Source organism: Capricornis sumatraensis, chromosome 2, assembly GCF_032405125.1.
Source record: "Capricornis sumatraensis isolate serow.1 chromosome 2, serow.2, whole genome shotgun sequence".
NCBI lineage: Eukaryota > Metazoa > Chordata > Mammalia > Artiodactyla > Bovidae > Capricornis > Capricornis sumatraensis.
Window position 1 is genome coordinate 194572913 of NC_091070.1, and position 288358 is coordinate 194861270.

General features: G+C 40.2%; 4 protein-coding genes and 1 non-coding gene across 6 annotated transcripts; 2 read left to right on the forward strand and 3 right to left on the reverse strand.

Annotated features, from left to right (window-relative positions):
* Positions 1-4505: 4505 nt before the first annotated feature.
* PRPF38A (pre-mRNA processing factor 38A) lies at positions 4506-24805 on the reverse strand. The gene is made up of 10 exons (XM_068964362.1): positions 24676-24805; positions 22721-22880; positions 21084-21205; positions 19009-19094; positions 10984-11094; positions 8530-8642; positions 7900-7926; positions 7691-7788; positions 7226-7274; positions 4506-6333 (listed from the first exon to the last, which is right to left on the reverse strand). The coding sequence occupies exons 1-10, from the start codon at positions 24803-24805 to the stop codon at positions 6291-6293; spliced, it is 939 nt and encodes a 312-aa protein (XP_068820463.1). The 3' UTR covers positions 4506-6290.
* A 406-nt stretch (positions 24806-25211) lies between these two features.
* Positions 25212-60979, forward strand: ORC1 (origin recognition complex subunit 1). Its single transcript, XM_068965761.1, has 18 exons — positions 25212-25297; positions 29967-30031; positions 30696-30795; positions 31796-31923; positions 33521-33699; positions 35838-36184; positions 40375-40719; positions 41846-41947; positions 44284-44479; positions 49721-49818; positions 50725-50826; positions 51230-51401; positions 52094-52201; positions 52476-52625; positions 53302-53421; positions 57798-57967; positions 58923-59010; positions 60785-60979. The coding sequence occupies exons 3-18, from the start codon at positions 30701-30703 to the stop codon at positions 60977-60979; spliced, it is 2595 nt and encodes an 864-aa protein (XP_068821862.1). The 5' UTR covers positions 25212-25297; positions 29967-30031; positions 30696-30700.
* A 3063-nt stretch (positions 60980-64042) lies between these two features.
* CC2D1B (coiled-coil and C2 domain containing 1B) lies at positions 64043-78797 on the forward strand. The gene is made up of 24 exons (XM_068963564.1): positions 64043-64123; positions 65708-65794; positions 66967-67111; positions 68159-68262; positions 68631-68783; positions 69225-69350; positions 69546-69705; positions 69886-70067; positions 70224-70299; positions 70400-70510; positions 70587-70717; positions 70929-71001; positions 71202-71330; positions 71742-71879; positions 71962-72134; positions 72522-72647; positions 73182-73240; positions 73316-73432; positions 73811-73884; positions 74021-74079; positions 74274-74325; positions 74777-74876; positions 75034-75124; positions 76240-78797. The coding sequence occupies exons 2-24, from the start codon at positions 65729-65731 to the stop codon at positions 76366-76368; spliced, it is 2574 nt and encodes an 857-aa protein (XP_068819665.1). The 5' UTR covers positions 64043-64123; positions 65708-65728; the 3' UTR covers positions 76369-78797.
* Positions 78798-82961: 4164 nt separating this feature from the next.
* ZFYVE9 (zinc finger FYVE-type containing 9) lies at positions 82962-186380 on the reverse strand. 2 transcript variants are annotated; one of them, XM_068963562.1, is made up of 17 exons: positions 186311-186380; positions 179821-181916; positions 153248-153347; positions 150656-150832; positions 148823-148992; positions 141924-142044; positions 138328-138450; positions 136773-136928; positions 128877-129101; positions 127714-127796; positions 117951-118055; positions 95319-95469; positions 93109-93189; positions 90314-90476; positions 87294-87399; positions 84728-84904; positions 82962-83219 (listed from the first exon to the last, which is right to left on the reverse strand). In XM_068963562.1, the coding sequence occupies exons 1-17, from the start codon at positions 186378-186380 to the stop codon at positions 83058-83060; spliced, it is 4266 nt and encodes a 1421-aa protein (XP_068819663.1). In that variant the 3' UTR covers positions 82962-83057. The 2 variants fall into 2 exon arrangements, with proteins under 2 accessions (XP_068819663.1, XP_068819664.1); XM_068963563.1 differs by lacking the exon at positions 150656-150832.
* LOC138074626 (U6 spliceosomal RNA) lies at positions 166526-166632 on the reverse strand. Its single transcript, XR_011144459.1, has one exon. It is a non-coding gene; the product is annotated as a U6 spliceosomal RNA (small nuclear RNA).
* Positions 186381-288358: the final 101978 nt, after the last annotated feature.

Here is a 288358-nt window from a genome sequence, read left to right on the forward strand (position 1 = left end):
GGGAGTATACAGAGTCTTAGCCACTGGACTACCAGGGAAGCCCCAGAGATTTGTTTTACTCCCAGTGAATGGATTGTTCTAAATCAGAGACTTAGTTTTACAAAAACATCTACGAATCTTTTCATTTTATTTGATTGGATTTTCACAACACCCATGAGATTGATAGAAGCAGATACTATCTCATTTTATCATTGAAAAAACTGGAGGTGCAAAACAAAATGAATTGTAAAGTTAGGACAGTTACATGTTGGGAATCTAATTGAAACAGATCTTTGAAGTAGAGTTTTTAAACTGTTGAAACTGATACTGACAGTTAGAATGGAGGGAAGGTAATTTTTATTTACTGAGGAACTAACATGCCAGACTGTTTTGAGTCGTGTATTACTGCCTGGAAAGTACACATCCTGCAAGGATGATGTGTACCAGTAATAGCTCGTGATCAGTGATTATAGTTGGATTCCAAGCTTGTATTGTTGGTGGTATATTTCTTAACTGTTCCTGGTACTCTACGTTGAAGTGAGGTCATCTTATGTGAACAACTGAGAGACTTGCAAGAGATTTCAGACTAAATGATGCAATAGATTTGGAAATCTGCAGAATAAGTAAATACAGATGTCTTTTAAGAACAGTGTATTATCTTTGTTCTGCTTCATCACAGATATGTGTTCCTTAAAGAGGAGAGCACGTGGGCTTTTGCCACAGTTTCCAGTATGGAAGGAAGATGCTTGAAATCTATTGCAGGTGGTTGGAAGGCTTTCCTGCTATATTTATAGCCTTGGAAAGGAATTTTTTAAATGTTAAGCTGTTAGTTTTTCATATTAAAGCTTCAGCATGCCTTGGCAATCATTATGAATTACTGTGCTGTGCACCTGGAACTAACATAGTGTTGTTGGTCAGTTAAACTTAAAAAAAGCTTCATTCACAATCTCGTGGAATTCTCCTAAGTGGTGGAGTTTAGCTTATTGGTTTTGTTAATAATGAGATAGGTAACTGGCCCAACGTACACTTTTCTGTTAAAATATGACTTAAGAGAATTCAAGATTTTTCTTTAAAGTCAGTGTTCTAAGCATTTCATGTCCTTTCAGGTCTTAGAGAATAGAGTGCTGGTTTTTCTGTTCTACTTTTGTACATATTTTAAATATTCATTAAAAAGAAAATGACTTGGGAATTCCCTGGTGGTCCAGTGGTTAGGACTCTGTGCTTGCACTACCAAGGGCCTGGGTTCAATCCTTGGTCGGGGAACTAAAATGCCAAAAGCTGTGCGGTGCAACACTCCTCTTGCCCCTAAAATTAATCTGCAACAAGAGACTGCCCCAGTTCAGCCTTGCTTCTCTGGCAAAAGGTATTTATGGGGCAATAAACCCGTTACCTAAGTTTTACTTATGTAACAGTGTTCCCATGTAGTAATTTTCAGCATCTCACGTGTCCCTCCTTCAGTAATTGCTAGTATTCAATTGTAGAACTGTTCCAAGTTGAAAAATAGAAAACTTGTAATTTATGTGGTAGTAGCTGAGTTTTACAATTTACAGACTTTTCATATAAACTATAAAATTATGAATTCAAATCTCTTGTAGATCAATTGAAGTCTGAAATTCAGTCTTCTGCAGAGAATACACACACACATGCTTATCACATTGCTTTGAAATTTTTGTATAGTGTTTAATCACATGGAGTAATTAACATTTTCCTTTGCCATTAAAGATTATTTAAAAAGATGAACAATAACATACTATATATTCATTCAGTCCCCTGCAGATAGACATGTCTGCTGTTTCCAGCTCTTCTCATTTATAAAATATATATGTAAAGTGATGATAGGATAGGCTACTCTTGTATTTGGTTATAGTCAGCTCTTAGTATCCACAGAGAATTGGTTCCAGGATCTGTGGTAGATACCAAAATCCACAGGTGCTCAAATCCCATAGTTGGCCCTCCATATCCACATCTGCAGATTCAGCCAAATTTGGATCATGTAGAACTGTAATGTTTTTTGGGAAAAAATCTGCATACAAGTGGACTCATGCAGTTCAAACTCACATTATTCAAAGATCAACTGTATTTTATTATGGTGAATTCTTATAAATGGGATTATTAGATAAAAAGGATAAAAGTTCACAAAGGTTCCTGCTATGCTGTGCTAAAAGAGCGGAGTCGCTCAGTTGTGTCCGACTCTTTGTGACCCCGTGGACTGTAGCCCACCACGCTCCTCTGTCCATGGGATTTTCCAGGCAAGAGTACTGGAGTGGGTTGCCATTTCCTTCTCCAGAGGATCGTCCCAACCCAGGGATTGAACCCAGGTCTCCCACATTGTAAGCAACACGCTTTACCGTCTGAGCCACCAGGGAAGTCCATTGACTTAGCTGTGCTGTGCTAAGTCACCTCATTGTGTCCAACTCTTTGCGACAGCATGGACTGTAGCCCTTAAGGCTCCTTTGACATAGGATTTTCCAGGCAAGAATACTGGAGTGGGTCGCCTTGTCCTGCTCCAGGGGATCTTCTGGACGGAAGGATCTAATCCATGTCTCTTATGTCTCCTGCACTGACATTTTCCTGGCCAGCAGGTTCTTTACCACTAGTGCCACCTGGAAAGCTACATACAACAAAATTGCTGTATTGCCAAAAAGTGGTTACTAATTTGCAGTTCCAAGAATCAATATATAAAATGTGTTGGTAAGGTTATAAAAAAGCCCTAAACGCCAAATACAGTTTTTCCTTGTAAAGGATAATCTGTTTATTACAAAAAAAGTATTAAATAACAGTATAAAAATCACTAAAAATTCCATAAACCAGAAATACTATTAATATCCAGTGAATTTCTTTCTTTTAAACCATCTCTTTAATACACACATATCATATATATATAGTTACACATACATAGGAAAAGTTTTACAAAAGTGGGTTCACATGCTGTATTTAGTACATATAGCAAATTAATTTTACTTCAACTTAACTGAAGAAAAAAATTAAAATTTTCAACTTACAAATTTTTTTCTACAAGAGAATCTAGTTCTAAAGACTCCTGAAATTAAGGGCAAGTATAGAAAACATTGAAGAGGCTTGATTTTTTTTTTCCAGCTTCATGTATGTTTTAGAGATCGTATGACTCGTCATAAAAAATTGAGTTCTACTTCCTGCTTACATTATTTCTGTACAGTGTTCAAATATTTCATTTGTCTTAACGATTTCCCATTATTTTTATTTAAAATTTCTAAAGTGTTTACTGCCATTTCTTTTACTGCTTTTTTCCCTAAATCCTTAATTTGATTCATTTCTTGTTCAGTAACATCAGGCAGTTTTCCCCCTAGTGGTTGTATGCTTATAAGCACTTGCATACTTAAGAATGTCTATTCCCTTTATATTTTAAGGACAACCCTGGCTGGGTATAAAGTTCCTGGCACAGTTTTCCTTAGACCTTTGGAGCCTTTTGCTTCACTACCTTAGTGGAGACCTGAGGCCATCTTGATCCTTTCCCTCACTATACATGACTTGATTTCTCTGCTTGGGTTCCCATATTCTTTTTCTCTTTAAATCAAGGTGATTTTTCTTCTATTTGAATTTTTTGATTTGCCCAATTCCCTTTATCAGAAATCAGTTAATCATAGGCAAGGTTTCTTTTTTATTTTATCTATAATAAAATAATATATATAGCTCAAAATCTATATAGTTTTCCATTTTTTATTCCCTCCAGTCTGTTTTCTATGTGCCTTGTCTGTTTTGTATTTTGTAAGGCTTTCATTACAAATCTTCATTTCTTCAAGCTCTGCCGTGCTTACTTTCCACCTCTTATCTTTTAATCTCTTTGAACTTGTATTCTTGCATTAAAAAAGAAACAGATCATTTTATCTTTTTTGAATCTGTAGAAACTTGTTCCTTTTTTTGGCTAGGAATGACCAGCATGTGAGCATTTTTTTCTGGTTAGTGCTTATTTAAATTTAGATCTGCCAAAAATAATGGAGAGGCTAGAGGAATGAACTTTAAGTTGGGTTGTTACACTGGAAGCCTCTCACCAAATCTATTGTTTCCTTTGCTCCTGAGAATACATATCCTTTAATTCTTTAGTATTAAAAGGTCCTCATGCCCAATGGCAAACCTTTTAAAGCAGTATAATTCAAATTGTGGGGAGTATAAACAATTTAGTGGTTGTACACCCAACGGTAAAACTGATAATGCATAGAAATATCAGAATGTATTTTGCATATGAAATATTTTCTTGAAATCTGTTTTAGTGCAGAATATGTGTAAGTATAGAGGTAAGATGAAAAATATGTCTCTAAATACAGGCCAAAGAAAGTTGTAAACCTTTAGTTCCAAGGCCTCACTCATGCAGTAGGCTAGCACACAGATGACAGAAATGGTCCTTCAGCAAGGTTCGTCCTGAAGTCATCTGCTGTACAATTCTGTAGTTTATCAAAGGGATCTCCAGAGAGAGAGGTTTGACATGTCAGTTTGCAGTTTACACTTGGGAAGGTTTATTTTTGGTATTAAATATTACTGGGGTTTAGGGTGGATTTCTACATTTTTATACTTTAAAAATATACTTTTAAAACTAATATACTGGATGATAACTTGGTTGGTCCATAGGTCATTCAGCCAGAATACACTTTTTTTTTCATTTCTGCTAGGACTCTATATAACAGATACAAATAGAGGCGCTTACATTTAATTTTTAAAGACAGTCCTATATATAGTTGTTTGATGAGCCATAATAACTCATGATTTTATTAGCTCAAATATTATCAGGAGAGCAATTATTGAAGAACATGAAATCTCAAATATAATCCCCAAACACTTTAATATTGATGCTAAAGTCCTTAAGTTCAACAATCAATAGGATGTTTAGCCTATGATTACATATGACTTTCCAAGAAACTGGATCCTGTGAGGCAGTTGGTCTTCATAATTGTTGCCAGGGGCAGAGCTGCAGGAAATATCAATTATTTTTTTCCATTTTAAAGGAGGAAAGGTAAGTACAGGTAGACAGAACTCTAGCAAAGATCCAACACCCTCTTGATTATCAGTACCCATGGGCACTATTTAATCCTTATTTTGCTTCTTTGTCCTTAGCGTTCTTAACCCATCTCTCCCATTTCCTCTACCTTTCTGAAATGATTCAATATTTCAATTTTCAGTCAGTGTTTGCCCTTCTTCCTCAACAGAGTGAGTGTTGCTTATGATTCTACTACTAGTTTTCCTTACAAATGTACACTCCCTAGGCATTCCGTTCAATTCTACACCTACAAATTACCTAAACATTGTCAATTCAGGGTTAGATCACTAGCTCAACTCCAGTTCTTATTTATAATGTCCGGGCTTTATCTAGATATACCATGGCTGTCTCAAAGTAAACTTCAAGTTAAGCTGAATGCATTTTTTTCTCCCTACTACCACAATTCTCACTACCTGCCCCTCTAAAACCTGGTTTCTTCCTGCTGTATTTTCTGGTTTTGTGAATGGTGCTGTTGTCCATCACTCAGGTTAAAACCCTGAGTGGCATTAGATATTTTTTCTCTCCATTGAACGTTTTCATCCTGGTTGCCCTGCTGCTACTGCTAGTCTTGATAATATCAATGCTCATAGCATAAAGGTGCTGAGCACCTTAATTTGGAATTCAAGGCTGTAGGGAAGAAGAAACACTATACAATAATGCTGTGTTAATAGGTGTCAAGTTTTACTGTTTGTTGAACATTTAATGCAACTGGATTAAATGATCCAGAAAAAGCCTTACAACTAAATTCATTCTTATAAAGCTGCTGATAACAGGTCAGTTTTCATGTTTATTACCATTTGGTGCTGCTGGAAGTGAAACCTGGAGCTAATATATTTTACCAACTTGGTTTTTTTAATGGAACAGCAGCACATATCTCAGAGTTCTCAAAACAGTTCAAATCTCAGTGTAAACCAAAACTAAAACCACAGAAAAACAGGAAATGGGTGTGTCAAGTTTAATAACAAAAATAACAAGGTGGCCACATCCTCCCCTTGTTTCATACACTCTATTTGAATCCATTCTACCCTCATAAATTTGAGTACAAACAAGTTTGATTGTACAAAGAAGCCAAAAGCAGCTCTCAGTTCAGGAAGCATTCTTTCAAATGTGTGGATTACGTACAATTCATAGAGATACAAAACTCAGCACCTCTTTCATGTTAAAAAAAAGTGAAGAAAACTTGGTTTAAAAAAAATCTAAAATACTCTCATAGCTGCCTGGGACTGAGTAGATCTTTCTTTCACGTAGACAGATGCCTTCATCTCCACAGAAGGCCACTTGTATTAAAACCAAACTGAGTCCATTACTCATTCCCTCTCCGGCTCTTCTTGTGGCTTTTCTTAGACCTGAAATGGTGACACATACAAATCATTAAATTTACCAGCTGTTTTAGGAGCTGAGGAAGGATTTTTGAGAAAGACTGATACGTGCTAACACTGATGGGGGACAGAGACAGTCAATATTCATTAAAGGTACTTGGTGTTTTTATGTTTAAGAGCAACACTGAGTTAGGCATTACTCTCCAAAATTTATCATTGAAGAAATGACCTCTGAGAGATCAAGTGCTTCCAACAGTGTACAGTTTCTAGAGGTATCTAATGAAAGCTTACCAAATGAAAATGACTTATCCAATGTCATTCAACTGCTAAGTATTAAAAATTGGGACTGAGACTTCCCTAGTGGTCCTGTGGTTAGGAATCTGCCTGCCAATGCAGGGGACACGGGTTCAATCCTTGGTCCAGGAGGACCCCACGTGCTGTGGGGCAGGTATGCCTGTGTACTGCAGCTGCGAAGCCCATGAGCCCTAGGGCCTGTGCTCTGCGATAGGAGGGGTCACTGCAGTGAGAGGCCTACACACCGTGGCTGGAGAGTGGCCTTTGCTCACCACAACTAGACAGGGCCCAGAAGCAAAGAAAGCCCAGTGTGGCCAGAAGTAAATACATTTTAAAAAATCTTAAAAGCTGGGATGGAACCCCAGGTCTCCTGAGATTAAGGCTCATGCCTTTATCCAAAGCCACAATCCTACAAGAAAAATAACTTCATGTATATATAATTCTAGTAATTTTCAGGGCAAGAGACCACTTTGTCCTATAATTAAGGAGAATTCCTAAACTGTATTGATGGAGGTTATATCTCCATTAACACAAGAATATTTCAGGTCTAACTGAGTTGTAATTGGGACTTTAATTTGTGAGTAAAAACTTAAATTCTTAAGTCAAAATAGAAGCTAATCCATACCTTTCAGGAGATTTTGAGTGGCTCCTGTGTCTGTGACTACGGTGATGACCTGGAGAAGAAAAAAGACTATTCAGTGTACCAATTTCTACCCTCATACTCTCTGCTGTTATTTCCCCTAGTTCATTTTTGGCTTGTGATAGGGACACCTTGTTGGTAGCGAAGAACTGAACCCACTTAGCCTTCAGGGCTTTATGGCTAAATTTCACTAACAGCACACTGGGTATTTACCACTACTCTGTCATGTCGTACTCCTATAATTTCAGATGAAAACTGAAGCTCACCATCCTATCAACAAAGCTGGCAAATGACAGTTAAAATGTCAACTCTAATTTTCAAATTCTATGTCCACTTCCTTTTCTAGGCAGTAATAAAGTAAGGTACTCCTGTATTGTAGGAGGCTAATTGCTCCTATTACATTTCTTTATTGAGACAACCAACAGCAAGCAAAAGGCCCCAGTGCTATACCTGGGGACTTGGAGCGGGATCTGTGCCGTCTATCTCGGGACCTGCTGCGATGACGTCTTGGACTCTTGCTCCGATGCCGTTCTCTGCGAGGGGAGGGGCTGTGGAAATGACTGGTCAGACTCCCATATCTGTCCTGACAATATAAACACAACAACAACATCCCCCCTCCCCAAATCTCTATACTTCATCACAAGTCACTGAAGGCCTACCTCCTCCTCTTGGGAGACCGACTCCGCCTACACGGAAAGAAGAAAGAAAGAAGAACCTTAGTAGGTGCCCTGGACACTGTAAATTGCAAAAATTGCCCCAAATCTTAACCCAACTCTGTTATCCATGTCCTTTGTCATTTAACTTTAATACCCTCTGACTCCAAGTCTGGGACTGGCCATGTGACTTGCTTTGGCCAAAGGGGTATTTGTACATGTGATGCAGATGCTAGAAAGATTACTTGCATGGTTGGGGTTGTTCAGTCTCTTATTCTGCCACTGCCATGGAAACAGGCCTACCCTAGCCTAGAATGTGACACACACAGAGATGAACTGCTCCAGTCATCCTAGCTAAGGCCATCTACACTAGCCAACAGAGAATACTGCAAAACAAGTGAGTGACCATAGCTTATACTCAAAAAACTGCCTAAGCCCAAATTAAATCACTGGCCACAAACCTGTGAATTAAATAAATGTTTGCCACTGAGGTTTTGTGGGTGGTGTTTTTGGAGCAACTAATACATTGGCGAGCACACATTCTCCACAGGCTAGCATTTTCCTTCCATGAAGTCCAAACTTCTACACTCCAGTGCTTAAAGTATCCCTGGAAGATGCCAATGCCTAAGGCCTTACCTTCTGGGAGACCGACTCCTACTCCTCCGATAGCGTAGTGTGGGAGAGCGACGGGGTTTGTCCAAGTCTCGGTAGCTTCTCCGGCGATGATCAGGTGATGGCACTCTTTCCAACTGGAAAAGAGAGGGCCTGGGTCAGTGATGAGCACAGGCTTATAGAGAGCCAACTAGGAACATGGCTTATACCCTCCTCCCCATCCCATCCCAAATTCCACCTCCAACTGACTTTAAAACACAGTAATTTGAATATATATGGGATAACACTGAGGACAAGAAAACACACTACCAAATAAAAAAATCAAAATTTAATAATCCCATTACTCTTCTAGTGCTGGTACCATTATTGTGGAACTATGTAAGAGTAATGAGAGGTAAGTATGCTTATCTCCTAAGAAGCTGGATTTCCAATGGGAAAGAAGAAATAGAGATGCAAGACTGATAAGGTTAAATAGAGTGTATTTTAAGCTTAAAATTTCTTTTTCCTTTAGCTTTATCAACTGTAAAGGCCTAGAAATACCATGTAGCAATGAGCCCAGACTGGTCTCTAAGTAACATATCTCAATTAATGGAACTAAGAGCTTCTTGGGAAAATGGCTACTTTTAGGTCCAGGCTACAATATAATAAGACACAACTAGAACATATCATTGTATCAGATAGCAAGGGGCTGAAACTACTATGACTGCATCAAAAAGTGAAGTTGAGGGGGCCCCACTGGCCAGACATAGGACAATTTCAGCATCAACAAGGACAATAATGGTCCAGAACACCAAATATATTTTAATTGATAAATTCAAATGTTACCAAGGGCAAACCTTCCTAGGAGAATACTATAAAATCAACTCTTGATTTTAAAACATGAAAAAGGGAAATACCTTACTTTTCTTATATAAACTTTATTAAAAAAATTAAATGTTGATTTGAGAGATTTTTTTAAAAAATATCATTATTTTACAATCCTTAAGGGATCTATGCAGAGATCATCAGTGGATCCGAATATTACAAACAGCAGACTGTTCATCCTGGAGGAAGTACACTATACCTATGAAGCAGGTTGCTCCACTCCAAAACCCCCAAATCCAATTAAAGACTCAAGAACTAGTTAACAGAAAATAAAATAGACAAATGAACATGTTAAATGATACCACAGGGACACAATAACAAAAATAGAGATGATAAAAATTGTACAGAACGTTATGACCTGACATTTTAATATTAAGGAATCATTGATTTAAGGGCTGATGATGGTATGTGGCTGTGCCTTAGAAAGGGGTCCATGTTGTTCCCAAAATATGAGATATATGATGGCTGTGATCTGCTTTGAGATAACTGGTGGAGGACAACTGAGTAGATGTGGAGGAAACAAAATAGCTGAGCTGATCACTGTTGAAGCTAGGTGATGGGTATACGGAGATTTATTCTCTCCATTTTGGTATGTGATAAAATTTTCCATTAAAAAAAAAGAATGCATATTTTTGGTTCACTCACCACAGAAAAGCCCCTCAGCCGTGCCTGGCTTTCCATTCATGAATGACTGTGCTTCCCTTAGCACTTATCTTAAATGGAGCCTGCTAAGCTCAGAACTACACTTTCATCTGCGCTACCCCAGATATCCACAGGCCAGAATTTCTTATATTTCCCCCTAGCTTTTTCTACACATATAATTTTAATCACAGATGTTTTAGATCTTAAAAAAAAAAAACAAAACTTACTGTAATCATTTCCACGTTATCACATATTTTTCTGGCTGCACCAAGTGGCATGCAGGATCTTAGTTCGCCTAACAGGGAGAACTAACTTAGAACTTAGTTCTCCACATCGCCCCGCCCCACAGCGGATGCATGGAGTCTTACCTACTGGACCTCCAAGGAAGTTCACGTGTTACTTTTCATAATACTTCTAATGGCGGCCTAATACTCTGTTCAGTTGTTAACAGTTTACCTGACTGCTCCCTGACAACTTACTTGATTTCAAGTTTTCAGCATTTTAACAAATAGTGGAAGGACATGACTATGCAGTAGGTGGTTTTTATTTCCCTAAACTAGGTTTACTTCTTAGTATGCATTCAATTATGAACATTATTATTTTTGTCCCAAGTGTTTAAGAGTTACCACTTATTATGCAATTATAATGTCCCAAAGCTAAGGGCTTTATGTATATAATTTAATACTCATAAAAGTCCTAAAAGAAAGGTATCATAATCCTTGCTTTATAGAAGAGAAAATAGAGATTATATAATTTACATAACATAATGCCACTAGTAAACAGGAGAGCTGAGATACGGATCAAGTCCATTTAACTCTAGAACCCACACTCTCAATGATGAAATACTTATTTTGGGGTTTTTCTTTTTTGGTTAAAACTAAATAAAATTAAAGTTTGAAAACAAAACAGAAAAACCATTCCCATTCCCTGTAATTCTCCCTCCTCCAACCCTTAAGCTCCCAGGTGCCTGACCTTCTCATCCTCTTCTTCCTCCTCTTCACTGGACTCCACGTCATCCATGTCTTCTTCCAGAGCACTAACCCGAGGCTCCAGCTGTTCAGCTTCCTCTAGCACATAGCGTTTCTACAGAGACAACAATGAAAGTCAGAGAGGGCCCTTCTATCTCCTCTATGTCCTGAAGCTCCAACACTGGGCTTCTGGAAGTGACAGAAAACCTATGGCACAATAGCTGAGGCAATTTCATCTCAAAGATATCCCAGACACAGATATTCTTAGAGAGTTTAGCATACCTAGGATCTATATATATAAAGTTTCCCTGTAAAGAGATAAATACAAAGATGAAGAGAATATCACTTTTCTATTGCCTCTATTCCCTGTGACCTTATACTCTAAGGTCACTAGAATATCAATCAGTATAGCTGTAGCCTTGAATAGAAATTATGGATTTCACACAAAAGGGTCAATAGTTCAAGACAATGTTGGCTGGGAGTTTTCCAGGAGCAGCTCAGACCAGAATCCAGTAAGAGATTCACTGAGACTCAGTCCAGTGTGGGGGTTTGGGTCCTCCTGCTCTTAGCACCGATTGTCTATTAGACCCAGGATTTGGGGAGCTGTATACAGACATGCATTTTGAACAAGGCTCAGGATATAAACAAACCACCTCCTAGTTTCATTTTCTTCTAAGATGTGACTTAGCAATCCTAAGTGACTAAGGACCTGAAAGGCAAAGGTGAGTTCAAGACGGACAAAAGGACTGGCTGGGTCATAAGACCCTTAAGGTTTTGTGTGTGTATGTGTGTGTGCACCAAGGACATACAGATCATTGGACAGCCCTAAAATAAAAAGTACCATTTGCACTCTTATTTTGCTCTCATTCACCCCTGACAAAATTCGGTAAGGGTTAGGAGAAATGAGATAAAGATGCCAATCAGTGACATGAATCCCTTGAAAAAGGGTTCCTTGGAAAAGATCACCAGTCTGGGATCTAGGACTGTATGAGACACGGCATCCAGAAGCCCTGATGCTCACCAGACTTCGAAGTGATCAACGTCAACGTATTAACTTACAGTATTTGTGTTTGATAAAATCAGAATTCATTCCAGAGAAGCTCCCTGCCAATGCCAGGGCAGGTGAGAAGCTATGCCCTATGGATTGCTTAAAAGAAACAAATCAAAGCTAAAGGTAGTCTTAAGGGTCACTTCATCCAGCACATAGAGAGGTCCACACCAGAACACACCTCTCAGTGATGTGGTAACATGTATCAGTCATAGTTCAACTTTCCTCTCCTGAGTGAGGTCTGCTTTGTGGGTTTTCCTTCTAGACTCCAGCAGACCACCCCATTTGCATCAACACGCTTGCTCAGAGATGACTGGACTCTAGAACCCTCAGTCCCAACCTGACTGTAGTTCAGAGTCTATCCTTTTTTACAGTATTTCTAAACATAATATCACAGCTAAGGATAAAAAGTGTGAGAACTGGACCCTGAAATCAGGTTTTCAGATTTGAAATGTCATCCTTTTCACTACCGTCTATAATAATCAATATGGAAAAGGAGAAATAATTTTCAGAATTATTTTCTATGATTTTCTGTAATTGAGTCCCTCTGGAGGAAGAGTGGTTCATTGCACTTATCTGTGAGCACTACCAACTACCAACTATCTTTATCCATCTGCTTTGCTGCCTCAAGAAAGTTAACCTTGCCCATTTATCATATTTACAATCCGTTCTATACTCCATATTGACTTTTTCAGGTCCCTTTGATCTGTTTTTCATTGAGGTGAAATTCACAATGTAAACAATCAGCAATTTTAAAGTGTAAAATTCTTCCATCACCACCTCTCACTAGTTTAAAAACTTCATCACACCAGAAAAACATGCCATACTTATTAAGTAATCATTCCTCATTTCCCTTCCCTGAATCCCCTAGTAACTAATAATCTCTGCTTTGTCTCTCATATATTTACCTAGTCTGAACAGGCAAGTTTGTCCTTGCAGTACAAAATGGAACAGGGCAAAGGCTAACAGAGTTTTGCCCAGAAAACACTGGTCACAGCAAGCACCCTCTTCCAACAACATGAGAGATGATCCTACACATGGATATCACCAGATGGTCAATACTGAAATCAGACTGACAAAAACAAGACCCGGAACTGACTGGCTCAGATCATGAGCTCCTTACTGCAAAATCCAGGCTCAGATTGAAGAAAGTAGGGAAAACCACTAGACCATTCAGGTATGACCTAAATCAAATCCCTTACATTTATACAGTGGAAGTGACAAACAGATTCAAGGGATTAGATTTGGTAGACAGAGTGCCTGAAGAACTATGGACAGAGGTTCATAATGCTGTATAGGAGGTGATGACCAAAACCATTCCAAAGAAAGAGAAATGCAAGGCGGCAAAATGGTTGTCTGACGAGGCTTTACAAACAGCTGAGAAAAGAAAAGACGTGAAAGGCAAAGGAGAAAGAGAAAGATACATCCATCTGAATGCAGAGTTCCAGAATAGCAAGGTAAGAAAAGCAAGCTTTCTTAAGTGAACAAGGCAAAGAAATAGAGGAAAACAGTAGAATGAAAGACTAGAGATCTCTTTAAGAAAATTGGAGACACCAAGGGAACATTCCTGGACAGATGGGCTCGATACAGGACAGAAATGGCAAGGACCTAACACAAGCAGAAGAGATTAAGAAGAGGTGGCGAGAACACACAGAAGAACTAAAGAAAACAGGTCTAATGACCCGGATAACCAAAATGGTGTGGTCACTCATCTAGAGCCAGACATTCTGGAGTGTGAAGTTCAGTGGGCCTTACGAAGCATTACTACAAAGCTAGGGGAGGTGATGGAATTTCAGCTCAGTCATTTCAAATCCTAAACGATAATGCTGTTAGTGCTACACTCATTAAGCCAGCAAATCTGGAAAACTCAGCAACGGCCACAGGACTGAAGTTTTCATTTCGGTCCCAAAGAAGGGCAATGCCAAAGAATGTTTAAATTACTGCACAACTGCACTCATCTCACATGGTAGCATGGTAATGCTCAAAATTCTTCAAATTAGGTCCAGCAGTATATGAACAAAGAACTTTCAGATGCACAAACTGGATTTAGGAAAGGTAGAGGAACCAGAGATCAAACTGCCAACATACACTGGATCATAGAAAAAGCAAGGGAATTCCAGAAAAACAACTACTTCTGCTTCACTGACTATGTGAAAGCCTTTGACTATGTGGATCACAACAAACTGTCAAAAGTTCTTAATGAGAATACTAGACCACCTTACCTGCCTCCTGAGAAACGGGCATGCAGGTCAAGAAACAACAGTTAGAACCGGACATGGAACAATGGACTGGTTCAAAATTGGGAAAGGAGTACATCAAGGCTGTATATCATCATCCTGCTTATTTAACTTCTATGTAGAGTACATCATCCAAAATGCTGGGCTGGACAAATCACAAGCTGGAATCAAGATTGCCAGGAGAAATATCAAAAACCTCAGATATGCAGGTGATACCACTCTATATAAAGGCAGAAAGCAAAGAGGAACTAAAGAGTCTCTTGATGAGAGTGAAAAGAGGGTGAAAAATCTGGCTTAAAACTCAATATTCAAAAAACAAAGATCATGACATCTGGTCCCATCACTTCATGGCTAACAGGGAAAAAATGGTAACAGTGGCAAATTTTATTTTCCTGGGCTCCAAAATCACTGCAGATAGTTGACTGCAGCCATGAAATTAAAAGATGCTTGCTCCTTGGAAGAAAAGCTATGACAAACCCAGACAGCAGATTAAAAACTAAAGACATCACTTTGCTGACAGAGGTCCATGTACTCAAAGCTGTCGTTTTTCCTGTAGTCATGTACAGATGTGAGAGTTGGACCATAAAGAAGGCTGATCTCCGAAGAATTTAGGCTTTTGAATAAGGGTGTTGGAGAAGACTCTTGAGAGTCCCTTGAACTGCAAGGAGATCAAACCAGTTAATCCTAAAGGAAACTGACCCTGAATATTCAGTGAAAGGACTGACTCTGAAGTTGAAGCTCTAATACTTTGGCCACCTGATACAAACATCCCATTCACTGAAAAAGACCGATGCTGGGAAAGACTGAGGACAGGAGGAGAAGGGGCAACAGAGGATGAGATGGTTGGATGGTATCACCGACTCAATGGACATGAGTTTGAGCAAACTCTGGGACATACTGAAAGACAGGGAAGCCTCGAGTGCTGCAGTTCTTGGGGTTGCAAAGATTCGGACACTACTTAGCAACTGAACAACAAAAATACGTGACTTCTGATCTTTAAATTATTCCTTCTTGGCTTTTATCTAGCAAGGCAAGGTGGGATACAGCAAACTGCTTCAGAATTACTGAGCTACAGCAGCATCAAAAAGGAGATCTTAAGTTCTGGGTCTTCCCAATTTGGGTTTCTGTGGTTGCTTAAAACTCTGAAGAATCTGTTCCCAGGCCCCATCTTAAACACTGTCTCTAGGAGCCTTTCATCAACGCTACCAATTTTACACAGAATATCAGAATCTGAGAGTCAAAGGCTCTTAGTCTACAGGTATCCCAATGATTTCTGCGATACATTTTACAATTTCACTGAGGTACAAGTGATGCACAATAAACTGTAATTTTTATAGTACACGATTTGATGAGTATTGTGTTGTATACGAATGTAAGTCAATACATCAGTGTAACGGATAGAGCCGCTCCACCCAACAGTTTACCTGTGCTCCTTTCGGGTTTCTCATTCCCTCTCCTGCCCAATCCCTTACCCTATACCTAGGCAACCACTGCTCTTTTTGTCACTACAGTTTACATTGATCAGAAAGGAATTACACAGTACATACAATCTTGTGTCTTTTTTCACTCAGCAGTTATTTTATGATTCATCCATGCTACTGCTATTTATCAACAGTTCATTTTTGCTGCTGAGTAGTAGTATCATTATATGGCCACATCACAATTTGTTTATTCATTCACTTGATGGACATTTGGGTTGCTTCCAGTTTCTGGCCATTACAAATGAAACTGTTAAGATTATCTGTGCTTAAGACTTTGTGTGGACATATGCTTTCATTTCCTGAGTAAATTTCTGGAAGTGGAATAGCTGGATTCAATGGTTAACTTCTTTGGAAACTGCCAAACTCTTCCAAGTTTGGTTGTTTCAGTTTATATTGTCACCAGTAGGCTTTGGAGACTTCTAGTTCCTTCTAACTAACTAGGAGGAACTTCTAGTTCCATCCTCACTAACACTTGATATGATCAGTCTTATTTTACACATTTTACTAGGTATATAGTGCATATTTCTATGCTTTTAATTTGCATTTCCCTAATGATTAATGTCTAGTCAAAGCTATGTCAAGTCTAGTCAAGGCTATGGTTTTTCCAGTGGTCATGTATGGATGTGAGAGTTGAACTGTGAAGAAAGCTGAGCGCCAAAGAATTGATGCTTTTGAACTGTGGTGTTGGAGAAGACTCTTCAGAGTCCCTCGGACAGCAAGGAGATCCAACCAGTCCATCCTAAAGGAGATCAGTGGTGGTCATTGGAAGGACTGATGCTGAAGCTGAAACTCCAATACTTTGGTGACCTCATGCAAAGAGTTGATTCACTGGAAAAGACCCTGATGCTGGGAGGGATTGGGGGCAGGAGGAGAAGGGGACGACAGAGGATGAGATGGTTGGATGGGGTCGCAGAGAGTCGGACATGACTGAACAACTGAACTGAACTGAATGATCAATGATATAGAATACCTTTTTATGTGCTACTGGTCAACTATGTATTTTCTTTGGTAAAAGATCTGTTAGAATTTTTTGTTCATTTCCCCACTGGGTTGCCTTCTTGTTAGTAAGTTCAAGAGTCCTTTATAAAGTACAGATTCAAGAACTTCTATGGATATATGTTGTACAAACGTATTCTTCCAGTCTGTGGCTTGCCTTTTTAGTTTTGTAATAGCATCTTCTGAAAGGCAAGTTCTTAATTTTTATAAAGTCAGTTTATTAATTTCTAATAAATAATTCACATTACAGGAATTTGTCAAACATGAGGTCACTAAGATTTTCACCTATGTTTTCCTTAAGTTTTCTACTCTTAGCTTTTATGAGTCTATTACCCTCTTCAAGTTTATTTTTACATATAATGTGAGCGAGGGGAAGACATTCAATCGTCTCATATGCCTATTTAATCATTTTAGCACCATTTGTGGAAAAGATTATCCTTTTTCAATTGTTATTGCCCTAACATCTCTGCAGAAAACCAAGTGACCATAAAAATGTACTATACACTTACTTCTGGTTCTTTCACTTTGTTCCACTGATCTGCTTGCCTAGCTTTATGCCACTACAACACTGTCTTATAATTAAGTAGTGTTTATCCTACTTTGCTCTTTTTCAAAGCTGTTTTGGATATTCTAGGTCTTCTCCATATTCCTATACATTTTAGAATCAGTTTGCCAAGTTCTATCAAGTTTTATTTGGATTTTGATTGGAACCGAATTGAATCTAAAGATTAATTTGGGAGAACTGACAACAATTGTTGAGTCATGGTATCAGATATACCATGAACACGATATAGCTCCATTAATTATATCTTCTTTAACTTCTGTCAGTAATGCAATGTTTTATATTGTTTAAAAGTCTTACACATTTTTTGACAAAATTATCCATAATTATTTTATATTTTTTATGCTGTTATAAATAGTATCTTTTATACAAAATCTCAAATTTAATTGTTCCTAGCTCATGTAGAGAAATACAACTGACTTTTATACATTGACCTTGCACCCCACAATTCTGCATAAATAGATGACTGGGTAAACAAATTGTGGTATATATACCCATGCAACAGAATATTATTCCTATTGAGCAACAAATGAAATAAAGAACTATGCAGTTCAGTTCAGTCGCTCAGTTGTGTCCAACTCTTTGCGAACCCCATGAATCGCAGCACGCCAAGCCTCCCTGTCCATCACCAACTCCCAGAGTTCATTCAGACTCACGTCCATCGAGTCAGTGATGCCATCCAGCCATCTCATCCGCTGTCGTCCCCTTCTCCTCCTGCCCCCAATCCCTCCCAGCATCAGAGTCGTTTCCAATGAGTCAACTCTTCGCATGAGGTGGCCAAAGTACTGGAGTTTCAGCTTCAGCATCATTCCCTCCAAAGAAATTCCAGGGCTGATCTTCAGAATGGACTGGTTGGATCTCCCTGCAGTCCAAGGGACTCTCAAGAGTCTTCTCCAACACCACAGTTCAAAAGCATCAATTCTACAGCTGATGCAGTTATAAATAGTATCTTTTATACAAAATCTCAAATTTAATTGTTCCTAGCTCATGTAGAGAAATACAACTGACTTTTGTACACTGACCTTGCACCCCACAATTCTGCATAAATAGATGACTGGGTAAACAAATTGTGGTATATATACCCATGCAACAGAATATTATTCCTATTGAGCAACAAATGAAATAAAAAACTATTAGTATATGCAAACATGGATATATTCCAAAATAACTATGTTAAGTGAGGAAAAATTAAAATATTCTTTTTCTAATTATTTTCCTATTTAGGTTATTACAAAGTATGGAGCAGAGTTCCCTGTGCTACACAGTATTGGAAGATATTATTCTAAGTGAAATAAATCAAAGACAAAGACAAATACTGTATGGTATCACTTATATGAGTCTCAAAAAAGGAACAAACTAGTAAATATAACAAAGAAGCAGACTCACAGATATAGAGAACAAACTAATGATTAGCGGTGAGGAGAGGGAAAGAGGGAGGGAATTAAGAGGAACGAAGTATTCGAAATAAAATAAGCTACAATGATATATTGTACAGAGCCACTGTTATATAATAACGATAAATGGAGTACTACCTTTAAAAATTGTGGATCACAATACTGTATACCTATAACATATAATATTGTACATCAACTACACTTCAGCTAAAAAAAGATTCTGAGATCCATGGTGTTTTATAATGTACGTGTATAAAGAAATCTTTACACACGTTATTGTGTACTGTGTATGTATGACCTTTATCTCTTACCTGTAGCCGGGGAAGAATGATATCACAGACTCTCTCACTGTGCAGTAGCTCATCAATAAATTCATCTACATGCATCAGCTCAAACTCTGAAAGAAAAACCATAAGTTCAAGTAACTTGGAAATAAGTTTAAATAGCAAAAAACTTTAAGAAGTTTAAGACTCTTTATGCAAGATATCTAACAGGGTATTTGGTATAGAAAGTGTGAATTCTCTGCAGTTTCCCTGTGTGTGTGTGTGTTAGTCACTCAGTCGTGTCTTGACTCTTTTGACCCCATGGACTGCAGTCCACCAGGTTCCTCTGTCTATGTGATTTTCCAGGCAAGAATACTGGACTGGGTTGTCATTTCCTTCTCCAGGGGATCTTCCCGACTCAGGGATAGAACCCAGGTCTCCCGCATGGCAGGTGGATTCTTTACCATCTAAGCTACCAGGGAAGCCCCTTCCCTTTGCCTGCACATGTACTAATAAAGCTATTGCAGTGTGGAAATTAACACTGAATAGATTACTGTCAAACGTGGGCTCAACCTACAGGCTTTCACTGCCCTGTCATCACCACCAATCTTCAACCAGTCAACTCCCCTTTATTGGGGCCATTTACGTGCCATGCTTCTTCTAGGAACTGGGGATAGTGGGATGAATGAAGCTGTCCCAATTAGCAGGAAAGACAAGCACAAAAACAAGCACAATGAGTCCTGAATTATAAAAGGGTAATGTTTTTGAATAAAACTTACAACTCAAGTACAGCATCTCCTGTGAACCTACTAAGTTCCTAAAAATAAAATATGTATCTTTTCCCCTATGTGGGTCAGCAGACTTTATTAAATGGATGTATAATTGACTTGGGGCTTCCTGGGTGGCTCAGTGATAAAGAATCTGGTTGCCGATGAAGGAGACCTGAGTTTTATCTCTGGGCTGGAGAAGGAAATGAAAACACGCTCCAGTATTCTTATCTGGAAAATTCCATGGACAGAGGACACAAAGAGTTGGACATGACTTAGCAACTGAACACATGTGCAAACCTGACTTAAGATATTATATTAGTTCCAAGTGACTGTGATTTGCTGTTTTTAAGAATCGTGTATCTCACATAGTAAGTGGAGCAACAGCTTTTTAGAATTTCTATGGTAAACATTACCTTAGTTTAGTGGTTCTCAACCAGGGGTATTGCCCCTCCAACTATGGGGTGCTAATGGCCTTTAGGGAGTAGAAGCCAGGGATACTGCTAAACATTCTACAATGCACTGGACAGCTCCCCATAACAAAGAAATATCTGGCCCAAATTATCACTAGATTTAAAAACCCTATCTTAGTCTAGCATAATATAGTCATAAATAAGTCATCTCATGATGGCCAGGACCATGTCCATCTTGTTCATCACATTATTTCCGGTTTGTAGTACAGTACCCGGCGCAACATTGTCACTTAGTATGTATTTATTCCAGTGAACAGGTAAGCTAACAAAAGTTTGAAGAATAATACCAAATTCTTAACCTTGTACTCCTTTATGTAATATTTAGATGGTAAAGGCCAATGTTACTAATCTTCTGTTATGACACTAAGAGAGAAAAAGTTCTTATTGCATTCTCTGAATCCCATTTTACCATAAAATGTGTCTCTTTGTAAAAGGTATGGAGCTGCCCCTCCTGGATATACTTATGTTTTAGGAAGATTCCTACATAAGTATGAGCACACTCAGTCCATGTATTACAGGGTGAAGTATCTTATAACAGAGGCCAGTAGAAAGAACTGTGAAGGTCCAACAAATGGAAAACTAACTTTGGGAGGTCTGGGGAAGGACTTTAAGGCAAAGGTCATTCGGGAGCTAGATCTTATGGGATGTAGCACGTGATGCAAAGCAGGGATTACCATGAGATGCAGCTGGAAAGACAGGCAGACAGGGGCAGACTGGGTGAGGCTGACAGGAAGCTAGTAGTCTAACGGAGTATTATTACTCCTCACAAGAGATGGAGGACCTGACTGAAGACACTAACAATCTGGATTATGTGATGCCAGAGATACTGTAAAATAAACACTGGCTCAGGGATGAAGGCCTGGATACTTAGCACCATACTCACCTCCATTTCGGTTCTGACTCTTGATTTTTCGATAGTCATTGTATAGAGGCTCCAAGTACTTGTAGCAATCAATTGCAGTACCTGTCAACCTCATGTAAAGTGCTCCCAGCATGCGGACATACCTGACAGATAGACAGCAGTGAAACAACAGGCCATTCCAACAAGTTCCTGAGTTTTACAAGTAACTTTTCTCATGACAGCAATGGATAAACAAGTTCTCTTTTCTCTTTGGTAGACGAGAAAGCTACATTTTTAGAGGGAGCATAGGGCAGCAGAAAAAATAGCTAAAATGTGGAAACCTGGGTTCAAGTTCTCATTCTACCATTTACTGGCTGCAGTGACTTGGGATATAATGCTCAACTTTCATAGTCTATTACATCATCTGTAAAACTAAGATACAACCTATTCACCTCATGGGATTATTTTAAGAATCAAATGAGACACTGAATTTAACAACAGAAAGTAGAGGTTTATTTATGAACAATATAATTTATACAAGATTGCTATTTGCTGGAAAGCAGAATGCTGGTTATGGAAAAAAGTCAGTCATCTGGGTTCAAATTTTGATTCCATTATTTACTAACTCTGTAACACTAGGCAATTTACTTTTGCTTTCTCAATCCTTGTAAAATGATAGTCCCTAATTTGATGGCTCAGCATATTAAGTAAAAAATGAATGTTAGGATGCTAAGCGAGGTATATAGCATAGAGTAGGTACCTAATAAAAGTTAGTTATTTTCTAGCCATTAATGTTTGTAAGATTCCTTTATTTTCCCTTTCTCCTATACCCCCAACTACCTACTCAAATCTCCATTTTGATAAACAGTAGGCATTTGAAATTCATTTCCTTATACAACAAACAGAATACAGTGGCGAAAGAAATGGACCCTGAAATCAGCATTGCGACTTATCAGCATTTGACCTTGGGGAAATCAATCTCTCTGTGCCTAAGTATCATCCCCTACATAATGGGGATAATAATTTTACAGGGTAGTTGCGGAGGTTAAATAAATTATTGCATGTAAATTTCTTAGAATAGAGATTGGCAATAATAATCTATTATTACATCTGTCTCCTGTTCTCATCTGTTAGCTCCTCGAACAGCTTATATTTTGGGGCCAGATACCATGCAACAGGCACCGATAGAGATTTACAGCTCTTTCTTCCTTAATCCTCACATCTATCCTGAGTTGGTATTATTGTTTCCATTTTACAGGTAAAGAAAGTAAAATTTAGAAAATTAAGTAACTTCTCCAAGGTCACAGTTCATAGGTAATAGGGTCTGGACATGAACCTACAATTAACACAAACGTCTCCCTCTTCTTTACCACACTTTATGTTGCTTTCTTCATCCTTAAAGTATTCAGTGCTACCAACATATATGGCATTAACTTCTGCTTAATATGTATCAGTGAGTTTTGTGAAATACTTATTTGGAAGAAAAGTCACCAAGGCTCAGAAAGTAAAGAAGGTTAATACAATCAAAACAGACAAAACAAACACTCAAGGGGCGCAGGAACAAAATACCAGAGTGGGACTTTGGAAATGAGATACACTGTTTCACTTCTTTTAACCAAAGCCAAATTCTGGACCATGAAATTAAAATATTTATATTAGCTAGTAAATATTTTACTCACTTGAAATCTTCATTTTTTATAAACTCTACAATGATGTCCTTCTCGGGTTGAATCTGAAGCATCTTCAAGGTTAAACACAAAAAAGGAGTTGGCTTTATGTTGCCACCGTAGACACCACCCACAAATCTTAACTCCATAGCTTTATCGACTACAAGTTCAGCTAAAAAACAAAAACAGAGTGGCATTGCAGACATATTAAGACTAAGCTTTTACAGGTTTGAAGTGCAGAGAGTTAAAGTTAGTTCAAAATTTGGTGCTCCTGAATTAACAGCTTAATATTAGGAGAACAAGTGTGTAATAAATAACAGCAGCCAATACACACTGAAAGATTATTATATGCCAAGTACTCTGCTAAGTATTTCATATTATCTCACTTAATCTTCACAAGTCATGAGGTTAAGTTCTAGCACTGCCCTTGTTTTCAGCTAAGGAAAATGAGGGCTAAGAAAGGTTAAATGATTTGCTCAAGATTCACAGCCAGAAAGTGGCAGGGCCTGGATTTTAGTCCAAGAAGTCTGACTTCAGAGTCTGTGCTTGTCACCCATCATGGTTAGAGGAAAAACTGCCAGATTAAATAAGAGTTAGAAGGACGAAAACTGCAACAAACCACTCCTCAACTACGTAACTCTTAAGTTCATCTAGACAACAGGGATAACTTTTCAATGTTGTCATCAAAATCAGACACCAGTTTTGTGAACGAGGGCAAGTCATTTCACCACCGGAATGAGAAAAGGCCCCCAAAATAAATCTTACATGACTCCAAAATTTAATGGCGACTCTGAAAACCAATATGACTCTGCCGTGGACACACAGCTAGGGTGATGGCAGAGCAGTAACAGCACGGGAGCAAGTAACAGTGGTAACAACCTGCACCACTATCACCACTGATTACTGAGTACTTTTATTAATATATGGCTGTAGCTAAATATACATAGCATCATCGACTCAATGGACATGAATTTGAGCAAACTGTGGCAGACAGTGGAGGAGAGAGACCCCGGCAGGCTACGGCCCAGGGGGGGTCACAAGAGTCTGACACTACTTAGCGACTGAACAAGCTGTAACTATATACCCAACACTTCTTACACTTTATTTCATTTAATCCTTAGATTTCTTGGGTTAAATCATTTAATCCGTTGACCTCTGATGTGGGTATTATTGTGCTCGTTTTACAGTAGATGAACTAATGGTTCACGGGGGAAACAGGTACCAAAAAAAAGCCAGAATTAAACCGAGTATCAAAGACGACCTGGAAGATTTCTCTTAAGAACATGTATTTATATTAGGACTGGGAATGTGAAATATTGCAAATGGTCCAGATTTGGGGGTAGTAAGATTATAAATTTGGTTTCGGGAATACTGACGCTCCTTTAAGACCTTCAGGGTTAACACTACTACTACTACTACTACTACTACTACTAAGTCGCTTCAGTCGTGTCCGACTCTGTGCGACCCCACAGACGGCAGCCCACCAGGCTCCCCCGTCCCTGGGATTCTCCAGGCAAGAACACTGGAGTGGGTTGCCATTTCCTTCTCCAATGCGTGAAAGTGAAACGTGAAAGGGAAGTCGCTCAGTAGTGTCCGACTCTCCGCGACCCCATGGACTGCAGCCTACCAGGCTCCTCCGTCCATGGAATTTTCCAGGCAAGAGTACTGGAGTGGGGTGCCATCGCCTTCACCGAGAACCCAGTAAGTTATCATTAACTATGGAATGCCTCAAAGAAACGACGTGTGACACCCTTCCGAATAAGGTCCTATCACATCTATCTGTGTTCCCAAAGCCCAACACAACACTAGGCACAGAGTAGGCGCTCAGATTCTTCCGAATGACTGAAAAATTCCCCCTAAATCTCACCCCCAGTGGGCCAGTCCTATTGTACTACTTCGGAAAACTGGGCCACGGGACGACAGGGGTTGGGGCAGGGATGGGGGTTGTTACGCACGCTCTTGCTCACCTGTAAGTCCAAAGCACTCCTCTTTCCAGTATTTAGACTCATAAATTCGCGTCCGAATGATCTTCTCCACCAGATACTGAGGGTTGGTGCCGTGGATGCTGTGCGCATCTTTTACCGTACGGTTCGCCATTTTAGAACGCCTGACGTTCTATTTCCGTCGGGTCCTTTAAGACGTCACATCCAGGTTAAGGAAACCAGAGAGAAATGATGAGGTTGGAGGAAGTCTCACTAAATGGTTCGAGCGCCCATCTTGAACCCGGAAATGTTTTCGAGTTAGGAACTTTCTTCGGCGAACGGCTTCGCAGACCTAATCAATGATGGCCGCGGCCCGTTGGCGGATGTACGTCGTGCGTCCCCTCCTTAGATGGGCGGGGCGGAAGGGCTGGCTGCTGACGGAACGTGGAGACACCCTGGGGGCGGGGCTACGGCGTTTGGCGCGAAATTTCCTTTTCTCCACCTTCTTTCCATTCCTAGCGAGGCTTCCGTTTCGGCGTTGTTGTGCGCCTGGCAGCTATAAGAAGAGTGCCCCTGGGGCAGGTAGATTTGCTGCAGTTCCGCGAGCTCCTGAAGCGGGGACGCTGGAAGGAGGCTTGCGCCCAGCTCCAACAAGCTTTGGCGCCCGGTGAGTGTGACGTCCCAGGCTGGAGAGGGACCTGAGCCGCGGGACTGTGGAATTTGTTCTCTGCGGACTCATTCAGCCATAAATCCATTCAGCAAATATGTACTAAACGCCTGTTAAATGCCAGGCACTGTTCTAAGTGCATTAGGAGCGTCTTACTTTCCACATGGCGATTTCTAACAGCTTTCTGCCTCTGCCGGGGATTGCGATCTTGCAGTGGGAAACCGGAAGCCAACAGCGGAGAAGCGTGAACACTCCTGTCCTCAGCTCCTTAAGACTATCAGTATTGACCTGAGTCATATGAACCTTATATCCACATGGCCCGTGGGAAGCAATCGCGTCTTTCTTTCAGGGTAGTGTAACAAGCACCACAGGGAAGCGGAGCAGCAGAAGTTATTACTCGATGTGGATGTCGCTATTGCTCCCAGAGGGAAAAAGAGACTAGTCTTAAGTGCCTTTTCGTGACTAAGGGGCTGAGCTCCTACTCAGATCTTTTTTTTCCCCTAGACGAGCTGCTCTTAACTGCAGTGGCACCTCTTTTACTTTCTCTAGTCTAACCCCGAAATAGAAGGTCCTTCTCTTCTGGCAAATTGGAAAAAGCACTGGACTTAGAGAAATGAGAGGCAAGATTCCTATCTTGGGCTATCTGCCAAATTGCAATGATTAGATATGGTAGTTTTCTATATTGGTTGTCTGTAAAAGTGATACCCTCTTCCCTGCTGTTTTGGAAGGTTTCTGGTGCGAGATCATGTTCATCAAGTCCCTTTGCAACAGTTTTTAATGTAACAGGGCAATATGCAACTTCAGAAGGTTTCTGAATTCCTTGAAATTGAACGCAGAATTTTGTGTGAATTCTGTTTCATAACATTCATCAAAGTATTAAAAAACAAAACCAAGAAAAAACCACTGTCCTGTATGAATAAATGCAAGGGGTTAAGGGAGTGGGGAAGGACTTTCCTGGCAGTCCAGTGGGTAAGCCTTGGTGCTTCTACTGCAGGGAGCGCGGATTGGATCCCTGGTTGGTGAACTAAGATCCTGCATGCCGCGGCCAAAAATAAATTTTAAAAAAACAGACTGGGGAAATAAATCGGCCATTTTGCATTTTCTCACTTAATCCTCAGTGATTGTAGAATAATGCCCCCAGCACAGAATGGATGATTAATAAATAAATATTGGTTGAATAAAAGAAAGTTTCTATTATTATTTGCATTTTGTGGGTAAGGAAATTGAGACCCATTTGACCGCTCAGTCAGCAGGTAGGAAGCCTGGCTTATTGTAATAAGCATACCAGAAGCAAACTATTGTGTGCCTGTATTTTCAGTCACGTGTGACTCTTTGTGACCCTATAGACTGTGGCCCGCCTGGGTCCTCTGTCCTGGGATTCTCCAGGCAAGAATACTGGAGTGGTTTGCTATTGCTTCCTCCCCTTAGACATGTATTAACATTACCCACTTTCACAGAAGGTGTTCTAAGGTGAAGCGCTTAAGAGCACTGTCATTGGAATCCAGCTGCTCAAGGTTTGAATTAAGGCTGTGCCATTCTGTGTAACACTGGGACAACTTACTATCTTGAAGTGCTAGAGTTTTGGTTCTACCTTCTGTCTTGGTGGATCAATACATATATGCTATCATTATTTTTAGGGCTTCCCTGTGGCTTAGTGGTAAAGAACCCAGAGACATGGGTTCTATCCCTGGGTCAGGAAGATCCCTGGAGGAGGAAATGGCAACCCATTCCAGTATTCTTGCTGAGAAAATCCCATGGACAGAGGAGCCCGGTGGGCTCTAGTTCATAGGGTTGCAAAGAGTCGGATGTGAGTGAGCACGGACATTTTTTTTTTTTTTCTGCAACTCATATCTGTTTTTCTTGGGTGTGGCTCCTGGACTAGATGGTGTGTATGTTCAAGATTTCTGGTATCTTCGACATTGAGCCTGTAATACGTGTCTCCTAGAAGCCAAAGTCTTCACTGGGCCAAATCTGGCCTGCCTTTCCACTCTGTTCATCACTCCTGTTGGGAAATCTCTTTGCTGATGATGAGATGCAATGCTGGGTCAAGGGTAGGAAAGTGCTGCCTCTTCAGAAGGAATCCTGATTAATTTTTTGAACTTTTCATGGAAAAATAACTTACATATAGAAAATTCACATCATAAGCATACAGTGCAGTGAGTTGTTTTGAAGAAAACATACCTGTGTAACCTGCATTCTAGAAGCACCCCATTCCCTCACTGTGCTTCCTTTCAGTCACTGAGGTTTCCTTTTAGTCCAACTTCTAGCATCATAGGTTACTTTTACCTGCTTTTGAGCTTTGTATAAATGGAATCAACATACTATGTATTTTTCTGGTGTCTGATTCCTTTAGCTCATGGTTATTTTGTAAGATTTTCCTCATGTGTACAGTCGTGATTGGTTTAATTTCACTGCTTTATAGTGCTGCTACAGCCATTCTGGTTCGTGTTCCTTTGATGGTTTGTTTGTTTTTCTGTTGAATATATTTTGTTGGAACTACTGGATCATAAGATATGCACATGTTCAGTTTGAGTAGACACTGTCAGTTTTCCACTTTCTCATTTATACACGCTCCATCAGTGTATGAGAGTTCTGGCCGCTCTGCATCCTTATCACATCTGGTATTGTCCAAATGATTTTTAAAAACCTGTTCATTCGTTCATTCATTTGGTCACCTATTATGTGTGAAGTCTTAACCTAGGCCCTGGGGATGCAGTTATGAACAGACAAGCAAGGTCCCAAGATCCCTGCTCTTTTGGAAGTTAACATTCTGATGTAGAAAGTACAGAAAATAAAGTAATATAAAGGTTATTGCTTTGATAATAGAGTGGTGCAATAGAATTTGACCTTGAAGGACAGTATAAAGGGGTGGGGAGTAACTTTCCATTGGGCATCAGTGAAGGCCTATGTGAGGAAGTTTTACTGGCACTGAGACCTGAGCCATCCCTGCAAAGATATGCAAGTAGAGAGAACAGCAACTGTCTAAGTCTGAGGGGACTAACAACCATGGTGTGCTTGAGATTCAGAAAAGCAGTCCTGAAGCGTAGGGATAGACCAAGATGGGGCAGTTATGTAATCCAGGCCCAGAGAGCCTTCTGGTACTCCTGCCTTCTCAGCCTTTGGTAAATCATCCACCCTTGCATACAGATATGCTTATACTGGTCTCAGTATATAGAGCTCATGATCTAGAAAAGGAGTGTTAAATTTAATTTTGGTTTAGTTTTTGAACTAGGATGCCTGCTTTAGTAAGCTAAAATATTGTCTCTATTTAAAATCATTGAAAGCATGGATCTGATACCCTTAGATACACATGAAAACCTGAGGAGTATGGAGATAGTCCTTCTGTATGCCAGTTTTTGGTTTGAAAAATGAGATCCCTGTGCCAGTGTAACCAAATATCATAGATAATGTGACAAGTCAGGGCATCTATTCTTCAGTTAGATTATTCAAGAATTGTAGAAAATATGTTGCGTGAAAGTCGCTCAGTCATGTCTGCCTCTTTGCGACCCCATGGACCCCAGGGACTCTTTGTGACTCCACAGTCCATGGAATTCTCCAGGCCCGAATACTGGAGTGGGTAGCCGGTCCCTTCTCCAGGGGATCTCCCCAACCCAGGGATTGAACCCAGGTCTCCCGCATTGCAGGTGAATTCTTTACCATCTGAGCCACCAGGGAAGAAAATGTGTTGGGAGATTCCAATTTGCTATAATATCACTCTCAGTGATATTCCGTATTTTTCAAAAATGATTGAACTTATTTACTTGGATCTTTTGTCTGTACCTCAGTAGCCTATTTTGCCTGATTTCATTGTGGAAAGGTGAAAAGTTCCAAGGAACTTCTAATAGTTCCATGTTACATCTTCCATTAAAAGGAACATATATTGAAGTTAGAGTTAATATATTCCCTTGGACATTTATTGAGATCCAAACACTTTTATTAATATTTTATCAAAAGATTATTGGATATAATGAATGCAAATGCATTTTTTACTTGAACCCAAGTCTCCAACCTGTGTTAACTCCTCGGTCTGCTGTTTGTTCATTTCTACGATGTATTTTGTAAAAATTAGATTGATTTTAGTAGTACTGTGTTGTGAATTACACTCTAAATGTTCCTAATAGTAATCATTGAGGCATCATTTGTAAGCTATGCATTTACTGACTCGATATCTTCTTTTGCTAATTAGTTTCCTCACAGTGTATTAAAAAAATACATTTTTTAAAAGCAGAAAATTTTATGGGTCAAAATGTTCCCAAGTAGAATGTAGGACATAATGCTACTGGACTTTAGGAAATCAGCTTATTTAATCAGGATGTCTATATACTGTTCTAATTCTATTGTTTTCGACATGGACTGAAATTATTGGTCCCTCTCTCAGTAAGTCAGAGTATTCTGTCAGACTGGATTAAAAAAAATTTTTTTTAACCCAGTTTTGGCAAACTTTAGCTCTATAAGAAAAGCATTGAATTTAAAGGAAAGTTATTATTTTCTTAATAGCAAACTTAAGATGATGAATTGGCATTATTATTAGGACTAGGAGATTGTTGCTTCCAAATTGTAAAGATTGTTAAATATGTTTGGATTTTTCATTCACATTTCAGCATTGTCAGTAAAATGTCTTTTTTTTTCATGTGCTTTAATACAATTGTTTCTTTTCATCTATTCACAGTACTTATATCTAGGACCTGTCAGTTGCAAAGAAAAATACTCCTTCCAACTGCCAGAGCAGTACAGGTTAGTGCCACTGGGATTTTGTTTTGTTTTTAATGTAAGTGGAATGATACATTTGATAAAACCCATTGCCATTCCCCCAAATGTCTCTTGCATGTTTTTCCCTCCACCCCTTGGAAACCCTCATTTCATCCATCTTATCAAATAGTTATCCATTATTCAATATTCAGTTTAGAAAACCCCTCTAAGAAACCCTCCCGGAACAGTCAAAAGACCTGGTCCTTTACCTTAGCCTTTCTGGCTCTTTCTCTTGGCTCTGTACTGTTAGTTGTCCTTCCGTGCATTTTTATTTCATCCCTGCCTAGGTTATAAATGTTATAAATGTTAAAACTACTATATTGCTGGCTTTTAGTTTCACGTTGGTAGATGTTTCTTATCTCATTATGCCCTGTGCCAAGTACTTCTAAATATCTGTAGTTTCTTATATTGACCTTTCTGTTTCCCTGGATAGGAAGAGATAAGGCACAGTACCAGATAATGCTGAATTGCCTATGTTTGATCTTCATAGAGCTTGAATTTTTCCTCAAAAAGTTTTTCTTCTAAGGCTAAAATGTGTGGGAGTGTGGTAGGGGCAGAAAAGAAGGCTGAACCCATTGAAGGCAGGAACTGTGCCCTAGAATTCATCAGAGCTTGTCATGTTAACTCAGAGTTAGTGACTTTTACACAGGAGCCATGGCGTACTGTTCTGCAAGACTGAGGACCAGACAAACTTATTCGTGGGTTGGCAGGCCATTGTTGGATCAAAAACTACACTACCAAACCTACAAGTGAGTGATAGAATTCTTTAGTACTGAAACTAATAGCTTCTCCAAGCTAAGCTGTTAATAACTTGTATCCAAAGTGTCCTAGTTATTGTAGGTTGAGGAGTGTATGTGTGTGTGCTTATGGATACTCAGTCATGTCTGACTCTGCGACTGCATGGACTGTAGCCCACCAGGCTCTTCTGTTCATGCGATTCTCCAGACAAGAGTACTGGAGTGGGTAGCCATTCCTTTCTCCAGGGGATCTTCCTGACCCAGAAGAGTGAAAGTGAAAGTGAACTCGCTCAGTCGTGTCTGACTCTTTGCGACCCCGTGGACTGTAGCCCACCAGGCTCCTCCGTCCATGGGATTCTCCAGGCAACAATACTGGAGTGGGTTGCCATTTCCTTCTCCAAGGGATCTTCTCGACCCAGGGATCGAACCCAGGTCTCCTGCATTGCAGGCAGACACTTTAACCTCCGAGCCACCAGGGAAGACCCATATGAAATGACAATAAGGCAGCAGGGGTTTGTTTAATGGAAGAAGATAGTAGCATAAATAGAGCAGCTAGTGATACAGGAAGACATTATGTCAGGTTAATAAAATTTGATATGTATGAGACTGTCTTACCTATTTCAGATAGGTTCTGTGTAATTCTGCATGATAGCAGGGTAGGATTAGATGTTACTATATCCTCTTCACCCAAGACTTCTCTGAACAATTTGATGTTGCTCTTGGGCAGCTTTCATGTCTTAGGAAGTGTTTGTTGTTCTTTGTGAATAACTGAGAGAAGTTAGGTTTCATAAGGAGGCCTCTGGATTAATCATCCATGCTAAAACAATTCATTTAACTCATTTCATCTATACTTGCATATGACTGGTATATTGGTTTCTAGTATAATTGGTCAGCAGAGAAAAACTATTCAGGAGATTTTCCAGTTAAAGAGCATATTCTTCTGTGCCAAGAGGTCTGAAGAGCTTGGCCCACCCTACGAGATTTCCTAACTTGTTTCTCTGTCATTTCCTAGAGAGATCAGTGTGAAAAGAGAAGGTTATTCGACTGAGATTCACATCCAAGTTGGACAGTTTGTGTTGATTGAGGGGGATGATGATGAAAATCCATACGTTGCTAAATTGGTTGAGTTGTTTGAAGATGGTGAGTTTGGGGCTGGAATGAAAAGCATTCCTTGTTGTGAATGATTGGGAAGTACTCCATGATGGGGGAGAAGGGTGGTTACTGATTCCTCTGCTCAGAGCAGTATATCGGGTGTGCATATGGGGTCACTTAAGCACCAGGTGTACCCTCTTCTACCTAGTGAACGTCTTTACTCACTAGAGTAGTACTGGGAAAGAGTGGGATTTGGGGGGAGGAGGGGCTCAATAATTTAGCTTGTCCATTGTTTTTAGGAGTGGGTGAGAATGGCCGGGAAGGCAGGATTGGTGAAGTGGAAAGGATGATTTAGGAAGGGGGGAAGGGAAAAAATAGATGATTTGCACTCTAATAGAAATGTGTCCTTTATTTTGGCATCAGGAAGTCAGTAATTTTGCATGCAAAGTTACTTTTACCGGGGAGTTCTTAAGTTGGATTGTGTATTAGTTGATTGATGTTCCGTCAGAAAAACAAAAACACGAGGTGTATTATTTACACAGAGGGACTTGTATTCAAGTGTTGAGAAGGTAGGAGAGCAAACATTGGTGCTTTCCAGAGATCAATAAGGGCAGAAAGCCACTACTGCCCTTAAAGCTGGAGAAGCCAAAGGGAAAGGAGTGTTAAATGGGACCTGCAAGGCCACACTCAAGCTGCTGCTAATTTTCTCTGCTATTAACCCTCTGCAGAGTAGAGAAGAGCACTGAAAAGGAGAAATGGGGCAGAATTCCAAAAGGAAGATGAAGGATAACAACTTAAACTATATAAAACTGCCTCTTCCAAAAGCTAGGAGAAGAGTATGTAGTAGTTAGTCCTAGCCTGTGGCAGTTTGTGCCTAAAAGAACTGATAGAGTGGATGAAGATGTTTTACATTGCAGAGACAAAGATTCTTCACCAAGTATGGAGGAGAACGTCATCAATCTAACGTCCACTAGGGGGAGCACGTCAGCAGGGTGGGCTTTTGTATATGTGGTTTGGACCTTTCTGTATAGATACTAGAATTTGTGAATTGTGCTGCATCGAATGGCTCCAGTCTTTCTCTGAAACAAGATAAGGAAGACAGGAGGCAATGATGATAGTGGCACTAATGCGTGTATGTGCTTTCACTTGGAGCTAAGACTGGTATGGAGTGATGTTAACAGTACATTACAATGATAAAGCTGAAGACTGCAAGCATATATTGGCCAGAAGTCATCTCAGTAGCTTATGCTCTGAGTCTTACTGGGAGTTTTCCACAGATTTGCAAAATTTGCTCAGTGCCTGTGATTAGAATTGCTCCTCTCAAATGCCTTTTATAATTTATTTGGTGACTGATGACACCATTGGGAATGGGGCAAAATGAGAAGAACATGGGTGCTGGGTGGAGTCAGCAAGCTGGTTGGTCCTGTGACCTTTGACACATCACTTAAGGTCTCTGTAATGGATTACTTTACCTGTAAATGGGAGACAGCCTTAGTGTCTGCCTTGTACAATTATTGTGAGGATTAAGGATAATGTATTAATCAAGTATTATCAAGTACTTAGCACAGTGTCTGGCACATAAGAAGTGCTTAATGAAATGTTATCGTGTTTTCTTAACCTTACCTTTTCCATCTGTCCTTCCTAGATTCTGAACTTCTTTCCAAAAAACGTGCTCGAGTACAGTGGTTTATCCGATTCTGTGAAGTCCCTATCTGTAAACAGCACTTACTGGGCCGGAAGCCTGACGCACAAGAGATATTCTGGTATGACAACCCGACCTGTGACAGAAACATTAGTGTTGAGACCATCATTGGCTGTGTGCGGGTAGGTGGTACTTTGATCTTCAGTTCTATTGTGAAGCTTGTTTATGACTTGACTCCTAAACTGCATGGCCTCAAATATATTACTAGCTTTAGTTTACCTCAAAGAAATGAATTTTTCCTGTTTGTCATTGTCCCTGCTTGCCTGCCTACTTCCCTTTCAACAAATATTTACTGAAAGCACATAACATGTGTTGGGACCCTTCGGGAGGAAGTGACATTTAGGTTGTGACCTGAGGGAAGAACAGAAATTGGCAAAAGTATCTCCGTGGGAAATTATATTTAGCTATGATTGTGGCAGGCATAAAGTATTATGAGACTGAATATGCTTGCTTAAATGAGGACTAGTACAAAGAGTGCTAATTGCTATAGGCAAATATATGTTATGGGATTTTATGATAAATCAGGTTCTAATGAGGTGTAGGCTGAGCTGGGACACTGGAGACTAGGGTGTGGGTTATTTCTCAAGCTACTTCAGTTCAGTTCAGTTCAGTTCAGTCACTCAGTCGTGTCCGACTCTTTGCGACCCCATGAATTGCAGCACACCAGGCCTCCCTGTCCATCACCATCTCCTGGAGTTCACCCAGACCCACATCCATCGAGTCCGTGATGCCATCCAGCCATCTCATCCTCGGTCGTCCCCTTCTCCTCCTGCCCCCAATCTCTCCCAGCAGCAGAGTCTTTTCCAATGAGTCAACTCTTCGCATGAGGTGGCCAAAGTACTGGAGCTTCCTTCAGCTTCAGCATCATTCCTTCCAAAGAAATCCCAGGGTTGATCTCCTTCAGAATGGACTGGTTGGATCTCCTTGCAGTCCAAGGGACTCTCAAGAGTCTCCTCCAACACCACAGTTCAAACACATCAATTCTTTGGCGCTCAGCCTTCTTCACAGTCCAACTCTCACATCCATACATGACCACAGGAAAAACCATAGCCTTGACTAGACGGACCTTAGTCGGCAAAGTAATGTCTCTGCTTTTGAATATGCTATCTAGGTTGGTCATAACTTTTCTTCCAAGGAGTAAGCGTCTTTTAATTTCATGGCTGCAGTCACCATCTGCAGTGATTTTGGAGCCCCCAAAAATAAAGTCTGACTGTTTCTACCATTTCCCCATCTATTTCCCATGAAGTGATGGGACCAGATGCCATGATCTTCGTTTTCTGAATGTTGAGCTTTAAGCCAACTTTTTCACTCTCCTCTTTCACTTTGATCAAGAGGCTTTTTAGCTCCTCCTCACTTTCTGCCATAAGGGTGGTGTCATCTGCATATCTGAGGTTATTGATATTTCTCGCGGCAATCTTGATTCCAGCCCTGGTGACTCAGCTGGTAAAGAATCCGCCTGCAATGTGGGAGACCTGGGTTCGATCCCTGGGTTGGGAAGATCCCCTGGAGAAGGGAATGAAGGTTACCCACTCCAGTATTCTGGCCTGGAGAATTCCATGGACTGTACTGTCCATGGGGTCACAAAGTTGGACATGACTGAACAAGCTACTTAAGCCCTCCAAAATGGGTTTAGGTCATGATGTGATTAGGTGGTTAGTAGGGCAAGGAAACCATGGTTTGGCAGGACTATAATCAGATTTTTCCAATCTGTGGGCTCAGCATATTGTGTGCCACAAAATAACCTTTGAGTTAAATGAGTAAAGAAGTGAAAGGCGGATGTAGAAGTTGAAGCAGCTAGATGGGTGGATTTGGAAAGGCAGAGAAGGCGTTTAGGCAGGAATGAGCAGGACTGACAAGCCACAGTCGACTAGTGGTGGGAAGCCATTTTGAAGAGTACTGAAGACTCGAGATAAAGTGGGGTCAGATTTAGAACTCACTGCAAATCAATTTAAGTAATCCGATCTTGCTAGAGTGGGTAACCACGGTAGGTTATTGAAGCATTGTAGACTATGCTTAGAGAAGTTTTTGTGGGGAAATCTGGCCTCGGTGAATAAAATGGATTGAAAAAACAACATGAGGGATTTGTATCAGCAAGGAGGAGTCTGGAAATATGCTATATCGTGTTCATGACTGTTTTATCTAGAAAAGTAATGTTCCAGGTAATGCAGACTTACATGCTTTTTAATCATAGCACTCATAGAGCATTCCTTGACTCTGTTGCTTCTCCTTTCTTTCTGTCTTCTCTACTTCCTAAATTCAGGTAGTAGCTTTAGCCCCAGATGAAGTCATGCCTATAGATCTGAAAAATGAGAAGACATTCTTTGTGAAACTATCTTGGAATGAGAAAAAATTCAAACCACTACCTCCAGAAGTATTTGCTCAGTTGAATAAGCTTCAAGAAGATAATCATAGATACCAGAAGTCCATGGAAGCCAAAACTAAGAGTGCAGAAAGCCCTTTTTGGACCACAACAGAACATGCAGTCAAAAGGATCGAGTCAAGGCATTCCACTTCCAAATCTCGTCACACTGCTTCCCATCCTGTCACCCCAAGGGCGAGGAAGAGGCTGGAGCTCAGCAGTAAGTGTGAAATGGGTGATAATGGGCAGTATTCAGGCTAAAGAAAAATGGTAAAATATTAATTCATGCTACGATACAGCACTGAGTTATGCAGCATTGGGTCAAGTACTGATTGGACATATCTTGAAATATGTGTCATGTAAGATTGACCATTTTCATCATTTTAAAAAATGTACAGATCAGTGGCATGAAGTACATTCACACTGTTGTATAACCATCCTCATCTTCTAAAACAGTCTTTCCAACCTTTAAGCAGTAACTTCCCATTCCCTCGTGCCGCATCCTCTGGCAACCACCTTTCTACGTTTTGTTTATTCTTGTCTCCTTTGTTGTAAATTAATTGACCATATATACTTGGGTTTGCTTCTGGGCTTTCCATTCTGTTCCATTGATCTGTGTGTCTGTTTTTAATGCCAAAACCAAAGTATTTGGATTACTTATTGCTTTGTATTGGGTTGGCCAAAAGGTTCATTTGGGTTTCTTGATGCCATCTTACGGAAAAACCTGAATGACGCTTTTGGCCAGCCCAATAATATAGCTTCAAATCAGGGACTATGATGCATCCAGCTTTGTTCATCTTTCTCAAGATTGCTTTGGCTTGTTGGAGTAAGATTTACTCTTTTTTTAAGGCTGAATCATAGCCATTGTACATATATACCACATTTTATTTATTCATTCACCTGTCAGTGGACATGTGGGTTTCTTCCACCTTTTGGCTATTGTGACTAATGCTGCTATGAAATTGAATTTACAAATATCATATCGAGTCCCTGCCTTCATTTTGAATATGTACTCAGAAATGGAACCATGACAGCTGCATCAATTTTCTTTTTACATTCTCATCAATAATCCTAGAGTTCCATTTCCCCACGTCCTCACTAAGTATTTAGATCTTGTTATTTTATATTGTTATTTTCCGTGGCTTTGATTGTGGCTATCCTAATGGGTGTGAGGTAGTATGTCATTATTAACATTTTCTTAATGATTACTAATGTTAAGCCCTATAATCAGCTAATTCTTTAAGAGCCCAGCTACTAAGGTGACATTGCTTTTAGATCCTTAGCGGAAGAACTAAGAACTATATATATGTATTTGTTATAATCTTAAAACTCTTAAATTCATACTGATACTTCTAATCTACACCACAGGGTTCTTCCCATCCTTCCCACGTTGCATAATTCCAAATTGTAATTAATTTGTTATTCTTTATATTTTTAGAATATATTCCACTGAGGGAGTAATGTTACTTTGATTAAATATTTTAGTTCTGCTAATCGTTATTTATTGGTGATATACAGTTAAGTTCTTTCATTTATGTTTAATTTTAGGGCTTTTCCCATCTTTGACTTATAAAACATGTGAAACATTAGCACAGAGTCAAAATAAGACAAGTGTCCTCAGAGAAGCCCCATCCCTTTCTTTATCCTCTCACCCTGATTCTGCCTCATCTTTTTGTAATAAATTTTATTAGTTTCCGGTTTATTTTTCTCCTAATTTTATTTCCCATTATTTCTTAGCCAGTAGAGCATTATACTGGATGTATTATTTTCCCTCTTAAGTTTTTTCGCTAATAATGTGTCTGGAAGCTACTCCATGGCCATTCTATGAGCTCATCCTCATCCTATTATGTGTCCTTAATTTTTTTGTTTCTGTGCCAAGTTCATTGAGTAGTCTTGAAACTTCTTAGTATAATGTATGTTTCAGTTCAGTTCAGTTCAGTCACTCAGTCCTGTCTGACTGTCTGCAACCGCATGGACTGTAGCACGCCAGGCTTCCCTGTCCATCACCAACTCCTGGAGCCTGCTCAAACTCATGTTCATCGAGTTGATGATGCTATACAAGCATCTCATCCTCTGATGTCCCCTTCTCCTCCCGCCTTCAATCTTTCCCAGAGTCAGGGTCTTTTCCAGCGATTCAGTTCTTCACATCAGGTAGTTTCAGCTTCAGCATCAGTCCTTCCAGTGACTGTTCAGGACTGATTTCCTTTAGGATGGCCTGGTTGATTCTCCTTGCTATCCAAAAGACTCTCAAGAGTCTTCTCCAACACCACAGTTCAAAAGCATCAATTCTTCGGCACACAATTTTCTTTGTAGTCCAACTCTCACATCCATACATGACTACTGGAAAATCCGTAACTTTCACTAGGCGGAATTTTGTTGGCAAAGTAATGTCTTTGCTTTTTAGCATGCTGTCTAGGTTGGTCATAGCTTTTCTTCCAAGGAGCCAGTATCTTAATTTCATGGCTGCAACCACCATCTGCAGTGATTTTGGAGCCAAAAAAATAAAATAAAGTCTCTCACTGTTTCCATTGTTTCCCTATCTATTTCCCATGAAGTGATGGGACCAGATGCCATGATCTTAGTTTTCTGAATGTTGTTTTAAGCCAACTTTTTCACTCTCCTCTTTCACTTTCATCAAGACGCTCTTTAATTCTTCGCTTTCTGCCATAAGGGTGATGTCATCTGCATATCTGAGATTATTGATATTTCTTCCGGCAATCTTGATTCTAGCTTGTGCTTCATTCAGCCTGGCATTTCGCATGATGTACTCTGCATATAAGTTAAATAAGCAGGGATATACAGCCTTGACGTACTCCTTTTCCTATTTGGAACCAGTCTGTTGTTCCATGTCCAGTTCTAACTGTTGCTTCTTGACCTGCATACAGGTTTCTCAGGAGGCAGGTAAGGTGGTCTGGTGTTCCCATCTCTTTAAGAATTTCCCACAGTTTCTGTATGTTTAGGAGCTGAATATGAACATAATGAAACTTTCTGGAAATGCAGACGACTACTAAAGAAATAATTTGTACAGTCACCATTTAGAAATAATTGCGGTATTTTTTTCACTGTTCATTTTGTAGGACCTTGAAAGTTAGGGTAAGAAATTTAAACTTGACACAGTGACATAATTAGATGTGGCAGTTATGAGGAAAATATTATGGATTGTTTTTGACAGAAAGATGGGGAAATGAGACATAAGGGAGACTAGGGTATTGGGACATTCTAGACATGCGTTATCCTCGTATTTGCCACACAGGTGCTAGCTGACTTCTTGCCTTGCCTGCAGCAGCAGTTCCACACACACCCTGTGCTGTGGCTGAAGTGAACTCCGCCCAGTGCTTTCCTGTCTCGCTGCCTTAGCTCACATCAATCTCAGTTATTCTCTTCACTCGTCCCCCTCCTTCCCCTTTCAACTCTGTTGAAATTTTGCCTTTCTTTCAAGGCCTGTCTCAAGAGCTGTATTTATTAGTGTGCAAGCGAGCTAAGTTGCTTTATTCGTGTCCGACTCTCTGCGACCCTATGGACTGTAGCCCGCCAGGCCTGTCTGTCCAGTGGATTCTCCAGGCAAGAATACTGGAGTGGATTGCCATGCCCTCCCTGCAGGGGATCTTCCTGACCCAGGGATCAAACCCACATCTCTTATGGTCTCCTGCGTTGGCAGGCAGGTTGGTGACCATTAGAGCCATCTGGGAAGCCCTATTTATTAGCACTAGATGCTTTAGGATCATTATTAAACTTGATATTATAGACATTTATGCATCTCATCTGCCCTGTTAGACTAGAGTATCTTAGGATGGGAACCAGGATTGGGTCTCATTCAACTTTTGTCTCCTAGCACCTGGTATATACCTTGGTATTTTAATAGCTCAATTGATGAGCTATTTCTCTATGAATGAATGTCCAGGTTCTTGATGCCTTTGATCATGATGAAATTGGAGGAGACCCAAATGTGGTTCTGTGTACTCTCAAAGCCCAGTTGATTGCCTGCAGGATCCATCTCTCCACTGGTATAGTCTGGGTTAAGAAAAAATGTAAGGCCTTGGTGTTATTCAACAGAGCCATTGGAATAAATTTCAGATGGGGTTGAATGGGGCTTGAGGATGTGCAGTGTCACCCTGGTTGAGAACAACTGTTCTGGGAGATTACTTCATGGAAAACCTGATGTTTGAACATTTATCTATGAAGGCTGAGTTAACTGTTTCAGCTAGCAAAATTACCCTTAGAATTTTAAGAGAGAGACTAAAAATATAAGAGCTACCTGACCTGGGAAAAGATAGTATAGAATAATTCCAAATATAGATAATTCATGTCTTTGTATCACTCAGTGGAAGAATTTATCTCTAAAGAGATTAGCAATCTGTACAGTGCTTGTTATAAAATTCACACACTGTCTATAGTGATTTCTCTTGAACTTAGGTTTCCCTAGGACTCCTAACACAAGGATTTCCCAGGCAACTTCATGTGCCTCATTGGATTCTCCTGGAAGAATGAAACGGAAAGTGGCCTTCTCTGAGATCATGTCACCTTCAAAGAGGTCTCTGCCTGATGGTTCTCAGACCTCATCTCCAGCTCTGAAAGCCCCAGAGAAAACTGGAGAGATTCAACACTCCTGTACCAGAGATGCCAGGAAGACTTCACCTGATCGTGGCATGATCCTGAGAACTCGAGTCCCAGCTTTGAAAGCAACAGAGACTAGTGAAGAAAGAAAACTTACTCCTACCAGCGGGGGACGGAAATCCTCAGTGGTGCCTTCTGTGATTCTGAAACCAGAATACATCAAAAGAAGGTGACTGGGGATGTTATCCTGCCTCCCACAGAGCAAATCAAGATCCTTCACATGATGGAAATGTGTGGGTCACAGCCAGTGAATCTGTCTATGTCACAGAATCACCAGCTTTTCTAAAATCCAGATTTCTGAGCCTCTCCCCAGATATAGTGAATCAGTCTCCAAGTGTTGGGCCCAGGAATCTGTATTTTTGAGACACTCTTAGGATGATTCTGATATACCCAGCTTTCCTTTGGGGATTGCTGCTCCAGAAGATAATTCCCAGACCTGAATTGCTTCACAGTCTTGGATTTCATTGCTTGCTTGGCTCTTAACCACATTTTAACAGTGATTTTCTTAGTCAGTTTCTTTCTGTTTTTTAAAACCGGAAACCATTTTCAAATACATAAAATACAAGAAGATAATGCATCTATAACAACTCTGAGGTTTGACACTGGGCATTGTCTGTACATAATGGGCTGTACAGACATGACAATCCTGAAATTTTAGTGTTTCCTGCTCAGAAACTCTAGCACCTGGCTTTTCTGATTTTATTTGGTTTCCTTTTTTTTTTTTTAGTTTTTTTTTTTAAATGTGTATCATTTTTAATGTCTTTGTTGAATTTGTTACAATATTGCTTCTGTTTAAGTTTTAGATTTTTAGCCCCAAGTTATATGGAATTTTAGTTCACCAACTAGGGATCAAACCTGGTTTGATCAAACTTGCACCCCCTGCATTGAAAGGCAAAGTCTTAACCACTGGACTTCCAGTAAAGTCCTTTACCTAGATTTTTTGATAAATGCTTTGCATTGAGAGTACACCTGCATTGCTACTAACCTTGAGTAGATAGTAAATTATAGATACATCAGAAATTTAAAAAGAATAAGAAACTCTATGTAGAGTTAGTATTAATATATTCTGATTTCTAGTTGTGGAGGTGATGAGTCTACTTTAAATGATAAGCTTTTGGCAAACTTTAATCTCTGGGTTTGAGTCAAACTTCCATTATAAACTTCTTGGCAAATTTTGCTTAGCTCCTTCCAAAGTAGCTGCTGAAAGCATAAGAGCCTGTTAGGCTACCTGACTCACTTCCAGTCCTGCTGGCACCCAAAACCGCTTTCCGTAATCTTGCTGTGATATCTTGCAGGGAGGGTAAAGAACCAGAAGTTCGGGATGAAGCTCCCTCTACTTCCCGTATCCGCAGGAAGAGTTCTATCTTGACTTTGAATCGGATTAGGCAGCAGCTTAGGTAAGACTGCTCCTTGGCGGGCAGAAAAACATCACTGCCATCTGTGAAATCTATAATCCTGTTTCTTAAATCTTCTTAACATTTCTTGTTTATTTGCTAATCCATTGAAATTTACCTTTACCTAGTATGTCTGGAATTGTGTTAATTTCACATAAACATCATAGTTTGAAAGGGACAAGAAACACTGCCTTGGGCTTAGGTGGCTCCCGGGGCCCCATAATCATCACACCCACCAAGACTATTAGTAGGTTGCCTAAGAACATGAACTTTGATTCTAGTAGACTTGGATTTGAACCTAGGCTTTGTCATTATGACTTTGTGACTTCCCTGGTGTCTCAGACAGTAAAAGCATCTGCCTACAATGCAGGAGACCTGGGTTCGATCTCTGGGTTGGGAAGATCCCCTGGAGAAGGAAATGGCAGCCAACTCCAATATTCTTGCCTGGAAAATCCCATGGACAGAGGAGCCTGGCAGGCTGTAGTCCATGGGGTCACAAAGAGTCGAACACAACTGAGCGATTTCACTTTGACTTTGTCATTTATTAGGTTGGTGCAAACATAATTGCGGTTCTGGACCATGAATTTTAAACCATTATAGCTAGGCTCAAACACATCTTTACTAATCAAAATAGGAACCATTACAATCAAATCATTTTTGCCAGCGAGAAATAAGTTTGTTTATTTACTACTATAGCGTAAAAATTTGTGCTTTGGGATTCGAGGAAACTCTTGGAAAGCATTTCTGCTTCCTGCTGGTTGTGGAAGTGTTTTCCCTGCAAAAAGTTGTTGAGATGCTTGAGGCAGTGGTAGTTGTTTGGCAGGAGGTCAGGTGAATGTAGTGGATGAGGCAAAACTTCAGAGCCTAATTCGTTCAGCTTTTGAAGTGTTGGCTGTGCATCGTACAGTCAGGTGTTGTTGTGGAGAACTGGGCCCTTCTATTGACCAATGCTGGCTGCAGCCTTTGCAGTTTTCGGTGCATCTCATTGATTTGCTGAACATCGGTCTCAGATGTAATGGTTTCGCTGGGATTCAGAAAGCTGTAGTGGGTCAGACTGTCCGCAGACCATCAAGCAGTGACCACAACCTCTTTTTGGTGCAAGTTTGGTTTTGGGAAGTGCTTTGGAGTTTCTTCTTGGTCCATCCTCTGAGCTGGCTGTCGCCAGTTGTCATATAGAATCCACTTTTCATTGTATGTCATAATCCGATTGAGAAATGGTTCATTGTTGTGTAGGATAAGAGACGACACTTCAAAATGACATTTTTAAAATTTGTGGTCAGCTCATGAGGCACCCAGGTATCAAGCTTTTTCACCTTTCCAGTTTGCTTCAAATGCCGAATGTAGAATGTAGAAAGGTCGGTTTTAAGTTCTTCAGCAACTTCTTGTGTAGTTGTAAGAGGATCAGCTTCAATGAGGGGCTTCCCTGGTGACTCAGATGGTGAAGGATCTGCCTGCAATGCAGGACACCCAGGTTTGATCCCTAGGTCGGGAAGATCCCCTGGAGAAAGGAATGACTACCCACTCAAGTATTCTTGTCTGGAGAATTCCATGGACAGAGGAGCCCGGTAGGCTACAGTCCACGGGGTCCACAAAGAATCAGACACAACTCAGCAAGTAACACTTTCAGCCTTGATGATCCTCTCAGTTGGTCACTCTCAACTTCTGATGACCAGTCACTGTGCTCCTCATCTTCAAGGCTTTTGTTCCTTTGCGAAACTTCTTGAACCACCACTGCACTGTATGTTGCTTAGCAGTTCCTGGGCCAAATGCGTTGTTGATACTGTGAGTTGTCTCTGCTGCTTTACAACCCATTTTGAACTCGGATAAGAAAATTGCTTGAATTTGCCTTTTGTCTAACATCATTTCCCAGGTCTAAAATAAATATAAAATAAACAGCAAGTAATGTCATCAGCAAAAAAACATGAAGCAACAAATACGCATTAAGATGATATATAGCATAACCACATGTATTTAAGAATGTATTACAATATCAAACAGCAAAGTTCACCAATGCAAAACTAAAGTTACTTTTGCACCAACCTAATACTATCTGTGTAGCCTTGGGAAGATTACTTAACCTTTCTAAGCTGTGGATTCCTCATCTGTAAAATGGAAACAGTAATATACAAGTCACAAAGTTGTTGATGGGTTTAATGAAATAATATAAATAAAGCCCTTAGCAGAGCTTCTCAGTAACAAGGGCCCAAGAACTGGAGCACATCTGATATTGCTCAGTTGCAGGAGAGACTGCAATACTCGCATCCACACTGACCTGTTAGGAGCTTCTTATTTAGACTTCACACACTGAATATCAGAAAATAACGTGTCCTGCCATTTAGGTTTTTAGGTAACAGTAAAAGTGACCAAAATGATGAAGAGTTTCTGCCAGCAGCCGAGATTTCAGACTCTGACAGTGAGGAGGAAGAGGCTTCCACAACCCCGCTTCCAAGGAGAACACCCAACAGTATGTCCAGGAACCTACGCTCTTCCATGAAGTCATCCTTACAGACCCCCTCCAAGACACCAAAGAAAACTGTAAGGTTCTTTTAGGTTTATTCCCAGTGAAGCTCCTCTCTTAATTTAGAAATTGTGATGGCTAAAGTCACACAACTAGTAACAACTGGATTTTGAGAACATGTCTCTCAAATTCAAAGCTATGCCACTTGAAATATTCATAGAGGAAAGCTTCTTTTTTGGTGGTGGGGGAGAGTGTAGTGGATTTACAGTGTGTTTCAGGTGTAGAGCCAGTTGATTCAGCTATACATGTATCATTTCTTTTTCAGATTCTTTTCCCATACAGGTTATTACAGAATATTGAATAGTGTGCCTTGTGTATTTATGGGGGAAAGTTCTAAGTGAACCCTAGGACTAAAATGGGGACATCTGTCTGCTTTGTGTGAAACTGAGCAGAACATTGAAAGCTATTGAGAAAACAGGTCCTACCGTGTTCAGATATGTTTGAAAAATATTTGGATTAAAGTTAAATTGGTTTCACTGTCACATGACTTCTCAGGGCCTTTAACTTATGTTATTGTGACCTTCCAGGAGACTATTAGTATATTAGGAAACTTTTCTTCATGAAGCATCTTGTTCCTTAGAGCAATTTAGAAATGCCTAATTAGGAGAATTTTTCTAAACCCATCTCCATTTCTCCATTTCAAGAAAAATGTGATTGAGCTTGGGTTGAAGTCAACAAAAGATCTTTAGGGAAAGAAATCCAATTGAGCAGCCCCCAACCTTTTTGGCACCATGGACTGGTTTCATGGAAGACAGTTTTCCCATGGACTGGGTTGAGGGAGGGTGGGTGTGTGGATTTAGGGATGACTCAGGCGCATCACATTTATTGTGCACTTTATTTCTATTATGATGCAAGCTCCACCTCCAGTCATCAGGCATTAGATCCTGGAGGTTGGGAACCTCTGCAATAGATCACCTTTGGAGACCAGGCAATCTTATATAAGGGAATAGCTCTGGTTTGATTCCATTTTCTGAGTCCCACCCAGAAGAATGGATTTAGGGTGTGGGGGACCCTCTTTAGCATAATAAAAAAGGTCAGAGGACAGCCTTTTTAAAAAAAATACCTTCTCAGCAAGGTTTTGTTACTATTTCCCTGTTTTCTCCAAGTTAATAATGTAAAGCTGATTTGAGTCTTTAAGTGCTTCTCTGCTTTTGAGAAAAGGTGCAGAGATTGTCACTTTATATCTTGGCTGGAAGCAGAGGGTTGGTAGGTGAAACGCCTCCACAAAAGAGAGTGTTTTGTGAAAACCCTATGGATACTGCTGGGTAGCAGGCCTGCTCTAGTGAGCCAGTGGCAAGGAAAAGAATAGTAAAATAGGGCTGTTGGCCTAAGCTGGACAGTGACCCTGGGGTCTGGAGTGGAAAAATCTGGGGCAGTTTCTCTGGGTACTATGTAGTGAATTGTGGAAATTCTGAACTAAAGTTTGGCCATATTTTCAAAAAAGTCTAAAGGAGAATCTTTTTTTAGGGATGATTTTTTAAATTTTAATCAGTAAATGCAACTCACGGGGGTGGAATAGAGGAGGATCTTATGAATCAAACCTAGTTTATGCCTTCTTCTCTACCCTGTATTGGGGCAGAATATTTAGGATTTCTTAATATTTGTCTTTCTTTTAAGATGTTTATTGGAAAAAGTATATAACCCGTACTTTTATTCATTCCTTCATCAGTTCAGTTCAGTTCAGTCACTCAGTCGTGTCTGACTCTTTGTGACCCCATGATCTGCAGCACACCAGGCCTCCCTGTCCATCACCAACCCCCGGAGTCTACTCAAGTACATGTCCATTGAATTGGTGATGCCATCCAACCATCTCATCCTCTGACATCCCCTTCTTCTCCCACCTTCAGTCTTTCCCAGCATCAGGGTCTTTTCAAATGACTCAGTTCTTCACGTCAGGTGGCCAAAGTATTAGAGCTTCAGCTTCAGCATAACTCCTTGCAATGAAGATTCAGGACTGATTTCCTTTAGGATGGACTGGTTGGATCTCCTTGTAGTCCAACGGACTCTCGAGAGTCTTCTCCAACACTACAGTTTAAAAGCATCAATTCTTCGGCACTCAGCTTTCTTTATAGTCCAACTCTCACCACTGGAAAAACCATAGCCTTGACTAGATGGACCTTTGCTGGCAAAGTAATAATGTCTCTGCTTTTCAATATGCTGTCTCTTTTGGTCATAAATTGCCTTCCAAAGAGCAAGTGTATTTTAATTCCATGGCTGCAATCACCATCTGCAGTGATTTTGGAGCCCCCAAAAATAAACTCTGTCACTGTTTCCACTGTTTCCCCATTATTTGCCATGAAGTAATGGGACTAGATGCCATGATCTTAGTTTTCTGAATGTTGAGTTTTAAGCCACCTTTTTCACTCTGTTTCACTTTCATCAAGAGGCTCTTTAGTTCCTCACTTTCTACCATGAGGGTGGTGTCATCTGCATATCTGAGGTTATTGATATTTCTCCCAGCAATCTTGTTCTAGCTTGTGCTTCATCCAGCCCAGTGTTTGTCATGATGTTCAGTTCAGTTCAGTTCAGTTCAGTTCAGTCGCTCAGTCGTGTCTGACTCTTCGTGACCCCATGAATCGCAGCACACCAGGCCTCCCTGTCCATCACCAACTCCCGGAGTTCACTCAGACTCACGTCCATCAAGTCAGTGATACCATCCAGCCATCTCATCCTCTGTCTTCCCCTTCTCCGCCTGCCCCCAATCCCTCCCAGCATCAGGGTCTTTTCCAGTGAGTCAACTCTTCGCATGAAGTGGCCAAAGTAGTTTGTCATGATGTACTCTGCATATAAGTTAAATAAGCAGGGTGACAATATACAGCCTTGATGTATTCCTTTCCCGATTTGGAACCAGTCTGTTTTTCCATGTCCAGTTGCATACAGATTTTTCAAGAAACAGGTAAGATGGTCTGGTATTCCCATCTCTTTCAGAATTTTCCACAGTTTATTGTGATCCACACAGTCAAAGGCTTTGGCACAGTCAATAAAGCGGATGTTTCTCTGGAACTTTCTTGCTTTTTCCATGATCCAGTGGATGTTGGCAATTTGATCTCTGGTTCCCCTGCCTTTTCTAAATTCAGCTCAAAAATCTGGAAGTTCATGGTTCACGTACTGCTGAAGCCTGGCTTGGAGAATTTTGAGCATTACTTTACTAGCGTGTGAGATGAGTGCAATTGTGCGGTAGTTTGAGCATTCTTTGGCATTCCCTTTCTTTGGGATTGGAATGAAACCTGACCTTTTCCAGTCCTGTGGCCACTGCTGAGTTTTCCAAATGTGCTGGCATATTGAGTGCAGCACTTTCACAGCATTACCTTTTATGATTTGAAATAGCTCAACTGGAATTCCATCACCTCCACTAGCTTTGTTTATAGTAATGCTTCCTATCGCCCACTTGACTTCACATTCCAGGATGTCTGGCTCTCGGTGAGTGATCATACCATTGTGATTATCTAGGTCATGAAGATCTTTTTTGTACAGTTTTTCTGTGTATGCTTGCAACCTCTTCTTAATATCTTCTGCTTCTATTAGGTCCATACCATTTCTTTCCATTATTGTGCCCATCTTTTCATGAAATGTTTCCATGATATCTCTACTTTCCTTGAAGAAATCTCTTAGTCTTTCCCATTCCATTGTTTTCCTCTATCATATCTAATCCCTTGAATCTATTTCTCACTTCCACTGTATAATCATAAGGGATGTGATTTAGGTCATACCTGAATGGTCTAGTGGTTTTCCCACTTTCTTCAATTGAAGTCTGAATTTGGCAATAAGGAGTTCATGATCTGAGCCACAGTCAGCTCCCGGTCTTGTTTTTGCTGACTGTATAGAACTTCTCCATCTTTGGCTGCAAAGAATATAATCAATCTGATTTCAGTATTTACCATCTGGTGATGTCTATGTGTAGAGTCTTCTCTTGTGTTGTTGGAAAAGAATGTTTGCTATGACCAGTGCATTCTCTTGGCAAAACTCTATTAGCCTTTGCCCTGCTTCATTCTGTACTCCAAGGCCAAATTTCCCTGTTACTCCAGGTGTTTCTTGACTTCCTACTTTTGCATTCCAGTCCCTTATAATGAAAAGGACATCTTTTTTGAGTGTTAGTTCTAGAAGGTCTTGTAGGTTCATAGAACTGTTCAATTTCAGCATTACTGGTCAGGGCATAGGCTTAGATTACTGTGATATTGAATGGTTTGCCTTGGAAACGAACAGAGATCATTCCGTCATTTTTGAGATTGCATCCAAGTATTGCATTTTGGACTTTTTTTGTTGACCATGATGGCTACTCCATTTCTTCTGAGGGATTCCTGCGCACAGTAGTAGATATAATGGTCATCTGAGTTAAATTCACCCATTCCAGTCCATTTTAGTTCACTGATTCCTAAAATGTCAATGTTCACTCTTGTCATCTTCTGTTTGACCACTTCCAATTTGCCTTGATTCACGGACCTAACATTCCAGGTTCCTATGCAATATTGTTCTTTACAGCATCAGACTTTACTTCCATCACCAGTTATATCCACACCTGGGTGGTGTTTTTGCTTTGGCTCCATCCCTTCATTCTTTCTGGAGTTATTTCTCCACTGATCTCCAGTAGCAATTTGGGCACCTACTTGACCTGGGGAGTTCCTCTTTCAGTATCCTATCATTTTGCCTTTTCATACTGTTCATGGGGTTCTCAAGGCAAGAATACTGAAGTGGTTTGCCATTCCCTTCTCCAGTGGACCACATTTTGTCAGAATTCACTGTGACCCGTCCGTCTTGTGTAGCCCTACATGGTATGGCTCATAGTTTCGTTGAGTCAGACTGACAGTGTTTTCCTATCCTAATACTATATGTAGATCAGAAATAAGAAATTGTTTGGACTGTGAACAAAATATAGGTGTAATGTGAGGGGAGAAAGGGAGAATCTTGGCACTTTATACAGGAAAAGACTAAGAGGAGTTGACTCGCTGCCTCTCTTGCTTTTATCGGATCATCACAAATCAGATTTGCTGATGCATCCTGGATGGAGTTTGCTTTGTTTTTCCCTTCTAAAATATGTTCTCTCTCTTTTAAAAATCTTTATTTTGTTTTGGAGTATTGGTGACTTACAATGCTATGTTAGTTTCAGGTGTACAGCAGTGATTCAGTTATATACATATACATAGATCAACTGTTTTTCAGATTCTTTTCCCATTTAGGTTATTACAGAATATCGAGTTGAGTTCTCTGTGCTGTACAGTAGGTCCTTGTTGATTATCTAAATTTCCCTCTTTTGAACACAGCCTGAGCCCAGAACACCACGTGATGCCACTCCCCAGATCCGCAGCCGAAACCTGCCTGCCCAGGAGCCCACCAACATGCTGGAAGAGGCCCGGCTAAGGTGACGTCGCTCTGGGGCCCCTTTCAGATAGGCTGAAACAGACCTTTGCTTTTATTCATGTGAACTGGCAGTGCTTCGTAGTCATTGTGTATATAATAACAAAGTGAAAGTCACTCAGTTGTGTCTGACTCTTTGCGACCCCATGGACTATACAGTTCATTGAATTCTCTCAGCCAGAATACTGGGGTGGGTAGCCTTTCCCTTCTCCAGGGGATCTTCCCAAACCAGGGATCAAACCCAGGTCTCCTGCACTGAAGGCAGATTCTTTACCAGCTGAGCCACAAGGGAAGCCCAAGAATACTGGAATGGGTAGCCTATCTCTTCTCCAGCAGATCTTCCCGACCCAGGAATCCAGCCGGGGTCTCCTGCATTGCAGGCGGATTCTTTACCAACTGAGCTATCAGGGAAGCCCAGTAGAGGTAGAGGGTAAAATGAAGGTGCATGTTTAGAAAGGAGAAACCTCTCAAGCAGTGTCTGAGTGAACTACTGTGGACAAGTTCTGGGAGGAGTCTGCAGTGCACTGCTACCCCTTTCTCAGGGACGCAAGGTCATGACACTGCTTCTCAGTTGCAGTACGTTTTAGAACTTTGTGGGGACTTTTTAAAAATAGGTGAGCCTAGATCCTGCCAGAAATCAGCTGAATCATAATCTCATGTGAGATGAGGTCCACCCACGTGATCTGGGGAAAGCTCCCAAGTAATACATACTCTTGATTAGAACCACTGAGCTGGGTAATTTGTCTGGGTGGAGAAGGGCCAAATGAAGAGGTTTAAGAATGAAGGCATTCCCGTGGATTTGTGATTAAGGTTTCCAGTAGAAACTGTAGATAAGCCTTTTCCTTTATTACAAAGTTGATAGTAAATTGTTTCTAATGCCCTCTTTTTCTCTCATTTACCACCACTGTAGGCTGCATGTTTCTGCTATACCCGAGTCTCTTCCCTGTCGGGAACAGGAATTCCAAGACATTTACAACTTTGTGGAAAGCAAACTCCTTGACCACACTGGAGGGTGAGTTGTGTTGAGGGGGGCAGAATGGTCAGGAGGCCCCTGCTAGTGTACCACCATAGGCGCAGTTCAACCAAGCAGTCTTTCCCTAGTGTTGGAAAAACAGGCAAGCTCACTGCTGAAGCAGCTTTTATTATCACAGTATTTCTATAGAAATTTTGTCTTACACAGAAAATAACTCTGGCCTTTTGGGGGAGGCATTTTGCATACAGCATTGCTTATGGAATGAGTGACTGTATATAAACAGGTCCTGCTCTAATCAGCTTCCAAAAATGACCCCTACTCCTCCTACCTCCACATTTCAGGGGTCTCTGTCCTTCCTTCAGCATACATCCTCATACTCATAACTGACGATAGTGTGACGCAGCTACACAGATCTAGCCGAGGTCTTCTCCTCTCGCCCCAGGTGCATGTACATCTCCGGGGTCCCTGGGACAGGGAAGACTGCCACTGTGCACGAGGTGATATGTTGCCTGCAGCAGGCGGCCCAAGCCAATGAAGTTCCTCCCTTTCAATACATTGAGGTCAATGGCATGAAGCTGACAGAACCCCACCAAGTCTATGTGCAGATCTTGCAGGTGAGCAGAGCTTGTTGAGCTTTCTTGGTTTATTTTGTTTTGGTTTGGGGTGTTTTTTTTGGTCAAGCAGCTTGCGGGATCCTAGTTCCCCAACCAGGGATTCAACCCAGGCCCTCAGCAGTGGAAGTGCAGAGAGTCTCAGCCACTGGATTGCCAGGGAATTCCGATTTGAGCTTTTTGGAAAATATCGTTTCTGGGTGGCACAGGAAAAGGGAAAGGTTTAGTTAGTTTTGTGCATATAATATGTTTTCAACTTGCCATCTGTGTAGCAGTAGAAAGGGCAAAGAAGGCAGAATTCGTGCCCTCAAGGACCTCGAAGTCTGGGAGCTAGTACTTACCAGGAGGGTGAAAACCATTTGTATACAGCAGGCATGGCAGTACACTAGAAAAGGGTAGGCTGGACTTTGAGTCTCACTCTTTGACTCACTAGCTGCTGTCCCGGAACAAGTAATGTCCAGTCATGCAGTGATGATTCTGGAGGGGCTTCTGGGATTGGCCTGTGGCTCGTGTGCATTTCAGACACAATTTACGTCTCTTGTGGCCTTCTCTCCTCCTGGTGGAAGGCAGAGGGTAAGATACTGAAGTCCTCAGGCTAAATAGCTTCCTCTATAGGCAGATTTAACTTTAAACTCTTAAAAGGGGAGTCAAATCCTTAGAGTGTACCACTCCCATTCTTTTCCCCCTCACTGCAGAAGCTGACAGGTAAAAGGGCAACAGCTAACCACGCAGCAGAACTGCTTGCTAAGCGATTCTGCACTCAAGCATCCTCTCAGGAGACCACCGTGCTGCTTGTGGATGAGGTGAGAAGGCGCCCAGGGGAGGACCAGAGTGGCTCTGGACTGATGTGCGGGAGCAGATACAAGGCTGGAGGGAAGTCCTGGCTCCCTTCTCCTTCACTTGGGCACATTCTCTGGGGGTGGGGGGTGGGGCAGGGCATGTGTCCATCGACACCCTCGCTGCTCAGGTGGTGTGACCTGAGGGCGCGTGCTGCTGAAGCAGTGATAACCAGCTTCCCTCAGGGGGCCCGGCTCGTTCTCTGTGGTTGACCCTGCGTCTCTCTCCGTTTCCCGGCAGCTTGACCTCCTGTGGACCCAGAAACAAGACGTGATGTACAATCTCTTTGACTGGCCCACTCACAAGGAGGCCCGCCTTGTGGTCCTGACCATCGCTAACACCATGGACCTGCCAGAGCGCATCATGATGAACCGGGTGTCCAGCCGACTGGTAGGGCCATTCTCGAGCTGTTCTTATAGTCCCAGAAGCTGGGCCGAGGAGCTCTGCAAAAGTGAATACATGGGAATCTAAAATAGATGGGGAAAGGAAGAAGTGTGACTTCTGAAATTCTGGTAATTTCTACATTAGAATTAAATATGTCACCATTGCATGGCTTTCTACAAATGTATCTTCTTGGGCTTCTACTACTACCTCTGCACTCAAACTGCACAGAGCACTAAACATTTAATTATTTTAAAAACTATTTAAGTGCTTAGCCCTTGGCAGGCAGTGTTAGATGCACGGAATATGGCAGTGAACAGGGCAGACCCGGTCTCTGGCCTTGTGGACCTTGTGGTTCAGCAGAAGTGAAACCAGACGCTCAGCCGACGTTATAGAGCCAAAGATCCTCTAACGAGAGCACCTCTGCCTAGATCTACTAGTAAATGATTCCGGTAGAATAAAGTTTCTTTTAAACTAAATGGAAAAATCATTGAGAACTACTGCCCTATAGGGTCCCACGGGCCATTGTCAGTAACAAAAGGAGCAGGAAGCAGTGGTAGTCCTGGGATGAATGTGTAAATTGTTATCTGAGACTTGGTTTGGGGGATTTGCAAGTGGCTTTCCACCAGGACTGTGCCGAGTGGGAAACCCCTGAACTTGTTCCTCTGTCGTCTCGGCTCCCCAGGGTCTAACCAGGATGTGCTTCCAGCCCTATACTCACAGCCAGCTGCAGCAGATCCTACTGTCCCGACTCAGACACGTAAAGGCTTTTGAGGATGATACCATCCAGCTGGCAGCCAGGAAGGTAAGTCGCCTTTGGGACGCCCCTAGCCACACTGACAGTGTTTGCTGACTACCTGCCCATGTCAGGCCCTAGACTGGGTGCTCTGGAGGTGAAGAAAAAATTAGGAAGTCGTATAAAAACAAATTCCAGAAAATAGAAACAAAATTCTGAAAAATTCCTTAAGCTTCTTACTGTAGGATTAATTATTAAAAGGCTCTGAGTATGATGGGCGCATATATATATATATATATATATATAAACAAAGATTAATTGATTCAGAGTGTTTTGTGTAATTAGAAGAGCAACATAGTCAATGAGGTAGACAGACGTGGTTTGAACACTAATAGGTGTGTGGCAAGTTATAGAAAAGTTACTTTAAAACTTCTGGGCTCCAGTTTTCTGAAAAATGGGAATGATAAGAGCTATGTCATAGGGTCATTGTGGGAATTAAATGAGACCGTGTCTGTAATGTGCCTAGCAGGGTGCATGCTCTGTGGTGGGTATGACGTGTGGCATTCTCCCACTTGAGGCGCACTGGGAGAATGCCAACCGAGATTCCATTGAGAGTTCTCCAAGGCTGCTGAGGAACAAAGCAGGTTAAACGTCTACCTGGGGCTGAACAAAAGAAACCACACAGCCACAGTATTTCAGCACTTAAAAGAATTGTAAACTTATGTCTAGTTTCTCGCCAGAAACAATGTGAATTCGGAATGGTTATAGCAGCAACACCTGTCTATAACACGTGCTCAGAGCTGAGCACTCTAAGTATTAGGGTAACCAGAGAGCCAGATATGGTGTTTATCTCCAAGCTATGCTTTCCAGGAGAGAGAGCCTCAAAGTTACTCTCTACCCACTCTGTTGGGTAGAGTTTTTCCACCCCTCAGTTCAGTTCTGTTGCTCAGTCATGTCCTACTCTTTGCAAACCCATGGACTGCAGCACGCCAGGCTTCCCTGTCCATCACCAATTCCCAGAGCTTGCTCAAACTCATGTCCATCCCATTGGTGATGCCATCCAACCATCTCATCCTTTGTGGTCCCCTTCTCCTCCTGCCTTCAGTCTTTCCCAGCATCAGGGTCTTTTCCAATGAGTCAGTTCTTTGCATCAGGTGGCCAAAGTATTGGAGCTTCAGCATCAGTCGTTCCAATGAATATTAAGGACTGGTTTCTTTTAGGATTGACTGGTTTGATCTCCTTGCTGTCCAAGGGACTCTGAAGAGTCTACTCCAACACCACAGTTCAAAAGCATCAATTCTACCCCTGCAGTCATACAATTTCTGAAAGTTCTTTTTCCCCCTATGAATTGCCCTTTTATATACCATCCTACATATTTGAGGTTTTCTTCCTTTGACCAGGGGAGGTGGGCTGGAGTCAGGGGGGGTGGAGGTCTTCAAATTCAGTATGCAAATAGTAACTGTTTCTATTTAGTAAGGGACATCCCCTTCTTGGCAACAGTTGCTAGTGTTCCAGGTCGATAAACTTTATCTTTCCTTGAGAATAAATGTCTGGTCTCCTGCCATGGTATAAGTGGGATAATCTCCAGGGCAGAGAGTTTTATGGAAACAGCACAAATTACCAAGGCATAACACTTTCTCACAGAGCCCTCAGTTACTCTAATGTTCACCCAACAGCATGAAATGGGGCAGAGGCCTAGGCAAGGGTCAGCAAACTCCTTTTGTGAAGGGCCAGTAGTAAATGTTTTAGGTTTTGTGGGCCATAATGGTCTGTTACCACTATTCAGTCCTGCCCTTATATTGTGAAAGCAGCCAGGTAAACAAATGTGCAAAGCTGTGTTTCAATAAAACTTATTTACAAAAACATGTGGCAGGCCATAGTTTGCTGACTCCTAATCTAGGGCATCCGTTTCTTAACTTTCAACCAGTCCTCCTCATTTTAGACAAAGTTCCCCCTTTACCCCCAGTTCCAGTACCACTAACAATTTGAGTGTTTTGAAGATTTTTAGTGTAGCTTTAGGTTTGTTCTTGGATTCCTCACTACTGATTCAGGACTGGGCTTTCTACAGTCAGCTAAGTCAGCCATTACTACCCTGCCACCTCTTTCTAACTTTCAGAATTATATTGTTTACTGCTCTCCAGTTGCTTGCTTATTTAGGGTTCTTGGTCTTTAAATAATGTTTCAGAAGGCTTCAAATTTGGCTGCTGTTTTTACCCAAAACTCTTGCCTGTAATTTCAGACCTCTCTTTTGTTCCTTAACATAAAAAGAAGCATACCTATATTGTTTATCTTGTAGTTATGATATCTGACGTCTTTGTGAGTTTACTTCTATTATTTCTATAAACAAGGCCACGTTTCTATGGCCTTGTTTCCTTGTTTCTTGTGTTTTGCTCCTTGGAGCTTTATCTGGAAGTTGATTGAGGCCTGGGTTGAACTTGAATTCATTTAGTTCGTTTTGTGCTTCTGTCAGTTACCAAGGGGCACTGCCAACTGGGACCATTTTTAAACAAAATTCTCCACTGAGGGTTTTTAGGAGACACAACATAAATTTGGACTGCAGATCCACATGAGGGCTTGTGGTTTAAAAACTCAGAGGGTTTTTTCCCCCCTAACACTCCTCAATACCAAAGTCACACAGGCCGTTTTTCTTGCCATCCCTTCTGCATGAAGAGTGTCACTCACCCTCATACTGGGGGTGTGGTGGTGTCTGGACCCCAAGTTTATGCAAGGCCTTCTCAGATTCCATGTTTGGTGGCCCCCACTTTTTCTCTTGACTCCCTCACACCAGTAGCAGTCAAAAAGAGTGCTTATGGTCTCCAAGACTCATGCGCTTGGAGGGGGAACTGCTTTGGGTGTTTTCTTGCTTCCCAGGGTCCCCTGCCCACTCTGATTCTAGGCCTCTGCAGCAGCCCTTGAGTCCCTGCTATTATCCACTGTATGGAGCTGCTCCATGAGGGAAGGAGGAAAGAAAGGGAGGAAACGCCCCCCAGGACATCCTCACCAGCTGAATATGGGGGATTAGAAGGAGGGAATAATACACACTGCTGTTCATATTTCTGTCTTGGGTCACTGGAAAAGTGACCCAAAAGTATTTTGAATGTCTTATAGTTGAATTTTGAAAACAGAAATAGAAAACATATAAAAACTATAATCCCACTTCCCAGAAATAACTCTTTTTAATGTCCTAGTTTGGTATATGTGTGTATACCTATATAATTTGCTTTTCTGTTGTTTAATCTTACCACTTTATTTTTGATTTGTTTCAGTATTTATTTGTTTATTTGGTTGTGCTGCCTTGTTGCAGCACACAGGATCTTTACTTGCAACATGTGAACACTTAGTTGTGGCATGTGGGATCCAGTTCTGCAGCCAGAGATGGAACCCCGGGCTCCCTGCATTGGGAGCACAGAGTTTTAGCCACTGGACCACCAGAGAATTCCCTACAGTTTACTTTTTTAAACCTGATGTTGTATAAATTTTGGAAGAAAATATTTTTGGGGGGATACCATCAGACAGGATGTCATCGCCTGCAGTGGTTGTTAGGCAAATGATGGTGTTGCTGGCAAGCACTGGGAATACCGAAACAGAGGTGCCTGCAGACAGTGCTGAGTTCAGGAGTTCCCTCAGTGCAATTTAAAATGCAAGGGCCCTCTGTCGCCTCGGGAGAGAGTATAGGCTTCCCTGGGAAGGGAGCCCAGGAGCCCCTCAGCCCCAGTGCACATGGAAGGGCAGGCACAGAAGTACAGCCGTTGGCATGGGGGATTGGTCTGATTCATCTAATCACAGATTCCTCTGGGTCCTCCAGTTTCATGGCTTCATTCCCTCTTGATTCTGGTTTATTTAGCCATTGGCAAGGTGGTTTCCAAAACTGACCACGTGCTATGAACCTCAGGCTCTGGCAAAATAGGCTCCACTTCAGTCTCTTGGCTTTTTCTCTTTATGCAAGGAACAGACCCTTGTTTTTCCAGATGGTTCAATAATAATCTTGGGCCAGGGGTCTCTTCTTGTAGATTTCTTCATTTCTCTATTATTAAATACAGCTGAGAATTTCTGCCTTTTCCATTCTGGAATTATCTGCAAGGCCAAGACAAAGGTGTGGACTTGGGGAAGAGTTCCAGACACAGTACGATAATTTACGGTGTACCTGGGCTCCCACCAGGTTCCCAGCAAGGGCTAAGTACTTAATTTCAGGCTTAAGTCCATTCGTCTTTATTGAATTTGCTGCAATGTTGCTTCTGTTCCATGCCCAAGAGGAATGTGGGATCTTAACTCCCTGACCAGGGATCGAACACTCACCCCATGCATCGGAAGGTGAAGTCGTAACCACTGGATCACCGGGAGAGTCCCCCTACCTTTCCTTTTTAGCTGCACACAGAACCAGTTGGTTTTTCTCATGGACTGAGAGGACACGGGGATCTCAAGGAATAAAACATTGCCTCTTGTAGGTAGCAGCCCTCTCTGGAGATGCACGACGCTGCCTGGACATTTGTAGGCGTGCCACAGAGATCTGTGAGTTCTCCTGCCAGAAGCCCGACTGCCCTGGCCTGGTTACTACCGCCCATTTACTAGAAGCCATAGATGAGATGTTTTCATCATCATATATCACTGCCATCAAGTAAGACCCTTCTGCCTCCTGACTCCCAACCGCCGTTGGAAGGCACTTAAGAGGGCCACGGAACCATGTTCTCCTTTCAAAGCTTTCACTCATTCAGCCTGCATTTACCGACAATGCTGTTCTTTTTCTTCAGGGGCGTAGTCTAGTCAGAGAGACAGAAATGTAATCCTAGTATGATATATTGAGTTACACTATAGGTGTTTATGAAGTAAAGTGCTGTGGAAATAAGATCGAAGTAGCTATTCTCTAACTTTGAATGATGTACTCAGCCATGTAATGGGACTGCTGGTACATGTCCAGATATACTTGCTGTGTCCCCACACCTCCAAAGGGGTATTTTTCATATCATTTTGAGACTTCAGAGGGGAAGGAGAATCCTTGCCAAATAATATAGGAACATAGGAGGAAACAGTTCCAAGTTTTTTCCTGTCTCTTCTCTAAAGACACAGAATATCTTTATTTGACTTTTCTCCAGGTTGGTGGTACAGGAAGTCCCCTACATACACATGAGTTCCGTTCTGAGAGTGTGTTCGTAAGTCCAATGAAGTTAGCCTAGGTACCCAACTAACACAATTGGCTATATAGTACTGTACTGTAATAGGTTTATAATATTTTCACATAAATAATACATAAAAAACAACAACACAAAATAAGGAAAACATTTTTTCATCTTACAAAAGTATATGGTACAGTTCAACACCTGGCATACAGGAGCTGGCAACCAGTGCAGGCAAGCAGTTACCGACTAGAGCAGGGAGAGGTGGTGGGAGATGGTAGAGCTGAACGATCATCAGCAATAGGAGATGGAGGGCAAGCTACCACTTTACTCACCCTGAGGTTGACGGCACAGGTTCTGGTTCCTTGCTGGACCCAGGTGCACGTTCGTATCTTTGAAGCTTCACACGTTTACTGTGCAGCCACTTCGGAGAATTCACATTTCCTCATTTTCTTTAAGAAATTCCTCCATTCTGGAACAGAGCTTCCTGAGAGCGATCCTTGCAGAGTTCCGTCGATCAGGACTGGAGGAAGCAACATTTCAACAGGTGATTGATCTGTTTTTCAAAAATCCTAGATTTTGCTCTGGTGCCTTTAAAATACGTGGGAATATCAAACCAGCTCGTTTTTATTGAGCTGGTATATTGAAAATAAAACCATACTGAATTGCATGAGGAGAGACCTAGAGCAAATGATTTCTGCATATGAGATTGAAGCTTTACTATGTGCCAGATACTTTTATGCAAGTGGGAGATTCACAGATGAACAAAAGGTACTGCCCCGATAAAGTTTATGGTATAGTGGGAGGCATGGCTCTCAGAACAAGCCTTGTTTAAAAACAAATCACAAAGACCAATCCCAATGCTCTGAGCATAATTTCAGTTATATCAAGTAAAGGAATCATTAGGGCTCATGCCTTAGTGAGCCGGGGGCCTCCCACTTATTCTACACCTCTCATGTCTCTTCACCTTCCCACACTAGAGTCAAGTTCAATAGGGTCTTCTTTCCCCGCTGATTCTGCCAAGCCCATTCCCTTGGCTGTGGTTTCGATGGATAGTAGGTAGAGACAGTGGGAATCTCTCATCCATTCGTGTGAGTCACTAATCAGATGACAAGGCATTTTGGCTATCTTAAGAGAGTCATGGTTACTCCTGCCACTTAGCGGTGCTTCATGGAATTTCTTCACTTTGACATTCAGAGCACTGGGCAGAAATCACATCGCATCAACACCTGCCTCAGGCCTTCTCTATGCTTTGTTTTAATTAAACAGTAGGATTCCCCTGGTCTGTATCAGTTCTAAGTTGGCCGCTAGACACTGGCGGAGGCGAGGTTTGTTTGAAACTGGTGTGCATATGTACTGGGCTGCCTTTGAAGATGAATTATCAAAGATGTTTGAGTATATACCCAGCAGTTTGTATGTCTTGTGTGTATATTTTAGATAAATAGAGAAGTCAGGAAAACATTTCCTTCGAGCTTTCTTCATTTCTTTATGTTTGGCTGCTCTGGGTCTTCGTTGCTACTCTTAGGTTTGCTCTTGCGGCGAGCAGGGGCTGCTCTGTGGCGGTGTTCGGGCTCCTCATCGTGGTAGCTGCTTCTGCAGAGCACAGGCTTTCGGTTTGCAGGCTCAGTAGCTGCGGTACGTGGGCTTAGCTGCCCTGAGGCATGGGGAATCTTGCTGAACCAGGGATCGAACCCGTGTCCCCTGTGTTGGCAGGTGGGCTCTTCGCTGGACCACCGGGGAAGTCCTGAATTCTGTTTTTAAATATTTAGTTGCTAATCATGTTTTGCCTGTTACTGATTTTCTAAAGCCTGAGACAGCTCTTCTGCAGAGGGTCCTGTATTCTCTCTGAACTTTTGACTTTTCCAAGGGTCATGCCTTGGCACTTGCTCACTGTTTCTGCCAAGGAAAAATGCCTGTATAGCAAAATTTGACTTGAATTATGACAATCTCAATTGGAACCATCAGCCCCTGGAGATGAGGACTGTTTGTACAGCTGTGACAGTTACTAGGCATTTCATATCTATTATGAGGAATATCATACATTTAATAGATAAAACTGAAGCTTAAAAGAAGTAACTGGCCCAGTTTGCTTATTTAGGTAATTGGTAGAACCAGGGTTCAGACCTGCTATTTTCTGATCCTCAGGCCAATACTACATTCTGTCCCTGTCTTTCCATCCCAGTGGGGCACCCCTTGGTTCCCTTCTGGGGTCCTGAGTATCCTGGAAAAGAAGTGTCTCAGTTTCCCAAAAGAAGAAATAATGATTGGATACAAGACTACCTTTCTGACTAGCTGACCTCAGGTTTGCTTTTTGTTTCTAGGTATACATTCAACACGTGGCGCTGTGCAGGATGGAGGGCCTCCCGTACCCCACCATGTCAGAGACGATGGCAGTGTGCTCTCGCCTGGGTGCCTGCCGTCTCCTCCTCGTGGAGCCTAGTAGGAATGACGTGCTCCTTCGGGTGCGGCTCAACATCAGCCAGGATGATGTGCTGTATGCTCTGAAAGAGGAGTGAAGGGCTTCACAAGGAAGGACTGTGATCTGTTTTCAAGGAGCCCTATTTCGTTTTTCTAAGCACATGGAATCATTGTAGCAAAGTATGGAAATGGCTGTCATGTATTTTGGGATTTTCCATTAAATCATTTACATTTCTGGGGTGTTTAGGAAGTTTTATAGTCATTATAAATATCAAATTATAAAACCACACACCATCCTTCATATAGTAGGCCCTCTCTCTGGCTTTTATTTCTGTTAGTAGCCCTGCCATTTATTTAATGGTAACATACCATGTATATAAATACATGCACATAATTACTGTATCTATATAAAATAGTTCCAGGAGAGTAAGGAATTAGTTATATTGGTTGCCTCTGAGATGGCTACCTTCAGGGTTAGAGGAAGACCTTCACTCTATGTCATTATGTTTCTTTTAACTTTTGAACAATGTGAGTGTAACTTACTTAGTGTGTAAAAAAGAACTGCTGAAAATAATATCAGTAATAAACAATCCCTAGCAACAAATAACTAGAAAATGGAATTTTTAAAAAGGTACCATCTGTCATTAAAAAAATCTTTAAAAATTACTTAGATGGCACAAAAAATTAAGGAACCTAGGAATAAATCTATTAATAGAGTAATTAATCTCCATTAATAATTTAAATATAAATAAATTCCAATTAAAATCTTGGTAGGGCTTTTTGTATAACTTTGCAAGTTAATTCTGATAAACCAACAACTGAACAAACTGATATCTAAAAACTCATGTCAGGTACTGAGGAAAACACATCATCCATGTCATAGTCCTGCCAGAAATGTTTGCTGTGAACCTACTGCTAATAAGAATTATCAGGGAAATCAAAATTTACCTAACGAAAGGAGCTAAATAGCTAAGTAGATATAAGGACTTTGATTGGGTCATGGATTTAAGACATTAATACAGTTATAAGCATTATTATGGACTATATTCATATTAGGTAATAGGATTATGTAAATGTCAAGTTTTATGAGTGACAAATTATTGTGGTTGTGTAGAAGAATGTCCTTATTCTTAGGAGAATCATGATAAGGCACTGAGTGAAATAGAACATCTGCAACTGATACACACGCATATATTTAAAACTGCATGTAATGGACTAAGGGTCAGTATCAGAATAAAGTATTTTACAATAAGAAAAAGGGAAAATGGGTAAATCAGGCATCCACAGAATAAGAAATATGAATGGCTAACAAATTAGAAACATAGTAAAAGACGCCTGCAAGTCAAAACACTTTCGTATCTATTAAAAAATCTTTCCATGGTGATGTGGAACAATTGGAACCCAAATGCCTCTTTGATATAAGTGTAAACTAGGACAACTGAATTGGGGATGATTTGGTAATATTTAATCTATAAAGTCCTATTTAGCCAGCAATTCCACTGCTAGAAATACACCCTAGAGAAACATACACATACACAAGGAATGTATAAGAACACCCATAGCGCTAATGGCAAGCCATTGGAAAAGTGAATTATTTTCATACTATGAGATGCCATACAGAAATGAAAAGATCGATGCATGAAGCTTAAAACCAAGGTTGAGTATAAAAAGGAGTTAAGGAAAAATATGTGCAGGGAGTGATAACGACACAATGTTAAAGCTAGCAAAACAGTACAATATGTCTACCAGTAATAGTAATGCTCAGGAATAATAAACACCAAAATCAGGAGATTTTATCTGTTTGGGAAAGGGTTGCAACATGAGAGGTGGACAGGTAGCTTCAACTATATTTCTCAAACTTAAGGTAAGTGCCCATGTATTTAACTCACACAAGAAATAGAAACCGTTGAGTACCTACTATGTACCATGCACTGCTCTAGATAAAGCACAAAAACTGCTTTTAAGTAGCTTGCATGCTAGTGAATGTTAAATATTGTACACTTTTGAATGTCTTAACTATTTCATTGTAAAATATTTTCAAATTTAATGAAAAGAAATATTGGAGTGAAATTTCCACTTTATTTACTTCTAATACTTTTTTTCTTGGCTACCCCGTGTGGCTTGTGGGATCTTGGTTGCCGCCCCAAATCTGGGCCCTCCGCAGTGAGAGCCCAGAGTCTTAACCTCTGAACCGCCAGGGGATTCCCTAAAATTTCCATTTTAAAACAATAAAGATGGGAAATTCCCTGATGTTTCAGTGCTTAAGACTGCACTTCCATTGCAGCGGTACTGGATGGATCCCTGATCAAGGAACTAAGATCCTGCATGCCAAAGGGTATGCCAAGAAGAAAAGCTGGGTTTTTTAAAATATAAAATAGTAAAGACAGTCTCTTCCTCGGAGAAATCACCAAAAAGAAGTAAGGAGGTGGAAAAGCTCTTTGTCCAAGGAAACTGGAAGATAATTCAGAAGTTGAGGAAACAGGCAAGGAGGAAACGGTTTGCAAGGTTCCAGGTGGTAGCTTCTTTCCCCTCACTACATTGCACTGGCTTGCAGGGTAGGAGAGTAAGAAATTGGTGTTAAACTGAAGTGACTCTATAAAGAGGTGCAATGAGTACTGCCTCTCATATCTTAAAGATTAAACCCGCCTTCTGATTAGAAAAAGTACCTTTAGCTGCTGCAAGATTAAGAGGAATCTGTGAGCTGCTCTCGCTAGAGCTCAAATTATAAAGGACACTGAAACAGATGGTAAGGCAGAGAAATCACTCCTGTAGGGCGGCGGCCGCAACCATCCTCCCCTCCCCGCCGACAGGGGCGAGATGAGGACTTGAAGCTAGATAGGTGAGCGTGCACCCAAGCAACCTCGGAATGGGAGTGACGGAGGAAGGTTGGCGGGAAACCTGTAAGTGGGCTAGTACAGACGGCGAGGCTGCTGCGTTTGCTCCAGATGCGGAACAACCTGGAACCGCGCAAAGACCCTCCCAGACAACTTGGCGTTACCTGCCCGAAGGCGGCTGCGCGCTGAGAACTCCACCCTTGGAGTCACCTGTTGGGGCGCCACGCCCGCTTCGCCTTGCGCATGCGTGATACGCGCCGCACCGGCCGTGGAGTCACGTGTTAGAGCGCGAGGCGTCTCCCGCCGGGGCGCTTCCTGTCACGGCTGCCTCGGCGGCCCAGGGGCCGCGGGAGGCCTGGGCGGTACCGGGCGGGAGAAGGCCCGGGTCGGTTTCGGATCCGCCGCGAGGTATGCCGCGAACCCGCCCTCTGGCCAGGGAAGAGGAGGGGACGGCGGGGGAGATGGAGGCGGCCGGGCAGGGCTGGGCAGGGCGGCGCGTCCTGCCGCGGGAGTGGGGTCCCCCGGCTTCGCCTCCCCTGCGCACTCCCTGCCCTCCTCTCTCCAGAGCCTGCGTCTGGGTCCAGCACCGCTGCTCCCAGTCGGGTGCCCTCGGAGCCGCAGACTTGACGAGTCTCGCCGACCCACTCACTTCGTGTCCCCTTCTCAGTTGACCACCCGCCGTACACCCAAGTCACTGAAATCTGACGCCTTGGAGTCGCTCTGAGCGCCTCCTCCGTGCGCGCACAGCCAGTTAATCTCCGAGTCCTGCTGGTTGTACCCCTCTAACTCTGGAATCGGTCCACTTCTCTCTCTCCCCAACACCGACCCCACGGTCCGTCAGCCTCTCCCCTTTTCGCCGGGACCGATTCACGATGCTCGGTGTCGAGACGGCTTCCAGCCTGCGTTCTCCCTCCTTCCCTCCTTCCTTCTTTTCTGCAGCCACGGGGCATGTTTCTGAATCGCCGATCTCATCCCCTCACGTCCTTTGCCTTCAGAACCGTGCCCAAACTGCTTCAGGCTTCAGAGTTTTTCTCCTTTGCCCCTTGCTGACATTTGCAGCGTCGCTTGTCTCACACTGTATGCCGCGCTAATCCCAGCTTAGTTTCCCTGTGCGAGTCAAGCTGTTGTCACCTCAGAACCATTATCAGGTTGTTCCCTATGTTTGGAATCCTATTCCTCTTCCTCCCCCTCAACATGTTCGTGACTCAGCACAGGCATCACCTTCTCCAAGAAGCCTTTTCTCTCTCTGCTGGATAAGGGCCGGCCCTGGGCAGCCGAGGCGCCTGGCACATCCCTGTTTGGGTTTTGTCCAGTGGTGAGGGGCTCTCCACCTTGTGAATGTTCTTTGAGAGCTGAGGGCATGTCACATCCACTCCTGCCCTCCGGGTGCCTAGCACAAGGTCTCATACATAGTAGGTCCAGTGAATGGTTGTGAGATCTTGGAGAGAATCTGAATACCGAGTCAGATTTCTCTAGAGCAGAACTTGTCCAATAGAACTTGGCGCAGTGATGGAAATGTTCATTATTTGTGCTGGCCCATGGTAGCCACTAACTGAGGGACAGAAACTTTAACTTGATTAAATTTAAACATCAGCAGCCACATAGGGCAACCATGCTTAAGAGCACAGTTTTAGAGCCTTTCTGAATCCTGCCAAGCCTTACACCCTCCCTGTACCTGGAGTTAACTTCCCTGATCTGCCTTCTTAGGCCACTCACCACTCAACCTCTTGGGTTTAATCCAGATTAAATCAGTTCAGTGACTTTTGATTGTGTCCACTCTCCGCTCTTAACGGTATTAATAGGTGGTCCCCTCCCTTCCAACTTCTCTGTTGCTTGCTTCAGTGCTTTGCTTCCAGCTTAGGTATTTCAGCCTTGGATGTTAAGCATATTAAGCATTGCCTTCTTTGTCTGAGTTGGGAGTTTACTAACCACACCTGTTAGGGGTGGGGCTTGTAAGCTGCTCCAGTCTGAATTTCTTCCACTCCCCACTAGACAGGTATCCAGGCTGCCAAGATGCCAGGGCCAAGACCTCGGAAGGGCCCTCAGGCCAGTGGCCAGGGTGTGGCAGCTGCCAAGCAGGTATGGATATAGCCTCCTTCACCTTCACTTCTGAGTCAATCTGAGGGTAAGGGTCTCTTACAATTTGGGCAAACTGGGTCCTGTGTGGTTTCCTTGTTAAGTCTAGCGACTTTCAGCCATGCCTCCATAAGCTGGCAGAAGCCATGGAGACCCTCTGGACCAGCCCCTGCCACACACATGTGGAAGCTAAGGCCTGAACTCTCTTGTGTTTCAACCCAGGCTTCCTCCTGCAATGACCATCTCCATGTGAACGAGCCAGAGAGTTCAGGAACCACCAAAATTTAGGGTGTTCTCATTGGATCTGCCTGCTCACTTTCTCTCTTTATTTCTTTTGGGCCCAAATTTGAGACTTCTTAGCCTATTGTTACTACCTTAAAAGAGGCAGGTAAGGGTGGTGGTAGGATAAAGGGCATAGACTCAAGTCACAAGACCTCGTTTATTTTATTTAAAAAATTTTAGCTGCACCTTGTGGCATGTGAGATCTTATAGTTTCCTGACCAGGGATCACACCTACTCCCCTTGAAGTAGAAGCACGGAGTCTTAATCATTGAATGGCCAGGGAAATCCCCTAAGACCTTATTTTAAATTCTAGCCCTGCCACACTTACAGGGCTGTCTCAGTTTCATCTGAACATGGAGATAAAAATAGGACCCACTTTAGGTAGGACCTAAAGGTCATAAAGACAGAGTAGAGTAGTGGTTACCCTGAGGGTGGGAGGAGGAGAAATGGGGAGTTGTTTAATGGGTGTAGTTTCAGTTTTGCAAGATTGTGATAATAGTTATGCAACAGTGTGAATGTATTTAATGTCATTGAACTCTACACTTAAAAATGGTTAAGATGGTAATTTTCATGTTACATGTGTTTTACCACAATTTAAAAGGAAATAGGATCTACCTCAGGATTTTGAAAATTAACTAAGATAGTCACGTAGGCTGCCAGGTACCCTGCCTGGCAGCTGGTGCTGTTATTGTTAGTAATGGCAGTGGGATCTTACTGGGTCCTTTGTAGAGTCACCAGGGAGATAAGTGTCCCAAGGAGTAAAGTTTCAGGCCTTAGTTTCCCTTTCTGCAAGTTAGACCCCACAGGGAGCCGCTTAGCTCTTGCGGATTGACTCGGGCTGGGCTCCACCCTCTCCTCCTTGTATGGTTCTTAGAAACCTTCTCTGCTCTCAGCTTGGACTCTTTGTGGAGTTCAGCCCTGAGGACGTGCTGCTGGGGGTGGAGGAGGCTGAAGACGACGGGGACCTGGAGGCAGAGTTGCTGGCTCTCACTGGGGAAGCAGGGACCACGGGCAGGAAACCAGCACCCAAGGGGCAGGGTGAGTTTGCCACAGTTGGTGCTGGGACCAGGTGGCTCAGGCAGGTGGTTGGACGGGCCTTTCCTCACAGCTGCGGGGAGCCGGCCAGATCACCTGGCCCTTCTGGTGTTCCTGTCGCTTCTGCAGCATTCCCTCTGAGAGGCCGTCTTGCTCTGCTCACTTGCCTGTGTGTTGTGTGGGGGGAGCGCACTCCTTCCTGGTGCACCCTCTCCCTTTGGACAGTCAGAGTCTCTGGGCCTGGTGTAGGCTAGGGACTCAGCACAGACTGAATTGGTCACACAATGAGTGCACAGAAATTGTATCAAATGAACGAATAAGTGGTATCTTCCTGCCCAGCTTGAAGAGGACAGAGACCTGAAGCCTTGTGGGGGAGGCCAGAGGGAACCAGGAGCCCTCAGAGAAAGCCATCTCCCCTCCCACATGTCCCTGAGCTGAGAGCAAGGAGGACCCTGAAGGGACCGACTGGTCTGGGAGAACCGTGGCCATCCCTTCTTTCTCAGCACAAACCTGCTTTGGGTTTGATGAGCCTGTGTTTGAATCTTGACTCTGCTGTTTACCGAGATTGCAATGTTAGGAAAATTAATAAAGTTCTCAGTTTACTCATATATAAAATGAGGATAATATTACTTTTGGGGCGTGGGGAGTGGTACCTGTGCTGCGCGGCTTACCCGATCTTAGTTCCCTGGCTGGATTCTCAGACGTGAAAGTGCAGAGTTCTAACCACTGGATTACCAGGGAATTCCTAGTATTACCTATTTTGTGGAATCATTGGGAAGCTCAGATGTTAAAAATCTTCATATATGAAAGATGTGGCTAGGGGGAATGGATGGCTATGTTTGTGAATAACTGCCACAATAAAAGGGCTGAGAAGGCAGTAGCCTGATGCCTGTTGGAGGGCCTGGAAAAGTTTCCCTGCAGAGGTGGGACTCTGGCTGTGGAAGGAAGCTGCCTGGGTGTATCTGCCAGTGCAGTGGATTGGAGACCATCCTCTACTCCTCGGGAACCTTTTCTGTGTTGCTCTGACCCTCTGTGACCCTCTTCCCCCAGCCCCCCTGCCTATGGCCCACATCGAGAAGTTGGCAGCAGACTGCATGCGGGATGTGGAAGAAGAGGAAGAGGAGGAAGGGCTGGAGGACGATGCAGACTTGCTGGTGCGTCTGCCAGGCTGGTGTTGAGGGCTCTGTGGTCAAGCTGTGGAGGAGGCCTGGGTTTGTCCCTCTGTGTGCTGATGTTGAGCGAGTGCCTTGCCTTTCCTGGACCCTTGTCTTGACTATACGGTGTGAGACGTCTCCTGACATTTGAGCTCTGTACTTGGGGATTCTCAGATCTGGAGGCTTCACTGTTTGGGGGGCTGTCCTTGATCAGATTGGAAGGGTGTAGGAGTGTTCTGGTAAAGGGGACTTTCAGGCACAGTGAGTGATGCTGGGAAATACAGTTGGAGGAGAGAGTCCTTTATTCTCAGGTCCTGTCATGGGTATGATCGTGAGGCTCCCAACTCTTGGGATCTGTGTCTCCCCAGACGGAGCTGCAGGAGGTCCTGGGTACAGATGAGGAGGCTGGGGCCCTGGATGGTGATGAGACAGCCAGCCTGGGTGGCCCTGAGGAGAAAGAACAGGAAAACGAACCTCCGGTGCAAGCAGCTCTCTTGACAGCTCCAGTCCCAGCAGCTCAGGTAGGTTCCAGAGGTCTCCAGTGTGCCTTTGGCTGTGTCCTCTGTGCCTACATGCCCCTGTAGAGCACACATGGAGCACAGCTTGTCTACGGACGCTGCGGTAATAACCCTTTGCAGAGCCCTCCTCCAGCAGCTGCCCCGAGCCGAGACTGAGCACAAGAAACTCCTTGGCGGCTGCCGGCCTCAAAGGCCTCTCTGTTCTGCTATCCGCCCCCTGCAGCCATTTCCCGGCCTCCACAGATTGTCTGGACCTCTGTGTCTGCCTCTGACATGGCCTCTGGCCTCTCCATTGAGTCTTTGTCTCCCACCTTGAGGCTTTTAGGCCCTCCTTCTCCTTGAATCCAGGCGCTTCGTGTTCTGGGGCAGCTTCCTTGCAAGGAGGGAGTGGCAGGGGCCTAGCTGGCCCTGGAGTGGCCAGGCCCTGAACTGAAGTATCCACAGGCTGGAGGGCCCCAGGGGCTGCAGGCCCTGCTGGAGGATCGGATCCGCAACTACCAGGAGGCTGCGGCCAGTGCTCAGGAGGCAGGTGAAGCGGCCAAAGCCAGGCGCTGTGAGCGTGGCCTGAAGGTGCGTTGGGCTCAGCTGGGCACCAGTGCTGGGAGGAGTGAGGCTGGGGGCAGTGAAGGGTGAAGCACCAGGGGAGCTTGGTCCAGCGGAGGGGAAGCCGCTCCACCGGAATGTGGAGGTGAAGGACCCCTGGCCTATCTGAGCAGGCTGCAGTCCGTGGTGGCTGGCTAGGTTTCTGGTTCTTTTCTCTCTCAGACACTGGAGTCCCAGCTGGCTGCTGTGAGGAAAGGCAAAAAGATCAGTGAGGGTGAGATCCCGCCTCCAGTGGCCTTGGGCAGAAGGCCTCTGGCCCCCCAGGAAACAAGCGACAGGAGCCCTGAAGCAGAAGCCCCAGCTGCCCCCTCCGTGGAGCCAGGTATCTGGAGACAGTCAGATCCTGGCCTAGTTCCCAGGGTCAGGGTCTGTGGCCTGCCTCCCCATCCTCCGTTGTCCGTGGCCATCAGCCACAACTTCCCTAAGACGTTCTCGGGCTAGCCAGACCCGGAGGCACTGGAAACCTCCTTTGACCTTGATATTTTCTTTTGTTTCTCCATAGACAAGCCCTCCCAGCCTGAGACAAGCCTCTTGGGCAGCCCTGGTATTTCTGCCCCACCCGACTCAGACCCAGACCCACGGGCCCTGCTGTTGGCCCGACAGAGAGAGTACAAAGTGGCTGCTCTGAATGCCAAGCGGGCTGGAGACCTAGACCGTGCCCGAGAGCTCATGAGGGTTGGGAAGGTATGGCATCTGGTCCAGAGGCCCTGTGTCCAGCCCCTCATTTCACAGATGTGAGCGGTGACCCGACCAAGCTTCAGTGAGACTGGTCTGGGGGGGCTTTTCAGCCCAGATCCTTGGGGTTCCCTGGCTTATGTTCCCACCGTGTTCCTACCGCAGAGATTTGCTGCTGTCCTGGAGGCCCTGGAGAAGGGGCAGCCTGTGGACCTGAGTGCCATGCCCCCATCACCAGAGGGTCAGTATCAGGGTTGGGGCGGGGGCAGCCTGCCCAGGCTAGGGCTGGGGCTGGCCAAGCATCCCTACCCATACCTACACCTGTGCTCTGGATTCCCCAGACCTGAAGCCCCGTCCACAGGCTTCCCAAGCCCCAACAGCGCCCTCAGATACACCCCCGGCCGTGGAGCGAATGCACCCAGTGATGGCCTCTGACATCCCAGCAGCCCCCGGTAGGCCTGGGGACACTGGAGTGGGGACCTGGAGGGAGGCAGGCAGAGCTAATACTGTCTCCTTTCTCCTTTCAAGTGGCCCCTGCTGAGCCACAGACAGTGCTGGATGCCCTGCAGCAGAGGCTGAACAAGTACCGCGAGGCAGGCACCCAAGCTCGGGGCAGTGGGGATGAGCGCAAGGCCCGGATGCACGAGCGCATTGCCAAGGTGGGCTGCAGCCTGCCTCCTTGACCAGCTGCTGTCCGTCTGCTCCCTGGTCTTTGAGTCTTCATCTTGTCTGTGTGTCTCTGGAGCTCTTGCCGTCTCAGGGGCTCTCCTTCCTCCTGGGGCTGCTGTCTTCGTCTTCCTCTTCCTGCCTCTGCTTGAGTAGAGCCTGTGACTGCTGCCCACCACAGGTCCCTCCCTCCCTCTCTTGCAGCAATATCAAGATGCCATTCGAGCCCACCGGGCAGGACGGAAAGTTGACTTTGCTGAGTTACCTGTTCCTCCAGGTGAGTGGGGTTTGGCCTGGGGGCTCATGAGGTCCCTGAGCAGGATAGAGGAGAGGGAGAAATGATTTCTCACACATCAGCCTCCACCCTGGGGGAACTACCCATCCCAGCCATGGCCAGGAATACCCCAGTAGGACCCAAAGCAGCCTGATGCATCCTCAAGGCTCCCTGAACCCTTTCCCAGTGTCTCTCTCGTGCAGGATTCCCCCCTATACCTGGCTTGGAGCCCACCGTGGCTACTGAGGAGGATATGATGGCAGCTACTTTAGCAGCTGCCCGGAAACTGGCCTCCTCAGAGGATACAGCCCCAGTAGAGGAAGAGGAGGAGGATGACAAGGTTTGGCTGAGGGCCCATGACTCCAGGGACTGGTGGGGGAAACAGCCGATGAGGGGTAAACCCAGACATTGGTGTCCATACTAACAAGCCCAGCAAGGTAGACATTTTTGCTTTTATTCATAGAGATAAAAACCTGGGCTAGGGCACCCAGCTAGGAATTAACAGGGCTGGAATCAGACCAGGGTCTTTCTGACTTCAGAGCCCAGTTCGATCCCTTTTCCCCTACTCTCTCACGCTGGGAGGTTATCGCAGAGAACTTTTGAGACTTCTGGTTCTGAGATTCTCTAGGGTCCATGAGGGAAAGCCATTCATCTCAGGCCACACAGTGAGCAGTACAGTGTTGTGAAGAGACCCTGAGTCAGGGAGCTGCCATGGCCAGGGTGGGGAACAGAACCCGTGTGACAGCCTCCTGGGCACCTGCAGGATGAGCCCCCAGCCCAGGCCCCAGTGGCCAAGAAGCCAGCACAGCCTCTCGTCCCTTCATCGCGGCCCCTGCCTGAGCCCAAGACCTCGAGTTCTAAGGAGGCGCTGAGTCCATCTGGTGAGTTGGGGAGAAGAGGGATGGAGGAGGGAAGGCTGTGGTGAGAGGCAGTGTGGCTCTCACCTGTGTCCCCTCCCTCTAGCACGAGAGCAGCTGGCCCTGCTGGAGGCACGGAAACTGCAGTACCAGCGGGCAGCCCTGCAGGCCAAGCGTGGCCGGGACCTGGAGCAGGCCAAAGCCCATCTGCGGGTGGCCAAAGCCCTCGAGGCTCAGATCACCCAGGTGCGAGCTGGCCGCCCTGTGGACCTCTCCAAGGTGAGTGTCGCCTGGTTAAGCAGCAGGACTTCTTGGGCAGCGAGGTGGGTGGCAGTCTTGATGAGCAGGACTATGAACAAGGTTGCTTGAAGGAGAGGGTACTTGAATAGGACGTGGTAACAGCTGAGAACGTTTTTGCTTATGTGTCTGCCTGTCCCATGACTCCAAGAGAGCCCCGGGGGCGTGCCTGTGGTGAGAGGTGACCAGGCCGGGCAAGGCCAGTGGAAAACAGAGCAGTGTGCTGGGGTAGGCTGGCAGGCAATGAATTCCCATCTCTTGGGGCTACTGGAAGCTGGAGAAACATTGTTTAGATTTCTGGTCTGTTTGGCTCAGTAGAGGAGTAATTTGACTCTCGAGGGCCCCTGAGGGGCCTTGTGACCTGGACAGGTACCTTCACCCTTAACGGATGAGGAGGGTGACTTCATCCTGATCCACCATGAGGACCTGCGACTCTCTCAGAAGGCTGAGGAGGTGTATGCTCAGCTACAAAAAATGCTTCTGGAGCAACATGAGGTCAGTCCTCCCGTTCCAGTGCCCATAGCCTCCCCTTGGCGAAAGGCAAGATAGGGTTCAGATTCTAGCTCTTCAGTTTACTGGCTGTGAGATCTTGGGTAAGGAATTTCTCTTCTCTAAACCACGTTTTCCTTATCTGTACAATAGGATGATTAATACCCCTCTTGCAGGGCTATGAATTTCAAACAACAGAGTGGAGGGGGAATTACCTTGAAAATGGGAGAAAGACGTGTTTGAGGAGCATTTGTATATTTCGGTGTATCTATCTGAATGTTGCCTGCAAGTCTGGTTGCTAAAGTGATGAGGAAGAAGAGGAATTTGCTAAGGAAATTTGGGGGAATGGGTATCCCCAATAGAGGAAACAGCAAAAACTTAGTGCAGTGGGACTTGGGAACAGTGACCTTGGGTTATTATGTTGGAGAAGGAGAGAGGGAGGCTACAGAAGGTTGGAGCTTTCAGAGGGCAGGCCTTGAAGGCCAGCTTAGTTGGGTCCTGTTCTGGACCACGGAGTCACTCTGCACCCCCCATTTCCAGAAGTGTCTGCTGTTCTCCAAGCAGTTCATGCACCAGGGCAACGTGGCTGAGACCACCCGGTAAGTGCAGGGCTGGGGCCAGAGCTTGTGGGGTAGGAAGCAGGAAATGCTGATGTGTACACCTTTTCCTGTCAGGTTTGAGAAGCTTGCTCAAGACCGCAAGCAGCAGCTTGAGATCCTGCAGCTGGCCCAGGCTCAAGGCCTGGACCCTCCCAGCCACCACTTTGAGCTGAAGACATTCCAGACTGTGAGGTGCCAAAGCCTGAGGGAGACCGTGGCTCCATGCGGGACTGGGCAAGAGGCTGAGAGCCAGGGGTGGAGACTTAGGCCCCTTGAGTGAGGCTGTTCAGGCTTGGCCCTGACGTAGGCCCTGGGGCTGGGGAGGGGCAGGACGGGGTGCCTGCTTGTGAGGAGGGGCTTGGAGCTGTGTGGTCACTGGGTTAGGAGCCCTGTACTAGAGTCTCAGACCGAGGCCTTCACTCCAGCTCTGCTGCTCAGACTCAGACAGGTTTTGCCTCCCTGGGCCCACTCTCCTCTTGGCCACCACCCAGCTGGATAGGCAGGCATTGGAAGAGGTAACCTTTTCCCATTGCTCTCCTTCACTTTGCTCTCCTTGCTTCCCGGCTCTAGGATCTTTGCAGAACTCAACAGCACAGAAATGCATCTGATTGTTGTCCGGGGAATGAACCTCCCAGCCCCTCCAGGTAGCCCTGGGGCCACCCCTACTCTCGTGTCCAGACACTCCAGCCCTGGCCAGGAGGAGGCACTGGCTCTTCCTCTGCGTCAAGTGCTGGGGCTCCTGGCTACTCCCTGTGACCCTGACATCCTCCTCCTTCCTAGGGGTGACCCCTGACGACTTGGATGCTTTTGTGCGGTTTGAGTTCCACTACCCTAATTCGGTGAGGTTCTGATAGCAGGAGGGTCCTGTGAGCTCCATCTTCCCTTCCAAGGCCCTGGGCTCTTTTTCTCCCCATCCCTTGGTCTCACTCCCTTTAGGGGTCCCTTCCCTCAGCACTGATGTAGACCAGAGCTCCTGGGCCTGTATCTCTGTTTTTTTCAAGCTGTCTTGACTTCTCTCTCCTCACTGCTTTAGGACCAGGCTCAAAAAAACAAAACAGCTGTGGTGAAAAACACAAACTCTCCAGGTGAGGACCTACATGAGGGCTGCTTCCTCCTCCCCCTCCCCCTCTGATACACGTGTGCAGCACTTGTGTTTCCAGAGTACTTTCAGATCTGTTATCTTACTTGGTCTACTTACCTTGGGAGATGAAGGCAGGTATTACTACTACTTCTCGAATGTAGTTGGGGAAGCTGAAGCTCAGAGAGGTAAAGGGATTTGCCTAGGGCCTTAAAGCAAAATGGTGGTGGAAATGGGACTTGAGTCCAAGAATCCTGACTCCCATTTTGATATGATCTGCGTCTAACAAGAACTGTCCAGGTGAATTTCAAAGCCAGGATTGGGATGCTCTACCTCCCTCTGGTGGCAGTGACTCTGAATTGCAGGCAGAAAGACGGAGTGGAGGCAAGTGGGCCAGTTTCCACGTGGTCAGGAGATTCCTGAGAGCCAAGTCCCTCCTCCTTCTCCCCCTCTTGCAGAATTTGATCAACTCTTCAAACTAAATATCAACCGAAACCACCGGGGCTTCAGGAGAGTGATTCAAAACAAAGGAATCAAGTTTGAAATCTTCCACAAAGGGTGAGGGCCCATTGCTCACACTGCCAAGGGGCTGGGAGGAGGGATTGGCTTCTGCCGCTGCCGCAGCCCCTGCTCCAGTTTTCTTGTGCTGGTTTTAGCCAGCTCATTTCTGCTGTCCTTGCCCAGTCCAGTCCTCTGCTGACTCTTGGCTTTCCAGATCCTTCTTCAGAAGTGACAAGCTGGTTGGCACAGCCCAGCTGAAACTGGAGCGGCTGGAGAATGAGTGTGAGATCAGAGAGATTGTGGAGGTAAGGTGGGCAAACTGGAGGACTTGGCCAGAAAAGGGCCAGCATTCTCTGAATATCAGTCCCTGTTGTAGGTCTTTTGGTGCCTGTAAAAATATCCGTAAGTGTTCTGTAGAGTATGTGCTATTCCCATTTCACAAATGATGAAATACAGAGGGTCTGAGAAAATTTCATTGTGTCAGAAAGGAAGTAGCTAGATTCTTTTCACAACACTCCGAGCTCTTCATGTTCCCTTGAGGGGCCTGGTCATGGCTGTCAGTGTGGCGCACACAAATTCCTAGGTGTCTGGGAGCAGGTTTTGGTTGAGGCAGTTGTGGCAACATGATGAAGTAGAACAAACTCTGGACATAAAGTTGATGAGGTAGTTCCAAGGAGGGACCTACCAGAACGCAGCTAGTGTGCTTAGGAATCACCCCCAGACAACTCCTTTAGCTGCCCTGAACTCACGGAATTTCACAGGGATATGCCCCTGACGATAGCAACTGAGATCCACAGAGAAGGGTCTCTGGCAGAGCTGGGCCCAGACCTTGGCTGGTGCCTTCATAGGCTGAGGCTTTTCCTGCTGCATTGCCTCTGCCTGCTTGGGAGAGTTGTTCTTAAGTGGGGCCTGCTTTGCATCAGCCCCAGTGAGGTTGGTCAGACTTTAGAGCCTGTAGCACTGCTTTCTCCAGCTGCCTCTTCTCCTGCACAGGACGAAGCAGCACGGTGGGTGAAAAGGCAGGCATGTCCTGACCTTGTTGCACAGTGGACCGTGTGGCTGTATCCCTCATGCCATCTGTGAACCGAGGGTTTGGGCTCAGTGGCTCTCAGGCTGTGCCTTAAAGCCAGAGCATTTCTTCTAGGAGTTGCCAGGGGACTCTGGGGCAAACTGAATAACACAGCTCTAGATTTCTCACCTCCACGTCAGAGCACTGGTGCTTATTTGGATTGATGTATTTTCTGAGACTTACCTAAAACCACTGAACCCAAACAGCAGGAGGTTGGGCTTGTCCTGCAGTGGAGACTCTTCTGTTGACATGCAGGGTGCTTCAGCTCCTCTCTCACCTTGTGAGCACAGGGAGCTGCCTGCTCCCCGCCCCACCCCTCAGTTACCATCTCCCTCTCCACGGTCCCCACAGGTCCTGGATGGAAGGAAGCCCACTGGGGGCAAGCTGGAGGTGAAGGTGAGGCTGCGGGAGCCTCTGAGTGGCCAAGATGTGCAGATGGTCACCGAGAATTGGCTGGTCCTGGAGCCCAGGGGCCTGTGAGGTGGGCAGCTCTCTGGGCCCTTAGAACCTCTGCCTGGGCCCTATGGGAACCCTTCCGGTATTCCACTCATATCTAAGGAGAAAACCGAGGAATTTCTCATCTGTGAGGAAGACCAAGAGGCAAAACTGTTGGGGTGGGCTCAGGCTGGTTCACGATCTTCAGTAGAACTGGGGAAGGAAGTTAACCCTCCCAGGTCTGTTGTCAGGAAACCCTTCTGAAAATCTACTTGTACACTCACTGCAGTTTAGACTTCTGTGCTTTGTGCAACAGAGGGTCAACGGTGGAGTGGAGTCAGGCCAGCGACTCTTCTCCAGCTTTTTCCCCTGGGCTTTGCTGGCTAAAGAAGTCTTTGTACATAAAGGAGATGCTGCTACACAAGCACCAAAGACCTGTTAAGCACGTGCTTTATTGACCACGGCTCTGGTCTTTCCTGTTGCTGGCCTCTCCCCAGGCCTCTACCAAAGCAGGCTGGATTCCAGAATTTCCCCCTGCCTCTCTGTCCGAGCAGGGAAAGGACAGCCTCATTGCTCAGCCATGGAGCCTTGTAACCAGCCCCTTAACCCCTGTGAATCAACTGTTTGCAACTTGCCCCAGCCCTCAGTTGCACCATTTCTAGACGTGCCTTTAAAAGATAAAACTGTAAGGGATGGGAAAGCTCGAGTGTGATCTGGACCCCCCTCCCCCATAGGGTGGGGCAGGGTTCTGTGACTGCAGTTGGTCAGCAGCCGCCTGGCCCACAACGCAGTGACCCCCAGCCCTGCCTGTGCCTCATCTGACAGCTGCTGCCGTAGCGTCCCTGCTTCCTGACGCACTCGGTGGAATTTTGTTCAGGACTGTGTGGTGGGAAGTGAAAGCAAGGTTATCTTGAGTTAGGTCCATGTACCTGAGACTGAAAGACAGTTAACTGAGGAAGAAAGAAAAAAAATTTATATGTATATACATATGTGAAATGTAACTGATTTTATTTAAGAAACTAGGTCTAATTCATTGTAGGGGATTTACGTTCTCACAAAATAACCACCAAAGTCTTAAAAGCCCTGCTCCTCCATGTCACTGCCCCGCCCTGCCCCCACCCCTGTCACTTTTTAAAAGCCAGAGGGGCAGTAACATTTGTTAATTGACAGAAACTGCAGCTATGGCTTCCTCTTCAGAGACAGGGCAGGAGAAGCCTTGCCTCTTCATCTAATCACCTAGGGAAATCCCTAAATTTCTTCCCAAGAAATTCTTTGGATTTATTTTTGTCAACAGATGGGAGATCATGGAGTGATTTACATCAATATTTGCAGTAGATTTAATGTTCAAAACTGCAGTAGTCTACATCTCTTAGAAATAAACTTTAACACCCCATCTTTCCCCCCCTTTCTTTGCAACATTAACAAAGCATTCCTGAAGATAGTATTTTTAAGGCTCTACATGAAGCAGATACATTCAACTTACTGATGACTGTAGTCCTGCAAACACAAATTTGGGATTGAGCTTTGGTGTGTGTGTCTTTTTCTGGGATGCAGCTGGACCACACTTCCCTGCCCTTAAGAGCAGAGCTTATAGTGTAACAACAGGGACAACAGATAACTTCTGAGAGCTAGAAAGCTAGTCTAGCTAATCTTACTAAAAATTCCATAGATGTGAGACTTAACACTTAAATGCAGTCATATCTGTGTGTCATACAAGCAGCCATCTAGAATGAAAAGGAGGGCTGTCAGCCCTCATAAGGTGGCCTAGAGCAGAGGGAAACCAAAGCAGGTTCCTGACTCAACCTAGTCTCCCCCTCAGGGTTTGTAAGTGCTAAGAAGGCTTGCAGTTTCCCACCAGTACCAGGAATGTCTAAACTCAGTCGTCTGTTAGAAATTGGATAGCAAGTTTTTCTCTGTGGTTCAAAGATTTCCCATCATAACTTGTTCAGTTTCATTCTGCTCCACTGCCCTTTGCTTTTTGAAAACCAGAACCTCCAGGCTGAGAGAGGCAGGACAAAGCCTCCCACTGGACTTAAGAGACTGAGGTTCTTAAAAGGCCTTTGTTGTAGCCCAGGCATGCAGGGGTCACTGGCATGGGAGGAGCCTGCCCAGCCTCATCTTGTGCTAAGATTTATCCAAATGCAGCAATTCAGCAGTGCAGATTAGTGACTTGTGGGCAGTTGGGAACCAACCACGACCCAAACCATTTTTAAATTTTAAAATTTCTTTTCAATTGTATAGGACATACTTTCTTCTGAATACAATATGGAAGGAATTTATCTTAGAATCAGGGAGTCTTGCTCACAATTAAAGGGTAAACTAGTTTGCATTTTATTACTTTCCTTTCTCACGGTTCTATTCTGAAACCTACATTGTTTCTTCCCAGTTTTTGAGTGCTTGTTTTCCAAATATTTGTGGGCAGTTTTTAAACACTGTTTTACCCCTTAAGGCAGCTGCTTTGAAGATGAAACTGTGGGGCTGAGACTGGCAGAAGGCAGCACCAGGAAGCTTCCACCTGGTTCAGTTCCATCACAGATGGATTCTTCCCTTCTCTTAGCCTCAGCTTCCCAAACTCTAGAATGGACATTCTCATTCCTCTTATGCTCCTTTTCCCTTCTGGCTACATTACAGTCCTCCAAATCCCATTACCGTCATTATTAAAATTATTTCAGCATTATTATTAAACAACTATCACAGACTTTTTCTAGAAACAAGTGTTCAGCAGACTTATTGTCTGAAGTGCATTAAGTGCATAAATTATTCCCAAAATGACTAGTTATGATAGACGAAAATTTAGTTGGAAATTCTGGGCTCACCAGCATTCAGGAACCAGTGTAGATGAGGGAAGACACTGGATGGGAACTTATGCAGGGCAAAGTTCAGTTTATCTAAAGCCCTAGAGACCAATCGTAAAGGAAATGAACTTTGAATATTTACTGGAAGGACTGATGCTGAACCTCCAATACTTTGGCCACCTGATGTGAAGAGCTGACATTGGAAAAGACCCCAATGCTGGGAAGGATTGAGGGCAGGAGGAGAAGGTGGTGACAAAGGAGCAGATAGTTAAACAGTGACTCAATGGACATGAATTTGAGCAAATTCCAGGAGATACTGGAGGACAGGGGAGCTTGGCATGCTGCAGTTCATGGCCTTGCAGAGTCAGACACGACTGAGCGACTGACCAAGAGTCCAGTAGGTGCTCAGATACATGTTGATTTAAAAAAAACGAGAAACTACACTGCCTAGCATTTGGTGAGAATTTGGTGATTTTTTTTAAATGTAGTATTACCAGAATGGCAGTTCTGTTCCTCATTATAGGATCTCTATATCTCAGTCTGAGTTTACATTATAGAAGAATCTGCCTTATTTAGAAACATGATGTTTCCAGTTCTATACAGCATACAGTATATAAACACAAAAGTTAAGGAAAACAGTAAACTAGCCTTGGCTATCTTATGTCCAATTCTACAAGATGATTTTGTTAAATATAAAGGACATTTTATGCAATTGAGAATGGATCCAGCTCTGCAAGGCCAGAGTCTGTTCTTAGAATATAAAGGTTTGCACTGATCTGGAAGAAATGTGTACAACTGCAAGGTCTGTTTAGCTGAGAAGGAAGAAAGCTAACTCCTATAGGACTGAACCAAGAGAGCCAGCTCCTGTGGAAGCTCCAGTTTAGACCAAGCTGGATGTTGGACCCCAGGTTCCTACTACCCCTGTTAACAAGTGCACCCTGTGCCTGTCAGGTTTAAGGGTGACGGCCCAGGGCTTGGTCCTCACAAGCTGGTGTTCAGTGGGCACCCGTTCTTCCTTTGGAAGCTCCCAGGCTATGAGAAAGGTTACAATCCCAGCCCTCTGCAACCACCATCAGTGAAGCCTATGAAGAGGCAGATGTAGAATGTGGATTTTAGGGATAAACCTTGGGCTTCCCCGGTGGCTCAGCAGTAAAGAGTCCAATGCAGGTTCAACTCCTGGATCAGGAAGATCCCCTGGAGGAGGGCATGGCACTCCTCCAGTATTCCTGCCTGGAGAATCCCATGGATAGAGGAGTCTGGCGGGCTATAGTCCATGGGGTCACGAGAGTTGGACAGAACTGAGCGACTAAACAAAAACAAGAGATACCTTTGGGCCTCAGAAAACAGCTACTAACCTAAAGGGAGTTCATCAGCCTGTAACTGCCAAGTACTAGGCCTAGCTGCAGCCACTGGGGAGCAGCCTGTCACTGTCCCAGGCCTGCACTACCTTCCAGGGGATTCTTGGAGCTGTGCTTTCACTGCAGAGGGCCCAGCCTCCCGCTTGGCCTGGGGTTTTAGAAGATGCCAGTGACAAGGAAGTGAGCTGCTCTACAGCAGTGTTTTTCAAACTGTGGGTTGTGCAATCTATTTTGTCTGACTAAAATTTTTAATTAAGGAGAAAATGATCAGAATGCATCACATGTGTCATAGGTAAAACCAAATCCTGGCTTCTAATACCACTTCCACTAAAAAAAACCACCCAGCTGATTCCAAGGCTGGGACAGGGTAAGCACAAGATGGCGCTGGGGCATCTTGTTAGGCCAGAAAAGGAAGTGTTAAGAAACAGGAGCATGTCACAAGGATGTGGGAGCTCACCTAAATAATGAATTAGAACCATTCAAAGAGTAATCCCAAGTCCGTAATGAAAGTTAATTAAATGAATAAATAAGAAAGGGCTTTGGGAACTTTCTTGGCAGTCCAGGGGTTAAGACTCCATCCTTCAATGCAGGAGATGCGATTTCAGTCCCTGGTTGGGGAACTAAGATCCCAGATGCTATGCAGTGCAGCACTCCCCCCGGCCACACCCCTCTCCCCCAGCCACACCCTACCCCTCCGCCACCGCCCCCCACACACACACACGACAGGGGTGTGAAAGTGAAGTGAGAGTTGCTCAGTCACGTCTGACTGCAGCCCCATGGACTGTATAGTCCATGGAATCTTCCAGGCCAGAATACTGGAGTGGTTAGCTTTTCCCTTCTCCAGGGGATCTTCCCAACGCAGGGATCAAACCCAGGTCTCCCGCATTGTAGGAGGATTCTTTACCAGCATTAACTTTCATAAATAGATATATAAAAAGAAGAGTGTTGGCTTATAGGTAAATCAAGTGCAACTGATAAACAGGAAGTGCTGGAATTGAAAAATCTTGTAGCCATCATAGTAAAATCAATTCAGGCAAGAAACATCAGAATGCTAAATCTACGGGGACATTTCAATGAGTAAGATCTCCACATGATCAGAGTATCTCTACACAAACCAGTTATTTGTTCCAAGAGGGGAAATATCCAGTGGAGAAACCAGACAACACCTTGACCAGGTAAAAATTTATCATCAATGAAGGGCAGAAGGACATACACCTCAGCGACCCATGATGTGATGTCCCAAGAAGGACACAACATCACGAGTAGGATTCTGGCCAAGAACGCATAATTCATCTAATTCTGAGGAAATAACCAAATTAAAAATGGGGCATTTTCTGTTAAATGAGTTGGAGGAACCTATATTCACCAAAAATATCAATGACATAAAAAATAAAGGTGAGTCATGACAGAAACTTACCATTTCTGATACAGGCTGGAAGCTTCACTGGGTGGGAAGGACGCAGTGAAGGACATTATTGGACAGACGCTGGGTTAGAAGGACATTATTGGACAGACGCTGGGTTAAAGTGTCAACCTGAAGTGGAGCCTGTCCTGTGGTGATGTGAAAGGATACCCTTATTTGTAGGAAGTCAGCATTAACGTACTTAGGGGTGAAGGACTTTGATGTATGCAATGTACTTCTCAAGTGCCTCAGTTTTTTATGGAGAGAGAAAAGGAGAGAAAGGAACACTGATAAAGCCAACAAATTAATCTGTAAGTAACAGGTGAATCTGGGCAAAGCATACATAGAATTTTTTTTTTTTTAACTTGCCACTTTCCTGGAAGTTTAAATTATTTCTCAATAAAATATTTTTTTAAACACCTCCCATGTGGAGAGCCCCCCTCTTGCACTGCCAGGGCACAGGATTCAATTCCTGGTCAGGAAACCAGCCATGTGGTGATGCCAAAAATATATAAAATGTTTCTAGTGTGTATTATAACTACAAACGTCTTGGGTATAATCTGTCGGCTTTACTATTCAAGTGACCTCATTTATACTGAGTCACCCTTCTTTGGATAGAAGAGAGATAATCCTTTGGGTCTTTGATTCACTTCATGAATAATCTAGGGGGAAAAATAAATAAATGTGACTTCGTGAGGTTGCTGTATCTGGGACAAGATCAGTGTGAAACTTGTCCTTTTTACATCAATTCTGTATAAAGAGTTCAAGACTGATGCTTCATTTTTTTATTTCCCTTCTGCCCTCCCACCCACCCTTGGTGATGGCTGTACCCATTTGAGCATTTCTGAGCACAAGACCAAAAGTAAGTCTTAAAACAGAGGAGCAGAATTCTTGTCTAAACAGTAACAGAAGGGGATTAGCTGCAAGGATAGCATAACTTGTGCAGTAACAGAAGCTGCCCAGATCTTCTTGGTGGACAATGCATAGAAGACTTAGAATTATGGAACATCTGTCCCTCCACCACCCTTTCCCACCCCTGTACCCCAAACCCCCACTCCCACCCCACCCTCCATTAATAGTGTTAACAAAAGCTTAATTTTCCAGTTCTAAAGTGCAAATGATTTGGGTATGACTGCTGTTGCAACAGGTCTGAACAGAAAACAATGAAGTCCTCTCTGTCTACGCGATGTTTTCCAGAATATAAAAGATGAGTTCCATGACGATGGGGCCCTCACTGAGCTGGCAGGCCCCTCCATGGATCACCGGCACCAGAGCGCTGTCCAGATCGTTCATGTACTGCGAGGGAAGGGGCTGGCCATTGCTCCCTGCTTGATAGCCAACCTACACCGTGGAAAGAAGGGGATGACAGGTTACTGGACAGAGAAGATCTCTCCAGAGGGCTGAGGGCCAAGGAGGCTGAGCAGGAAAGGAGATGTCCTTTCTAGCCAGGGGCTAGACACTGGCAGTAAACACAAACTTCTCTTCCTTGGAACTGTCATGTACCATCCTATCGTATATTCATCCTGCCCCTAGGACCTGGTAGCTGTGAGATGCTGGGCAAGACAACCTGTTATGGTCTCACTTTCCCAGGAAGGGAGGTGGGGGCACAGAGAGGTGTGGAATGTCAGCAGCAGTACATAAACCTTTGGTTGTGGAAGTTAAAATGAGAAATATACTGGGTAAACTCCCTAACAGCAGGAACTGAACACCTGTCCTTCCATCCATTTCTCCATATACCATTTTTTAAACACCTACAAACAGGAATTCAACCATGAATGTAAACAGAGCTCCTGCCCTCAAGGGCCCCACATATTTAGTAGAAAAAAGTGCTGGTTCTTATTTTATGTGAAGTAATTCTCTCTCCAGTCAGCTTATCAGTACCATTTGGGAAAGGACTGTAATACTCATTGGTATTACCCTGACATGCTTAGTAAAGCACTGGGCAAGACCATAAGTAGGAAATAATTATCTGTTGATAGATGACTAGTCAAGAAATGGAGCTAAACATATGACCTTTCACATCTTCCCTGATAACGACACAACTGCATCAAAGCAGGAGCACTGGGGCATGTCACAGGGATCTAAAATCCCAAAGAGCGACTTCCCTGGCTGTCCAGTGGCTACAGATCTGCACTCCAAATGCAGAGAACCCCAGGTCGATCCCTGGCCAGGGAACTAAGATCCCACATGCCGCCCCCAAACAATAAATAAAAAATAAAATCCAAAAGAAATGTAGAGAGATTAGAGTGCTAGGCCATACACAAGAGGCGCTGGGACCAGGAGGTGGGGGCGGGCTGCACTCAAGACGACTGTGGCTACACGGAGCACACAAAGAGGTTAGTGAGAGACAGGGAGGAAGGCCCGGCCACAGGAGACCCGCACCGACAGGGAAACTGATGGGGAAATGGTTCAAGTCATATCCACGAACTAGCATGGCAGTGTTGGCAGTAAGAAAACCACAAGAAGTGGACCTGCAGAGACCAGTCAGCAGAAGCCTGCTGTAGTTGGACTAAGAAAACAACAAAAGATGGGACAGCCTGGGACCTGCTCTCTAAAGGAGGCAGGGTGGCCCCTATGTCATTCACACAGGGGCGGCAGGTCCTCACACTTCTTACCCCACACGAAAAAGAACGACAAGGCAAGACGTTCAGGTGAGGAGGCCAGAGTTCACGGGGTTCAGAGACGGACCAAGCAGCACACCCAGCTGTATTGCCAACAGAGGGAAAGCCAAAGACTGCATCCGGTCAGGCCCGAGGTGCAGAGACTTGCACTCTCTGGGTTGCAGGAAGAAAACTCAGGTGTCAGAAAACACACTGCCCAAGACCTGCTTCAGAGGCTGAGATTCTTACCTGATCTGAGTCAAGGGTCACACGAAGTCCCAGTTTTGTCATTCCATCTTCCTTCAGAAGCTTCAGGTGGGGACACAGAGCAAGACAAAAGGCCTTGGCAACATGCTCCGTTAGGCGGCTGTGATCTGCAGGATCACTCAGGCAGCTGTGCTGGTCATCATTTTCTAGGAAAAACACCTGTTCCCCAAACAAAAGAGACTTTCAAGCTTGTGTCCAGGAGATGTGGGAAGAAATGAGTGCACCAGCTCATGGGTACGAGTACCCTGACTCCCTGAGATGTGCAGGAAGACCAGACACACACACACCAAGAAAAGCAGGGCACTGACATCTCACATCGAAGAAACAGCCTCTGCCTCTCTCAGTCTCTGCATCCACAGGATGGTAGCTACCACTTACTGATCTCCCTAAAGCCATGGCCGCAGTGGTAATGGTACATCCTGTTCAGATCCGGGAGAGGCTTATATTTTACACTGTGTACTTCTAAAAGGACTCCCTAATATGTGGGCAACTTTCTAAAGGAAATGATCTTAGAATCTTAGAGAGCAGTCCTTATAGATCACATCACCCAACACCTGCATATTACTGCTCACTCATTGAAGGGAGGGCACTTGCTCAGGGCACAGGTGAGAATCTGCGTCTTTTGCTTCTCATCACAGAGCTCTTCCTACCACACATGGCTCTGCCACTGCGAAGGTCAAAGCTGTGTCACTGTCTGTGAACTGAACACTGCACTAGGCGCAGGCGGAAGCACAGCAGATCTGGAACTGAGACCTGAGTCCTATCACACAGAGGAGGCTCATGAGCAAGTCCTCTGGCTTCTTGATGCCGATTTGCCTCTGTAAAATGGGAAGCACCTACCTTCTCTGGTTATTGTGTAAATGATATAAAAGCAAAACATAGGCTGATTCATGTTGATGTTTGGCAGAAACCAACACAATTCTGTAAAGCAATTATCCTTCAAATAAAAAATACATTTAAAATTTTTTAAAAAGCAAAACATAAAAGACACAGACATGTAAATATATAATGCTTCTCTATACCAATACTTGACTTACGGCTTAATATAAGCAGCAGCTTAGATTAAGAATCTGCAGAGGGGTAGCTCTGAAGCCTGTGGCCCGATGCAGTACTGAAGATGGCAGTGTGAAGCGATAGACGGAACTCTCAAGTGGGAGTCAGGAGACCTCTGGTCCCTGCTCTGCCAGCAACCGGCATTAGACAAGTCACAGTCACCTGGCCTCCCTGAGACTGTTTTCTCATTATATATTTTCTCATTTCTCATCTCCCTATCTCAGGGATTAGTGGGGAGCAAAGAAGAGGGAACAGAGGTCAAACTACTCTGTAAGCAATAAAGACATTCACATGTTCAGACCTTCAACTACTCAAGATATGTCAAACAGATGGTCATTACAAAGCAAGCAGATAAACCACTCAGCTGCATATAAAATTGCCAAGTCTGGTATGAAAGATGTCACTTGGAACAACAGCTCAAGAACTTCTAATCTCTGTGTTGTCAGGAACCAGCTAGTAAACTTGGGTTACTAGGCACTTATCCTCCCTTGGCTCAGTTACCTTGTGTGTAAAATGGAAAAGGTAGAAGTCACAGAACTTCTTAAACTAAAAAAAATTAAGACTTTCAAAGCTTCCAGAAATCCTAGAGGTCTTACAATTTAATACTTGATTTTTATAGACAGGTATAAATGAGTTTCAAAAGAAATCAAGAGATCCAGGACCTACCTATCTATTCTCAAAAAATAAACTTTATAATTTGTTTGATGCGCTTCCCAGGGGGCACTAGTGGTAAAGAACCTGTCTGCCAATGCAGAAGACACAGGTTCGATCCTTGGGTCGGGAAGATACCCTGGAGGAGGGCATGGCAACCCACTCCAGTATTCTTGGAGAATCTCACGTGAGATTCTGGAGAATCTCACGAACAGAGGGGCCTGCTGGGCTACAGTCCAGAGGGTTGCAAAGAATCAGACACAACTGAAGCAAATTAGCACACACGCACGCACATACACCTATACAAGGTCCCTGCCTGGCTGCTCTCATCCCCGGGTAAGCCTCTAATACAGCTCTAAGAAACATATAGTAGAAAACAGGTTAGGAGTCGGCCACATCTGGGTTTGAATCAGGACTTTACCAGTGCTTATTTGCCATGCAATCCTGGACAAGTTAGTTTCTGAGCTTTAGTTTTCTTATTTGTAAGATAAGTCTATTTTTAAAAGAGTGTTATCTAAGTTATAAGTGAGTGCAACATAACCAGCCTAGCTTTCTGAAGAATCCAGCAAAGACAGTATGTACTCTTCAGAGATGCACCCCTTCTTGAGGTCCAATGTGAACAAATCTCTAAAAGCTAGTTCATGGGGCGGAGATATCAGCCTGCTGCAGGCCACACTTGGTGCACTTCCTCCCAGTGAGCTAAGACAGACCAACGGGAACTGGAGTATAGAAGGTAACAGACTTTTTTCCTCTATCCTCCAGAATCAGTCCAGAATGTCTCTGGGCCAAGTAAAAAGTTGTCTTCAAAGTGGGGATCAAGAATGCCAAGTTCCCTTTTCCTTACCTCGGTCCATCTGATGACCTTTCCATTCGCTTTATACTCTGATCCGTGGAATATCTTCACACTTGTTATAGACTCCATGGACTTCCCATCTATGGGACTTAGGACACTAAAACAGACACAAAGGAACGAGATGGGAGCAGCTCTTAGAAGAACTACTTCTCTCTTATCATACACTGGGTGCCTTGCTGAAAACACCTGTGCAAAACATCACAAAAGAAGAAGCCACTGCCCCAAAATGTACATAAACAGAGCTCTCAGGGAGGGGCCTGTGCACTGAAATAATTCCGAGGACACACGTACAGAAAAGGAGTCCTGATGGCAGAAGCTGGTTATTTAACGTAAAGAAACTGTTTCCAAGTCTGCTCTTCCTCTTGTGTTCCTCCAGTGACTGCACAGACCTGCACCCAGCCCTGCTCTCCCCTGCTCCACCACCACACCCATCACATCATGCTCCCCATGTTTGTGTATCTGCCTCACAAACTTCCGAAGGGGAAGGTACCTGATATACTCACTTCCATGTGCTATATTCGTGGTCTGACACACAACATAGGAATTTAGTGTTTACAGACTACAGGAATTATTTGACCAAGTATGTTAATTATGACAGTGCTGGTATGAACTGATGAACGTGCATCTATATTAATCTATTGAAACAAGCTCCCTTCAGTGCTGCATAGCACTCCTAGGCTCCTGAATTGAAAGGCCACATCTGATGGTCGTGTCCTCCAAAATATACCAAGTTTAAATATGTGGATGTACACACTCAATCTGATGAGGAGTCAAAGTAATTGTGAACTTTTCCTAACAATTTTCAAACCTGTTTTTGTTTTTGAATCTCTATGTATAAAATATCTATAGATTAAATTTAGCCTAAAGTTGACTATCAGGGACATGCTACATTTGACTGAATTAAAATTATTTAAACACTGTTAAGTTTAATTTCTAACTCATCAGACAGTATAAAAACTAGAGCAGCCTTAGTTGATAAGAACTCTCTTGAGAAAGGATACCCTGACATTGTGGGACAAGCTAGAAAACATTCTGTCTACACACTATACACTGAACTCCTGGGTTTGAGAGTTTTCCCTGATGAGTTCTTGTTCTTTTTTCCAAGGTGTTGCCACTGTTGTAGGAAGGGACAACCTACTTGTTGTTAGCTACCAATACCATATGGCATCAGATTGTCAGATTACCAGTTTTTTGTCCTAATAACTATAGAATTTGTTGTGATAATATAGATGCTTGCTCGTATCAGTTCACACCATCAACCTAACAACCAACTATAATAAGAGAATTAAACACAAACTGATTTTGAAATTAAATTTTCCAGGACGTATTTATAAAGTAGACAAACATACTCATTGATTTAGAAGTTGCTTCTGTTTGTTCAATAACAAAAGTTTTAAAACATTCTTTTAAAAAAATCTGGTATGCCATGCTGGAAACACCTTCTATCTGCCTTCACTCCTGCCGTTCCCTCATACTGGCAGGCCCACTCTGCCACAGCTGGGCGGCAGATGTTTACCATCTTACCAGACTCAGCTCCAGAGGCAGCCATTCCTCTAGGAAGTCATTCCGGAATCCCGCCCTACGGCCTCTACTGAGTTCCTCATTTCTCTTTTATCTTTACTGTCTCCTATAGAGTTTTCTATGAGCATCTTCCATACTTTGGTGCCCTTATTATAACTATCTTCAAAACTAGACTGAGTCACCTGTCACCAAGGACCATGAATTCATTTTTGTCTTTTCCGAATCCCACATATAGAATTATTGCCTGAAGGATGAATGGGAGAAAGCTTAATACAATGAAGTCTGACATATTTATTCAATTAATCAGTTTTTTAAAGAACCTACTAGGTGCCATACAGTGTTTTAGGTGCTGATGACACAGCAGTAAACAAATCAGCAAAAATTTCTGCCCTCATGGATCCTACATTCCAGGGCCAATATAATAAAATAAATGAGTAAAAATATATGTTAGTGAGTCATAGGTACCCTTAAATATAATGCAGGGAAGGGGAGTATGAAGTATTTGGTGGAGAAGGGAAGAAATGTGTATGAGAGGCTTACAATGTAGTAGGCTGGCCAGGGAAGCCTTTGTTGAGAAAGTGAAGGTACAGAGGTCTGAGGGCAGAAGAAGGCTGATATATTCACGCAAGAAACCAGATACTGTTTCTGAGAAATAAAGAGAGTAGGCAGGGGATTGTGTAAGGCTTGTAAGTTTTTTTTTTTTTTTTTTTGGCTTGTAAGTTTTAACAGACTTTGGCTTTTACCTTGAATGACCCTGAAAGTCAGTGGTGAGTTTTGAGCAAGAGGTGACATTGCTCTGGCTGCTGTACTGGAAACTGACTAGGCTAGGAGGAGGGAGGAGGCCAAGGCTAGAAGCAAGGAAACAAATCAGAAGCCTACTGCAAGGATGCGGGCCAAATGACGGCAGGAGGAGCAGTGAGCAGCAGTACGACTCTGGACATGTTTAAAAAGAAAGCTAACAGGCTCTACTGCTGGATTAAGGTGTAGGGTGTGAGGCAAAGTGTCAAAGATGACTCCAAGGTTTTGGCTTGAACCATCAGAACATAGTTGCCATATTCTAGAGATGAACATAGGATTTGAAGGCCAAGGAGGTGGCTTTTAAGTCCTAGCCCAGCCACTTCCAAGCTTTGTGGAGTCATTTATCTTTTTGGTGTTTATTTACTCATCTGTAGTTGTTATATCAAATGAAACAATATTAGCAAAAGTGTTTTGTAAACCAAAAAGGCTTAGGTTTTACTATTATCTCAGTAACTTTAGAGGGACTGTTGTGTTTCATCAGCTCCTTTCTTTCCCTTCCCTTCAAAAATATGCATAGAAACTCCTTCAGAAATTAAGCCAAGAAACCAGAAATTTAAAAGTCCATGTTATAATACAAAGCAGTCCTTTTTCTTAGGCAGGGGTTTCAGGAGAGTAATAAAATGCCAGTCTAGACAAAACCCAGAGGTCAGCCCATAATGAAACGCCACTGAGGGGACGTTTGCTGCATTTACCCCTTGTTGACGTCCTTGTCGTCATCCACCCACTGGATGTGGATTTGCTCCTGGGGGTCCTCGGCCTCTGCCTTGCCACAGGTGATGGTGAAGTCCTTCATCTCCCGCAGCGCCTGCCTCAGGGCATCCATGTTCTCCGCAGTGATCTGGACCATAACGCCATCTGCGAATCAGCACCAAGACAATACAGATGGAAACAGTGCAAAGCCAGGGAGAGGGGCAGATGAAGCTCTGTACCTGGCATCTAGCAAATCCCTCTAGGATTAAACGTGAAACTTCTGTTCTCTAAAGCTGACAGATACAAAGAGGTTTTGTCCTTTGAGCTCAACCTCTTACTTACTGAAAGTGTTACGAGCAGCAAATGCCAAGATGGATCCTGCTTAAAAAACCTGCCTGTTGATTTCACTTCAGGCACAACTAAGATTGTCCTGAGACTGCTCAAAAGGAAAACTTCCACATGGTCACATCCCTCTTTTGGAGACACAGAGCATTTTGTTTGTGGTTCCACTGTTGCGTCATGCTCTAATCATATTCATTTGTTTGTATCACTCACCTTACTATGACTGTATACAGTGAGTGCCAGTGCTTGTTAAATAAATCACTGAATAAACAACACTAGTGAACTGGGGTGGAGAAGGAAATGGCACCCCACTCCAGTATTCTTGCCTGGAGAATCCCAGGGACGGGGGAGCCTGGTGGGCTGCCATCTATGGGGTCGCACAGAGTCAGACACGACTGAAGTGACTTAGCAGCAGCAGCGAACTGGGGAGTAATTCCATTTATTGACTGGCAATAAGGCAAATCTACCATGTATGTTTTATATGGGCTACCATGAGCCAACAGATGATAACTATTTGGGGGCTATCACCTAAGTTAAAGGAAAATACTGAAATTGAGGGAGTAAGCTGTCACATGCTGAGCAATTATCCTGCTTCTTTGACACATAATTTTGTCAACTGAAATAATTTCTAAAGAGCATCAGTAAAATTTTCATAAATAGGTAGCTAATCGCTCTGCTGACACACATGGTGAAATGTAAGCCCTAAGAAATTTCCAGTCCAAAAACATAAATGCAACTTTTTAAATACATCACTTTGCATTTGTAAGGATTTCTTTCAGTTCAGTTGATCATTTTGACATTTAAGGGGTGCTTTTTAAGCATCTTGTAAAGACACATTTTAAAGGTAGTCAATATTTGATTACAAAGGCATTAACCAGTCATTTAACGCCTAGATTTCTTGATGAGGAAGTAGAATGACTAACTCCTAGATTTCTTAATTTCTTAATAGAATATTTCTGCTTTGAGTTGTGAAATTAAGTTGCGAAATATTAGCATACTTTGCTCTTCACTTGCTGTTTTACTGAGTTTGGCAATAAAGGAGATCAAAGTCAATCTCTGTTAACACACGTTAAGTTTATCTATGTATTTCAATTAACACAAAGGAATCCACCCTCAGAAGAACTGCTCTTAGGGCACTGGAGTGAGCCACAGTGCAAATGAAAATCTGTCATTCTGTATGCAGATTGTACTTTCCAAAGATAATCATAGCATCTCCTGTCTCACATGCTTTTCTACAATGCTACCTTTTCCTTTTCCCCATTAAGAAATGGAGTCTAACTCCTCTCCCCCCAGCAGACTTATGACCACTTCCACCACCAGAAGATAACTGTGTGATTTTCAAGGCTTGGTCATAAAACCAGTGCAGCTTTGGCCTTGTGCTGGAATACTTGTGGTTGGAGTTCTAAGCCACCATATAAGAAGTCCAACTAGCCCAAGGATGCATGCTAAACAGTCCATTGTTAAGGGCTCCAGTCATCTTTCCTAGTCTTTAAATCATCCCAAGACCGGCCCCAGACATGTGAGTCAACAAACTTTCAGATAATTCTAGCTCCTGGCCATCAAGTAATCACCAACCTTCAAGTCATCCCAACTGAGGCCCCAGACATCACTGAGCAAGATCAAGCCATCCCTGCATTGCCTTGTCAAGGGCAGACCCAGCGCAATAAGTGAGGGTGATAAATAGTTGCTTTAAGCCATTAAATTCTGGTTAATTTGTTACACAACAAGAGTAACTAGATCAAAATACAGAGAAGAATAGTTGAGGAAGAAAATATCCAGTGATAAATCATAATGGAAAAGAATATGAAAAAGAATGCGTGTGTGTGTGTGTGTATATATATAACTGAATTACACTGCTCTACAGTAGAAATTAACACAACATTGTAAATCAACTAGGCTCAGATGGTAAAAAGCATCTGCCTACAATGTAGGAGACCTGGGTTTGATCCCTGGGTTGGGAAGATCCCCTGGAGAAGGAAATGGCAGCCCACTCCAGTATTATTGCCTGGAAAATCCCATGGACAGAGGAGCCTGGCAGGCTGCAGTCCATGGGGTCACAGTCAGACACGACTGAGCGACTTCACTTTCACTTTCACTAAAATAAACTTATAAGTGGGGCTGAACTTCATCTACTTATTTACAGATTTGCACCCAGTGTTGTATCTGAACTCAGACTATGTCCCCTTGGATACCTGATTCCAGAGCTCTGTAAAGCCATCTCTTAACTTTATGTTGGTGTCCCATGGCATCTCTACCACTTACTCCCTTCTTTGGAGAGTTAAGCACCTTTATGACAGTCTTAATTAGCTGTACAGTGAGATGCTATGGAATAAATAACTTCTGTGGAGTCAGAAGTCTATGGCAAAAGTGTCAAGTTTTCCTTTAATGTCCCTTGTTTTTCAGTTGTATAATTAAGACTGAACTATGTACATGCAGTAAATAACCCATTCTTTACCTTCCACAATACTGGACTTGGCAAGATATCCTGAAGAGGATTTCAGAGCGCCACTGAACACAAAGAAACTGGCACCAGTCACTAAAATAGCAACAGAAATAGGTTAGTGAAGAAAGACTTTGAGATGGAGGGACTGAAAATAATAATGAAATATTTGGTAGTTGGGAACTCAAACCATCATACAGAAATAAAAAACACTTACTCTATACACTACCAGATACAAATAACCAATAACTCATATACTAATGAGAGCTTAGAGAATGAGGTTTTAAGATACACTCTTCCATTTTGTTTTGAGCTTCCTTCAGTCAAGAAGCAAGGAAATCTTACTAGTCGAGACTAAGGTTTGGTCTGCAGCTTGTTTTTGTAAATAAAATTTTATTGGAACGCAACCATATTCATTCATTTATATATTGTCTATGGCAGTTTTTGAAGTATGATGCCAAAGTGCTGGCAACAAAGACCACAGGTTTGCAAAGCCTAAAATATTTATCATATAGCCATTCACAGAAAAAGTTTCCTGACCCCAGATCTAGTTCATTGCTTTTTTTAAGAGAAAATATATTTTGAATATGGAGATATGATTGCCAACTATTTTATTTACAAAGTGGACCTTTTAGAAAAACAAACACCTATTTAAAAGATGAACACCTCTCTTCATAAAAGAAAGGATATTTAATTACATTTTGCTTTATAAAACTGCACTACACTGTTTTATTTCTCCACATCTTACATTAGACTAAGATATTCCAACTTCCTACCCACTGGCCCTAAAGCATCTCTAATGGGTAGATCATCCAGCCTTTGTCAAAGACTCCTAGTGACAGGAAGCCCACAATAGCACAAGGCAACCATTTCTATTTCTGGACAGCTCTCACTGTTACAGAGTGTGCTCTCAAACAGAGCCCAAATCTAGATCCTTGTAGCTTTCACCCACTGGTGCTGGTTTTGGTCTTTTGTAGCTATAGAGAGTAAGTTAAATATTATTTCTACATAATAGAGAATCTTAAAAATAGAAATACCTATTTTTCACCCTTTTTCAATCTATACTTTTCTAGGTTAAACATTTATATTTTATTCAAGAGATCTTCCTGTAACCTAGTTTTCAAACTTCTCACAGGCCTTGAATCATCCTTTGAAGACCTTCTAGTTTTATCAGTAGATATCACCAACTACATTAATGATACCCAGAACTTATTAAAATATTATAGATATGATTTGACTAATAGAGAGCATAGTAGACTTGTCACCTACCTATTTTAGATATTATATTTGAATATACATGTGCTCAGTACCTTTTATGCCTTTACTAAACAACTGATTTTTAAAATATACCTTAAAGACAGAAGTAGTATGTCTACTAGAGAAGTGCTTAATGAAGCATACTAAAGAAAGCTAGTTTTAGGAGATATTCTGAGAGGAAAAAGACTTATGGTCAAATAAATTTGGGAAGGTCTAGGCACTATCCTCCTTTTAAAAAAAAATGCTAAAGGCTCTGAAAAGTCCTGCAGTAAAGAAATCTGCTTAAACTTACTTAATACAAGGTTTCTCAGTCTAAAATAGTAAGCAAAAATTTTATTTATTTATGTGAATATTTTAAAAACTATAGACACTGGTAAGACATTTTAGGAAATGTCATGTTGAGCAGCGCTTCTTAAATTCTAATGTTGAGCAGAGGCTTCTTAAATTCTAATGTTGAGCAGCACTTCTTAAATTCTAATGTGTATTTGAATCACACAGCAATTGTGTTAAAATGCAAACTCTGATTTAGCAGATCTGGGATGCAATCTTCATTTTTAACAATCTCCTAAGTGATGAGACCACATTCTGAGTACCACTGAACCTGGAAGGCTTCCTTCAGAATCCTGTCAATATGTTAATTAACACTCTTTGGGTATGATCATTCAAAAAGCGCTAAATCTACCTAAACATATTCTCACTATGGGGCCAATGCATCAAATACCTATGCTGGCCTGGTCAGTGTTCTGAGGCAGTATTTTCAAGATGCTCCCCTCAATAACAGAGATTCCATTTGCACCTCTAAGTCTGAGTAGTCAACATATTCTTGCAGAACAAGCTTCAAAAGGTTAATATAATCAATTGTTTTCACCTATTCTGACAGTGAGTGTTCACGGGGTTGAGATATCCACTCTCCAGTTACAGTACAATCAATCTTCCATTCCATGACCTCAATCAGCTCAAACACTCACCCTTTCTGGGCTGATTATGAATACTGATAGCCTGGGTCTGATAGTTGCCATCATCATTCTGTACACACACGAGATGGGAGTCTGCCTTCTCATTGAAACAGGCACCTCCTGCCAGGACGTGCTCATTGGACTTGTTCATGGCTTTTATCATCTGCAGTCAAAAAAGAGGGCTATCTTTCTTATTCTGCCAAGAATGGGCACTTTTTGGTGTGTCTGACACAGCACAGCTCCTTTACCTTCTCAAAGACAAAAGAGAATATCATTTATTAAAGTGACAAAGAAGCTACTAAAGAATGAAGGGAGACAAAGTGAAAAATCAGTCACCATTAGTAAAAGTTCAACATACACAAAAATTCTCTCTATACTTTATAGTTGATATGTGTTATAACCCAAGCACATGACACATTTTGCATTCATTTTGTCTTTTTTACTCCTGCACTGAACTCAAGTGACTAAAATTAGTTTACCTAATTACAGTAGTTTCTTCTATCCAATGGACTCTCTGAGAGTATATATACACTGAAATTCTAAGTCAAAAGAATATCTTATATTTAAGTGTACCTGTCTTCTTTTTCCACATCCAAAGGAGTGCTTTCCTCTATAAATATATGAACTCCGTTATTTCTTAGTTTTACTAACTTATGTTTCATATCTTCAATGAAATAACTAATATTTTGCTTTATTCTTATCAAGAGATTTTAAGGTGATAATTCTGAACCTCACATGGAAAAGCTCATCGGCCACCATTTTGTATCTAGTCAATAAATCTGAGCTTATATCATCTTGATGCTAAAATCTAGCTTCTGGTTGAAACAGGTCAATGATAACTTATTTGTTTGCTTTTATGCTTATTTTTTTCTTCACATTTATCCTCATCATTTGTTAAACTTTCTAATTCAATCTTTTTAAATGGCTTTGATCTTTTGAAACTCTAGTTTAAAACTTTTATTTTGTTTTACTCCCCTCCTTGTAACATTATAAACTGCAGTGTGAAAAATAGCAGATGAGTGTTCTGATACCTTTTATATTACTGTACTCAGCAGTGGCCACAGGACTGGAAAAGGTCAGTTTTCATTCCAATTCCAAAGAAAGGCAATGCCAAAGAATGCTCAAACTACCGCACAACTTCACTCATCTCACATGCTAGTAAAGTAATCCTCAAAATTCTCCAAGCCAGACTTCAGCAATACATGAACCGTGAACTCCCTGAGGTTCAAGCTGGTTTTAGAAAAGGCAGAGGAACCAGAGATCAAACTGCCAACATCCGCTGGATCATTGAAAAAGCAAGAGAGTTCCAGAAAAACATCTATTTCGGCTTTATTGACTATGCCAAAAACTTTGACTGTGTGGATCACAATAAACTGTGGAAAATTCTGAAAGAGATAGGAATACCAGACCACCTAACCTGCCTCTTGAGAAATCTGTATGCAGGTCAGGAAGTAACAGTTAGAACTGGACATGGAACAACAGACTGGTTCCAAATAGGAAAAGGAGTACGTCAAGGCTGTCTATTGTCACCCTGCTTATTTAACTTACATGCAGAGTACATTATGAGAAACGCTGGACTGGAAGAAACACAAGCTGGAATCAAGACTGCCGGGAGAAATATCAATAACCTCAGACATGCAAATGACACCACCCTTATGGCAGAAAGTGAAGAGGAGCTAAAAAGCCTCTTGATGAAAGTGAAAGAGCAGAGTGAAAAAGTGGGCTTAAAGCTGAACATTCAGAAAACGAAGATCATGGCATCTGGTCCCATCACTTCATGGGAAATAGATGGGGAACAGTGGAAACAGTGTCAGACTTTATTTTTTTGGGCTCCAAAATCATTGCAAATGGTGACTGCAGCCATGAAATTAAAAGACGCTTACTCCTTGGAAGAAAAGTTATGACCAACCTAGACAGTATATTCAAAAGCAGACATTACTTCTCCGAATAAGGTCCATCTAGTTGAGGCTATGGTTTTTCCTGTGGTCATGTATGGATGTGAGAGTTGGACTGTGAAGAAGGCAGAGCGCCGAAGAATTGATGCTTTTGAACTGTAGTGTTGGAGAAGACTCTTGAGAGTCCCTTGGACTGCAAGGAGATCCAACCAATCCATTCTGAAGGAGATCAGCCCTGGGATTTCTTTGGAAGGAATGATGCTAAAGCTGAAACTCCAGTACTTTGGCCACCTCATGCGAGGAGCTGACTCATTGGAAAAGACTCTGATGCTGGGAGGGATTGGGGGTAGGAGGAGAAGGCGACGACCGAGGATGAGATGGCTGGATGGCATCACTGACTCGATGGACGTGAGTCTGAGTGAACTCCGGGAGTTGGTGATGGACAGGGAGGCCTGGCATGCTGCGATTCATGGGGTCGCAAAGAGTCGGACACGACTGAGCGACTGAACTGAACTGAACTGCTATACTCAAAAAAATGTATTGAAATGAAATTCTCATGACATAAAATTAACCATTTTAAAATGAACAGCTCAGTGGCATTCAGACAGTGTTCTTCAACCACCATTCTTATCTAGTTCCCCAAAATTTCCATCATTCATTCAAAGTAAACTCCCTTACTAATTAACTGGTTTCTTCCCATTCCCCCCTCCAACATGAATCTATATTTTGTCTGCATTCTGGATATTTCATAAAAATGGAAACACGGAATATGTGACTACTGTGTATGGCTTCTTTAATTTAGCATGTTTTAAGAGCCACCCATGGTGAGAATATATCAGTACTTCATTCTGATATATGTATGATATATACATATATGACATATCAGTATATCATATATCAGTACTTCATTCTCTTTTATGGCTGAAAAATATTTCACTGTGCATATACACCACAATTTGTTTAACCATCCATCCATGAATGTTTTGGCTATGTCCACCTTTTGGCTATTGTGAATGGTGCTACTATGAAAATGTATGTACATATACTTGTTTTCAATACTTTGGAATATATACTAGGGGTGGAATTACAGGGTCATACGGTAATTCTATGTTTAACTTTTTGAGGAGCTGCCAAAATGTTTTTCATAGCGAATGAACCATTTAAAACTTCTACCAGCAATGTAGGTTTTCAATTTTCTTGCACCCTTATTAACACTTGTTATTTTCCATTGTTGTTGCTGTTTTTCACAGTCATCCTAGCAGGCATAAAGGAGTACTGCATTGTGGTTTTGATTTGCATTTCCCGAGTGACTAGAGGAAAACAATAGAATGGGAAAGACTAGAGATCCCTTCAAGAAAATTAGAGATACCAAGGGAACATGTCATGCAAAGATAGGCTCAATAAAGCACAGAAATAGTATGGACCTAACAGAAGCAGAAGATGTTAAAGAGGTGGCAAGAATACACAGAAGAACTATACAAAAAAGATCTTCACAACCCAGATAATCACGATGGTGTGATCACTCACCTAGAGCCAGACATCCTGGAATGTGAAGTCAAGTGGGCCTTAGGAAGCATCACTACGTCAAAACTAATGGAGGTGATGGAATTCTAGTTGAGCTATTTCAAATCCTAAAAGATGATGCCGTGAAAGTGCTGCACTCAATATGTCAGCACATTTGGAAAACTCAGCAGTGGCCACAGGACTGGAAAAGGTCAGTTTTCATTCCAATCCCAAAGAAACGCAATGCCAAAGAATGTTCAAACTGCCGCACAATTACACTCATCTCACACGCTAGTAAAGTAATCCTCAAAATTTTCCAAGCAAGGCTTCAGCAGTACGTGAACTGTGACTTTCCAGATGTTCAAGCTGGTTTTAGAAAGGGCAGAAGAACCAGAGATCAAATTGCCAACATCTGCTGGATCATCAGAAAAGCAAGACAGTTCCAGAAAAAACATCTATTTCTGCTTTATTCACTATGCCAAAGCCTTTGACTATGTGGATCACAATAAACTGTGGAAAATTCCGAAAGAGATGGGAATACCAGACCTGACCTGCCTCTTGAGAAACCTGTATGCAGGTCAGGAAGCATCAGTTAGAACTAGACATGGAACAACAGACTAGTTCCAAATAGGAGAAGGAGTACATCAAGGCTGTATATTGTCCCCCTGCTTATTTAACTTATATGCAGAGTACATCATGAGAAATGCTGGGGTGGAAGAGGCAAAGCTAGAATCAAGATTGCCGGGAGAAATATCAATAACCTCAGATATGCAGATGACACCACCCTTATGGCAGAAAGTGAAGAAGAACTAAAAAGCCTCTTGATGAAAGTGAAAGTGGAGAGTGAAAAAGTTGGCTTAAAGCTCAACATTCAGAAAACGAAGATCATGGCATCTGGTCCCATTACTTCATGGGAAATAGATGGGGAAACAGTGTCAGACTTTATTTTTCTGGGCTCCAAAATCACTGCAGATGGTGGCTGCAGCCATGAAATTAAAAGACTCCTTGGAAGGAAAGTTATGACCAACCTAGATAGCATATTCAAAAGCAGAGACATTATTTTGTCAACTAAGGTCCATCTATCTAGTCAAGGCTATGGTTTTTCCAGTAGTCATGTATGGATGTGAGAGTTGGACTATAAAGAAAGCTCAGCACTGAAAAATTGATGCTTTTGAACTGTGGTGTTGGAGAAGACTCTTGAGAGTCCCTTGGACTGCCAGGAGATCCAACCAGTCCATTCTAAAGGAGATCAGTCCTGGGTGCTCATTGGAAGGACTGAATTTGAAGCTGAAACTCCAATACTTTGGCCACCTGATGTGAAGAACTGACTCATTTGAAAAGATCCTGATGCTGGGAAAGATTGAGGGCAGGAGGGGAAGGGGATGACAGAGGATGAGATGGTTGGACGGCATCAATGTACCTGAGTTTGGGTAAACTCCGGGAGTTGGGGATGGACAGGGAGTACTGGTATGCTGTGGTTCATGGGGTCGCAGAGTCTGACAAAACTGCGCGACTGAACTGAACTGAATGACTAAAGATGTTAAGCATCTTTTCAAGTGCTTGTTGGCCATTTGTGTATCTTCTCTGGAGAAATGTCTCATGTCTTTTGCTCATTTTTAAATTGGACTGTGTGTCTTTTGTTGTTGAATTGTAAGATTTCTTTATTCTAGACCTAGAGAACAGATCCTTATATCAGATAAATGGACTGTAAATATTTTCTCCCATTGTATTGCTATCTTTCCACTTTCCTGTTAATATCCTCGGATGCACAAAAGGTTTTACTTTTTCTTAACTCCAATTTATGTATTTTTCCTTTTGTTGTTTATGCATATCTAAAAACCCACTGCTAAATCAAAGGTGATGAAAACTTACCCTCATGTTTTTCTCTTAACAGCTATATGAATTTAGCTCTTATATTCAGGTCATTGACCTATTTTGAGTTAAACTTTATGATTTGAAGTAAAGGGACAACTTAATTCTTTTTACATGTGGATATCCAGTTGTCCCAGTACCATTTCTTAAAGACTATTCTTTCACCATTAAATAGTCTTGGCACCCTTGTCAAAATCAACTGGCCATTAAATGCATAAATTTATTTCTAGGACCTTAATTCTATTTCATGCCAGTACCACACTTTTGATTACTGTAGCCTTGAAGTAAGTTTTTAAACTGAGAAGTTTGAAGTTTCCAATTTTGTTCTTTTACAAAATTTTGGCTTCAGAGTCCCTTGCAATTTCAAATGAACTTGAGTATTGGCTTTCCAGTTCTATAGAAGGCCGCTGGAATTTAAAGAAAATATTTTATTTTTATTTGGTTGCACTGGGTCTTCGCTGCTCTATGCAGGGCTTTCTCTGGTTGTTGTGAGCGGGGGCTACTCTTCATTGCGGTGCCCAGGCTTCTCATTGCAGTGGCTTCTCTTGTTGTGGAGCACAGACTCTAGGCTCACAGGCTTCAGCAGTCGCAGCATGAGGGCTCATTAGTTGTGGCTCATGGGCTCGTAAGCTCAGGCTCTGCAGGCTCCACAGTTATGGCTTAGGGGCTTACTTGCTCTGTGCTATGCATGTGGAATCCTCCCGGATCAGGGACTGAACCTGTTTCCCCTGCACTGGCAGGTGGATTCTTATCCACTGGACCACCAGGGAAGTCCCCCATTGGAATTCTGATAGGGCTTGTGCTGGATCGGAAGATCACTTTGAGTAGTATTAACATGTTAACAATTTTCAGTCTTCCAATACATGAACATGAGATGTCATCCCATTTTTTAGGTCTCTTCAAGTTCTTTCAACAAATTTTATAGTTTTATATCCTTGGTAAATTTATTTCTAGGTACTGTACCAATACAATGCCAAGATATCATCATCTTCTGGTTTGACTTTATTATGTTTATAACTCTTGCAAAGTTAATATTTTAATATATAGCTGTATTGCCAGAGGCATCCAAACAATAATTAAAAATTCCTCTCACACTAACTTTTATCAACTGAATAAAACAAACTACTTCTATCAGGATTTTCCAAAACATACTTTAAAGTAAGTTTTTGCAAATAAGGTAAGTCAGAAGATTCCTTCTTGGAGAAGTCAGTAGACAGATTACTTTAGGTTTTCAATTACAATTTACATTTATATCACATGAAAGAAATGGATATAATCATATACAACAATTATGAAAAATATTATATCTGCCATTTCTTCCAAATCATTAGGCTAAGGTGATTTCTAATTTTGCTTACACTGAGCAGATTAAAAATATTTTCAAGAATTTCCTGGTGATCCAGTAGTTAGGACTCAGTGCTTTCACTGCTGGGTCTGGGTTCAGTCCCTGGTCAGAGAACCAGAGATTCCGCAAGCCAAATGGCCTCATCAAAAAATATAAAATGTTTTCAATTTGGATATTCTGAATAAATTAGCTAGCTTCTAACAAAATCATTTTCCTGGATATCAATTTCAAAGCTAATGAGATTTTCTTAAAACTTTGTACTTCTTTAGAAATGAACGAACAGGGTTGGTTGGTTTGTTTTCTTAAAACCATGTTCATTTATACCAAAGAGAGAATTTCCCAAATATTCAAAGGATCTTACTGAACATAAAGTAAACTTACACTTGTCATACAATGATATAAACAATTGGTTTTCCACTTTAGTTGAGCCATTTCTCTGCTCTGTCAATTCAAATTCTGTAATATCTGTTGATCTATTACTATTGTTACTGTAATTACCTCTTTTCTGGACATTTAACAACTTTATAACTGTTTTACCTACAGTCTCTAGCAGCACTGATTCATTCTACATGTGAAATAAAATTCATATTTAATGGTAAGATAAGAAAAATTTTAAATATAAAAAAGTTTTCTCTGCTTTTTGGCCTTCTCTCTCCCTTCCACTGTGCACTGTGTATCTGCTGCATTGTGCACCCATCAGGCTACCCCAAGGGCAGAAATACCTGCTCAACCAGGAAAGCAACATTCTCCAAGCACCAACAAGATCACTTAAAAGATAACATTTCCTTGGATCTTGTAAGGGGGTCATTTCTAGCAGATCTGGATTGTGTCAACTGTTAATAATATATCATGTAATGTATAGCACTCTGTCTCAAAAAACTTATAACTGTACATTGATTTCAAACGGGTGTTAACAGTTCTCAGAGCTTTCTGAGATGCTTTTCCAGGCTATAATCCTCAATTTGGCTCAAATAAAAATTTTCTTTTCTTTCCTAGATCGACTGAATGTTTCCATATTTACCACAGGCACAGCTCTGGTCACGTTTTCCCCACCTTGTCCTCCACTCAGATCATGAGTGTCCTATGCTCTAACTCCAAACTAGCTTTCCTGCTTTACCTCGCTTCCTACTGTATCCTTGCAGGCAGGACTACCTCCTGATCTGTTACCATTTCCCATCTCTGAGCTGTAGCATATGCTGTTTTTACCCTCCCTTTGGGCTTCCTTTGTAGCTCAGTTGGTTGAGAATCCACCTGCAATGCAGGAGACCTGGGTTCAATTTCTGGGCTGGGAAGATCCCCTGGAGAAGTAAATGGCAACCCACCCCAGTATTCTTGCCTGGAGAATCCCATGGACAGAGGAGCCTGGCGGGCTACAGTTGATGGAATCGCAAGAGTCAGATATGACTTAGCAACTATACCACCACCACCACCCTCCCATTTCTTCCAAATAACTAGGCTAAGGTAGATAATCATGATGGTGTGATCACTAGTCTAGAGCCAGACATCTTGGAAAGTGAAGTCAGGTGGGCCTTGGAAAGCATTACTACGAACAAAGCCAGTGGAGGTGATGGAATTCCAGTTGAGCTGTTTCAAATCCTGAAAGATGATGCTGTGAAAGTGCTGCACTCAATATGCCAGCAAATTTCGAAAACTCAGCAGTGGCCACAGGACTGGGAAAGGTCAGTTTTCATTCCAATTCCAAAGAAAGGCAATGCCAAAGAATGCTCAAACTACCGCACAACTTCACTCATCTCACACGCTAGTAAAGTAATCCTCAAAATTCTCCAAGCCAGACTTCAGCAATACGTGAACCGTGAAATCCCTGATGTTCAAGCTGGTTTTAGAAAAGGCAGAGGAACTAGAGATCAAATTGCCAACATCTGCTGGATCACTGAAAAAGCAAGAGAGTTCCAGAAAAACATCTATTTCGGCTTTATTGACTATGCCAAAGCCTTTGACTGTGTGGATCACAATAAACTGTGGAAAATTCTGAAAGAGATGGGAATACCAGACCACCTAACCTGCCTCTTGAGAAATCTGTATGCAGGTCAGGAAGCAACAGTTAGAACTAGACATGGAACAACAGACTGGCTCCAAATAGGAAAAGGAGTACGTCAAGGCTGTATATTGTCACCCTGCATATTTAATTTATATGCAGAGTACATCATGAGAAATGCTGGACTGGAAGGAACACAAGCTGGAATCAAGATTGCCGGGAGAAATATCAATAACCTGATATGCAGATGACACCACCCTTATGGCAGAAAGGGAAGAGGAGCTAAAAAGCCTCTTGATGAAAGTGAAAGAGGAAAGTGAAAAAGTGGGCTTAAAGCTCAACATTCAGAAAACGAAGATCATGGCATCCGGTCCCATCACTTCATGGGAAATAGATGGGGAAACAGTGGAAACAGTGTCAGACTTTATTTTGGGGGGCTCCAAAATCACTGCAGATAGTGATTGCAGCCATGAAATTAAAAGACGCTTACTCCTTGGAAGAAAAGTTATGACCAACCTAGATAGCATATTCAAAAGCAGAGACATTACTTTGCCGACTAAGGTCCGTCTAGTCAAGACTATGGTTTTTCCAGTGGTCATGTATGGATGTGAGAGTTGGACTGTGAAGAAGGCTGAGCGCTGAAGAATTGATGCTTTTGAACTGTGGTGTTGGAGAAGACTCTTGAGAGTCCCTTGGACTGCAAGGAGATCCAACCAGTCCATTCTGAAGGAGATCAACCCTGGGATTTCTTTGGAAGGAATGATGCTAAAGCTGAAACTCCAGTACTTTGGCCACCTCATGCGAAGAGTTGACTCATTGGAAAAGACTTTGATGCTGGGAGGGATTGGGGGCAGGAGGAGAAGGGGACGACCGAGGATGAGATGGCTGGGTGGCATCACGGACTCGATGGACGTGAGTCTGAGTGAACTCTGGGAGATGGGGATGAACAGGGAGGCCTGGCGTGCTGCGATTCATGGGGTCGCAAAGAGTCGGACACGACTGAGTGACTGAACTGAACTGAACTGAAGATGATTTCTAATTTTGCTTACACTGAGCAGATTAAAAATATTCTTCTCCCATATCCAAGCAGCTGAAAAAAGCTGATCCCAAGTCAAGACTTAGTAAAAACACCAGTTCCTACCGGTAGCCTTCTTTAATTTCCCATCAGAACTAATGTGACCACTCCCTTTTTTGAACTGCCACAGCACATTTTTTGTATTTCTTATATGGCATCATCCACATCCAGCTCTGGACATTTCTCCAGAGAAGATACACAAATGGCCAACAAGCACTTGAAAAGATGCTTAACATCTTTAGTCACTCAGTTCTGTTCAGTCGCTCAGTCGTGTCCGACTCTTTGTGACCCCATGAACTCCCAACATCAGGGTCTTTTCAAATGAGTCAGCTCTTCGCATCAGGTGGCCAAAATATTGGAGTTTCAGCCTCAACATCAGTCCTTCCAAAGTACATCCAGGACTGATCTCCTTTAGGATGGACTAGTTAGATCTCCTGGCAGTCCAAGGGACTCTCAAGAGTCTTCTCCAACACCACAGTTCAGAAGCATCAATTCTTCGGCGCTCAGCTTTCCTCACAGTCCAATTCTCACATCCATACATGACTACTGGAAAAACCATAGCCTTGACTAGATGGACCTTAGATGACAAAGTAATATCTCTGCTTTTTAATATACTGTCTAGGTTGGTCATAACTTTCCTTCCAAGGAGTAAGTGTCTTTTACTTTCATGGCTGCAAGGAAGATACAAATATTCGGCCTTCTAATTAGCTGCAGTTCCCTTGTGTGGAGAAGCTAGCATCCACCTTCCAGGCCTATGGGTCTACCTATCATGAATCATGAACCTTCACTCATTTTTGTAGCAAATGAGCATGTAATGTGTACCAGGCTTTGTGTTAGTACTCGGTTTATTCAATACTGAACAATCTTACCCCACAGAACTCATGTTCTTGTGTGCAGAGGGGGAGGGGGAAAAAGTAAAACACATTAAATGTTAGACAGTGACAAGTGCTATATAGAAAAATAAAGCATGAAGGATGACTAGGAGTACTGGCAAGTGCCACTTAATACTGGACACTTGGGAGAGTTCTTACTGAAAAGAGAGGGAAAAGCCATGGGACTATCCAAGAAAGAGCCCTACAGGCACTTAGAACAGCTGGTTCAGTGGCTGTGTAGTTGCAGCATTTTAGCAAGCCAGACAGTTTCAAGGAACACTCCTTAAGGACAGTGTGACTGAAAAGAAGAGGTGTAAGAAGAAAGGGAAAACAGGGAGTGGGTTAAGGAGAACAGAGGGTACAGAGGACTTCAGGTATCGTTCTGACTGGGATGAAAGACCTTTGGAGAATTTTGAGCAGAAAAGTGACATGATTCTACTTAGTTTCAACAGGATCACTTGGGCTGCTGTGTTGAATATAAATGGATGGGGGAAAGGCTGCCAACAAAGGCCAGTTAGGAGACTACCGCACAAATCCAAGATTACCTCAGACCAAGACTGGCCCAAGGGTTGAGAGGTGGCTGGGTTCCAGACAGGTAGAGCCAGCAGAACACAGAACAGCAGGCTCGACTCAGGATGTGAGAGAAGACTTAAAGACAGCTCCAAAGCTTTGGGCCTGGTAAACGGAAGGAGGGCACTGCCGTTAATTTAGGGACGACTGCGAGAGGAAATTCCGAGGGAAGATCAGGAGTTCAAATCTGAACATGCTAAGCTTAAGATGCCTAAAAAAACAAGGAATACGAAACTCAAGTAGAGGGCTTCTCTGGCGGGCTGGTAGTTAGGATTCCAGGCTCTCGCTGCCATGGCATGGGTTCAGTCCCTGGTCAGGGAACTGAAATCCTCCTGCAAGCCATATGGCATGGCAAACAAAATAAATAAATAATCAAATTAATTAGTTTTTTAAAAAGACACTCAAGTTTATAAAACAAGGAAGAGTCAGGTTGAAGAAAGATATCTGGATGACATCAGGAGACTGTATTTAAGGGACTGACTACATCAACAAGGAAGTGGACAGAGACAAAACTTACAGGGACTGAGCCTTTGAGTTTTTCAAGATGAGTGAAAAATGGGGTCAGAGAGGTGGAAGTACAGAGATAGAAATTACATTTGGGGAGACGAAGGATAAGGAGGGAGACCAGGGTTTCTTACAGTACTTGAACACAATGAGATTAGAGCTGGTGGCCTCAATGCTAAAAGTAGCAGCAAGCTTGTGAGAGCTAGGAGATAGGGAAAGCCAGGGGTTTAGCTAGAAATAGCGTTCTGAAGCCACTAGTCACCCCTATCAATGGACATGCAGGGACATGAGAGAGGAGGGGTAAAGACAATCTTACTGTGAACATGCAGTGTTCAGCTCCTGCAGTCACTGGAGAGGTAACAGCTAGGGCTCCTGGGGGATCCTGATATTTTCATTCAACCTCTGGTTAAACACTGTCTTTCATGTATAACACGAGGAACAGCTATGCTAACAGTCAATGGAACAGCACCTCTTTCCTCTGCCCCATTTTCCAGAGCACCTTTCACCAATTCCCTTCATTCTTTTGAGAAGAAGACTATCAGTTCCTCCTCCCTAAGAGAAAAGAAATGTATTCCTTGAAGGCCAAAAAATAAAACATTCCTCCAGCAGATTTTAGGACCATCTGTTCGTGCTTGTGCTACAATGAACCTTTAAAATTATGCTTTTGTAACTTCACAATTCTCCGAAGAATATATGTAGCTTTGAACTAAAATAAACAGAAATTCCTATTTTAGAACTGTTCAGGGAAAAAGAATCTCAAGAGGCCATTCAGCCTAAATTATACAAGTTGGGGAATGCAAAGATATACAGTTTTATAGATTCTTGTATTATATCACAACCAACATCATTTCTCTCTGGTTTTTAGTAAAGATTCAACACAATTTTGTTCCTTTTTGCTTGAAACTCTGACATGAGGCTACCTCTTTGGTTCTATTCCCCCAGTGATGTGTTGAAAGTTTGAATGTCCACTACATTTCCTGAAAGATTTTGTGATATTTTTTAGCTGTATTTAAAATAAATGACAAAATGTACACAGTTAAGGTATGTAATCTGACAAATTTTGGTATGTGTATATACCCTTATAAACAGCACTTGAAATCACTCAACTCTGTTCTACTGATCTAGACATACATATTACACTAAAAAATACTGTCCTGATTAACATATCTTTAAAATAAGCCTTAACCATCAGGTAGTGTAAGTCTTTGAATTACGTGCTTTTTCAAAGTTGTCTCAGCTATTCTGGGTCTCTTGAAACTCCATATACATTTTAGAATCAGTGTCTCTATTTCTATTTTAAAACAGCTTGCTGGTATGTTGACTGGGATTGTACTGAAGCTATGAATTAATCTAGGAACAAATGACATCTTAACAATATTGCATCTTCTGATTCAAAAAACATAGTATACCTCATGGTATTTATTTGGGTCTTCAGTTTCTCTTAACAATGTTCTGTAATTTTCAGCATAGAGGGACTGCTGATAATCTGTTAAATTCACCCCTAAATACGTCATATTTATGATGCTATTGTATTGTTTTTAAATTCCAACTTCTGATTGTTAGTATACAGAAATACAATTGATTTTTACACAATGATCTTGTAACTCTGATAAACTGATTGATTAGATCTAGTACTATTTTGTAAACTCCTTAGGTGAAGAAGTGGTAAAGAATCCACCTGCCAATGCAAAAGACACAAGAGACTGGGGTTCGATCCCTTGGTCAGGAACACCCCTTGAAGTAGGAAATGGCAATCCACTCCGGTATCCTTGCCTGGGAAATCCCATGAACAGAGGAGCCTGGTGGCTACAGTCCATGGGTCTGCAAGGAGTTGAACGTGACTGAGCATGTACACACTTACTCCAGGATTTCCTACATAGATAATCATGTTATCTATGAATAAAGACATTTTTTTTTCCAACTGTATTCCTCTAATTTTGTTTTTTTTTCCCCCCTTATTACACTGCCTAGAAGATCCACTGAAATGTTTAATAAAAACAAGAATAGACATCATCTCCTTGTTCCTCATTTTAAAGAACCAATCAATCAGTCACCATTGGATATATTAATTTTAGGTCTTTCATAAATTCTCTTTATTCGACTGTAAAACTTCTATTTTAAACTGCTGATATATATATATATGTATATATATAGAGAGATGAGATTTCTATAGTTTTTTTCTTTTAATATGCTTTTCCTTTCTATCCGATTAATATGCTGAATTACAGATTGATTTTTTAATGTTAAACCAATTTAGCATTCTTGGAATAAATCCCATTTAGTTATGAAGTATCTTATTTTTTTGTGTATTATTAAATCAGATATACTAAAAACTTGTTATGTATTTATGCAACCAGCTATGAGGGATATAGGTTTTCGTTTCTTAAAAATTTTTTCTGATTTTGATACTAGTGGAATTAAAGCCTCCTCATCTATTTTCTAAGAGTTTGTATAAAACTGGTGTTATTTTGTCCTTCCTTTCGTAACAATCACCAGTGAACATATCTAGACCGGGGCTTTTCTTTGCGAAAAGGTTTATAATAATAAATACAATTCTTTCAATGTATGCAGGGCTATTCAAGTTACCTATTTTTTCTTGACAGAGGTATGAAAGTCAACATTCAAAGAATTTGTCCATTTTGTCCAAGCTGGACATGTATTAGTATAAATGCATTCATATTATGCTCTATTGTGTTTTTACTATTTATAGAGCCTGTAATGATAGCCCCTTCTCTCATATCTCATAATGGGACTTTGTGTTTTCACTATTTTTAAGTTAAATATGGGTGATTTACAACACTAATTTCAGGTGTACAACACTGATTCAATATTTTTATACATTATACTGCATTTAAAGTTTATAAAATAACAACTATACTTCCCTGGGCTGTATAATATACCCTTCTAGCTTATTTATTTTATAGACAGTAGTTTGTACCTCCTTATCCCCCTATGCATATCTTCCTGCTCTTCATTCCCCTCTCCCCACTGGTAACCACTAATTTATTTTCTACGTCTGTGAGTCTATTTTGTTATGTTCACTTGTTTTATTCTTTTAGATTCCACAAGTAAGTGCTAACATTACAGTATCTGTCTTTGTCTGACTTATTTCAGTAAGCTTCATATCCTCTAGGTCCATTCATTTTGTTGTAAATGGCAGAATCATTCTTTTTTATGGTTGAGTAACACTCCATTGCACGTGCAAGCGTGTGTGTGTATACATATATACACATATACCATTCATCTGTTGATAGACACTTAGGCTGCTTCTATATCTTGGCTATTGTAAATTATGCTTCTATCAACATTTGGGTCCATGTACATTTTCAAATTACTGTTTTTTCTTCAAATATATACCTAAGGGTGGAACTGCTGAATCGTATGATAGTTCTATATTTAGTTTCTGAGGAACCTCCATAATATTTTCCATAGTAGCTGTGCCAATATAAATGACCCCTAACAGGAATCCCCTCTGTATTAGGATCATCCTTTCTCCACAGCTTTCCCAGACTTGTTATTTATAGACATTTTGATGATAGTCATTCTGACAAGTGTGAGGTAGTTCTTCACTGAGGTTTTGATTTGCATTTCTGTGATGATTAGAAATGTTGAGAAACCTTTCATGTGCCTGTTGGCCATTTGTATACTTTCTTTGGAACATCTATTCATATCTTCTTCCTTTTTTTTTTTTTTTTTGCTATATCGTGCAGCTTGCAGGATCTTAGTTCCCTGGCCAGGGATCAAACCCAGGCCTAGGCAGTGAGAGTGCTGAGTCCTAACCACTGGACTTCCAGAGCATTCTCTTCTGACCATTTTTTAATCAAGTTGTTTGTTATTATTCTTTAATTACTTTATTCATTTGGCTGTAGCAGGTCTTAGTTGTAGCATGTGGGATCTTTCAGTTGTGGCATGTGGGACCTAATTCTCTGACCAGGGATTGAACCTAGATCCCCCGCATTGGGAGCACGGAGTCTTAGCCACTGGACCACCAGGGAAGTCCCCCAAGTCGTTTTTCTAATATTGAGTTGTGCGAGCCATGTATCTATTTTGGATACTAACCCCTTATCAGTCATATCATTAGCAAATATTTTTTCCTATTCAGGGGGTTGTTTTTTCATTTTGGTGATAGTTTTCTCTGCTATTAAAAAACCTCTTACATTTAACTAGGTCCCATTTATTTATTTTTGGTTTTACTTCTTCTGCCTTAGGAGATAGATCTAAGAAAATATTGCTACACTTTCTGTAAATTAGTGTTCAGCCTATGTTTTCGTCCACGAGTTTCATGGTCTCAGGTCTTACATTTAGGTCTTTAATCCATTTTGAGTTTATTTTTATATATGGTGTGAGACAATGTCTAATTTCATTCTTTTACGAGTAGCTGTCCAGTTTTCCGAGCACTATTTATTGAAGAAACTCTTTTCTCTGGTGAATATCATGCCTACTTCATTGTAGGTTAATTGAACATAAGTATGTGGGTTTATTTCTGAGCTCTCTATTTGATTCCACTGATCTTTATCTCTTTCTGTGCCAGTACCATTCTATTTTGATGACTGCAGCTTTGTACTATACTCTAAAGTCAAAAAGTATTATACCTCTAGCTTTGTCCTTTTTTTTTTTTCTCAAGATTGGATGACATCTCAAGGTCTTTTGTGATTCCATATAAGATTTAGGATTATTTCTTCTAGTTCTGTGAAAAATGTCATGGGTATTTTGATAAGAATTGCATTAGATCTATCGATTGCTTTTGGTAGTATGGCTTTTAGCAGTATTAATTCTGCTAATCCATAAATCTGGAATATCTTTCTATTCCTTGGTATCATCTTCAATTTTCATCATCAATGTTTTATGGTTTTAAGAGTACTGATCTTTATATCCTTGGTTAAATTTATTCCTGGGTATTTTATTTTAGGTGTTTTAATCTATAGGTTGATAGGTTATCTTTTTTTTAATACCTTAAGGATTTTATGCACTGTCTTGGGAACTGAACTGTTTGAATGAGAAGTCTACAGTCATTCTTATACCCATTGCTCAGTATATAAAGTGGATTTTTTTTTCTCTAGTTGCCTTTAAGATTCTTCTCTTTACCTCTGGTGTTAAGCAATTTGATGATGATGATTATAATGTTTCTTAATGTAATACTTTTCATCCTGCAGCTGGAGTTCATTGAACTTTTTTTTAAATTTAAATTTATTTAACTGGAGGCTAATTACTTTACAATATTGTATTGGTTTTGCCATACATCAACATGAATCCACCATGGGTATACACGTGTTCCCAATCCTGAACCCCTCTCCTACCTCCCTCCCCTCACTGAACTTCTTGAATTTATATGATTTATCAGTTCAGTTCAGTCGCTCAGTCGTGTCCGACTCTTTGTGACCCCATGAATCACAGCACACCAGTCCTCCCTGTCCATCACCAATTCCCAGAGTCTACCCAAACCCATGTCCATCGAGCTGGTGATTCACAAAATTTTTCATCACTGATTCTTCAAATATCTTCTCTGTCAACCCACTTTTCCACTCTTTTGGGGACTTCAATTACAGAGTTAAGCCATCCATTTCTCACATCTCAATGATATTCCGTTCATTTCATTTTCCAGCCTTTTATCTTTGTGTTTCATCTTCGATGGTTCTGTTTTTAAGTTTATTAATTTTTTCCAGCAGGGTCTGATCTGCCATTAATCTCATCCAGTGTATTTTTCATCTCATTGTCATTTTTGTTTCTTAAAGTTTGATTTGGGTTTTTATATTTTCCATGTCTTGCCTTAAAATGTACAGGCCCTTATCTTGTTGAAGTTTTATTTTAAGCTTGTTAGGTAGGATCAGAGCAGACTAAATTTATGGACAACTTTGATCACTAGAAATTATTTGTCCCTTTCTTACTCTAGATGGTAAGAATATAAATTATTCCTGGACCTTTGAGAAGTGTTCTAGCTGCTCTTCTCCAGTGTTTTTCTCATATACATGCATTGATTAGTAGTCAGCTGAAGACCCAATAGGAACCTCTTACAGATCTCCAGAGTTCTTTTATTTCCATAATCTGTCTTGTAAATTCTAGCTATCATGGCCTCCCTACATTCTCTTCAACTCAGGGAGCCTCTAGACCTCTAGGATCGGGTTAAGTTCCCTCTAACTGCACTATGGCCTGGAAACTAACTCCAGACAGTAAGGTAGGGTAATCACAGGGCTCACCTTCTCTATCCCATTGTTCTTAGGTTTTTGCTTTTTTCCCCTCACATATTTTGTCATGATGTTTAGCTATTTAAGGTAGACTGTTATGTTAGTGTGTGCAAGTGCTGCTATAAAAAATAGCAGCTTAAACAAGTGGTGATGGCTTTAAGTGGTGGCTTAAACAATACAAATTTATTGTCTCACAATGCTGGAGGCTAGAAATCCCAAATCAAGATGTCAATAGCATTGGTTCCATTTGAGGATTGCAAAAGGAAAGATTTGTTTCAGAACTCTCTCCTGACTTGTAGACAGTCATTTTCTCCTTATGCCTCTTCCTGTCATCTTCTCTTCATACATGTCTAGGTCCAAATTTCCCCTTCTTAGATGGTAAAGAATCCACCTGCAGTATGGGAGACCTGGGTTTGATCCCTGGGTTGGGAAGATCCCCTAGAGGAGGACATGGCAACCCACTCCAGTATTCTTGCCTGGAGAATCCCCATGGACAGAGAAGCCTAGCAGGCTACAGTTCATGGGGTTGCAAAGAGTCAGACACGACTGAGTGACTAAACACACAGGTCATACGGGATTAGGGCTTTACCTCTGTTAAGACCCTAAAACCAGCCCTACAATCAGGCATAATAATTAAACTGATGTTTATGAAAATCAGTTTAGGATAGTGTTTAAGAACAGGGACAATGAAATTAAGAGTGCATGGGTTTGATTCTAGCTCCAACACTTGCTGCTTCCCTGGTGGCTCGGAGGGTAAAATGTCTGCCTACAATGTGGGAGACCTGAGTTCAATCCCTGGGTTGGGAAGATTGCTGGAGAAGGAAATGGCAACCCACTTCAGTACTCTTGCCTGGAAATCCCATGGACAGAGGAGCCTGGTAGGCTACAGTCCATGGGGTCCCAAAGAGTCGGACACGACTGAGCGACTTCACTTTCACTTTCCAACACTTGCTAGCTCTGTGCCCTAATTCCCTTACCTGTAACAAGGGACTTACCCTACTCATTTCATAGAGATAGCGTGAAGATACATATATGTTTAGAATAGTACCTGATACATAATTTACTCTCAATAGATATTACTTAACACAATGATCAAAGTAATGTCTCATAAGAACTTTACCTAGACCTACAGAGTTCTTGAATAGCCTTGATGAAGGAGATTAGAAAATTTATATACAGTGACTACTTCATTTATTAAAATTACTACTTCAGAAATACTACCTTCTAGCTTTCTAAGCTTAAAGTCTTTCCTTATATGGAAAAAAATGTTGTCTGACATTTCAGTAAACAAAGCATGTTGCCTGTCATTCTGGTAAACAATGAATGTTGCCTGCCATCAATTCATCACCACTATAGCCACCATCAACAGTCCTTGATAAGAGGATATCAGGATGGAGAAAGACAGGATACTGGCCCTAGATGGCTCAGATGCATATCTAAGGAATAATTTTAGTGAACTCTGACTCTTGCATCTTTCCATACTTAGAAAGAACTAAAATCATCAACCTGAGATATCTGGATTTTTTACACTTTTTTACACTTTACAGTAATCTTTTGATGTTCAACTACATGTTTTTTTCCAGCAAAAATTCCTACATGTCCTGGCTCCTCCTCCCTTACCTCTTTGGAACAGTCCCTCAGAGGTATCTGAGAGGCTGTCTCCTGGGCTGTATTATAAATAAGGCCACTTAACAAAACATAATTATCATCTTTTATGTTGTGTTTGTTTTTTTCAGTTGACACTTAGAAGTCCCCCTCTCTCTATAATTTACATATAACCTGCCATAACTCAGTTTTCTAAAATTTTACTTTGGTTAAGTCATGTTTTTGCTTTAAAACCTATAAAATCTCTTTTACAAATTATCTTATTAGAACCAAAAGGCAAGGTAGAAAGGGAAAGATATATACAACTGAATAGAGTGTAGAGAATAGCTAGGATTAAAAAAAAGGGGGGCTCCTTAAGTGAACAATGCAAAAAAACAGAGGAAAACAATAGAATGGGAAAGTCTAGAGATCTCCCCAAGAAAACCGGAGATATCATGGGAACATTTCATGCTAGGATGGGCACAATAAAGGACAGAAACATTAAGGACCTAAGAGAAGCAGAAGAGATTAAGAAACGGCGGCAAGAATACACAAAAGAACTATATTTAAAAAAGGTCTTACTGATGAGATAATCATATTGGTGTGGTCACTCACCTAGACCCATACATCCTGGAGTGTGAAGTCAAGTGGGCCTTAGGAAACATTATTACGAACAAAGCTAGTGGAGGTGATGGAATTTCACCTGAGCTATTTCAAATCGTAAAAGATGATGCTGTGAAAGTATGTCAGTAAATCTGGAAAATTCACCAGTGCCCACAAGACTGGAAAAGGTCAGTTTTCACTCCAGTCCCAAAGAAGGGCAATGACAAAGGATGTTCAAACTACCATACAATTTTACTCACTTCACATGCTAGCAAGATAATGCTCAAAATCCTTCAAGCTAGGCGTCAGCAGTATGTGAACCAAGAAATTTCAGATATACAAGCTAGATTTAGAAAAGACAGAGGAAGCAGAAATCAAATTGCCAACATCCATTATATTACAGAGAAAGCAAGGGAATTCCAGAAAAACATCTACTTCTGCTTCATTGACTACAAGAAAGCCTTTGACTGTGTGGATCACAATAACATGTGGAAAATTCTTAAAGAGATGGGAATACCAGACTACTTTACCTGCCTCCCAAGAAACCTGTATGCAGGTCAAGAAGCAACAGTTAGAACTGGACACGGAACAACACACTGCTTCAAAATTGAGAAAGGTTGTATATTGCCACCCTGCTTATTTAACTTCTATGCAGAGTATACCATGGGAAATGCCAGGATGGATGACTCACAAGCTGGAATCAAGACTGCTAGGAGAAATGTCAACAACCTTACATATGCAGATGATACTACTTTAATGGCAGAAAGTGAAAAGGAACTAAAGAGCCTTCTTGAGGGTGAAAGGGGAAAGTGAAAAAGCTGAACATAGGAGCCTGGTGGGCCACAGTCCATGGGGTCACAAAAGAGTCAGATACAACTTACCACTAAACAACAACAACAACATACAATGAAATACTGTGTATGAAATTACTTTTCCAACTAGTAGACACAACTGTCCAAGATCATAAGAAATAAAATTACACTGAGTTTAAAAAAAAATTTGAATTAGAAGAGAAGTGAGTCTGCTAAATCAAGTATGGAAAATAAGTGATATACAATTGGTAAACTTTACTGAAAATTAAATACAATAAATTACAAGAAATACAGTTACTGCTTTCGAACAAAAATTTTTGAAACTTCACAACCATAAAATTAGGAGGCGGAATTCAAATAAAGACAGATAATATAAATGGAAGTTGTCATGAATGTCCTTAGTCAAGTATTGAAATAATTATGGGGGCCTCATAGCTTTTACGGGCTTCTTGGTTTGCTCAGTGGTCAAGAATCCTCCTGTCAATGCAGGAGATGCAGGTTCAATCCCTGGGTCGGGAAGATCCTCTGGACAAGGAAATGGCAACCCACTTTAGTATCCCTGCCTGGGAAATCCCATGGACAGAGGAGCCTGGCAGGCTACAGTCCATGACGTTGCAAAGAGTCGGACACCACTGAGCAGCTAAAAAACAACAACATGGCTTGTACTTCATATCACAGAATGTATTTAATAGATATCTGTGAAATAGATAATAACACTTCAATGAGAAATAAAGCAAGTTTTCAAAGCATAGTTTAAAAAACTATTTAGGGTACAAATTACATACAAATAGTTCTCTTTAAAAATTTGACTCTACATATTTTGGTATAGTTTCAAGGTAGGACTATCCAACAGCTAATTGTACTCAGAAAATATTAAGCACTCTTTCTCACTACTATTTTCTAGTGTCCTGAAAAAAGCCATCAGACAGAAAGCCTGGGGTAAATGTTTTCTTCAAATATGTCTTTCCCACATAATAATACTGAGCCCTGAGCTTATAAGTCCAGTAACACATCTCTGTGATTTTAAGTGTGTATCAAGTACAAAAATAATGTTTACTGAATGTACAAACAACTAAGTGAATAAATGGCAGAATGGGAAAGGAAAAAAGAAAGGAAGAAGGGAAAGTAAGAGAAGGAAGGAAGAAATTATTTTATACCCAAAATAGTACAAGAAGTAATTGGGGAGTTACTACCCTGCCTAATAAAACAACAAATTTTAACATATCAAACTAAGTTTTAAAATTCCTCTTTTAAATCACAGTGATTACTATTCTACACTTCAGAATTGATTTTAAGAAATTTTAAAATTCAAGTAGTACTTCACTTGGCAAATAGGCAAGAACAATGCTTACATAATTCTGTTAATATATCTGTAGTATGCACAATTTCATTTTAGTCACAAAATACAGCTTAATTCAAGATGCAATCATTTGCTTTCAAAATTTTACTTAAAAATCATTTTGGGACTTACACAGGTGAGCTATGCTTAAACATTAAGGGTAGTTAATAATATATACTTACCAAAAGAGGGAAAAATCAAAAGATTCCACCACTAATATTATAAAGTTAATTTTATACCTCCATCAAAATGCAAACCTGCTACTGATCGTCAGCACTAAAAGGTCAAAAAACAACAAATGACGCAACCAAAAACTAAGTATGACAAATTTAACATCTTCCTTTCTGTTATGAAATTCTCTATCACTGATCTAATTCATATAATATTATGAACTGATTTCACTGTCCATAAATTAACATTTTACATGCAATCATGTATTTTTCATCTCCATTTGTAATGTTCAATTATGAAAAAAATCACAGTAAATCTTACCTCATTGTATCTGTTGCTGGGAATTTTGATGCTGGTTTTCCGAACTTCCATATCAACCACCAAACCTTGAACTACTGGCAATGTATACTGGTAATTTCTAAAGTCCTGGGCAAAAGCAGATTGAAGCGGAATAAAGAATTCATCAATGGCAGGATCTGATTAACAGTAATAAAATTAGAACAAAGGAAAAGAATGCCAAAATTAAATACTTATGAATTAAATAAATCAATTTATTCATTTAAATAATAAGAAAATGCATGATGAAAGCTCCACTGTGTGTATTCTAGCTCTCCAGTTAGTCTGCAAACTCTCACAAGGAAGCAGATTAAGGAGTTTCATATACCATTATATACAATATGTATTTAAATGTTTATCTTGCTTTATCAGCACCTGACATTTTCTGTATTTATTTGTTAACTGTCTCCTCCCTATGAGGTAAGCTCCAAGACAGCAGAAATGATCACTTGCTTCGTTCTTGTTATATCCTAAATGCCTGGAACATGCTGGGAACTCAGTGAACATTTATACACTAAAACACACACATACACCACATCCAGTGAAGCAAAGTGAGCTCAAGTGGCAGCAGTTCAGGTCACAGCTAGATTTCACAGGGTCCTGTCTGTCACAAGGACCTTGACCTTTACTTTGAGAAGGCTTTCGACCTACCGTAATAGATCTCTCTCTCTCCTCTGTAAAGAACAGATGGAAAAGGACCAAGAATAGAAGAAAGGAGATCAGATAAACACAATAAAAATAATCCAAGCAAGAGACAGTGATAACTTGAACCAAGATTTTAACAGTTCAAAAGGCAGTCAGAAGTTATCAGATTCTAGATATATTTAAAGGGAAAACAGACAATATTTGCCCTTAGGTTGGATGTGGAATGTGAAAAAAAAAAAAAGAGTTGATGATCCTGAACTGTATGGCTCGGGCAAGTAGAAGACAGGAACTGCCACCAACTAAGATACAGAATATGATGGGAAGGGGAAAGTGGCAGGTCAGAAGAATGCAGGAAAAGAACTGAGAAAGAATGGTGTCCTGGAAACTAACAGGAGGAAATGCATAGATGCTAGTAAGTTGTTGGACGGAACTGTGTGAAAACTATCTTTTGATTGCTTCTATTCATTCAGGGAAATTGGGGCTATGTCATCAGCTGAAACTGAGGAAGGGAGAGGCAGCACAGGAAATTTGAGAAGAAATCACGTACAAAAAGTCACATGGGGAGCTAGGAATGTATTAGGGACCAGGAAGGATTGCTGGGTAGGTTCAAGAGCTTCCTTAATGGTACTGGTCATGAATCTAAAATGAGACCCATGGGTATGCTGCTCTTTCTGTCTTCACTCATATTTAACTTGGATGTAAGTTAAGAATGAAGAAAGAGTCAGATCTGCACTGGTAAAATCAACTGACTTTTCAGGTATGACCTAAATTTAATCCCTTACGATTATAGAATGGAAGTGACAAGTAGATTCAAGGGATTAGATCTGATAGACAGAGGCCTGAAGAACTATGGATGGAGGTTGATGACATTGTACAGGAGGCAGACTAAGACCATCCCCAAGAAAAAGAAATGCAAAAAGGCAAAACGGTTGTCTGAGGAGCCCTTACAAATAGCTGAGAAAAGAAGAGAAGCTAAAGGAAAAAGAGAAAAGGAAAGATATAACCATCTGAAAGCAGAGTTCCAAAGAACAGCAAGGAGAGATAAGAAAGCCTTCTTCAGTGACCAAGCAAAGAAAAAAAAAAAAAAAAGAGAGGAAAACAATAAAATGGGAAGGTCTAGAGATCTCTTCAAGAAAATTAGAGATACCAAGGGAACATTTCATGCAAAGATGGGCACAATAAAGGGCAGAAACAGTATGGACCGAACAGAAGCAGAAGATATTAAGAAGAGGTGGCAAGAATACACGGAAGAACTGTACAAAAAAGATCTTCACGATCCAGATAACCATGATGGTGTGATCACTTACCTAGAGCCAGACATTCTGGAACGTGAAGTCAAGTGGACCTTAGGAAGCATCACTATGAACAAAGCTAGTGGAGGTGATGGAATTTCAGTTGAGCTATTTCAAATCCTGAAAGATGATGCTGTGAAAGTGCTGCACTCAATAACGACTGGAAAGGTCAGTTTTCATTCCAAAGAAAGAATGCCAAAGAATGCTCACTTCACAATTGCACTCATCTCACAAGCTAGCACAGTACTGCTCAAAATTCTCCAAGCCAGGCTTCCACAGTACGTGAACCGTGAACTTCCAGATGTTCAGGCTGGATTTAGAAAAGGCAGAGAAACCAGAGATCAAATGGCCAACATCTGATGGATCATGGAAAAAGCAAGAGAGTACCAGAAAAACATCTATTTCGGCTTTACTGATTACGCCAAAGCACTGACTGTGTGGATCACAACAAGCTGTGGAAAATTCTGAAAGAGATGGGAATACCAGACCACCTGACCTGCCTCCTGAGAAATCTGTATGCAGGTCAAGAAGCAACAGTTAGAACTGAATGTGGAACATCAGACTGATTCCAAATCGGGAAAGGAGTACATCAAGGCTGCATATTGTCACCCTGCTTATTTAACTTACATGTAGAGTATATCAGGCGAAATGCTGGAGTGGATGAAGCACAACCAGGAATCAAGACTGCCGGGAGAAATATCAATAACCTCAGAAATGCAGGTGACACCACCTTTATGGCAGAAAGCAAGGAAGAACTAAAGAGCCTCTTGATGAAAAGTGAAAGAGGAGAGTGAAAAAGTTGGCTTAAAATTCAACATTCAGAAAACTAAGACCATGTCATCCAGTCCCATCACTTCATGGCAAGTAGATGGGGAAACAATGGAAACAGCAACAGACTATTTTTTGGGGCTCCAAAATCACTGCAGATGGTGATTGCAGCCATGAAGTTAAAAGATGCTTGCTCCTTGGAAGAAAACCTATGACCAACGTAGATAGCATATTAAAAAGCAGAGACATTACTTTGCTGACAAATGTCCATCCAGTCAAATTATGGTTTTTTCCAGTAGTCATTATGGATGTGAGAGCTGGACCATAAAGAAAGCTGAACACTGAAGAATTGATGCTTTTGAACTGTGGTGTTGGAGAAGACTCTTGAGAATCCTTCGGACTACAAGGAGATTCAACCAGTCAATCCTAAAGGAAATCAGTCCTGAATATTCATGGAAGGACTGATGCTGAAGCTGAAACTCTAATACTTTGGCCAACTGATGTGAAGAACTGACTCACTGGGAAAGACCCTGATGCTGGGAAAGACTGAAGGTGTGAGAAGAAGGGGACAACAGAGGATGAGATGGTTGGATGGTATCACCAACTCTATGGACATGAGCTGAGCAAGCTCTGGGAGTTGGTGATGGACAGGGAAGCCTGGCGTGCTGCAGTCATGGGGTCACAAAGAGTTGGACATGACTGAGCAACTGAACTGACTGAAAGGTGCTAAGGCAAGTAAATGACAAGTGATACTGAAATGACTGGACATGCAAATGGGGGAAAAAAGAACTTCAAGGAATGCCTCACAAACAAAAATTAACTAAAAATGGATCACAAACCTATATATAAAACATAAAACCATAAACTTTTGAAGAAAGCATAGGGGAAAATGTTTGTGACTTAAGTTTTAGTCAATAAATTCTTAGATATGATATAAACAGAATGCCTCATAAAAAATTAACAAACTGGACTTCAACAAAATTAAAAACTTTGGTTCTGTTAATGACATTATTTTTAAAAATGAAAAGATGATCTACAGACTTGAGAGTGCACTGGGATAACCCAGACGGATGGTGTGGGGAGGGAGGTGGGAGGGAGTTTAGGATTGGGAACACGTGTACACCCATGGCGGATTCATGGTCATGTATGGCAAAAACCAATACAATATCGTAAAGTAAACAATAAATAAATACATAATTTTTTAAAAAATATAAAAAAAATAAAAATAAAACCACAAAAAAAAGAGAAAATATTTTAAAATGATACAAATCTACCAAAGGACTTACATTCAGAATACATGAAATACTCTCAAAATTCAACAATAAGAAAACAAAACCCATACGTTTTAAATGAGCAAAAATTTGAACATTCATTAGAGACATAAAGAAGACAAAATAAGCAAATAAAAAATGCTCTAAATCACTCATCATTGGAAACATAAAAATTAAAATCACAAAAATTAAAACCATTAGATTTCTATTAGAATGGCAAAAATTAAAAATAAAGGAGGAATAAGTGTGGACCAAAAAAAAAGAACACTGCAGGCATTTTGGAAAACAATTTTACAGTTCCTTACAATGTTAAATCCTGACAGCTCAGTTGGTAAAGAATCCACCTGAAATGCGGGAGACCCCGGTTCGATCCCTGGGTTGGGAAGAACCCTGGAGAAGGGATAGGCTAACCACTCCAGTATTCTTGCGCTTCTCCTGTGGCTCAGCTGGAAAAGAATCCGCCTGCAATGCAGGAGACCTGGGTTCAATCCCTGGGTTGGGAAGATTCCCTGGAGGAGGGAAAGGCTATCCACTCCAGTATTCTGGCCTGGAAAATTCCATGGACTGTACAGTCCATGGAGTCACAAAGAGTTGAACACGACTGACCGACTTTCACTTTCATAATGTTAAACATACAATATGGCTCAACTCTCCCACACCTAGATAAATGAAAACTAAACATTCACACAGAGTTTAATACATGAATGTTTATATTTATAGCAGTTTTATTCAGTTGCAAGAAACTAGAAACCCAGATATCCATCAACAGGTGAATGAATAAACTATAGTTCACACATACAACACAACCCTGGCTCAGCAATAAAAATCAATCATCTATTGATAACTGAAGGTTACCAGAGTATCCCACAGCTAAATATGCCTCTTGTTAATCAGTCTTTGGCCAGTCTAATTTAGATGACCTCAGCCAAAGAACCTGAGATGAGTGGAAAAGAAAGATTTTATTTCCTTCCCAACAATACATATAACATAGATTAATCTCAAATGCATTAAGATAAGTAAAAGAAGCCAGACTGAGAAGGCTACATTCTGTATAATTTCCCTTACAGGACAGTCAGAAAAAACTAAAACTACAGGGACAAAGAATCAATGATTACCAGACATTAGAAGTGCACCAGTGACTTCCCTTTCACTTTTCACTTTCATGCACTGGAGAAGGAAATGGCAACCCACTCCAGTGTTCTTGCCTGGAGAATCCCAGGGACACAGGAGCCTGGTGGGCTGCCGTCTATGGGGTCACACAGAGTCGGACATGACTGACGTGACTTAGCAGCAGCAGCAGCAAATATTCCGAAGTGACAGAACTGTTCTGTACTTCAATTGTGAGAGTGGTACATGTGTGAAAACTCTTGGAAATGTACTCAAAAAAAGGTGGCTTTTACCATACATAAAATTTTTTTAAGTTTTAAAGAAAGAGGTAGATTTAAGCAGGGTTTACATTTTGCCAGGCTACCACAACACACAGTAAAAGAGAAAAAGGAACTAGAATTATGTAAAAAAAGTGATTTGATGATGAAACTATGGAATCAAAATATACAAAAACAGAAAAGTAACAGGAGTGAGAAATCGTGAAAAGGTTTATTGAAATCAATAGACTGCAGGATCCTGATAATCTAGAGAGAAAGTGATGATGTAGAGTGAGATGCTTCAGGAGATAATTCAACAAATGTTTGTATAAATGAAATGATAGAGACCACAGAAACCTTAGGCTGCTGTTGCTAGATTGCAGGACAAATATCTCCTTTTCATTCCAAAATAGATTACAACCTGAAAGAAAAACTATCCTCCAGAAAAATGAGACTAAAACTAAAATTACCAAGGAAGGACAAAGGGGTGGGGGCTGGAGTAGAAGAATATAGAGAGATATTATATATTAAAATAGAAGTTAGAAATTTTCATTTCTGCCCAAGGTGGAGGAAAGGAGACTAGATTACTCTCATGTCTTAAACAACCAAAGACCACACAAAACACACGGAACAATGATTTTTAAGAGAGCGATTTCAGGTAACCAAGGATAGTGATCCTTGAGAGACTGGAAACAAACAAGATGAGCTCTGTGACTGCCCAGGTTATGCTCCAGGAGAGCTTCCAAGCTCAGATGCAGGAAAGGGGAACCCCGGCAGAGGCTGGCAGATTTCCTGAGGAGAAAACTGAAAAATGAGAAAAATGAAGGTAGTTAGAGTTGACAGGACAGAGAGGAGAAAACTGCAGACAGGACTCTGAAGGTTTGCAGAAGGTCACATCCAGTATTTAGCAGTGCTCTCATTAGCTAATAAGTGTGAGGTAACCTGAGGCCAGTGAAAAAAATGCCTGAAGTGATTACTGGGAGCATTATCTGATACACAGGTCTGGGAATAATGCCTATTCCCAAAATCCAGATAGAAAGACATCTTGGACATTCATGGGCATTGAGTAGAGTCTTACTGTATAATAAAGAATTTGGCTGACCTTTGCCCCTGGTTCCTGGGACATAGCTTCTAAACCCTTGGAATTTCCTGAGTGATACGAGTGCCCTTGTTACTCCTGGTGGGGCCTATGTCTACTGCATTTGACAGTCCGTGTCAACTTGATGATATTCAGGCTAACAAGGTGACTCAGGGTGATAGCTGGCCATTTCAGAAACATCAACCACATGATGAGAGATTTGGGCTTTGAGGTACACGATACCGGCCTGACTTTTGGGGAATGCTGAAGTGGGGCTGAAGATTGAGTTCAATCACATAGCCAATGATTCAATCAATCAGGAATAGTAAGGAATCACCAATAAAAACTCAAGACACAAAAGTTAGTTGTTTGGAACCCTCCCAGACCCTGCACTATGTGTCTCTTCTATTGGCTGCTCCTGATTTATATCTCCACTGTTAAAATAAAACTCTTAAGTACAGTTGGCTCTTGAATAACATGGGGGTTAGGGGAGTCAACCCCTGCACAGTCAAAAATCCATGTATAACATTACACTCAGCTCTCTGAACTGCAGTTCTGTAATCTGCAGATTCTAGTAACCATGGATTGTGTAGTACAAATTTACTAGGGGAAAAAAAAAATCCAAATAAGTGGATCTGAGCAGTTCAAACCCATGTTGTTCAAGGGTCAACTGCACAGTACTTTGCTGAGTTCTGTGAATCATTCCAGTGAATCGTCAAACCTGACGGGTTAGTGGGATCTCCCACATTTGTATCTAGTTAGTGCCAACTGTAGGAGGTCTGGGGACCCTTGAACTTACAGCTAGCACCTGAAGTAATGGCAGTCTTATGAAGAACTGTGTCCCTAATCTGTGAAGTTTAGCTTAATTCCAAATAATGTCCAAAGCCACTAAAAATCACTGTGACTATTGTTTCAGTCGCTAAGTAATGTCCGACCCTTGAGACCTGATGGACTGTAGCCCACTAGGCTCCTCTGTCCATGCGATTTCCCAGGCAAGAACACTGGAGTAGGTTGTCGTTTTCTTCTCCAGGGGATCTTCCTGACCCAGGATTGAACCTGTGTCTCTTGCACTGGTAATGGGACCCTTCACTACTGAGCCGCCAGGGAAGCCCTCTTCCACTTACAATGGCAACCATATATTTTCCACTATTTTATTCTCAGCCCTATAGTTGGAATAGGTAATTCACATTACAACTGTTTTTTCTGTACTCTGAGCCAGTTAATTTTAACATAATTCAAGACTGAATTGATAGACTACTTTGTTCAGTGTTTAGAGAAGCTAATAATTACATTTCAAAACAAATTTAATAGTACTACTTTCAACATATGATAATTAATGATTTGGCTAGAATATTGAGAAAAATGTAATGATCTGATCCACCCTAAATTCAATAAATTCTATAAAGCAAGTTTGCTTTAAATCTAGGAGCTTGTTCTCACAAGTGTTTGCATCTAAGAGCACTGGCTGAGAATCTAAGGAGTATGTAGCAGAAAGAGCAAGGAGGATGGAGTAGGAAGATGCAAACCCTGGCTTTACAGTTTGCTATACAATTTCTAAGCTTAGGTTGCTGAATCTTTAAAATGTAAATAATATGCATCCCTACTAACTTGTAGAACTATTGTGGTGGCAAAATAATATAAAGCATTTTGAGTTACAAAGAATCATAAAAATGTTAGATACTATTTGCAGAATCTCATCGTAAATAGGGAAATAACAGCTATATGTCCTACTGGTGATTGCTTAAAAGTTTCTTTGTCATGGCTAAAGGACAGAAAGTATCTGAGCATAATTATATAGTATATTAGAAAAATGGCTGTACGTTTAAAGTATTTGTCTATTGATGTCACTATCTGCTCTTGTTTCTCAATACTTCTAGTCAATTTGTGGGGGAAAAAATGCTTCTTACATTCTCATTCCAGATATCATACAAATTGCTGTAGAGAGAAACAAAGAAAGGCAAGATGGAAAGCATATTTCTCATTAGAAAAAAATGCAAACCAGAAGGCAATAGAGTAAATCTTTAAAATTCTCAAAGAATAGAACTGTCGGCCTAGAATTCTACATCCGGCAAAAGTGTCTTCTTTCAAATACAAAGGACTTTGTAAGAAACACAGATGCTAAAAGAATTCATTACCAGCCAATCCACACTATAAGAAACATTAGAGGAAATCTTTCAGGGAGGAGGACACCAGATGGAAATGCAGATTTACACAAAGGAATGGAGAACACTGCAAATGGCAGCTACATGAGTAGACCTATTAGAACCTTTCTCACGGTTTAAATCTCTTTGAAAGATAACTGGAACTATAACTACAATTCCATGACAGAGTAATAAATCAAGTCCCCCAAAAGCAATAAAGTTAGATAAATCTATTTAAAAAAGAAAACAAAAACCCAACCATTTCAGTGCCCTTGACTCAGGCTAAAAGCACACAATACGCTGAGATGTGCTCATTCAGGAAAATCACTGAACTTCAAGGAAGAAGAACAGAGTTGAGTCTGTGATCTTCTTGCCTGGAGCTGCCCCTAACTTTGCCCGGTAGTTCAACCAAGGCAAGGTAGTTTGTGAAAACAGTAAGTTTTGGTTCTTGTAGAATCTTGCTTGATTTGGAGTGTCTCAGTCAAAGTGGTAATCTCAGCGACTAAGGAAAGAAGAGCAGCGGCTCTGTTACCCAGAGGCTGCTAATCTATTTGGAGCAAGTAATAAGCAGGCAGACTGGCCCGAAATGTAACAAGGAGTTCTGGGAGTGAGACAGCCACAGGGAATTTCATAAATTCTCCACATACATACCCAGGACTGACCTTGGTCTGTGACCTTAGTGGGCCCAAGCCACCTAATCCTTGGTCAGCAGGGTCAGAGGCTATGCATGTGCCAAGGAGACATGAGAGAGTCCAGTGGAAAATAAAGGAATAACATTTGAATCCCAGTCCACAGATCAAGAAAGTATAGATGCCTTATTGCCTTGAGGTATGTGAATACAATCTCTGATCAGTCTTTGGCTAAACTGTAAGCTACATGGACACCGGAGAAATCTCTAGGATGCCAGGCTTAAAATTAAAACAAGATATAATGCTCGGTGCTTTAAGTATGCACTACTGCTCACAATATTCCTGCAAGGTCACTTAGTAAGTGTATAACCAAGAGCCAGAATCCAGTACTATTTCATTCCAAAGCTCCAAGTACTTTCCAAAGAATATACAGGTTCTGTTCTTTTAACATAAATCTTCACTTCCCTGAAGCAGCAAGGTATGAACAAAATAATAAAATCTGCTTCCTTCTCCCATACAAACCCCAGTAAGGAACAAGAAAATAATAATTCTCAACTTACTGCAAGAAGATTCATGATGGTATGCCCAGTCTCTCCGAACAATGGCTTCCGAAATCTGACGCTGAACAGTGGGCATGGGTAAACTATGCAAATGAGAAATGAAGAGACTAAGTTCGGCAGCTTATAATTTTGGTAAAAGAGATACCAAGTTTCATAAAGTTCTCAAAATATAACTGTAATTACTCATTACAGCACTGAATTCCTTCCTCTGTGGTTAGGAAGTCTTTTTTAAAAAGAGTTCACTCTTATACATGTCTGAATCAGGACACTCCTTACATAAGCCGAACACCAGGTGATCCTAGCTGGCTCCTTGAAGTTTACGGTTTCAACTGCCTGTGCAAGCCAGGAAGATACAAATGTTGTTTCCTCTAAATTTAATCCTTTCCTTTCCTTACTTTATTTTGCTGATTCATAATACCATCCTCTTAGTAATATTATGCAACAGAAAAGGCAAAGAAACTGATGGTCAGCAACTTATATGACTTCACTCAAAGTAATAGAGCTAGTAAGTGGCAAAGTTAAAAACCTATTCCAGTGGTCTGATTCCTAGACCAGGGCAACTCTGATATGAAGTTTAAAATAAGGCTTGCATTCAGGCCTTAATGTCTTTAAAAACAATCACAGCTTAGTTGCACTGCTACAACCATGGGCACAGAGGCTCTTTTATTGCTTACTTTACCAGCTGAGAGTTATCTCTATACCACTAGCTTCCTGTCTGTTACAGTATATAAAATATAATTTGTCATAACTATTTTCCAAGCAAGTGAAAAAAAATATGCTCACCATATATGGATACTATAAAAAATACAGTTACTTGGTAAGCTGATATTCATTTTTTCTGAAGATGGTCCTGTATAAAACCTATAAATTAACCTATAAAACCAGTAAGTTTACAAGGCAATAAATAATCACTAGCACCCTCACTTGTTATTTTGAGTCCTTCCCATTACAGTCAAAGCAATGCAAGAGACATGGGTCCAGAAGATTCCAGGAGGAGGCCGCAAAGAGAAAGTAGAGACACTGACCATATTTAGCTTAGTTATTTTAAAAGACTACTTCTGTTTAATTGTATCACCATGGGGCTCTGAATATCTCAAGTCTCCACTAAGTTTTTATGTCTTGGTCTTGGTCATATGGTTTCGAAGAGGGTATTTTTTACTCACGTCGATATTCAGCTCCAAGTCTCAACATTAGTCGGATGGGAAACACTTTAGCCCAAGGAGTTTCCCATTTCTGAATGAGAATCCCAAACAAGTAAGGTGGGGTTGGGAGTACTAGGTCTTGTAGTGACTGGTAGGTAGATGTCACATATAAGAATCCACCATGTTCTTTACTGCCAAGGAAACTTTGACTGAAGAAGGAATGTCCCAAGTTGCCTACAACATTCCCTAAAATGAAAAAGTACATTAATTACTATCAATAGAACAATCATATTTTTAATAATCATTATCATCAGCCCTGGGCCAGACATTACTGCTACTGCTAAGTCGCTTCAGTCGTGTCCAACTCTGTGCGACCCCATAGACGGCAGCCCACCAGGCTCCCCCGTCCCTGGGATTCTCCAGGCAAGAACACTGGAGTGGGTTGCCATTTCCTTCTCCAATGCATTAAAGTGAAAAGTGAAAGTGAAGTCACTCAGTCGCGCCTGACTCTTCGCGATCCCATGGACTGCAGCCTACCAGGCTCCTTCATCCATGGGATTTTCCAGGCAGGAGTACTGGAGTGGGTTGCCATTGCCTTCTCCAGGCCAGACATTACCAAACATTAATTCCCAACCTTTCACTATGAAAGACACACATTTATAAAGTTATTTTTTAAATAAATAGCATTTAGTAAATGAAAATTTGTTTTCCAATTTGATGAGGGCTTCTGGTGAGCATAAAATACCCTGAATTATTAGCACACTCTAGTTTGTCTGGCTAAAAGACATCAAAAAATATTGATACCTTCCTTTAGATTATACAACTTACTGTATGAATTACTGTAGAGGTCTCAGGATCAGAATTATTACCTCAAAGTTCATGAAAAAATATTAGGATTAGGTACCTGCTCTCACACAGTTTACAGTCCCATTGAGTAAATAAATTCAATTCATGAATGTAATTAATGAAGACATTAAATACAGATACATAAGAGACACTTAAGGGAAAAAATTTATGGAGAAAGTAGAACCACAGATTGGATTTATTCTAATTTTATTAATAGTTGGGATAAATATGAAACAGAAACAACCTAGGGCTTATTTAATCTTATATCAGGCAGGTTTTTTTCTTTTACTTGCAAATGCTCTTAACCAAGCACTTTCTAATTCAAGTATTTTTTGAATGAAATAGTAACAAGTCACCCTTCATTAAGGAGACAGTTTCCTCAGTTTAGAATTACAAAAGAACCTCCTGATAAGAGCTGTTCAATAAGGTAACAGAAGATTTATTCTGAGACATGTGCAAACTTCCTTTGATACCTCTGAAATAATAGCAAGTAGAGAAATCGCCATCAGAGAAGTTAATGCTTACTTTCCTTGGAAACTAGAGTCTATTTGCAGAACAGTTCAGTGATGGAACATAGAATCCTTGAGAGAAGTGGAAGCTATACTAAAAGCAGGGACCACAAGTGGAGAGAATACCACCCCCCAAAATCCAGAGAAGCTTTACGGCTGAAAGCCACATTCACCTGCACATCATCACCTTCCAAATACCTTCGGGGTAGTACCTCTGCCTCATTGGAAAAGACCCTAACGCTGGGAAAGATTGAGGGCAGAAGGAGAAGAGGGCGACAGAAGAGGAGATGGTTGGATGGCATCTTCAAATCAATGGACATGAGTCTGAGCAAATTCCAGGAGATGGTGAAGGACAGGGAAGCCTAGCATGCTGCAGTCCATGGGGTTCCAAAGAGTCAGACATGAGTAAGTGACTGAACAACAACAACCTTTGCCCCAGGATTAATCAAATCTGGCTGCACATTTAAACTGCTGGGCCAGATCTATAAGAAAAGAATAATCCCCATATCAAGGAAGGAAAATGTTATTTTGGAAAAAAAAAAAAATCACAGATTGTGAAGTCACAAAGACATGGGTTTGAACACTAGCTTGAGCATTTACTATTATGAGATTGGGTGCAAGTTACCTAATTTCTGTGAGCCTCAACATCTGTGACAATAGGGAAGATTACACCAAATTTCAGACTTGATGTGAATGATAGAATATATGTAAAATGCCAAATAGCATCTTGCACACAGTGTGTTCTCAAAAAATGTTAATTAGATGGGGAAACAGTGACACACTTCATTTTCTTGGGCTCCAAAATCACTATGAATGATGACTACAGCCATGAAATTAAAAGACGCCTGCTCCTTGAAAGAAAAGCAACGACAAACTTAGAATATTAAAAAGCAGAGACATTTCTTTGCCTACAAAGGTCTATATAGTCAAAGCTATGGTTTTTCCAGTAGTCATGTATGGATGTGAATTGGACCATAAAGAAGGCTGAGTGCCGAAGAATTGATGGTTTTGAACTGTGGTGTTGGAGAAGACTCTTGAAGAGTCCCTTGGACTGCAAGATCAAACCAGTCAATCCTAAAGGAAATCAATCCTGACTATTCACTAGAGGGACTGATGCTGAAGCTGAAGCTCCAATACTTTGACCACCTGATGCAAAGAGCTGACTCATTAGAAAAGACCCTGATACTGGGAAAGATGGAAGGCAGGAGGAAAAGGGATGACAGAGGATGAGATGGTTGGGTGGCATCACCAACTCAATGAACATGAGTTTGAGTAAGCTCTGAGAGATGGTAAAGGACAGGGAAGTCGAGTGTGCTGTAGTCCATGGAGTCGCAAAGAGGTGAACATGACTGAACCAATGAACAACAACAACATCCATCCAACCATACAGACAAATCTCAACAGCACTGCACTAAAAAAATTAGTCAAACACAACAGTGAGATTCCACTTATATGGCTTTCTCAAAAATGCAAAACTACAGGGACAGAAATCAAATTACTAGTTGCCAGGAGCAGAGGGTAAGCTGAGGGGATTAAATACAAAGGGACATGAAGCAGGGTTTAAAGATAATGAAAACAGTATATATTTGATACTGGTAGCTGTTACTGGACTTTATTGGTATGTCTAGATTCACTAAACTGAATATATGTGTATTTATATATAGTAATATATGTCTAAAAAGGCACATTACTGTATATAAATTACGACTCATATACTTGACTAAAAAAAGAGAACTTTAGTAGTGAACTTACAGAAAATCAAAGAGAAAGAGACAGTTCTAAAAGCCAAAGAGGAAAGACAAATAACTATTTATTAAAAAAGGAAAAAAGGGGAATTCTTTGGCAGTGCACTGATTAGGATGCTGCCCTTACACTGTAAAGGCCAAGGGCTTGGTCCCTGGTAGGGGAACTAAGAATCCATAACATATGCAGCTCAAAAAAAGCAGCTAGATTGCAGAGCTTCCCGTAGTTCAGATGGCAAAGAATCTGCCTGCAATGCAGTAGACCCAGATTCAACCGCTGGGTCGGGCAGATCCTCTAGAGGAGGAAACGGCATCCCACTCCAGTAGTCTCACCTGGAGAATTCCAGTAAGAGGAGCCTGGCAGGCTCTCGTCCATGGGGTCACAAAGAGTAGGAGAAGACTGAGAGCAGGAGAAGACTGAGAGATTAACATTTTCACTTTCTTTCAGATTGCAGAAAATGCCAGAAGACAATGAGGTAATACCTTCAAAGTACTTGCTAAGGGAAGGTGAAATGAAGCAATGAATGAAAGAAGGAAGAAAGGGAGGGAAAAAATCTGTTAACCTAGAATTCTGTAGCCAACTAATTATTCAAGAATGATGGAAAAAATAAAACCATTTCAGACATACAAACACTAATGGAGTTTAACAACCATACACCCTCATCAAGAGAACTAATTAAAAGATGTATTTCAGCAAGAAAAGCAAGTCCTAATGGAAACATGGGATACTAAAATAGCAGATAACAAGAAAATATAGCGGTTAATTTAATAATTTTGAATGAATTGAAAATCAATATTGATTTTTAATACTGGAATTAAAAACTGAATATAATTGAATATAATTAATTTTTTTTTCTTTTACAAAAGGTAAAACAAATTACAACAAATGTAAGAATGGTAAAGATATTAAATGAGTGAAGTATGCTGAGGTCTGTGTCATGTTTGGAAGGACCGAAATGTTCAGAGGCAGAACTGTCAGCTTCCTCTTGTTCACACCTTGTTTAATTCCCTACCTTTCTGTGGTGAAAACACCTATTAATATATTGGGTGTCACTCCCATGATTAGGTTACTAATCAATAAACTCTGAGTTAATCAACAGGGAGATTATCAGAGTTGGCCTGACATAAGCTCTTTAAATCTAGGTCTAGAGGTCAGAGATTCAAAGCGGAGACAGTCCTGCTGACCTGAAGAAGAGGGAACACCCACGTGGTAAACTATCTACGAGGCAAGAAACTGCAGGCAGCCTCTAGGAGCCGAGAGTACGTCCCAACCAGTAGTAACAAGAAAATGGGTATTGTAAGAAAGTGAATTCTGCCAACAACCTGAGGACCTTGCACTCCAAATGAGAAGCCCAGCATAGCTAACACCGTAAGGCACCCTGAGATGAAGATTCACCTAAGCTGTACCTGGACTCCTAACCTATGGAAACTGAGATAATAAATGTATGTTGCTTTAAGCCAGTAAGTTTGTGGCTTAGGAATATAGTAATAAAAAACTAATACATACTGAATTTAACTGTGTCAGAAAATGGTCATAGGTAACACTTATGTTGAAAAAATTAAAGAAATTCCAAAGAAAATGCTAATGCAATAGAAATAGGGGTGAAAGACATAAACAGGATGTATGTGTCACAGAAAAAAAATGATACATGGCCAATAAATACATGAAAATATGCTCAGTCTCATTAATAGTCAGTGAAATGCAATTCAGAGTGAGATGTCATTTTATATCCACCAGTATGGCAAAAATTAAAACTCTGATAATACCAAATGTTGACAACTTTTATACACTGGAGATGGGCACAGATAGATATAAACTGGTAAACCTCTCTGGGAAACAGTTTCAGTTCAGTTCAGTCGCTCAGTCATGTCTGACTCTTTGCGACCCCATGAATCGCAGCACCTCAGGCCTCCCTGTCCATCACCATCTCCCGGAGTTCACTCAGACTCACGTCCATCGAGTCAGTGATGCCATCCAGCCATCTCATCCTCTGTTGTCCTCTTCTCCTCCTGCCCCAAATCCCTCCCAGCATCAGAGTCTTTTCCAATGAGTCAACTCTTTGCATGAGGTGGCCAAAGTACTGGAGTTTCAGCTTTAGCATCATTCCTTCCAAAGAAATCCCAGGGCTGATCTCCTTCAGAATGGACTGGTTGGATCTCCTTGCAGTCCAAGGGACTCTCAAGAGTCTTCTCCAACACCACAGTTCAAAAGCATCAATTCTTTGGCGCTCTGCCTTCTTCACAGTCCAACTCACACATCCATACATGACCACTGGAAAAACCATAGCCTTGACTAAACGGACCTTAGTTTAGCATCACCTAATAATGTTGCAGATATCCGTTCCCTATAAAAAAGCAATTCTTCTCCTAAGCCTTGTTGTTGTTTGGTCACTAAGTTGTGTCTGACTCTTTTGCAACCTCATGGACTATAGCCTGCCAGGTTCCTCAGTCCATGGGATTTCCCAGCAAGAATACTGGTTGCTGTTGTTCAGTCGCTAAGTTGTATCTGACCCCATGAACTGCAGCACGCCAGGCTTCCCTGTCCTTCACTATCTTCCAGAGTTTGTTCAAACTCACGTCCATTGAGTCAGTGTGCCATCCAACCATCTCATCCTCTGTCACCCCCGTCTCCACCTGCTCTCAATCTTTCCCAGCATCAGGATCTTCTCCATTGAGTCAGCTCTTCACCAAAGTATTACAGCTTCAGCTTTGGCATCAGTCCTTCCAATGAATATTCAGGGTTGATTTCTTTTAGGACTGACTAGTTGGATATCCTTGCTGTCCAAGGGACTCTCAAAAGTCTTCTGCAGCAACACACTTCAAAAGCATCATTTCTTCAGTGCTCAGTCTTCTTTATGGTCCAACTTTCACATCTGAACATGACTACTGGAACAACCACAGCTTTGACCATACAGACCTTTGTCCAACACTGATATCTCTGCTTTTTAATATGCTGTCTAGGTTTGTCATAGATTTTTTTTCCTAGGAACAAGCATCTTTTAATTTCGTGGCTACGGTCACTGTCCACAGTGATTTTAGAGCCTAAGAAAATAAAATCTGTTACTGGTTTCACTTTTTCTCCTATCTAATTGCCATGAAGTGATGGGACCAGATGCCATGATCTTAGTTTTCTGAATGCTGAGTTTTAAGCCAGTTTTCTGTAAAACCCAAACAAATTTTTTGGCCAACCAAATGTGTAACAAACCAAGAAATGTTTAGTTTGGCTTCAATGGTAGCATAAGGAGATTACTAGTGGGAAATGAGATTGAAAATAGAGGATCAGATATGTACAGCACTGAATGTCAGAGTACACGGTTTATTCTAAAGGTAACATGAAGCCAAGAAAGATTTTTAAGTAAAAGAGGGAAATAACTGAAGACTAACTCCAGAAAAAAAATCTGGTACGTATAATTCCTGTTTCATTCAAATTCATGTTCTGAGTGTCTGTTTGCAAAACGTAAGTATAAGACATGGAGGAAGGGAGGGGAGATGGGGAGAAATAACTTTCCCATGCCCTGTAATAACCAGTAGGCATCCTGAAACTCTCAGAATGTCACTTCTCACAAACCACCATGTTCCCCCTCACTGTGGAAAGGATAAATGGTTACGTGTAACCAAAAATTTTATATACGCTAAAAGAGAAACATATAAACACATATATACATATATGCTGCTGCTGCTGCTAAGTCGCTTCAGTCGTGTCCAACTCTATGTGACCCCAGAGATGGCAGCCCACCAGGCTCCCCCATCCCTGGGATTCTCCAGGCAAGAACACTGGAGTGGGTTGCCATTTCCTTCTCCAATGCACTAAACTGAAAAGTGAAAGTGAAGTCGCTCAGTCTTGTCCGACTCTTTGGCACGAGTACTGGAGTGGGGTGCCATTGCCTTCTTCGATATATACATTATTATTAATACATGTAGTTTAGATTAAAAATTCATAAAAGAATTATAAAGACAGTTCATATAAGGGCTTCTTTAGTCTTTTGAGTGACATATAGCAGAGAAACCACTAAGCTAGGGATAGAGTGTTTAAGGTTTTTACACTGAAGGAAAATTTAACATATGACTTGCCAATTCCACACAATGTACCATAAGAGAAGAAAAATAATGAATCAAGATCATAGAACACATATAATGTGTCCATTTATTTTTTAAAAAATCATAGTGAAATAATATAGTAAGCTTCTACCTTGATTATCTAAATATGGGATTCATAATAAAATAGACATAGCACATAAAGTATTATGCACTTTTTTTTAAATTTCTCTACTATTAACATACACTTAAATATATTCCCTCTCTCTCAATTTCTAATAGTATATCTTTATATTAGTATATTTAGTCTTTTGAACTTCTAATAGCTATGCATTTACTTTCATATTGTTACAGTTAGTAATATTTATAATTTACTTTGAAATCATAATAAAGTCACCCATGCCAGCGGTTTTTGAAACTTGAAAATTAAATGAATATCTACATTATGATTATATGAATATTATTAAACAAGTTAGCAAGTTATCATTATCCTTCCTTCTACCAGATAACAATATCGTGTCCTAAACCAATCAAAGGAAAAGTTTTTTACATTGTGGCCAGTGGATTATCTTACAACTCTGATTACAGTCTTTGTAAAATAATAACAACTACACTAGATAAAGTATTAAAATTTATAACTTCCTCAAACCATGCCAAGTTCTAACTTGCCAATAATTCCAAAGTCCAATGCCAGGCTTCTAAATTAAAGACTATTATTTTCCATCTGAGTCCAAAATTTTTTATCAACTATAAAGGGTGCAGACAAACTTATAAAGTATCCCCACCTGCCAGAGCATCCCGATAAAGCTGCACAAAATGGCTGAAGATATCCTTTGGCAAACACTTTTCATCTGGTAGACACTGCAGAAGAATGACTATCTCAGACTGACCAACTGCATGCATTCCCTTTGTTGTGAAACACCAGCACTTCCTGTTCACATCTACAAATGAAATAAAAATATACAAATGAAGACCTTCTTCTCAATCCTTACCCTTAAGAAATCCACGGAACTCTCTGTTTTAACACACCAAAGAATAAAATAGATCCCACTGACTTTGTGTAATTCAACTGTGAACTGTCACTACTGAGCCAAAGGAATATTGCAGAAAATAAAACATACCAGTGCCTCTGGCTCTCAGCAAACAGATTGGATTCAGGCTGTGGCCTACAGAAAATATATTTTGCTGTACACTTATTAAATTTAAACTGTGATTGAAAGAGTCTGGCTATTTATAGTCTTTCCTGGAAGAAAGTTTCAGACAGCCAAGTGGTGAAATGGATGGCTTTTCTGGACTAATTACTTCCACTTCTTCACCTTAAGGCTATGCAGAGCCACACCACCACAAGCTATATGTAGTTCAAAACAATGTTCAGTCCATGGTACTTTTATTCTTTGTACTTCAACACAAGATTCTCAATGGAATTGAAAGCGGGTTCAAATAAAATTATGGATATCATGATATAAATCAACACTAATAAAAGATCTTTCTTTCCCTCTGGGAATTGTTTCTTTATATACCAAACAAAAGGTGCCCAATCCAACTATATTAAGATGGTGCACACTTAAGGAATTCTAGACTAGCTATTTTCAAAGTATATAAGCTAGATATGGTAAACTGAAATTGCAAGCGAATTATTTAAAAATTTGATCCTAGACGGAAAGGTGGCAAGCCAATACACAGTGAGACTGGAGGACTGTTCCCCAATGCTTTCTTCATCTCTCCAAAACTCTGCCTATTAACATTCATCCAGGATAAATGCATTCTCCATTTTCCAGTATGATACTGGAACCAAGATTTGAAGTTACTGTCCTCTCTCTCATTCTGTTGCCTAAGAAACTAGCACCAAGAATTGAGAAGTTTCTTCTGAATTCTAACTTGTGATACACTGAAGTTTTACTATGTGTTAGTTAACACTACTCCCAAATAAGGTTTGTTTGTTTTTTTTTTTTCCAAATAAGGTTTTGTACCATGATTAAATGTTTCTGAGATTTAAACCTAGCATGTATAACTTGATCGCCCTGGATAATTTATCCACCTCTAGTTATCCAAGTGGTGAGTTGTGACTTGGCATACTCATCTCAGGAAGAACTTAACTCAGAAGTTCCATCTGGCTTTCCTCCATGGAGAATTCACTTATCTCACTCCTTTGATTAAAAACAAGAGTCTCAGTCCCACAGTTGTCCTCAAGGATATATAATTTTATACAAACCAACTTCTTCAGCAACCAGTTTTCGTTAAGGATTTATTTCATTAAAAATACTTGTGTGTAATGAATCTAAATCTTTATTATCTATGACCTCATTTTAATTAAAAAAAAAAAACAAATTTTCAACTTACAATTTACAATTTTAACCATTGACAACAAATTTGCATTTAAAACAAATACAAGTGGGTCAGGGCCACCATCCTCCAACTGCTGCATTACTGAAATCTGTGATGGTTTCTCTTCCACAGCATAGTCTGGAAAGGGAGAAAACAATGTAAGAGACTGGTTAAAGAGACGAATCAAGAAACAACTCTGATAGAGGAATGGCCTCATTATTCATAGGAATAAGTAACTGATTTACAGATAGGCAAACACAGGTTTATATCTGCTACCCCAGTGTCATATTAATAGTGCCCCTTTCATTCTCAAAAGTGATCCAGTCCAGTCTGGATGGTAACACAGTTGTCCTATGTTTAGACTTCTCCACACAATGGTTTATATCACAGTTAAAAACAACACTTTAAGTTAACAAAAATCCTCCAACTATCATAATAAGAATTTCACATATGACATGTGAAATGAAAACACAATCTTGTTTATTTTAACAATAGGAGCCAAGTTAATTTCTTATTAATTTAAGATTTATTAAAATAACCCAAATTTGAAACCTAAGTGGCAAATTTACTTACAAAAGAATATTTTTAGATGGTTCTAGTAAAGAAGCATTATCCAAACAAAAGAACGCTTAACTCATTGTGAAAGTTCATTGTTGAAGCATCTGAGACACAAGCTGGATTTGACAGTATGATATATTCAGCCCAGCACCATGACAGAACAGAAGACACAAATATGAATTCATACTGAAGGAATTCATGGTTTAGGTGAAAGAATCAGACCTATATAGTATGTAAATTACAGTGAAAAATATGTTAATATAGTAATAGCCTACAAGAATTTCTATTTAAACAGAGACGAGGATGTAAAACACTACTACAAAGACATCCAAGCTAGGATTCACAGAAGTTTTCCATTAATATGGATTTTGAAAGATTGAGGAGTTACTCAGGAGACTGGCATATAGCAGGGTATTCTATTCTAGAGAGAAGAAAGGAAAATAATAAAAATATTTATTACATGCCTACTTTGTACCAATTTTCTTATTATGTATTTTCAGGTATGAAATTTAATTTAGTATTCATAATGATACTTAAGTAGGTATAGTTACATAATTTAAAAGAAAACAAAAAAATAGGAAAAGGATTCAAGAGAGATAAATGACTTGCCCACTGGATCATAATGGCTTCCCTGGTAGCTCAGCTGATAAAACAGTCCACCTGCAATGCAGGAGACCTGGTTTGATTCCTGGGTCAGGAAGATCTGCTTGAGAAGGGATAGGCTACCCACTCCAGTATTCTTGGGCTTCCCTGGTAGCTCAGTTGGTAAAGAATCAGGCTGCAAAGCAGGAGACCTGGGTTTGATCACTGGGTTGGGAAGATTCCCCTGGAGAAGGGAATGGCAACCAACTCCAGTATTCTGGCCTGGAGTATTCTGGCCTGGAGAATTCCGGTCTGGAGAATTCCATGGACTGTATAGTCCATGGGGTTGCAAACAGTAAGACAGGACTGAGCGTCTTTCACTGGATCACAGAGCTAGAATGGACTGGTACTGGAATTAAAACTCAGGCTTTTCCAGCTCTTAATTAAGTCCATGTTCTTCCCACTATTCCACACCATAAGAAAAAGCATGGAAGTATGAAATGTGAACATTCAGAAAATAGCAAATAATCTGTAGTATGCCTGTAAAGTACTAGGGTGCTGGCTGGAAATAAAATTAGATAAATTGAGATAAAGTTACCAAGAACACTGTACTTCAAAGGAAGTAATTTATCCTGAAGGCATTGGGAACCAACTGAATTTTCTAAGCATGAATAGTATATGATAATATCTATGCTTAAAAAAATAACTGGACCTAAGCAAGATTATAAGCTTTTGCATCACAAAGAAAACCATAAACAAAATGAAAAGGAAATCTACAGACTAGGAGAAAATATTTGCAAATGATACAACCAACAAGAGCTTAATTTCCAAAATACACAAACAGCTCACACATCTCAGTAACAAAAAATAATCCAATCAAAAATGAGCAGAAAACCTAAAGAGACATTTCTTCAAAGAAGACATATAGATGGCCAATAGGCACATGAAAGAAAAGATGCTCAACATCACTCATAGAAAAATGCAAATCAAAACTACAATGAAGTACCACCTCATACCAGGCAGAATTGCTATCTATCACTAAAAAGTCTACATATAACAAATCCTGGAGAGGCTGTGAAGCTATTATGTAGAACACTACGGAGATTCCTCAAAAAACTAAAAACAGATTTGCCATATAATCCAGCAATTCAACTTCTGGGCATATACCTGGACAAAACTATAATTTGAAAAAATGCACGCACCCCTATGTTCAGAGTAGCAACATTTAAAATAGCCAAGACATGGAAACAACCTAAATGTCCATTGAGAAAGGAACAGATAAAGAAGATATGGTGTATATATACACAATGAAATATTACTAAGCTATAAAAAAAAAGCGAAATAATGCCATTTGGAGTTACATGAATGGACCTAGAAATTACTATACTAAGCGAAGCAAGTCAGAAAGAGCCAAATACCATATGATATCACTTATATGTAGATTCTCTACAAAACAGAAACAGACTCACAGACATAGAAAACAGATTTGTCATTGCCGAGGGAAATGGGAGTGTGGGGAAGGGTTGGACTGGGAGTTTGGGACTAGCAGATGCAAACTATTATACATAGAATGGATAAAAAAACAAGGTCCTACTGTATAGCACAGGGTACTATATTCAATGTCCTGTTACAAATCATAATAGAAAATATATCAGAAAGTATATATGTATATATATATATATACACATATACACGCTCAAACACACACACATATATATACACAAAAACACATGTACAACTGAATTACTTTGCTGTACACCAGAAATTAACACATTGTAAATCAACTGTACTTAAAAAAAATAAAAGATAACTGGCACCAATGTGCAAGATTAAATAAAGGTGAGAAAAACTGAAGACAAGGTAAAAGACTAGGACAAAAGTGAGGAAAGATTATAGGAAAAAACCATCTCCTGAAAATGTACTGACTGGATGCTGATCTGGATCTATCAACAAGAAAATTTCACATAAAGATAAGCATTCTTTTGACTGAGTAGTAACTTAGCTTCTTACCAGGGCTCACTAAAAATATTTTTTAACAGAAAATTGCTACTTATGTTCTGTGCTCTCCACCTATTATATATACATTTCTGAATGCATATTCTACTCAAAACAAAAAGTTAAATGAATATACTGACTGTATAACGTGGGTCAATCCTAGAACTATGAGCAACTCTTCACAGGGTATTATATGTTTTGAAATATAAAGAACGAACTGCCAATAAGCTACATTTATATTACAATTAAAAATAATATATCCTTTCAACAAATGAAATTATAACATAAAAACATAAATAAATCCTCTAAAACAATCGCTAACAGCAACAGTGCTTTTCATGGCACTGAATAATCACTTTTTTTGTTGCTAGAAAAGAGAAAGGAGGTTATCACTTGAATTCTCTCTCATTTCCTTAATTGGAAGGCAACATTTTGCATGTATAACTATCCCTGTTTAAACATCTAAGTCTACATACCTCCTTTCACCCCAGTGGAGATGAGAATGGGAGGAAGGCCATCTTCAGGAATAAGATTCATTGCACTGCCAACAGGACTTCCGACCTGAGTTATACTTCCAGAGAACAGAGAAATATTCGTCTAGGAAAAGTAAATTGGCATAGACAGCATTACAGAGAGTTCAAGAATTTGGCAGGATATAGTCAAGACTACAAATGGGAATTTAAGTGAAAACTTCAAATTCATACTTCTTGAAACATAGGATAAGATACTCATTAACCTGCAGGTCTCAAGGGCTGGGCTTAAACTATGAACGAAAACGTGAAAATGTATACAGTTGTATGTTTCTCCTTTTGGTATCACCAAATCATAGTAATGAGAGAAAGCTTCCTTTACCAAGGTTTCTTTTACCATAAAAGAAAAATATTTTTTAAATCAGCAGTGGCAACAGAAACAAAATTTCAATATTATCTCATACTTTCTGAACATTTACACCTTTGGATCTACTTAAAGTCTTAGTGATAGCCTTTTTCAAAGTAACTTTGAGAATTGGGGTGATGGTTATACAATAATGTAAATGTAATTTAAAATGGCTAAAATGGCAAATTTTATGTTATATATATTATATTGTAATTTTAAAAATTAACTTTGATAATAGTTTTCATTTACTTTGTAATGAAATTAAACTTCAAGTTATTTTTCTTTGCATCAATATGAAGATCACATTAACTAAACTTAATAAAGTATAACATTGCAGAATACATCTTGAGTGGGTTTAAATTCACTTAATTAACAACTTAAAAGAATATGCTCAGAGAGCTATTAAAAGGGACTATTTCATGCAAGATGGGCTTGATAAAGGTCAGAAATGGTATGGACCTAACAGAAGCAGAAGATATTAAGAAGAGGTGGCAAGAATACACAGAAGAACTGTGCAAAAAAGATCTTCACGACCAAGATAATCACGATGGTGTGATCACTCACCTAGAGCCAGACATCCTGGAATGTGAAGTCAAGTGGGCCTTAGAAAGCATCACTACGAACAAAGCTAGTGAAGGTGATGGCATTTCAGTTGAGCTATTTCAAATCCTGAAAGATGATGCTGTGAAAGTGCTGCACTCAATATGCCAGCAAATTTCGAAAACTCAGCAGTGGCCACAGGACTGGAAAAGGTCAGTCTTCATTCCAATCCCAAAGAAACGCAATGCCAAAGAATGCTCAAACTACCGCACAATTGCACTCATCTCACATGCTAGTAAAGTAATCCTCAAAATTCTCCAAGCCAGGCTTCAGCAATAAGTGAACTGTGAACTCCCTGATGTTCAAGCTGGTTTTAGAAAAGGCAGAGGAACCAGAGATCAAATTGCCAACATCCGCTGGATCATGGAAAAAGCAAGAGAGTTCCAGAAAAACATCTATTCTGCTTTATTGACTCTGCAAAAGCCTTTGACTGTGTGGATCACAATAAACTGTAGAAAATTCTGAAAGAGATGGAAATACCAGACCACCTGACCTGCCTCTTGAGAAATTTGTATTCAGGTCAGGAAGCAATAGTTAGAACTGGACATGGAACAACAGACTGGTTCCAGGAAAAGGAGTACGTCAAGGCTGTCTATTGTCACCCTGCTTATTTAACTTATATGCAGAGTACATCATGAGAAATGCTGGGCTGGAAGAAGCACAAGCTGGAATCCAGATTGCCGGGAGAAATATCAAGAACCTCAGATATGCAGATGACACCACCCTTATGGCAGAAAGTGAAGAGGAGCTAAAAAGCCTCTTGATGAAAGTGAAAGTGGAGAGTGAAAAAGTTGGCTTAAAGCTCAACATTCAGAAAACGAAGATCATGGCATCTGGTTCCATCACTTCATGGCAGATAGATGGGGAAACAGTGGAAACAGTGTCAGACTTTATTTTGGGGGGCTCCAAAATCACTGCAGATGGTGACTGCAGCCATGAAATTCAAAGACGCTTACTCCTTGGAAGAAAAGTTATGACCAACCTAGATAGCATATTCAAAAGCAGAGACATTACTTTGCCAACAAAAGTCCGTCTAGTCAAAGCTATGGTTTTTCCAGTGGTCATGTATGGATGTGAGAGTTGGACTGTAAAGAAAGCTGAGCACTGAAGAATTGATGCTTTTGAACTGTGGTGTTGGAGAAGACTCTTGAGAGTCCCCTTGGACTGCAAGGAGATCCAACCAGTCCATTCTAAAGGAGATTGGTCCTGGGTGTTCTTTGGAAGGAATGATGCTGAAGCTGAAACTCCAGTACTTTGACCACCTCATGCAAATAGTTGACTCATTGGAAAAGACTCTGATGCTGGGAGGGGTTGGGGGCAGGAGGAGAAGGGGACGACAGAGGATGAGATGGCTGGATGGCATCACTGACTAGATGGAGATGAGTTTGAGTGAACTCCAGGAGATGGTGATGGACAGGGAGGCCTGGCGTGCTGCGATTCATGGGGTTGCAAACAGTCGGATACGACTGAGCGACTGAACTGAACTGAACTCTCTATATGCTTCACAACTTAAGCAAGAAACAGAAGCTTTAAGTACTATTTACAGTAGCCAAGACATGACACAGAAGCAACCTAAGCATCCACTAACTGATGAATGGATAAAGAAGATACATATACACACACACACACACATACACACACAGAGGGCTTCCCAGGTGGTGTTAGTTGTAAAGGAGACATAAGAGGCATGGGTTCAATCCCTGGGTCAGGGAGATCCCTGGAGGAGGAAAGGGCAACGCACTTCAGTATTCTTGCCTGGAAAATCCCATGGACAGAGGAGTCTGGTGGGCTATAGTCCATAAAGTCTCAAAGAATCATGCACACATGCGCATATGTGTACACACACAGAGAGGAATACTACTCAGCCATAAAAAAGAATGAAATAATGCCATTTGTAGCAACTTGGATAGACCTAGACATTATCACACTAAAGGAAGTAAGTGAGAAAGACAAATGTCACATATTAATATATGGAATCTAAAAAAAGTAATACAAATAAACTTATTTATAAACCAGAAAGAGTCACAGACTTAGAAAACAAGCTTTCCCCAAAGGGGAAAGGAGGAGGTGATAAATTAGGAGTTTGGGATTAACATATACACACTAGTTTATATCAAATAGACAAACAGCAATTTCCTACTGTATAGTCAGTATCTTGTAATAATCTATAATGGAAAAGAATATGAAAAAGAATATATAAATAGATAATATGCATAAATGAATCGCTTTGTTGTACACTTTATACACTTTGCTATATATAATACAACATTGTTAATCAATAATACTTCAACTGTTAAAAAAGAAAGCTTTAAAAGAGTTAAAGGAAAAGCACATAAAAATTGTTTAACATGTTTAAAAATGTTTATAGCAGCTTTATTCAAACAGTCCAAATATGGAAATAATCCAAATGCCTATTAATAGGAAAACAGATAAATTGTGGCATAGCCATATGATGGAACATTAAGTAAGTAAGTAAGTAAGTAAAGTCGCTCAGTCGTGTCTGACTCTTTGCGACCCCATGGACTGTAGCCTACCAGGCTTCTCCATCCATGGGATTCTCCAGGCAAGAATACTGGAGTGGGTTACCATTTCCTTCTCCATTACTCAGCAATAAAAAAAAAAATTTACTTTTGATGCACACACCATGGATAAATCTCATTAATTAGAGTTTAAGAAGCTAGACACAAAACATTATATACTATATTTTTCCATTTATATGAAATTCAAAGACAGGCAAAACAAATCTGTGGTGATACAAGCCAGAATAATGTTTATTTTCCAGGGTTGGGGGGGAAGGGGGAAGGTATTGACAGAAAAAGGGCATGAAGGAAACTTCTATGGTGACAGAAATATGTGTATCTTTACCTGGGTGGTGGTTACATGTGTGTGTCCATATGTATATATAGAGACACACACACATATATGTATGTTCATCGATGTTATCCCAAAGATTAATGCTCCTTAAGCACTTCATTTTATATATATATATATATAAATATATATATAAAATACTTGAATAAAAATTTAAAGAAACACCCAGGTGTTAATGTATTTTTGTCTATATTAACTATAACTTAGGACTATAAGTTTTTAGTGGGTTTTTGCTAAAAATTTTGCAGTGTTCTCAGTACACCACTCTATAATGAAATTTGGAAAATTTTATTGGCTAAACATTATGGATCTAAAGGGCTAATACAGGAAATAAAGTAACCTCATTCAACTTGTTATTTAATGATACATAAATCCACCTTTCAATATTATAAGAAATAGTCACCTGGCCTCTATTTAAATATCTGTGAAAAGAAATTTGTTTCATTTACTGAGCATCTTTTAAATAAGTGCCAGGCACTCTACTAGGTCATAAAAATGAAAAAAATATATTCAACTCTGGCCTTAAAGAATTTGTTTCCCTTCATTTTATCAGACAAACATTAAAATAGAGTATTGAACAATGTGAGAGGACAGAAATAACTAACTTGTTTTAGTTTATCTTAATGACCTGAACTTTGTTTCACTAAAACAGTCATTCACTAGAGCTAGCTCATTCATTCAAAAAATTTATGTTTTAAGAACCTATCACATAAGTTTCACAGAAAGAAAAACACTATAATCTTTTCTCAGTAATCACTATAGTTATCACTGATTCAGGTAAGATTGTCTCAAAGGGCAATAAGATCATTGGCTGAAAGACTATAGGAGAACAGGACACCCAGAGTCTCAAAGTATCACCCTCATTTTACTTTTTAATTGCAAAGAGGAAAAGCTACTTTTGCAGTGGACATACACAAGAGACATCAATTTAACCAATTCTCGATGCGTTCCAGTAAAAAATGACCATCACTTATGATAGTATCATTCTTGCTGAAAATATTTAAACTGAAACTATTTATGAGGGCAAAAACAAACACAAATTAAGGATTTTACACGAAATATGGCCTAAATGCTTCAAAAATATTAATGATGTGAAAGAGAAAAAAAAAGTGGGAGAACTGTTCTCAATGAAAGAAAATCAAAGAAACATAAGAACTAAATAGAACTGTGATCCTTGATGGAATCCTAAATAAAAAATATATATTTTAATAAAAAATTATATATATAAAATATATATACATACATATGTATAAATAAGAGAATAAGAACATCATGGAACAACTGGAGAAATCTGAATATGAACAATATGCTTGATGATAGAATTATATGTTAAATTTGTTTCTCATGTAATTGTACTTAAGTAAAAAAAAAAAAAAAGACTTGTTCTCAGGAAACATAGGCTGAAGTATTAAAGTGACAAGCTGCAATTAATCCTCAAATGGTTCCTCAAAAAAACGTATGTGTGTGTGTAGAGGTAAAGCAAATGTGGCAAAATGGCAACAACGGGTGACCATGGCTAAAGAGTAAATCAGCATCCACGTACTATTCTTGCAGCTCTGCTGTGGGTCTGAAATATTTCCACATAAACAACTGTAGGAAAAATACATTTTCTTGACAAAGTCATTGTATAGATGCAAAGAAGAATCAGTCATAGTTCTTGCTACTGTCCTCTGCAGCCATAGAAAAATCCCCCAAACAGACTTAGAAATACTTGAAGACAGTGACATGGTTTACTGTACTTTCACCAAAAAGGAAACTTAGCTCTGTGTGTCAATAAATTTAATCTTAATAACATGCAATTTCAACTACAACCAAATCCAAAAATCATGTAAATTTCTAGAAAAATATTACTGAACATAAATATAAATAAATAGTAACCATAAAAACTTGAAAACTAGCAACATTATCCAAATTCTGATCCTCTTACTTTACTTAAAAAAAAAAGACAAACACACATAGCTGGAATTAATCACCTTATTGTAATCTTGACCACCGTATTAAATGGGCAAATAGTAACACGATCAGGACTCACTGTATAAACAATCCTATGTGTATACTTTCTAATTATGGTCCCAGGTGGCTCTATTCTTCACGGACTCAAAAAAAATGAAGATAATATTTGTCCCCTTCTGAAAATAAACCTCCAAATTGTGACCAGTATATCCTTAGAGACAAAGTGAATGTGACCACACAGTATGAGCTCATTTCCTCAGATAAACTAAATTAATCTTTCACCCATTAAGTCAGTGGATTTTCAACTTATTTTTAAGCTTCAGAATCCCTTTTTAAAAATCTTACATGGAAACGCTACAGATAGACCAGAAAAGAGCAGAGATACTCAGACTGAAGACAAAGGGACAGATTAATTCCTCAGCCATCTTCCTATTTCCTGGCCCTTCCTCACCACAGCAACTTCTTGGAGGCTATCACAGAACCTGGGGAATATGATTTTAAAAAGCTTGTGTATCCCGGGACCAGGGTTTCCCTGGTGCCTTGACAGCAAAAGAATCCGCCTGCAACGCAAGAGATGCAGGAGATGTAGGTTCAATCCCTGGATCGAGTAGATCCCCTGGAAGAGGGCATGGCAACCACCTCCAGTATTCTTACCTGGAGAATTCCATGGACAGAGGACCCTGGCAGGCTACAGTCCATGAGGCTGCAGTGTCAGACATGGCTGAGTGACTGAACACACATGTATATGTGTATCAAGGGACCAGGATTCCCCCCAGCACAACCTCTAGCTACAGTGGTAGGCTGAGCTCACCCAAGAACAATCTTTATAAGAAGCTTTCTCCTGAAAAAACTTCCAAATATAGAGCAACAAGAACAACTGATTTTGCCACATTTATTTTACCCCTAAATGCACACACAAGCAGGCACACACACGCACACACACATGTACGAAACTGTATCAAAAGTCTATAGGGTTCCACAGAAAGGTCACTCAATCCGGAAAAAGGCAAGACAGAGGCAGCACAATGCTGAGAAAAGAAAGTACTCACTTTTAGTTGTTGTTTTATTTTCTTACCTCTGCTGGTAGAGGACTGGTAGCTGCTGGCTTGACTGGGTCGTGTGCCACAGCCAGGGTTCCTGCAGAGGAAGTTCCATTCATGGTTAATTTGGCTGCATCAGCAACTTCTCCATTAGGCAAGATCCCATCAGCAAACCAAACTCGCCTCTGCTCTCTGGGCTGAGCCACTTGAGGAGCCAGAAAAATAAAACAGGCATCACTGTGACATTGGTAGGGTTTCTAACACCAAGAAGAGAAGGTCACCAATTTCAGATGTACAAAGAAACCACTACTTAGCATAATTATAAACATAACTGTGACGGCATAAAAGTGGTTATCAGTTAATAAAATACACATTTAAATATATTCCTTTCTTCTACAACTAAATATATTCCTTACTTCTATAATCCATTAATTCTATAATCTTTAAACATAGTTTTAAAGATTTAAAACACTTTGCTTTAAAATATTAAACACACCTATGATTGTCACATACTCTGTCCTGTTAACACAAACAGATAAACTAAGGAAAATGTTTGAAGTGCATAGGAAATAAACATCAGGGAAAAAATATCTAGAAATAGACGTCCACATCTCCAGAAAGTATGAAGTTTCTGTAGGAATAAAGTATCTATCTGGAAAAGTGATACAGCATTTTGAAAGGGCAAAAGATGCCCTGAAGAATGTTGAAGAATCATTAACTCATAAAAGAAGAGCTGGCACAGATATGAAAGAACTGGGAAGCAAACTGACCAGATCTTTGGCTGAAGTGTAGCTGAGAAAGAAAAAGACTGATCTGGCAGTGCGAAAGTACTCTGCATTTTAGTAAAAGGATGGGGAAAAGCTGGAAAACTCAGTCCAGAAAAACGATCTCTTCAAATCCAGTTTTGAAAATCAATTCAAACAGTGAAAACAAAGAGAAACTAGGGAAGAACAACAAAAACAACAAAAGACGTAAAGAGGATAAAGATTTTAAGAAAGAAAACCTGAGCTCATTAAAACACGAGAATGACTAAGGGATGATCTGAAAAGAGGAGGAAATGGGGGAAAGTATGATAATGTCAATAGAAGTTTTTGATCTTCAAAAGGGGAGGGGGGCTTTTTAGCAAGGGGAAGGGAATATTGCTAGACAAAAAAGTTATAAAATTAATGAAAGAAGACAGAGTTTAATTATTAAGGGCGACTTACTGACAAGATCATTTTAAAGAAATAAATAATTGCTATTTTTGCTATTCATAATCCCCTGAACTTAACAAAGTGCCTTTCATCTAACAAAACTATTATCATAAAGACATAATAAACTAAAATAAGTTGAGTCTATAATTTTCCATCTATCATATGCTATCATCAGAATTAAGGGTTGATTTTATAAAGATCTGTGCACCTAACACAGTATTTTCACATTTTTATATGGATAGATTTTTTTTTTAATGGCAATATATATTCCAAAAATCAATACTAGAATGGGCTGTTCAGAAAAAAGAATTCTCATTTTTATCACTTCTTAAAGTCCTACAAAGAATACTAAGGTAGGTATGAGGCTAGGATTTTTCAGGCTGACTTCAAATTCTTCAACTCTTTTCAAGTAAAAACAAAGTAATTACTCCATTCTTAAGTGGGAGAGGGTATTGGCATATTTTTAGAGGTGCCTCCAAAATATCAGGCAATACAATATTATTCGTTATTTGCCCAGAAATAGTCTCAAGACATTTCTCACCTGTGCTTCCGCTTTAATAACCACCCAAAGGGACTTATCTGCAGTGTTAAAGACTTGTGATGTAAAATCACATCAGCACCTTTTCAGAGGAACTTGGTGAGGAAAAAGAGAGAGAATAGCACATGATCCCCTACCTTCTGCTCCAGGGTGCTTTAAAACTCCCACAGGTACCATCACAGTGGGAGGTGGAGAGCTCAGGGCTCCTGAGGCCTGAGCTTGCTGCAAGGGAGGGATAGTAGAACAGTATTCAGCAGGATTGTTAGGGTTAGGGCTCTGGCTTGAGGCACTCATCATGTTCTCCCAGGCTTGAGCTAAAGCAAATACAGACACAATCAATGTGAATGGATTGCAAAATATGGACATCAAGACCTCCACAATATTGGATAAATAATGTAGTTCCTCCTCATTAACACTCATAGTATGTCTCTCTTCCAGCTAATAAAGGTATTAAGGAGATAGGTGATTTTATTCAGTAAAGGAGACCATGTAGTTAAGTAAACTATTTGGAAGCAACAAATAAGAATTACATGATATTTCTGATACAGACTGATAGCAGATTAGTCTTGAGGTTAATGATAGGCTCCTGGCTCCTTTAAAGAGGACCACACATTACCTTAAGAGGGAGTAAAATAATTTTAAACTTATTAAAGATTTACAATTGGGATAGCATTTAGACATTTCTGGCGGTGGGGCAGGTTTAATATTTAATGCATTAAAAAAAAAACTCAGGGGCTAAAAGAGCAAAACTCTGTTGTATGATATTTTTTGTTTCAATTCTAGATTTTTAGGCTTTTCTCAGCTGAAGTAAAATCTCATTTGAAAAATTCTGAAGCCTAAAGCTCAGAAGAAAACATCTTAACATTTCTGTGAATTTTCCTTTTGTGCAATCATTACCCTGTGTAAAAGTATACAAGAACAACCATTTCACATCTCTGTGAAATCTCCTGTGTCTCAAAAGCACAGGACCCATTTGAACATGAAAATGTGCCAATATCATGTAAGTGCCATCAACCAGTATGAATGATCACAAATGTGTTAAGGTTCTGTATACTCCATAATTTTACTAACTAAATATTGACATATCAATTATTGTCTTCAAAGTAAACAGGATGAAAGATGCTACAGAAATGAAATATATAAATTTTATTATCTAAGGTTCAGGTAATATCACACGCTCAGGAATAAAATCACCCAATTTTTGGAGCATTTTTAAAAAAATCTCATTCTGCATCAAAGAATGATCCACAAGATTTTGAATACTTGTTGCCTCCAAACTGCAGGACAAAGCTCAAAACAACAGTTATGTTCCTTTGAAAGCACTGGCAGGAAGAGGGAAGGAAGAGAAAAGGAGAAAGGGAAAAAGGGACAGGGAACACCGAAAAGCATCAAATTAAATATTCAGTAAAAGACCAGGCTAAGCCATGCGAGAGGAAAGAGGCTGGAAAAACCAGGAAAAGAAGAATTTAGGATCCCCTGTTAAGGGCATCCTTGGCTTAATAAAAAAAGTAAGTATTCCATATGAATCCTCTGCCATTTCCTTCATCTTCAGCTATGCCAAGTTAAAAAAACAAGCTATCAAGTTGGAAGACCTCATCAAATAAAAGAGGTATTGTGTACTGTAATTAAGCAGCATGCTATTATCTGTGAATAAATATCTGACAATGAAATGATCACTGAGTGAAATAACCACCATCTGAAAAATGACCCTTAAGAGTAAAGAGAATGAATTCATATTTGATCAAAATTATAAGAATTCAGAAATGGGAGGAAACTAGGTGGATCATAGGAAATCAGAAAAGATCAGATTAAATAACATGCAATAGGTTAATAAGCCAGCAACAGGAAAACATCACTATGAGCAACGCAGACACAAAGAGCAGGAGGGACTTTGAGCAGATAAGTTTCAGCCTCCAGGAGCCACACTATCCTGGCGTAAGCAGCACTGGTATCTAACTCCAACATTTCACGTCTATTAGTAACTGTTCTGGCAACTGTACAAAGATGCACTCAAAGAGAAAACACCAAATAGTCTGATCAATTTTATTTTATCTTTTTACAAGAATACTCCGGGGGTTGGTTGGTTTGTTCGGTTTTAACTAAAATGCCCTTGGATTTATTTCCAGTCCTGCAAAAGGTGAACAAAGGATAAGCTATATTTACCTTTTCCTGGCCATATTCTTTTACCATATAAGTAAATTCAAAATCATTATCCTCATAGCAAATCTAACTGGTACTAAGGTGATAAATGACAGAAAAATGCAATTTTCTTTGATCCTAGATGCTAAAAATATTTATTTTTCACAAGATGAGTGGACCAAGGTGTTAATAAGAATATATTCAGTCATTAAGGTATTCCCTAGAAACAGAATTCTTCCCTTGAAAGGAAAACCTCAAGCCAGTTTCAATATTTCATCAATTTAGTGGTCAATAGCCCCCTCCCCCTTCAACTCCAGTTACTTCACAGGAACATTAACAGCAATGTAGCACCAGATTTCCACAAAAATTTCCATTCTTCCTGCAAAACTTACCTGAATTTAGCAATTATTCATTAAACTAGGCACAGGAATTCTGAAATACTAAGATATTTTCAAATTTTTCTGTTAAAGTTATTACATTTGAGAAGGTGAGCAACTTGAAGAGCAAGGCAGGAAAAATCAGGAGTTTTTTCATTGGCATTCTCTTGTTCTGTTTCAGTAACTGTGAATTCAACCTGTTTTAATACTTACCATTCATTAGCACTGAATGGCAGATTACACATACTCTAGCTTCCTTTCTATCCATGTATAACAGTTTACATTTCAGGCTACAGCAGGAAGCACAAAAAACCTGCAGGAAAAAGAACATACTAAATTTACTTAGGATCACAGTATAAAGGAAATAAACCAATACTGATCAACACTGTGGAAAGGAAACCATATTAATACAACACTAACAACTTCAAAGTGAAGTCACTCAGTCGTGTCCGACTCTTTGTGACCCCATGGACCCCTGTGGACTGTAGTCTACGAGGTTCCTCCATCCATGGGATTTTCCAGGCAAGAGTCCTAGAGTGGGTTACCATTTCCTTCTCCAGAGGATCTTCCCAACCCAGGGATTGAACCCGGGTCTCTTGCATCATAGGCAGACACTTTACTGTCTGAGCCACCAGGGAAGTCCTAAAAACTTCAAAGGAAAATGCAATTGAGGAAGCTGGGTGTGGAGACTGTATTCAAAAGAAAGAAGAGATGAACATGTCTGTCAAAAATAAGGAAAGTTAAATTGCTGACTGAGAACAGAAATTTTTAGCCAAGACTACACAGCAAATATATACATGCCCAGTCTCTTTAGTCATGTCCGACCCAGGGAGAGAGCCCACATGCCCCATGTCTCCTGCACTGCAGGAGGATTCTTTACCACTGAGACACCGGGGAAGCAAATACATGGCGGGGGAAAAAAATCTAAGCTGTCTTTAGGCAAAATTTCTGTTCAAAATATCATACAACTTGGGTGTTTAGACCAGTAACATCTGCTATTTCTGTTTAGAGTCAATATTGTTGTTCAGTCACCAAGTGGTGTCCGACTCTTTGTGACCCCATGGACTGTAGCCCTCCAGGCTCCTTTTGTCCATAGGATTCTCCAGGCAAGAATACTGGAGTGGGTTGCCATGCCCTTCTTCAGGGGATCTTCCCAACCCAGGGATCAAACCCAGGTCTCTTAGTCTGCTGCAACGGGAGACAGGTTCTTTACCACTAGTGCCACCTGAGAAGCCCTTAGCTTTCCTGCCAAGAAGCAATCGTCTTCTAATTTCATGGTTGCAGTCACCATCTGTAGTGATTTTAGAGCCCAAGAAGAGGAAATCTGTCATTACTTCCACCTTTTCCCCTTCTATTTCCCAAGAAGTAATTGGACCAGGTGCCATGATCTTAGCTTCTTAAATATTGAGTTTTAGGCTGGCTTTTTCACTCTCCTCTTTCACCCTCATCAAGAGACTCTTTAGTTCCTCTTCTCTTTCAGCTTCAGCCATTAAAGTCATATTATCTGCATATCTGAGATTATTGATATTTTTCCAGGCAATCTTGATTCCAGCTTATAACTCATCCAACCCGGCACTTCACATAATGTGCTATGCAAACAAGTTAAATAAACAGGGTGACAATAAACAGCCTTGTCATACTTCTTTCTTAATTTTGAACCAGTCACTCTTCCACATAATGTTCTAACTGTTGCTTCTTGACTCCAGGTTTCTCAGGAGACAGGTAAGATGGTCTGGTATTTCCATCCCTTGAAGAGTTTTCCACAGCTTGTTATGATCCACAGCCGAAGGCTTTAGCATAGTCAATGAAACAGAGGTAGATGCTTTTCTGGAATTCTCTTGCTTTCTCTACGATCCAGCAAACGTTGGCAATTTGATCTCTAATTCCTCTGTCTTTTCTAAGTCTAGCTTGAATATCTGGTAGTTCTTGGTTCACATACAACTGAAGCCTAACTTGAAGGATTTTGAGCATAACCTTACTAGCATGGGAAATGAGTGCAATTGGCCGGTAGTCTGAACATTCTTTAGTATTGAAGATTGATCTTTTTCCACTGCTGCATTTTCCAAATTTGCTGGCATAATGAGTGTAGCACTTTAATAGCATCATCTTTTAGGATTTTAAATAGCTCTGCTGGAATTCCAGCACTGCCACTAGCTTTATTGGCAGCAGTGCTTCCTAAGGCCCACTTGACTTCATACTCCAGAATGTCTAGCTCTGGGTGAGTGACCACACCATCGTGATTATCCAGGTCATTAAAATCTTTTTTTGGTATAGTTCTTCATATATTCTTGCCATCTCATCTTAATCTCTTCTGCTTCTCTCATTTCAGTCCTTGATTATGCCCATCTTTGGAGGAAATGTTCCTTTGATATTTCCAATTTTCTTGAAGAGATCTCTAGTCTTTCCCCTTCTGTTGTCTTCCTCTATTTCTTTGCATTGTTCATTGAAGAAGGCCTTCTTGTCTCTTCTTGCTGTAACTCTGCATTCAGTTGGTTATACATTTCCCTTTCTCCCTTGCTTTTCACATCTTTTCTTTCCTCAGCTATTTGTAAAGCCTCCTCAGACAACCACTGTGCCTTCTTGCATTTCTTTTTCTTTGGGATGGTTTTGGTCACCACCTCCTGTACAGTGTTATGAACCTCCAACTACAGTTCTTCAGGCACTCTGTCTACCAGATCTAATCCCTTAAATCTATTCGTCATCTCTACTATATTATCAGGGATTTGATTCAGGTCATACATGAATGGCCAAGTAGTTTTCCCTACTTTCTTCAATTTAAACCTGAATTTTGCTATAAAGAGCTGATGATTTGAGCCAAAAGTGAGCTCCAGGTCTTGTTTTTGCTGACTATATACAGCTTTTCCATCTTTAGCTACAAAGAATGTAATCAATCTGATTTCAGTACTGACCATTTGGTGATATCCATGTGTAGAGTCATCTCTCGTATTGTTGAAAAAAGGTGTTTACTATGACCAGTGCATTCTCTCTGTGTGACTCCATGGACTGTAGCCTGCCAGGCTCCTCTGTCCATGGGATTTTCCTGACAAAAATACTGGAGTGGGTTGCCATACCCTCCTCCAGAGGATCTTCCTGACCCAGGGATCAAACCCACATGTCCGTCTCCTGCACTGCAGGCAGATTCTTTACTGCTGAGCCACCAGGGAAGCAAATACATAGGAGGGGAAAAAAATCTAAGCTGTTCTTAGGCAAAATTCCTATCCACAAACACATAACATGAGTGTTTAGATTAGTAACATCTGCTATTTCTGTTTGAAGAGGCAATATAGCAGGTGAAATAAACAAAGACCGGGAATTCTGGGCTTTCACTTCTGTTTTTTTACTACCCTTATGTGTGGAATAATAATCATACCAGCTGCTTTCATTGGTTTGCTACGCAAGCCAGGAAAGATCAAAATACAGAGTTTAACCATAAAAGCAAGCACAGCCCCAGCTACAGGGAATCAAATTTCCAGCACCTTATTTCCACTTTCCAGGGTTGGTTCCCGACAATCTTACTTCTTTTCCCTTCCATACCAGGCAACAAGAATCTCCTTAGCTCCCTGTTAAGATTTATTTTCTTGAGAACTCATTAATTCCTATCAGAGAGAACTTCATACAGGTAGAAAGGTGTTCCCAGCAGTGCAAATTTTACTAGTCCAGTTTTTATGGCCAATAAGTATCCTGTATCTTACATAACTGAAACAAGAGATGAGGTCCTATTAAAGACAAAGTGAGAGCAATCACCTCTTCTTCTACTAGGTATAATTAATCTACCTAGTTACCACGATTACCAATTTACATTTTCAGAGGCTTCCCATTATCAAAACAACTCTGTGGTATAGGGAGAACTGGAGCTATATTACCTTATTTTCTATCAGAGGAAACTAAATTTGGATCATTAAATGACTTGCTCAGGTTCACAGGAAACTATATGAATACTAGGCACTTAACATACATGTATTATCTCATCTAAACTCATAAATTCTATGAAAGCATTCATTCATAATTAACAGAGTTAAATAAATATGAAGTAAAACTACTCTGTCATAGAGCTAGCAAGCTACATAATAGGTTCGAAACACTGTATTGGAGGCAGTTACCAAAACCATCCCAAAGAGAAAGAAACGCAAGAACACAAAGTGGTTCTTTGAGGAGGCCTTACAAATAGCTGAGAAAAGAAGAGATGTGAAAGACAAAGAAGAAAGGGAAAGATATACCCAACTTAATGCAGAGTTCCAGAGAACACCAAGGAGAGATAAGAAACTCTTAAGTGAGCAATGTAAAGAAATAGAGGAAAACAACAGAAGGGGAGACAAGAGATTTCTTCTAGAAACTTGGAGATACCAAGGGAATAATTCATGCAAAGATGGGCACAATAAAGAACACAGATGGCAAGGACCTAACAGAAGCAGAAGAGATTAAGAAGAGGTGGCATGAATACACAGAAAAACTATACAAAAAAGGTCTTAATGACCCAGATAACCACAATAATGTGGTTACTATTCTATAGCCAGACATGGAGTGTGAAGTCAAGTAGGCCTTAGGAAGCATTACTACGATCAAAGCTAGTGGAGGTGCTGGAATTCCAGCAGAGCTATTTAAAATCCTAAATGATAATGCTTTTAAGGTGCTGCACTCAATATGCCAGCAAAATTGGAAAACTCAGCAGTGGCCACAAGACTGGAAAAGGTCAGCTTTCATTCCAATCCAAAAGAAAGGCAATGCCAAAGAATGTTCAAAGTACCGTACAATTGCACTCATTTCACATGCTAGCAAGGTAATGTTCAAAATCCTTTAAGCTCGGCTTCAACAGTACGTGAACCAAGAACTTCCAGATCTACAAGCGGGATTTAGAAAAGGCAAAGGAATAAGAGTACAAATTGCCAACATCTTTTGGATCATAGACAAGCAAGAGAATTCCAGAAAAACATCTTCTGCTTCATTGACTAAGTAAGCTAAAGCCTTTGACTCTGTGGACCACAACCAACTGTAAAAAATTCTTAAACAGAATATCAGACCACTTTACCTGTCTCCTGAGAAACCTACATGCAGATCAAGAAGCAACAGTTAGAGCTGGGCATGGAACAACAGACTGGTTTAAAATTGGGAAAGGAGGACATCAAGGCTGTATGCTGTCAACCTCCTTATTTAACTCCTTTATGCAGGGTACATCATAGGAAAGGCCAGGCTGGACGAATCACTAGCCAGACAATCAAGACTCCCAGGAGAAATATCAACCTCAGATATGCAGATGATACCACTTTAATGGCAGAAAGCAAAGAGGAACTAAAGAACCTCTTGATGAGGGTGAATAGAGGTGAGTGAAAAAGCTGGCTTAAAATTCAAAGTTCAAAAAACTAAGATCATGGCATCTGGTCCCATCACTTTATGGCAAATAGATGGGGAAAAAGTAGAAACAATGACAGATTTTATTTTCTTGGGCTCCAAAACCATTGTGAATAGTGACTGCAGCTACAAATTAAAAGACGCTTGCTCTTTGGAAGAAAAGCTATGACAAACCTAGACAGCGTATTAAAAAAGCAGAGACATCACTTTGCCGTCCATATAGTCAAAGCTATGATTTTTCCAGTAGTCATGTAGAGATGTGACAGTTGGACCATAAAGAAGACTGAGCACAGAAGAATCGATGCTTTTGAACTGTGGTGTCGGAGAAGACTCTTGAGAGTCCCTTGGACTGCAAGATCAAACCAGTCAATCCCAAAGGAAATTAATCCTGAATATCCATTGGAAGAACTGATGCTAAAGCTCTAATACTTTAGCCAGCTGATGCAAAGAGCTGACTCACTGGAAAAGACCCTGATGCTGGGAAAGACTAAGGGCAGGTGGAGAAGGGGGTGACAGAGGATGAGATGGTTGGACGGCATCACTGATTCAACGGACATGAGTTTAAGCAAGCCCCCAGAGATACTGAAGGACAGGGAAACCTGACATGCTGCAATCCATGGGGTGGAAAAGTCAGACACAACTTAATGACTGAAAAACAACAGCTCATTACAATGCTCTTAACACCACAATTCAACACAATTGCAGTTTGAGAAATTAACTACCTCCAGCAGCAGCAGCAGCAGCGGCAGCAGCAGCTGCTGCTGCTGCTTCCCAAGAAGCATAACCAAGTGGCTATGTTTTAAGACCAGAGGACAAAAAAATCTTGAGAAATTGATCCTGAGATTGTAAGCCAACAGATTATTTTAAAGTTCTTTTAATTCAGGGTCTTAAAAGGTTTTGCCGTATTCACCACCAAAATCCTCAGCGGTGAACAAAACTGAGTGTAAGTCAAGTTATTCAAAAGTAATTTGCAACTTAATGTATAATTTTATTTAAAATAACAAATTGCCATCTAGCAAAATACAAATCAGGGTTTCTTCACCCTTCTTTTTTAATTAAGTATAAAAGTGTATAAAAGTACAACATATTAATAGGGTTTTTTTTTTGAGGGAAAGTGTTTTATTTTTGTATTGATACTACTGTCACTCAACTCTGCAGGGGAAAACAGAGAAAAAAGGAGCCAACAATGGACAAAAATTATTGCCTTTAAATGCTCAAAGGTCCAGGTGATGTCTATGCAATAAACCTATTAGGTTTTTAATTTTTACCCTCTCCATCACATTTATGGGAAAAAAGCATGAATTATACAGCCAAAAAAAGGCCTTGGTTGGTTTCTAGTTCCACTTAGTTTCTTCAATTGTAAAGTAGGGATAATATCACCATTTACACAGGTTTACTAGAAAGATTAAATTAGATAATAAACAAAATACTCAGCATGTACTAAATAAATGTTAGCTCCCTTCTCATTCCCTCCTAGCTGGCTGCCCAGGAACTGTGTGGTCACAGTCCAGGTGTTGCTAGAGAAGTGGCCCTAGTACCAAGGACTTCAATTCCACCATTCTCTTATTCTGTTTTTTCCTAAAACCATTGCAAATTGCTTTCGAGTATGGACTCTGCAAGTCAGAGAGTCTGAGTTAGAATCCTAACTCTAACAGTTATCTGCTGTGTGATTTTGAACAAGTTATTAATCATTTTAAACCTATTGCAAAATATGGATTATAACACTAGCTATCTCCTAAAGAGTTAACATATACTAAATAAGATAACATAATCAGCATTTAGAAGTGTCTGGCATATGGTAAACATTCAATAAATATTAAATGAGAACATTATCTCATTCTCCTCACCATCACTACCACCATCATCATCAATCTGCCTCCAACTGCAAAGCATCTGCAACTTTGTAATTGTTTTGTTACTTATTATATTTCATATACTAAAGCTTTGTCATCTACAGAAATATGAGCAGTATGTTTTCATACAGTGACCATTCTTATACTGTTTTTGCCTCTCTTTAATTAAAAACAGAACACTAAGCAATAAATAATGCTCACTGAACGAATCAATGAGTAAACAAATAAATGGAAATAGATGAACAGATGGCAACATAGATGGGCCCTTTAGGACTATCCTTGCTTTTCCAATAGAAAGTGCTTTTATTGCAAAGACAATGTAACAATTTAAAAATGTCTCCAAAGACAAATACTGACCCTATCCCAAGAATGGATTGGACTAGTACAATTTGGCTGAAAGTTTAATACAAAGTCTCACAGGGCTATGAAAATTTCAATTTTCTACTAGGATTTACTTTCCCACTCCAAAATAACTAACAATTTTCTGAAACCTGCATCGTCTAGCCCTATTTCACCTTCTCTCAATATTTATATTTTCGATATGAAATATGAGCCAAGATTTAGAAATTTCTTAATGCTTTCACCACTAAATACAAAAATTCACCTAAATACAAAAAAAATCCCTACCTTCTCTTTTTTACCCTTGTTGAAAACCTAACACTCAATAAATGCACAAATGTCATCTCTTTGGCCTTCTTAAAATTTTTTCTCTTCCTTTGATTAATCCCCTTTTTCTTCTAAAACAACTTGTCTAGAAGATCATTCATGATGTTATATAAACACAGTAGTATCTTCCATCCTTAAAAAAATTCACCCATAATCACCACCTTCATTTAATAATTGCTCCAATTTTTCCTGTTCTCCCTTAACAGTAAAATCTGAAAAGGATCTCTCAGTCCCTTCACTTCTTATTCCATTTTCAACCAATTCCCCACTTTTGACCCATCCTGCTTCTGTATTCATAGAATAGAAAAAAGCATTCTCTATCAAGACAGCTTTTATAAGTGACCCTACTGTAGTCAAGTATAATGGTCCTTTCCCTGTCCACATCTTATTGACCTTGATCAGCATTTTACACAGGTGATACTCCCCATCCTTTGACAAACTACATTCTTCTTTTGACTTCCAAGACAACACATTTTCTTTGTTTTCTACCTGTCTCTCTGGCCACTCTTTCTCAGTCACTTGTACTGAGTCTTTCTTCTCCACTTGACCTCAGTGGCTCAGGCCTGGGCCCTTTCTCTTCCCTCCGTCCACTCTTCCCTAGGTGAGCTCGTGCATCCCCACGGCTTCTCACTGAATTCCCTACATAACCTGCAAAGCCCAATGATCTATTCCCTGAGTCCCTCTCTAAGCTCTTTTTATGTGGTTTCTTTTACTTGTGGTACTTTAACCACAATGTATTCCTTTCAGTTTCTTGAAGAGTTGCTTTCCTACCTCAGAGACTGTGTCTATGATGTTCACTCTTCCTAAAGCATTCTGCTCCCTGTTCTGATGACTGACTCCTCAAATTTCATGTATCACCTAAAATGCCACTTCTCAGAGGACTACCCCGACCTTCCTCCCCCTGTCCCTCTTATACAGTATCCCTCCTTGTTAATTTCCTAAATAGGCCTCATCACAATTTGAAATTCTGTTTGTTTGCTTTTGGTTATTCCCACTAATCTTTACATGAGAATACGGATCACAATGTCATTAGTATAAACCAGCACCCAGCACAGTGACAGACACTCGGTGTTTATTGAATAAAGTAATTGTCTGGGATTCATTTATTCATTAACAAAAATTCACTGAGCGCTTTGTAAGTAGCAGGTACTGCACCAAATGCTGGGGACACAAACAGAATCATAATCACAAGGTCCTTACAGACCAATGAGGGAGAAGGTCAAAGATAATACTGTATGATAAGTGCTATGACATGGGTGAGGCTGATTTTTAGCCCTCAGTCTTTTCAATGGAAAACATTTCCTAGCTTCATTAGAACTCAGATGAAACCAGCACGCTTGATCCTGTTTTACCACGCCAGAATGGTTAGACTCATAATGTCACTGAAAAGATAGGACAGGCAGGTTTTCAGGCAGAGTATGAGGGAAACTAACTTACTATGCAATATTCTATTTAAAGTACCTATTTCTTACTCTTATATCTATTGTTCCCCATTAACAGATAAGCAAATAGAAAATGGGACTGCCCTGATGGCTCAGTGGTAAAGGATCTGCCTGCCAATGAAGGGACACAGGTTTGATCCCTGATCCAGGAAGATCCCATGTGCTGCAGAGCAAATAAACCCATGTGCCACAACTACTAAGTCTGTGCTCTAGTGCCCAGGAGCTCTAACTACTGAGCCCACGTGCCACAACTACTAAAGTCCACGTACCTAGAGCCCATGCTCTGCAATAAGAGAAGCCCCCACAAGGAGAAGCCCATGCATTGCAACTAAAGAGTAGCCCCCACTCACTACAACTAGGAAGACGCTCTCATAGCAACAAAGACTTAGCAGAGCGAAAAACAAATAAGTAAAATTATCTTAAAAAAGAAAACAAACAACCCAATTAAAAGATAGGCAAAAGATTTAAACAGACACTTTACCAAAGAAGATACACAGATGGGAAATAGGTGAAAGAAAAGATGTTCAGTATCCTGTCATTAGAGTTGCAAATTAAAACAAAAATGAGATACTACACCTATTAAAATGTCTAAAATTTGGGATTTTCCTGCCTGTCTGGCAGTTAGGACTCCAAGCTCTCATTGCCAAGGGCCCAGACTCAATCCCTGGTTGGGGAACTAACATCCCACAAGCCACACACCGTGGCCAAATAAATTAATTAATTAAAATGTCTAAAAATCCCAAACTGACAAGACCAAATGCTGGTGAGGATGTGGAGCAACAAGAATTTTCATTCACTGCTGATGGGAATGCAAAAATGGTACAGTCACTATGGAAGACGATATGGCAGTTTTTTATGAAGAGAAGCGCTTCTCTGGTGGCTCAGACAGTAAGGAATCTGCCTGCAATGTTGGAGATCTGGGTTTGACTCCTGGGTGAGAAAGATCCCCTGGAAAAGGGAATGGCTACCCACTCCAGGATTCTTGCCTGAAGAATTCCATGGACAGAGGAGCCTGGTGGGCTACAGTCCATGAGGTCGCAAAGAGTTGAACACGACTGAGCTACTAACACTTATGAAGAGAAACATAGGCTTACCATACCCTCCAGTAATCATGCTCCTATATATTTATACAGGGCCAAATGAAAAACTTACATCTAGTCAAAACCTGCACACAAATATTTATAACATCTTTACTTATAATTGCCAAAAACTACATCAACCAAGATGTCTTTCTATAGCTGAATGAATAAACAAACTTGTGGTGTACCCATACAACACACCACTACACAGCAATAAAAAGAAACGAGTTATCATGTCACAAAAAGACATGGAGGTTCTTGACTCTGGTCTTCACAATGACCAAAAAAGTAAAAATAAACAAGTGGGACTACATCAAGCTAGAAAGATTCTACACAGTAAAGGAACCATCAACAAAATGAAAAGACAATATGGAAAATGAGACAATATTTTCAAGTCATGTATCCAATAAGGGGTTAATATTACAAATGTACAAAGAACTCATATAGCTCAACAGGAGGAAAATACACAATCCAATTAAAAATAGGTAAAAGACATGAACAGAAATTTCTCCAAAGAAGACATAAAAGGGCCAACATATATGTGAAAAGATGCTCCCTGATTATCAGGAAAATGCAAATCAAATGACAATGAGATATCAATTCATACCTGTCAGAATGGTTATTATCAAAAAGACAACAAATAACAAACGTTGGGAAGGATGTAAAGAGAGCCCTGTGCACTGTTGGTGGAAATGAAAATTGGTGTAGCCACTACAGAAAACAGTATAGAGGATGCTCAGAAAATTAAAAATATAACTATCGTATGACCCAGCAATTCCACAGTTAGGTATTAATCCAAAGAAAGCAACATCAATAACTCAAATAGATGCCTGCACAACCATGCTCACTGCAACATTATTTCCAATAGTCAATATATGGAAACAACCTAGCTGTCCATCCATAAGTGAATAAAGAAATTTTGGTATGTGTTTTTGTATGTATATGTGTATACACACACACACACGATGGACTATTCAGTTCAGTTCAGTTCAGTCGCTCAGCCGTGGCCGAGTCTTTGCGACCCCATGAATCACAGCACACCAGGCCTCCCTGTCCATCACCAACTCCCACAGTTCACTCAGACGCACGTCCATCAAGTCCGTGATGCCATCCAGCCATCTCATCCTCTGTCATCCCCTTCTCCTCCTGCCCCCAATGCCTCCCAGCATCAGAGTCGTTTCCAATGAATCGACTCTTCGCATGAGGTGGCCAAAGTATTGGAGTTTCAGTCTTACCATCATTCCTTCCAAAGAAATCCCAGGGCTGATCTCCTTTAGAATGGACTGATTGGATCTCCTTGCCGTCCAAGGGACTCTCAAGGGTCTTCTCCAACACCACAGCTCAAAAGCATCAATTCTTCGGTGCTCAGCTTTCTTCACAGTCCAACTCTCACATCCATACATGACCACTGGAAAAGCCATAGCCTTGACTAGACGGACCTTAGTCAGCAAAGTAATGTCTCTGCTTTTGAATATGCTATCTAGGTTGGTCATAACTTTTCTTCCAAGGAGTAAGTGTCTTTTAATTTCATGGCTGCAGTCACCATCTGCAGTGATTTTGGAGCCCCCCAAAATAAAGTCTGACACTGTTTCCCCAACTATTTCCCATGAAGTGATGGGACCAGATGCCATGATCTTCATTTTCTGAATGTTGAGCTCTAAGCCAACTTTTTCACTCTCCTCTTTCACTTTCATCAAGAGGCTTTTTAGTTCCTCTTCACTTTCTGCCATAAGGGTGGTGTCATCTGCATATCTGAGGTTATTGATATTTCTCCCGGCAATCTTGATTCCAGCTTGTGCTTCTTCCAGCCCAGCGTTTCTCATGATGTATTCTGCACAGAAGTTAAATAAGCAGGGTGACAATATACAGCCTTGACGTACTCCTTTTCCTATTCGGAACCAGTCTGTTGTTCCATGTCCAGTTCTAACTGTTGCTTCCTGACCTGAATACAAATTTCTCAAGAGGCAGGTCAGGTGGTCTGGTATTTCCATCTCTTTCAGAATGTTCCACAGTTTATTGTGATCCACATAGTCAAAGGCTTTGACATAGTCAATAAAGCAGAAGTAGATGTTTTCTGGAACTCTCTTGCTTTTTCCATGATCCAGCGGATGTTGGCGATTTGATCTCTGGTTCCTCTGCCTTTTCTAAAACCAGCTTGAATATCTGGAAGTGCACGGTTCACGTATTGCTGAAGCTTGGCTTGGAGAATTTTGAGCATTACTTTACTAGCGTGTGAGATGAGTGCAATTGTGGGGTAGTTTGAGCATTCTTTGGCATTGCCTTTCTTTGGGATTGGAATGAAAACTGACCTTTTCCAGTCCTGTGGCCACTGCTGAGTTTTCCAAATGTGCTGGCATATTGAGTGCAGCACTTTGACAGCATCATCTTTCAGGATTTGAAATAGCTCAACTGGAATTCCATCACCTCCACTAACTTTGTTTGTAGTGATGCTTTCTAAGGCCCACTAGACTTCACATTCCAGGATGTCTGGCTCTAGGTGAATGATCACACCATTGTGATTATCTTGGTCGTGAAGATCTTTTTTGCACAGTTCTTCTGTGTATTCCTGACACCTCTTCTTAATATCTTCTGCTTCTGTTAGGTCCATACCATTTCTGTCCTGTATCGAGCCCATCTTTGCATGAAATGTTCCCTTGGTATCTCTAATTTTCTTGAAGAGATCTCTAGTCTTTCCCATTCTGCTGTTGATGGACTATTATTCAGCACAAAAAAAAAGGAATAAAATCTTTACATTTGCAACAACATGGATGCAAGTTGAGGGAATTATGCTAGTGAAATAAGTCAGAGATACCAAATACTGGATGAGCTTACTTATATGTGGACTCTACTATTAAAACAAAACAACCAATAATGAGCTCATTAAATCAGAGAATAGTCTGGTGGTAGTTGCCAAGGTGGCAATATATGTGAAATAGATGAAGATGCTAAAAAGACACAAATTTGAAGTTATAAACTACATAAATCATAGGGTGTAGTGCTTGTCATCCTATCTATTGGTTTTTTTTTCACTTTCTTTTTTTTTTATTTTTACTTTATTTTACTTTACAATTCTGTATTGTTTTTGCCATACATTGACATGAATCCAAAAATATGGAACGCTTCACGAATTTGCGTGTCATCCTTGCGCAGGGGCCATGCTAATCTTCTCTGTATCGTTCCAATTTTAGTATATGTGCTGCCAAAGCGAGCACCTATCTATTGTTAATAATACTATATTGCAAATTTGAAAGTTGCTATGAGTGTAATCTTAAAAGTTCTCATCATATGAAAATTTGGTAACTATGTATGGTACAGATGTTAACTGGACTTATTATGGTGATCATTTCACAATACACACAAATATCTAATCATTATATTGTATACCTGAAAGTAATACACCCTTATATGTCAATTATACTCAATTTTTTAAAAAGTTAGGGAAGAATCTTAAATGTATATTTCTAAGTCAAAGATGCCAGTTTGAAAGCGAACATAATATATGATACCAACCATTGATAAAAGACATTTTGGAAAAGCAAAAACTACAGGGCCAAGATCAGTAGTTGCCAGGGTTCAGATAAAGTAAGGGAGGGATACATAAGTGGGGCACAAGGGACTTTCAGGGTGGTATAACCATTCTATATGATAATAAGATAGATAACATGCATTTATCAAACCAATAGAACTGTAAAATTCAAGGAGCAAATGCTAACAAAACTGTAGTATGTATTTCTTTTATATGATTATTGTTAATAAAATAATGTATCAATATTGGTTCATTAATTGCAACAAATGTACTACTCTAGTACAAGATGTCAATAATGAGGTCCACTTGAGGGGAGGTGTGCTTTCTGCCCAATTTTTCTGCTATAAAAAAAGAAAAGTCTATTCAATAAGCAAGCATCAGTCTTAAAGGATGCATTAGACTATATGAACTTAACAAACATCTACAAGACGTCCAATCCAGAAAAGCAGAAATACATTATTTTCAAGTGCATATGGAAGATTCTCCAGGACGGATTATATTCCAGGTCACAAAACAAGTCTCAACAAATGTAAGATAGAAATTACTTCAAGCATTTTTCTAATCATAATGGTATGAAACTAGAAATCAGCTACAGAAAGAAAAATGGGAAAAACATAAACATGTGGAGACTAAACAGCACATTACTAAAAAACCAATGAATCAATGAAGAAATCACAGAGAAAATCAGAAAATACCCTAGACAAATGAAGTGGAAACACAACATTCCAAAATCTCTGAGTTGCAGCAACAGCAGTTCTAGGAGGCAAGTTTATGGTGATATAGGCCTACCTCAAGAAATGAGAAAAACTTCAAACAAACTAAACTATAATCTAAAACAATTAGAAAAAGAAGAACAAACAAATCCCAAAGTATCCTGCACTAAATGTGGATTCTTTACCACTAAGCCCCCAGGGAAGCCAAGGACCACAGCTAACATCATATTCGATGGTGAAAGTCAAAGCTTTCCTTCTTAAATCAGGAACAAGACAAAGGATGCCCACTCCCAATCACTTCTATTTAACATAGTATTGGAAGTCCTAGCCACAGCATTCAGACAAGAAAAAGAAATAAGATGCATCCAAATTGAAAAGGAAGAAGTAAAACTGTCATTATTAGTAGATGACATGACTCTACATATAGAGAAACCCTAAAGTCTCCACTCTGCCTTTTCTAAAACCAGCTTGAACATCTGGAAGTTCACAGTTCACATATTGCTGAAGTCTGGCTTGGAGAATTTTGAGCATTATTTTACTAGCATGTGAGATGAGTGCAATTGTGGGGTAGTTTGAGCATTCTTTGGCATTGCCTTTCTTTGGGATTGGAATGAAAACTGACCTTTTCCAGTCCTGTGGCCACTGCTGAGTTTTCCAGATTTGCTGGCATATTGAGTGCAGCACTTTGACAGCATGATCTTTCAGGATTTGAAATAGCTCAACTGGAATTCCATCACCTCCACTAATTTGTTCATAGTGATGCTTTCTAAGGCCCACTTGACTTCACATTCCAGGATGTCTGGCTCTAGATGAGTGATCACACCATCGTGATTATCTTGGTCGTGAAGATTTTTTTTGTACAGTTCTTCCATGTATTCTTGCTACCTCTTCTTAATATCTTCTGCTTCTGTTAGGTCCATACCATTTCTGTCCTGTATCGAGCCCATCTTTGCATGAAATGTTTCCTTGGTATCTCTAATTTTCTTGAAGAGATCTCTAGTCTTTCCCATTCTGTTGTTTTCTTCTATTTCTTTGCATTGATCAGCCTTGGGATTTCTTTGGAAGGAATGATGGTAAGGCTGAAACTCCAGTACTTTGGCCACTTCATGCAAGGAGTTGACTCATTGGAAATGACTCTGATGCTGGGAGGGATTAGGGGCAGGAGGAGAAGGGGACGACAGAGGATGAAATGGCTGGATGGCATCACTGACTCAATGGACGTGAGTCTGAGTGAACTCTGGGAGTTGGTGATGGACAGGGAGGCCTGGTGTGCTGGGATTCATGGGGTCACAAAGAGTCGGACACGACTGAGCAACTGAACTGAACTGAACTGAAAGTCTCCACTGAAAAGCTATTAGAATAAATTAGTTTAGTAAAGTTGCAGGATATGAGATTAATGTACAGAAATCTGTTGCTTTTCTATAAACTAATAATGAACTACCAGAGAGAAAAAGCAATAAAATAATCTTGTTTAAAATGGCATCAAATACAATAAATATCTAGGATTAACTTACCAAAGAGGTAAAAGACTCTAAAAACCATGAAACACTGATGAAGGAAACTGAAGATGATACTGAAGAAATGAAGAAACTGAAGAAATGAATTAGAAGAAGTAATATTGATAAATACTGTACTACCCAAAGCAATCTACAGATTTAATGCCATCCCTATCAAAATAACCATGATATTTTTCCACCAAATTAGAACAACGCTAAAACTTACATGGATCCACAAAAAACTCTTGACTTCCCAAACCAATCTTAAGAAAAATGAACAAAGTTGGGGTGCTAGCTTCAGACTATACTACAAAGCTACAGTCATAAAAACAGCAGAGTACTACACTGCTATATTTAAAATGGATACCCAACAAGGACCTATTGCACAGCACATGGAACTCTGCTCAATGTTATGTGGCATCCTGGATGGAAGGGAAGTTTGGGGGAGAATGGATACATGTATATATATGGCTGAATCCCTTTGCTGTTCACCTGAAACTATTACAACATTGTTAATTGGTATACTCCAATACAAAATTAAAAGTTTTTAAAAAAATAGCATAGTACTGGCACAAAAAAAGACACACAGATCAACACAGAATAGAGAGCCCCGAAATAAATCCACACACTTACATCAATTAACCTATGACAAAGGAAGCAAGAATATACAAAGGGGAAAAGACAGTCTCTTCAATAAGTGGTGCTGGATAACTGGACAGCTACATTTATTTTACAAAATAAAATTAGAATATTTTTTCACATTACTTACAAAAAGAAAATGGATTAAAGACCTAAATGTTAGCCTGGAAAGTATAAGACTTCAAGAAAACATACAGAACACTCTTTAACACAAACTGTATCAATATTTTTTTGGATCTGTCTTCTAAGCCAAAGAAAAAAAAATCAAAAAATATATCAATGGCATCTAATTAAATTTAAAAGATTTTATACAGCAAAGAAAACCATCAACAAACCAAAGAAACAACATACAAAATGGGATAAAACATTTGCAAATTATATGATCAGTAAGGGATTAATATTCAAAATATATAAGAGCTCAAACAATTCAGTATCAAAAAACAAACAACCGAAATTTAAAACGGCCAGAACACATGAACATGCTTCCAAAGAAGACACACAGATGGCCACAAGCCACAGGAAGATGCTCAACATCACTAATCATCAGGAAAATGCAAAGCAAAACCATAATGTGATATCACCTTCACACCTTTCATGATGGCTATCATTAAGAAGTCTACAAATAACAATGTCAGGAAGGACATGGAAGGGAACCCTCATAAACTACTGGTGGGAATGTAAACTGGTATAGCCACTATGGAAAACTGTATGGAAATCTCTCAAAAAATTAAGCACAGAACTAACGTATTATCCAGCTATCCCAATTCTGGTTATTCAGCCAAAGAATATGAAAACAATAACTGAAAAAGATATGGACTCCTATGTTCATCATGACATTATTTACAAGAGCCAAGATATTGGCTCAACACAAATGTTCATCAACAGAAGAATGGACAAAGAATATGTAGGGCACGCATGCATGTGCATGCATGGATGGACACGTGACGCACACGTGTGCGCGCACGCACTCACACACACACACAGGACTATCACTTGGCCACTAAAAAGAATGAAATTCTGCCATTTACAACAACATGGATGGGCCTTAGAGAGTATTATGCTTAGTGAAAAGAGTTAGACAGAGAAAGACAAAACTCTTGAATATGACAAAACAAACAGACCCACAGATAAGGAGAACAAACTAGTGGTTAGCACTGAGGAGAGGAAAGGGGAGGGGCAAGATAGGAATAGAGGATTGAGAGGCAGCAATACAAACCACTATGCATAAAATAAATAAGGTACAAGGATGCATTATACAGTACAGAGAAACATGGTCATTATTTTAATAATTTTAAATAGAATATAGGGAATTCCCTGGCAGTCCAGTGGTTAGGACTCTACATTTTCACTGTCAAGGGTGTGGTTTCAATCCATGTTTGAGGAACTGGGATCCCACAAGTTGTATGGTGCAGTCAGAAAACAAAAAAAGAGTATAATCTACTAAAATACTGAATCACTATGGTGTACATTTGAAACTAATGTAATATTGTAAACCAACTATACTTTAACTTAAGAAACAGGTTATTAATTTCTTAAAGTGGGTATATCCAGGGAGCTAAATTAGGGACTTTGGATTTGTAAAAGTATGTAGAAGATTGCCATCTTTAAACATATAAATATTACTTTGTTTAAAACAAAAATTGTACCAGGCCTCTTCTCAACTAAAAATGTGTTTTGTTTTCAATTTCAAATTTGAAAACTTATTTTAATTCTTTAAAATATTTTCCACTTAAAAATATGCTATAGAAACAAAGATATCAAATATTATTATATAGTTCTTTTATATTCCTTTATAGACAAAATTACTCATAACTACTGTGGAACAGTAATTCAAATTAAAAGTATGGCATTAAATACTAACTGTAGTTTGCCATTTTATACATTAACATAAATTATATAAACTTATATTTATGTTATATAAATTTATGTAAAACATAAAATTTTATAATTACATTCAGAAATGTTCATTATACATGAATCACTTTCATAAATATAAATTTATGTAAAATATAACATTTTGTAATTACATGTAGAAATGTTCTGTATACATTAAATACCTATAATCCCCACTGTGTAGAGGAAGGTACCTTTCTAGAGCTATATTAAAAATAATCTAGATCAGTTTTCAATACGCCATTTTGATGTTATACATGTCATCAAGCTATCTGCTTTAAACTATATGTGATGATCATTTGCATGAAAAAGTATTAGTACTATTGGAAATGAATAAAAAAGAACAGTAATTGCAAAACACAATCCCTAGTATAGCCCATTAAGTGGTACTGTAATAAGCAGCATTCCAATCAAACTAAGATGACTTCCAGAAAACACACTTTCAGCACAGCACATTACAAAATGTTTAATGGCATATTTTTCCCACAAAGTGACCTTGGCTAATCAAGTATGTTTAATAATAACTTTACAGAGATAAATCAGTGCTAGCACAAACCTTATCATTTCCTTTTCTTTCTTTTTTAAACACAGAAGTTCACACAAGATTTCAGAGCTGTAAGGAAATAAAATCTATGCAATCCCTTCCTTTTACAGCAGAGGAAACAGAAGCCCAGAGCTGTTTCATACTCATTCCACTGTTCTTTCCATTCTTCCTCTCCTACATTCCTCTTCTGTGGTCTGTCTATTCAAATCACTATCTATCCAAACATAGTAAAAATCCATCAATTTTGAGTTATACTGTTAAAGTCAATTAATGTGGAAAAAGTAGTGAGTAAACTGGAGTGGTATATCTCTCCTCACTCTATGACCTGGCACCCACATTGTTCTTTTCTTAACTTGTAGTCCAAGACCTAATAGTGAAGTAAAACCTAAAATCCTGCTATCTTTGCTATACTCTCCCATCCACTGATAGCACCAATCACTTAGCATTTCTGTCTTCCTTTCAAATTCCCAGTCCTTTACCACTATCCAAAACTAGTGTTCACCCAAAGACAATCACTTAGATTTCTAGTAAGCAATCCAAATACTGATAAATTTTGCTACTATGTCCAGTGTGGTAAAAAGAGCAAGGGGCTTTGGAACTGAATAAATTTGTGTTAAAATCCATGCACTTTCACTTATAAACTCTACTTTCTGAGGTACTTTTCTTCTCTTTAACTGTATCTCAGAGAACTGTGTTTAGTTTAGACCAGATAAGCCTAGTATATAGTAGAAGTGTTTAAAAAAATGCTACTCTCATCTTGCACACTGTCCTAAACAAATACACAGTATCTACATTGTGAGTATCAGTTCAAGAACTTTTAAAGGCTATTTTCATGTCTATTTCAGTAGACAGAACAGTCATTAACCAGCTAGCATCTCGTAAATAACAACCAACCACATCACTGATGGTAATGGATAAAGTGTGATAAAACCTTGTGAATGACCAAATAAAAGATAAAAAACTTTTTTTTTCTTTTAGCAATTCTTTTCCACTTTCAAAAAGCTCTTTCCTGTACTCTTAAACTCATTAGCTTCCCTTAGGCCTTTCAAGTCAAATAATCAAATAAAAAGGGGTCAAATATTTACGGCAAATGGAACATAACAGAGGATGAATAACTGTGATCTACTAGATTCAGTGTTTTCCATAGGAAATAAATATAGGTATATAATAACAATGATCACTTGAACTTAGAGGGCTAAGTTCATTAGATTAACAATGATCACTAGAACTTTTCAAGGAAGTAATTCTCTGTACTCTTTTTTTTATTGGTCTTGCTGTACAGCTCAGAGGATCTTAGTTTCCCAACCAGGGACTGAACCTGGGGGCACAGCAGTGAAAGCCCCAAGTCCTAACCACTGGACCAGCAGGAAACTCTCTTCTGTATTCTTTCTATTCTGTAATTTATTACTTATCATACAGGAGAAGTAAAAGATTATGCTGCTGGATGGAACAATTATATGAATTAATATTGCATGAAATCATAAAATAAAACCCATTTGCTAAGCATTTCAGAGCATGACATAGTTTTCCAGTTAACAATGAACTATGGAATCCAGGTGTTTTGGTGTCCACTGTAACAATATAGAAATAAACTGCAATATTTTAATATCTTCCTAAATTCAATTATACTCTTCTTAAAGACAATATATCAAGATAAATGTAACAATATCTGTAATTCTACTCATCAAGAGCTGAATATATGCCCTAAGTGGAAATGAAAGTGAAGTCGCTCAGTCGTGTACGACTCTTAGCGACCCCATGGACTGCAGCCCACCAGGCTCCTCCGTCCATGGAATTCTCCAGGCAAGAACACTGGAGTGGGTTGCCATTTCCTTCTCCAAAGCATGAAAGTGAAAAGTGAAAGTGAAGTTGCTCAGTTGTGTCCAACTCTTAGCGACCTCATGGACTGTAGCCTACCAGGCTCCTCCATCCATGGGATATTCCAGGCAAGAATACTGGAGTGGGGTGCCACTAAGCTTTGCTAAATAATTTCCCACAATTTTCTATTAACTCCTTCTATATTCAAGTGTATTTTTATCACAGCCTATTCTTCTGTTTCAGACTCAAATTGAAGAAAGTAGGGAAAACTGCTAGACCATTCAGGTATGACCTAGATCAAATCCCTTATGATTATACAGTGGAAGTGAGAAATAGATTTAAGGGACTAGATATGATAGATAGAGTGCCTGATGAACTATGGAATGAGGTCCATGACATTGTACAGGAGACAGGGATCAAGACCATCCCCATGGAAAAGAAATGCAAAAAAGCAAAATGGCTGTCTGAGGAGGCCTTACAAATAGCTGTGAAAAGAAGAGAAGCGAAAAGTAAAGGAGAAAAGGAAAGATATAAGCATCTGAATGCAGAGTTCCAAAGAATAGCAAGAAGAGATAAGAAAGCCTTCTTCAGTGATCAATGCAAAGAAATAGAGGAAAACAACAGAATGGGAAAGACTAGAGATCTCTTCAAGAAAATTAGAGATACCAAGGAAACATTTCATGCAAAGATGGGCTCAATAAAGGACAGAAATGGTATTGACCTAACAGAAGCAGAAGATATTAAGAAGAGGTGGCAAGAATACACAGAAGAACCGTACAAAAAAAGATCTTCACGACCCAGATAATCACGATGGTGTGATCACTCACCTAGAGCCAGACATCCTGGAATGTGAAGTCAAGTGGGCCTTAGAAAGCATCACTATGAACAAAGCTAGTGGAGGTGATGGAATTCCAGTTGACCTATTTCAAATCCTGAAAGATGATGCTGTGAAAGTGCTGCACTCAATATGCCAGCACATTTGGAAAACTCAGCAGTGGCCACAGGACTGGAAAAGGTCAGTTTTCATTTCAATCCCAAAGAAACGCAATGCCAAAGAATGCTCAAACTACCACACAATTGCACTCATCTCACACGCTAGTAAAGTAATGCTCAAAATTCTCCAAGCCAGGCTTCAGCAATATGTGAACCATGAACTTCCAGATGTTCAAGCTGGTTTTAGAAAAGGCAGAGGAACCAGAGATCAAATTGCCAACATCCACTGGATCATGGAAAAAGCAAGAGAGTTCCAGAAAAACATCTATTTCTGCTTTATTGACTATGCCAAAGCCTTTGACTGTGTGGATCACAATAAACTGTGGAACATTCTGAAAGAGATGGAAATACCAGACCACCTGACCTGCCTCTTGAGAAATCTGTATGCAGGTCAGGAAGCAAAAGTTAGAACTGGACATGGAACAACAGACTGGTTCTAAATAGGAAAAGGAGTACGTCAAGGCTGTCTATTGTCACCCTGCTTATTTAACTTATATGCAGAGTACATCATGAGAAATGCTGGGCTGGAAGAAACACAAGCTGGAATCAAGACTGCCGGGAGAAATATCAATAACCTCAGACATGCAGATGACACCACCCTTATGGCAGAAAGTGAAGAGGAACTACAAACCCTCTTGATAAAAGTGAAAGTGGAGAGTGAAAAAGTTGGCTTAAAGCTCAACATTCAGAAAATGAAGATCATGGCATCTGGTCCCATCACTTCATGGGAAATAGATGGGGAACAGTGGAAACAGTGTCAGACTTTATTTTGGGGGGCTCCAAAATCACTGCAGATGGTGACTGCAGCCATGAAATTAAAAGACGCTTACTCCTCGGAAGAAAAGTTATGACCAACCTAGATAGCATATTCAAAAGCAGAGACATTACTTTGCTGACTAAGGTCCGTCTAGTCAAGGCTATGGTTTTTCCAGTAGTCATGTATGGATGTGAGAGTTGGACTGTGAAGAAGGCTGAGTGCCGAAGAATTGATGCTTTTGAACTGTGGTGCTGGAGAAGACTCTTGAGAGTCCCTTGGACTGCAAGGAGATCCAACCAGTCCATTCTGAAGGAGATTAGCCCTGGGATTTCTTTGGAAGGAATGATGCTAAAGCTGAAACTCCAGTACTTTGGCCACCTCACGTGAAGAGTTGACTCATTGGAAAAGACTTTGATGCTGGGAGGGATTGGGGGCAGGAGGAGAAGGGTATCACAGAGGATGAGATGGCTGGATGGCATCACCGACTCGATGGACGTTAGTCTGAGTAAACTCCGGGAGTTGGTGATGGACAGGGAGGCCTGGCGTGCTGTGATTCATGGGGTCTCAAAGAGTCGGAGACGACTGGGCGACTGAACTGAACTGAACTGATTCTTCTGTAAAATGATTTCCCTTTTCCTACTGCTAATTCTCCACTTGTGCTCTGCTGTGATTCCATTCTGTTCACATACTTTAGAATTTTGATCCATAAATAATATCCACTTTCTTATCTCCTTCTCCAAATAGTCATTTTATCTTTTAGCAGGGGGCAGAAGGGGAGATACGGTATGCTCACAGGGCAGCATGCAGGATAGAACCCAAGACCCCTGCAGCAGAAACATAGAGGAGTCTTAACCACTGGACCACCAGAGAAGGCCCAAATGGTTGCTTTTTATATTATAATTTTCCTGACTCCTCCTTCCATTCTTGGAAAAATTAAGCTCCCCTACCTTACTGTTTCTAAAGCATTTTGTTTATACTGCTATTATAAATGAGGAGACACGCTAGGAGAAGCATTTATGACAGAAGGAAAGAGTCCTAGCTTTTCCTCCAAAGGTGACTCTACCACTTTCAAGTCGTGTGACCTTGGATATATTCCTTGACCTCTCTGAGCCTCTAATTCTTGATCTGTCAAGTAGGAAAAAATTAACCACCCATTCTACAAGATGAGAATGAATATAAAACACACATGACTGACTCTTAAAATACTGTTTTATAAATTGTATGGGATGGTCCAATTTTCTACTCAGATCAGCAGTTCACAATTTTTTTTTTTTTTAGGATTTTTGCAAAATTACAGGAAATCCAGATATTCCTCACTCACTGAAATCAATCCTTCTGATTATAAACTCTATGGGGTCATACATTCTATCTCCAAATCTCCAGCACTTAGCCCAGAAACTTTCATACAGTAGATGCTTAATATATGCTTGTTATAGTAACGAACACTTATTGCCTATAGATATTAAGTTTTAAAAAGTATTGGAAATTACTGGATAGTAGCAATATTAAAATGGTACAAAATAAACTTTTTTCAACGGTAAACACTATTTTACAAAATCACATTGCTTAGGGTATTTTTCCAGCTATCTTCCAAGTATCATTTGATTAATTTACTGTCTAGAAAAACTATACCCACATTTATAAACCCCTGTCTTCTGAGACACTCAAGGATTTTTACAGACATTATCTCAACAATCCTCAGAATATCCCTGAGGAAAATGGAGATGGAAAGAGAAAAAGATGGAATATGAATCCATAATCCATATGAATTATGAATTCTACAAATTCCACTCAGCAAAAATTCCATGTAATTTTTCAGCTTATGTGCATTTTTATGTCACCATTTTCTTTCTGAATCCACCTAAGTCGCCTATTTAGTCACTACATCTGAATATGCTGGCCTGGAACAAAAGCATTTTTATTATTTGCTTAAGAGAGCAAAATTTTCACAAAGTGTTACACACAGTAAGCAAAACATAGAACAGAAACAAAAAAAATGATGCCTCTAATCCCCTAACAGAAAACTAACTGTTCAGGCTACTGACCACAGGTTTACTTCAGATTGCAAAATATTTAGGAATTAGACACATTATTTTCTTCAAATTTTAATAATCAGAGACTAACAGACCAGTCACAATTTTAACAACTTTCTGCTCCCCGCTATTTGGTTCATTTGTTCTCTGACTTTATAGCAGCCCTTGTTGAATGTCCACCCAAGAACCATTCTTCCCCTTTTCCTTTGCCATTGTACTAGATATCCTGGAACTTTCTGTACACATATTTTTGTCTCCCCCCCTCCCATATAACTATGACTCGAAAAAGAGTTGAAGGCTATTGATCCTTGTGACGTTCTAAGGATAACTGATATTCCTTAGTTCTCTCAAAATTCTGTTAGCTAGTAACACATCAATATACTAGGTTTTTTTTAAGTGAGAACTACTAACAAGGAGGAAATAGGATTTTGTATTTTTTAATATTCTTTTCATTATCTGAGCTTTCTGGGGCTAATGCTGCCTTATTGGCTCAGCCCCAAGGGGTGAATCACAATTGATCTTTGCCAATCCTGGCAATTCTGTTCCCTGTTGTCAGTCATTGGTCTAAATTGGATCTGTGGTCTAGAAGTGGCCAATAAATTGAAAGAAGTTGCTGGGGTTTCTTTCCTTCCTGATGAGAGGGTGGCAAGAGAAATAGGCTTTTTTGCCACTGACCAGCTTCTCTGTACTTAGGAAGTCATCAGGTAGGACTTCATGCTTAAAGCTGTGCCACAGTATATTGAGACCATGAAGGGAAGACCAAGAGAACTTCAGTAACCCTGACTCTATACCCAGACACAGCAGAGTCTCTATTTTCAGGCCTCTTGCTATGTGAAATAAATGTTATTTTTGTTTGAGTCACTGAGAGCCAGATAGTCTGTCCCTTGAAGTTGACGGCAATCTAATTAATTCAGACAGACCATTAAATCAGGCAAGAAGAGAAACAGAGGTCATTTACTGAGTACTTACTACTACATGTAATTTCATTTAATCTTCAGAGTAGCCCAATGAAAGTTATCTTTTGGGTTGTTTTCTTATGACAAATTTGGCACATGCACTACTGGTAAAGAACCTGCTGCCAATACAAGAGATGTAAGAGACATGGGTTTGATCCCTGGGTTGGGAAGACCCCCTGGAGAAGGAAATGGCAACGCACTCCAGTATTCTTGCCTGGAGAATCCCCTGACAGAGGAGACTGGCAGGTTACAGTCCACAGGGTTGCACAGTCAGACACAATGGAAGCAACTTAGCATGCACGCAAAGCTTAATAAAGTTATATAGTTAACAGTAATAAAGCTGAAGTTCAAATTCAGACCTGACACAAAACCTTACATTACTTTAAAAAATACAAAATCCTATTTCCTCCTTGTTTATAGTTCTTGCTTAAAGAAATATTAGTATATTGATGTGTCACTAGCTAACAGAATTTTGGGAGAACTAAGGAATATCAATTATCCTTATTACATTGTCACAAGGATCAACAGCTTTCAAGTCTTTTGAGTCAAAGTTATATGGGGGGAAAAGACAAAAATATGTGTACAGAAAGTTCCAGAATGTCTAATACAATGACAAAAATTCTATAGTAAAAACTGGGATGGATTCTAAGTATAATTACTCAAGAATTAAAAAATATAAAGTCAATTATAAACATTTCTTAAATTTCTTAAAATCTTATTCAGAAGAATAATTTCCCGTTTCAAGCTATTCCATTAAGCAAGTATCAATATAGAAATCAAAGTTACCACTTCTGCAGTTCTCATCTCTTCTTGAAAACTGATTCAGCTTAAATCTTCACAACAACAAGAAAATTATATAAACACTAAGAATCAGCAAGGCCATTTTTCATTTGGAAATTTACTAGAACTGTATATTCAAAAGCTATTTGTAATCTCATCTCAGCCTTAAGCATGCTCCCTATATTACCTTTATTAAGTTTTAATTGAGCATTGTAAAATGCACATGCCAGATTCCTGACACACACAACTTACCTTCCCACATGCTCTGCAATGATGCCTCCTTTTGGTGAATGTAAACCTGGCTTCACATTTCATGCAGTTTGGAGCCTGAGAATCTGGTACCCACACTGGAGCCACTTCACCCAGAGTGGTAAACGGCTTTCTAGCAGAAATTCCAAACTGACCAGCTCTGAGATCATTATCTGGGCTTTCTGGAGCTAATGCAAGGCACGGTCTACTGGATATCCCAGATTCATAACTTTCTAAATGGTCCCCATTTGTATCAGCAATAGAGATGTTTCCCGAAGACGCACTGCACACATTGGTTGCTGAATTTTCCCCTAATTTTGCTTTCCCAAGAACATCATTTTTGTTTTTAGTGGTATTTCCACTGTTCGCAGGAAGGTCATTTTGTAAATGGTCTGATAATGGCTTTGGAATTTGAAGTTTAAGATTAGAAGGTTGCTTGGGTCTTGCACCACCAAAAGGAACACTGATAGATTGCAGGTTTGCTACTATCTTGGGGGAAGATTGCCCAAGCACTGATGGAACCTGGCTACAGAAATTGTGTAAATAGTTTTTCTTCGTTAGGTCACCAGTGCTGTTTAAAAGTAGTCCACTCCCTTCTGTGGCTTCATTTCCTCTCTGTTCATAAATATTTGAGTAGCATTCCGACTTGCTCTCCTCTATTTCCTTTTCTTCTGTTACTGAATCTTCTTTGGAGGGTAAAGTCTTTGGAACAAAACAAACAACTGGGCTCTGCATTCCATAGGAATCACAACAATTAGATAGTGAATTTGCTGCTGGTGTATCTATAACAGTGGAGAAATCACATCCTTCACTTTCATTCATGCAAGTTCCTTTTAAATCTAGACCTGCTTCTGCCGTTCTATCACACGCTCCACTATCATCACAGGTGTCTTCAGGCTGATTCATCTGCAGGAACTTCTCATTTTCTTTTTTTACTTGGCTCTCATTCATCTTGTTTGGTTTAGTCAACTTCCAGTTAGTCATCTCCTGAGATTCAGAGAAATGCTCTGTCATATTAACAAGTTCTTTAGTGCCAAGAATTTCTTCATGTTTACAGCCTTCCTTGTCATCAGCTTTAACCTCACTGGGCACAAGACAATCTGAAACCTGTTCAGAGTTATCATCCCTGCCAGATCCATTAGGCATGTCAGTTTTGAGAAGTAAAGGTGAAGCAGACTGGGTGGATTCTTCAGTTGTCCTCTCCTCTGCTGGCTCTTTTTTCATCAAAATCTCCTCACTCAAGTGAGAAAAGGAGTTTGGACTCCCCAGGTCTGTCCTAGGAGAGCTGGTTTTGCCAGTGAGAATCTCATCTGGGGTGGCGTCCTCTTGCTTTACAGCAGGACCTTCCTCTGTTCGCTGGGATGAGATTACTGAATCTAGTGTTAAACTTGTAATCACAGACATGGAGGGGTCTCTGTCTATATTTTCATCATCCTGTAACTGTGAAGGGGAACAAACACTGGCTAGATTATCAGAAGTAGTACATATATACTTATCAGAATCCCCCTCTGGATTTGGTCTATTCAACGGATCCATTTGTTTCTCTGAGTTCATATCTTTTTCAGTGGACCCATTTATACTAAAACTAAACTGATCAGTTTGTCTGTTTTCATTATCCAGTGAACAGCTAAAAGCATTCTTGAGGGACTGACTATTATAATTATTACAATCCTGCAAATCACTTTGTAATGTCCTTTTATCACAGTTATGCATGACAGCTACAACAAGAACGTTCTTCTCATCTGGCAGACAAGCTGGGTTTCCACATTTCTTCTCTCCCACTTCGACAGTACTGCATTGATCATCTCGATTACAGTTCCTCTTAATTAACTGGTCTTCTGTAACCGCATTTTCATCAATCCACATTGTGTTGATCTCTGGATTCAGACTACAGTCTTGTCCATTAGCACAGTGGTCCTCTCCCTCTGTGTTAGGAGGAGCTGAATGAGCCAGAGAGAAGACTTTCAGTTGTGGCTGTGACTCAGAAACTGTAGGTTCATTCACACTGGTCAGTGCAGAGTTAAATGACAGCTGAAGAGAAGGAGGATCTAGAATCTTATTCCACTTTGTATCCAATAAAATAGGAGAAACGGTTTCATCTGAAAAAATAAATAATTACAATAAGTTTGTTGGTAACGCTGATAAGGCTAGGACTAAGTTACTGAAATACACTTGCAAATGTTCTCTGAAAGTAAAATCTACCTAAGATATGTGAAAACAGAATATTCCTATGATATGAAGTTTCTGATTTTTAGCTATGGATAAGAGAAAACATTTAAGACAGTTCCCTGAATTATATATCACCAAATGGTAATATCTCAGAACATTTCAAACAACAAAAGAATTCTACCTCGATCTAGTTAACATAATTAGTGACTGGCAGGCTGTCCTTTGAGCTGAGCAGGGGAGTGCAGTAATCGGGTAGGCCTTGGATAGGCTAAGCACAGTATGGGGTAGGGGCTAATCTAAAGTGAAAAACAAATTAGAACAGTGATGAGGATATAGTAATTGAGTGGAAAGGAAACAAAGGAATTTTCTGTGGAGACAGAAAGTTCTATAATCTACATCATGACTAAGATGTGGGTTATATGGATATATCTTTGGTCAAAACTGTACATTTAAGATCTATACAATTAATGTATAAATTTTACCTTTAAAAATCTGTAAAAAAAAAAAAACAACAATGAAGCAGGGAGTAAGGAATAAATGAAGATATATAAATGAAAAATGGCAGCATGTCACTCACTACTGAAGCTGTGTAATGAGTACACAGGAATTTATTATACTATTCTATTTACTTTTGTATATATTTGAAATTTGTCTGCAACAAGTTTAAAAGTTTCCTACAGTATGTGAAATTCTGCTTATAACCATGCTACAATACATTATTTCTTAGGTTCATAATTATACTGAGGAAATTTGGCAGAAATTCTGCATTTGCCATATTAAATCAATGTTTTTATACTCTATCAATAATCAAAATTTCATTTAATGTTTATTTTTAATAGATCATAACTATGATGGCTACTTTCCCAAGTTATAGTGCTATGTGTATGTCTAATTAGAGAAGTAAGAAACAAAGCACTTTGCAATTATTGCCTTTCCTGCTTTCTTCCTAGAGTAAATCTGATAATCACAGCCCTGAAATTACATAGATACAATCTGTTCTCAGGGAAGTCCCTTCCTCTAGTAGCAACATTAATTTTTAAGGTTTCCTTAGTACTTTGTTCATATCTCTATCAAAGCTTTTATTACACTGAAATACAATGATTTACCTGACATTTTCAGGCAGAAACCATTTCTTCCCATCAGTGTTAGTCCTAGCTTTGCAGAGCACTTGATTATGTAATAGGTACACAATAAAAACATTCTGATAAATATGCAGTAGATACACAATAAAAACATGCTAAGTGATACCACAGTAAAAGCACTGAGGTTGAGGAACATGAGATTAAATGATAGCTCTGGCCTCCGAAAAGCACATAATCTAGCTGCAAAAATAAGAAATAGATACAGCAAACATGAATATCTAACTAGTAGTATATGATAGATTAAGTATTTGAAAACTACTATGTAGTAGTAGAAAATAAAATTAAGTATAAAGATATTTCACAGGCTGATGCAGCAAACTTGAATTCATGGAAGCAGGAGGATATGTGCTGGGCTTCAAAGACAATTTTACATAAACCTGGAAACAGGACATATATAAAAGAGAAAAAAGGAAAAGTACAGCCCCAAGCACAAGAATCTGAAAGAGCAATTAAGTAAACCAGCTTGAGGTGAAAAAAGAATTAGTGTAAGAATGTAGTGAAAAGAAGCTAGAAAGGTCAGACTGCAAAAGCCATAAAAAAAATTCAGATTGCATGGAGAATGGGATTAATATACTCTGACTGCTAAATGTTAAATCCTGAGTTCCCCAAATTTGGGCTAGCAGAGATGTGAGATTTGGTAACATGTACTTCCTTTAAGAGATTAAGAGATGGCAAGAATACACAGAAGAACTATACAAAAAAGATCATAATGATCAGAATAATCATGATGGTGGGGGTCACTCATCTAGAGCCAGACATCCTGGAGTGTAAAGTCAAATGGGTCTTAGGAAGTACAACTATGAGCAAAGCTAGTGAGGTGATGGAATTCAACAGAGCTATTTAAAATTCTAAAAGATGATGCTATGAAAGTGCTGCACTCAATATGTCAGCAAACTGCTTGGAAAACTCAGCAGTGGCCACAGGACTGGAAAAGGTCAGTTTTCATTCCAATCCCAAAGAACAGCAATTCCAAAGAATGTTCAAACTACCGTACAATTGCACTCATTTCACATACTAGAAATTGAAAGGTAATGCTCAAAATCCTTTAAGGTAAGCTTCAGCAGTACGTGAATCAAGAAATTCCAGATGCACAGCTGTACCAGAGTTCAAATTGCCAACATCCACTGGATCACAGAGAAAGCAAGGGAGTTCCAAAGAAACATCTACTTCTGCTTCATTGACTACACTAAAGTCTTTGATTGTGTGGATTACAACAAACTGTAGAAAATTCTTAAAGAGATGGGAATACCAGACCACCGTACCTGCCTCCTGAGATATCTGAATGCGGGTCAAGAAGCAGCAGTTAATTCAGATACAAAACAGTGGACTGGCTCAAAATCGGGAAAGGAGTACACTGTACAAGTCTGTACATTGTCAAGTCTGTGCATTGTCACCCTGCTTATTTAACGTCTATGCAGAGCACATCATGCAAAATGCCAGGCTGAATGAATCACAAGCTGGAATCAAGATTCCTAGGAGAAATATCAATAACCTCAGATATGCAGATGATATCACTCTAATGACAAGAAAGTTAAGAGGAACTAAAGAGCCTCTCGATAAGGATGAAAGAGAAGAGTGAAAAAGCTGGCTTAAAACTCAACATTCAAAAAACTAAGATCATGGCATCCAGTCCCATCATTTTATGGCAAATAGATGGGGGAAAAAATAGAAACAGGGGCAGATTTTATTTTCTTGGGTTCTAAAATCACTGCAGCCATGGTGCAGTGCAGCCACGAAAAGACACTTGTTCCTTGGAAGAAAAGCTATGACAAACCTAGACAGTGTTTAAAACCTAAAAAGCAGAGATATAACTTTGCCAACAAAGGTACAGATAGTCAGAGCTATGGTTTTTCCAGTAGTCATGTATGGATGTGAAAGTTGGACCATAAAGAAGGCTGATCACTGAAGAATTGATGCTTTTGAATTGTGATGCTGGAGAAGACTCTTGAAAGTCCCTTGGACAGCAAGGAGATAAATAAAACCAGTCAATCCTAAAGGAAATCAACCTTGAATATTCACTGACACCAAAGCTGAAGCTCCAATACTTTGGCTACCTCATGCAAAGAGCCAACTCACTGGAAACTCCCAGAGCCAACTCCCACCCTGATGCTGGGAAAGACTGAGGGCAAGCGGAGAATGGGGTGACAGAGGATGAGATGGTTGGATGGCATTACCAACATCATGAACATGAATTTGAGGAAACGCTGGGAAGACAGTGAAGCCTGGCATGCTACAGTCCATGGGGTCACAAAGAGTTGGACACGACTGAATGACTAAACAACAACAACTGAGATTTTTTAAAAACAGTTCAAAACAGGACATCCCTAGTGGTACAGTAGATGGGAGTCTGCTTGCCAATGCGGGGAGCATGAATTCAGTTCCTCACATACACAGAGCCTGTGCTCCTCAACAAGAAAGCCACTGCAGTGAAGAGCAGCCTCTGTTTGCCGCAACTAAAGAAAGCCCACACACAGCAATGAAGACACAGAGCAACCAAAAAGTTAAAAAAAAGAAAAAGTTCGAAACAAATGATCAGCAGAGTTGCAAAAAATCTGGCTTCTGAAATCATTCTCCTTTAAAAGGAGCTATTTTTGGTAAGCAAACACTATATTTCAACGAGAGTGACAATTTTTACTGACTCAACAGGAATATTTTGCAAATCAACTATGTAGAAAATATTCTACTAGAACCTACAGAAGTTGCAAAGAGACCGAGGTAAAGAACTATACTTTTATTAATGAGAGTCAGCGGTATTCTAGAGACAGTATTCACATGATTATGTGTAACATTTGTGTGGATGACAAAAAACTGCGATACAAGCAGGGAAGAAACCAGAGAAGAGAGTGAGAAGATATTTGTATAAATGATCCAAACTGAAAGGACAATACACTTTCACTTGATATTTATAAAGCCCAACTACATACATCTAATAAAATCCCAAAATAATAGGTTTCAAATTTACATGAATCAGGAATTAGCCTAGGGTTATGGGTTAGCTTAGTATCTGGCACATAGTTAGGGCTAAAAAAGTGTTAGTTCTTCCTCTTAGTATTAATATATAGTACTATCATCAATAAGGCATTGGACCCAACTTTCTCTGCTTTAGTACTGCATCCTCTTATAATCCCACATTTTCTATATCATAAATACATTCAAATAGTGTCACCAAACTAAATTCTCACCTTCGTTTTGTTCAAATTCATCTAACACCTTGTCCAGGTTGTAAGCTTCTGCTTGGAAGTAATTCTCCATCGGTGAGAAAACACCACTCAAGAGACTTATTTAAATCTAGAAAAAAGATCAAATTTTATTATACTCCCAATTATTAAAATATAATTTATAGATATTACAACTGATAAAACAGAAATACAAAGGAGCATAACAGACTACTATGAATAAGTATATTCTAATAAATTGGACAACTCAGAATAAATGAATAAAGTCCTAGTCACATACATCCTACCAACACTAAATCATAAAAAATAGAAAATATGAAGAACAAACCGATTACTAATAACTGATAACATCACTATTTAAAAACCACCCCATAATATACTCTGTGATGCCAAACTATACTACAAAGCTACAGTAATTATAACAGCACAGTAGTCACACAAAAACAGACACATAGATCAATGGAACAGAACACAGAACTCAGAAAAAACCCACACTTGTATGGACAATTAACCTATAAAAAAGGGAATAGGGCAAAGACAGCTCTTCAATAAATGGTGTTGGGAAAACTGGACAGCTACATCCAAAAGAATCAAACTGGACTACTTTCTCATACCATATACAAAAATAAACTCAAAATAGATAAAAATACTTGAATATAAGACCTGAAACCATAAAACTAAAAGAAAACATAGGTAATATACTCTTTGACATCAGCCTTAACAATATTCCTTTGGCTATGGCTCTTTAGCCAAGAGAAACGAAAGTGAAAATAAACAAATGGAGCTACATCAAACTAAAAAGACTTTGCCCAGCAAAAGAAACTATCAACAAAACAAAAAAGCTGCCTATTGGATGGGAAAAGATCTTGCAAATGATATGTCCACCAAGGGGTAAATATCCAAAATATACAAAGAACTCATATAACTCAACATCAAAAAAATAAACAACCACATTTAAAAGTAGGCAGAGGATCTGAAAAGATATTTTTCCAAAGAAGACATAAGATGGCCAACAGGTACATGAAAAAATGCTCAACATCACCAATCATCAGGGAAATGCAAATCAAAACCACAAAGATATCATCACACCTGTCAGAATGGCTATCATCAAAAAAGAAAACAAATAATAAGTGTTGGTGAGAATGTGGAGAAGAGAGAATCCTTGTGTACTACTGGTGGAAATGCAAACTGATACAGACACTACAGAAAGTATGGAAGCTCCTTAAGGAATTAAAAGTATAACCACCATATAATCCAGTAATTTCATTGCTGGGTATACATCCAAAGAAAACAAAATTGCTAGCTGGAAGAGAGTCTGCACCTCCATGTTCACTGCAGCATTAGTTACAATAGCTAAGCCACAGAAACAATCAGATCAACATATTTACAATGCATCTACTGTATGCAGGGTACCGGGATCAACTGAAGTCTCAGATACGAGCCCTAACATCAAGAATCTTATCATTTACTTAATGATAAACAATGCTAAATGAGAAAATTTAAACAGTAATCAAAATGATTTTCATAACAACACAGCTCAAGAAAGTAAATGATTAATCTGTCAAAATTAACAAGTGAGTATTACAGAGTAAGTACTATAAAAGTTCAAGAAATGGATCAGCTCATCAGTTTGGATGGTCAAGGAAGGCATTATTTATGGATCTGAGCTGGGTCTGGAAGGATGGATAAAATTGTAATAGTCTTCTACATGGGAAGATGCACAAGTGAAATTTCAAACAGGGAGAGACATACTAGGAATGGGCAATTACTGAGGAATCAGTGACACTGGAACAAGGATTTATTTACATGGGTGACAGCAGGACACAGCTGTAGTGACAGGCATTATATTATGGAAGCCCTGGAATGTAAATTTGAGAAAGGTATTGTTTATACTTTAAACAATAGTAAGAATTACAGCATAATGGACAAGAACATAAACTCTAGGACTAGACCGTCCAACTTCTAATCCTAGTTTCTAATTCACTTGCTAACTATTTGACCTTAGGGAAGTTACTCAATTTGTGCCTGTGTGCATGCTCAGTTGTTCGTTCAGTTGTGTCCGACTCTTTTTGATCCCATAGACTGTAGCCCACCAGCCTCCACTATCCATGGAATTTCCAAGGCAAGAATACTAGGGTGGGTTGCCATTTCCTTCTCCAGGGGATCTGTCCAACCCAAGTATTGAAACCACATCTCCTGCGTCTCCTGCAGTGGCAGGCCAAATCTTTACCACTGAGCCACCTGAGAAGTCCAGTACTCAAATTACCTGTGACTTAACTTTCATCTGCAAAACTGAGTAATAATAGTATATACCTAAAGATTAAATAAATTAACACAGATAACACATTTAAAATACTGTCTCCCACATGATAAATGCTTCATCAGTAATTAAGTTTTTAAGTTGATCCTTGGAGTTGATCCTTTTATTATAAAATAAATAATCTAGCAACAGTGATTACACAGGCTAATTTTACAGTCCTATCCTCCCTTCCACTAATATTTACTGAGCACCTATTATGTGCAGACACTATGCTTTGTGCTGGAACACTACTTGATATACATTTCTTCAATGTCTCATGCTCCTTTTCTCTCTGAGACCTTTTATCTGTCTCCAATATACACACTTCTTGCCAAAATAGTGGGCCAAAAAGTTTTCTCAGTTTTTTCCCTAAGATGGCTCTAGTAGCACTTAGTTGTCTTTAACTTCATTTAAAACAATTTTGTTAAACTGTATTGTGACAGCTGACATATCAGAGTGTACTTTAAAAAAAACATCAAAATTGGTGAATTTTTGTATAGACATTCTAACATTGAAGATGGAAGGAAAAAAGTAACATTTTTGGCATACTATGCTTTATTATTTCAAGAAAGATAAAAACACAACTGAAACGCAAAAAAAGATTTGTGTAGTATACGGAGAAGGCGCTATGGCTGATCAATCATATCAGAAGTGGTCGGTGAAGTTCCGGGCTGGAGATTTCTCGCTGGATGGGACTCCACGGTCCGGCAGATCAGTTGAAGCTGATGTCAATCAAAATGAGGCATTAACTGAGAACAATAAATGTTAATACCACATAGGAGATAAACCAACATATTCAAAATATCCAAATAAAGCCTTGAAAATTATTTGCACCAGCTTGGTAATGTTAATCACTCTAATGTTTGGGTTCCACATAAGGTAAATGAAAACTTTCTTCACTGTACTTCTGTGTGTGATTCTCTACTTAAAACATAAAACGTTATGGTTTTAAAACAAATTGTGATAGGTGATGAAAAGTGAATACTGTACAATAATATGGAATGGAAGAGATCGTGGGGCAAGAGAAATGAACCACTAACCACACCAAAGATGGTTTTCATCCAAAGAAAGTGATATCGTGTATATAGTGGGATTGGAAGGGAATCTTCTACTCCTTCCGGAAAATCAAACAATAAATTCCAACAAGTACTGTTCCCATTTGGACCAAATGAAAGTGGCACTCAATGAAAAACATCCAGAATTAGTCAACAGAAAACACATAATCTTCCATCAGGACAACATAAGAGTGAATGTTTCTTTGATGACTAGGCAAAAACTAGGAGCAAGGACACTTGTTCCTTGGGAGAAAAGCTATGACAAACCTAGACAGCATTATTAAAAAGCAGAGACTTCACTTTGCCAACAAAGGTCCATATAGTCAGAGTCATGGTTTTTCCAGTAGTCATGTATGGATGTGAGAGTTCAACCATAAAGAAGGCTGAACACTGAAGAATTGATGCTTTTGAAGTGTGGTGTTGGAGAAGACTCTTGAAAGTCCCTTGGACTGCAAGGGGATCAAACCAGTCAATCCTAAAGGAGATCAATCCTGAATATTCACTGGCAGGACTGATGCTGAAGCTAAAGCTCCAATACTTTGGCCACCTGATGTGAAGAGTGACTCATTAGAAAAGAACCTGATGCTGGGAAAGGTTGAAGGCAGGAGGAGAAGGGGACAACAGAGGACAAGATGGTTGGATGGCATCACCGACTCAATGGGCAGGAGTTTGAGCAAGCTCTGAGAGATGGTGAAGGACAGGGAAGCCTGGCATGCTGCAGTCCATGGGGTCACAAAGGGTTGGACATGACTGGGCAACTGAACAACAAAGCAAAAACTGTTACAGCTTGGCTGGGAAGTCCTGATTCACCTGCCATATTCACCAGACATTGCACCTTTGAATTTCTATTTATTTCGGTCTTTACAAAACTTTCTTAATGGAAAAAATTTTAATTCCCCAGAAGACTGTAAAAAGCACCTGGGACAGTTTTTTACTCAAAGAGATAAAGTTTTGAGAAGATGGAATTATGAAGTTGCCAGAAAAATGGCAAAGGGTAGTAGAACTAAAGGGTGAATATGTTACTCAATAAATTTCCTGGTGAAAATATAAAATGTGTCTTTTGTTTTACTTAAAACCTGAAGGAACTTTTTGGCCAACTCTACATCTTTAGTTCTTAGCTCAAATACTACTTTCACAAGAAGTCTTCCCTGAATCCCTAGAAAAGGTGATCTCTCTTTATAATCTCTCAAAGCACCCTTACCTTTCCCTTTATAATAATTATCACAGTCTTATTATAAATATATATTTGTGTGACTGTTTGATTAATGTCAGTCTCTCCCACCACAACATAGACACCACAAGGCACCCACTAAACTGCAGTCAAATGCTCCATCCCTGAGCTATAATTCCAAGACACCTACTAGACAGTAGTCACCATGTGACTGTCACAGAACCTAATGTGGCACCTATTTCACAAACACCTGTGAAATAAATAAACAGTATAAACAGCCATTCAAGAAACTGTATTGAACTCCAACTGTAACTACTGATTCAGGCAAGCATCAAAAATGGATGCCTAAAACCTTTAGGTAAACAGTGGGGAAGAAAATTTTCACAATGCTTCAAAATATCATTCTATAGATGATTTATTAGTCCCAAGGGAGAAAATGGACATTTACAGTGAGAAGATACAGTAATTACTCCCTTAACCAAATGAACAAGTTTAGCATCACCAACAGTTTAACAAGCTGACAATATGCATCTGATGTGACACGATAAATTTAAAACATTTACCTACAAGGTATTCTTTCTCAAACTGTTTAATATGAATTGAATCCTGAAAAACTAGACAAAAAAACAAACTAGACAAATGTAGAATGTGAGGCATTCTAAGACAACTGTCCTGAATTCTTCAAAAAACTCAGTGTATTCAATTCTGAGTTGAGACAGACTAAAGAAATGAAATAACCAAATGTTATGCATGAATACTAACTGGATCAAGGAAATATACATATAAAATACACAGCAAAAAAAATGACATTTAAGGGATAATCAGGGGAATTTGGACTATACATTAGTGATACAATGAATAAATAATCATTTCCTGGATGTTGAAAGTATTTAAATTTTGTAGGAGACTATCTTTACTCTTAAGAGACACCTACTGTATCTATTTGGGGAAGAAGTGTTATGTTATTTGCAACTAACTTTCAAATAATTCAGGAAAAAAAATATGTGAATGTCAGTGTGAGTGAGTGGCACCGGTGAGGGGGAGAGGAGAAAAGTGCTCAAGAAAGAGGCAAAACAGTAGAAATTGATGAACCTGGTGATGGATATTTCTGTACTATTCTTTCACCTTATATTCTTCATTATACTATTCTTTCAACTTTTCTACAGGCTTGAAATTTTTCAAAAGAAAAGGAAAAAGTTGTACTGAGCTTTTGGTGGAAAACATTTCTTTCTACTTGGAATACAGAAACTCTAGATAAAACACATTATTTTTAAAGAGTTTATACAGTGAAATTCAAAACCAAGAAAGAGAAATATGCCATTAACAAACAAGAGATCAAACCACAGCAATGAGTGAGAACTGAAGGTTGGCAGTCACCGAGGTTACAACACTAGACAGCAACCTTCAGACCCAGGATTTGAAAGCTAGAAAGTAGAATGGGAACCACTGGCTGTAAACTTCTAGAAGTTTCTGCATTACAGAGGGCCAGACTGGGCTCTCTGATAAAGCCAGGAGCTGAAGGAAAAACTGCCCCAAGTGGCCCCAAGACTCAGCAATGGTGCCCGATGGAAAAAAGTGCCAATAAAATCAACCTGCAGAAATTAGAATTTGTAGCCTGCCCCTCCCTCAGGATTGGTAATGATACTAAGTTTTCCCATTCATGAACATAACATGGTTTATCTCTATCCTTGCTCAGCTCTTTTCTTCCTGTGATTTGTAATTATGTTTTTAATTTTAAGAAGTCATTAAATATGTGACAGTGGAGAGAGGAGAGTTCACATGACTATAAAGGAGAAGCACAAGGGAGGTATCTGTGGTGACAGAATCGTGCTATATCTTAAATTGCAATGGTGGTTACACAAACCTGCCTGTGATAAATGGGACAGAACTATATACACTTATGAATATGCACACAGCAGCATTATTCATAAAAGCAAAAGCGTAGAAACAACCAAGATATCTCTCAACTGATGAATGGACAAGTAAAATACCAATTTCCTGGATTTTATATTTTCTCTAGTTGCATACGATGTAACAAATGAAAAAAACTGCAAATGAAGGATACACAAAAACTATACTGTTTTTGCAATGTCCTGTGAATTTATAGTTACTTTAAAATAAAGGGTTTAAAAAATAAAAATAAAGAGGGAAAATTATTAACAGTTCAATAAATAGGGAGCAGATGAAGAGGGCACCTGTGTATGGGGGGAGTCAGAGCCCAAGTGTGGCAAGCAGACGTCCTTACGTGGGGGTGGCCCAGCATAACAAGTCACGGCCCCAAGAAGGAAGGAAACTGCAGCACAGCCCAGCGTGGGTTGTTAAGAGTCCCTGAGAGGTGAGGAAGGCATCCACTTGAAGGGGACGGTCTGGCAGAGAGACAGCACAGTGGGTAAGATGGCTTCGCAGGCAGGAAGGGTGAGGAGGAGATCTAAGAGGGCAGTGCAGGGGGGCAGGTCACAGCCTAAGCAGGACTAGAAGGACCAAAGGGAGAAGCCAGTGATAGGGCACAGACTACATGCAGAGGGATGAGTCAGATAAGCGAGGACATAAAGGATAATAGGAAAAGGTTTCTCACTGGTGGAGAAGCCATTAACACAGGGGAAAACTGAGAACAGGAAAGACGACCACAAAGTAAATGCGGAAAAAGAGAAAAATACAAAGAACCCTGCAGTGTTGGTCTGGAATACGAGTTGTCAGTTTGAGCTCATGGGTTTCGATAAGCATACTTATAGTAGTAAGTAAACACAATTTTGGTATTCAATAAACATATTTCTGGCAATAAACACAGATCTAAGTGTGTGTGTGTACACATATATTCAAAGAACTTGGAGCAGCAGATCCCAACCTCCACTCCATGTAGCAATGAGCATACCTAGCACCAGATTTGATTTATAAATATTGTTATTCACTAAAAGCAGCTAGAGCTCCATGGAAAAATGCCTGATTCTAAAGCTGAAGTAGAAAAAATATAAGAACTTTGATGAGGATGGAGAGAAACACGAACCCTCACACATAGCAGGGAAGAAAGTAAAATGGTGTGGCAACTTTGGAAACTAGTTTGGCAGTTCCTCAAAAAGTTAAAAGGAATTAACCACAAGGCATAGCTATTCCACTCCTAGGCTTATTCCCAAGAGAAGAGAAAACATCAGTTCAGTTCAGTCGCTCAGTCGTGTCCGACTCTTTGTGACCCCACGAATTGCAGCACGCCAGACCTCCCTGTCCATCACCAACTCCCGGAGTTCACCCAAACTCACATCCATCAAGTCGGTGATGCCATCCAGCCATCTCATCCTCTGTCATCCCCTTCTCCTCCTGCCCCCAATCCCTCCCAGCATCAGGGTCTTTTCCAGTGAGTCAACTCTTTGCATGAGCTGGCCAAAGTACTGGAGCTTCAGGTTTAGCATCAGTCCTTCCAATGAACACCCAGGACTATCTCCTTTAGAATGGACTGGTTGGATCTCCTTGCAGTCCAAGCGACTCTTAAGAGTCTTCTCCAGCTCCACAGTTCAAAAGCATCAATTTTTTGGCGCTCAGCTTTCTTCACAGTCCAACTCTCACATCCATATATGACCACTAGAAAAACCATAGCCTTGACTAGACGGACCTTTGTTGGCAAAGTAATGTCTCTGCTTTTGAATATGCTGTCTAGGTTGGTCATAACTTTCCTTCCAAGGAGTAAGCGTCTTTTAATTTCATGGCTGCAATCACTATCTGCAGTGATTTTGGAGCCCAGAAAAATAAAGTCTGACATTGTTTCCACTGTTTCCCCATATATCTGCCATGAAGTGATGGGACCAGATGCCATGATCTTCGTTTTCTGAATGTTGAGCTTCAAGCCAACTTTTTCACTCTCCTCTTTCACTTTCATCAAAAGGCTTTTTAGCTCCTCTTCACTTTCTGCCGAAAGGGTGGTGTCATTGCATATCTGAGGTTATTGATATTTCTCCCGGCAATCTTGATTCCAGCTTGTTTTCTTCCAGTCCAGCGTTTCTCATAATGTACTCTGCATATAAGCTAAATAAGCAGGGTGACAATATACAGCCTTGACGTACTCCTTTTCCTATTTGGAATCAGTCTGTTGTTCCATGTCCAGTTCTAACTGTTGCTTCCTGATCTGCATATAGGTTTCTCAAGAGGCAGGTCAGGTGGTCTGGTATTCCCATCTCTTTCAGAATTTTCCACAGTTTATTGTGATCCACACAGTCAAAGGCTTTGGCATACATTCACACAAAAACTTATCTGTGAATGCTCAGAACAACATTATTCATAACACCAAGAGGTAAAAATGATTCTAAGATCTATTAATTGATAAATGAATAAAATGTGGCATTATATATTAACAAAATATAATAGTGTATGATAATTTAAATGGATAAAGTTTTGCTATATGCTATAACATAGATGAAGCTTGAAAATATCATGGTAACTGAAAGAAGCAGACACAAAAACCTACAGATTACATGATTCCATTTATATGAAATGTCCAAAATAGGCACAGAAACAAAAAGTAAATTAGTGGGTTGCCAGCAGCTGGGAGGAATTGGAGGGAAATGGGAGTAACTGCTAACAGATACAAGATTTCTTTTTGGAGTGATAGAAATGTTCTGGAATTAGATAATGGTAATGACTTCAAGACTCTGCAAATATATAGAAACCACTGAACTATGTATTTTTATAGGATGAATTTTATGGTATGGTATGTGAATTACATTTCAATTAAACAAAAAAGAAACAAGAAGTGTCCAAAAATGATGGGGACATATCAAAGGACACAGAAATCAGCTTGAAGGAGCTTCCACTGACCTAACCAGAGAGATTCTAAACATCAAAGTAAATAAGGGTAGCAACAGATTATAACCATTGGCTTCAAAAAAGAAAGTAATGAGTCTTTACAACATAAATGAATGAATTCCAAGTGTAATGAGGAATGGGGTATTTATATAGTTTCAAAATTCCTCTCCACAAAAATACTAATTACAAAAAACAAGGAGTCACTTCAGAGGCAAATCTTGGCAGATGTCACCTTTCATGAGTGATCAGAGTGAATGAACATCATCAGTAATAGGACAAACAAACTTCATGCTCCCTGACAGATCGCAATAAAAAGGACACAGCAATGTGCACACTAGGGGAGGTTGGGAGAGGATCTGGGGAGAGGGGTAGGTGAGGTATATGGTAACTCCCTGTACTTTCTGCTCAGTTTTTCTCTGAACCTAAAACTGCTCTAAAAAAATAAAGTTTACTGAAGAGAGATCAAGGTAGTGAAGCAGGAGAACATTGGAATTCATCTCCCTCCAAAAACACATCAAAAATACATCTCCATGTGGAACCATCTCACTGAACACTAACTGGAGACTGGCAGAAAGACTCTTGTACAACCGAGGCTACAGGAAACATCCACACGGAATCAGGTAGGAAAGGAAGAAAAGTGATCAGGTGGGGGACTGTGCGCTTGGGAGGGGACTCAGAAGAAGAAGGGGATTTCACAGGTAGAGAACCTCCCTGAGGAGTGAGCCACTGAAGCCGCATACTGGGAGCCACAGCCCAGGGGTTCGATGCCAGGAAGACAAGTCTCCTTGGCTGGTTGAAGGGCTGGTTGTACTAACAGAAGGGCTGTGGGAAGGGCTGTGGGCTGTGGGGAGCATGCACACCCTTGCTTACTTCCAAAACAGGGTGGGGAGGTCAGATTGAAACTGCATAAAACACTGGCTGGCTTCCCAACCAAATGAAACATGTGATCCCAAACTCAGTACTCTTGACCAAAAAGGACATTATTTGCACATCTGGCAAAACGAGAAAGGTCTGACAACTGGATGGTGGTAATGCATCAAAGTTCATTCCCTAATTTGATGGCTGTGTTGTAGTTATGTACAAAATCCTTTTTTGAAGGGAACAGTTTCAAACATAGTAGGGGATGCACCTAGCAACTTACTCTCAAATGGTTCAAAGAAAAAAATTCTCTGTACTATACTTGCAAATTTTCTATAAACCTGAGATAGTTTTTTTTTTTTTAATGCACTAAAACTATCATATTTTAAATTTCCAGGGTACTTTCTTTTCCTGATCCTTTTTATGACATCTTGATCTTACTTCATGGATATAATTCTTTTCTTACATCTTTAATATAATTACCTACAATTTGCTCTGACTTTTTTTCTTTTTCTAAACCTTCTGTTTCAATACTATTTCCTCCAAGTTCCTGTTTTGTGGTTTGATCTCTGTCTTTCACATTGGATGCTGTCCTCAAATGCCTCACATTGAACAAATGAAGTACCAAAAGCAAACTGGAAGCTCTGCACGTGTGGCTTCTCAGCTGGAAGGCTTCCACTGCATGGTGACTGGAGGGGAACAAAGCTATCTCACTGGGAGACCTCCAAATGTCAGTATATCTAGGTCTTTTCTTTGGACTCCTGAGAAGAGTCATATAATCTCCTATAAGGAGGCGTAGAGATGTAATACCAGGTAATCACTGTGTGAAAGAAGAACAGAAGATGGGAAGGGTCTCTCTTTAAAATATAGGATTTCCCTTTATCCTCCTGCTTTTACTTTGGAACTTCATCCTTTGGTCTCTGTTATGTCTCATGTCCCCAAGTCTTGACCCTCTTTAGTTTCATTTTCCAAGGAAAACCTTAGATCTTGGAGTAGTCTTTTCATTGTATAAGATGGACCTCTCAGAGAATTTAAATCTTACCTCCCTTTATGTCCACCTCTTATTCAAAATGGAAGTCACTAAATATCATATATGTACAAATGATTGTTGAACAACATGGGTTTGAACCACGTGGGTCTATCTATATATGGATTCTTTCAATAGTAAATATTATACTACTACATGATCCACTGTTGGTTGAATCCACGGATACGGAACCGCAGATATGGAAGAACTATGTATATAGAGTTGATTATAGGGTTATATGCAGACTTTCCACTGTACGGAGAGTCAGCGCCACATGTTGTTCAAGGGTCAACGGTACATCTCAAAGAGGAATATGATTATTTAATTCAGTACAGTTTCTTCCTGAGTATCTCTTCGTTTTTATTCTATTAACCAGAGACCTTTTAGACACTGTTTTGAATCTCAGTCTTAAGGGTCTTTTACAGCACTTATGTGATTGCTCCTCGGGTGTCTCCTTCACTGTTACTTCCTCTATGCCATATACTAATTACAATGAACATATGTGCATTCATGCATAAAATATTCCTGAGCATCTACTATGTATCAGACATTGTTTTAATCATTAGGTTACAATGACAATAAGACAATGGCCTTGACCTAACAGTACCCAATGTTTCATAGAAGATGGATAAGTAGACTTAAAATATGAAATACTGTGATATATACTAATTGATATTAATATATGCACTGGGTACTATGGAGCCAAAGAAGATGGGAATCCAAATCAGACTAGAGCAGGGGTATATTATTTGGGGTAGGATGGGCTACTGTAAGAAATACTCCAATAATTTATTATTGCTAATTATTTATTATTATTGATGGTCTTTGCAGTGGGCTGAAAACTTCCTAAAGAGGAGATGCCTGAAAAATAAGATTTTGCCAGATGAAGGCAGACAGAAGCACTCTTTTCTCACACTCATATGTGAGAAAGCTAGGGGACAAGAAATACCTAGCCAACTCCAAGTCCAGAAGTTTTGGTGAGGAAAGTACTACTGCTAGGTACCTTAAGAACTCAGTCTGCCACACACTGTCAGACCCATGCCTCTACCCTTGAAGCTTACATGGAAAACCAGAGCACTCAGCCAGAGCACACAACACTCCAATAGTGAATGGCATAATCAGTCTCTGAAACCAATCTCACCCACATTCCTTCCCTTCCCACCACCATTTCTATGCATTAAATAATCATAAGACTTGAAAGAAAACAAAGAAGATTCCTAGTCAGAAAAATGTCAATGATTAAGAAGTCTTGCTCTATCAGAATTAATAAAATACTTCCAATTTTCTGCTGGAAATGACTGCTCTTCAGAATTAGTCTAAACATACAAAATAAAATAATGTAATTAAATCTATTTCTGATTCCTCATCCTAAAGTAAGATTTAACTATTTAACACTTGTGCGATTGACTAAGAAATATTCATAACATTAATCAGGTAGATATACCAATTAATTGGGTAGATTTTCTCTTAATAATATTGCTCAAGTTCATGCTCTTTGTCATGCTGAAATTACCTGTCTATGCCCAAGGCAGAAGTTGACTCTGAAAGGAAGAAGCTAAGCACTGGTAGAGAAATTAGCATTTTGATATAATTCAATAGGAATTTTAAAACATCTTCTTTTTCCCTGGACTTAAGCCAAATCTTTTTTGTAAAAAAAAGCAGTATTCCTGATTTAATAAGAGACAGTGTCATAAATGAAGCAATTAGAATATATATTCATGAGCATTAGTTTCTATAAAGCTATTTGTTTTCTCAAGTTCAAGCTCTCAAGAGAAATAAGATCACTAGATTTCTTACCTTTTTTCCCTTACACACGTGATAAGGAACGGACCTCTATGTGTTTACTCATGATGCTTGCTGCACTACCAGCCAGTCCTGCTGTTTCAGTGTGCTCTGTTTGATCCTAAAGAAAAAACACATTGCTCATTATATCTGCTAAAGCAATAAGCCCCAATTTTCTTCATATCAATCTATCATAGCTAGACAAATAAAAGCTATTCCAATTATATCTTCAGATTCAAAGACCTGGCCAGCATGGAATGCAGCAGCAGACGTATTATATTGTCTAAAAAGGCCCAAAGTTAAATGTTTCAATGAATAGTTAAGAATTTCCACACACTTCTTATTTTCAATGAGTAATACAAAGTGAAAGATCAAAGCCAGGTACTTTCTATCCAATGACTATGGTAATTCATAAAAACACTATTTATTTATATTTCAATAGGCCTTCCACGAATCCAAAGCTAACAAAACTGCTGCTTCACAAGAAAGTCCTCTGTTAGTGATTTTTTTCCTGTACACAGAATTCTTAAACTGAGATCAAAAGATTTCTGTTAAGATTTTTTAATGCCAAACAACTGTTTCTCCTCCAAATGGAGTCCCTTAAGATTTCAGCCTCTCTCTGCTGCTTAGAAAAAACGGATTAGCAGTTGTAACTAATCAGAATAAAACTAAGTATCTCATATTATCTGTATAAAATATCTAACCTATGATCAAAACAGTTTCAAAATAGAAGAGTATCCTAGACATGATCTAGTAAACATCACTTAATTTTAAAGTTCTCTGGCAATAAAAGAAATTCTTCTGACATTATTTCAAATGTAATTCTACTATCTGATGTGAAAATGATGTGCTTACTAAAATAAGTATTCTAAAAGACCAAAGCGTAAGCCTTTGACTTTGTGGATCACAACAAACTGTGGAAAATTCTTAAAGAAATGGGAATACCAGACCACCTGACCTGCCTCCTGAGAAATCTGTATTCAGGTCAAGAAGCAACAGTTAGAACAGACTGGTTCCAAATAGGAAAAGGAGTACATCAAGGCTGTATATTGTCATCCTGCTTATATGCAGAGTACATCATGAGAAATGCTGGACTGGATGAAGCATAAGCTGGAATCAAGATTGCTGGGAGAAATATCAATAACCTCAGATATGCAGATGACAACACCACCCTAATGGCAGAAAATGAAGAAGAACTAAAGAGCCTCCTGATGGAAGTGAAAGAGGAGAGTGAAAAAGTTGGCTTAAAACTCAACATTCAGAAAACTAAGATCATGGCACCTGGTCTGATCACTCCATGGCAAATAGATGGGGAAACATGTAAACAATGAGAGATTTTACTTTTTTGACTTCCAGAATCACTGCAGATGATGACTGCAGCCATGAAATTAAAAGATGCTTGCTCCTTGGAAGGAAAGCTATGTCCAACCTGGACAACATATTAAAAAGCAGAGACATTACTTTGCCAACAAAGATGCTAGCCAACAGAGTCTAGTCAGGGCTATGGTTTTTCCAATAGTCATGTATGGATGTGAGAGTTGGACTATTAAGAAAGCTGAGCGCCAAAGAATTGATGCTTTTGAACTATGGTGTTGGAGAAAACTCTTGGAGAGTCCCTTGGACTGCAAGGAGATCCAACCAGTCCATCCTAAAGGAAACCAGTCCTAAATATTCATGGAAGGAATGATGCTGAAGCTGAAACTCCAATACTTTGGTCACCTAATGCAAAGAGTTGACTCATTGGAAAAGACCCTGATGCTGGGAAAGATTGAAGGCGGGAGGAAAAGGGGATGACAGAGGATGAGATGGTTGAATAGCATCACCGACTCAATGGACATGAGTTTGAGTAAGCTCCAGGAGCTGGTGACAGACAGGGAAGCCTGGCGTGCTGCGATTCATGGGGTTACAAACAGTCAGACACGACTGAGCGACGGAACTGAACTGATTCTAAAAGGCCAGGAATTCAAGATTCCAGAGAACAATTTTTAAAAGTGGAATGAAAAATAAATTTATATTTTAAAAAAAAAATCACTGATGAAAGATTTTCCTGTCTTGGGAACTTGGAAAAATATATACATGCTATATACTCTAAATGAGAAGAGCTACCGATGCTAAGAAACAACTTCCATCTATCAAATAAGGGATAAAATCATACCAGAAGTATGTAAGGCCTGTATAGGATAGAAGCTCCAAAGTCAAAATGAGACTGAGGCCAAAGTAATACTTCTAATAACTAGCTAAAATTAAATATATATATATATATATAAATTTCAAAGTCAAATTCTGAGTATGTGTGTCTATTTTAACGTGTGAGGCAAGTCCAATAATATGATGTAACTGTCTCAAATATCATAGGTTTTCCTTCCGGATCCCTCTGACCTTCTAGCCTCAGCTGGTAAAATCTCAAGCCTGGTTAAATTCAACTATCTACCTACTCCATACATTCCCCTAAGCAGCTTAAACAAGGCTAAAGGAAAACCCACACGAGAAGGTGACTCCTCTCAACTTCACATTTATGACTTCACACTACATTTCCCTTAGTCTACTTTCAACCCCGAATCTCATCTTCACCTTTCTGATATGCCCCAAATCCTTCAGTTGAAAGGTTTCACAATTCAATTCTACCAGAAGATAAACCTCTAGTTTCCTGCAGGACAAGAAGGAAAATTACTTGACTACAAAAGATAAGGTGGAATACCTGCAAAATTAACCACTCCTAGCACAGACTTCCAACCAATCCTGTTTTAACACCACACCTCACTGAAGCCTTTAGAGATCCCTAAAGCCTCCACATCTATGGTGGTACTCACTTGCTTCTCATCACAGCTCCATCTGAAGGTAATTTATAGTCTTTGTTTTAAAACCTTTCTTTACTTTTTCTTTTTTATAGCTTATTTTTATATTTATCTTTTAATTTAAAAATTTAGATAATTTTAAAAGCCTACTTTCCACTTATAGTTATTACAAAATATCAGCTATATTCTCCATGTTGTACAATACATCCTTGAGCCTATCTTACACTCAGTAGTATGTATTAATACCTCCCACTTCCTGGCCCCTACATTGCCCCTGTCTCTCTCCCCCTGGGAACCACAAGTTTATTCTCTCTGTGTTTCTTTTTTTGTTATATTTGCTAATTTGCTATATTTCTTAGATTCTGCATATAAGTGGTAACCTATAGTATCTTTCTCCGACTTATTTCATTTAGCGTAACATCCTCCAAGTCCATCCATGTTGCTGTAAATGTTAAGATTTCATTCGTTTTTATGGCTGAGGAGTATTCCAATGTACATCTATACCACACATTCTTTATGCATTTATCTACTGATGTACACTTAGGTTGTTTTACATCTTGGTAATTGTAAATAACACTGCTATGAACACTGGGGTGTGTGTATCTTTTTGAAATAGTGTTTTTGTCTTTTTCATTTATATAACTTAAGAGTGGAACTGCTGAGTCATATGAAAATTCTATCTTAAAAAAAAAATTAAACAAAAAATTCTATCTTTAGTTCTTTGAGAAAACTCCATATTGTTTTCACAGTGGCTGTACCAATTAACATTCCCACCAACAGTGTAGAGGGTTCCTTCTCCTCCACATCCTCTCCAACACATATTATTTGTGTCTTTTCAGTAACAGTCATTATGACAAACCTATGGTTTTTGAGAGTTACATAATATTACTGGACTTGCATCACAGGTTAAAAAGACACACATACTCAGAATGTGACATGATATCACATTATGGTTTTTATTTGCATTTCCTGATGGTTAATGATGTTGAGTATCTTTTCATGTGCCTGTTGGCCATCTGTATTTCCACTTTGGCTATTTAATTCTTCTGCCCATTTTTAAAACAGGTTGCTCTTATGATGTTGGATTTTATGAGCTGTCTATACTTTTGCCCATTCAGTAGGTTGTCTTTTCATTTTGTTAATGGTTTCCCTTGTTGTGCAAAAGCTTTTAATCTTAATTAGATCCTATTTACTTACTTTTGTTTCCTTCACTTTAGGAAATGAATCCAAAAAAATATTGTTGCAATTTATGTCAAAGAATGTTTTGCCTATGCTTTCCTCTAGGAATTTAATAATATCCAGTCTTGCATTTAGGTCATTAATCTATTTTAAGTTTATTTTTATATATGACATTAAAGAATGTTCTAATTTCATTCTTATACATGTAGCTGTCCAATATCCCCAGCATCATTTACTGAAGAGATTGTCTTCCCCACTGTATATTCTTGCCTCCTTTGTCATAGATTAATTGACCATATTTGCATGGGTTTATTTCTGGGCTTTCCATCTTGTTTCATTGATCTATAAGTCTGTTTTTGTGCCAGTTCCTATTGTTTTGGTTACCATAACTTTGTAGTATAGTCTGAAGTCAGGGAGACTGATTCAACCAGCTCCATTCTTTCTCAAGATTGTTTTGGCTGTTTAGGTACTTTTGTGTTTCCAAACAATTTTTAAAATTATTTGTGTTAGTTCTGCGAAAAATACCATCGGTATTTTGATATGGATTGTGCCTGGAAAATCCCATGGATGGAGGAGCCTGGTAGGCTGCAGTCCATGGGGTCGCTGAGGGTCGGACACGACTGAGCGGCTTCACTTTCACTTTTCACTTTCATGCATTGGAGAAGGAAATGGCACCCCACTCCAGTGTTCTTGCCTGGAGAATCCCAGGGACGGGGGAGCCTGGTGGGCTGCCCGTCTATGGGGTCGCACAGAGTCGGACACGACTGAAGTGACTTAGCAGCAGCACTGTAACTACAGATTGCTTTGGGTGGTATGATCATTTTAATAATATCAATCATTCCAATCCTAGAATACAATATATATTTCCATCTCTTTATGTTGTCTTCAATTTCTTTCACCAGTATCTCACAGTTTCCCAAGTGCAGGTCTTCTGCCTCCTCAAGAAGGTTTATACCTAGGTATTTTGTTCTCTTTGATACAATGCTGAAAGTGTAAGTCGCTCAGTCATGTCTGACTCTTTGCAACCCCATGGACTATACAGTCCATGGAATCCTCGAGGCCAGAATACTGGAGTGGGTAGCGTTTTCTTTCTCCAGGGGATCTCCCCAACCCAGGGACTGAACCCAGGTCTCCCTCATTGCAGGCAGACTCTTTACCAGCTGAGTTACAAGGGAAGCCCAAGAATACTGGAGTGGGTAAGGGATCATTTCCTGAATTTTTCTTTCTGCTATTTCGTTGTTAGTGTACAGAAATGCAACAGATTTCTATGTACTAATTTTATATCTTACAACTTTACTGAATTTGTTGATAAGCTCTAGTAATTTTCTGGTGGTGTTTTTTAGGATATTCTGTGTATAGTGTCATGTCATTTGAAAACAGTGACAGTTTCACTTCTTCCTTTCCACTTTCTATTCCTTTCCTTTTTCTTCTCTGATTGCTATGGGTAGGACTTCCAAACTATGTTGGATAAGAATGGTGAGACTGGGCATCCTCAGTTTCAGATGTTCCTGATCTTAGAGGAAATGGTTTCAGCTTTTTACCATTAAGCATAATGTTAACTGTGGATTTGTCAGATATGGCCTGATTCGTGTTGAGATATGTTCCTCAATGCCTGTTTCTGGAAAGGTGTTTTTTTTTTTAACATAAATGAATGCTGAATTTCATCTAAAGCTTTTTCTGCATCTATTGAGATGAGCATATACTCTTTACTCTTCAATTTATTAATGTGGTATATTACATTGACTGATCTGCAGATATGGAAAAATCCCTACGTCACTGGGATAAATTCCACTTGATCATGGTATATGATCATTCTAATGCATTACTGGATTTTAGTTTGCCAGTAATATGTTGAGGATTTTTGCAGTTATGTTCACCGTAGTGGTATTAGTCTGTAATTTTCCTTTTTTATGATATCCTTGTCTGGTTTTGGTACCAGGGTGATGGTGGCCTTACAGAATGAGTTTGCAAGTGTTCTTTCCTCTGCAATTTTCTGGAACAATTTCAGAAGGACAGGTATTAGCTTTTCTCTAAGTGTTTGATAGAATTCATCTGTGAAGCCATCTTGTCCTGTACTTTCGTTTGTTGGGAGTTTTTAAATCACAGTTCCAATTTCAGTACTTGTGACTGGTTTGTTCACATTTTCTAGTTCTTTTTGGTTCAGTATTGGGAGACGGTATCTTTCTACGAATTTGTCCATTTCTTTCAGGTTGCCCACTTTATTGGCACATAGATGCTTATTTATAATAGTCTGATACAATCCTTTGTATTTTTGTCTGTGTCTGCTGTAGCTTCTCCTTTTTAATTTCTAATTTTATTGATCTGAGCCCTTTCCCTTTTTTTCTTGATGAGTCTAGCTAAAGCTTTATCAATTTTATCTTTTCAGAGAACCAACTTTTACTTTCCTTGATCTTTTCTGTTTTTTTCATTTCTATTTCATTTACTTCTGCTCTGAACTTTATTCTTTCTTTCCCTTTACTAACTTTGGTTTTATTTGTTCTTTCTCTAGTTACTTTAGATATATGGTTGCTGCTGTTGCTAAGTCGCTTCAATCGTGTCCGACTCTATGCGACCCCATAGACGGGCAGCCCACCAGGCTCCTCCGTCCCTGGGATTCTCCAGGCAAGAACACTGGAGTGGGTTGCCATTTCCTTCTCCAATGCATGAAAGTGAAAAGTAAAAGTGAAGCCGCTCAGTCGTGTCCGACCCTCAGCGACCCCATGGACTGCGGCCCACCAGGCTCCTCCGTCCATGGGATTTTCCAGGCAAGAGTACTGGAGTGGGGTGTTGCTTATCTGATTATACATATCAATAATTAGCTTAAAAGTAAATGGATTAAATGCACCAACCAAAAGACATAGACTGGCTGGGCAGATGAAAACATGTACATGTATGCACTTCCACTTATCACATCATTCTGCTTTACCCCCTCCCAAATTGTATGTAATTATTTTATACTGTTAGGTTAATCATGCTCTCATTATGGCTTGCAACTCTAATTATCTTTTATTTCTTGTCTGGCTATTGATTGTGAAAACTGACAAACATCTTCATTAGTGTGGGAAAAAAATACCATGCATTTGTATTCTCTTCCCTTCACAATTACTGTACTTGATACCCACAACAGCTTACTGTGGACACAGATGATTTTACTGTCGTTTAACCTGCCTACTAGTTTCGTGTGTGGATGATACACTACTTTTACTGTATGTCTGCCTTTGATGGTGAGTCTTTTCATTTCATAACTTTCTTGTTTCTAGTTGTGGCCTTTTCTTTTTCACCTAGAGAAGTTGTTTTAACATTTTTTGCAAAGCTGGTTTGGTGGTGCTGAACTCTTTTTAACTTTTTCTTGTCCATAAAGCTTTTGATCTCTCCCAGTAAGGTATTATTATTGATTTTAAGCTTTTCCCTTTCATCACTTTGAATATATACTGTCACTCCCTTCTAGCCTACAGTTTCTGCTGAAACTGATAGCCTTATTAGGAGTTTCCTTGTATGTTACTTTTTGCTTTTCCCTTGCTGCTTTTAATATTCTCTCTTTATCTTTAATTTTTTGTCGTTTTAATACAATATGTCTTGGTGTGTTCCTCTTTGGATTCACCATATATGAGAGTCTATATATACTTAGGTGACTGTTTTCTTTCCCAAGTTTGGGAAGTTTTCAGCTACTATCTTCCAGGCCCTTTCTCTCTTCTCCTTCTAGGACCCCTATAATGCAAATATTAGTGCACTGACTTATAGCATCACAGAATGGTTTTTTGGAAGGAACCAAAGAAATTCAGTAAATGCACAGACGTACACTATAAAATACAGTATAGAGTGCCTTAAATACAGTTCAATACACACAGGAAAAAGTATCTTTTTTATTTTGGATCTGTCACCTCCCAATGTGACATTAACAGTCACTTAATTCTCTACATTCTCACAATACATTTCTATCAATAACACTTTTCACATTACATGGTAATTTCTCTTTATAAACGTGTTACACCCCACTGAACAATAAGCCACTCAAGAAAGGAAGCCTTTTTATTCATCCCTTTATACCAATACTTCAGCACAGTGCTTGTCATAAAGTAGGTATTAAAATGCATAATTAATTAAGTATAGCATGGCAAGGATTCCAAATCAATGGCTCCTAACTGTATCCCCTCCTTCTATTTCTACTACAGCTGCCTTAGTTTAGGCCCTCATTAGTTCTCATCCAGATTGGTTCAGTATAGTTTCCAAACTAATGTCACTATCTCCTTTTGTCTAGAAAATATATCCTTTCATAGTTCTACCAAAGTAACTTTTTAAAAGAAAATCAGGTCACATTATTTTTCTGCTTACAAATATTTAGATAGCTCTCCATCTCACCTATTTAATGGACATATCTCTGGATGTCACAATGATGGGTCTTCATTTGCTACCATATATACTAGCCAGATTGATTGTACTTTCCTAGTTAACTGAATGGATCCTCTTCCTCCTTTCCCCCAAGATGAAGTGTAGTTTTTTAGCATGGCATAGAGATCCCTTCAGAACTTGGTCTTTCACTACTTTCCAAAGCTCTAATCATACCAAACTACCAATATTTCTTGTGAGACGCTCTACCAAGCTTCTCTATCATTGCATGTTCTATACCTATGTTGAACTACTTTTGATTTGCCTAACTTGCATTGCCAAGGTTCATTTCACTTCAGCTCAACCTGGAAAGCCTTCCTCAATTCTCTACAACCTGTTTTAGAAGAGTCACCCTATGTTCTTGTCATGCATCTCTTTACTAACGGCAGCACAGACCAAATTAATTTACATTAATTAATGTAAAGAAGTAAGCAAAGAAGAAGACAGTAATCCTGTCTGTCTTCCCCACTGGACTGTGAATTCACTGAGAAAACAACTATGTCTTCATTCTCTTCAAGCCAGGGCATGGCACATATGCATGCATGCTCTGTTGCTCAGTCCTGTCTGGCTCTTTGTGACCTCAGGGACTGCAGCCCACCTCTGTTCATGAGATTTCCCAGGCAAGAATACTGGAGTGGGTTGCCATTTCCTTCTCCAGGACATCTTCCAGACCCAGGGATCGAACCTGCATCTCTTGCACTGGCAGGCAGATTCTTTACCACTGAGCCACTTGAGAAGCCCATAGTGTTCAATAAATATCTCATGAAGAAGTAAATCAAATGAAACTAATAATGTTCATACTTAAGCAATCAACTTCATGATGAAGATTCTTCCTAAGAAATAAATATTTATGAATATGTGTGTGTTGGAAGAGAGAGGGCCAGTAAACAAATACAAGAGAGAAACAAAAAACAGAAATTTTCTAGTAGGAGAGAGAAAAAGTGTCAAAGATTTAAATAATTGGGAAATGTTATTGTTAGTATACAAACATAGGTCCTTTGACATAACAATTACCCTTCTAGACATTTATTTTAAGGAAAAAAATAGAAAGGATGTAAAACATGTTGACTGTGAGATTGATGTTTTAACACAGTGTATATAGAGAAAAATCTAAATGTCAAATGGAAGTATCAATTTACAAAATGGTACAAATGGTAAGACTCCACACTTGGGGAAAAACATAAAAGCCTTTAAAACTATATACACTATAATAGTCTCAATAGTGTTTGGGTAATTAACATTTTCTTCGAACTTATCTATAGCCCAAATTTTTCTTAGGATGAATATGTACTATTTATTAATAAAAGGGAAGAGAATGGAGCATCCATGAATTTCAATGAGTAAAAACCAAAGTACTTCAATTTTTACTTTCAAATAGGAAAACTGAAAAAGGAAGGAAGCAGGAAAGACAAGTATTTTAAAAGACTATCTCCCTGGGATGTATAACAGATGATTAAAATTTTAATTATAATATAGGGGAAGTGAAAGAAGAATCATCTAAAATTAAGAAACCAAGATTTAAAAAAACCTATTAGGAAAAATGACAAGAATAAAGATGATGTTTAAAATATAAAATACAAACAACTTATAGGACACTATGATGTGGGATTGTTTACAACATAAGAGATTAAGGTAATAATTTCCAAAATCCTGGCTGCACATTTAAAAAAAGAAAAAATAAATTAGAAGATATTCTCAGTTAAATATTGTTTCCTGTCTTGTCTCTGGTTAATACTATTCACCTGAGAACAAATTCAGTATCTGCTTAACATCCAAACTTCTTAATAGTATTTCCACCAAGAAGTCTGACAAACAGTCTAACTCAATATATACAAAATTACATTTAACATTCCAAAGTCCTCATTCTTGTTTTCCTATCTCAGTCTGGGCAGGGATCTCAAGGTAGGTGGAGGTGGTGTTCAGTTGCTCAGTTGTGTCCGACTCTTTGTGACCTCATGAATTGCTCCATGCCAGGCTTCCTTGTCCTTCACTATCTCCCAGAGTTTGCTCAAACTCCTATCCTTTGAATCGGTGATGGCATCCAACCATCTTATCCTCTGTCCTCCCCTTCTCTTCCTGCCTTCAATCTTTTCTAGCATCAGGGACTTTTCCAATGAATGGGCTCTTCACATCAGGTGGCCAAAGTATTGGAGCTTCAGCTTCAGCATTAGTCCTTCCAATGAATATTCAGGGTTCATCTCCTTTAGGGAGCTTCCCTTGTGGCTCAGCTGGTAAAGAATGCACCTGGGTTCGATCCCTGGGTTGGGAAGATTCCCCTGGAGAAGTGAAAGGCTACCCACTCCAGTATTCTAGCCTAGAGAATTTCATGGTCTATATGGTCCATGGGATCACAAAGAGTTGGACACGACTGAGCGAACTGACTAGTTTGATCTCTGTGCTGTCCAAGGGACTCTCAAGAGTCTTCTCTGGCATCACAGTTCAAAGCCATCATTTCTTTGGCGTTCAGCCTTTTATACTGTCCAGCTCTTCCATACATGACTACTGGAAAAACCATAGCCTTGACTATATGGACCTTTGTAGGCAAAGTAATGTCTCTGCTTTTTAATATGCTGTCTAGGTTTGTCATTGCTTTTCTTCCAAGGAGTAAGCATCTTTTAATTTCATGGCTGTAGTCATCATCCACAGTGATTTTGGAGCCCAAGAAAATAAAGTCATTCACTGTTTCTATTGTTTCTCCATCTATTTGCCATGAAGGGACTGGATGCCATGATCTTAGTTTTTTGAATGTTGAGTTTTAAGCCAGTTGTTTCACTCTCCTCTTCCACCTTCATCAACAGACTCTTTAATTCCTCTCTGCTTTCTGCCATAAGGGTGGTGTTATCTGCATATCTGAGGTTATTGATATTTCTCCCAGCAATCTTGATTCCAGCTGTGCTTCATCCAGCCCAGCATTTCACATGATGTATCTGCATATAAGTTAAACAAGCAGGGTGACAATAGACAGCCTCGATGTACTCCTTTCCCAGTTTTGAACCAGTCTGTTGTTCCATGTCCAGTTCTAACTGATGCTTCTTGACCTGCATACAGGTTTCTCTGGAGGCAGGTAAGCTGGTCTGGTATTCCCACCTCTTTAAGAATTTTCCACAGTTTGTTCTGATCCACACAGTCAAAGGCTTTTGCGTAGTCAATAAAACTGAAGTACATGCTTTCCTGGAATTCTCTTGTTTTTTCTATGATCCAATGGATGTTGGCAATTTGATCTCTGGTTCCTCTGCCTTTTCTAAATCCAGCTTGAACATCTGGAAGTTCTCAGTTCACGTACTGCTGAAGCCTAGCTTGAAGGATTTTGAGCATTACTTTGCTAGCATGTGAAATGAGTGCAATTGTACGGTAGTTTGAACATTCTTTCGCATTGCCCTTCTTTGGGATTGGAATGAACACTGACCTTTTCCAGTCCTGTGGCCACTGTTGAGTTTTCGAAATTTGCTGGCATATTGAGTGCAGCACTTTCACAGCATCATCTTTTAGGGTTTGACATAGCTCAGTTGGAATTCCATCACCTCCACTAGCTATGTTCATAGTGATGCTTCCTAAGGCCCACCCACTGACTTCACACTCCAGGATGTCTGGCTCAAGGTGAGGGATCAAACCATTATGGTTATTCAGGTCATTATATCTTTTTTGTATAGTTCTTTTGTGTATTCTTGCCACCTTTTCTTAATATCTTCTGCTTCTGTTAGGTCCACACCGTAGGTATGACATATTATATTTCCAAAGATGGGGAATTCCCTGGCAGTCCAGTGTTAGAATTCCATGCTTTCACTACTGAGGGCCCGGTTCAATCCCTGGATCAGGAACTAAGATCCTACAAGTCCCATACTACAGCTCAAAAAACAAAAATTACCAAAATGGCTGCTGAAATAGCCATTCCATCCCACATAATCTTTCAAGAACAGTAAAATCTATATCCCCTTCCTCTAAACATACGCAAAGCTTCATGACTACTTTGGCTAACAGAGTAAAACAGGAGGGAGACAACTTCTAAACCTAGGTCATAATATATAATAGATACAGCTGAGTCCCTTTGCTCTCCACCTAAAACTGTTACAACATTGTTAACTGGCCATACTCCAATACAAAATTAAAAGTTTTTAAAATTGCTATTCCTTTAAATAAATCAGAACTGGAAAAAAAAAAAGTAATAGAGTTCCTGCCTGTTCTTGGGACACTCAGTCTTTGAATCCAGTTATCCTGCCAGAGAGACCACAGGGAAAGGCTACATGTAGGTGATTTGGCCCCTGAACCTTCCCAAATGTGAATGAGCAAACCTCTAGCCCCAGACACTGTCTGGCTACAATTTCATGAAGATCCTTAAAAGAGAACCACTTAGCTAGTTCAATCAATCCCTAGAATCACAAGACAGAATTACATTATCATGGTGAGACATTATGTTTTTGTGCAAATTATTATATACCAATAGATATAAACAATAGTAGGTTAGTAATTTGACACTCTTCAATCCAATCTCATATGAACATTCCATGAAAAAAGGGTAAGAACCATAAGAAGAACAGGCAAAAAAGAAGGCCCCTGATGGCAGCCTCTCCGCTACTGGCTTATTTTTAGCTCTAGTTCCAAATTTACATATGTCACTCAATAAAAAAGCCTTTGGGCTTCTCAGAGTAGTTTAGAAAACATAATCATTACTCAAACAAGAAGATAGGTGAGAGAAGGGGATCTTATCTCCTTCTCTAGAAGCTTACCAAAGTTTTCCTCTACAAGAGTTCTCATAAATGCATTTTTTCATCTCTTTAACTTTCCAGTGTTACTTTAGCACTCCTTATAGATTGGCACCCTGGGAATTCATCCACCTAGCTAGTTCCTTAACTAATCTATGCATCATGATCCACCTGGCCCACCAACCCTAAAACTTCAGTGCCATTCTGGATTCCACCTCTCCTTCTCCCTCGCCTTTACATTCACTCTAACACCAAGTATTGCCAATCTTGCCTTTTAAACCTCTCATATCTATCCACTGCTCTCCATTCCCAGGCCATATTCCACACCATCAACATCTTTCTGTTGCTCAGATTTCTGCAAGAAATCTGTCTCCCTGGCCCCCATTTTGCGTCCATCTAGCCTATCCTCTATGCAAATAAAAAACACAAATTTGATGATATTATTTTCATATTTAACACCATTCAATGGTATGCTGTTGCCCTGAGGATAAAGCCCATACCTCTGTAACATACCTTTGTTGATTTGGTTTCTGCTTACCTCTCTAGTATGAAACATTCTCTTTAGTCTCAAATCCTTGCTCTATACACTGATCATCCTGATCAACTGAACTTTAGATTCTCGATACTGCTCATCTCCATTTCTCAAAACAGGCCTTCATACCGATACATGCTACAGTATAGATGAACCTTGAAAATCTTATGCTAAGTGAAACCAGTCACAAAAGATCACATACTGTATGGTTCTGTTTATACGAAATGTCAAGAACAGGCAACTCTTTAGAAACAGAAAGTAGATTAGTAGCTGCCGGGGGTCAGGGACAAGAGGGAATAGGGAGTGAATGTTAATGGGTGTTTCTTTGGGGGTGATGAAAATGTTTTGGAATTAGGTGGTGATGGTTGGAAAACTGTGAATATAACTGAAAACCACTGAATGTGAACTTTAAAAGAGAATTTTATGATATGTAAATTATATCTCAAAACTATTGAGGAAAAAATAGGTCTTCACATATTATTATTTAGGCCTGGAATACTCTGCGCCCACCACTATTACTCAACTACTTCTTGCTTATCCTCCTTTTCCTACCCTAACCATGCACTCAATATGCCAGCAAATTTGGAAAACTCAGCAGTGGCCACAGGACTGGAAAAGGTCAGTTTTCATTCCAATCCCAAAGAAAGGCAATGCCAAAGAATGCTCAAACTACCGCACAATTGCACTCATCTTACATGCTAGTAAAGTAATGCTCAAAATTCTCCAAGCCAGGCTTCAGCAATATGTGAACCGTGAACTCCCTGATGTTCAAGCTGGTTTTAGAAAAGGCAGAGGAACCAGAGATCAAATTGCCAACATCCGCTGGATCATTGAAAAAGCAAGAGAGTTCCAGAAAAACATCTATTTCTGCTTTATCGACTATGCCAAAGCCTTTGACTGTGTGGATCACAATAAACTGTGGAAAATTCTGAAAGAGATGGAAATACCAGATCACCTGACCTGCCTCTTGAGAAATCTGTATGCAGGTCAGGAAACAGCAGTTAGAACTGGACATGGAACAACAGACTGGTTCCAAATATGAAAAGGAGTACGTCAAGGCTGTCTATTGTCACCCTGCTTATTTAACTTATATGCAGAGTACATCATGAGAAACGCTGGACTGGAAGAAACACAAGCTGGAATCAAGACTGCCGGGAGAAATATCAATAACTTCAGATATGCAGATGACACCACCCTTATGCAGAAAGTGAAGAGGAACTAAAAAGCCTCCTGATGAAAGTGAAAGTGGAGAGTGAAAAAGTCGGCTTAAAGCTCAGCATTCAGAAAATGAAGATCATGGCATCTGGTCCCATCATTTCATGGAAAATAGATGGGGAAACAGTGGAAACAGTGTCAGACTTTATTTTGGGGGGCTCCAAAATCACTGCAGATGGTGACTGCAGCCATGAAATTAAAAGACGCTTACTCCTTGGAAGAAAAGTTATGACCAACCTAGATAGCATATTCAAAAGCAGAGACATTACTTTGCCGACTAAGGTCCGTCTAGTCAAGGCTATGGTTTTTCTAGTGGTCATGTATGGATGTGAGAGTTGGACTGTAAAGAAGGTTGAGTGCTGAAGAATTGATGCATTTGAACTGTGGTGTTGGAGAAGACTCTTGAGAGTCCCTTCGACTGCAAGGAGATCCAACCAGCCCATTCTGAAGGAGATCAGCCCTGGGATTTCTTTGGAAGGAATGATGCTAAAGCTGAAACTCCAGTACTCTCCCACCTCATGCGAAGAATTGACTCATTGGAAAAGACTCTGATGCTAGGAGGGATTGGGGGCAGGAGAAGGGGATGACAGAGGATGAGATGGCTGGATGGCATCACTGACTCGATGGACGTGTGTCTGAGTGAACTCTGGGAGTTGGTGATGGACAGGGAGGCCTGGCATGCTGCGATTCATGGGGTTGCAAAGAGTCGGACATGACCGAGCGACTGAACTGAACTGAAACACCATACTTCCATGAAGCCCTTCTGATCTAGGTCTAGCACAGGAGCTCATTCTTTCCACATATCTTCATTTCCTCTATCACACCACTTATATGAATTATGAACATTTTTAAACTGTTAACTCCTCTTTCCAGGCTACAGAGGTTTTCCAGAAAAGAGACTGCTTCTGACTCATTGATCACTATATTCCACGTGTATGTGTGTGTGTGTGACAATGTTTGGCACAGAATAAATGCTCACTAACTTACTAGTGATCCAAAGTAAAATAATCAAAAAGCAAACTTTTAAAGTACTTCCACCCACAAAGGATCCCAAGAGTTGTGCTAAGACTGATAAGGCTCTAATGTAATTACCATTTTAAAGTTCACTAACGCCAACATAAAATTATTAGTTTGCATAAGGAAGTTCAAACTTAAACTATGTTTTATCAGGGCTTTCTATCCTAGTCACAACTTCAAGCAGCTTCTATTAGTCTGATGACTCACCTTTAAAGAAAAAAGAAAAAGGTGTGATTCAAGAGTATCCATAAATACAGCAATGGAATATCTAGAAAACTGGGACTGGAATTTCAAGTCAATGATTACCAATAAGTAACAGACTTGCTTTTCTGATGTTTAATCAAATGAACATTTTTATGAGCATTAGTGGAGTCTGGTGAAAGAACACTAGCGCAAGACTCTGGCAAATCCAAGTCTGAATTCATGGTCTAGCTTTTAACAAGGAGAAGGAAATGGCAACCCACTCCAGTATACTTGCCTGGAGAATCCTGTGGATGGAGAAGCCTGGTGGGCTGCTGCTCATGGGGTTGCATAGAGTTGGACACGACTGAAGCGACTTAGCAGGCATGTATGCATGCACTGGAGAAGGAAATGGCAACCCACTCCAGTATTCTTGCCTGGAGAATCCCAGGGACAGAGGAGGCTGGTAGGCTGCCATCTATGGGGATGACTGAAGTGATTTAGCAGCAGCAGCATCTAACAACTCTTGTTGCTTTGAGCAAGTTACCTAAACTTTCTGAGTCTTAGTTTCTTTATACTTTGTATGAACACTAACCTTGCCAGGGCAGTTTTAATAATGAAGAAAGTATTTATATATAAAGTGTCTTCCTTAGGTCTCATATGTTAAATGTTCAATGAGTGGTTGCTATTACTATTCATCATTAAAATGCAATCTGTGTGAAAGAAGTACAACAGAAAACCAGAATGTGATCTGAACCATAAAGCCAACAGTGGACTAGTCTGTTTATACAATTAGTAATCCATCAGAGCCACTGGTCTTACGTGATCGATTCAAGTTTGAACAATGAAAAGAAACACAGGAACAAAAAGCAACTTGACTATTCGACTTTCTGAAGAGGCTAAGTATATTTGATCCTACAAAAACATGCTTTAAATACAAACTATCTCACTCACAGTGGCAGAAAAAGGAATGAGATAATCTTTGAGAAGAGCTTTATTTCAGCAAGATCAAGACCAAAGTACAAAGAGGAAGATGTGGGAAGCTGACATTATTGCTATATCACATTCACACAGGGTTTCAATTTCCAGGATATCAACCTGGCATCTTTCACAAACATTGAATTCTCGGTCAAGAGCTATTAGGACCAGGTAGTTGCTTTCACTAGCACACACTGGGGGAAAAAAAAAAAAAAGCAGAGTTGAACAAATATTGGAAAACATGGTAACAGATGTATCAAATATACACACCCACTGAAACCTCTAGAACAAAACTGATCTGAGATTGGCAATGAAACAAGTTAACATGCATAATTCTCAAGTCTAGAGTAATAAGACTCAAGACATAAAAACAAATTTGTGTATACAGACTATATTATTCAGATATACAACATCCTTTAAGTAGCAAACAGATGGTCCATGACTGGAACCATTAATGAACACTACAGTAGTCCAAGTCCATATCTTCAATTTTTAAATAGGTAGTAGGTATCTATTGTATTATCTTTGTCAACAGAACTCTAGGATTGCCTCTCATTCCATACACACACATAAATTTTTATTGCAAGATAAAAAGCCATATTCTGGGAAAACTAATCAATTTAACCAGTTTATTAATCTGCTGTGGGCTCTTGGACTAAACTAACGAATTACAGACTCTCGTACGCTATTCCTAAGAGACAACTGCAATCCCTGCCTTTCTGTGAGATTTGCTAGTACCCTTACAAAATTCTCCTTTTCCTTCAGTAACCTCTAATTGGTTGCTTTAACTTACAACAAATATCTTAACAAATACATCTGCACAGAATGATATAAATTGAGACAAATGACATAAAAATCAGAGTTTTGAAACTTCCCAGTGGTTAAGACTTCACCTCCCAATCCAAGGGGCACAGACTGACCCCTGGCCAGGGAGCTAAAATCCCACACGCCTCACAGTCAGAACATAAAACAGAACCAAAGTTGTAACAAACTCAATAAGGACTTTTTAAAATGGTCCACATCAGAAGCAAAAATTATTTAAAAATCAGAGTTCAAACCTTAATCACATACCTAAAATTTCAAAGATCAGACACTAGCTCAGAAATTCTATGAGCTACAGTAGATAATAAGAGATACTTTCACTGGGGAAGGGTCTTGTTCTTTTAGATCACTTCAGGCAGAAGACTGACAGGAACATATAATTTGTACAGCACAAATTGTACATACCAGAAGTAATAACAAGAGTTTGTGTAAAGAACGGTTATGACTCACCATTACTCTAGTCACAACAAGTTATATATTTTATGTACAAACTACCAACTATTGAAAACCTAGTCAAACAGGTAGGTTCATAAAATTTTTACCCTAACATCTGCAGTAAAATGAGATCCTATGTTGTACCTGTCTTGACAACCTTGAAGGGGAACAATTTAGAGCACTGTATCTTAATTTTAACAATGTCAAATTAAAGAAGAGCAAAATCTAATTGTATCAGCCAAAGCTTTGGATAATAGTTGGAGGAAACAAGCCCATGCTCAAATTACTTGTACCAGGAACACTACAACATTATTTAATAACAATGCAAAGAAAATCTCTAACTACAGATGATCTTCCAGTTTTATCTTTGGCCCCCTCTTCTTCTAAAGCCTTCAACTACCATCCCTATGCGAATGACTCTCCGATTTCTCTAATCCTCACCTCTCACTCAAATTCCAGGGCCACAGCTGCTTCATCTACCCAACATACAATCCACCTCCATTTAGATATTTCACTATAACTCGAATTTCAAATAGTTACCCTTCACACTCAAAAGGACTATTTTCATCGGTTTGTTTTTTTTTTTTTTTTGGTCTTCCCATGTGGCATACAGGATCTTAGTTCCCTGACCAGGAATCAAACCCATGTACCCTGCATTGGGAGCACAGAATCTTAACCACTGGACAGCAAGGGAAGTCCCAGGAGAGCTATTTTCTCAAAGATTTGTCTACTCTCAATGTCTCCCCTTCACCTGGCATGCATGCCCCACTTTTTTCTGGCTTCTTTTCCTATCTTCAGTTCAGTTCAGTTCAGTCTCTCAGTCGTGTCTGATTCTTTGCGACCCCATGGATTGCAGCACACCAGGCCTCCCTCCCTGTCCATCACCAACTCCCAGAATTCACCCAAACTCATGACCATCGAGTCAGTGATGTCATCCAGCCATCTCATCCTCTGTCGTCCCCTTCTCCTCCTGCCCCCAGTCCTTCCCAGCATCGGTATCTTTTCCAGTGTGTCAACTCTTCGCATGAGGTGGCCAAAGTATTAGAGTTTAAGCCTCAGCATCAGTCCTTCCAATGAACACCCAGGGCTGATCTCCTTTAGGATGGACTGGGTGGATCTCCTTGCAGTCCATGGGACTCTCAAGAGTCTTCTCCAACACCACAGTTCAAAAGCATCAATTCTTCGGCACTCAGCTTTCTTCACAGTCTAACTCTCATATCCATACATGGCTACTGGAAAAACCATAGCCTTAACTAGACGGATCTTTGTTAGCAAAGTGATGTCTCTGCTTTTGAATATGCTATCTAGGTTGGTCATAACTTTTCTTCCAAGGAGTAAGCGTCTTTTAGTTTCATGGCTGCAGTCACCATCTGCAGTGATTTTGGAGCCCCCAAAAAATAAAGTCTGACACTGTTTCCACTGTTTCCCCATCTATTTCCCATGAAGTGATGGGACCAGATGCCATGATCTTCGTTTTCTGAATGTTGAGCTTTAAGCTGACTTTTTCACTCTCCACTTTCACTTTCATCAAGAGGCTTTTTAGTTCTTCTTCACTTTCTGCCATAGGGGTGGTGTCATCTGCGTATCTGAGGTTACCGATATTTCTCCCGGCAATTCTGACTCCAGCTTGTACTTCTTCCAGCCCAGTGTTTCTCATGATGTACTCTGCATATAAATTAAATAAGCAGGGTGACAATACAGCAACCCTCAACTGTAGTAGATCACATCCTCCTTCTTTATGAAACCATTCTTCCATGACTTATGTGACACTAAAATTGTTTTTCTCCTACTTCTTTGATATCTCCTTCACACTTTCATCCCTGACTCCTTCACCTTTACCCAATCTTAAATGTTGAAACGGAGCTTTCCCTGGTGTCTCAGTGGTAAAGAATCTGCCTGCCAATGCAAGAGACGCAGGTTCGATCTTTGGGTCAGGAAGATCCCCTGGAAAAGGAAACAGCAACCCACTCCAGTATTCTTGACTAGAAAATCCCAAGGATAGAGGAGCCTGATGAGCTACAGTCCATGGGGCCACAAAAGAGTCAGAAATGACTTAGCAACTAAATAACAACACAATGTTGGAATTCCTCAAAGTTCTATACTTAGCCCTCTTCTTTCTTGATTTATATTCTTTTCCAAGAGAATTCTACTACAATTGCCTCAGACACTATCTGTTAACAAGTCCTAATTTCCTTTTCTCTACTTCAGACCTCTTTTCTGGGTTCTAAATCTATATATACAAGTGCCTATTTAACTTTTTGTGTCTCACAGACATCTCAAACTTAATATGCACACCTACTGTCATCCTGTTTATTTAACTTATATGCAGAGTACATCATGAGAAATGCTGAGCTAGAAGAAGCACAAGCTGGAATCAAGAATGCCGGGAGAAATATCAACAACCTCAGATATGCAGATGACACCACCCTTATGGCAGAAAGGGAAGAGGAACTAAAAAGCCTCTTGATGAAAGTGAAAGTGGAGAGTGAGAAAGTTGGCTTAAAGCTCAACATTCAGAAAACAAAGATCATGGCATCTGGTCCCATCACTTCATGGGAAATAGATGGGGAAACAGTGGAAACAGTGTCAGACTTTATCTTTTGGGGCTCCAAAATCACTGCAGATGGTGACTGCAGCCATGAAATTAAAAGACGCTTACTCCTTGGAAGAAAAGTTATGACCAACCTAGATAGCATATTCAAAAGCAGAGACATTACTTTGCCAACTAAGGTCCGTCTAGTCAGGGCTATGGTTTTTCCAGTGATCATGTATGGATGCAAGAGTTCGACTGTGAAAAAAGCTGAGTGCCTAAGAAGTGATGCTTTTGAACTGTGGTGTTGGAGAAGACTCTTGAGAGTCCCATGGACTGCAAGGAGATCCAACCAGTCCATTCGAAAGGAGATCAGCCCTGGGTGTTCTTTGGAAGGAATGATGCTAAAGCTGAAACTCTAGTACTTTGGCCACCTCATGTGAAGAGTTGACTCATTGGAAAAGACTCTGATGCTGGGAGGGATTGGGGGCAGGAGGAGAAGGGGATGACAGAGGATGAGATGGCTGGATGGCATCACCGACTCAATGGACGTGAGTTTGAATGAACTCCGGGGACTGGTGATAGACAGGGAGGCCTGGCGCACTGCGATTCATGGGGGTCGCAAAGAGTGGGACACAACTGAGCAACTGAACTGAACTGAACTGAACTGACCTCTCATAATAATCAGTGCTGTTTCTTCTCTATTCCCTATATTATCAATTACCCAGATGCTCAGGACATAGTCATTCTCCATCTCTCCCTCTCCATGATGGTCATCATCAACATTCAATCATGTCCTAAAATTGATAAAAAATACACTTTCTCTGTCAACAACCACTACTTTGGTCCAAGCCACTATTATACCATAACTGGATTACAGAAATAATCTCTTAAATGATCATCTCATAGTACCTTTGTCACTTTCCCCAATCCATCCTTCACTCAGCAGCTAAAGTAATCTTTTAAAAAGGTCTAATTAGGGGCCAACAAGGAAATCAAAAGACAGCTTTAAAACTATCTTTTAAAAATACCTTAAGACAAATGAAAATGGAAATACAATATGCCAAAATTAATGGGATGCAGAAAAAACATTTCAAAGAGGGAAGTTTATAACCATAAACTCCTACCTAAAACTAAGAAAAATCTCAAATAAACAACCTAAGTTTACACTTTCCTAGGAAAATAGGAAAAGAAGAACAGAAATAGCCCACAGTTAGTAAATGGAAGGAAATAAGAAAGATTAGAGTGAAAATAAATGAAATAGACACTACAAGACCATAGAAAACATCAATGAAACTAAAGCCAGGTTTTTGAAAACATAAACTTTAAGCTAGACTCACCAAGAAAAAACGTGGACTCAGATAAATAAAATCAGAAATGAAAGAGGATACATAACAACATGTCACAAAAATAAAAAGAATCTAAACAGCCAACTATAAACAATTATACACCAGTAAATTAAACAACCTAGAAAAAAATGAACAAATTACTAGAATCATACAACTTTATGAAACTAAATCATGAAGAAATACAAAATCCAAATGGAGCGATTACTAGTAAGAAGATCATTAATAACAATACTCCCAACAACAAAGTTCAATGTCAGCCATATTTAAAGAAGAATTAACACCAAATTAATTAATAATACCAATTAATACCAACCCTTCTCAAGCTCTTTGAAAAAACAGAAAAGGAGGGAATGTCTTTTACAAGGCCAGAATTACTCTGATACCAAAACCAGACCACACATCAGAAGAAAAGAAAATTACAGACAAACATCCCTGATAAACACAGATGCAAAAATCCTCAACAAAATATCAGCAAACAAATTCAATGATATATTAAAACGGTCATACACTACAATTAAGTGGGATTTATTCTAGGGACGCAAGGATGGTTCAACACCTGCAAATCAAGGTGATATATACCACGCTAGCAAAATGAAGGATAAAAATCATATGATCATCTCAAGAGATGCAGAAAACCATCTGACAAAACTCAATACCTATTCATAATAAAAAAATCTCAAAGAAGTGGGAATAGAGGGAATGTACCTCACCATAACTAAAGGCCATACATACCAAGTGCATAGCTAATATCATACTTAGTGGTGAAGAGCAGAGTTTTCCTTTAAGATCAGAAACAAGACAAAGATGTTAACTTTCACCACTTTTATTCAACATAGTATTGGAAAGCCTAGCCAGAACAATCAGGCAATGAAAAGAAATAAAAAGCATCAAAATTGGAAAGGAAAAAGTAAAACTGCCACTATTTGCAGATGACATTATATTATATACAGTATAGAAAATCTTAAAGACTTCACCAAAAAACTTAGAACTAATAAATAAATTCAGTAAAGTTGAAAAATACAAAATCAATATATACAAAAATGTGTTGCATTTCTATACACTAATAAACTATCAGAAAGAGAAATTAAGAACACAATTCCACTCACAATTGCATCAAAAAGATTAAAATACCTAGGAATAAGTTTAACCGAGGAGATGAAAGATTTGTAACTGAGAACTCTAAGACACTGGTTAAAGAAGTTGAGGAAGACATAAACAAGCAGAAAGATATTCTGTGCTCATGGATTACAAGAATTAATATTGTTTAAATTTACATACTACTCAAAGCATTCTACAGATCCAAAGCAATCAATACCAAAATTCCAACAACATTTTTCACAGAAATAGAACAAACAATCCTAAAATCTGGATGGAACCTCAAAAGATCCCAAATAGCCAAAGCAATTGTGATAAGGACTTAAAAAGCTGGAGGCATCACACTCAAATTATATTACAAAGCTATAGTAATCAAAGCAGTATGGTATTGGCACAAAAACACACATAGGTCAATGGAACAGAAATAGTGCTCAGAAATAAATCCATATATATAAATGCATATAATATATAGTCAATTAATATAACAAAGGATACAAGAATATACAACAGGGAAAGGATAATCTCTCTTATAAATAATATAGGGAAAGTTGGACAGCTATGTGCAAAAGAATATAACTATTCTTACAGTATATACTAAAATTAACTCAAAATGGATTAAAGACTTGAATAGTAAAACCTGAAATCATAAAATTCCTACAAGAAAAATAGTAGACTCCTTGACATTTGCTTTGATGATGATTTTTTTGGATCTGAGTCTAAAACAATAGAACGAAGGCAGAAATAAACAACTGGGACTAAATCAAACCACAAAGTTTCTGCATAGCAAAGGGAATCATCAAAAAAATGAAAATGCTTGTAAAAAATGGAGAGAATACCTATAAACCATATATCTAACAGGGGTTTAATATCCAAAATAAATAAAGAATTCATGCAACTCAATAGCAAAAAACCAAAAATCTGATTTAAAAATGGACAGAGGTCTGAATAGACATTTTCCCAAATATGACATATTTACAGCCAACAAGTACATGGAAAGGTGCTTAATATGACAAATTATCAAAGAAATACAGATCAAAACCACAGTGATAGCACCTCACACCTGTAAGAATGGCTACTATCAAAAAGACAAGAGATGATAACTGTTGGCAAGGACTTGGAGAAAAGTGAACCCTGCGCACTGTTGGTGGTGACATAAATTGGTGCAGCCACCACAGAAAACAGTATGGAGGTTGCTCAAAAAGTTAAAAATAGAGCTATCGGGAAATAATCCAAGTATCCAATGAATAAACAGATGAAGAAAATGTAGTATAGACAATGGCATATTATTCAGACATAAAGAAAGAAATCTTGCCATTTACACCAACATGGACGGAACTTGAGAGCATTTTGCTAAGTGAAATAAGTCAGAAAAAGATAAACACTATATGATCTCACTTATATGCAGAATTTAAAAAAACAAAACATCAAACTCAGAAAATTGGCGATTGCTAGAGATGAGGGGATTGCGAGTGGTGAAATGGGAGAAGGAATCAAAAGGTACAAACTTCCAGTTATAAAATAAATGCCATGGGACATAATGTACACCATAGTGACTATAGTTAATATTACTATACTGCATATTTGAAAGCTGTTAGACAGCAGATCTTAAAAGTGCTTAATCAAAAGTCTTTTTCAATTACATGTTAACTTGGCTTATTGTGGTGATCATTTCACACTACTACATACAGATATCCAATCATTATACTGTATACTGAAACTAATAAAATGTTATACATCAATTATACCTCGATTAAATATCAATTAAATTAAATATAATTTAATCAAGTGATTCTTCAACTTGAAATTCTTCAACGGTTTCTTGTTGCACTTACAATAATATCAAAACTCCTTACTCTGACTTTATAAGGTCTGCATAATTTAATCCTTGCCTAACTCTGCAGCTTATTCTTTTGCCACATCCCCTTCCATTTACTTCTCTCCATCCACACTGACATCTTCCTATTCTTTAAGAGTATTACATCCTTTCCACCTCTGGTTCTTTTTGGTGCTATCCCTTCTCCTTGCATTACTGTTTCCCACTCTTTTCTTATAACTCTCTCCTGGCTAATAAAAACTCACTCAACCTTCAGGTCTCTGATTAAATCTCAGTTCCACCAGGAAGATCTCCTTTGACTCCTCAGACTAGGTCTCCTGCATTATTCTCTCATAACCCTATAATTATTTCTGTAACACTGTGAAATATCAGCTATATGAAGGTAGGTTCCATGACTATGTAGTTCACTAAAGAACTGATAGGATTTAACATAATAGAGAGAAAACAATAAATAAATAAATATTTGTTCTATGATTCAAGTATGATTCACCAGGCCATTCAGGTATGACCTAAATCAAATCCCTTACGATTATACAGTAGAAGTGACAAATAGATTCAAGGGATTAGATCTGATAGAGTACAAGAAAAACTACGGACGGGGTTTATAAAAATGTACAGGAGGTGGTGATCAAAACCATCCCCAAGAAAAAGAAATGCAAAAGGCAAAATGGTTGTCTGAAGAGGCCTTACAAATAGCTGAGAAAAGAAGAGATGTGAAAGGCAAAGGAGAAAAGGAAAGACATACCCATCTGAATGTAGAGTTCCAAAGAATAGCAAGGAGAAATAAGAAAGCCTTCCTAAGTAAACAATGCAAAGAAATAAAGGAAAACAATAGAATAGGAAAGACTAGAGATTTCTTCAAGAAAATTGGAGATACCAAGGGAACATTTCATGCAAAGATGGGCACAATAAAGGAGAGAAACAGTATGGACCTATCAGAAGCAGAAGATGTTAAGAAGAGGTGGCAAGAATACACAGAACTATACAAAAAAGATCTTAACAACCTGGATAACCATGATGGTGTGATCACTCACCTAGAGCCAGACATCTTGGAGAGCAAAGTCAAGTGGGCCTTAGGAAGCATCACTACAAACAAAGCTAGTGGAGGTGATAGAATTCCAACTGAGCTATGTCAAATCCTAAAAGATGATGCTGTGAAAGTGCTCCACTCAATATGCCAGCAAATCTAGAAAACTCAGCAGCAGCCACAGGACCAGAAAAGGTCAGTCCTCATTCCAATCCCAAAGAAAGGTAATGCCAAAGAATGTTCAAACTACCACAAAATTGTACTCATCTCACATGTTAGCAAAGTAATGCTCAAAATTCTCCAAGCTAGGCTTCAACAGTACGTGAAGTGAGAACTTCCAGATGGTCAAGCTGGATTTAGAAAAGGCAGAGGAACCAGAGATCAAATTGTCAACATCAGCTGGATCATAGAAACAGCAAGAGAGTTCCAGAAAAACATCTACTTCTGCTTCATTGACTATGTTGAAGCCTTTGTGTGGATCACAACAAACTGTGGAAAATTCTTAAAGAGATGGGAATACCAGACTACCTTACTTGTCTCCTGAGAAACCTGTATGCAGGTCAAGAAGCAACAGTTAGAACCACACTAGGAACGACGGCTGGTTCAAAATCAGGATAGGAGTACATCAAGGCTGTATATTGTCACCCTGCTTATTTAACTTATATGCAGAGTGAAACTGAAACTGAAGTCGCTCAGTCGTGTCCGACTCTCTGCAACCCCATGTACTGTAGCCTACCATGCTCCTCCATCCATGGGATGGATACTGGAGTGGGTTGCCATTTCCTTCTCCAGAGGATCTTCCCAACCCAAGGATCGAACCTGGGTCTCCTGCATTGTAGGCAGACGCTTTACCGTCTGAGCCACCAGGGAAGCCTCTTATATGCCGAGTACATCATGCAAAATTCTGGGCTGGATAAATCATGAGCTGGAATCAAGATTGCCAGGAGAAATATCAATAACCTCAGATATGCACATGACACCACCCTTATGGCAGAAAGCAAAGAGGAACTAAAGAGTCTCTTGATGAAGGTGAAAGAGGAGAGTGAAAAAGCTGGCTTAAAACTCAATACTGAAAAAACTAAGATCATGGCATTAAGTCCCATCACTTCACGGCAAATAGATGGGGAAACAATGGGAATAGTGACAGATTTTATTTTCTTGGGCTCCAAAATCACTGCAAATGGTGACTGCAGCCATGAAATTAAAAGACGCTTGCTCCTTGGAAGAAAAGCAATGACAAACCTAGACAGCATATTAAAATGCAGAGGCATTACTTTGCCAACAAAGGTCCATATAGTCAAACCTACAGTTTTTCCAGTAGTCTTGTATGGATGTGAGAATTGGATCATAAAGAAGGCTGAGTGCCGAAGAATCCATGCTCTTGAACTACAGTGTCGAGAAGACTATTGAGAGTCCCTTAGACTGCAAGGAGATCAAACCAGTCAATCCTAAAGGAAATCAACCCTGAATACCTACTGGAAGGACTGATGCTGAAGCTGAAGCTCCAATACTTTGGCCACCTGATGCCAAGAGCCGACTCAGAAAAGACCCTGATGCTGTGAAAGACTGAAGGGTAGGAGGAGAAGGGGACGACAGAGGATGAGATGGCTGGATGGCATCACCAACTCAAAGGACATGAGTTTGAGCAAGATCCAGAAGAGAGGGAAGGACAGGGAAGCCTGGCATGCTGTAGTCCATGAGGTCGCAAAGTCGGACACAACTGAGCCACTGAAAAACAACAAAAAGATTATATGCTGAAATTTTGTATATTCACAATAAATATAGCATATAATTTCTCCTAGTAGATGCTATACAATTATTAATCATCCCAGGCTTCATTGATATTTGTGATGACCTTCAATTTACCAATGTTAATAGCTTTTTGATCTTTACTCTCTTGATTCTGTAGCATTTCCATCAAGATTCCTTAAAAGAACTACTGAAAATTTTGCACTTCAACATTGAGTACACTCAAAATAGAGTAGGAGAACACTCTTGGGCTAAGAGCTTTTGCAACAAGCAACAAGGTATATGGTATATGGTAAAGTTCAGTGGCCGGTAGTGGACAGCACCATCTGTCAGGCTAGAGTTCAGTGACTAAAAACGTATGTGAGCAACATGCATATGGAAAATTTAAGGATATACTGAAATAGTGTTTTATATATCCTTGAATGTTATTTAACAAAAATTTTCATAAAATAGTTAATAAATTACATTCCATGTACCTATTTATTTGGGAAGGAAGAACAACAGTAATATTATTTATTGTCCACTTACTATGTACCAGACATTATTACAAGTGATTTAGAGGTATTAAACCCTTAATCCTCTTATGAACACTAAATACGAAGGTATAGAATTAAGTCCCTCAGAATGTACACATACCACAAGAAGGTAGAGAAATTGTCTTAATCCTCCTTGTTTTATCATTGGCATCCAAAATAGTGTCTAGCATACGGAAAGCACTTAAATATTTGTTGGACGAATAATGAGGAAATGGAGGCAAAAAGAAGCTAAATAACTTGCACAAAGTCATACACAGTAACAAAGCCAGGATTTGAACCCAGGCATCCTGGTTTCATATCTCAGAGTCTTAGCCACTAGTTATGTATACATTTGGAAACAACATTCCTCTTTCACTTGTTTTTTGGCATTTAGAAGTATTTGAAGTATAAAAATGCTCTCATGAGCTATAAGTTGTCCTTATTCTTTTTGCTAATAAAAGAAACTCTAGTTTAATAACATCTAAATACTGGATCATAGTATGTCTGAATTACTTAATGCTCCCACTACAGGTGATAGTAATGAGAGCAGAGCAAGGAAAAAGAGATATACATCAATGGGTAACTATAATGGAATTTTAAAATATACACATGCCTACTGTTAGAGTATATTCACACAAAGGTTATTTAATGTAGCATTATAATCAATCAGCACTATACAAAGCAGTGTAAAATGGGGCATGTGTATACACCTAGGTTTGCCACAGTCTTAAAACAGCTGAACAGCACTCCATTACATGTATTACAATTTAACTCTCATCCCTTTCAACATACATCTAGATTGTCTCCATATTTTTATAACTATATACAATATAATGAATATCTTTGTACACATACATTTACACTTCAATATGCAATAAATCCCTACAAGTGGAATTTTAGACAAAAGTATTACACAGACTGAATTTTAATAAATGTTGCCAAAATTTCCAAACATGCTGTGCTTATTTCTATTTCTATGTAAAATTCTTTCTATAAGTTCATCATTATTATTACCCATCTTTACCAATTTCACAGTAGAAGCAATGGAACCTGATATCTCAGTATTTTTTATTAATTTTTTATTTCTGGCTGCACTGAGTCTTTTTTGCTACCTGTGGGCTTTCTCTAGTGTGTGAGTATGGGGTTCTTGCTGTGATGGCTTTTCTTGTTGCAGAGCACAGGCTCTAGGGATGTGGGTTTCAGCAGCTGCAGCTTATAGGGTCAGTTGCCCTGTGGCATGTGGAATCCTCCCAGACCAGAGAAAGCAGACTCTCAACAACTGGACTACCAGGGACATCCTTCTCATTTGTATTTTTAATTATGAGTAAAAGCTGAACATCTATTTATCTATCATATGCTTATTGGCTTTTTTGTCTACATATAGGCATATATATATATATAGGTTGGGTTAGTCACTCAGTCATGTCCGACTTTTCGCGACCCCAGGAGCCCGCCAGGCTCCTCTATCCACAGGATTCTCCAGGCAAGAATATAGGAGTGAGTAGGCATTTCCTCCTCCAGATCTTCCTGACCCAAGGACCTAACCTGGGTCTCCCACATTACTGGTAGATTCCTTACCATCTGAGCCACCAGGGAAGCCTACACACACACACACACACACACACACACACACACACACACACACACACACACGCACACGCACACGCACACACACACACACACGCACACACACACACACACACTAAGCCACCAGGCTCCTCCATCCTTGGGATTTTCCAGGCAAGAGTACTGGAGTGGGTTGCCATTGCCTTCTCCAATATATACACACAGACACACACAATGTTTGGAGTTGTTTTTATTTAAATTTATCTTTAATTGGAGGATAACTGCTTTACAATATTGTGTTGGTTTCTGCTATATAGCAATATGAATCAGCCATAAGTATACGTATGTCCTCTCTTTCTTGAACCTCCATCACACCTCCTACCCCATCTCACCCCTAGAGGTTGTCATAGAGCACCAGATTTGAGCTTCCTATGTCACACAGCAAATTTCTACAGGCTCTCTAGTTTTACACATGGTAATGTATATATTTCAATGCTATTCTGTCAGTTCATCCCCCCTCTTCTTCCCTCACTGTGTCTACAAGTCTGTTCTCTGTCTGCATCTCCAATATTGCCCTGCAGACAGGTTCATCAGTTCCATATTTCTAGATGTATTAACATATGATATTTGGTTTTTTTATAACTAACTTCACTTTGTATAATAGGCTCTTGTTCATCCACTTTATTAGGATCTCTATTCCAGTTTAATGCTTACTCTTTTCTTTCTACTTGGAAGTCATCCATTTTTTTGTAATCAAATTCATCAGTTTCCTTTATGGTTTTTACATTTCACATCATGCTTAGAAAAGCCTTTCTCATTTCAATATTATAAAAATGTTAACATATGTTTTCCCTGCTATTTTCATGGCTATTTTTGTTTCACTCTTTCATTGTCTAGAATCTATTTTGGCAGTAAAAGTTCTGTAACTTGCTTTTCTCATTCCAAAATATATCCTATATAACTTACCACATCATACTTCATTTACTTATCTATGCATATAGAATTTTTAAATATTCCTATATCATAACTTATTTAAATGTTTAATAATTATATAGAGCTATACATTACTGAACAAGGCTGAGCGCCGAAGAATTGATACTTTTGAACTGTGGTGTTGGAGAAGACTCTTGAGAGTCCCATGGACTGCAAGGAGATCCAACCAGTCCATTCTGAAGATCAGCCCTGGGATTTCTTTGCAAGGAATGATGCTAAAGCTGAAGCTCCAGTACTTTGGCCACCTCATGTGAAGAGTTGACTCAATGGAAAAGACTCTGATGCTGGGAGGATTTGGGGCAGGAGGAGAAGGGGACGACAGAGGACGAGATGGCTGGATGGCATCACCGACTCGATGGACATGAGTCTGAGTGTACTCCGGGAGTTGGTGATGGACAGGGAGGCCTGGTGTGCTGTGATTCACGGGGTCGCAAGGAGTTGGACACGACTGAGCGACTGAACTGAACTGATATATTAGTTATGTTAGTAGTTATTTATAGTACTGATGAGCATTTACATTTTCTCCTATTTTTCAACAAGTACCAAGAATGCTGCCATGTAAGTGCCTCCTTACACATGTTTTTTTTTTAAGATACACATTAAGAAATAGGATTATTGAGTTATTAGTATGTGTCTTCTTTGCTATTCATAAACTACCCTAAAAATGATATGCCTAATACATTTTCATTTTAAGAATTCACTCAACAAATAGTTAAGACCTTTTTTAGGCTGAGCATACAGCATAATGGTAACCAATTCAGACAAAGGCACCACTTTGGTGATTAAGAATTCAGGCTCTAGAAAGAGGGAGGGGCTCAAATGTATATTTATGGCTGATTCACACTGTTGTACAGCTGAAGCCAATACAACATTGTAAAACAATTATCCTCCAATTAAAATAAATTAAAAAAAAAAAGAGTACAGGCTCTAGATATAGGTTGCCTGAATTCAAATTTGGGCTTACTAAGTACTGAATGTCTGACCTTGGACAAGTTTCTCTATCCTTGTGCCTCAAGTACCTCAACAATAAAACAATAATAATAATAGCATCCACCTCACTAGGATTATTGTAAAGACTGTTGTGCCTGCCACAGAGAAAGTACTCAATAAAGTTGTCTTGTAATTATTACTTAAATTTGCTCTAACCAACTTTTTTGCCAATGAGAGAGGCAAAAATATCATTTTACTATTAAATCACCAGTTCTCTGATTACTGATAAGACTGACATATATTTTATCTTTTTTACTTTCTATTCTGGGATCTGTTCAGATCTCTTATCCATTTCTTCTATCGGGATGTTTTGCACTCTCCTTAATGTGACACTAGATGAGATGCAAATATTTCATAGCATGACGCCTAAGCTCTGACCCACAACTGTGGGGTTCTATTTGTGGACAAGTTACAAGAATAGCAGTGCTGACTACTGTCCTGCTAAGAGAATTTCATGTTCTGCTCTCTACTTTAAAAAGATTTCTGAGTGCTTAGATTCAGAGGAAGAAGGTAAGGAATACTCTTCAGGCAATGGAAAGTGAAAGCTAAAGGCAAAGGGATGGTTTCTATCTTATCTACTCTTGTTTCTTCAACATGTGGCACAGGGCCTGACACATAATGGACTCTGGATAAACACATATTGTTTGAATGAATGCAAAATCTCCTTACTAGGTTACAAGCTCCTTGTGGGCAAGGATGGCATCATACCTATGTTGGTATCACTCCCACACTACCTAACAGTGTTTTTACACAGAGGAAGTACTCAATTGTTTTTACTGAAGAGACTGCTATCTCTGAACCTGTGTGAAAGCAGCTGAGATAATCAATGAAAAACAAACAATCCCTTCCTCATATAAAGATTATACTCTGATTTGCAGCTGTAGAAGCTCTGTATGGAGCTGTTGTTTAGGACTCTGGTGTTGTTTAGGTCACTTCTTGAATTCACCATCTGTTTCAAGTCTTTGTTCTAGGGGAAAAAAAAATGTCCCTGGCAGTTACTATGCTGTGAGTCCATGTAGGTGCTGCTGAGACCACGTCCGTGCAATGTGTCTCAAGCTTTAGTTTCCCTCCAAATTATTCTTTCTCAATGTGTTATTTAGAAATAAGTCCAGACCAGTGTACTAGACACAGCCGTTTGGGTCTCCTGATTCCTCGTCCCACATGCCCTGCCTGACAGAGCTCTCTGCTTTGCTAAATGCTGTGAGGCTGATTATTTTCCGGAATATCACTCTTGGTGATCTAGGCCTGTAGTCTCATGTGAAACAGTGAGACGATGGCATAATGGAAGAAGTGCAGGATCCCTGGAGCCAGACGATCTGGGTCTGCATATTAACTCAGCCATTTACTACATCACCTAAATATCCCTAAGTCTCAGTTTCCTTAAGTTTTCAAATGGGAATAACAGCAATACTATATCTAACCCACCTGGGTCACAAGACTGCAATAAGAGTTATAAAATTAGGTTAAAATGCAGAAATATTTTATAAAGTATTCTACAACTCTATGTCACTACTATATGAAATAGGACTCAAAGACTACACTAAAAGAATCCCACCAGACAATTCATAAGAGCAGGGATCATTCATGTCTGACTGGGTCATAGCTGCATCTCCACAGCCTGGCATATTTGTTGAAGGAAAGACTAAGAGAATAGAAAATGAAAAGAGCACCTACCAGTGACCTTCATCAAATTAATAAAGCTCTGGGTTTCAATTTGCTCATTTGATACCACTTATGTCAAAAGATGTAACATCAAGGATACTTTTCTATTTCCTTCTTCCTCCAAAGCCAGATATACTTTAGGACCTGGTTGTATAAAAAGTAGATACTCTTAGTAGTTTAATAATAATAGGTACTGACTCAAATTATTCTAGAGATAGTCAGGAACATTACACTATCATCTGCCCTCTATTCTCACTAAAAATTAATACTGGCTAATCAGACAGAGAAAGATAAATATCACATATTAAGATGAAATCACATATATGGAATCAAAAAATGATACAAATTAATTTATTTATAAAACAGAAATAGACTCACAGACATAGAAAACAAACTTATGGTCACCAAAAGGGTAAGGAGCAGGAGGGGAAAATTAGAAGCTTGAGATTAACAGATATGCACTGCAATATATAAAACAGATAAAAAGAACCTACTATATAGAACAGGGAAATAAATTTACTATCTTATAATAACCCATAATGGAGAGAATCTGAAAAACAAATATATATATATACATACACACACATTTTGAAACTGCATCACTATGCCATATACCTAGAACTAACATTAACACTATAAATCAGCTATACTTAAATAAAAAGTTGTTTAGAAAAAAAAAATCAGTACTGGCAAAGTCATTATTAAATACTTTATCTCTGCCATGTTTAAACTGCTTCAGTTCACTCTGACTCACATATACATAAACCCTTAAAATGAACCACTGCCGTAATAAAGTTAAGTCTTCTCAGACACAAGTGCATCTTTATGTAACCTAGACAAAATAACCTCTGGTGCTCAGCCATGCCCGATTCTGTGACCCTATGGACTGTAGTCCACCAGGCTCCTCCGCCCATGGAATCTTCCAGGCAAGAATACTGGAGTGGGTTGCCATTTCCTTCTCCAAGGGATCTTCCCAACCCAGGGATCAAACCCGTCTCTTGTGTCCCCTACACTGGCAGGCGTATTTTTTACCACTGCACCACCTGGGAAACCAAGACAAAATAACTTACTACTAGTCAAAATCATTTAAGCATCAAAGCCACATCAAAACAAATTCCATTTATTGGTCATAGTACATAAAATGGGAATAATGTTTATTGAGTTATCAACAGTGTCCACATACATAGCATCCAATTCACATTATGCAGCAGAATTAAAGCTAGGGCACCTCACAACAGAGCACCAAAATACATGAAGCATAAACTGACAGAACTGAAGCAAGAAACAGACAATTCAATAATAAGACTTGTATGTTTCACTACCCCACTTTCAATTGTGGAGTAGGGAGAAGATTAGTAAAGAAAAAGAAAACATGAACGCTGTATGCCAATTAGACCTAAAGACCTCTACAAATACTCCATCCAACAACAGCAGGATATACATTCTTCCCAAGTGCACATGATTAGGAGAGACCAGGTTAAGCCATAAAACAAGCCTCAATACATTAAGAAGGAATGAAATCATACAAAGTATGCTTTCTGACCACAATGGAATGAAATTAGAAATCAATAACAAAGGAAATTCAAAACTATATGAAAACTAAGCAACACACTAAACAAACATGTCAAATTATAAATCACAAGGAATATTACAAAATACTTTCAGGTGAAATGAAAATACTTTAAGAAACCAAATACAACATACCAAAAGTTATGGGATACACTGAAAGCAATGCTTAGAGGAAATTTTATAGTTATAAACATCTACTTTTCTTAAAAAAAGTAAAATTACAAATAGTAACTTTCTACCTTTAGAAACTAAAAATAAAACAAGGAGGGGGGCAGGAGGCAAACTACACCCAAAGCAAGCAGAAGGAAGGAAATAATAAAGATTATGAAACAGAGAGCATGACCCTGTGGGGCCCTCCAGGATACAAATCTTTTCTGTGTCTCCCATCTCTTGTTTGCAGGAAAGAGGTTTCATTCAGCCTCCCTGGTCTTCCCTGAGTTCCAAAGGGCAGATTCAAACAGTTGCTTATCGGGAAGGAAGGGCAGAAGGAAAAGGAGCAGTCAAGAAGCAATAGTGCAGCCATGGTGCAGTCCTGGTTCCTCCTCAAGGAACATAAATATAACAATGCCTTCGAGTTCTTCTGTAGGAACAAAGGCCCCACACAGGTGGAGGGTGGCAACTTCACACTAAACACAAGACTCCTGGAACACCACTCTGTTACCTCACCACCAACCAATCAGAGGTAAGTCTGTACACAGTAGAAGATAATAAAGGCTCTGACCCCCTCCCCAAATGATTCTCCCTTTAAAACCTTTAATGGCTGAGCAGGATCTTCAGAGTTGGTTTTAGAGTTCGCCTTCTCCCCCGGCTGTCAGCCTCCTGAATAAAGCAATCATACATTTTCAAACCAATACTTGCCTCTCTCTACTGATTTGTTGCCAGTGTAGCAACTGTAGGAGTTACAAAACTGGAACTCCAGTCTGGTAGTCCAGGCAAACAAAGGGAAGACGGGATGCCTGGGGCTTCCCAGGGGCTCATTCTATTGGTGAATTCAAAACATAACAACGTAAGAAGCTAAAGGCAAAGGAGAAAAGGAAAAACATACCCATTTGAATGCAGAGTTCCCAAGAATAGCAAAGAGAGATGAGAAAGCCTTCCTCCATGATCAGTGCAAAGAAATAGAGGAAAATAATAGAATGGGAAAGACTAGAGATCTCTTCAAGAAAATCAGAGATAGCAAGGGAACATTTCATGCAAAGATGGGCACAATAAAGGGCAGAAATAGTATGGACCTAAACAGAAGCAGAAGATATTAAGAAAAGGTGGCAAGAATACACAGAAGAACTATACAAAAAAGATCTTTATGACCCAGATAACCACGATGGTGTGATCACTCACCTAGAGCCAGACATCCTGGAATGTGAAGTCAAGTGGGCCTTTGGAAGCATCACTACAAAGCTAGTGGAGGTGATGGAACTCCAGTTGAACTATTTAAAATCCTAAAAGATGATGCTATGAAAGTGCTACAATCAAAATGACAGCAAATTTGGAAGACTCATCAGTGGCCACAGGACTGGAAAAGGTCAGTTTTCATTCCAATCCCAAAGAAAGGCAACGGCAAAGAATGTTCAAACTACCCCACAATTGTACTCATCTCATGCACTAGCAAAGTAATGCTCAAAATTCTCCAAGTCAGGCTTCAACAGTACGTGAACCATGAACTTCCAGATATTCAAGCTGGGTTTAGAAAAGGTAGAGGAAACAGAGATCAAATTGCCAATATCCACTGGATCATTGAAACAGCAAGAGAGTTCCAGAAAAACATCTACTTCTGCTTTACTAACTACACCAAAGCCTCTGACTCTGTGGATCACAACAAACTATGGAAAATTCTTAAAGAGATGGGACTACCAGACCACCTTACCTGCCTCCTGAGAAATCTGTATGCAGGTCAAGAAGCAACAGTTAGAACTGGACATGGAACAAAAGACTGCTTCAAAATCGGGAAAGGAGTACATCAAAGCTGTATATTGTCACCCTGCTTATTTAACTTATATGCAGAGTAAACATGAGAAATGCTGGACTGGATGAAGCACAAGTTGGAATAAAGTTTGTTGGGAGAAACAGCAATAACCTCAGAAATGCAGATAACACCACGCTTATGGCAGAAAGCAAAGAAGAACTAAAGAGCCTCTTGATGAAAGTGAAAGAGGAGAGTGAAAAAGTTGGCTTAAAACTCAACATAAAGAAAATAAGATTATGGCATCTGGGCCCATGACTTCATGGCAAACTGATGGGGAAACAATGGAAACAGTGTCAGATTTTATTTTTCTGGGCTCCAAAATCACTGCAGATGGTGACTGGAGCCATGAAATTAAAAAACGCTTGCTCTTTGGAAGGAAAGTTATGACCAGCCTAGACAGCACATTAAAAAGCAGAGACATTACTTTGCCAACAAAGGTCCGTCTATTCAAAGCTATGGTTTTTCCAGTAGTCATGTATGAGTTGGACTATAAAGTAAGCTGAGTGCCAAAGAATTGATGCTTCTGAACTGTAGTGTTGGAGAAGACTCTTTTTTTTTTTTAATTTTAAAATCTTTAATTCTTACATGTGTTCCCAAACATGAACCCCCCTCCAACCTCCCTCCCCATAACATCTCAGTGGGTCATCCCCATGCACCAACCCCAAGCATGCTGTATCCTGCGTCAGACATAGACTGGTGATTCAATTCTTACATGATAGTATACGTGATAGAATGCCATTCTCCCAAATCATCCCACCCTCTCCCTCTCCCTCTGAGTCCAAAAGTCCATTATACACAGCTGTGTCTTTTTTCCTGTCTTGCATACAGGGTCGTCATTGCCATCTTTCTAAATTCCATATGTATGTGTTAGTATACTGTATTGGTGTTTTTCTTTCTGGCTTACTTCACTCTGTATAATCGGCTCCAGTTTCATCCATCTCATCAGAACTGATTCAAATGAATTCTTTTTAACGGCTGAGTAATACTCCATTGTGTATATGTACCACAGCTTTCTTATCCATTCATCTGCTGATGGACATCTAGGTTGTTTCCATGTCCTGGCTATTATAAACAGTGCTGCGATGAACATTGGGGTACATGTGTCTCTTTCAATTCTGGTTTCCTCGGTGTGTATGCCCAGCAGTGGGATTGCTGGGTCATAAGGCAGTTCTATTTGCAATTTTTTAAGGAATCTCCACACTGTTCTCCATAGTGGCTGAACTAGTTTGCATTCCCACCAACAGTGTAGGAGGGTTCCCTTTTCTCCACACCCTCTCCAGCATTTATTGCTTGCAGATTTTTGGATCGCAGCCATTCTAACTGGTGTGAAGTGGTATCTCATTGTGGTTTTGATTTGCATTTCTCTGATAATGAGTGATGTTGAGCATCTTTTCATGTGTTTGTTAGCCATCTGTATGTCTTCTTTGGAGAAATGTCTATTTAGTTCTTTGGCCCATTTTTTGATTGGGTCGTTTATTTTTCTGGAATTGAGCTGCATAAGTTGCTTGTATATTTTTGAGATTAGTTGTTTGTCAGTTGCTTCATTTGCTATTATTTTTGGAGAAGACTCTTGAGAGTCCTTTGGACTGCAAGGAGATCCACCCAGTCCATCCTAAAGGAAATGAGTCCCGAATATTCATTGGAAGGACTGATGCTGAAGCTGAAACTCCAATACTTTGGCCACCTGATGTGAAGAACTGACTCATTGGAAAAGACCCTGATGCTGGTTAAGACTGAAGGCAGGAGGAGAAGGGGAGGACAGAGGATGAGATGGCTGGATGCCATCACCGACTTGATGGACATGAGTTTGAGTGAACTCCGGGAGTTAGTTATGGACAGGGAGGCCTGGCGTGCTGCAATTCATGGGGTTGCAAAGAGTTGGACACGACCGAGCGACTGAACTGAACTGAATCTTACCAGAACACCCAACAAACTTAAGCTATAAGAGAATTTACTCAACCTGATAAATGTCCTCTATGACAAACCCTAAGAGCTAAAACTCTCAAAAGAAACACAAAAGCAACTCTTTAGGACCTTGGATTCAGCAATGATTTCTTAGATATGACACCAAGAGAACAGGTAGCAAAAAAAAAAGCTACATTAATTAATCTTCATCAAAATTTAAAAACTTTTCTGCCTCAAAGGATATCATCATGAAAGTAAAAAAAGACAACCCACAAAATGGGAGAAAATACTTGTAAATCATATGTGATAATAGACTTACAGAATAAAGACATGTATGTTATTTTTTTTAATTCTTACAGCCAAAAAATAAACAAATAACCCAATTAAAAACCAGCAAAGAATATGACAAGACATTTCTCCAAAGCAGACACAGAAATGGCCGATAAGCACATGAAAAGATGCTCAAGTCATTAGTTGCCAGGGAAATGCAAATCAAAATCATAATGAGATATCACTTCACAACCATTAGGATCAGTTCAGTTCAGTCGCTCAGTCATGTCTGATTCTTTGCAACCCCATGGACTCTAGCACGCCAGGCTTCCCTGTCCATCACCAACTCCTCGAGCTTGCTCAAACTCATGTCCATCGAGTCGCTAATACCATCCAACCATCTTATCCTCTGCTCTCTCCTTCTGCTCCTACCTTCACTCTTGCCGAGCATCAGGGTCTTTTCAAATGCGTCAGTTCTTTGCATTAGGCGGCCAAAGCATTGGAGCTTTAGCTTCAGCCTCAGTCCTTCTAATGAATATTCAGGACTGATTTCCTTTAGGATCGACTGGTTTGATCTCCGTGCAGTCCAAGGGACTCTCAAGAGTTTTGTCAAACACCACAGTTCAAGAGCATCAATTCTTCAGCACTCAGGTTTCTCTATAGTCCAACTCTCAACTTTGGGTTTCCCTGGTAGCTCAGACAGTAAAGCATCAGCCTGCAATGCGGGAGACCTGGGTTCGATCCCTGGGTTGGGAAGATCCCCTGAGAAGGAAATGGCAACCCACTCCAGTACTCTTGCCTGGAAAATCCCATGGACGGAGGAGCCTGGTAGGCTACAGTCCATGAGGTTGCAAAGAGTCGGACTTCACTTTCTTTCTCACATCCATACATGACTACTGGAAAAACCATAGCTTTGACTAGATGGACCTTTGTTGGCAAAGTAATCAAAAAGACAAAACAACAGCAAGTGTTGATAAGATGATAAAAAAAAAAACAAAAAATGGAACCCTGATACACTACTGACAGGAAGGTAAAGTGGTGCAGTAGCTTTGTAAACCAGTTTGGCAGTTCCTCAAAAAGGTGAACATAGAGATAACCAAACAACCCAACAATTTCACTCCTAGGTAAACACTCAAGAGAATATGACTACATAAAAATTTATACACAAATGTTCACAGCAGCTCTGTGTACAATAACCAAAAAGTGTTAACAATTCAAACATCTATTAACTGATGAATGGATAAATAAAATGTGGTATATGCAATAGAGTATTATTCAGTAATAAGAAGAAATGAGATAGTGATACATGAATGAATGAACCTTGAAAATATTTTGCCAAGTGAAAGAAGCCAGATGCCACTTACATAAAATATCCAGAATAGAGGAAACCATAGAGACAAAAAATACATTAGCAGTTGGCAGGGACTGAAAAAGGGTGATAAAAAGAAATAGAGAATGGGTGTTAATAGGAAAGGGATTCCTATGGAGGTGATGAAATTGTTCTAAAATTAAACAATGGTAATAGCTGTATGACTCTCACCACTGAATTGTGTATTTCAAACAGGTGAATCTTATGCCATGTGCATTATAAATCAATAAAGCTATTTTAAAAATATTTATTTATTATTTGGCTGTGCTGGGTATTAGCAGTGGCATCTGGGATCTTTGATCGTCACTGCAGCATAGAGGATCTTTAGTTGCGGCATATGGGATCTAGCTCCCTGACCAGGGATTGAACCTGGGCTCCATGCATTGGGAGTGCAAAGTCTTACCCAGGGGACCATGGGGAAAGTCTCTCAATAAAGCTAGTTTTTAAACAAAACTAGAAATAGCTATTATTTTTAACCTGCTTGATCATAATATGCACGTTCTGTCATGTCCATCAATCTACCACATAAAAGCCACTGTGAATCTTCAATTATAAGATGGAAAATCTTCAATTGTAAGATGGAAAAATTAACAACCAGTATTCTTTCAACAAAGTACTCTCATTATAAGAGCTACAAGACCATCAAATTTTTGTTCAAAACTCCAAAACTCTTTATTTTCATATTTAGTTGAAGGATAATTGCTTTACAATATTGTGTTTGTTTCTGCCACATACCAACATGAATCAACCATATGTATACATATGTCCCTTCCCTCTTGAATCTCCCTCCCACTTCCCAGCCCATTCCACCACTAGAGATTGTCAGAGAGCACCAGATTTGCAAGCACTCCTTGCTCATTCAGCTAATTCCCATTGGCTATCTGTTTTACATATTTTTGCATAAGTTTCCGTGTCACTCTCTCCATTTGTCCCACCCTCTCTTCCCCCCTCCATGTCCACAAGTCTGTTCTCTGTGTCTGCATCTCCATTCTTGCCCTGCAAATAGGTTCATCAGTACCATCTTTCTGGATTCCATATATATGCATTGATATACAGTATTTCTTCTTCTCTTTCTGACTTACTTCACTCTGTATAATAGGCTCTAGGTTCACCCACCTCATTAGAACTGACTCAAATGTGTTTCTTACGAACAAAGCTAGTGGAGGCAATGGTATTCCAGTGGACCTATTTCAAATCCTGAAAGATGATGCTGTGAAAGTGCTGCACTCAATATGCCAGCAAATTTCGAAAACTCAGCAGTGGCCACAGGACTGGAAAAGGTCAGTTTTCATTCCAATCCCAAAGAAAGGCAATGCCAAAGAATGCTCAAACTACCAAACGACTGCACTCATCTCACACGCTAGTAAAGTAATGCTCAAAATTCTCCAAGCCAGGCTTCAGCAATATGTGAACCGTGAACTTCCAGATGTTCAAGCTGGTTTTAGAAAAGGCAGAGGAACCAGAGATCAAATTGCCAACATCCGCTGGATCATTGAAAAAGCGAGAGAGTTCCAGAAAAACATCTATTTCTGCTTTACTGACCTATACCAAAGCCTTTGACTGTGTGGATCACAATAAACTGTGGAAAATTCTGAGAGAGATGGGAATACCAGACCACCTGCCCTGCCTCTTGAGAAATCTGTATGCAGGCCAGGAAGCAACAGTTAAAAGTGGACATGGAACAACAGACTGGTTCCAAATAGGAAAAGGAGTACGTCAAGGCTGTATATTGTCACCTTGCTTATTTAACTTCTATGCAGAGTACATCATGAGAAACGTTGGACTGGAAGAAACACAAGCTGGAATCAAGATAGCCGGGAGAAATATCAATAACCTCAGATATGCAGATGACACCACCCTTATGGCAGAAAGTGAAGAGGAACTAAAAAGCCTATTGATAAAAGTGAAAGTGGAGAGTGAAAAAGTTGGCTTAAAGCCCAACATTCAGAAAACGAAGATCATGGCATCCGGTCCCATCACTTCATGGGAAATAGATGGAGAAACAGTGGAAACAGTGTCAGACTTTATCTTTTGGGGCTCCAAAATCACTGCAGATGGTGATTGCAGCCATGAAATTAAAAGATGCTTACTCCTTGGAAGAAAAGTTATGACCAACCTAGATAGCATATTCAAAAGCAGAGTCATTACTTTGCCGACTAAGGTCCGTCTATTCAAAGCTATGGTTTTTCCAGTAGTCATGTATGAGTTGGACTATAAAGTAAGCTGAGTCCCAAAGAATTGATGCTTTTGAACTGTGGTATTGGAGAAGACTCTTGAGAGTCCCTTGGACTGCAAGGAGATACAACCAGTCCATCCTAAAGGAGATCAGTCTTGAAAATTCATTGGAAGGACTGATGCTGAAGTTGAAACTCCAATACTTTGGCCACCTGATGTGAAGAACTGACTCATTGGAAAAGACCCTGATGCTGGTTAAGATTGAAGGCAGGAGGAGAAGGGGAGGACAGAGGATGAGATGGCTAGATGCCATCACTGACTCGATGGACGTGAGTTTGAGTGAACTCCGGGAGTTAGTGATGGACAGGGAGGCCTGGCGTGCTGCAATTCATGGGGTCGCAAAGAGTCGGACACGACTGAGCGACTGAACTGAACTGAACTCAATATTCCGTTGTATATATGTACCAGTTTCTTTATCCATTCATGTGTCGATGGACATCTAGGTTGTCAGATTCATGATCTCCAAAGAAGATTTAGCTTCGGGACCAGAGACTAGGCATCAGGCTTCATCACTCAAGGCCTTTTATGTAGCAGAGTTTTACTAAATTATAAACAGGGACAGAGCAAGTTTCTGACATAAACATCAGAAGGGGGGTGGAGAGTGCCCCACTCACTAGTCTTAGCAAGGGAGCTATATACTTTTTCAGTTGGTTATTCCAGTAAATCAAAAGAATGTCTCAAGGTTGTAAAAGTCTTACCAAACCCACTACCACATTGTAAGATAACAGGATTAGTCAAAAGGTTCTCAAGAAGAAACATGTCCTCAAGCATGATACATTGTTGTTATATAATCCTTAGTACAGAGTTTAAGCTGAGTTGTTTTGTTGTGTAATCATCAGCTCTGGGCTTAATGAAAAAAAAAAATCATTTTATGTGACTAAGACTAAGGAATGCAGAAAAAAAGTTTGTCCTTTTATCCTCTTTGAGAACTCCAGACCCCTTTCTCCTCCTGGGGACCCTGGACTTCTTACCAAGCTACCTAAGAATTGACTCTCACTCCCATGCCCTAGCTATTGTAAATAATGCTGAGATGAACACTGGGGTACATGTGTCTTTTTCCATTATGGTTTTCTAAGGGGATATGCCCAGCAGTGGGATTGTTGGGTTGTATGGTAATTTTATTTCTAGTTTTTTAAGGACTCTCCTTACTGTCTTCCACAGTGGCTGTATCAATTTACAATCCCACCAACAGTACAACAGGGTTCCCTTTTTTTCACACCCTCTCCAGCATTTGTTGTTCAGTTGCTCAGTCGTGTCCAACTCTTTGCCACCCCACTGACTGCAGCACACCAGGATTCCCTGTCCTTCACTATCTTCTAGAGCCTGCTTAAACTCATGTCCATTGAGTCGATGATGCCATCCAACCATCTCATCCTGTTTCCCTCTTCTCCTCCTGCATCTTTCCCAGCATCAGGGTCTTTTCCAATGAGTCAGCTCTTCATATCAGGTGGCCAAAGTATTGGAGCTTTAGCTTCAGAATCAGTCCTTCCAATGAATATTCAGGACTGATTTCCTTTAGGATTGACTGGTTTGATCTTCTCGTAGTCCAAGGGACTCTCAAGAGTCTTCTCCAGCACCACACTCCAGCCTTTATGTTTGTAGATGTTTTTGATGATGGCCATTCTGACCGATGTCAGGTGATATCTCATTGTAGCTTTGATTTGCATTTTTCTAATAATGAACAATGTTGACCATTTTTTCATCTATTAGCCATCTGTATGTCTTCTTTGGAGAAATGTCTGTTTAGATCTTCAGCCCACTTTTTGACAGGGGTGTTTGCTTTTCTGGTATTGAGTTGTACCAGCTACTTGTATATTTTGGAGATTAATCCTTTATCAGTTATTTCATTTGCTATTACTTTTTCCCATTCTAAGGGTTGTTTCATGGTGTTTACAGTTTCCTTTGTTGTGCAAAAGCTTTTAAGTTTAATTTGGTCCCGTTTGTTTATTTTTACTTCTATTACTCTAGGAGGTGGGTCGGAGAAGGCAATGGCACCCCAATCCAGTACTCTTGCCTGGAAAATCCCATGGACGGAAGAGCCTGGTGGGCTGCAGTCCATGGGGTCCCTAAGAGTCGGACACAACTGAGTGACTTCACTTTCATTTTTCACTTTAATGCATTGTAGAAGGAAAATGGCAACCCGCTCCAGTGTTCTTGCCTGGAAAATCCCAGGAACAGCAGAGCCTGGTGGGCTGCCGTCTATGGGGTCACACAGAGTCGGACACAACTGAAGCGACAGCAGCAGCAGCAGCAGCAGGAGGTGGGTCACAGAGGAACTTGCTGTGATTTATGTCATGGAGTGTTCTGCCTATGTTTTCCTCTAAGAGCTTTATAGTTTCTGATCTTACATTTAGGTCCTTAACCTATTTTGAGATTATCTTTGTGTATGGTGTTAGGAAGTGTTCTAATTTCATTCTTTTACACTGTCCAGCATCACTTATTGAAGAGACTATCTTTCCTCCACTGTATATTCTTGCCTCCTTTGTCAAACACAAGGTGCCCACAGATGTGTGTTTATCTCTGGGTTTTCTATCTAGTTCCACTGGTCTTTATTTCTCTTTTTGGGCCAGTACCATATTGTCTTGATGACTGTAGTATATTCTAAAGTCAGAAAAGTTGATTCCTCCGGCTCCATTCTTCTTTCTAAAGATTGTTTGGCTATTTGGGGTCTTTTGTGTTTCTATACAAATTGTGAAATTCTTTGTTCTCAGCTCAGTTCAGTTGCTCAGTAGTGGCCGACTCTTTGCACCCCCATGAAACACAGCATGTCAGACCTCCTTGTCCATCACCAACTTGAGTCCACCCAAACCCATGTCCATCAAGTCGGTCATGCCATCCAACCATCTCATCCTCCATTGTCCCCTTCTCCTCCTGCCCTCAATCTTTCCCGGCATCAGGGTCTTATCCAGTGAGTCAGCTCTTCGCATCAGGTGGCCAAAGTACTGGAGTTTCAGCTTCAACATCAGTCCTACCAATGAACACTCAAGACTGATATTTAGGATGGACTGGTTGGATCTCCTTGCAGTCCAAGGGACTCTCAAGAGTCTTCTTCAACACCACAGTTCAAAAGCAGCAATTCTTTGGCGCTCAGTTTTCCTTATAGTCCAACTCTCACATCCATACATGACCACTGGAAAAGTCATAGCCTTGACTAGACAGACCTTTGTTGGCAAAGTAATGTCTCTGATTTTCAATATGCTATCTAGGTTGGTCATAACTTTCCTTCCAAGGAGTAAGGGTCTTTTAATTTCATGGCTACAATCACCATCTGCAGTGATTTTGGAGCCCAGAAAAATAAAGCCAGCCACTGTTTCCACTGTTTCCCCATCTATTTGCTATGAAGTGATGGGACCAGATGCCATGATCTTAGTTTTCAGGATGTTGAGCTTTAAGCCAACTTTTTCACTCTCCTCTTTCACTTTCCTCAAGAGGCTCTTTAGTTCTTCTTCACTATCTGCCATAAGGGTAGTGTCATCTGCATATCTAGTTCTGTGAAAAATGCCGTTGGTAATTTGATAGGGATTGCACTGAATCTGTGGATTATTTCTGGCAGTATAGTCATTTTCACAATATTTGATTCTTCCAACCCAGGAACATGGAATATCTCTCTGTTTATTTATGCTGCCTTTGATTTCTTTCATCAGTGTCTTATAGTTTTCTGTATACAGCTCTTTTGTCTCCTTAGGTAGGTTTATTCTTACATATTTTATTCTTTTTGTTGCAGTGGTAAATGAGACTGATTCCTTAATTTTTCTTTCTGATTTTTCATTGTTAGTGCATAGGAATACAAGTTATTTCTATGTATTGATTTTGTTCTGTGACTGATTAGTTCCAGTAATTTTCTGATAGTATCTTTAGGATTTCCTGTATATAGTACCATATCACCTGCAAACAGTGAGAGATTTACTTATTCTTTTTCGGTCTGGATTCATTTCTTTTTTTCTCTGATTGCCGTAGCTAGGACTTCCAAAACTATGTTTAATAATAGTGGTGAGACTGAGCACCTTTGTCTTGTTCTTGATCTTCAAGGAAATGCTTTCAGTTTTTCACCACTAAGAATAATATTTATTGTGGGTTTGTCATATATGGCTTTTATTATGTTGAGGAAGGTTCCTTCTATCCCCTTTTTTTAAAGATAAAACTATTATTTTTAATGAAATCACATTCTTTAAAACGTTCGTCAAATGCCAACTATGATAAATGCTGAAGAAATTAAACAATTTTATTTTTAACAAAGGATTTTAAAGTATTTAGCAAAGCTCTATATTAAAATCTCCAACTCAAAAATGGCATATTTTGTTTGATTTATCAAGTACTAGTACTAATTGTCTAACAGAGCTAAGCAAAGGAATTTTAGACATTCTTGAACAACATTTCCCAGCTTGTAATTTCATGAAAAGTACCTACACTAAGGGCTTCCCAGATGGCTCAGTGGTTAAGAAACTGCCTGCCATACAGGAGATGTGGGTTTAATCCCTGGTTGAGAAGATCCCCTGGAAAAGAAACCCACTCCAGTATTCTTGCCTGGGAAATGCCATGGACAGAGATGTCTGGTGGACTACAGTCCATGGGGTCACAAAGAGTCAGACATGACTTAGCAACTAAATAACAACAACTTCCACTAAGCATTGATAATTCTGTCAGAGTAAATTTCCAACCTTATTCTGAGTTGCATGAGTTCATAAAACTCCATGATGTCCTATCTGCAGCCCCATACTTTAACTGTCTCTTAAGAATTACTTAAAAAGGAAAAACTCTGGTAAACCTGTATTAAAGTTGAAAGAATAACAGAAGAGGGAAAGCTCCTAACAATAAAGGAATTCTGAAAGTATGTTCACAATTTTCAAAAACTCTATGCATGAGTTTACAATCTTTTAGCATGGTGTGACCTTACAAAAGTACTAGTACAAGTTGCTTGACCTCTTTTTACCTTGTTTTTTAATTCCTTATAATAAAATTATCTGCCCTAACCGTTTATTTGATTGCTATGAAAATCAAAAAAGAAAGCATTCTGTAAAGTACAATTATTATCTCCTAAATGGACAAGCAGATGATTAAAATAATCAAACACTTCTTAGGAGAAGCATAAATCTGGGGACGGACATGTGGTGCTATACTAGAAGGAAACAGACCTAAAAGCTTCTAGTTGCTCAAAACAAAAAAACAGTATATCAATTGACTTATAAAGCTTTTTATCAATTAGTTTATACTGAACATTAGTAATTACTGAAATCTAAAGGGTCATTATCAGTGATAATCTTCCTAGATAGTCAAGAAAGTATTTATTTTTGAGCAGGACAAAAAGAAATGTTTTTTAAAGCTGACTTCAAAAGTATTTTCCTTAAAGCTTTTAAAGTCAAGTTACAAAAATGTCATGTTGACCTGTTTAACATGTTGCTTTTAAAATACTACAAAAAATATTTAAGCAAAAGTAACACTCTCTCCAACACCACCCTAAGCAATCTAAAATAGGAAGCCCATGCTAGGAAGTATCCACATTTGTCATTAAAGAAACACCAAAAGGACAACCAGAAAAATAAAATAACCTAATTTAAAGTTGGCAGCTAGAAAGGAATTCTCCCAAGGATAAAAACTGTATTAAATTACCCAAGAGTTGCACGAGTTCCCAAAACTTCATGATGTCCTATCTGCAGCCCCATCCACCCATACTTTAACTGTCTTTTAAGAATTGTTTAAAAAGGAAAAGCTCTGATGAACTTGTATTAAAGACAAAGCTGAAAAAGCAACAGAAGAGGGAAAGCACATAACAATAAAGGAATTTTGAAAGCATGTTCACAATTTTCAAAAACTTAAAACACATCTTCTGGTTAACCTTCACAATAAAAGACAACTCATAACTGGTAAGGAAGATACTGGTGTGCATCAATTCTATCTTTGAAACATCCAGTGTAATAAATATGGAGGTTGAGGGCAGACAGCTCAACAAATACATGTGATTATGAAGCTTTGAAGTGGAGGAGGGGACTACTACTGTGCCTAAATACTGAAAATAAAGCTCACAAATTCAAAGATCGCTGAAACTTATCCACAGTAAGAGTGGTATATCTGCAGGTTTAAGGTATTTCTTTTCCTTCAGTTCAGATCAGTTGCTCAGTCGTGTCCGACTCTTTGTGACCCCATGAACCACAGCATGCCAGGCCTCCCTGTCCATCACCAACTCCCGGAGTTCACTCAAACTCATGTCCATCGAGTCGGTGATGCCATCCAGCCATCTCATCCTCTGTCGTCCCCTTCTCCTCCTGCCCCCAGTCCCTCCCAGCATCAGGGTCTTTTCCAATGAGTCAACTCTTCGCAGGAGGTGGCCAAAGTATTCGAGTTTCAGCCTTAGCATCAGTCCTTCCAAAGAACACCCAGGGCTGATCTCCTTTCGAATGGACTGGTGGGATCTCCTTGCAGTCCAAGGGACTCTCAAGAGTCTTCTCCAACACCACAGTTCAAAAGCATCAATTCTTTGGCACTCAGCTTTCTTCACAGTCCAACTCTCACATCCATACATGACCACTGGAAAAACCATAGCCTTGACTAGACGGACCTTTGCTGGCAAAGTAATGTCTCTGTTTCTCAATATGCTATCTAGGTTGGTCAAAACTTTCCTTCCAAGGAGTAAGCGTCTTTTAATTTCATGGCTGCAATCACCATCTTCAGTGATTTTGGAGCCCAAAAAGATAAAGTCTGACACTGTTTCCACTGTTTCCACATCTATCTCCCATGAAGTGATGGGACCGGATGCCATGATCTTCATTTTCTGAATGTTGAGCTTTAAGCCCACTTTTTCACTCTCCTCTTTCACTTTCATCAAGAGGCTTTTTAGTTCCTCTTCACTTTCTGCCATAAGGGTGGTGTCATCTGCATATCTGAGGTTATTGATATTTCTCCTGGAAATCTTGATTCCAACTTGTGCTTCTTCCAGTCCAGCGTTTCTCAAGATGTATTCTGCATAGAAGTTAAATAAGCAGGGTGACAATATACAGCCTTGATGTACTCCTTTTCCTATTTGGAACCAGTCTGTTGTTCCATGTCCAGTTCTAACTGTTGCTTCCTGACCTGCATACAGGTCCCTTGGACACTGGTAAATTTATGCATGAACAAAAAGGAAAATCTATCTTTTGGCCAGTCTGTGAATTCATCCAAGCATCTATCTATTCAAGAATGTATTTAGGACTTCCCTGGTGGTGTAGTCGTTAGGAATCTGCCTGCCAGTGCAGGGGACACGGGTGTGATTCCTGATTCGGGCAGATTCCACATGCTGCAGAGTAGCTAGCTTGTGTGCCCCAACTACCGAGCCTGCACTCTAGAGTCCGCAAGTGCAGGGAACACGGGTGTGGTTCCTGATTCAGGCAGATTCTGCACGCTGCAGAGTAACTAGCTTGTATGCCCCAGCTACTGAGCCTGCACTCTAGAGTCCGCCAGCTGCGACTACTTCACCTGTGTTCTGCTTTAAGAGAAGCCACTGCAATGAGAAGCCCGTGTTCTGCAACTAAAGAGTAGCCCTGGCTTTCCCCAACTAGGGAAAGCCCACGCACAGCAATGAAGACCCAGAGCAGCCAAGTAAATAATTTTTTAAAAATAATATATTTAGGAATTCTCCTCCAGTGGTTAGGACACTCATGTTTTCACTGCCAAGTGCCAGGTTCGATCCTTGGTCAGGAACTAAGATCATACAAGCAACATGGTGCAGCAAAAACAAAACAAAACAAAACAAAAACACTTACAGATCACTTATTATGTATGCTCAAGAGTTATCTGAAAATAAGAAATTTCCAGCCCAGTGGGGGTCAGGGGACTAACAACAATATTTTCCATGAGAGACGAGTATACAGAGACACAGCACTGAGTTCACCAGAGAGAAAGTAAGAAAGATCGAAAGAGATATTTGAGATAAATGTGGAATCTGAGGAACGAGTCTGCTGCATAAATTCTTCTCTTCAAGGTATGCATATTGACTTGTCTAGGCTGGTCTTTTTTGTTATTTTTTTTTAAGTTTCATGTATAATTAGAATATCTTAAAAACTGAAAGTACTTTATCTAGACAAACGTGTAACAAAATTGGTCCTGAAAAAGGATATTCAAGAACATAAGTTTCTTACTTTAATCAATTTAGATAAATAAAATTAATAGCTTAAAAGACAAAAGTACTAACCTAGGTCTCAGTTCACTCATCTATCCAAAGAAGAAACTAGCCTAGAAAATCTCTTAAGTACTCTCTGACTTCTAAAATTGACTAGACTGATTAAGTCAGTCAAACACTCAATAGAGTTGATCTAACAGTGCTGTTGAATTTATGGAAGTTTATAAACAAGCTAGGAAATCTTATAAGGAAAGTTCAGGCTGCCTGAAGGCATCTAAGCACAATATGGGATGAGTTGAGTAAGTTCTTAAAGCACGGTCCACAGACTCCAGGAGACCTTCCAGAAAGTATATGAGGTCAAAACTATTTTCATACATATACTGAATCATTCTGTTGTACACCTGAAACTAATATAATGTTAAATGTGAGTTACATCTCTCAATTTAAAAAAAAAATTCATAATGGACTTCCCTTGTGCTCTGACGGTAAAGAATTTGCATGTAATACATGAGACCCAGGTTCAATCCCTGGCTCAGGAAGATCCCCTGGAGAAGTGAATGGCTACCCGCTCTAGTATTCTTGCCTGAAGAATTCCATGAATAGAAGAGCCTGGAGGGCTACAGTCCATGGGGTGGCAAAGAGTCGGACATGACTGAGCGACTAAGCACACACACATTTTCACAATAACACTAAGATATAAGTATGCCTTTTTCACTGTATTGACATTTGCACTGGTGGACATATTTGTGAGGAGCAAAAGCAGAAGTGGGAAGAGCTGTCTGCACTTGGGTGCGAATCAAGGCAGCAACACCGAACTGTATTAGCAGTCATATTCTTCACTGCCATGTACTCTCAATTTAAAAAAATTAAATAAAAATGCCAGTTTCACATGATTGATGAAGCAATTAAAATTATTAATTTTGTTAAATCAACTCTTGAGTAAATGTCTTTTTAATGTTCTGTGTGAAAAAATGGGAACCATGAATTAGGCACTTGTGCTGCATACCAGAGTGTAATGGTTGTCTTATGAAAGCATCTGCACAATCATCTGACATGCAGACTCAGCTAGCCCCTTTTTCCATGGAACATACTTCAAAGAAAAGAGGGAATAACAAAGAGTGTGAATAGCAGAAGGAGATTCAGAGGAGATAGGTTGAATACTACAAGATATGCTTCCAGCCCCGCAGTGACTGATAGCATAGCCCAGAAGTCAGATGGCAGTTTCCAGCTACAGTCCCTTGAGGATCCCCAGCTTTCAAGCTAAGACCACTCTATTCCTGGATAGCTGATCATAGCACAGCACTAAAGCCTGGACATTTCTATCTAATACAGGACACTCTAATGAAGAATATCTGATGGAGCCCTCACTGGGTCTGAGACTCTGTCAGATCAGAATCACACTGAGGCTCTTCATGCCGATTCTGTTTCCTCCCTCTTTCCTTTCATACGAGTCCTCCCCCCACCTTGTGAAAGTAACTCAGTCATGTCCAACTCTTTGCAACCACATGGACTATACAGTCCATGGAATTCTCCAGGCCATAATACTGGAGTGGGTAGCCGTTCCCTCTTCCAGGGGATCTTCCCAACCCAGGGATCGAACCCAGGTTCCCTGCACTGCAGGTGGATTCTTTACCAACTGAGCCACCAGGGAGCCCCCTCTCCCTTATACCTCCTGTATTCCTAACTCTGTCTTGACGTTCACTTCCAGAAGTCCAGCTGGCACAGCTGGTACCAGAAACGGACTGAGAAAGCAGAAGGTAAGAAATGGGGTTTGGAAACTAGATCACTTACTGTCCTGCTGGCAATAAGGATCTCATCCAGTTGATGTGTGAGGCACAGGCAGTCCCTGGAACAAACTGGTGGCCCAAATGCTAAAACCTTCCTGGGAAAATAATAAAACTTTCTTGGGAAAATGTTTCCAAAGAGGAATATTCCATCTGGTGTAATAACTGTGATGACTGAAAAGTGTAAGGGGCACAATATGAATAAGAACAATGGAATTGGCTGGCTGTTACGTGGCACTGACTCGCTAGCAGGGGCAACTGACTATTGGAAATTAAGTGTGGCTCTCTGGTAGCTCACAAAGAAGTCCTTATCATTTATAGTGAAAGAGCAGAAAGATAATTAAAGGCAGCAAGTTTTCAAAGATGACTGAATCCTCGGTCAGGGCAAGTTTGCTATTCTTAAGGTCAGGGTCCTGGTTTGGAAAACATGGAGGCCTGATAGATGGTGAGGGATAAACACCATCCCATAGATAGTGAAGGGATAAAACCATGGAGGATGGTTGCTTCCAAAGACTTTGACTTTGGTACTTCCCCCTCTACAGGAACACACTTCAGAGGTCTCTCTCCTGCAAGGCAACAAGAGCTCCCCTCAAAATCTGCTGCCCACCTCCACTCCTGGTTGCCACGATAATAATTAATGTTAATCCTGTTAAGGACACCTTGGGCTTGATAAGAGAGAAAAGAGACAACACCCCAAAGGTGCTCCAAGAATTAGCCAGCATATTCCAGGTGGATCAATGGGAATACCCATGGTGATGGATTTTGAGAGTGTTTAATCAAGGAGGTCAAACATGACTGAATAAGATAAAGTCTGGTTAGGAGGAGGGCCACTGTCCCAGAATATGGGGATTACAACTGTGACAAGGATTTAGCATGTGGTAACTCACTGCCAGAGTGACTCCTAGAAGCCTGGAAAAAATAGCCCACACTGAATGAAGTTCAGATGCCTGAATTAACATGGCAGAGAATGGAGGTCAGAAGAATCACCAGACAGTTATGTTCCATAAGACGGTCCATTAGACACACCACTCACCAAGGCCACTAGAATACACAGTGAGACAGGTATTAGCATATCTAAGAAGGGGTGGCTCTCCTCTACAGTAGAGGCTGTCATAGAAATTGGTTCATTGATGAAGGCAATGATGGGGCTCAGAAGCAACAGCAGCCAGGTGGTGGCACTAAAAACCAGAAGCTAGTGGACCACACTATCATCATAACTTGCAAGGTAGGAGATAGCCAATAAAGCCTGACCCACAGGGAGCTGTGGAGATAAACAACTTGGTGTCATAAAAGCAAAAAAGGCAATCAAAAACAGTTCTGCTTATTACTACATTCACAATCAAAGCAAGCAAGAACAGATAAAAACAAAACTGACAGTGCCTGCCTCAATAAATAGCTACCATTCCTTGCCTAATTCCTGGATCTGAGTCAGTTTTCTGATCCAGACCCATGGATTTAAAGAGATGGCTGGGTCCCCAGGAATAAGACCCTGCAACAAATTTTTTTTTTAATTTTACTTTATTTTACTTTACAATACTGTATTGGTTTTTGCCATACATCAACATGAATCTGCCACAGGTATACACGTGCTCCCCATCCTGAACCCCCCGCCCTCCTCCCTCCCCATACCATCTCTCTGGGTATAGCTCAGTGGAAGAGCATTTGACTGCAACAAATATTAAATATATATATTTCCCCAAAGGGATCTAGGACTATTTATTCAGATGAGCTTCAGCAATATGCGAACCGTGAAATTCCATATATTCAAGCTGGTTTTAGAAAAGGCAAAGGAACCAGAGATCAAATTGCCAACATCTGCTGGATCATCGAAAAAGCAAGAGAGTTCCAGAAAAACATCTATTTCTGCTTTATTGACTATGCCAAAGCCTTTGACTCTGTGGATCACAATAAACTGTGGAAAATGCTGAGAGAGATGGGAATACCAGACCACATGACCTGCCTCTTGAGAAACCTATATACAGGTCAGGAAGCAACAGTTAGAAGTGGGTATGGAACAACAGACTGGTTCCAAATAGGAAAAGGAGTATGTCAAGGCTGTATATTGTCACCCGCTTATTTAACTTATACGCAGAGTACATCATGAGAAACGCTGGGCTGGAGGAAGCATAAGCTGGAATCACGATTGTCAGGAGAAATATCAATAACCTCAGATATGGAGATGATAACACCCTTATGGCAGAAAGGTAAGAAGGACTAAAGAGCCTCTTGATGAAAGTGAAAGAAGACAGTGAAAAAGTTGGCTTAAAGCTCAACATCCTGAAAACTAAGATCATGGCATCTGATCCCATCACTTCATGGGAAATAGAGGGGGAAACAGTGGAAACAATGGCTGATTTTATTTTTCTGGGCTCCAAAATCACTGCAGATGGTGATTGCAGCCATGAAATTAAAAGACGCTTACTCCTTGGAAGGAAAGTTATGGCCAACCTAGACAGCATATTAAAAATCAGAGACATTACTTTGCCAACAAAGGTCCATCTAGTCAAGGCTATGGTTTTTCCAGTGGTCATGTATGGATGTGAGAGTTGGACTATAAAGAATGCTGAGTGCCGAAGAATTGATGCTTTTGAACTGTGGTATTAGATAAGACTCTTGAGAGTCGCTTGAACTGCAAGGAGATCCAACCAGTCCATCCTAAAGGAGATCAGTCCTGGGTGTTCACTGGAAGGACTGATGTTAAGGCTGAAACTCCAATACTTTGGCCACGTGATGCGAAGAGCTGACTCATTTGAAAAGACCCTGATGCTGGGAAAGATTGAGGGCAGGAGGAGAAGGGGATGACAGAGGATGAGATGGTTGGATGGCATCACCAACTCGATGGACATGGGTTTGGGTGGACTCTGGGAGTTGGTGATGGACAGGGAGGCCTGGCGTGCTGCGGTTCATGGGGTCACAAAGAGTCAGACACAACTGAGCGACTGAACTGAACTGATATAGGTATAGTGGGGAAAGGAAAATACCTAGGCATTTGAAGAACTACAGGACACAGAGTCTAAGTTAGTGCTGATATCTGGAAACCTGGAACATCATTACAGCTCTACTACGGGGGAAGAATATAGGAACTAAGTAATAAATAGAATCCTGGCCAAAGTCTAGTTTACAGTGGGTCCACTGTCCACTGATCCACCCAGCAGTTATTTTCCCAGGCCCTGAATATATAAATGGAATTGGCATACTTAGCAGTTTAAAGCCAAATGACACTTAAAAATGTCTCCCCACTTCTTGGCCAAAAGAGTAAATCAAAAAAATATTGTGTTGGGGTGGAGGTAAAAGGAATGGCAGATATTAACGCCACCCTTAAGGGTCTCAAAGACACAGGGGTAGTGGTCCCTTCGATATGTTTAATTCACCAGTCTGTTCTGTGTAAAAACTAGCTGCATCCTAGAGAATTAGAGACTAACACACATTCAGCCAAGTAGTAGCCATGGCTATGGCTATCGTGTTACTGTGCTCAGTTGTGTCCAGCTCTCTGCAGCCCTATGGACTGTAGCGCCCCAGGCTCCTCTGTCCATGGGATTTTCCAGGCAAGAATACTGCAGTGGGTTGCCATTTCCTACTCCAAGGAATCTTTCCAACCCAGGGATCGAATCTGGGTCTCAGGCATCTCCTGCACTGCAGGTGGATTCTGTACCACTGAGCCACTGGGGAGCCCGTAGCCACCATGCTGGAGGTAATATGTTTGCTACAGCAGATATAAGCTTCAGGTACATGGCACATGGGCTGCCCTCATGGCTCAGTGGTAAAGAATCCGCCTGCCAATGCAGGAGACGGAGGTTCCATCCCTGGGTTGGGAAAATCCCCTGGAGAAGGAAATGGCAAACCACTCCAGTATTCTTGCCTGGGAAATCCCATGGACAGAGGAACCTGGCAGACGATAGCCCATGGGGTCACAAGAGAGTTGGATATGACTTAGTGACTGAACAACAACAACATGGCATGCAGCCACTGATCTGGCTAATGAGCTCTTTTCTATCTCAATTAGAAACAGTTCCTTTCATGTGGCGTGAACAACAGTATACACTCAGTTTTGCCTCAGGGCTTTATTAAGTGTCATACCTTGTCATAATATAGTCTGAAGAGACCTGAACTCAGAACAGAACACTTACCTTTTAAATCAACGACACGATGTTGTTTGTGAAAAATGAACAAGAGATGGCCAGCATGTCAAAGGATATATATGCAAAGGATGAGAGGAAAACTACAAATATTCAGGGGTCTGCCATTTCAATGAAGTTTTGGGAATCCAGTGGTTAAGGTTATGCCAACACCAAAAGCAAAAGACAAACTGCTGCACCTTGTATCTCCACTAACTTTAAAAAGAAAAAAAAAAAAGGGAAGCACAAGGTCTGGTAGATTTCTTCAGATTCTAGATATAACACATTCTATACACTGCTCGGGCCCATGTACTGAGTAGTATGAAAGGCTGTCAGCTTTGAGTGGCATAAACAGCTCTGCAGTAGATCCAGGTTGTAAAGCAAGCAGTTCCTATGCCACTGGAGGTGTAAATGGTGGGAAAAGTTGCAGTATAGCATTTATAGCAAGCCCCAGTGGGAGAGTTACAATGCAGGCCCCTGGAGTTCTGCAGAAAAGTCACGCTATTAGTAAAACAGTTCCTGGTGTGCTACTGGGCTCTGGAAGAGATAGAACACTTGACGATTGGGCACTGTATGTCCAGAACTGCCCATAAGCAGGGTTCAACAGGAAGCTCTCCAAGTCGTAAAGTCAAGTGAGCTCAGCACCAATCCATTATGAGACAGAAATAGTATAACAAAAATCAAACCCAAGTAGAACCACAGGGCACAAGTAAGCTCTGTAAGTAGGCAGGCAAGACTTCCCTGACGTCTACCACAGCTGTGCCAGCACCCTTCCTCAGCTCACATTTATAACTGTTTGGGGATCCTACGAAACCAACTTGGGGCTTCCCTGGTGGCTCAGTGGTAAAGAATCTAATGCAGGAGACCCCGGTTCGTTCCCTGGGTTGGGAAGATCCCCTGGAGGAGGGCACGGCAACCCATTCCAGTACCCTTACCTAGAGAATTCCATGGACAGAGAAGCCTGGTGGGCTACAGTCCAGAGGGTGGCACAGAGTCAGACATGACTAAGCAGCAGCAGCATGAAATCAACTTAAGGAGGACATAACCAAATTTGGGCTTACAACAAGTCAAGTCAGTATGTGAATGCACCCTGTGTTGTGGGGGGGGGGGGGGGGGGGGGGGAAGGCTTCAGGGACTTCCCTGCTGGTCCCCTAAGACTTCATGCTCCCAATGCAGGGGGCCCAGGTTTGATTCCTGGTCAGGCAATTAGATCCCACATGCCACAAGTAAAGATCACATGCCACAAATAAGACCCCACGCAGCCAAATAAATAAATAAAAATTTAAAAACAAAAACCCAACAGCTTCACTACAGCTATACTTAGGGGTGACTTTGACATTGGAAAGGGAAAGTCTCCCTAAAGATGGAGCTTTGATACACTTTGTGCAGAAAGAAAAGTGGCCTGAGACAAGAATATAGAGACTTACGGGCAATGCAAATGGATTGAGTACCTGGTTAGGGGGTCTTTAAGGAAAAAGACTGTACAATGGATGCAAAAAGATGTGAGTGGAGACAAATGAATTAACATACGGGAGTGAACATAAAGTGTGAAAATCTTTTCCAGGTGTTAATGTCCACCAGAAAGCATCCAATGCAGAAGAGGCAAATAACCAAGTAGACAAAATGACTCAGGCAGCTGACATGAGCCACCCCAGAACTGGCATATGGAGACGTGAACGGAGGAGCCACTCCAACAGAAGTGAAGACGGACACAGAGCAGAAGGCACGCACTCCCACTCACCAAGGCTTAATCAGGCTACTGCCAACTCTGAATATGCAGCCTACGAGCAGCAGAGACCAACATGGTGCCCCCAGGGCAGCACTATACCTCAAGCCGACCACTTGTGTTACTTCCTCTTGAAAGGCCCAGTGACTGATCCTCACGAGTATTCAAAAGATTCTTATTCCAGGTATGGGTTTGTGTTTCCTGCCAATAGAGCTCCAGCCACATGACTAAAAAAGGGCTTAGAGAGTACTTGACCCGCAAACATGGAATCCCACATAAGGGAGCATCCAATCAAGGGAACCACTTCATCATGAAGGAAATATGGCAGTGGGCCCATATCCATGGGATCAAGTGGTCTTATCACATAACAGCACCACAAAAAGGCAGCCAGGCTTAGAGATTATTGAAATGACCTACTAAGGACACAACCAATGTACCAGCTCAGAGGCAAGAATGATGTGCTATCCTCTAGGATGCAGTATATGTACTGATTCAAAGCTATGTTTCCAATTGGGTCTAAGAACCCATGGGTTCAAGAATCAAAAGGTAAAAGCCGAAATGACCCCCCACTTACCATCATCTCCAGTGGATTCCCAAATACTGGGCTCTACAGAGTTAAAGGTCCTGAGCACACTTGCCAGGAGATATATCAAGGATCATACCTGAGCATTTGAGACTCTGTGTGTCCAGGGATCAGGAGACAAGAAGAATCACTACCATGGCAGAGCTAATTAAACCTCATCCTCAGGAGAAGTAGGGCTGCTGTTGCATAATGGGATCAAGGAGTATGTGTGGAATTCAGATGATCTACTGGGTACCACTTGATACTCCCCTGCCCAATTGTGACTGTGAATGGAAAAACACAACCACTTCACCCTTAGAAGAGTATGCTTTTCAGACCCCTCAAAAAGGTTTGGGTCGTATCACTAGATAAACCACCAAGACCTTCAGAAATGATAGCTGATGGCAAGAATTCAGACGGGATAGTGGAGGAGACAACGAGAACCACTGTGACCCTAAGACTAGCTACAGAGATGAAGGCTGAAGCCTGTCTCACTGTCCTACTTCTTCTAACTTTCCCATCAGGAAGAGAAGGCCAGGGAAAAGGGAGGAGTTGCTCTCAGAAAATGTTTAGAGACATAGATCCATACAGCATAAAAAGGGCTATAGCATTCACTTGCCTCTCCCTTCAAAAAAGAACCTGCATTCACGTGCTCCAGCTGCAGCATATCAGAATTCATCTCAGCTTTCCAGTGGAGGCCATACTCTTCTTGGGCAGTTCTTTGTTGTTTAGTCTGATTCTTGGCTCCCAGTCCATGGGATTTCCCAGGCAAGAGCACTGGAGTCGGCTGCCATTTCCTTTCCTAGGGGATCTTCCCCACCCAGGGATCGAACTCACATTTCCGGCATTGGCAGGCAGATTCTTTACCGCTAAGCCACCAGGGAAGCCTGGGCAGCTCCTAGCCAGTGACTAAACTCGGTGGGTGTTCTAGAACCTAGCCATTTCTTCTAATGAGAAGTTTTTGCTCTTGAGTTTCTTATTGAGTTGACTGAGATTCCCCCCCTCACCCCCAGATCTGCATCACAGACTGAAGCTCTCCTTGGTCAGTTCAGTTTCCTCTCCCTTTCCCTTCATGGGCATCCAGCTCAGTGATTCCCAGGGGACCAAACCAACGCACTGTGTAATTGGCTCTTTATATGGATCGTCCCATTTAGCCTACTAAAGTATTACTGTTATTCCCTCTTTATGGACGAGGAAACTGAGGCACAGAGATGATGACTTGTGCAAGATCACAAGGCAAAAGCAGTGAAACTAAAATATGAACCCAGGCAGTGTGAGCTTTGAGCCACTACACCAGGGAAGACAAGAAATTATCTTGTCATCTTCAGATATTAAAAGGAGAGCAAATGTTTATTCTGTATAATTTTAGAGGTTAAACAACAAAAGGATAGATACTAAAGAAAAGCAGATCTTAATTATAAAAGAAATTTTCTAATAATCATCAGTAACCAACAACAGAATGAAGTCCTTCAGAAATAATCAGGGCCAATCACCGGAGGGTTGAAATCGCCATGGATATTGTGAAGAGTGAGGTTTTATAAAACAGATAAAAGTTGATCTAGATCAGTAAAAGCCGTACTACTAAGTATCATGTGGAAAAAATGGTTCCACAGTCAATTAGTCTGGGTAACAGACCGCTAAATAAAGTGAAACAAATTCTTTACTTTTACTCTTCAGTTTTTAAAATACTAATGTGCAGTTACGAATCTCTGAGGGATCTAGTATGCTGGGAAAAAAAAAAAAACAAATTTATTTGACTAAAGAACACTTCCTTGCTCCTGGTCAAGGATTATTTCTTTGCTAAGTCAAGAGTCACTAATTCAAAGACTCCAGAAGCTAACAAGGAAAAGCATGATGGTTTTCTAGCTGGGTAACAATTCTCCAGCCAACCAAAACATCACCTGATTACCTACATGTCAATATTAGCATATTTAATACCTTCAGGGTGGGTAGGCTATATACAAGTTGTCACTAAGATGCATTTCATCCTTTTTGAAGGCAAAACACACCCTGCTTTGCTTTATAAACAAATTATCTTAAGATCCACAACAATGGGTCCACATTTTAATTACTGAATTCCCACTTTATGAGCAATATGAAAGCTTTAATTATTTCAAGTGTGCTAGTGGTGACCTGGTTATTTTCACATAACACAGTTTTACATGCATTTTCCACAAATATAAACATCACAAGAAAGGGCAGAAGAGGGAATTCCCTGGCAGTCCTGTGGTTAGGACTCAGTGCTTTCACTGCCAAGGGTGTGGGTCTGATCCCTAGTTGGGGAACTGAGATCCCACAAGCTGCAGGGCACAGCCAAAAAAGAATAAAAAACAACAACAACAACAACAAAGGGCAAAAGAAGGAATAATAGGTAGAGAGGGAAGAGACCTTAGCCACAAACTATTCATCCAGCTAATTTCCAGAGTTTCTGTGTTTTTATTCAGAACTACATTCTCTTTAATCATTCAGGGAATACATTTTTATAAATCACAATCCCTTGACCTTGATTCTCCTATCTTCCTCAGCCACTCCCAATAGACCACTGCCACCCATTCTGTTACTTCATTAATGACATTCAGTCACCATTGCCTAGAGTTGTTCACATACCAACTGTCTTTTCATGGAGCTCTTCTTTAGAAATATTGAACAGACTATTAAGTGTGGAAAGAGCCTTAACATCTAGCCCAGCACTCAATTTCAGATCAGAGAAATGAGGTCCAGAGGTCAGTTATTATACTTATCTACTAATCACAAAGCAGGCACTTTATCTACTTCAAAAATAAGTGTATGAAAGCTTGAAATTCCCAAAATACACGCATATATACATTTTTTAAAATGAATACAAATAGCTACGTGCCAGTAGCACATTTCAAAGGCAAACATCCACCAAAATCAATCAACTAAAGTTGTGCTCTCCTAATTTGAATACTTCCTAAAGCAGTATGGAAAATCTTATAGCCCTGTCGCTCAGTCGTGTCCGACTCTTTGCGACCCCATGGACTGTAGCCTACCAGGCTCCTCTGTCCATGGGATTTTCCAGGCAATAGTGCTGGAGTGGATTGCCATTTCCTTCTCTAGGGGATCTTCCCAGCCCAGGGATTAGAACCCTGGTCTCCCGCATTGTAGACAGACACTTTACTGTCTGAGCCACCAGGGAAGTTCTTAGGATAAAACAAATGCAGAACACATGGGGAAGTTCACTTGATGAAAAAGACTGGACTTTGCAGTCAGTTACATGGTTTGAATCATGGATGTGGGCTTAGGAAAGTCAATAAAACTCTCTAAGCCTCAGTCTCTTCAGTTGTAGAACATCCATGAATGACACCATGGATATTACAGGATCATTTTAAGAATTCTAAAAAAAAAAAAATTGTAAATAACAGACATGAAACACCCATAAGAAAGATGGCACACTGTTGATAAAACTTTTGTACATTACACAAATAAGTAATAAAAGACAAAAGAAATCAAAGAAAATTTTGTTAACCTGGGAGCACTGGATAATGGGGTAAGCAGAAATAAGAGTGAGAAATGATCAGGTTGGAAGCAGACCATGAAGGGCTATGCCAGAATAAAGAATTTCAATCTTTCTTTTTAACCTCTGATTCTAAGGGTGACCTCACAATAATTTAAAAAATAATTTACTTTAGCTACTAATTTAAAAGCAAACAAGCAAATAAAAAACTATGGACAGCTATTACATCACCAGAATCACAAGAAGGTCTAAATGATGAAATTCTGAAGTTTAAAATTTTTTTCTCAAAGTGGCAGTGTTTTACTTCAGTTACTTTTTAGAAATTGTTTCTCTCAATTTAAAATGAGAAATGAAGACTGACGTTTACATAAACCTTGAGGGAATATTTTCACAAAATTTTGATGCTGCTTGCTCTTTATTTTAATAAAGGGAATTCTGAGACAGGCTCTGCTGAGGTTTAAAATAATAATAAAAACATTTATCATTTATCTTTCTTCATTTAAATAAAATTAATTCTGGCAGATAAGCTCCCAAACCTTAGCATGAGGGGTTAAAGAAGAACCATATTACAAACAGAAATGTTTACCTTTTCATTAATCCCAGCAAAAGACTCCAGAACTGTTTTTTTTTTATAACTATATAGAAATTATGGCATCCAAAGCAAATATAACACTGTGTAAAAACTAGTTATACAATGTTGTATAACTTTCAGCTCACTCAGTTCAAAGTTAGCATGGAAAGATCTAACAGTGATCATAATCAAATGGGAAAATACTGAAGGTGACCCACTGTATGTAGAATGAAGCTCCAAAATGTATTCTGTTTACTCAAACAATGGTTCCCTGGAGAATTTCCTAACTAGTTTGAAAAAACTTTAGAAACATAAGCAAGTCATTACTGCTGACTTTGAACTGTGTCAAACAAAACCTCACAGAAAAGGTTTTAATAACCTGAATGGGGACAAACAATAGGGGACCATCCTACATACAAGTATAAAGAACTTTGCTGTAAATAATTTGTATTTTTGACTAATCTGTATTTATACAGAATTATATCTCATGGGGAGGTAATAACAATCCTTAAAACCTGTCAGAACTGAGTGATTAGAAACGTTAATAGGTAAATTTGCAACTGTACTCTTAAGAAATATTTTAGCAGTTAACAGAAAACTAAACCTAAGGTTTACAACTGCATTTTATTGACAAAAATTCTTAGAATTCAATCTTTTAGTAGAAGTCCCCATACCACTTTCTTCATCACCACCCAATGTGGTTAACCAGCTCACTGTTTACTAACCATGAAACTAAAAAGTTCACGGCATTCACCCTCAAGCCATAAACCCATTCTCATCGAAGAATCTGGCAATTTATCTGTAAGTAAAAGTTTCAACAACTTACCTAATGACTGTAAATAAAAGTTACAAATCTCAAATAAAGCCTTATCTTACCACTTCACACCCACTAGGATGGCTATACAGTAATTTAAAAGACAGATAACAAGTGTTTTGAGGATGTGAAGAATCTGTGGTAATGTAAAACGGTGCAGTTCCTCAAAAAGGTTTAAATAGTTACCATTTGACCCTGGCAATTTCACTCCTAAGTATACGCCCAAGAGAAATGAAACCACATAAAATATCCAAAGCAACATAATTCATGATAGTGAAAAAGTTGAAATAACCCAAAATGAATGGATAAATTAAACTGGTGTTATCCATAAACCCCTGCAGGGATCATAGCCTTACTGTGGCGAAGGGGCTTGTGTAACTCAATGAAGCTATGAGCCATGCCTTGCAGAGCCACTCAAGACGGATAGGTTACAGAGAAGAGTTCTGACAAAACATGGTCCACTGCAGAAGGAAATGGCAAACCACTCCAGTATTATTGCCCCAAGAACCCCATAAACAATATAAAAAGGCAAAAAGATATGACACCAGAAGAGGAGCTCCTCCAGGTTGGAAGGTATCCAACAAGCTACTTGGGAAAAGCAGAGAGCAACTACTAATAGCTCCAGAAAGAAAGAAGAGGCTGGGCCAAAGAAGAAACGACACACGGCTGTGGATGTGTCTGGTGGTGAAAGTAAAGTTCAATGCTGTAAGTAACAATACTGCATAGAAACCTGGAATGTTAGGTCCATGAATCAAGGCAAATTGGACGTGATCAAGCAGGAGATGGCAGGAGTAAACACTGACATCTTAGGAATCAGTGAACCTAAATGAACGGGAATGGGAAAATTTAATTCAGATGACCATTATGTCTACTATTGTGGCAAGAATCTCTTAGAAGAAATGGAGTAGACTTGATAGTCAACAAAAGAGTCAGAAATGGCAGTACTTGGGTGCAATCTCAAAACAACAGAATGATCTCTTTTGTTTCCAAGGCAGATCATTCAACATCCCAGTAACCCAAGTCTATGTCCTAAATACTGATGCTGAAGAAGCTGAAGTTGACCACTTCTATGAAGACCTATAAGACCTTCTAGAAATAACACCAAAAAAAAAAAAAAAAGGTGTCCTTTGCATCATAGGGGATTGGAATACAAAAGCAGGAAGTCAAGAGATACCGAGGCAAATTTGGCCTTGGAGTACAAAATGAAGCAGGGCAAAGGCTAACTGAGTTTTGCCAAGAAAACACATTGGTCATAGGGAATGCAAGAGACAACTCTACACATGGACATCATCAGAGAGTCAATACCGAAATCAGATTGATTATATCCTCTGCAGCCAAAGATGGTGAAGCTCTACATAGTCAGCAAAAACAACCTGGAGCTGATTGTGGCTCAGATCCTGAGTCCTTATTGCAAAATTCAGGTTTAAATTGAATAAAGTGGGGAAAACCACAAGGTCATTCAGGTATACCTAAATCAAATCCCTTATGAACATACAGTGAAAGTGACTAATAGATTCAAGGGATTAGATCTGGCAGACAGAGTACCTGAAGAACTATGGACAGAAGTTCGTTAACACTGTACAAGAGGCAGTGACCACAAAAATCCCAAAGGGGAAAAAAAAAATGCAAGAAGGCAAAGTGATTGCCTGAATAGGCTTTACAAATATGCTGAGGAAAGAAGAGAAGTGAAAAGAAAGGGAGAAAGGAAAAGATGTACCCAACTGAATGCAGAGTTCCAGAGAATAGGAAGGAGATAAGATGGTCTTAACTGAACAATGCAAAGAAATAGAGGAAAATAATAGAATGGGAAAGACTAGAGATCTCTTCATGAAAATTTGAAATATCAAGGGAATATTTCACGCAAGGAAGGACACAATAAAGGACAGAAGTGGCAAGGACCTAATAGAAGCAGAAGATATTAAGAAGAGGTGGCAATATATATATAGGAGAACTATACAGAGAAGTCTTAATGACCAGGATAACCACGATGGGTGTGGTCACTCACCTAGAGCCAGACATCCTGGAATGTGAAGTCAAGTGGGCCTTAGAAAGCATCACTATGAACAAAGCTAGTGGAGGTGATGGAATTCCAGTTGAGCTATTTCAAATCCTAGAAGATGATGCTGTGAAAGTGCTGCACTCAATATGCCAGCAAATTTGGAAAACTCAGCAGTGGCCACAGGACTGGAAAAGGTCAGTTTTCATTCCAATCCCAAAGAAGGGCAATACCAAAGAATGTTCAAACTACCGAATAATTGTGTTCATTTCATGTCAGTAAAATTATGCTCAAAATCCTTCAAGCTAGGCTTCATCAGTACGTTAACGGAGAACTTCCAGATATACAAGCTGGGTTTAAAAAAGGCAGAGGAACCAGAGATCAAATTGCTAACCAGAGATCAAATTCCTTGCTAAGGAAGCAAGGAAATTCCAGAAAAACATCTACTTCTGCTTCATTGACTATGACTTTAGCATAGTGTGGATCCTTCACTGTGTGGATCACAACAAACTGTGGAATATTCTTGCTGCTGCTAAGTCGCTTCAGTCGTGTCCGACTTTGTGCAACCCCACAGACGGCAGCCCACGAGGCTCCCCTGTCCCTGGGATTCTCCAGCAAGAACACTGGAGTGGGTTGCCATTTCCTTCTCCAATGCATGAAAATGAAAGTGAAGTCGCTCAGTCATGTCCGACTCTTAGCAACCCCATGGACTGCGGCCCACCAGGCTCTTCCGTCCATGGGATTTTCCAGGCAAGAGTGCTGGAGTGGGGTGCCAGCGATGCAAATACCAGACCACTTGACCTGTCTCCTGAGAAACCCATCTTCATGTCAAGAAGCAACAATTAGAACCTTCAGTTCAGTTCAGTCACTCAGTCATGTCCGATTCTTTGCAACCCCATGGACTGCAGCACGGCAGGCTTCCCTGTCCATCACCAACTACCGGAGCTTGCTCAAACTCATGTCCATCAAGTCTGTGATGCCATCCAACCATCTCATCCTCTGTTGTCCCTTTCTCCTCCTGCCTTCAATCTTTCCCAACATCAGGGTTTTTTCCAATGAGTCATTTTTTCGCATCAGGTGGCCAAAGTACCGGAGCTTCAGCTTCAGCATCAGTCCTTCCAATGAATATTCAGGACTGATTTCCTTTAGGATTGACTGGTTGGATCTTCTTGCAGTCTAAGGGACTCTCAAGAGTCTTCTCCAACACCACAGTTTAAAAGCATCAATTCTTCAGCATTCAGCTTTCTTTATGGTCCAACTCTCACATGCATATATGACTACTGGAAAAACCATAGCTTTGACTATATGGACCTTTGTCAGTGAAGTAATGTCTCTGCTTTTTAATATGCTGTCTAGGTTTGTCATGGCTTTTCTTCCAATGGAAACAAGTGATAGAATTGTAACCTTACATGGAACAACAGATAGGTTCAAAACTGGGAAAAGAGTACATCAAGGCTGTATATTGTCATCCTGTTTATTTAACTCATATGCAGAGTACATCATGTGAAATGCTGAACTGGATAAATTACAAGCTGGAATCAAAAATGCCAGGGGAAATATCAACAACTTCAGATATGCAGATGATACCACTCTAATGGCAAATAGAAGGGGGAAAAATGCAAGCAGTGACAGATTTTATTTTCTTGGGCTTCAAAATCACTGCAGACAGTGACTGCAGCCATGAAATTAAAAGACACTTGCTCCTTGGAAGAAAAGCTATCACAAACCTAGATATCATATTAAAAAGCAGAGGCATCACTTTGCTGACAAAGGTCCAGATAGTCAAAACTATGGTATTCCAGTAGTCATATATGGATGTGAGACTGGACCATAAAGAAGACTGAGCACCAAAGAATTGATGCTTTCTAACTGCAGTGCTGGAGAAGACTCCTGCGAGTCCCTTGGACAGCAAGGAGATCAAACCAGTCAATCCTAAAGGAAATCAACCCTGAATATTCATTGGAAGGACTGATGCTAAAGCTGAAGCTCCAATACTCTGGCCATCTGATGCCAAGAGCTGACTCACGGGAAAAGACCCTAATGCTGGGAAAGACTGAGGGCAAGAGGAGAGGGGGACGACAGAGCATGAGATGGCTGGATGGCATCACTGACTCAATGGACAGGAGTTTGAGCAAACCCCAGGAAACAGTGATGGACAGGGAGGCCTGGCATGCTGAAGTTCATGGGACAGCAAAGTCGGACACAACTTAGCAACAAAATGTGGCTCAGAATCCACCCGCCCAAGCAGGCGACTCGGGTTCAATCCTTGGGTCAGGAAGATCCCCTGAAGAAGGAAATGGCAACCTACTCCATTATTCTTGCCTGGGATATCCCATGGACAGAAGAGGTTGGCGGGCTACAGTTCATGGGGTCACAAACTTAGTGACAAACTTGGACACAACTTAGTGACTGAGCACACACACACATGCACGCACAACATTTAAATTATTTTATTAAATAAGACTGAGAGTATTATAAAGTATAAGACATTCCACTAACTACACAATTAAAATACTAATTCTGATACTTTAGCTTCTCCCTAACTTAGCAATATCTAATAGTTACATATTGACTATATTGATTTTATTTTCTTATAGTAAACTCTATAAATAATCACCTTTCAAGCTCTTTAAACAGAAGTAAACAAAAAGTATATTTCCCACTTCCAGGGTAACACTGATTTAGCAGGACTCATGGGGTTGAATTACAGCTCTGACTTACACATTATATCATTTAATCCTTGCTATAATCCCATAAGGTGGGCATTATCAGCTTCATTTTATAGGAGAATAAATTGAGGCTTATAAGGGGTAAGAAACCTGTCCAGGGTTAATGGGTTATAAGAAAACACTGGACCCCATATCTGACATGTTATAAAAATCTAGTTCTAATCTACAGCAGTATGTAAGGAAAAGTCTATGTTTTGAAGATTCGTCAATAAACTGATACTGCTTTTTGAAAACTAAGTATAAGAGAACTATTTCTATTCAGTAACTGCAACTATGTACCTCTCACTGATTATTATACACTAAGAATATTGTTCCATAAAATGCAAGTAAAACCAAAGATCATGCAAAACTTTGAAAATGAATAACTGACAATCAACAAAATTCTGAAAATGTAACATGTATATATTTTCACAGAGAATGGCTAATTTTTAGCTAAACACCGGGAATAGTTAATTTGTTAGCTAAAAATGAAATGGAAAATATGTGTAACAGTTAAGATCAAAATAGTTTTCCATCAAAAAAAAATTTTGTTTTTAAAGTCCAAAAGTAAACTCATTCTCTAAAAAATTAAAGCTACCAAGTTTTAAGTCACACAGAAATTCCAGTGCCTGGTTTTGTTCTTGTTTTCCCCAAAATAAGGAATGGAATTAAATATTTATTGAGCACCTTCTATGTGACAGACACTGAACTAACTGCTTTTGATTACTTTTATCTCATGGAATGCCTGAGTAGTAAGGGGTACTATTTTACTCCAACAGCACCTAAGAAAAAACTCAGGATCTAAATGTCACATTGCTCTAGGGTGTAGGTAAAACTGCAGAAAGGATTCCTACTCACATCTGACTCCATGCTCTGCACCACATCATGCAATTAACAACCAGAAAACACATCATTTAGGAACATGAGAATTTAAGTTAAAATTCAAGCAGTTATCTTTTAAATAAGCTTTGTGCCTGTGCTACTAGTCTGTGGCCAGTACAAAAAAAGTGCTAAATAAAAGTTTATTGAATGGAATGTAACAGAGGAAGAAATGAGATCAACTCCACTCACATTTTCTTTTTAATTTTTCTGTTTGAAGAAGGAAATGGCAACCCACTTGAATACTGTTGCCTGGAGAACTCCATGGACCAAGGAGCCTGGCAGGCTACAGTCCATGGGGTTGCAAAGAGTCAGACACGACTGAGCAACTATCACTCACTCACTCATAAACACACTAAAGAATCATGTAATATGTATTCCCTGCCTCTTGAGCCTCACACACACACATACCATCTTTCTAAAGGAGCTAATGTAAAATTATTCCTCACAAGTAACATATATGATTTTTTTCCTTAAAAAATAAAACACTGAATCAGGAAACAGAAGAAGGAATGAACATATATAAAAAATTATTAATATCTGTAAAGGGCAAGCTACTGGATTAAACATAGAAGCTTTAAAGAGAGATCCAGCATGTTCTCCTCGATTACACTTGTCTGGTTCTGCCTTATAACATTTAATTAAACATGTCCTGCTTCCACAATTACCTAGTTGCTCACAGAGACCTGGTCATTTCCTGGTTCTTAGAACACCAAAGACAGGACCTCACACTTAATATTGGTAGGTAAAATTTTATAAAGATCTTTACAGATTACAAAACTTTTCCAAATGCATTTACCCTAAAATCCTTGCATAAGTGTAATAACTATCTGTATTTTACAGACAATGACATTGAAATCCAAGATTGAGAGCCAAGGTAAGTAGGCAGGTATCCTACTATAACAACATAGCTACCAGAAAAGGCTCTCAAAAATGTGTTTAATTGAATCAGCTGTCCCTCAAAATATTATTTTTATAACAGTATAACACCACATCATGTATGAGATAATGAATGATCTGCTGCTATGAGAAATGACTGTACTGCCACTTAAGACTTATAGATTTGCTAGAAAACAGATACCTTCATTCAGCCTGACAAGGTTAATTAATTTTACCAGTGATACTTAAACTTTAGAAGGACTAAGAACTGACTAGCTTGATAAAAATGAAGCTCTTGAATCATCACCATCTCTAAAAATTCTGATTCAAGGGCCCCGCAATCTGCATATTTTAATAAGCACTTAGCTGATTCTTATGTTGGTAGTCTTTAGAGACACATTAAGAACTGAATTAGATTTGTTTAAACTTAATCTACCTCCCCAAAATGTTTTAATGAAGGCCATTTTTTTACAGTTATAGTTAAGCAAAAATCTTCCAAAAACAATACTAGACTATGGCATCTAATAGGATAGGTCCCCCCAAAGCATTTCACACACAAAACCTCCTACCCCCTGGAGCTTCACACTCTGCACAGGAGGTAAATTAGGGGTCTTTTAGGTAGTTACCTATGTTAAACTCTGTTTTAATTGAGGAAATCGACTATGACTGCAATGTAATTTACTAAAACATTTTTATAGGTCTAATATAAATGACTGGCTGTTCAACAGGAAAATGGAACGGTTACCTCTGAACCTAACACAGAAATTATCACTTAAAAATCACCAATAATACAAGCCCATTTTTAAACTTTAAATGACCATCAAAATGTTCTGTCAGATTATGGGTGAATTTCCCCCCATTATTAAATATTTACTGAGGGTTGGCACGCACCTCTGTGTACTTTCTGAATTTTCTACAATAAGCATATTTTTTTCAGGATTATAAGTTTTATAAGCAATTAATTCTACAACCTTCACATGCATAATAGAAAACAGAAATAATCCGAATCACGTTTCTCATTAACTATAAATACTCAAATATCTGACTAAGGTATCAAATCATGATCACTAACTTTTCTTTTTACATTAATACTAGGACAAATCACTTACCTACTAAAATTTAGAATATGTCCTATTTCTATCAGGTATCAGTTATTAGGATAGTTAGCATGACTTTAAAATCCTCTTATTCATCCTATGGATCTATTTAGGGAGACAATTTTGTAACGAGGACTGAGGTATTAAAATATTTACACTCTCTTATGGCAGGGGTGGGGATGGGGGACCAGACCTTCGTTAAAAAAAAACAAACACATGATGTTTTTCTAATTGTGAGTATTTATCTAGGAAACTTAACATCGCAAAGCTGGAATGGGGCTTTCTCCAAGACAGACCACGCTTAGCAGCAAAATGTAACAGAAGGCAGAGATGAGCTCCCATGAAATTTCACCTCAAATAAGACGCAAACGGTTGTTTTCAGCCCAGTCAGGTGGGGGGATGACACGCCAGGAGTTCCAAGGGCTTTCGGGGCCCCGCACTTTCGGCGCCGGTTCTCTCGCCCTGCCGTCCCGCCCCTCCCCCCGGGACTCTGCGGGACTCAGCACCGGGCGCGGAAAAGCCCAGGCTGTTCGCAAACAGGCGTCCTCTGCCTCCCTCCGGGATGTACGTGCGGGGCCCTGAAGAGGCTGCGCTTTCCCAGGCCCGCGGCCAATCCAAAGGCTGCCAGCGACCCTGCCAGCCCCCGGCTTCACACACCCGGCCGCCCCGCTGCCCAGGCCGGAGCGAGGGCTTCCCGGCGTCGCGGGGCCTAGTCGCCCCCACGCGCTTCCAGCTTCTCGGGGGACGCGAGGAGGAAGGTCTGAGGCACCCCCCATCCCCCGCCCGAGCCGCGGGGTGGGGAGGCGGCCGCCGCGGCAGGACGCCCCGTCCGCCCGGCCCGAGGACTTGCCGCCAGGGCCCTCCTGGGCGGCCGAAGGCCAGCGAGCCCGGGACCGCGCCGCACCACACTCACCTCGAGCAGCGGCCGCTGCCGCCTGAGCATGGCCGGAGGGGTCGTCCCCGAGCCGACAGCCTCCTCCGGAGGGCACCGGCCCGGCCCCAGGCGCCGCCGCGAAGCCTCCCACTCCTGCAGGGGCTGAGGTCGCCGCTGTTGCTGAGGCCCGGCGCCCGCCAGACCGCATCGGGCTCCCGGGCCGCCGCAGCCACGCGGATCCCGCAGGAGCGCCGCTGAGCCGGGCCGGGGGCGCAAGGCTGCGGCGGGACGACCGAGGTGCTGCAGGCGGGGATCCTCCGCGAAGCCTCCAGCGTCGCCGTGGCCGCTCCTGCCGCCGGCGCCGCTGGGCCACAGCGCCCCCTGGACCCCACGCCCGGCTACGGCGCCGGGACTGCGGCGGCCGCCAGGGCACGAGCGGTGGGGAACGCGAGGGAGCGCGGCCTGGGGTTGGCGGGGGCTGAGTGCTCCCTGCGCCGCCCTCGGGTCCCCTGCGCGCCGCCCTCGGGTCCCCTGCCCGCCCCCGACGACGCCTCCGGGGAGCCGGAAGCCCCTCGGTCCCCACCGAGCTTGATGGGTCCCCTCCCCACTTCCCAATCTTCAGGCCCTAAGCATCTTTGCACCTTTTCCTTCTCTCCAGAAGGTACGTGAACAATCCTGGCACTCGGACCTTCACCTGAGAGCGGGAATGTGAGGCGGTCTTCTCGTTTTCATCTCTCGTGATTCAAGGGGGATCCCTCCTAATCCCTTCAGTGTTATCTGGATATAAGAAGTGACCCTGAATCAACCTCCCTCCCCACCACCCCACCCCCACCCAGTCCTCTCCCAAAACAGACGAAGGAATTGTCTTTGACCTTAACTTATTTTGGATCTAGTGGCAGATCATTTGAGGAATTTTCAGATTCCAAACCCTTAACCCCCAACCTCCCCCAAAATAGAAAATAATAATAATATCCCGAGCAAGAGAAGAGTTAACCAATGAGTTGTGCGGAAATTCATAAGTAACTTAAAGGTAAGAGAACTATCCATCTATTCTAACTAACCTACTCCCCTGCCTCCATCTCTACTCTTCCTCTCACAACCGCTGCCAAATCCCAGGTGAGGTTTTGCAGGAAGGAAATTGTTACATAGCCAGGACTTTGGAGGGGCTGTGGAATTGTTTTGTATACAGACACCCCACATTCGATCCCACTCAAACTCTAGAGTGCAAACATCAGAACCAAAAACAAAACCAACGAAAAGACTATCAGAGGGAAAATAGGGAAACTGAGAAATTCTTTAAATCCTCTGGTCCCCAGGTTTTCCAAATAGATCATTTTGTCATAAAGTGGTATAGTGGAACAAGTGGAACTTTGATGGCAGACAGGTCCTAATACAGCCCACTGCAGTTCTGTCAGTGTTAACTTTATGACCCTGGGCGAATTATATGTTTCAGAACCTTGGTTTTCTGATGCCTACCTTTCTGAAGATTAGACAGAATTTATGTAAAGGAACTGGCCCATGAAAGATACTCAATAAATGTTAGTTCCTACTATGGTTGGTTCCAAAACACCCTTGCAGTCTTTCTTGGGTGTATAAAAAAAAAAGATGCAACATTCTTGGACTGGGTAAAATCTCCCTAAATTTAGCTGTTGAATTTATATAACATCCCCCCACGGAAGCCTAATAGAGCCAGTATACTGGATCCTATGACATTCTGTTGCACGGCAGATATTAGCATACAACCAGTATATTTTTCTGTATGAAAAAATAATTACAAGGCAATCTCACCTTACCTTAGGTTATGTCCTAATAATAATAAATCTTAATGAGAAAATTATATAAGGTCTCTGGGAACTTTCAAATAATAATTGAGCAGCCACCTCAGAGAAAATATAACCTAACAGCTCTCTTCCAATCAATGAAAGCTGTTCCAGCATGTGCCTTTGCCACCTACTTCTGAGTCACATTGCAAAAAAAGTCACTATCCCCTTTCTATAACAAGAGAAACTGGGGCTCAGAAGGAAACTATGATTCATCCTCACAACAGTTCTATGAATTAAGTACTACACTACCACCATTTTACATGTGAAATACATCCAGTGTAAGGAAAAGTTGGAAGTAGACCCTGAAATTCCTTCTTCAAGTATCATCTGATGCTCTAACAGTCCTTTCTTCAGTATTCTGAAAATGCTGTAAGGCTACGACAGTTGCTAAAACTTTTCAATCTAGAGAAATGAGCTCTTTAATTAAGATTAGTTTGGCAACCTAACATTAGCACTGTGCTTTTCAAGCCTAGTTCACTACCACCAGCAGGAAATCTGCATTTGTTTATGAATAATCATGCTACACAGGGTGTAGCTACTACGTGAAGATGATTCATTTGTTCCCAGGACCAATTTCTTCTTGCTTCACACTTTCTCCCCTTATATTCAAATTATGTTGCTCAAAGAGGCTGCCTTGATCATCACTACCATTTCTCTGATTACAGTAGTCCATTTTAAATCCTTTCATCTACGCTTTTATTCCATGGTTTCAATACTTCCTACCCAATCTGCTCTCTGCTTCTGAAATGTCTTTCATCTGTTCTCCTCTACTCTAAATCTCTTTCATTTTAATCTACATTGACCTGCTGTCAGTTGATTTGGTTACCCTACCCTCAATTTTTCTATTGATTTCCACTCCTATCCAGTGACAGTAATACACCTCCTTATTCTCAGCCTGGTAAACACACTTTCACTTTTATACCACGTACATCCTATAGAAAGCACGTATTTCTAAGAATGGTTTCTTCAAGTGAGTTTAAATTATTATAACACCCCAAACAAAATTTTCTTTGCTCCTTAAAATTTGTTCTTTAAAATTCAGTCCTTTTATTTGTCAATTATAGGCTGAGAAAAAAAATTCAGAACAAAGGTATTCACTTTCTGGCTTGGTGAATGGCATAGGAATCGTCATTAACTTTTGTGTCTCTGTCCTGGACAACTGGTCACTACACCTGATAAATTATACTTTGTTTTTTAACTTTAATTTTTTCACCATGTGGCATGAGGAATCTTCATTCCCTGAGCAAGGATCAAACCCACACCCTCTGCATTGGAAGCGTGGAGTCGTAACCACTGAACCACTGGGAAGTCCCTCTATATGTTACTTAATCATTGAGTTTCTCTCCTCTCCAGTTCCACTTCTGTAGATGCACTGAATACAAAGAAAGAAGGGAAGGAAGAAGGAGGAATTAATACTCTGTTTGTGAACAGGAGTATTACTGTATCAGTTCAGTTCAGTCACTCAGTCGTATCTGACTCTTTGTGACCCCATGAATTGCAGCGCGCCAGGCCTCCCTGTCCATCACCAACCCCTGGAGTTTACTGAAACTCCTGTCCATCAAGTCAGTGATGCCATCCAGCCATCTCATCCTCTGTCGTCCCCTTCTCCTCCTGCCTCCAATCCCTCCCAGCATCAGGGTCTTTTCCAGTGAGTCAACTCTTCGCATGAGGTGGCCGAAGTATTGGAGTTTCAGCTTTAGTATCAGTCCTTCCAATGAACACCCAGGGCTGATCTCCTTTAGAATGGACTGTTTTGATCTCCTTGCAGTCCAAGGGACTCAACACCACAGTTCAAAAGCATCAATTCTTTGGCACTCAGCTTTCTTCCCAGTCCAACTCTCACATCCATACATGACCACAGGAAAAACCATAGCCTTGACTAGACAGACCTTTGTTAGCAAAGTAATGTCTCTGTTTTTTAATATGCTTTCTAGGTTGGTCATAACTTTCCTTCCAAGGAGTAAGCATCTTTTAATTTCATGGCTGCAGTCACCATCTGCGGTGATTTTGGAGCCCAAAATAATAAAGTCTGACACTATTTCCACTGTTTCCCCATCTATTCCCCATGAAGTGATGGGGCCAGATGCCATGATCTTCATTTTCTGAATGTTGAGCTTTAAGCCAACTTATTCACTCTCCACTTTCACTTTCATCAAGAGGCTTTGTAGTTCCTCTTCACTTTCTGCCATAAGGGTGGTGTCATCTGTATATCTGAGGTTATTGATATTTCTCCCAGCAATCTTGATTTCAGCTTGTGCTTCTTCCAGTCCAGTGTTTCTCATGATGTGCTCTGCATATAAGTTAAATAAGCAGGGTGACGATATACAGCCTTGACGCACTCCTTTTCCTATTTGGAACCAGTCTGTTGTTCCATGTCCAGTTCTAACTGTTGCTTCCTGACCTGCATATAGGTTTCTCAAGAGGCAGGTCAGGTGATCTGGTATTCCATTCTCTTTCAGAATTTTCCACAGTTTATTTTGATCCACAGAGTCAAAGGCTTTGGCAGAGTCAATAAAGCTGAAATAGATGTTTTTCTGGAACTCTCTTGCTCTTTCGATGATCCAGCGGATGTTGGCAATTTGACCTCTGGTTCCTCTGCCTCTTCTAAAACCAGCTTGAACATCAGGAAGTTCACGGTTCACGGATTGCTCAGCACAAAATCTTCCGTGTTTTTGATAATTGTTGTCCCTTCCAATTTGTAAGTACTCATTACTACCCTGTCAATATCTGTTTGCTTGTATGTTTTCCCTATCAGATTGTGAATGTTTCATTCATTTCTGGGTTCCCACAACCAGTCTCAACACAGAGTACACCTCAGGGGATATTATTGTTCTGTTCAGTCATGTCTGACTCTATGATCCCAAGAACTGCAGCACACCAGGCTTCTCTGTCCTTCCCTATCTCCCAGAGTTTACTCAAACTCACATCCACTGAGTCAGTGTTGCCATCCAACTGTCTCATCCACTGTCATCCCCTTCTCCTCCTGCCTTTCATCTTTCCCAGCATCAGCGTCTTTCCCAGTGAGTCAGTTCTTCGCATCAGGTGGCCAAAGTATTGGAGCTTCAGCTTCAGCATCAGTCCTTCCAAAGATTCAGGGTTGATTTCCTTTAGGATTGACTAGTTGGATCTCCTTGATGTCTAAGGGACTCTCAATTGTCTTCTCCATTACCACAGTTGAAAAGCAGCAATTCTTTGGTACCAGCTTCCCTGGTGGCTCATATGGTAAAGAATCTGCCTGCAGTGCAGGAGACCAGGTTCAGTCCCTGGGTTGGGAAGATCCCCTGGAGAAGGGAATGGCAACCCACTCCAGTGTTCTTGCCTGGAGAATTCCATGGACAAAGGAGCCTGGCGGGCTACAGTCCGTGGGATCCCAAAGAATTGGACACTTTCAGCCAACTCTCACATCCATACATGACTACTGGAAAAACCATAACTTTGACTATACAGACTGCAAAGTGATGTCTCTGCTTTTTAATATGCTCTCTAGGTGTTTCATACTTTTTCTTCCAAGGAGCAAGCATCTTTTAATTTCATGGCTGCAGTCACTGTCTGCAGTGATTTTGGAGCTCAAGAAAATAAAATCTGTCACTGTTTCTACTTTTTGCCCTTCTATTTGTCATGAAGTGATGGGACCAGATGCCATAATCTTAGTTTTTTTTAAGTTGAGTTTTAAGCCAGCTTTTTCACTCACCTCTTTCTCCACCTCCATCAAGAGGGTCTTTAGTTTCTCTTCACTTTCTGCCATTACAGTGGTATTATCTGCATATCTGAAGTTGTTGCTATTTCTCCCGGCAATCTTGATTCCAGCTTGTGAGTCATCCAGCCTGGCATTTTGCATGATGTACTCTGCATTTAAGTTAAATAAGCAGGGTGACAATATACAGTCTTGACGTCCTCCTTTCCCAATTTTGAACAGTCCATTGTTCCATGTCCAGTTCTAACTGTCGCTTCTTGTCCTGTATACAGATTTCTCAGAAGACAGATAAGATGGTCTAGTATTCCCATCTCTTTCAGAATTTTCCACAGTTTGTTGTGATCCACACAGTCAAAGGCTTTAGCATAGTCAATAAGCAGAACTAGATGTTTTTCTGGAATTCTGTTGCTTTCTCTATGATCCAAAGGACATTGGCAATTTAATCTCGGGTTCCTCTGTCTTTTTTAAATCCAGCTTGTACATCAGGGGATGTTAAGGTGAACTAAACAGTGGTTTAGCCTGATGTGCATAAGACTAATGCAACCTACCCACTCAATTACTTTTTAGGCCTTTCCAGTTAACTTCCAGGGTCCACCAAAGAGTAAGACTCTCCTTCAACAGGTGATTGCCCTGCAGCCCAGCCTGCTGTTGCTACCTATGGTCTCCCCCACCCCTCTGACCAATCACAGCCAGGGTTCAAACCAAAATTCAGAGTTACTTGTTACCAAACAGGAGAGCCCTAGGGGAGCCAGACGTCAGGTCAGTAAAGCAACACAAAAAGGAAAATTGGGAACATTTGGGAGTTGTTTAGGTCACTTGAGTCATTTCAAAAGGAAGAAAGCAGTTCCCACTTTCCAAATAAGTACATTAAGGAAGCAATCAAATACGTGAAGAAAGATATGTGCAAAAAGATATTTATTATAGATTTTACTGTAGGTTTATGACACAAAAATGTAAGGAAAACCTTAAATGAATTACAGAATCTCAATACAAATATTGTGCATCTACTCATTGCATTTTTGAAGAGTTTTAAAAGACATTTAATACTGCTTGTGATTCAATATCAAATGAAGTGTTAAGTAAAAAAGATCATTGATGATGCCAATCATTTCTCTATATATTTCTGAAAGATATAGTATTTAGAAGACATGATACAAAATGTATGTTTGTGAGATTTTTTTAACTTTCTCTTTTGAAATAATTTCATATTTAAAGAAAACTTGCAAAAATACTACCCCAAAAAATCCCATATGTCTTTCACCCTTGTGCTGCACTGTGCTTTGTTGCTCAGTCTTGTCTGACTCTTTGCGACCCCATGGACTGTACCCTGCCAGGCTCCTCTGTCCATGGGGATTCTCCAGGCAAGAATACTGGAGTGGGTTCCCAGGCCCTACTTCAGGGGGTCTTCCCGACCCAGGAATTGAACCTGGGTCTCTTATGTCTCCTGCATTAGCAGCCGGGTTCTTTACCACTAAGCCCATCTGGTAAGCCCTAGTAAAATGTGGGCTCTTTTAGGGGCAGCAAGTGGGGTCTAATTTCCTGACCAGTAATTGAACCCTGGCTCCATGCATTGGGAGCATGTAATCCTAACCACTGAAACACAAGTCCCTACCTTGGGTTTTGGTTCTATGTATTTTATTGTGGGTGGGTGCTAAGTCGCTTTAGTCATGTCTGACTCTTTGCAACCCTATGGACTGTGGCTTGCCAGGCTTCTCTGTCCATGGGATTGTCCAGGCAAGAATACTGGAGTGGGTTGCTATACCTTCCTCCAGGGTATCTTCTCAATCCAGGGGTTGAATCCAGGACTCCTGTATCTAACCACATTTGCTTTATTCTATCTTTCTTCTGTGCATGTGTGCTCCTTTCTCACTCTTTCTTCTATCTCTACAGAGAGATATAAATATATTTAAAGAAAGTATTATAATTATTTTCTGATCCATTTATTCCTAAATATTTTAAGTGTATTTCTCCAAAATAGTACAGATATCACAATACAATTATCAAAATCAGAAAATATTGATACAACACTGTGACTTAATCTATGACTCTATTCAAATTTTGCCAGTTGTCCCACTAGTACTCTTTACAGAAAAATAAAATATTTTTTTCTGGCCCAGGATTCTGTGCAGGATCACACGTTATAATTAGTGTCAATTTTTTTTTTTAATATTCTTTCATCTGGAATTATTTATCAGTCTTTTTTTTTTAATGACCTTGACATTTTTACAGAATATATGCCATTTATTTGGTAAAATACCCCTCAATTTTAGCTTGCTATTTCTTCTTGATTAGATTCAGATTGTGCATTTTTGGCAGGAGTCCTACAGAATTGATGCTGTGTCTTTCTCAATGCATCATATCAGAAGTCATACACTAACTGTACATCCCATCACTGGTAGTAATAGCGGTTTTGTTCACTTACTACCTTACCCTCCTAAGAAATCTATATGCAGGTCAAGAAGCAACAGTGAGAACCAGACATGAACAAGAGACTGGTTCAAAACTGGGAAAGGAGTATGTCAAGACTACATTGTCACCCTGCTTATTTAACTCCTATGCAGAGTACATCATGGGACATGCTAGGGTAGATGAAGCACAAATTGGAATCAAGATTGGAGGGAGAAGTATCAATAACCTCAGATATGCAGATGACACCACCCTTATGGCAGAAAGCAAAGAGGAACGGAAGAGCCTCTTGATGAAAGTGAAAGAGTGAAAACTCTGGCTTAAAGCTCAACATTCAAAAAACAAAGATCATGGCATCTGGTCCCATCACTTCATGGCAAATAGGTGGGGAAACAATGGAAGCAGTGACAGACTTTATTTTCTTGGGCTCCAAAATCACTGCAGAGAGTGACTGCAGCCATGAAATTAAGACACTTGCTCCTTGGAAGAAAAGCTATGACCAAACTAGAAAGCATATTAAAAAGCAGAGACATTACTTTGCTGACAAAGGTCCATCTAGTTAAAGATATGGTTTTTCCAATAGTCATGTATGGATATGAGAGTTGGACCATAAAGAAAGCAGAGTGCCAAAGAATTGATGCTTTTGAACTGTGGTATTGGAGAAGACTCTTGAGAGTTCCTTGGACTGCAAGGAGATCCAACCAGTCCATCCTAAAGGAAATCAATCCTGAATATTCACTGGAAGGACTGATGCTGAAGCTGAAGCTCCAATACTTTGGCCACCTGATGCGAAGAACTGACTCACTGGGAAAGACCCTGATGCTGGGAAAGATTGAAGGCAGGAGGAGAAGGGAACCTCAAAGGGTGAGATGGTTGGATGGCATCACCAACTCGATGGCCATGAGTTTGAGCAAGCTTGGGAGTTGGTGATGTACAGGGAAGCCTGGCGTGCTGCAGTCCATGGGGTCGCAAAGAGTCATCAGACACAACTGAGCAACTGAACTGATGACTAATGATGATCACTTGATTGATTAAGATGGTATCTGCCAGGTTTATCCAGTGTCAGTAACTATTTTGCTCTTTGTAATTAATAAATATCTTTTAGAGAGATTACAAACTTTAACATGTGTTGATAACTCTTGCTCAAAGTAGTTATTAATTTTATTGTTGCCAAATTTCTAATTCCATCATTATCATTCCCAATACATTTTTTTATTTGCCTCCCTACGCTATGGGCGAGCTTTTTGCTTCTCCCCCATTTATCAATCAACTTGTTGATTTATATCAGAATAAACTCATCAACTTTTATTTATTCTTTGAATTTTATAATCATTACCTTCATTATTTCTTTTGATGGAAAAATTGTTTCAAATTTGGTTGGCTTCTTTGTTCATTTATCATCTTTCCATCGTCTTCTAAGCATTTACTTTACTTTCTGTCACTATATCCCAGGCTGGCCTTGTGCTTTCCTAGTCCCAGCCCTGGAAACACCCATTTCCTCTAAAAGCCTTAGTTCTATTTAGTGAAGGAAGGTATTTAGAAATTAAGATCTAGGTGGTAGGTGTGCTCATTGCCACTATGATGCCTTTGCTTCTAGGCTTTCTCAGTAAGTAGAGCTAGAGAACACACAAACACACACACTCCACTTTTACTTGAACCTCATTTTTATTTTAAAGAACAGATTAACTCTGGTATTCAGACTTGGGAATTTGGCAGTCATTTTCTAGATAATGGCTGAAGTGAGCTTGTCACTTCAAGGAAAGGAACTAACAGTATTTGTTGCCAAGGATAAAATTCAAGCTTTCTACTAACATAAACTTGACAGCTTCCCAGACTTTTCTGAAGAGATGGGTGCTTATTAACAAATGTTGTGGAGTTTTTCCTTTTAATTGTGTAATGAAATATGTCAACATTTGGAAGGTCTACATAACTCAGCGTACTAGTATTTTTTTTCAGATGACCAATGCATGATTTTACAAATACATATGTGGGTAACATATCCTTTAAAGTGTAATATAGATCAAAAGATTTTAATGGAAACACATGCAAAAAATTAATTGATATGGTTTCAGATTCCATATTGTAGCTAACCATTAAGAAATTAGCACTTGTCGGGACTTTGCTGGTGGTCCAGTGGCTAAGACTTCGGGCTCCCAATACAGAGGGCTCAGGTTTGATCCCTGGTCAGGGAACTGGATCCCACATGCTAAAACTAAAAGATCCTGCATGCCGCAACTAAGACCTGGTGCAACCAAATAAAAAATATACATGTGTATATACATATATATAAATATTTTTTCTTCACATGAATGGCCTTCCCTGGTGACTAGATGGTAAAAAATCTGCCTGCAATGCAGGGGACCCAGGTTCAATCACTGGGTTGGGAGGATCCCCTGGAGAAGGGAATGGCTACCCACTCTAGTATTCTTGCCTAGAGAATTCCATGGACAGAGGAGCCTGGCAGGCTACAGTCCATGGGCTCCCGAAGAATCAGACACAAATGAGTGACTAACACTTTCACTTTTCATACATATATATGTGTGTGTATATATATATATGTGTATATATATATATATATTATATAAAAGAAATTACCACTTGTCAAGTTTTAAAGTAGTGTCAAAGAAAATATCCACTATTATCTGAAATGACTGTTAATGTACTCCTCACTTTTCTAACTATGTATCCTTTAAGGACAGATTTTCTTCATATACATCAACTAAACATATCCCAAGAGATTGAGTGCAGAAGTAGATATGATAATCCAACTGTCTTCTAATTGACTGACTTTAAAGAGATTTAAAGGGAATTCCCTGGCAGTCTGGTTGTTAGGACTCTGAGCTTCCACTGCAGGGGGATGGGTACTCTGGTTGGGAGCAGGGGTGGAATTTACAAAAATGTAAATAATGCCAGTTTTCATAATATATTTTTGCTGTGAAAAACACAATTATTTTTTCATTAAAGTAAGTTGCTTATGTTAACATATAATGAGTTCACTGTTATTTTAAATAAATGAATAATTCTTTAAATAATTTTCTCAGCTTTAATTTCTAAGATGATAAATATTAACAGGTATCCACACAGACAAAAGATTTCGGCAGTCTTCCATAATTTATAAGGGAGTGAAGGGGGCCTGTTACCAAAATGTTTGAGAACCTTGTCTATAGTTTATTCTTCTATAGTTTATTGTATACTTTCTCCTACATGTGGGTATTTATGTTGTTTCCAGTATTTTGCATTACAGACAATGTAACAACAAATAGTTTTGTTCATCTATGTTTTTATAATGTTGTAGCTGTATCTTCAGGGGACACTCTTAGGAGAATTTACATTTCTGGCTCAAGAGATAAATGCACGTGTAGTTTTACTAATAGTGCCTGTTACTCAACCATGAAAATGCAATTTACAGAGACGTGAATGGACCTGGAAACTCTTACAAAGTGGCCACTGCAGTGAGAAGCCCGTGTGCCACAACTAGAGAGCAGCCCCTGCTTGCTGCAGCTGGAGAAAGACTGCGGGCAGCAACGAAGACCCAGCACATCCCCAAAATAAATATTAAAGTAAATAGAAAGAAAATAGAGTAGAGGACACAAATCTGGAGACATAGAAGCCGTTTATAAGTGTCTATTGCAATAATCTAGTCAAAAGTGATGGTGACCTGAATTAAGGTAGAGTAGGGAGAATGGAGATTTCACAAGGCAAAACGATCAAACTCATGATCAGATTGGTATGTGAAAAAGAGGGAGAAGTCAACGGTGACTCGGATTTCTGGCTTAGGCAACTGGGTGGTCGGTCTATGGCTATCAGACTGGGCCACAACCATGGGGAAATAGCAGGCTTGAGAGAAAAAAATGATGCTGCAACATGTTGACAGATTAATAAACTGAGGTTAGCAGTCCCAGGTGACTGTAAGTGGCATAGCTAAGCTTCCAAATCTGGTCCCTCTGACTTCAGTGTTCTTGTTGCTTCAGCACCACCACACCTCCTCCCACACGCAGAGTGGGAATGCGCACCAACGACCAGGGAGGGGAAAACTACTGGAAACGTTTATAATGGGAGTGAAATATCTTCCTGTGAGTCAAATTTGACTGAATAACAACACAAGAGGGTGTTTCCATAAGCATAATTATTAACCCTCTGCCTGTGATGACTCACACTGCCATTCTCTGGTCCTAGAGAGAAAGTATGGAGATACATTTGAGATTGGGGAATGTTTATTATGGGTTTTTCATAAGGATTACCTATGAGGCAACGTGGCAGGTATGTACAATGAAAAGATCCTGGGATAGAGACTGGACACCTGGGTTCCAATGACGTAAACATGGACTGGACTGAAGAAGAAAATTGTTGTTTAGGGCTTCAAATCTCTGGGCCTTACCTCAGGGTGTCCAGTTCAATCAGGGCTGCTTCAGTACACCAGCCTATTCCATACTACTGGCCATGTACAGAGATAGTATAGTACGGTGGAAAGAACCTGCACTTTGGAGTTGGCAAATCTGAGTTCAAATCACGGTTCCACTGACTTCAGGCTACTTGACTGAAGGTAGCCACTTATTCTGAGTCTTGTTTTTACTCATTTGTATGGTATGTGGATGAAAGTGTCATCAAGAAAGTGCCAAGTGCATGGTAAACACTCAAGGTAAATTATCTTCCCTTGTCTTTTCTCATCTTTTGAACCTCACACACTGTTTCCCATCTCTGTCAGCTCCGGAAGAGAGTTAATAGTTTCTTTATACCCCTTCCTATTCTTTGCAATGTACATGTATCCTCTCACTGTCAGAAAAGCAAATAAAAAATATTCTGGAGCAGAGTAGACGAGCCAAATAGTATCCATTATAGCCTCATGACTCACAAAGTTTATTTTGTGATAAAAGTAGCTTGTAGCTACTCACAAGCTACACCCCAGTTGTGCATATGAGCAAATAACGTGTGTGTTCTCATATGAGTTCACCTCAGTCCTGTAAACACTGATTTTTAACTATGATCCCGACGCTATAGGGATACAGAGTTGGAAAAAAAAGACATTTTGCTTAGTTTTAGGTGTATTTATAGTGTGTGTTGGGCTTCCCTGGTGGCTCAGTCAGAAAAGAATCTGCCTGCAGTGTAGGAGAACCAGCTTCCATCCCTGCACTGGGAAGATCCCCTGGAGAAGGAAATGGCAACCCACTGCATTATTCTTGCCTGAAGAATTCCATGGACAGAGGAGCCTGGCAGGCTACAGTCCATGGGGTTGCAAAGAGTTGGAAACTGAGCAACTAAACCACACCACACTATATGTATGTGTTAGTATGTGTTTTGGCTGGGGAAAGGAAGGATTAGATTCATAGAACTGAGGAATATATAAGCTGAAAACAGTGATAGGGTGGAGCCAGCTTTATTGGTTCATGAGAGCAAATTGTTAAATTTTAAGAAACTTTGTGAGCTGGTTGTTGAATGTGGCCATTTTGAAAAGTTATATAAACATTATGTTAGAGTAATCCTTACAGGCAACTTGCTTTGCAAAGTTCTGAAATGTGCATATTTTAGTTCCCAGTTTAGTTAAATAACATCAGTCCAACAAGACAGTTCACATTTCATTTATCACAGTATATTAACTGCAAGTAATTGCACTAAGTACAAACTTTGCTGCTGTCTCTTTGGTTCACATATCACTATATAAATAACATATGCACTTTATGACTTGTGATCAATCACATCACTTCTTTCAAAGTGTCAGGAATTGACACTGTACAGTGATACAGCCATTGTTATTCAGTTCTTACACAGACAATAAAGTGTGTATTGTGTTGCCTCTTCTTTTACTAATGACAAAACCCACATGACATTTTACAGAAATCAATAATCAAAAAAACAGAAATTAATAGTCAAAAAAGGGAATTAACCAAAAAAAAATGAAGCAAGGTAACAAAAAATGAGAAGACTGAAAGTGAAACTTTAATTGAACATAAAATTATAGAAGAAACAGTTGAGCATGGAAATGATACTTCTTTCATCTGCAAGGCACTAGATGCGTGTGTCCCCAGAGAAACTTAGTGAAGGCAAGCTTATTGATATCATTGAGGACAGTGGTGGTGAGGGAAAGACTGAAGGTGTCTTAGAGAAAGTAACCCTGGCAAAAAACTTCAGTTTAAAAAGTTTAGAGATACGTTACAATGTTGGAAGTACAAAGAATGCAATGTTGAAAGTGGATCCAAACAGAGAGAAGTAGGACCACGTTCTACTTATAGAAAAGTTGCTCACTCATATTTTAAGATATAAAACAGGAAGGCAAGCGCTGTTTAAATTACTCTTAATAATTTTTTACAAAGAAACAAAGCACTTTAATTCTCAATGTTTTGAATGTTTTAATTTATAATGTGCTATACCACTCAACAAGGAAAGAATAGCCTTTGAACATATAGTGCTGGGACAACTGGATATCCACATGCAAAGGAATGAAGTCAGACCCTACCTCACATCATATACAAAATGAACTCAAAATGGAACAAAGACCTATATGTAAAACCTGAAACTATAAAACTCTTAGAAGCAAACATAGATGTAAATCTTTGTGACCTTGAATATTTAAGACATCACCCCCGATTCAAAGTCACAAAGATTTACATCTACGACTGAGTCACTAACACTTCGTAAATATAACACCAAAAGTACAAGCAGTCAAAGGAAAAAAATAGGTAAATTGGTGTGCTTCATCCAGCACACCACAGGCTAGAAAGAACATCAATGATCCTATAATCTATTATCATTTTATATGTTAGGGGCATGAGACCCAGGACCTGCCCAAGGTTACAGACAGGTGAATGAATGGATGGTCAACCTTTGAATCATGTACTGTTCTTTTACACTTTGACACCACCTCCCTGGGTATCCAGGAAAATATATTTTCCATGACATGCCAGAGTGACCATGGGCAGCGATGGTGTATAAAACAGTTGTCATCCGTTTAGCTAATAAAAAATCTCTTTTTCTCCAGAGTCCTAATAATCCTGGGTACCTCCCCTAGGGGAAAGAAGCACGAGAAGCATCAGGACACAAGAAGAAACGCGCCAGGTGCCTCTCCCTATCCTGGCAGACAGCAATAGGCAGGCAAACAAGCCATGTCTTATTTTTGGACTTTTCTCTCCTTACACCCTGAGGCATTAAAGAAGACTGGGGAGATATCCAGGCTTCTCTCTTCAATAAGGGATTAAACAAGAGACCTGGCCCCGTGGGAGAGGATCAGGTTCAAATTTGGCCCTCAGGCCAAAACTGTCTCCTTGGCCTCAGTCACTTGGAATATTACTTCAGTATTATCTTATTTACCCAGAGTCTCTCTTGAGAGGATTATTAATAATAATAGATCTTTACTTTTAAATACAGCTCTTTACAATTTGCAAGGCCTTTTTACATGCACCATCCTGTTTGAGCCCCTTAATAGCCCCATATGGTGAATAGGGTAGGGGATTAGTAAACCTACTTTATAAATGAGGAAATGAGGCTCAAAGAGACAGGGTGCTCATGTTCATGAAACAAATTTTAGGACTAGAACCCAAATATACTGACACACAATTGAGTTGTCTTCCATGATGCAAAAGTACCACAGCACAGGCCTAGAAGTATTGAGAGGATTATTACTAGTTAGTCATTTGTAATAGAAAATAGATTGTTAGAAGAGAAAAGAACTTGGGCAAAAAAGATCTTTGAGAAGCCAGGTCCAGGAAACTTGTTACTGAGGAAGTGGTATGTAAGTTGGGACCTGCAGGCCAAGGAGCATTTAACCAGGAAGACACGTGCATGATGACCTGGGAACCTGAGTTAGCCAGTGTGGCTGGAGTGGGCAGAGTAAGGAGTGAGTGGCAAGGGGTGAGACCAGAGAGAGGCAGGCATCAGATCACAAAGGACGTGTAGCTCATGGTAAGGAGTTGGGATTTTATTTTACAGATAGTGGGAAGCCTTGAAGGCTTTTCAACCAGGGGAGGGATATGACCCAACTTATGTCTAAAATATCACTGGCTGCTGAGAGGCACTGGAATTGTAGAAACAATATTTGAAACTGGGAAGTCTCGGAAACCCAAACAAGATGGATGCATTTGAAATATATGCCTGTTACTGTCAAATACAGTCTCTTATTTAGGCCTCACGACAACCGCGTGATGTCGGTGTTTTACAGATATTTTTTAAATTTTATAGATGAAGAAGCTGAGATTCAGAGAGGTTCAGCTTCCGGATCATCCTTCCCTCTGCATAATAATGATATATCATATTCACTCGGTTGGTAAAGAATCCACCTGCAATGCAGGACACCTGGGTTCGGTCCCTGGGTTGGAAAGATCCCCTGGAGAGGGGAAAGGCTACTCACTCCAGTATGCCTAGAGAATTCCATGGACTGTGTAGTCTGTGCGGTCGCAGAGAGACAGACTCAACTGAGCAACTTTCACTTTCACTTTCAATATGCCAAGTAAGGAAACAAGAGTTGGTGTCAGAATGATTAGCATGATAAAGCTCCTGTCTAAAAGGCTTTTTCTTTTTCCAGATGAAAGAGATCAGTCTAGCACGGAACTGCTGTGGTTAGAGGCTTCTGCTGCTAAGTCGCTTCAGCCGTGTCTGACTTTGTGTGACCCCATAGACGGCAGCCCACCAGGCTCCCCCATCCCTGGGATTCTCCAGGCAAGAACACTGGAGTGAGTTGCCATTTCCTTTTCCAGTGCATGAAAGTGAAAAGTGAAAGGGAAGTCGCTCA

Excerpts from the sequence above, each read along its gene's own strand:
- PRPF38A (XM_068964362.1), bottom strand. The coding sequence starts at position 24,805 with ATGGCGAACCGTACGGTAAAAGATGCGCACAGCATCCACGGCACCAAC. Across the intron at positions 19,095-21,083 it reads GAGTCAGAACCGAAATGGAG|AGTTTGAGCTGATGCATGTA; the intron begins GTGAGTATGGTG and ends TTTTTCTTTCAG. Across the intron at positions 7,927-8,529 it reads AGGAGTCGGTCTCCCAGAAG|GCGGAGTCGGTCTCCCAAGA; the intron begins GTAAGGCCTTAG and ends CTTTCCGTGTAG.
- ORC1 (XM_068965761.1), top strand. The coding sequence starts at position 30,701 with ATGGCGTACTGTTCTGCAAGACTGAGGACCAGACAAACTTATTCGTGG. Across the intron at positions 49,819-50,724 it reads CTGGAAGAGGCCCGGCTAAG|GCTGCATGTTTCTGCTATAC; the intron begins GTGACGTCGCTC and ends CCACCACTGTAG. Across the intron at positions 57,968-58,922 it reads TCATATATCACTGCCATCAA|AAATTCCTCCATTCTGGAAC; the intron begins GTAAGACCCTTC and ends ATTTTCTTTAAG.
- CC2D1B (XM_068963564.1), top strand. The coding sequence starts at position 65,729 with ATGCCAGGGCCAAGACCTCGGAAGGGCCCTCAGGCCAGTGGCCAGGGT. Across the intron at positions 69,351-69,545 it reads GCTGTGAGCGTGGCCTGAAG|ACACTGGAGTCCCAGCTGGC; the intron begins GTGCGTTGGGCT and ends TTTCTCTCTCAG. Across the intron at positions 73,885-74,020 it reads GAACCTCCCAGCCCCTCCAG|GGGTGACCCCTGACGACTTG; the intron begins GTAGCCCTGGGG and ends CCTCCTTCCTAG.
- ZFYVE9 (XM_068963562.1), bottom strand. The coding sequence starts at position 186,380 with ATGGAGAATTACTTCCAAGCAGAAGCTTACAACCTGGACAAGGTGTTA. Across the intron at positions 181,917-186,310 it reads TGAATTTGAACAAAACGAAG|ATGAAACCGTTTCTCCTATT; the intron begins GTGAGAATTTAG and ends TTATTTTTTCAG. Across the intron at positions 150,833-153,247 it reads CCATTCAGTGCTAATGAATG|CTCAAGCCTGGGAGAACATG; the intron begins GTAAGTATTAAA and ends TATTTGCTTTAG.